Source organism: Muntiacus reevesi, chromosome 10 (assembly GCF_963930625.1).
Source record: "Muntiacus reevesi chromosome 10, mMunRee1.1, whole genome shotgun sequence".
NCBI lineage: Eukaryota > Metazoa > Chordata > Mammalia > Artiodactyla > Cervidae > Muntiacus > Muntiacus reevesi.
Genome location: NC_089258.1, coordinates 78,083,829 through 78,301,053, shown reverse-complemented (window position 1 = coordinate 78,301,053; position 217,225 = coordinate 78,083,829). Strand labels below are relative to the sequence as shown.

Sequence of the window (217,225 nt, the reverse complement as noted above, 5' to 3'; positions counted from 1 at the left end):
CACACAGGTGAATCCAGTGACTGTCCCAGCTTCCAGGCTAGGAAACACTTCCAGGTCATGATGTGGTGAGGGGAAATGAGGCAGGACACAGAGGTCGTCCTGAGACGAGTGGCTCAATTTTACAGAATAGAGTATCTGAACAGAAATACTACAAAGAGAGCTCTGAAGCCTTGCAGAGGATCTGTTGAGGCTAAGTTGAATAGTGATCAGTGTATGCATGAGAGGAAAGTAACTAAGGCTGGACAAAGTGTCACACAAAAGATAACAGTTCAGTCACTCAGTCGTGTCCGACTCTTTGTGACCCATGAATCACAGCACACCAGGCCTCCCTGTCTATCACAAACTCCCGGAGTTTACCCAAACTCATGTCCATCTAGTCAGTGATACCATCCAGCCATATCATCCTCTGTCGTCCCCTTCTCCTCCTGCCCCCAATCCCTCCCAGCCTCAGGGTCTTTTCCAATGAGTCAACTCTTTGCATGAGGTGGGCAAAGTATTGGAGTTTCAGCCTCAGCATCAGTCCTTCCAATGAACACCCAGGACTGATCTCCTTTAGGATGGACTGGTTGGATCTCCTTGCAGTCCAAGGTACTCTCAAAGAGTCTTTTCCAACACCACGGTTCAAAAGTATCAATTTTTCGGCACTCAGCTTTCTTCACAGTTCAACTCTCACATCCATACATGACCACTGGAAAAACCATAGCCTTGACTAGACAGACCTTTGTTGGCAAAGTAATGTCTCTGATTTTTAATATGCTATCTAGTTTGGTCATAACTTTCCTTCCAAGGAGCAAGCATCTTTTAATGACATGGACATTAATATAGGTATAATTGTGTTCTATATTGGTCAAGAAGCGACAGGAGAGATTAAACGTATTAAGTAGAGACATGGGAAAAAATATATAGTATATAAAATAATAAAAACATTAGAGCTTCTAGAAATGAAAAGTATACTGTGTGGCATTAGTGGCAAATTAGACATTATAGAAGAAAAGTGAATTTGAAGACACAGCAGTAGAAACTACCCAAAATGAAACACAGAGAGAGATTAACAGCACCAGTGAACCTCAAGGACTTCAGCTCACTAATTACATGTGTAACTGGGGCTCCCAATGGGGAAGAGCAGGGAGACAGACAAGTATTTGAATAAATAAGGGTTGCAATTTTTATAAGCTGGAGGAAAAGTATATACTTAGGGATCCATGAGGCTCAATGAAAGCCAAACTCAAGAAATGTGAAAAAAAGAAAAAGATATAATGGCCAATCAAAGTCAAATTGCTTAAAACCAATGATGCTCTTAAAATCAGCCAGAGCCACAAGACATACCACGTGCAGAAGAACAAACAGGCTGAGCAGACGACTCACCGGAAGCGGTCACCTCCAGATGGTTCCTGGTGATCCCACCTCCTGTCACTCACTCCCCGAGCTGGACTTCGGGACTAGGTTTTTAGAAGTAGGATGGAGGCAGTGATGATACCTCGTTTTATTGCACTTTGCTCTGTTGCACTTCGTAGATACTGTCTTTTTCACAAGTTGCATGTGTGTGGCAATCCTGTGTTGAGCAAGTCTTTTCGCACCATTTTTCCAACAGTGTTTGCTCAGTCTGTGTCTCTGTGTCACAATTTGGTAATTCTCACAATATTTCAAACTTTTTCACTCTTATTATATTTGTTATGATGATCTGTGATCAGCGATCTTTGGTGATACATATATATATATATATATATATCAGGTTTTGAAACACTGTCGAAACACCATGAAGTATGCCCACATAAGACAGGGATCTTAATTGATAAATGTGTGTGTTCTAGTTCCATCAGTTGGCTGTTTCCACATCTCTTGGGCCTCCCGGTTCCCCAAGACACAACAATTTTGAAATTAGGCCAGCTAGCACCGTACATTGATCTCTAAGTGTTTAAGTAAAAGGAAGTGTTTTAAGTCAAAGGAAGAGTCATACATCTACTTTAAATCAAAAGCTAGAAATGATTACGCTTTGTGAGGAAGGTATGTTGAAAGCCAAGACAGGCTAAAAGCTAGGCCTCTTGTACCAGTTAGCCAAGTTGTGAATGAAGAGGAAAGCTTCTTGGAGGAGATCACAAGTGTTCCTCCAGTGAACACATGAATGAAAAGAGAGTGAAACAGCCTTCCTGTTGACATGGAGAAGGTTTAGTGGTCTGGATAGAAGATCAAAGCAGGCGGAACATCCCCCTAAGCCAAAGCCTAGTCCACGGTAAGGCCCCAATTCTCTTCAATTCTGTGAAGGCTGAGAGAGGTGAGCAGGCTGCAGAGGAAAGTTTGAAGTAGCAGGGCTTAATCCTGAGGTTTAAGGAAAGAAGCTCTTTGTATAGCATAAAAATGAAAAAGTGCTGATACAGAAGGTGTAGCAAGTTACCAGAAGATCTAGCTAAGGTAATTCGTGAAGGTGGCTCTGCTGAACAATAGATACTCCGTGCAGACAAAACAGTCTTCTACTGGAAGCAGATGCCATCTAGGACTTCCGTAGCTAGAGAGGAGAAGTCAGCGCTTGGCTTCAGAGCTTCAGAGGACAGGTGGGGGCTTCCCAGGTGGTCCAGGGGTTAAGAATCCACCTTGCAATGAGGCTAAGGTAGTAAAGAGAAGGAAACTTTTAGCATTAAGGACCTGTATTAGAAAATAAGAAAGGTTTCAAACTAATTACCTCAGTTTTTACCTTGAGAAATTAGAGAAAGAAGAGCAAATTAAGACTAAGTTTAAGGATGGAAATAATAAATATCAGAATAGGTATCAATGAGCTAGAAATCTAAACCAAAAAAATAAAGAAAATTAAGCAAACCAAGAGATAGTTCAAATGTATCTCTATGTGTCAGCATGGAACTGGAAATTAAAATGGAAAGATAATACTATTTACAAAAGCATCAAAAATAAGACATATATACTTAGGATAAATCTGAAAAAAGATATGAAAAAATGTACACTGAAAACTGTAAAACATTTATGAGAGAAATTAAGGAAGACCTAAATAAATGGATGAAAAACTTTTTTTTAAATTAATTTATTGTGGATGAAAAACTTAATATTAAGGTGTCAACTCTCCCAAACTGATCTATAGATTTAACACTATCCCAATCAAAATCCCAGCAGGCTTTCTTCTGTAGAAATTGATGAGCTGATTTTAAAACTCATACGGGAGGATTTTCCTGGTGGTCCAGTGGCTAAGACGCTGTGCTTCCACTGCAGAGGGAGGTTTCTGATCCCTGCTTGGGAACTAAGACCCCACATGCCGTATAGTGGGGCCAGATAATAATAAACAAAATGGAAAAAGAGTATGAGGAAAAACTAACACCAAAAAAAAAAAACACCAAATTCGTATGGTAAGTAATGCAAAGGACCTAAACAGTTAAAGCAACTTTGAAATAGGAAAAAGATGGAGGGTTTACACTGTGTGACTTCAACACTTCTTAAAAAGCTGCAATAATCAAGATGGGGTATTACTGGTGTCAAGACAGATCAATGTAACAGCTGACATCCAGAAATAAGACACATATAGACAACAGATGTTCAACAAAAGTGTAAAATGCATTTCAGTGGAAAAAAGATAATTTCAACAAATGGTGCTGAATCATTCTATATGCCTATCCAAATAAACCAAAAACTCCTACAATTCATACCTCGCACTTGCACCATATAAAAAAATTAAGTCAAAATTGGTAATATATATAAATATAGTATCTAAATCTACTTGTAACCTAGCTATTCCACTCTAGGTGTTTAACCAAGAGAAATGAATCACACATCCAAACAGAGCTTCATTTGGAATAGCTGCAAATTGGAAACATTCAAATAAAATGAACAGGCGAATGAATAAACTAATTATAGCCTATCTGCACAATGGAATACCACTCAGCAATAAAAAGAACTATGGATACACACAATATGGATAAACCTCTAATTATGCTGAGTAAAAGTAGCCAGATAAAAATGAGTGCACACTGCAAGATCCCATTTACATAGAATCGTACACTATGTAGAACAGACCACAGTGTCAGAAAGCAGAGGTGTACCCAGGGATATGGATGGATGGAGGGGAGCTGGAGGGCCGGGAGAGGTCACCAGGGGGTCTGAGAGAAACTTCTGGGGTGATGGAAGTGGTCATTATTTTGATCGTTGATGGGTTCATCATGTTATACATTTCAAAAATTACTAAACTCCACACTTAAAAATACAGTTTAAAAATGAACAATAATTCATTAATAAAGACAGGTTGGAGATATGAGAAAAGGCAACATGCTTATATGTTAACAGGAAGGATTCAGTAGAGTGGAAAAAACTGACAATGCCAGCCTGGGACATGGGGGAGATGTCTGAACACGTGTCCCTTAGGAGGAGCCATTGTGCAGACGGAGGACTTCGGCAAGGAACACGGACAGTTCATAACTACACATAATCATTCATATTTTGGGCGAATTTCTTAAAATATCCCAGAAGCTAACTACCTAAGTAGGGAGTGGAAACATTTTAGAGCTCATGTTACATACAATCTGCCTGCAATGCAGGAGACCGGGATTTAGTCCCTGGGTCGGGAAGATCCCCTGGAGAGGGAAATGGCAACCCACTCCAGTATTCTTGCCTGGAGAATCCCATGGACGGAGGAGCCTGGTGGGCTACAGTCCATGGGGTTGCAAAGAGTCAGGCATGACTGTGCAACTAACACTTCATGACTTTTCACATACAACTAGATACCTGTCCAAAGAAGCCTGAGTGTTTTTTGTGGCTTCAAGCTTTGCAGGTATTGTTCACAGTTTTAGTTATATACCTGGTGGTTCTGCACCCCTGGGGGTGCATTTGGCGTGAGGATTAGAAAACAGAAAAATATTCTGACTTCAGGAGTATGACCTTCGTAGCAACGGTCTTCCTGATCTTTGACTCCAGAACAACGCAGCTAGAGTAACTGCGAAGTGGAGGGTCAGCCCCTTGGACCTGGTAGAGTTCGAGACAATCCTGACAAATAAACGAGAACTGATGCTTGCGGTTTCGGAGGCTGGGTCCTGACAAGCTTTGGAGCTCTCTCTGGGGTTTCTCAGGCCTCCTGCTTGGGGGAAGCAGCTGCATCAAGCAAGCCCCTCTCCCCCGAGACTCCACCGAGTGGTCCCCCTGGCCACGTCAGGAGTTCGCGTGAGGAGTGGTCTGATTCCTCCCGGGTGCCCTGTGCACCCCAGTCTGGGTGCCACACAGGGGAGATCAGTCTGCAGACAAGCCTAGCCGTGGCCGTCACCGGAACTGTGAGTGAGTGAGGGGCTCCGATGCAGAGTGGCTGGGCCTGTCCCAGCCCCGGGGAGGGCACGGCATCGCCAAAGCCACGCGCTCTGTGCCGCAGGGATGACCGGATGGCGCGAACCATCCTCACGGCCGGCCGGGGTCTTCCGGCTGGACCACGCTAGGTGGGAACTTTCCTGTGTTGGCCCCCATTTGATCACACGGCTGTTTGAAGGCAAGAAAAAATATATATGTTTTGCTTCCAGTTTTGCGATTCAACCTACCTTCTCACTCCCTTCCCCTTTGCTTCAATATTCAGTCCTCAGGGCAGACACTCTAAATAAAGGCTAAATTTAATATGGTTGCTCCACGCTGGTGAAGGAAGAACACTTATATTTTGCTTTCTGACACTAAAATGTCATTTTTAAATGCACATTAAAATGGGTGCTATTCTGGCCAGGGTTGGTTGGTTTGTATTTAATCCTGGTACTAACTGCACTTTGGAATTATTGTAAATATGCTGTGCTTACTCGCTCAGTCGTGTCCGACTCTTTGCGCCCCACGGACTGTAGCCTCCCAGGCTCCTCTGTCCATGGGGATTCTCCAGGCAAGAATGCTGGAGTGGGTTGCCATGACCTCCTCTAGGGGATCTTCCCAACCCAGGGATGCAACCCAGGTCTCCTGCATTGCAGGTGGATTCTTTACTCTCTGAGCCACCAGGGAAGCCCAAGAATACTGGAGTGGGTAGCCTATCCCTGCTCCAGGGGATCTTCCCGACCCAGGAATCGAACCAGGGTCTCCTGCATTGCAGATAGATTCTTTACCAGCTGAGCTACCAGGGAAGCCCTGCTACAATCTGCATAACACTGAACATGCCATAGGTCAATCATGTGGAGGGTGGCCGTGGCGGACTCCCTGACCTGAATTTTAAAGGTCTACAGGCAGGAAAAGGGGCATCTGTGGCCCAGATTTTGGTGTTGCTGTTGTTTAGTCAATAAGTTGTGTCCAACTCTGCCACTCCGTGGACTGTAGTCATCGCCAGGCTCCTCTGCCCTGGGGTCTCCCAGCCAAGAATACTAGAGTGGGTTGTCATGCCCTCCTCCAGGGCATCTTCCTGAGCCAAGGATCAAACCCACATCTCCTGCCTGGCAGGTGACTTCTTCACCACAGAGCCACCTGTGAAGCCCCATGGCCTAAACAGGATGCTTCAAGAATAATATATTGTGAAAGAAGGTAAACTACCTATCATGGTTCTTGTTAGACTGTCTGTGAAGAGGGGAGAAGCTAGGTTTACCTTTCATCCCTCAGAACTTTGGACAATCAACTTACACACGCTATGTCCCAGCCTAAATCAAAAGAAAACTCATCCTAGGTACTGGGAGAAAGCTCAAAGAACATTCCTGATTTACAGTAAGTCAGTGGCATAGTATCTAAATTGACAGGACACTATCACAAGTGGATGAATACTATTAAGACAATTATTAAATGTGTTTGTGTCAGACTTTAAGAGAAGAAAAAATAATCTAAATTGAATTTTTATACAAGTCTTTATTTACAACTTGTTTAACAACTGTACACTTTTTGCAGCCTTGAAAACATTTTTGTACTTGAATGGGAAAATATAGTTTGACCAAATCTTAACTTTATTCTTCATATACATATACATATATTATATGCATACATATAAACATATACATATAATTAATACCATAACAAGTTGGCAGTCATAAAATTAAAATGAATAAGTGACATCAAAAGGAAATACAATATAAGATTTCAAAAAATTAAAAATCTGTCTTCTGGTGATTTCTTGGACTTCATGTTTTTGTGATTTTGGTGTAAATTTCTTAATGAGGCTCTCTTAACAAGTCATTTACCTCAGAGAAACAGTGAGAAAACTCCTGAATCTAACAGAGTCAATGACTGGTAAGCAGGTGTGACGTTGCTTGGATGCATTTATGTATGAGGTTGCTAAAACTGCACTGATTCATTTGTGAGGCGAAAAATTTAGTCCTACATGGGTTTCCTTTTGGGATTATCATGACTCAGAATGAAACTGTGAAACTACAAATTCAATAGTCAACCAGAAATAAGAACATACCTAGCAATATCCTTTTTGCAAAGGCTAAACTGCAAGGTGGATAACTACAAAGTCAAATATCAAACTAACAATTCATAGAACAATCAGTAATACTTAAGACATGAGTATAAGGCTATAGAGCTGAGACTGTAACCAATACAACTCCAACTCTAATGTACTAAAGTGTTTTTCAGCTCGTCTGAAAAATTTAAAAAATACTGTAGGAAAAAAAAAAAAAAGCCTCTTTCGATCCCCAAATCTTTGATAGAATTTGTTAACTGAAATAAGGCAAATTATTAAACTATTAGATATGTCTGAATTTTACCATTCATTACACAACCAAAAATTGGGTGTTATAAATGGTGGGGCAAATTTCAAAACACAAAATTGCAAAACAAGATTAAACCTGGAAATGATTCTTCTGAGCACAAAGCATTATGAATTACATATAATCTGTAAACAGCAAAGTTAGTGACAGCAATGGCATATTAGTGCATCTGAATTTTCAATAACTAAGACTATTAAAAAAACAAAAGACTATTAAAAAAAATTAAAAGGCCCCAAATCGTTGATTGGCATTTGTGTACAGTCATTTCCTGTATTTATACTAGAATGTTCTTTCTTATTTCAAGCTTTTTGAAAATTTTCCTTAACTAAGAATATGAGTCTCTGCAGAATATACACTTAAATTCGGCCACCAAAAAATAATAAACTCAAATCATGCCATGTGCTCACCTGTACTTGAGTAAGAATTTCTTTACAGTTGTTTGTAATTTGATACTACTGGATCAAGTCTGCAGCTTAATTAAAAAGACTGAAAAGGCAGAGGAAAAGTATCTGACTTTCTGACAGTACAGTTTTCACTAAATACCAAGCTGACTCCAAAGAGTTGCAATTAGTCTCTTCTATTCGTTAAAAAATTCAAAGATGCATTTGTATAGATCTGTTGAGTCATGCTAAGCGCTTTAGTAATAAGCCAAGGCCATTAATAAATCTTAAAAAAAATGTTTCATTAACTAAGTTGCTGGAATAAAATCTGCTTCATACATGAAACTTAACTTGATTCATAACCTAAGTAGTTAAGAGCAAGAGACTAGGAAGAAAATCAAAGAAACTATTTGGATCTTGATATGACTTTAAGGTGAAAGATGATCAAATGTGATTTTGGGGGCAGAAATGAAAAAACTGTTGGCAAATCTCCTTAGATCTATATAGATGCAAAACAAACAGAATAGAGATTTAAAAGAATAGAGGACTATGATGTCTATCAACTTTTACTTGTAAATAAATAAGCATTCATCAGTTTCTGCTGGATAAGTGTTAGAAACTATCATCAATTTTAAAAGACTACTTAAAAAAGGGAAGAACCTGAAGATACTAAGTTATGATTTATGAAGTTATTTAATTATACCACTTAAAAAGTAAAGTGCTAAGACTCTGTTTAAAAAAATATATTGAAAACTAGTTTCAAAGAATGGGGTTTTGATTTTTCAAGGTCTTTAAAAAGGGCTGGTATTAATTTTTATTAAAAAAAAATACCTTTCTTTAATGATGCCAGAAAAATCTGTAAGTGTATCGTAAGTTAACTGAACATCTTTATTTCATCCTTATTCTCTCTTTGGGCACCAAATGTCAAAAGCGCCTTCTTCAATGATGGACGCGTCCTGGATCTGTGCTGTCTGGTACAGTAACTGCTTTCCACGGGTGGCCTCTGATGAAATGTGGCTGGGGGACTGGGGAACCGGAGTCTTAATTTTACTTGAATTTAAACCAGCACGTGCGGCTGTGAATTAGCTAGTGGATTGGACAATGCAGGTCTAGAATCTGCTCTTAACTAGATTAGCAAGAAGCCAAAGGATGCTCAAGACATGTAGAAGATGATTTATCCATTCAACATTCTGTCCCCATGTGTGAGTGTGACTGTGTGTTTAATTTTTTTTTTTACTCTGGGAGGATAAGAAGTGGCTCTCCTCTCACAGGTTAGAGTCCAGCCTTCTCTATTTGGGCTGCTGTCTTCCAGGTGACCTGCCCACGCCGAGCACATCAGCAGAACAGAGGGTAACACAGAAGCAAGCACTGCAGAAACTATTCATGCTCTGAAAGCACTCCTCTCATCTAAACATAAGACAAAACTCTTACGAGAATGTTCTTAAGGAGCATATCTCCCTGTTCTTTGGCAGTAATCACTGTGTTAATGTTTATGTAACAACAAATATTTCAGTACGTTTTGACCACGATTTGAATACAAATATATTCAAGTACAAATGAAAAGAGTCCTGACTCCACAAAACATCTCTCAACAGAAAAAAGCTGGAAACTTTGCCATATTTGAACTTAAGAAAATGGCCAAGTTCATATGGCATATGTTATAGTAGAACCAAGACCACTTTTGTAGCATCCTGCCATGGTTAGTATCTGCTTTTTCCCATCACCTCAATCCCAGCGTTTTTCAGATTCTTGGACATCACAGCTCCTGGAGTCTGGCTTTCTTTCTCCTGTGTCTGAGTACATGCAATGATGAAGAAACTATGAAAGTGAAGGAGAGTTTGCCAGTCTGTATTTTAGGAGACAGGTAAATGAAAGGTGAGAGCATCTGATGAACCAGAAGACTGTTCACTTTTTATTAATGCAACTCCAGGCAACAAGGAGTTTAAAGTGTGTCTGTGAGAGACCTTGGCTTCCTAAGTATTAACTTCATGAGTCTTGTTAACATGAAATATAAAATATAATTAATGACTCGCAGCCCCAACCCAGCTTCAGATAGAGTTCTAGACTCAGAACTTCAGATCAGACTTTAAACATTTCAGGAAGAGAGCACAACCCATTTATTTGGGCGGTCTTTTACGGCTGTCTTAGTGGTCTTCCAAAAGAAGGAAAAGAACCCCAGTGGAAAAGATGTACATGGAAAATGCCACAGAAAGGTAGAAGGAAAATACTTATCTAATGTTAGTAAGTAAAGTGCTGTGAGTCTTGCAGTAAAGTATAAATAATACATAAGTGAGTAGAAGTGGTAAATAATATTAAGACATTCAACTCTAATAGTGACATATACAAAACAAACACACTATATATATATTCTACATATATAGAATGTATATACAGTAATCACTGTCCACAGGCTGACACATTACACCAAGAATAAACACGAGTCCCTTTTATAAGTTTTATAGTTATTAATGCTAATCTAATTATTTTCCTTTGTCAGTTAAGAGATCTCTAAAGCAATGATGACTGCTCAGAAGTCTCCCACGTGCATTAAAGCCTCAGCATGCTTTGGTGATTTTTCTCACTCAGCTTGCTCTTCTCATGATACTTACTTATCCTTTTAAGCTCTGAGTCGATATAACTTAGGGTGTTTGATAGCCCCATCGTCCTTACATTCCAAGGCCACCTACACGCTTTCCCTGACGATTTCATCATCAGACCCTGAACACCTAGCTCAGAGACTGGCAGTCATGTCGCCAGGTGCAACCAAGGCTCCCCTTGAATATATGCACATAGGAAGTCTACTCTTGCCTTCATTTTAAACAAGATTTTCTGCGGGGCCACTATGTATAATTAAGGCAGACATAAAACTGAGTGTACGGTTTGTAAACCGCACACAGCAGCAGAGCCAGGTTACTGCTAGGGAGTTGGTAGTGGGTTTCAGCCACCGGAGATGTCTCACCTCCTCACACCATCCTATCTTCACAGCCTTAAAGCTCTAGCTTAGAGTGAGTAATGGGTTACCAGTTTCAAGATGAAAACTGATGCTTTCCTCTCCACCCACAAGCATGTTCTGTTAATCTGTGCCCAGTGAGTGCCCACTGAAAGGAGGGACGATTAGAAAATAAATTATTTTTGTCTTTTTTTTTTTTTTAACAGAATGACCATGTAATAAAGTCAGAAGACTTTATGTAAACTATTACTTTAGTATTACTATTAAGACCAAGTGTAGGCTGAATGGTGTCAGCACTTCCATCTGCCTGGATATTTGTTTATAATTAGGTCTTTTCGTCTGCCGATAATCGATCTACTCTCTAGGAATGCATCTGCCTTGGCAGCCTTAGATTACTTTCTCAGAGTTCTATGTTCTCTTACATGTAGCATACAAACTTATCTCATAGGATATTATTGGAAAATGTTAGAAGGCAGAAAAGTACACAAGAGACGCATAACTGCTGAAACAGAATTCTTGGGAAGCATTGTCAGGCCGCAGTTGCCAGACTCATATATTTGCCATAATTAGGTTCAGGTCTCTTGTTTCTCAAGTAATGTCCCTTCTCTATCATGTTAAGTGCAGTGTGAAGAATCCAAGTATATTTCAGGACAACATTCAATATAAATTTTAAAGCTTTTATATTTATAAATACATGGAAATTAGGTTGATAAAAGGCTGTTTTAAAACAAATTATTGGTACATATTTCTCAAGAACATAATCAGTGACTGAAAAGAGATGGAGGTCATCACACCTGCCCTGTCCTTCACTTTATGAAAAACAGGAGCGAAACTTTGACACTTCCACGATTTAGGGGGATGGGGAGGGGTAGCTGTGTCAGTAGCAAATTATTTTATGTTTTTTAGGCTTCTGAGAAATAAACATTATTTATTGCACAACTTAAGAACAATAAAATTACCGTGCTTAAACTGGTCAGTAAAACATTTTCAAATTTTTCAATAAAATGAACATACACCAATTATTATTTAAATATGCTTTATAGAAAGTAAAAAATGATGAGACACACAGAGAATAGCCTCCCTTATATAAAAACGTCATGATACAAAATACTTGAATCATTATAGTTACAAAGAATAAGCTCTGAAACTGCTTTTTTTTTTTTTTGAAACTGCTTTCTAAGTGTAGTGAAACTGGGCTGTACATCTACTAAAATGAGCTGCCATTTTGACAGTTGGAACTAGAGGAAGAGAGATGATCATTATAAAAAGGGGGGGGGGAAAGCATGCAAAAATAGTTTTCAAAGATTCTGAGATCCCCTTTTATTTTGTTCCTAACCCTGCGGGGTACCACACAGACATCACTGCTGAGAAATGTACTCCTCCATCAGTTCCACAGCCATTTCTAGGCAAAGTCACTTTGTAATTTGAGGATGAAAAGTCAAAACATGTGTCCACAGCTTAAGGAAGAGACAACAAAACTCATGTTGCTGTTTTGCTCTCAGCTAAAAAAAAGCAAAATGCCAAGCACTGTCTTGTCCCTCTAGGGTCACAGAAGGTCTTATCTGGGTGGCTCTAAACTAATGAGGTTTATACTATCTGGGTTACCAGTGCTTTGTCAGATAAACCTCACGTGTTCCAACTGGGGAAAGTTCTAACGCTCCCGGAGTCTGAGATCTGGACCACTGGAGATTCAATGCAGGAAGTTAGGATAAGTTCAAAAATTTAGAATTTTGCTTCAAGACAATTCTTATATCGGGATAAAGATTTTCAAACTTTTAACAGGGTGTTGTTACATCTTTAAAAGATGAATGTTGGTCAGAGAGCAAGAGACTCCAAAAAATATCTTCTATCATTAGATGTGAATAAATAAAACTGCAACTGAGAAGGAAGTGTGAGTAAAAGAATTCATAAATAAAAATGTACCTCTCTTTCAACTTAAACCCCAGTTCCCTTCACATCTCCGACTGCTGGTCTGTCTGTAACAGCACAGATTCGCGTGCCTTCCTGAGGCCTGCTGATCGGTGTGGGCCGATGCCTCCGACTGGAGACATTTAGCTTAGGTTTATGCAGTTGAGCTGTCACTAAACAGACAAAGCAGTAAGACCTTGACAGGACAACAGCTGACAAGATCGTCCTTATTATAATGAAGTCATCTCACTAGCCAGTTTTATCAAACAGAAATAATTCAAGACTGATCAGTGTTTAGAAAACAGAGCCTTGGGAATACCCTGGTGGTCCAGTGGTTAAGGCTCTCCTGCTTCCAGTGCAGGGGACACAGGTTCAATCCCTGGTCAGGGAACTAAGGTCCCACATGCCACGTGGTGTGGCCAAAAAAAAAAGAAAAATAAAGAAAATGGAGCCTTTCTTTTGGGACTTCTTTTTTTCTTGGTTATTAGGTAATCAGACAAATACTAAAACAGTATGATGGAGTTTGTATGAGTTCTCTTAAGATATGTACAACTGTATTTTTTATTCTCTTTTAAAGATGTGGTAAACTATAATATTTGCTGGATTTTCTCCCCCCATTACAAACTTGTTAAATACACACTGCAGAATATAAAATGTATGCTTTTGTGGTCTTTCGTTACTAAGTTTGTATTTTCTCACCCTGGTTAGAAGGAAAACAGAAAATAAGGTTTTTGTTTAGAAGAATTCAGACCTGGGGTGACCCCTTGCCTCACCCTTAACACAGTAACTCTGTGCTGACTCCATGGTGCGGCAGGACTGGCTTCGCTGCCCCAGGGAGCGCGGGCTTCACGGAGCCACTGTGCGTGGGCATCTGTCCAGCATGGCCCAGCTCGGCTCCCGCCTACGTGAGGCGCCCACTGTCTCGCAACTTGCAGAGAGATTGTGCATTGGCACAAACCTCCTAGAGATTAATAATCATCGCTGGGGAAAGAGAAATTCATCAAACCCTGCCCAAAAGCTGGGCCAAGGAAGCAGGGCTCTCACTGGGACAGTGCAGCTTTATTCCTGCTTTTCAGAAAACATCACACAGTGTTTAGAAATAACATTTCTGCTATGGAATGAAAGCGATATACTAAAACTTAAGCCTACTGTAAAGGTGAGTGAAGGTTATGAATGTAAACACCAAAATAATGGGATGCTGAAGAAAAATGGGATGGAAAATTTCTTTCCAGGAGCTTGGCACTTTCCCATGCAGAGAAACAAATCTGAGTAGGTGGGTGGGTGGGTAGGAGGCCAGGACGGGGCTAGTAAAGAGAGAACTAAAAGGAAAATTCCTCATCTCTTGGGATAGAATCCACGTAAGAAACAGCTCAGGGGCTCTGGTTTTAGTCTATCTTATTCTGTTGGTGCATTTACCAGTAATTTCAATTTTACCGAGGTTAGTGTTCATGCCTTATTTTAAAACAGTTGGATCTGTTCTTTAATTTGTGAAATAAGGGGATGGGACGTGGTGGGGGTGGGAGAGGCTGAACCATCTTAGATTTTAATCTTTTATTGTCAACACATTCCATGTGCTTGGGTCTGCCCAGCCTCCAGAAGCCCCAGGATGCACCTACTCACGTGGTTCTGTCCTTTCCTACTAACTCCTCCTGCTTTTCTTCTTGGCAGGCGGAGGCATTCACACTGAGCTCAGACTTCTGTACTTAATGTAAAAAATTAGCTCAAGGCATGGAGTCACTCCTGCATACATTCTAATACCCTTCTCCAGGTACAATTTCTGAGGACAAATGAAAACACCATTTTCTTTAAAAAAGGAAATAAGGATTTAAAATCAGATGTCCAAATAAAGTTTCTGAGAATTCTTAGGTACATTTAGCTTGATTTAAAGTTACTCATTTATATTTAATGTACAAAACTAAATGAAACCTGAACTTCCAAACAGCAAGTACATGAAATAGAATCTTCTTAATAGGTAACCTATCTAAAACCAAAACCGAACAAATGATCAACCTAATTTCAGTAAATTTTTGCTTTTAGAAAATGGGCTGTGGTGCAAGAGAAAGGCTGGAGGGGAATATATTTAATATAATTTGGGGCCAAATATTTAAACCAATATGGAAAGTGAGCCAGAGACATTTCATGTTCAAATGAATGATATCTTGCATTTATATAGCACCTTATATAGTCAAAGTGCTTCACGATCTCTTGTTACTTGACAGCCATTCATCAACGTAAATAAATAGTTTATAATCTGTCAACAAATGTAAGCACTTTGGGGCAACCAAACACCAGAGAGAGAATCTACTCAGCAGCAAATTCTTACTCATCCACACAATTAAGAAACAGACCTGTCATAAACGTCACACACAGGAAGTCACTTACTGATCTTCATGACTGGTATTAAGATGTTAAGTATTAGGAATTAGTGAGAAACAGAAGGGTCAATATTAAGGAATAAGACAAATGAGGTGCAAGTCAGCAAGGGAATCACCCCGAAGGTAAGGCTACCTGTGACTCGTAAGTATATAAAAAATAAATCATTGAGACGTGGAGGGTGGTTGAAATTCAGTGTTAGCCCCATTGCTAGAATCTGATCCTCAGTTACTGTGATATTCCAAAACAAGAAAAAAAAAAAAAAAAAAGAATGTACTGCCTGATTTTTTTTCTTCTGTAACTTCTCCTCAAATAGCCTAACCAACACATTCACTTCTGCCAGCAAACAAGATAGCAGGAAATAATGAAATTCTATTTATGTTTTAAAAATAGTTTCCAAATCTTCAGACAAATTTAATTTCCTATAAAACAATGTGAAAACTCGTTTTTTCCCTCTAAATAATTCTCTCAGGGGCCTTCAGTGACAGCTGATTAGCACCTCTGCCGATGTATTTATGTCTTTGCAAAAAGTGCACTTGCCAACCATTTTATATAGTAAATATGTAAGTTATTTGAAGTGCATTTGGAAAACAATTGAAAACACAGATTAATACATCATAAAAAGATTAATTCCCTTTAAACAAAGACATTCTTAGAAAGCATGGTAACACAGAGGCACGATAAAGAATATAAATTGTATATCAATTATTGGCAGAAAATCTAATTCATTACAAAGCCTACACGATTGGGGAAAGGACATTTTCGTACAAAGAAAAGTACTATACTAATATACAACACGTTTAATTGGGCATTTAAAAAGATTTTTTGGCACATTAAAAGGAACTGAAAGGACCACAAAATAAAGGACTGAGAAACTAAAACATCAGAGATACAGAAGAGAGAAAGTCCTCAAATGAGACACAAGTAAATGGTAACATAAAAGAGAGACGAAATACAAGCGGGCTGAACTTCCTGAAACGCCGTTACAAGTAACAGAAGTGTGTGTTGAACGCGGGTGTTTCGATCCCAGCGGCGGGACTCGTCTACCTTGCGGTGGCCGGCTGGACGTGGCCCGGGTAAGACCGCCGCGTGCTGGTGGCCTGCCTCTGCCTCGCCAGGAACGACTGCCCCGACCCTGTGCTGGCAAGCCTGTCCTCAGCCGCCTTTTTGTGCAGAGTCATCCCCTACATCGCAGGGAAAAGAAGTCATTAGGAAACAGGGGAACACACTCTCACAGCGGAGAACCATCATGCAGAATTTGTTACGTGGGGCCAGATGGCACGATTTAATCTGTAATTCTCTTCATTACAGATTGAGGTCTTAGAGACATTTTAGTTCCAACAATTAGGTACAAATCTTCCTGTGGAGAAATGAAGGCTGAATTTTCTGAATTTACAATAATCTGGACGGTAGATAATAAGAGATGGATCACCCACACGAAATCATACACACTTCCCTTTCAGATCAGATGTATAAAGTGATTTTCCAAGGGAGAAAAAGGGTGATTGATTGGTAGCGGCTGATTCACGTAGGGGTACGGAAATCACAGGGTTTAGGTAGAACAGAAGACCACACAGCACTTGTTCTTTGTGAAGGCGGAGAGTCACACCAGGTGTAATACATACCACCGCGCTGCTCTTCTTCCCAGGCAGACTTGTGTTCTCAAGTTAAGGGGAGCTCCTGGCGGCCCCCAGCAGAGGGCCCACTTAGCGCAGGGGTCTTTCCTGAGGACAGAGAGGAGCCCACCTGCGGGCCCACGACCTCCGAACAGCAGGGAGGCAGCCTGCGGCCCTCTCTAAACTGGGAGGAGCCAACAGTGAGCACTCTGAGCAGATGGGGAAAGACGGCCTCGGTGCTCATTGAATGAGCTGGAGAGAAGGCCGGCCAGAGAAACGGGAGGAGCTGAGGGCGGCTGGCTCCTCCCGCCGGTGACTGCAGACAAGACGATGGGAGCAAGTGGACGCTGGCGACAAGGAAGCGGAAGGACTAGGGCTAGGAGGAGAGGCAGACAGACACCCAGAGGAGCTGGGCAACCAGCATGGAAGATACATCTCCCATCACTGGTCAGCTCCATGGAAACAGGGGTCAGGGCTTAGTGTTTTAAGCAGACCCAACATCCTCCATTTTCCCAGTAAGAAAAGCCAGGATGTGTTTTTCACTCAGTTTGAAACTAAACCATTTAAGGATCTGAAGAAAATGGATAAGTATCTTTTGGTAATATTTAACCTACTGATTTGCCTACATATATTAACAATTATATTTAAAATATACCTCCTTTTTTTTTAAACTTTCATTATCAAAGCAACTTATTCAACTTCTTGACACATGTTTAAGATCTCAGGATCCATCACAAGGCCATTCTCTGAGACACTTAATACCTTTCACCAGGTACTAAGCTACTCATCACCTTCACTTCCACTTCAGTTGTCTGAGATACAGAACTTTCTGAATGTTGACACTTCTGCTGTTTGTTGCTTTAATCACTTAGTTACATCCGAGTCTTTGTGACTCCATGGACGGTAGCCCACCAGGCTCCTCTGTCCATGGAATTCTCTAGGCAGGAATACTAGAGTGGGTTGCCATTTCCTTCTCCAGGGGATCTCACCGGCCCAGGGTTGAATCCACATCTCCTGCAATGGCAGGTGGGTTCTTTACCTCTGAACCACCAGTGAAGCCCTATGAAGCTTTTCCAGCTATCTTATCTGAACATAACTTGTGAGATCCTACTGGGAGTTATTCCTTCACTCTCTGCAGAGTTGAAAACTATCAATAGGATTCTTCTTTAAATACCACATCACAGAGTAAATCAGTTTGGTTCCATAAGAAAGATAATATGTGAAGTCATGAAAATCAATCACCTATATGAAATCACTAGTATGGACTGAGGGTCAGAGCTCCAAGGTTGCTACACTCACCCTGAAGGAGGACAAAGAGGAACCAGTACGGGTGACGTCAGGACCAGTTCCCAGAGACCTCCCTTAAATACAGTTTTTTCTTATTTTTTACATTTTATTTTCAGTTACTCTATACTAACAGTAGTGATACCATAAATCCAGTAAGATTTCCTCTTTTCTTTTCTAAAATTGTGAGAAAATCTTAAATATGTAGCTTTAACCAAGGCAAATAAATATACATGTGGACATGCCATAAAATTGTGTGAATTTCTGACCAAAGCTCAAATCACACTATTAGCAGGCCTGGGACACTAACCTTTAAGACACAGTACCAACTGTAGCTGTAAAACGGCATGATTTACAATTATAATTGCAAAATGGCATTGTGTCACGAACACAACTACAGGGTCAAATGGGTACGGGGAAAGGACTCTGTCGCAGGCAACTAAACTCACATCCTGAAAAGGCAAAAGTGGTCGTGTTGGGAAGGAGAACCAAGAGGAAAAAGAAGGGCTTCCCTGGGTGGCTCGGAGGTACAGACTCCGCCTGTCAATGCAGGCGGCATGGGCTCGAGCCCTGGTGCGGGGACCCACGCACTGCGGGGCAGCTCGGCCCGTGTGCCACCACTGCCGAACCCACGGGCCCTAGAGTCTGTGCTCTGCAACAAGAGATGCCGCCGCAGCGAGAAGCCTGCGCCCCACACTACAGAGTAACCCCCAGCCCCCGCACTGCGGCTAAAAAAAGCCCACACAGCAACCAAGAGCCACCGCAGCCCACAAGGAAATAAAGTTATTAAAGAGAAGACGAAAAGGTCTAGGAAAAAAATATTGAAAAAAAGTACAGCACTCTTCAAAATCCACAGCTCTCCGTATCTGGAAAAATCTTACTGAAAGTCAAAATGCTGGTGAGCATTTATTTTGCCCTGCAATACGTACATTTTTGGTGTATTGGGAAATTCAATTTCAAAACCTGCATTTGTTCAGGGTCCCACACTGAACATTTACCAAACCTTGTGAGACAATTAAACTATCTTCATTACAAGAACCACTCCTGCAAAGGCACTGAAATGGTCCCACAGAACAAAGCCTACTCCATCTGTGTTTAGATATGACTGAAGTCATTATGCCCAAGGACAGCACCCACAGTGTTCTAACCCCGTTTACGGTGGGTTCTCGTATCTGCTGTTCGGCCCTAGGATCAGCATTAGGGTTCTGTCAGCGTGTGTTAGGATGGCAGCTACTTCCAGATTCATTCGGTAGAATGACTTCTGCCCTAAAGGCAGTATAACAAATAGTACATATTCATTGAACTTCGCAAAGTGTTTTGACGTGTTATTTTCTTACCATGTTGTACCAGGCACTGACAATATATTTCTCTTCCATCTCTCTTTGACTCTTTGTTTTCTCATATTCTTTCTAAAAAGCAAACACATGTAAGCATGTAAACATGAAAAACATTCAACAGTAATAAAAATCTAATTCATGCCCACCTAAATTCACGGGCACGACTGTATAGTTTGTCAGGGAATGTTTGATGGGAGGATTCCTGCGTGCTGTCTCTCATGAGTCCTCTGTCCCTCTTCACGCAGAGCAGCACGCTGCTCCCAGACTGAGGTCATTGTGTGAGGCAGGCTTGGGTCTCCTTTAGTAAACATTCTCTTTAGGACAAACTGCTTAGCCGCGTTCCCCTTTCTTGAGATACTGATTGTCTGCTGACCTTGTGACTAACATTACCCCTTGTTCCCTTGGTAACGGTTGCTGTACGTTTGGTTTTCTGATTTCTATCATTCCCGAAAGAAGTTTCTTGTACCACAGCCTATATATACTCATAGAAAAATCATTAAAGCACCTTTGCTCCATCAGAGCTTAGGTCCGTGGGTCTTTTTTGTCTCTCTCTCTCTCTCTTTTTCTGGTTGACTCTCTGGAGCGTGGAGACCCGTCATGCTCACTTTTCTGCCCGGGCTTCTAAGACCCCCTCGAGAGGGCGCCTGGTGCCTTCGTGAGCGATGCAAGTCCTGTGTCAAGGACTTGATTGGTCCTCTGCGTAAACCAAGGGACATCAGCCTTTTTCTCTCTTTCACTTTCTTATCGTCGACTCCGTACCACCAGGTTCCGGTCCATTAAAGGACCCCAACACAGTTGGCCCTCTATATCCACAGGTTCCACATCCAGAGAGTCAACCAACTCCAGACCCAAAACAGTAAATGCAGGGCTTTCCAGGCGGCTCAGTGGTAAAGAATCCTCCTGCTAATGCAGGAGACACAGGTTCCATCCCTCGATCAGGAAGATCCCCTGGAGAAGGAAACGGCAACCCACTCCAGTATTCTTGCCTGAGAGACTCCATGGACAGAGGAGCCTGGTGGGCTACAATCCATGAGGTCGGGGTCACAAAGAGTTGGACACAACTTAGCGACTAAACAATGACAAAAACAAACACAAAGCCATGTATTCCAAAACAGAAAAAAACAGACACACAAAAATCCGTAGCATTTACACTGCATTAGGTAATACATTGCAGGCAGATTCGTTACCGCTTGAGCAACCAGTGAAGACCTTGCATAACTAATCTGGAGATGGTTTGGAGCCCATGGATGATGTGCAGAGACTGTATGCAAATAACCACATTCACTACTGTCTACAAGGGACTTATGCATCCACAGATTTTGGTAACGGTGCCCTGTAGATGTGGAGACTGGACATGGCAAAGCTTCTAGAATAAAAAATAAAAAAATCAAATGTCTTATCATATCATATAGTAAACTACCTCCAATGAATGGAATTGCCGGTCCCGTTCCTGGAGCTGATTTTTAAGAGCTTGTATTTCTGGTGCTGCTCCTTGATTTTGTTTAGGATCTAAGGTACGGATAACCTGCAAAAAGTAATAAAAGAAAAAGAAGTTTAAGTCTCAAACCTACAGTGTGTAACAACTACGGTAGCAGTTATTTTTAAAAAAAGGATAAACCTTATGAGAGTCCAAAGCTATCTCACGAGGATACTTTAAAATTTGAATGTATGGAATGATGTTCCATTGTTACAACTTTTAATTATAGAAAAGTTTAAAATTAAGTGAAAGAATCCATTATAAGAAGTAATTCTGGCTTAAAATTCATCAATCACAGTACAGTAGACACGACTGACGGCAGGCTTCCCTTTTCTGTCCTTCTGAACTGACTCAGGGGCCTCTGCCTCTGACCAGATGTGTGAGCTGGCCACGGGTCTCCACGTCCATACCCCTGCCACTGTGACCGTCTCCTCTGCCACAGGCTGGGGTTTAGACTCGGGCGGGGGACCCAAGTCTCGCTGGGACACCTGTGGGCTTCCGGGAAGGGTCTTTTTGGCCCATCAGTTTACTGTCAAAACCAATCAAGCCTGAAAGAAAAATGATCAAGTCTACAGAAAACCTGAAAGAGCAGAACAGTGAGACCGCATTTCCTTTAACACAGACTTCTCGGGCTCCCCCTCCACTCCAATGCCTATTTCTACTTTTCATAACATGGATTTTCACACCAAAATCTGGATTTATCTGATGACTTTCTAAAGGTAATTTATTTAACCTGTTCCAAGAACCTCATTCTCCCTGGGAACTGGCAGCTAGGCCCGGAAGCCAGTTTAGATTCGGGCTGACCACAGCTGAGGCTCTTCGGGAGGCAGAGGTCGGTTCTCCTAGGGTGTGCAGCTAATCTTCTGTTTCGGCCGCACAGTGCGGCAGGTGGGATCTTAGTTCCCTGACCAGGGATCGAACCCATGCCCCCGGGCCTTGGAAGTGTGGAGTCTTAACTACTGGACCACCAGGGAAGTTGCTCACGCAGCTAACTTGAACTATTAGACGAGGTGAGGACTGCCCCTCCTCTCCTACACGGGAAGGTGCTTTCCTCTTGATAACGAGAAAGTAGCTCAAGGGTGGGGCACCATTTCAGTCCTTCTCGTGGTCTGAGAGGTCATGGTTCAGGCGTGTATCATGAGAATCACGAGACGTCAGTGAACCACGATCGGAAAGCAGTGAGATTTGCAGACTCACACTTACACTTTTGGCTTTCTCTAGGTATTTTTTATATCGTTCTTCCATTTGCTTCATTTCCTCTTCTTTCTTCCGTAAAGCTTCTTGTAATTCTTCAATTTTTAAGGCTATTGATGAGACAGTGAAAAAAAAAAAAAAAAGACCATAACAACTTTAAAATACTTCAACTGACAAAACAGTAAATAGTTAACAGCTTTGAGAGAGTGTTTGGTCTATTCTTATATATAATTTTATTTTTAAAAATTCACAATCTTTTTTTTTTTTTTTTAACAGAAAGCTTTTCTTAAAAATAAAAACTACACTATGGAGGTACACAAACTATAAAAAGCATTCATTGAAGGTTAAAGGGATAACAAAATGTGGTCTATGTATACAAATAGTTGAATATTATTCAGCTTCAATCCTGATACACGCTTCAGCATGAAATGAAGTGAAAATGAAAGCCATTATGTGAAGTGAAATAAGCCAGACAAAAAGGGACAAATATTGTATGATTCCACTTATACGCGTTGTATACAAGAGTCAAATGCAAGGGACTGAAAGCAGAAAGGGGGTAACCAGGGGCTGGGAAGACAGGAGGCGTGGAGTGGGTGTTTAATTAATAGAGAGTTTCAGTTTGGGAAGATGAAAAAGTTCAGGAGATAGACAGTGGCTGTCTGACATCGCAAATGTACTTAACATGTCACTTAACTGTATACTTAAAAGTGGTTAAAATGGTGATTTTTTATGTTATGTATATTTCACAACACGAAAAAAGTAAAAATCTGCTCCCGCCTCCATACAAAAGAATCAATGGTCAAGTTACCTACATGTGCAAATATTAACAAAAGTCAAATAGTTTGGCTGACATACTGCAACTGCGCTATGAAAATAACTTCACAAAATATTCATTAGCATTCATAGTTAAGGAAAAACCACAATGGAATTGGAAATCTAAGAACTGTTGTACCGATGATCACACACACACATACTCTTTCTGTGCTCTGTGAACAGGGCACATTCCTTAATCGCTAGAAAATATAATAGGGCCTATTTCCAAAAGAACAAAATTTCACCTAAACTCATTATCATGAGGGTAATGCATGCCCAACCAACTGAAAACTCTGACAATCAGGAAGACTCACAGCTGCTGTTGAACCTTGGCTCAAGGTCTTCGAGGATGGCCCTCTTTTTCTGCAGCTCGTTGTTGGCTTCATGCAGCTTCTCTCTGCACCAAAATATACAACTGCGTCACCTACTACTGCTTTGCATTTTCTTCACTTGAAATGAAAGATGTAAGTTCTTTATTCTTAGGATACACTAGCATATAGCACATAAATGCTATGAAACAAAGATGAAAAGACTTAACCAACATAAACATATTAATATTTTCTAAACGACTAAAAAAGAGAGACAAAAATCTCAGAGTCTGAGACAGAAGTCTTTCTTTCATATAAACCTTCAGCCCAGAGGACCAAAATTCAGCCCGTGGCCCGTTTCTGTGTAGAAAGTTTTTAGGACACAGAGCCTTGGTTTACATACTTGTCTGAGGTTGCTCTCAAACCAGAATTAAGTGGTTGTGACACAGACTATGGTTTGTAAAACCTAAAGCCACTGCTTTCTTCTTCCTTATAGAAAACGTTTCTGACTCCTGACCCAGAGGGTCACGGAGCCCTACCAGGGACCGTAACTACTATTGTCAAGACTTGTTTTTAGCCTTGCAGCTTCTGCTAATCTGTCACGGGAGCCATGGGGAACTAATAGAGGCCTCCTCTTCACTAGTAAGGTGTTTCTGAGGAAGATTTTTACCACGTAAATGACTGAACACAGAACCATGGTCAGACAGCAGTTTTATGAAACAACAGGTATTCTATTTTCTGCAACAAAAGGTGTGGGAAATGACAAAAGGACAGACTTCGGCATGAAGTTCTCACTGCAGGTAACCCCCAGTGGCTGGGAGGTGACAGGTGCTATTCTAGAAGTTTAAGCACCTGCCCAGGGTCAGAGTTGCTACCAACTGTCAGTGGCCCGGAGCACTCACTTCTGCCACATTAAAGAAGAATCTGGACAGCATGCAGCGAGCTGCCAGACCGGAGAATTCTTCCCAATCCCTGCAGGACATGTCACATGAGCTCTGAGGTACCCAGGGTGTCTGGTGCACCACAGCCCACCAATGGAACACTCCACCAGGCTGGCAACCCAGGGCCACCCACACTCAATGTCTGTAAGGAGAGTTTGGCCAGGGTACGACAGATAGAAGGGCCAAAGTTGATATTAGGTGTGTGTGACAGAAATCACAAAACATGCCTAGCATCGTCAACCTCCGATAAAGAGGGACAAACACTTCTGCATGAGAAAACAAATGTCGTATTTTAAAATGGAATCTTCTAGATTAAAAAGTTGTGTTCAGGTATGCTTGCAATGCAAGGAAGTCTTTGAAAAGCTGCTACTGTGACAAGCTTAATGATACTTTAAAACATTTATATAAAAAGGAAGGTTCAGCTGGCCACAGGCTCTGGAGCTGGGAGAGCGCAGTCCGGGGGGCCAAATTCAGCCCGAGGCCGGCTTCAGCGTAGAAAGCTTTGGAGACACAGTCACAGCCCTGGCTTTACACTCACACTACCCACGGCTGCCTTCGAACCACAGCTAAGTGGCTGCGGCACAGACCGTGGTCTGCAGAACCTGAGCAACTGCTCTCTGTTCTTACAGGAAACATTTCTGCCTCCTGATCCGGAGGGTCACACAGTCCTACCTGGGACCATAAGTACTACTGCGAAAACAGAAAACTCTGGAGGCTCACGTGAGAACACAGCTCTAATGCAGCAACTGGTCTGATTCAAGGACCTTGGGTGGAGATGACCCTCTAGACCAGGAGACCCACAACCCTGGGCCACAGGCTGGCACCCGTCCGCGGCCGATCAGGAACCAGGCGGCAGAGCAGGAGGTGAGCAGCCAGCGAGGAAGTCTCACTGTATTTACGGCCGCTCCCCACTGCGCACAGTCACACCTGAGCTCCGCCTCCCAGCAGTTCAGCAGGGGCGTTAATAAATGTCACCGCTTGAATCATCCCGAAACCATCTCCCTCTCCCTGTCCGTGGAAAAACTGTCTCCCATGAAAACCAGTCAGTGTTAACGTGTCTCATGATCGTCTCTACCTTGAGGGCCACCCGGGTCCCTGCCTAGATGCTCTGTAGCCACCAACACAAAATACTTCTGCTTCTCTGGACAACGCAACAAAGAGCCTCAACAGTTTTTATACTCACAGATGCTCTTCAAGCTTCTTTTTTAGAAGAACTGACTGAAAATGGAAAATAGAAAAATAGTTTATTACTTGACATTTTACCGAATACATTGATTACTTTTTTTAAAAAAATGAAGAGTACTTGTTCAGGGTAGCAAGTAACTCTGAGCAAGTCCTCAGTAAGTTCTCTGGTCAAAGTCTGAAAATACCTGATGTACCCAAGTTTGTTTCTCTCTGATAAGGGAAACAACAGCTCAAAAGTGATAGCACTCAGTATAAAAAACCCCAAAATTACATATCTGAATTCTCTACTTAGAGCCAGGGAAATGAATAAAAGAGTCCTTCAGGTACAGACCTAATATTCCTGGACACAATAGGCAGGTAAAGTCTAATAATAGCAACAGACTTGCCCTAAGACACGTTCTGGGCTTCCCTGGTGGCTCAGAAAGTAAAGAATCTGCCTGCAAAGCGGGAGAACCAGGTTTGATTCCTGGGTCGGGAAGATCCCGTGGAGGAGGAAATGGCAACGCATTCCAGCATTCTGGCCTGGGAAAATCCCATGGACAGAGGATCCTGGTAGGCTATAGTCCATGGGGTCACAGAGTCGGACACAATTGAGTGACAAATAATACACAAGATGCTTTTTGTCCACTGTGTTGTTTTCCCTGTGTCATGAGATCAACTTCTATAAACAATGAGTGACTTAATCCGAGATTTCTGATAAGCCCAGGCTGGAAATAACTAATATGATGGAATGGGAAAATGAAAGATAAGTTAGCCACAGCATTTAACATGCTGGGGAATGCAGTTTGACTGGGTATTAAAAAAAGTCTCCTGAGATGCAGGAGGTCAGAACGTACGCAAAGAATAAGCCAAGAATAATGGCATTCCATACAGGACCGCCAGGTTTCAGGATCAAACTCAGCACTAGTGGGGTACATATTATGAATGAATTTTATGAAGCAGTCCATGTTGAGATACATGGTTACATAATTAATTCGGCTGGATTCAAGTAATATGGACTTAGAAAACAGACTGTCCACTCAGTGCAGAGCCGCATGGGGGGACCCACCCCTCACACCAGGCCCTTCCAGTTTCAGCCCCGACTCGATAATGACGGCTGTAATCGCTTGCTCCAGCCCACTCTGACCCAGCCCTGGACTACTGACATGCCTGCTCTGCTGAGCGTGTCAACTGCAGCCAGATGAGGGTCACAGTGCTCTCCACCACTGCGTCCCCCAGGCAGAGAGAAAGACGCCAATCCCGCTGGCTTTTGATTACTGCCATCCCTTCTCCAGTGCCGAGGATGAAACGAACACACTTTCAAAAAACATCTTCGCTTTCACTGTGCATTTATGTTTTGATTAGGCTCTAAGCAAATTTCATTGTCAGTGTTTATTGTGAGATAGTATGCAGCAATAAGATGATGATTTAATGAGCGGTTACTAGGCTGGGCATGGCACTGAAGCTAGTCGTGTGCGCTGACTCGTGGCAACCTCACCACAGCGGGTGCCACCAACCCCTCTTGGGGACGAGGAAGTGAGGCTGGGGGGACGCCCGGGCGTTTCCAGAGGCAGAGCCCGCACTAGAGCCCAGGCCTGCAGACCCAGAGTCTATGCACGGCCTTCATGCTCCTGCCTCCTGGGCCGCATGCCTCTCCAGCTGAAGACTGTTTCTCTCATAAAGCGTGGCAGGAGGCAGCCAGACCGTGGCAGCAAGCTCGCGTCAAAATACTTTATAAAGACAAACCAATTATGACACTGGGGTGGGAGCATGGTGGGGAGAGAAAGGAGCTGAGTTCCTTTTAGTCTGACTTGTTAGGTTTTTGATATCCTTTAAGTATCTGAATTGTAAAGGGCACAAACCTATAGGTAATATTGGTTATCTTCATTTTGCATAGAAGCCCCATAATTTAAAATTTCAACAACATCAACTACGATGGTAGATAATGCATAAATCAAAACACTGCTCAATATATAGAAATGAATAGGAAGCCATACTTACAATAGCCTTGAGCAGAAACCATGCCAAGAGACAGAGAAGACATATTAGTATGAAGCATACACAGCAGCCAACAGAAGAAACGATTTAGTAATTCATGAACAGAAGTAAAAGATATGCATTTTGTTCAAAAAATGTACATTTTCTTTCTTCTACGATCTCATCCTGTCTTGTTCTCTGGAGTTTTCTACACTGTGGCTAGCTCAAATTATCCATATGCCTGGATAGAACCAATGCTTTTCTGCTTCCACGCTAAAAATAAATGACATAAAAATAATAATAAATATGTGCAAACCATGCTACTCTGCCTTAAGGTCACACGACTGTGCTTTTGATAACAGAAATGGGCGGAAACTGTGCTGTCCTTCAGAGAGGACCCATCCCACTTGGCAGGTGGTTCTATGCAATACATGTTTGTAGAGGCAACACTGTAGGTTGAGTGAGAGCCAGAAGACAAAAGCATGAAACAGCTGCTGGGGAAGAACCACACGGCGTGGACCACATTTCCCTCCAGCCTATCGTCAGAGTGAGGAAGCTTCTATCTGAACCTTTACAGAGTAGACAGTTCTGAGAGGAATTTCAGGAATTTACAGCAAAATATCTCATTAGCACCTGAACAGTCAAATAAACCGGGTCATTTATGCTAACAGTACTTTCAGGGTTGGCAGCTCATTTCTGAAATGTCGTCTCTTGAAGTAGTAACATGCAGCGTATTTAATTAGATGTCATTCCCACAGTGATACTTAATCAGGCCATGTAAAATTATTTTCTGTAGGATAAATCTCTGTGTGTTTTAATATTAGAGAAACAAGTATAGCAGTTACTGTTCTAACACCGAGGTTGAGCAGATACTGATGTTTTGTCATATTTACTTCCTATGACCCACACATTCTTCTCCTCTCTGCCGTAACAGATCGACAGGAAGTCTCCTCAGAGTTTCCAAGACCAAAACCAAGTCTACATTTACCTCAGTTTAAGGGACCTAGTGGTTCCACTGAACTAGGAAATGTCACTTCGGTTCACCTCTAAGACCCTCTTGGTGAGGTTTACAGGTATTTTCACACACAAATGCTGGCTCTGCCTGTCATTTAGCGTTCTGGATAAAGGCATGTGTAAAAAGTAAACTAGTCCCATTTTAATAAGGGAATGAGGTAGTCTAAACGTTGGTGAGAATCCCAGGAACTGGGAATCCACGTGAGGAGTTAAGAAGGACTACACATTAGAGGATAAGCTGCAGCCTGTGACCTCAGAGAGCATGTGGCCAGCATAATCCAGACGGCGCGCGCTTAAGAAACCAAGAAATCGTCAGGTCACGGATGAGCTTTCGTATCTCACACCCTCAGGCCTTAAGCAGTACCCTCTTAGGTTACTGAGGCTGGATGAAACTGGATGGGTCTACAGTTCTGATGCTGCGTGCCCAGAATGACTCCAACAATGATAACAACCAAACAGGTTTATACTCAAAAGTCAGAGGATCGCGCTGGCAATGGGAAAAAAATCACCACCTGACGGAAGCAGAGATTGCTCAAGAACATTCAGTTTTTTATCCCCTCTTCAGGTTAGTTTTGAGCACTCTGCAAGTGTAACTCTATTGCACACAGCTCATTAAATGTACAGGATTTGTAAAACGTGACCGCTGCACGCCTTTGTTAGACTGACTGCTACGTGCCGCGTGAGCACCTTGATGGGCGGGGAGCAGAGCAGGAGGAGGTGAAGGAGGAGCTGTTTCTGCCTCCACATTCTTGCTGTATCCTAGGCGAGCGCCCGCCAAGCAGGCAGGGCTGTGACAGAGGGGCAGAGGGAAAAACGGTCCATGAGCTTCTATCTGAGCGTGTGTGTGTGTGTGTGTGTGGCCAAAGGCAGGGGTAGAAACAGGGACTCATAAACTCGGAGAGGGTGGGATCCTAGGAAGGGCATTATTTTCTTAAAGCCAAACTTTATATCAAACATTGCTACCTGAACATGCTAAGATTCTATCAGCACTTTTTTTTTGACCAGAAGGAAAATCAATACTCTGAAAACTGAGTTGAGCATGTGTGGAACACAAAAGCCTAAATCCTTAGCTAAAAACTACAGATGAAATTCTAATTCCTAGCAGGGTCAATCTGAATGAAACAATAAAGTCTGGTCTTTTCATAAGGACTATCAGTAAAAGGAAAATATTGTTTCTTTTCTATAACCAATATAATCAGTGTTATTTTGATAGAGACCATAAAAAAAAAGTTACAGCTTTTGTGAACATTATGAAGCTGTTGGACCATCACTGTATAAAGTAAGCTTACGTCTTCTGCCTTTGAGCCTTGATCTTGTAAAGATTTCTGCAGCTCTTCCACTTGCGACTGTACTTCCAGGAGCCTTTGATTCACCAGCCTAGAAATCAAACATACATTAATGTCCCAAGTTCTGACTGAACTTATACCTTTTGCCTTAGGTTTTCACATAATGAGCAAAACAAAGTCTCATATTACAGTCCTATCAATTCACTTTTGTCATTATTTTTCGTATAGCTTGAAATTTCGATGGTGACATCCAATGCAGTGTTTTTGACAGACACACTGTGTTGAGCTGGTATACTGATGCACATGTATTCGCTTGAAGTTCACTTCAGCATACATTTATTCAAATGAGTGCTCAGTGCAGCGGTGAAAGACCCTCGTGGGATGTCCCTGGGGGTCCGGTGGTGAGGATGCAGCACTTTCACTCCCAGGGACCTGGGTTCAGCCCCTGGTCAGGGAACTATGATCGGGCAAGTCTCCGGGAGCAGCCAAAACACAAAAACAAAAAGCCTGCACTTGGGGAGGCAAAATGTAAATAAATAACATACAAGATAAATACTTCCACACAGCACACAGAAACACAGAGAGGAGGGATAACTGCTCAGAGAAGCGGGGACCACACCTCAGAGCGTGGAGGAGTCAGGCTTCACCTGAACCGAGACCAGAACAACAAACAAAATGCTTGTGTGGTTAACGGCGGAAAGGGGATTCAAGACCGAGAATTCAGCACGCCCACAGCGCACAGAAAGGGAGCAGGTACGATGAGTTCAGGAATGATGTGGCTGAATTCTACGCTGTGACTACGTGATGAGGGGAAGGAAGGCTGGAGATGAAACCAGAGGAGAGGCTGGGCCACCGTGTGTGAAATTCAAGTGTGTTTTCATTTATCCTATGCTCAGTCGCTCAGCTGTGATCGAGTCTTTGTGATCCCCTCGACTGTAGCCCGCCAGGCTCCTCTGTCCATGGGATTTCCCAAGCAAGAATACTGCGGTGGGTTGCCATTTCCTATAATCAGGTCTAAAATTTGGTTGCAAGGAAAGAGCCCAGCCAGCCTTTAAAAATGCTGACTCTGGGGCTCAGTCTCCACAAATTCTCCAGATCATTAGGCTGCAACGGTCGGGGGACTAGTGGGTCTTGGGTGATGTTGAAGGAGCCGACAATATTTCAGAAAGATCACAGTGCTGGGCGAGTCGAAGAGATCATTTTGGAAGGCGGAGAGCAGCAGGAAAGCAGGAAGCCCGGGCAGAGGCCACCGCAGTGATGACCACGTGTCCCTGAAACAGAAGGGGTCCAAGGAGGAGAAGAACAGAAACCACAAACGAACAGAAGGAGCAAAACACAGCTGAGGATTTGACTCTCTGCCACCAAGAACTACTTCCTGAGAAAGGGAACACAGGAGGACAGGCTGAGCCAGAGCACGAAGAAACTTGCTCGGTATTTTTTGAAAATGAAGCGATGGGAAATGCCTGTTACAACGGCTGGACCCTTGCAACTGGCGGCCAGCAGGAGGGCGGAGCGGGCCCTACAGACCCGAGGGCCGTCTGGCGATGACTGGAGCCGTGAGCAAGAACAACAGTGGCCACCAAAAGTGCGGCCCGGCGCACAAGAGACCAGGAAGGTCCCTAGCAGATCACCAAGCAGAGGGCGGAAGGGACGGCTCACCCTGGAGAGGAACCAGGGACTCAGAAGGAACGAGCGAGGGCTGCTCATGAAGCTGAGAAGAACTGAGGAGGGGGAAGTGATCAACAGTGAACACGGTAAAGAGGGGAGGAAGAAAAGTCCAGGATGCTCCCACGGGGCTGGCGGTTCTAGTCATTAACACTCTAGGAAAAGTCAGATGCCCCCCATTAAGGACAAAACAGGACAATGACTATACAGAATCCAAACAGCCAAGAATTTCAGCATGAAACTTTTTACTCAACAAGAAATTCTTATTAGAAACCTCCAGGTGCTATAATTTAGTGAGATTCACAGTAAAGATATAATAAACCTATAATAATAATTGGTAATTTTTCACACGAAGGAATCACTTTTCCACTCGGTGAAAGAATTATCTGAAAATTCATATTCAATATGGGAACAGAGGTACATAAGTACATTACTGACTGTAACTTTCTTTAATCTTCTCAGAAAGCAATACGGAAAATACATCAAACTATAAGACTAGCGATTTTCAACTTTCCATCCTAGCGATTTTTGAAATTTATTTAGTCAACAAACGTTACTACTAGTGGAGGCCATTGTAAATGTCATCACACACAATCTAATATACTGGTTAAAGTATGGCTCAAGCGTGTACACACATGTATGAAGCTAAAAAACGTATGTAAATATATATGAACAGGTTCACCGACAAAAGCAGTGATGGGTTATGATGCCGACCTCACGAGAGAGAGATTCTGATGTGGCTGTGCTGTGGACGCTTTATGTCTTTCCTAATACTGCTGGAGGGTCAGCAGGGGTCACGGATTCTAACAAATGCCACCTTACGGGCAAAACTAACTGGAAAGGACTTTGGAGGCTGGGCTCTCCTCCTAAGGTGAGGTACGGTGTGAGCAAACCGGATTTATGGTCATAGAGCTCTAAGACTCAGTGAGACTGAAACTCTGCTTGCTTGATGCTGGTCCAGGGCTGTCAACCCGCAGGAGGTTACGGTAGAGGCCAGGTGATGTGCGTACTTACTAAACTCAGCCAGACAACACATGATAATTCACCTAAGAGGAGAAGCATCCAGTGAGGGGCAGACGTCAAAGAAAGTGTTTTACAAATGTGGCAGAAGATAAACTGGTTGACTAGAGGCTCTGGAGTCAGGTGGCCTGGGTCTCAGTCCAAATTCCTCCATCTGCAAAACTTTAATAAAGTAAGACCACATGTTCAAAACACTCAGCACAGTGTTTGGAACAAACAGTGGCTTAATAAATGCTAGCTGCTATTATTATCACCACTGTGGCAGGTCATAAAAGCCACGGATGGCTATGATATACAGGTAAGTTATTGGTGTTGCAATCTGATAAACCAAATAACAGGCACTTGGGAGGTAACCAGTCATCTGTACGTACAAGTGCTTAATACGAATGACAGCTAGCCCTTCTGTTTTTAAGGAGAAAAGGGCAAAAGTTGTGGTAAGGCCTGTGAAAGACATGGCAAAGTGCTACAGAAGATGTAGTCGGTGTTGATTCACTGACAAGAGATCAGTGTCGGGAGAAGGTTCTCCTGACTAAGATGCTAAGATACAGAGGCCGAGGATGGAGGGGTAATTCAAGACGCTCTCGCCTGGGCTCTGCATGATTGCCACCTATTTTCCACTGTTCTTATTCCTCTCCCTTCTCTTTTCCCACTTTTTCTAAGTATTTTTTTTAATAAAGTACTCTATGCTCCTAAGAGTTGAAATGCAAATGTCTTCTTATGTTTATATTCAATTACGCTCTAATTCTTCACCCTGTGATATACACTGTTTGCTGACTCTCCCTCAGCAGGTTTAAAAATTAAAGTCACAGGAAGAAAGGTGGAGTATGTAAAACTGTCATAACAATTTTGACTCTCAAGACTGACTCATACCTGGAAAATGCCAAATCTATCAGGCATAATAAGCAAAGAATCTGCAGTATCACATCAACTGTGAAACTATTTTTAAAAATGTCAAATCCCTCAAAAAATGACAGAATATCACAGTTCTAAGAGAAAGAAAAGACACCATATGTTTGGGATCTAAGAAATGTTTCCAAAAAGGAAAAGAATCAGAAGATTGTCACAACAAAATATAAAAGTAATCCTTGCCAGAGTAAGAACTGCTTTTAAAAGTAGTTGGAATGACTGCCTACTGCAATACTCTGAAAACTTACAAGCAGGAAAGTGATATGCTTATTAGATTTGCAGATACTAAATTCTCAAAATAATTGAATTATTCATAAGATGGATGATTTCCAACTAGAGTAGCAAGAATTAACAGATTAAAAAAAGAAAGCTCTATCAATTCAGTTGCGAGGGATCCCACTATGTTCCTTACACCAACTGATTCTTTGAAACATCAGCTTGTCTACACAGGGCAAACTGATTAATCTGAACATGACGATGAAGTAAAAGTGTCTCCAAAGACTGTCAATTAATGGTGATGTGATTTTATCCTCTAGGGTTTTTTTTTAATGATTTTATTTATTTCTGAGTAATCAATTTTGCCTTTGGCTGCGCTGGGTTTTCACTGCTGCGTGCGGGCTTTCTCTAGCTGTGGTGAGTGGGGGCTACTCTCCAGTGTGGTGCGTGGGCTTCTCATCGCTGAGCCTTCTCTTGTTGCTCCAGGGTGTTCGGGCTTCGGGAGCTGTGACCCCTGGGCCCTAGAGCATGGGCTCCGGAGGTGTGGTGCATGGGCTTCGTTGCTCCTTGGCACGTGGGGGCTTCCTGGACCAGGGATCAAACCTGTGTCTCCGGCATTGGCAGGCTATTTAAGCTTCTAGTTTTAGTTAGTGATTAGGAAGGGGAAATGGCAGGACGTTCCTATCATTTTGCCTGAAGAACTGAAGATGGGGCCGCTATCACAGAGACACAGAACTTTTGGGTAAATCTGCCCCTAAGTGGAAAAAAGTACTCGTGATATGAAACAGAGGAAAACACTCTCACTTGCACCCTACAGCTCAGATCTGTGTTTAAAGGATCAGATCAGGGTGAGCGGAGTGGCCGCCGCGCCCTCACCTGTTTTCCGTCTCCAGCTCGTTCTTGCGGAGGTTGGCGTCATCCAGAAGGCTCTGCAGCAAGGCGATCTTCTCGTTGTCAGAACCCTCCTGGTTGATTTTCAACATCTTATTCTCATGCTGAAGACGAATGAGCTTCTCCCTGAGAGTGGAAGAAAAACTGATTAACATGGTTATCAAAATCCAGCTAGGTGCCGTTACAGATTTAATATGTAGAACAGAAATGGGAAGGAAAAAAAAAAGAACCTGCAAGAAATTTAGCTCCTAACTGGCTAAGACGTCATGTCTCAGGTCTCAAGCCCTTTCTTTTTATAATAGAATTGACAGTCTGAAGATAAACAATCTCCAAACATCATGATGTGTAATGAATGAAGTTTCACAATCCCATTTCCTTTCTGATTTAAACATTTACACATTCTGCCAAACTGCTCAAAAGAAAAGCTATATAACCACAAGAAAAAAAAATTGTTTTTTGTAGCTCTTTGTGGCGATGGATACTAACTGAACTTACTATGGCGATCATTTCACAACATATACATGTATCAAATCATTATGTTGTACACCTAAAACTACTACAAAGTTATATGTCAATTATATCTCAATTAAAAAATTGTATCTCTTTATTTTTAGTTTATGAGGTTTCTACTTTTCCACACCCTTAACATTAGTGAAAATTATCACTTTTAATAGACTTTTGCAAACTGTGAAAGACAATCTCACTATGTATCAAGAATGTTGACCTATGTCAATACTGGTCTATTAATGTGTTGAGAAGTTTCACCCCTTGCACTGTTTCACCTTGGTAGCTCTTGTAGACACAGAGTGTATTTTAATTTGTACTGAGTAACACTCTATAAAAGCTATTTGTTGAATTTTCATCATTGTTCTTTTCTCTCAATTTAAAAATCCGATTTCATTACCTATAAGCTTCCTTAAAATTTGATTTTCGGACATAATCCTTTATTTATAGGGACTTCCCAGGTGGCACTACTGATAAAGTGCCTGCCTGCCAATGCAGGAGATACAGGTTTCATCCCTGGGTCGGGAAGATCTGGAGAAAGAAATGGCAACCCACTGCAGTATTCTTGCCTAGAGAACCCCATGGTCAGAGGAGCCTGGTGGGCTACAGTCCATAGGGTTGCAGAGTAGGACACAACTGAAGCGACTTAGCATGCAGCATGCATTTATTTATAAACATTCATAAAAATAAGTATTTATTTGTGAAACAAATTCTATTGGTCCAATAATAAAGTACCATATCAGATGGCAAAAAAGTAAAAGGTATTCAAGATGCTTCCAGAATTGGTGTTGCATCACACACCTTCTGTCCTTAAACAAATGCTAGCAATAATAAATATTGTCTTCATTTATTCAACAAGTGTTTGAATGCCTATGGCAACTTTCACAGTTTATAAAACTTTTACATAACCGTTATTTTAGCAAATATCTCCAAGGATGCTATCAAGAATCAAGACCTGGTGTTGACTTAAAAACGGGGCAAACTAGCCCAAATAAAGTAAAAGCAATATTCAGGATTAATCATTAACCTTTTGCTGGACAGTTGATGCTTTCTAATCAACTATTCGTTCTTATGCATAAAGTCAGACATACAGTAAAATAAACGGAATAATTAAAATACAAATGTAAGGAACTACTGAGGGAAGAACAATAGAGATAGGGCGATGCTTCCTCCTGTCTCTGCTTGTCTTCCCCAGACCATTCTCTGCACTTAGGTAATAAATCTCAGCGACTTAAGTATTTTGCAGGCTGATGGCTAAGCATAACCTTTGTCTTTGGACCAAGTGGTTTCATGGCTAAATGTCTGCTGAGGCTACCCAAGCAGAGATGTGTTCATCTGCTGTGCATGTGTGAGACCCTGTCCTCCCTAAGAGAGAAACCAAGCCTCTGCATGGCCAGCTGAGAAGGTGTCTAACATGCTGAAATGAAGGACACAGAACCTCGAGTTCAGGTTGAAAGCGTTAGTGATAAAGAGTAAGTAACCGGTCCTCTGAATCACAGAGGAGGAAGTTTTCTACCACAATACTGTGAAGTGTGACTGGACTTCACCATCTCCTTACCTGATTTCCGGTGTGACGATCTCTGCTGCAAGACTGTCTGAAGACTCCTGACTTCCCAGAGGCATCAACCCTATAAACACACAAGCATTGATTCAAGGTTAAGAGAGACCACAACTACCTCCTTTAGTCCCTATATGAACCCTACTTTGAGCATTAAGGTATAAAAACTACATGACAATTGCCTTCCATCATCATCATTATCATCATGTTAACATTTTTAAGTGTACAGTTGAGTAACACTAAGTCCCATGCTGGCGCTAAGGCACTATTTTGTGGAACCAACACTACTATTTCCAAATGCTTTCATCACTCAATACATAAAATCTGTAAACGTTAAGCAGTAACTACTCCCCACTGCTTTCACCCTCAGCCCCTTGTAACTTTAATTCCGATGTCTGCCCATTCATACCAGTATCTGTCCTGTGTCTGGCTCACTTGACCCAACATGCTGTTTTCAATATTCATCTACATTGCAGCATTTATCAGAATTTCATCTCTTTATATGGCCCAACAATATTCCATTATACATATATATCATATTTTCTTTATTCATTTATCTGTTGATGGACACATGGGTTGTTCTCACCTTTTGGCTACTGTGAATAACGCTGCTGTGTACACTGGTGTACCAGGATCTAGTTGAGTCCTTGCTTTGATTCTTTTGGGTATATATTTAGGAATAGACTTTCTAGATCATATGGTAACTTTGTTTAACTTTTTATTATAAAGAACCACCAAACTATTCCACAGTGGCTGACCTATCTTACATTCCCACCAGGATTCCAAGAGGGCTCTGCTCTCTCCACATCCTCATTAACACTTGTTATCTCCCTTTTCTCTCTTTTTTGATGACAGCCATCCTAATGGGTATGAAGTGGTACCTCACTGTGGGTTTGATCTGCATTTCTCTAATGACTAATGATCTTGAGCACTGTTTCACAAACAAACACTGGCCATCTGGATATCTTCTTTGGAGAAACATGCCCTTAAGTCCTTTGTTTGCTGCCAAGTTGTAGAAGTCCTTTATGCTCTCTGGACATCAATCACTTATCAGATAAATGATCTGCAAATATTTTCTCCCATCTTGCACATTACCTTTTCACTCTGTTGGTAGTGTTTTGATGAAGTCCAGTTTACCTATTACTTCTTTTGCTACCTGTGCTTTTGGTATCAATTCCAAGGAATCACTGCTGAATCCAACATCATGATGATTCTCCTCTACGTTTTCTTCTTAAAGTTTTACAGTTTTAGTCCTTACATTTAGGGTTCCATTTGACTTCCTTTTGTATATGGTGTAAGGGTCCACCTTCATGCTTCTGGATGCGGACATCCAGCTTTCCCAGCACAATCTGCTTGAAAGACTTTCCTTTCCCCCACTAAGTTGTCTTGATGCTCCTGTTGAAAATCAACTGTCTACGGGAAGGTTTATTTCCAGGCTCTTCATAGTCTACTCCATTGGTCTATACATCTCTCCTTTCACCTATACATACCGTTTGGATTACTCTAACATTTTACTAAGTTTTAAAATCAAGCTAAATTTTTTCTTTTTCAAGATTGCTTTGGCTTTTCAGGATCCCTTGAAAGTATATGTAAACTTTCTATTTCTGCAAAAAATACTATCAGCATTTTTATAAGAATTGTGCTGAATCTGTAGATTGTTTCGGTGATGTCATCTTAACAATATTAAGTCTCAAATGAACATGGATATCATCCCATTTAGGTTTTGATTTTTTTCAGCAGTGTTTTGTACTTTTCAGGGTAGAAGTGTCTTCCTGGTTAGATTTATTCCCAAGTATTTTATTCTTTTTAATCCTACTGTAAAACAAAGCGTTTTCTTAATTTACTTTCCATATTGTTCACTGCTAGTGTACAGAAATGTAACTCACTTCTGTGGTTTGATTTTATATCCTGTAAATTTGCTGAATTCATTTTATTAGTTATCACAATTTTTTTCCCTTTATGTAGGAAAGGGTTTCAACATATAAGAGCATGTCATCCACAAACAGAAATATTTTGGATTCTTCCTACCAAATTTAGATTCTTTTTTCTTTGTCCAATTGCTCTGGCTAGAACTTCCTGTAGCATGTTGAATAAAAGTATAGAAGTGGTGGTAGCAGGCATCATTGTCTTATTCCTGATCTTAGAAGAAAAGCTTATAGTCTTTTATCACTGAGTATGCTGTTAGCTGAGGATTTTTCATATGACCTTTCTCATGCAGCAGAAGTTTCCTTTCTAGTTTTCTTCCTAATTTACATTATTTTTTTAATGAAACGGTGTCGGATTTTGTCAATTGCGTTTCCTTCATCAATTGAGATGATGATGCAGTTTTCCCCTTCATTCTATTAATGTGGTATATTAATATACTATATATTATATAATATCTATTATTATATACACATTATATATTATTAAATATCAAATATATTTCTATGATATATTTTAATATTTTATAATTTATATAGAAATTATTATATATAAAATTTTATAAAATATATATTAAATTTAAAAACATATTTAATATATTCTTTTATATAAAATTATAATTTATAATATATAAATTATGTAATTTATATATGATACAATTTTATATTATATAATCACATTTATATATAGCTATATATGAGGTGAAGTGAAGTCACTCAGTTGTGTCTGACTCTTTCCGACCCATGGACTGTAGCCTACCCAGATCCTCAGTCCATGGGATTTTCCAAGCAAGTATATCGAACCCAAGTCTCCTGCATTGCAGGCGGAGGCTTTACCCTCTAACCCACCAGGGAAGCCATAATACATAATATATAGAATACATCATATATATACAGTAAATTTAAATATATTAAAAACATATAGTATATATAAATCATAAATATATATAAAATATACTATATAGATAATAATATAACTATATAAATAATTAATACAATTATATATTTTAAATTACATATTAAAATATATAATTATATGTATAATTTAAATTATTATGTATATATTTAAATTTTATATATTAAATATATTAATATTATATATAATTATATATATAACATATTATACAAAATAATATATATGTTAATTAGTATAATATAAATAATAATCATATAAATAATAAATATAATCAGTTTTATAATTAAATAACTATATATATTATACAAATAATAAAATTATATATATAAATTATATATATTTTAAATATATATTACATACTTATATATAATATATAAATTTAAATATATTAAATATATAAATATATAATTATATTATATAAAAATTAATACACATTATATTATATTAATGTTTATATTTTAATATATTATGTTAATATATTATATTAAAATATAAACATATTAATATATAACATATAATTATATATAATCAACTATATATAATATATAGCATATTATACTATACTATATAGTATATTTGTGAAGTTTGCTCTGCGTTCAATTGTTCTTTCGATGAATTTGTAGGGGAGAAAGTGGTCTCCCCATCCTATTCCTCCACCATCTTGGCTCCTCCTATACTATACTATATAGTATATTAATATACTACTATGTAATATAACATATATAATATAATTAATATATTAATATAATAACTACACTGATCTCTATGCCTATCCTATGTGAATTTCATGGTGTTCAACTATAGTAGTTTTACAGTAACTCTTTTTTTCTGTTTTTTGACATGGACCGTTTTTAAGTCTTTACTGAATGTATCACAATATTGCTTCTGTTGTTTACGTTTGCATTTTTTGGCCCTGAGGCACGAGGGATCTTAGCTTCCTGACCAGGGATTCAATCTGCACGGCCTGCATTGTAAGATGAAGTCTTAACCACCGGACCACTCGGGAAGTCCCTATAGTAACTCTTGAAACCAGGATGTGTAAGCTCTCCAGCTTTTTATTTTTTAAGATTTTTTTTTTGGTTTTAGTGGACCCTTTGTATTTTCATATAAATTCTGTCAGTAGAATCAGCTTGTCAATTTCTACAAAAAAGTCTGCTGAGAATCTGATTGGGATTGCACTGAATCTTAGACTAATATGAAGCGAACTGCAGTCTTAACTATAGCGCCTTGCCAACAACCGAATCTGTAATCTCTTTACATTTACTTATTTCTTTAATTTATCTTAGTAATGAATCATAGTTTTCAGTGTAGAAGTCTTGCATTTCTTTGCTAAACTTATTTGCAGTTAATTCTTTAAAATACTATTGTAATTTCATTTTCAGATTATTTACTAATAGTACACAGAAATGCATTTATACACTGATCTTGGACATTGAGACCTTGCTGAACTCTTCTGTCAGATCTCCTTCCAATCTGGATGCCTTTTGCTTCTTTTTCTTCCATGACTGCACTGGCTAGAAACTCCATGTTGAATACTGGTGGCTAGACTGAATAGCTTTGCTTCGTTTCTGGTCTTAGGGGAAAAGCATTTAGTTAGTCTTCCATCACTAAGCACGAGGCCAGCAGGAGGATGTTCACAGATGACCTTTACTAGGCTGCAGAAGTTTCCTTCTATTCCTAGGTTTCTAAGAGTGTTTATCATGACTTATTTACAAAATGGAGACAGACTCACTGACACAGAAAACAAACTTATGGTCACCAAACGGGAAAGTGGGTGTCGGGGGGGATAAACCAGGAGTTCAGAATTGGCAGATGCAAGCTACTGTGTATAAAATAAACCACAGGACTTCCCTGGTGGTCCTGTGGTTAAGAATCCACCTGCCAATGCAGGACAGAGGGGTTCGATCCCTGGTCCAGGAAGATTCCACATGCTGTGGAGCAGCGAAGCCCATGAGCCACCACTGCTGCTGCTGCTGCTGCCAAGCACTTCAGTCGTGTCCGACTCTGCGCGACCCCATAGATGGCAGCCCGCCAGGCTCCTCCGGCCATGGGATTTTCCAGGCAAGAGTACTGGAGTGGGGTGCATTGCCTACTGAAGCCCACACGCAGAGAGCTCGTGCTCTGCACCCAGAGAAGCCACGGCAACGAGCAGCTCCAGCACTCTAACGAAGAGCAGTCCCCGCTCAGCGCAGCTAGACAGAAGCCCACACGCAGCAACAAGGACCCAGCACAGCAAAAAAATAAACAGAAAAAATTATAGAAAAAAATTGAGCTAGGGTTTGACAAGCTGGTCCAGAAATAGGTCAAGAGGATAAGGAAAGACCGTGGCGGTGAGAACAGTTGAAATGCAGGTACGCAGGCGGGGTGAGCTGGGAAAGGAGGCGCTCAATAGGTCATTGGAGAGCACAGAGGGGGCCGAAGGAGGATGGAGCGAACGAGCAGGCTGGGCAGAAAGAGTGAGCGGGGAGGAGGAGGCTGCAGTCAGAGGAAAAGAGAGCGTCCAGTCTCAGGGAACAGGAAAGCCAGGGGCTGGAAACGTGAGTGGGAGCGAACAGACGGTGAAGTGTACTGGGTCCTCAGCCAGGCTCACGGGCTCCCCAAGAGGTGGGAGGTAAACTCTCAGCTAGGCGCTGCTCCTCTCCTGTGAGGAGGAAACGGTTTCTACTTTGGATGTAAGTCCCCAAGTGGTGGGTATTGGTGAACTGATACCCACCTCTCATCTCAGCTGTATATATGTATACATATATATATATTAAACATTTGAATAGAATTAAAATTAAAAAGTAGGTAAGTAAATCTGGTCTCATAGCTACCGTCTATTTTGCATAAAATCTGGGTAACAGTTCAACATTTGTATCAATCTCATGGCCTCTTCTCCAGCTTTAAGTTCTTGTTTTTTCTGGTACAATCATCTTAAAATGAATCTTAACATTTTTCCTGATACTACGGAAACAAATAATCTTGCCTGGGCTTCTGAAACATTGTTACCTTGAGTTGTGAGCTGTCCTTCCTGAGCCTGAACACAGCGAAGCTCTTCAATGGTTTCCTTCAGAGAATCCCTTTCCGATCTCAACCTCTGGAGGGACATTAAGAACAAGGGAAGTCAGCTTCAACCTTCATGAATTTACTCATTAGTGGTCTCTGCCTTTACCTGACAGAATGATAAATAGTGGGGAACATGAACATGTTATAGATTTTAATCTTTTATAGAACGATCACAGAAGGAAAAGATTAGATTCTTTCCACTTTAACCATACTGAATATATACTACGTGCAAGGCAGTATGTTATCTAGTTAATCGTAGGAAACAAAACTATCTACTCCATTCTTAACAATGAATCTCTGATTATATAAATAACATTTTTTTCATGACACATAAAAATCTTAAATATTCACGAATTATGACAAAGTAAAAATATTTTTAAAAGCTTCAAAATATGCTGAACACCACCAAAAAGAACCGTGTCCTCTATGTTAAATATACAGAAAACAGAAATACATACAACTACACAAATTTACAGGAAGTCTCAAGATGATGGAAAAGAAGCAACAGTGGCACAAAAGTTAAATATACATAAAATAAATTAGAATAAACAGTCAATCTTTTATTTTAGATCTGTTTTTGAAACACAAATATAAATCTTCTGTAATTTAAACATCAAGCGGTGCAGGGAGCTCAAATCGGATGCTCTGTGACAGCCTAGAAGGGTGGGAGGTGGGAGAGAGGTTCAGGAGGGAGGGGACCCGCATAGACCGACAGCTGATTCATGCCGACAGGTGGCAGAAGCCAATATAACACTGCAAAGCAATTATCTGCCAATGAAAAATAAATAACTTAAAAAAATCAAGAGCATCTCTAAATTTTAAGTTTATAAATAGAAGAAGAAATTAATGGAGTCAAAACAAGAACTGAGTATCATTTTCTTAACTTCAGCACTGCTCAAAACCAAAATGCCCACATGTATACTCACATCCTTTTCTTTTTGAAGACTGTCAACTTTTTCTTTTAGCCGCTTATATTCAAAATCTAATTTATCGGCTTTCTTTGATTCTTCAGATAATCTATTTTGCAGTTCTACCACCTGGTATAGAAAGGTATCATTAATTTTTATCATTTGATACATTAGAAATTATCAAATTTCTTCTATGCATCTATGAAGATTATCTTTCCCACAGATACTCAAAAAAAAAAAAAAAAAGATAAGATACAGAAGCCTGACTCAATGGAGAGAACCTAGGTACAGAAATCTGCCTAGATACTATGGGTTCTAAAACCAGATCATTTGGAAGAACAAATGCTCAAACCTAGAAAAACCTACAGGACTTCCGTTTCCTGTAACACAGGTAACTGGACAGTCTGGAAGTCCTTTTAGCATGAAGCAAAAGAAATGATAACGGGAAAAAAAGTCCAATGGCATTGCTAAGCTTGCAAGAAAGTGTGGGAGGTCATCAGAGGCTAAAAACTGGAGAGCAGGTTTCTGAGGAAGCTACGGGCACTGTGAGATGCCACCTGAAAGTGCCAGGGGCCCAGAACTTTGCCATATTGGGAGACAAGTGGTGGCTGATAAACTGTCTTGGATTCTGAAAGATGGTGAGTCAGTAAACAGGTAGGTTAGGAAAAAAAATTCATCAGCTGGCAAAGTCAATAAGGAAACCTGCCTGCCTTAAAGTGAGTGCAACTTGAAAACCTGTAACCATAGCCTGTGGATACATGGATTTGTGTTAGAATTTTTGCCGCATGCCTTGTGTAGCAAACCCTAAGCCAGGCAATTAATTTAAGTCATCCTGGCTGGTAACACAATGGAAAGTCTGGCATACGAAAAACACAACACTGTCTGGAGGAACACAACCTCAACCAGGCCCCCAGCACTCTCAAACGTAAGGATGAGCGCAAAATCGCAAAGCACAAAAGTCTTAAAGAAATAAACTGCTAAGAACAACAGTCAGAAGGAAAACATTAACAGTACAAACAAAAGCAAAATAGTCAAATAAGCCCTCCGAGGAAGTAAAATTGGAGTTAAATACTTAAAGAAAATAAAGAAAGAAAACTAAATTATAAAAGGAATAAAATACCACCAAATATGATCATGCAGGTGTGACTAGCCACCAAAAGAGAAGTTGTAGAAAGAGAAGTATTACAACGAAAAATAAAATAACGTTAAGCTCCTGCTCCGAAACCAGTTCATGGGGTCGCAGAATTGGAGACGACTTAGCGACTGAACAAGATCAGAAACAGAGAGAACAAGTGTAATATTTCTATATTCTGTAGTGCAATTTCACCATAATAATTATAGGTGTAGAATTCTTTTTTATTTATTCTGTTTGTAATTCACTGTTAATACTAAATCTGATGTCTTTCATTAATTCTGAAAAACACTCAGCCATTCTTTCTTTCAAATAATGTCCTTCTATAATTCTTTCTGTTCTTTTCTCTGGAACTCTGATAAAATCATTTCTTATTTTAATTTACTACCCTTTAATCACATTTGTAGCTTCTTTGGGCTACATTTAACTTTCAGTAATTCTTCCAACTTAGTTGTATGTTGAAAATTTTCATAATGAAATGTTGTGGAAAAACGTATCCACCAAAAAACCCTACCAGCCATACATGGTGCACGGGGTTGTTCTACTAAAACATCTCTATTATACTAAGTGAGTATAATTTTGATGCCAAAATCAGAAGACAAGGAAAGCATGAGATAGAAAATTTTGAGTAAACCGTAGAGGTAAAATACTCCAAGTAAAACAAACCAAGTGAGTCTAACAATGTGAAACAACAAATAAACCTCCTATGCCTAAGTTTATCTCAGGAATGCAAGGATGGTTTAAGCACAGAGATCTATTAATATAATTCATCAGATTAACAGAAAGGAGAAGCAGCACAGGCGTCTCTTAACAGGTGTAGCTGATTAAATTCAACATCCACTTACGAAAAATACCTGTGAAATTAGGAATATAATGAATTTTGTTACTCTTAAGAAAAGGTGGCTACAAAAACCTAAAGCAATCCTTATAATACACTGGCAAAACATTTAAAGCACTGCATAAAAAATCAACAAGAAATGGTTGTCTATTATTACTGCTTCTGTTCAAGACTGTAGTAAAGGTCAGGCATGCTGATTAAGAAGGAAAAAAAGGGTATATGCTGTAAAAAGAAACAAACAAAGAAAGATTTTTATTTGTGTAAAATATGACTTCTGACAATAAAACTAACAGACATCATTAGAAGTAACATGGGAGACTTCCGTGGTGGTCCAGGGGTTAACACTCTGCCTTCTGCAGGGGATTCAGGTTCCATCCCTGGTCAGGGGGGCTAAGACCCCACATGCCTTATGGCCAAAAAGTCAAAGCATAAAATAGAAGCAATATCATAACAAATTTTTTTTCATAACAAATTTAATAAAGACTTTAAAAATGGTCCAAAAAAAAAAAAAGTAGTAATATGGGAATTTGACAAGATTGTAAAATCAGCATATAGGACTTCCCTGGTGGTCTAATGTTTAAGAATCTCCCTGCCAGTGCAGGGCACGTGGGCTCACATCTTGGTCTGGGATGATCCCATATGCTGCCGGGCAACTAAGCCCGTGCGCCTCAACCACTAAGCCCTGCTGCCACAAATACCGAAGCCTGTGCTCCTGGAGCCCACGCCGTGTAGCAAGGGAGGCCACCGCAAGGAAAAACCTGTGCACCTAATAAAGAGGAGCCCCCGACTGCTGCAACCAGAGAAGTCTGAGCCCCGCAGCCGAGACTCAGGGCAGTACATTAGGACGTGACACGAGTACCTGCTGTCGGGACCAATCGATGACCTCTGGGTAAGAACCCAGCTTCCGACGTGGAACACCGAACACGGTGGAAACAAGCCAGTGGACTCTGATAAGCCAGTGTAACTCTGCAGAGAATTCAGCTGCTAACAACGTTAAGAAACCACGCCACTCTTCTTACCTGTCTCTTATACGTCTCGAGTTGACTTCGAGCCGCGTTGGCTTTCCTCAGCTCCTCCTCTAGACTGACTGTGTTCTGCATATACATAGTATTCTTTTCTTCTAAGAGCTTAACTTGCCGCCTCAAATCACCTAGATCTTCTAGCTTCTTCTTGTATGATTCTACTTGGCCTTCTAGTTTAGACACTTTATCAGAAGAATGTCTAGAACGAGACGGGAAACCAGGAATCACAAACACACCCACAGTTGTAAAGCTGCTGTAGACAGGGCTAAACCAGGAAGATCGCCAGGAAGTAACACGTTCTAATGAAAATGACAAGACCAAAGGTTGAGTCCAGCTTAGTTTTCTGGGCAGGTTCAAAAGTATGACCAAAGCGACAGCAAAATTTGCAATGAAGAACATTACATAAAATTTAAGGAATGCAAGCAGGAGCAGGTAGTCAGAGTTCCATGCAGCACAAAAGCAAAATAAATTGTACGGTGTCCAAATAATTTGGCAGTTGGATGTTACCAGTGACCAGAGTAACAGCTGTTTCAGGGGAGCAGTGGGGGCAGGCGGTGGCGAATTCTAGTGGGTTAAGGAGAGAATGTAAATCTGACCCCGTGTAATCTACATCTGTTCTGGAGAGGAGGAGAGAGTAATACTGCTCTCACTTTTTCTAAGAAGAGAGGGACCGAAACATACAAATAGATGCTTGGGGGTGGGCTGGGGCAGGGGGAGATTCAAACGGGAAGAGAGGTGATAACTGACGTGGTACTGGTCCCTGCGGGGCCAAGGAGGGTTGAGACCAGAGCACCAGGATCAGCAGTGGACGGGAGGATGGGCACCAGTCTGCACGCAGGCAGCAGAGGCCAACAGACGGTGGGAACGCAGCAGACAGCACGCGGCAGGTCCACGGGTCACGGCCTCGTCCCTTGGTGCAGGGGACAACGTCATCCACCCAGACTGAAGCTCGGGAGAGGTGGGGGCAGGGGGACAGCCCGGTGAGAAGAGTTAGGAAAACTCAGAGCAGCCACGACCTAAGTGGGGGACAGAGCCGTCCACGGGTGGGCAGCAGAACAGGGGGCTGGTGAGGGGGAGCCCAGAGGAGGGTGAGGATCGTTAAGTCTGCGGGAGGACAAAAATGACATCACTATGTGATTCTCTCTATTCGTTCTCAGCATTTAAAGAGCCAAAGGGTAAGATACAGATGGTTGGAATGATCCGACAGAGGACAGGCTACACAGGCAGAACGGTGGAGAATCGAAGAGGCAGGGAGCGAGGGGCCCGCTGAGAGCGCAGTTGAGTCCAGCAAGGAAATGAGCCTCGAGGGGGAGACAGGATCTGAGCAAGTGGACGACTCATCAGCTGGATGATGCAGACTGACAACCCAGGAGCAGCAGAGAGAAAGCTCACAGCTACACAAGCATGGAGTGCTGGTCTGAGATGAATTCCTACTTAACCAACGTTTATATGCAGCACTTATCTGCCAGATACTGTTCCGAGTGCCTACAAACGTAAACTCACTCAGTTCCACATGTCAGCCTGAGTGGGCATGTGTACTATTTCCACTTTACAGATGAGAAATGGTTCCAAGGAGGTGAACCCCGGGGTCCTGGCTCTTAGACACCTTCCCGTGCTCAGAAACCTGATAGTGGGAACACTGGAGGCAGATCTGGGCTGGCGGATGACGGGTCTGAGATCCCACAGGGACGGGGGGCTTGGTTACCTAAGAACATCTATTTCATCCTTCAGAGACTGAGCATCGTCTGCCAGAGTGGTCAGTTCATCGTTCTGCTGCCGAAGTTCAGAGATCTCCTTCTCCAGCTCTTCGCAGCGTATTCGATAGTCATCTTTGGCTGCTTCAAGCCTGTCATTGAAACAAAACAGACCCAGAAAGAACTACTTACTAATAATTCTTCTTAGAACAGTAAAAGTAAGTTTAGAAAAATCAAAATACGTTCTTTTGGAACTTGTCTCCTGCTTTTGTGACCGTATGTTGTATTTCCAAGTTTTAACTATCCTGGAAACAGATTCTGCTATTCTAAGACTTGAAGACCAACAGGCATTACTCTACTCAGAAAGTTAGACACCAAGTGGTATTTTTCAAAATATATCAGCCATTAAGTTTTATTTTTAATTAGGAAATGAACATACTCCCTTTTGAGATTTAAAAAAATGCAGAAAAACAAAGAAGATAAAAATCATGCATTACTCTAGACAGGTACCTACTGTTAACATTTGTGGACTGTAACTTCCAACCTGACTTCTTTTCATAGATCTTTTCACCTCCAAAATATGGATAATATGGTTCCTAATTTATTTTAACTTGTTGCTGCTTTTTTTGGCTGAACCTCATGGCTTGCGGGATTGAACCCAGCCCCTCTGCATAAAGGCACAGTGTCCTAACCACTGGGCTGCTGGGGAATTCCATGTGTGCATTTGTTTTGCTTAATACATACACCCTTCCTTTGGATTTACAGGCTTCTCTCTCATGTCACAAATATTTATCACTGATTATGTATTTAATGCATAAAGATTCTTAGTCTTTATCCAATTCAACTAATGAATCTCACACTTCATAGTTTTTGCTTCTAATGCACAATTAGAATTTTTTTCTTCTATTTCATTATTTTCTGTTAGTATTTATAGGGATTCATTGTTTAACATTAAAGTTTCCAATTTCTCAAGAGACCATGTGGGTACATAATGCAGTGTAGGAATCTAACTTTTCCTGTCAAAATACCTATCAACCATTCCCAAACTATTTAACAAATAACTTAACCTTTCCCTATTGATTAGAAAATGCCACCTTTATCATACTACACATTTTTATATATACTTGGACTGGATTATGGATCTTCATTTGAGTCACTGGTGTCTGTATTTTGTTGCATGGGTACCAAGCTGTTTCCATTAGGGTAAGCATTAAAGTTTTTTCTTCTTCTTCGTTTATATACTTATGAGCAGAATTTTCCCGGTGATACTAACTAGTTATTGCTAGAAAGGCCTGCGACATAAGCAAAGGTGTCACATAACCCTCTCTCTCTTAAAATGTTTTTTGGTTCTGAGAACTTTTCAGTTGGTTCTCTTCTATTTTCAGGTGGACACACATATTATTTATAAATGATGGTCATTTATTTTTTGTCTTTCCAGTATTTTAATCTCATTTCTTTTTCTTATTTCATTTTCTAGGAAAGTAATAACAGCTAAATCTTGTATAGTCTCTATGTGCCAGGCAATATTCTTAAAATACTTTACATATGTTAATTCATTTAATGCTCACAAAAATTCTGGAGAGTAGACAAAACTATTAGACCATCTTAGAGAAATGGAGGTGTGCCGAAGGTTACACAGCTAATAAGGGGTAAAGCCAGGATTTATAGTGTCAAGAAAAAAGTCAAATTAGTATTAATAGATTAATATTCATCTTCATCTTATATTCTTAACTTTACTGATAATCTCACATACCAAGCTTATTGTTTATTCTTTCTTCTCTAACTTACAGATTGGAGGAGGCATAATACATTTATCTACTCTAGTAGATTGAATAGTTATTGTAACAGATTTAATATTGCTGGGATAAAGCTTATTTTTACTATAGCACTTGATTGAGTCTGCTACTCTTCTTTTCAAAATTATTTAAAGAATACTTATAAATGAGATGTTAGTCATTTGAAAATGACAGTAATAAACCCATTATGTTAATACCAACAATATATAGTTTGTGAAAAACAACTCTTTTCTAAAACTGATGAGAAGAGTGGCTATGTTTTCACATTCTGTGATTCAAATCACTGGTTTACTAGAACACAGCTGGATTCTCCTGTTTCTACATGCGTCTGATGTGAGGGTTTTTTGGCTGAGGTCCATGAAGGAAATCCAGTCTAACAGACATGCAGCTGGAAGAGAGAGGGCCTGAAGACCGCGAAAGAGTCCTCAGGTCACAGTCTAAACTGCGGCCGTAGACCATAGCAATGGACTATTTGTCTTAGGTTTCTGGGAAGACTAAGACTTTCTTAAAGTGTCCTTTTTTCCGGTCAAGGCAAACAAAACAAAACAAAACATTCACATTTCACTGGAGAAAAACAAAGACTGATAGATACATAACCATATTAAGTTAGTGGATAAGTAATGATACTTAATTTCACCCACAGTTTTAACACTGAAAATCTATGGCTAGGTAAGAAATGGGTCATGATACATTTTCTAGAAAGTCGTAACATAGTATTTTTATCATCCTGCCAAGTCCTTCCACAGAACACAAGTTCTGTTCTGTCTTGCAGGACACAAGATTTTCCTTTTCACCACTCAACTGCTAGTGGGCCCTCTTCCTTTTCGGCCCTTTCCTCCCCGAGAAGATGTGTTAGAGGATGACTCCTTTACATCAACTTGCCCTTTAACTGCACCTGTCTCTATAAACCCCGCACCTGGCCTTTGTCTGCTGACTGTAAACTGCCCTGGGAGGCACAATCTCTAAATTCCATGCCTGGTTAAATTTTTTTTTTTCCCCTTGGCATCTGGCCCTTTAAGAAGATACACTTAATTTGAAATCCTATCCCTGCAGTTTGTGATCTAATTTCCTTTTTTTGTTTTAAATTTAATTTCCAAATCTGAGTGAACTTAATCTTTCCAGTGACCATTCCAACTCACTCGCAGGCCCCTTTTCTAGTTCTTCCCTGATGTTTTTCTCAGTCTGACTTTAGTTGTCTCCAAGCACCTGGTGCCGTGGGGATGGGATCTGCTCCTTCCCTTCACCCACAGTCACGGTTCAGCTGGGGCGTTCTGTCTGCAAGTCAGGTTGAGGGTGAGAACTTTCTCAGATGTGTGCTTATTTCATGGTGTGGGGGAAGACTTTTGGGAACTGGCTAATCACAGAGTCACCTTGGTCTGCAGTTACCTGGAAGTCCTAACACTATACTCTTAACTGCAAAAGATATTACCAGATTTTAAAGGATCAGATCTGAGTGAGGGGTCCTTTACCTGAATGTTTCTTCTTGAAGCTGCTCTAACTGAGTCTGGAGCTGCAGATGCCTCCTTCCTGCTGGACTGTTAGGATCTTCTATAGAATCTGATTGATTAAGTCTTTCCATTAATACCTGGTTCTCTGCCAACAGACTACTCTTCTCCTCCTGCAGTGCTGCGACCTGTTAGAATGCAGAAAGACAGGGGTTGTTTTCTCCAATTACACTGGAATCCGCATTAATCACTTGTAAATTACCATTATGAATTGTGTGTGTGTTAGTCACTCAGTCACGTCCGACTCTTTGTGACCCTGCAGACTGTAGCCTACCAGGATCTTCCGTCCATGGAATTCTCCAGGCAACAATAAGGAGTGGGTGGCCATTCCCTTCTCCAGGGGATCTTCCCAACCTAGGGATCAAAGCCGGGTCTCCTACACTGCAGGCAGATTCTTCACCATCTGAGCCACCAAGGAAGCCATTATCAACTAAAGCCTGTTTTTAAGGAAGTACAAGTAATCTCCACTTAAAACATTTATATTATTTAGGAATATTGCATAGGCAGAGCAGTATGTAAAAGTCAGCAATAATTCATTTTTTAAATTTCATACTTGAAAAGATAATTCACCGAAGAAGACATGTAAAAGGCTTCACAGGTGGTTCAGCGGTAAGGAACCCACCTGCCAATGCAGGAGATGTAAGAGATGCAGGTTTGATCCTTGGGTCAGGAAGATCCCCTGGAGCAGGAAATGGCAACCCACTCCAGTATTCTTGCCTGGAGAATCCCATGGACAGAAGACCTGACGTGCTACAGTACATGTGGTCACAAAGAATAGGGCATGACTGAGCAACTAAGCAGATAGACACACATAACAGCAACTAAGTACACAAAAAAGACACTCATGATTAGTCAGTAAGGAAAAGCGAACTGAGACCATAGTGTTATATCCGCACACTCACTCCCACCAGGAAGCCGAACATTAGAGAGACTGGCCGTACCAAATGCCGGCAAAGATGCAAGCAAGTGGGAATTTAACATACCTGGTGAGAATGTGAACTATTCCGAACGCTGTGAATATCTGGTTTGCATTTTTCTAAAAAATTAATCATGGAACTACCACATGATGCAGACAGTTTACTCTAAGCTATTTATTTACCAGAGAGAAACAAAACATATGTTCACACAGAGATGCAGAATGTTTGTAGCAGTTTCATTTGTAATAGCTTCCCTGGTGGCTCAGATGGTAAAGAAACCTGCATGCAATGCAGGAGACTCAGGTTCAATCCCTGGGTCTGGAAGATCCCCTGGAGAAGGGAATGGCAACCCCGTTCAGTTTTCTTGTCTGGAAAATCCCATGGACAGAGGAGCCTGTCGGGCTACAGTCCACGGGGTTGCAAAGAGTCGGACATGATTGAGTAACTAACACAAATACAGAAAAACAAATATTTATCAACAGGTGAATAGCTAAGTAACAGCACATCCATAAACACAACACTGTTTGACAACAAAAGAATTAACTATTGATACCAACAATATGAATGAATCTCAAAAAAATATAAAAAGAAAAGAAACCAGGCAGAAAAAGAGTACAGTGTGTGTGACTCCTTTTATATGCGATTCTAGAAGATAAAGATAACAAGCTAATCCACAGAGAAAGAAAGCAGAGCCGGGGCTGGAAGAAGATGACAAGGGAACCCGTTATCCTGACTGTGGTGATGTCAACAGGCATCAGAATGGTACACTTCAAAAGTGGGCAGTTTACTGTAGGCCAACTACATCTCAAGAACCTGGAAAAGCAGAAGCCGCCTCCACTTCCAATTCTCCGTCTCCGCCTCCATTTCCTCTTGAACCTGTTCCAGCAGGGCTCCTGCCCCACCACACCCAGGACCAGCGGAGCTCTGCTTCCCACGGCTCCCCGGACACCTCCCTCTCCTGGTCCTCTCCACATCCCTGCCTTGGGGCACCCATGGCTTTTCCTTCCTAAATACACGATGTCTTTCAGTATCTGGGCTGTAAACACCACGTATTCACCGAGAGCTCACACGTTTCTATTTCCAGCCTGGGATCCCGAACTGGGCATCCCGTCCACGAGGCGTCTGACTTTAACCTGTGCAGGTGGGACTCTCCCCGCACCCCAGCCAGCCCGCCTGCCATCTCCCCCTCTCAGCAGTGCTAACTCTGTCCTTCCACTTGCTCGGTCAGGATCCGTCACACCTCATCCTCACATCCACGCCCACTCTTCCAGCAAACATTAGCGGCTCTGCCTTCAAACAGATTTCCACCACTTCTCACCACTGCTCAATTCTGATTGAAGCCAACCTAAATTTTCGCCAACCTAAATTGCTCCAAAGGCGTCTGAATCAGTCTCCATGAGTTGGCCCTCACCCCTGGTCTGTTCTCCACCCAGGAGCCATCAAAACCCACGAAAATAAAACTCGGATCACAGGATGACTCTGCTCGCAAGCCTGGAATGGCTTCCCCTTTACTGAGCCTTTCCCAAGTCCTGTCTGGCCTCTGTGGACGGTTCCCCTCTCCAGATCCACTCAGGTGTGCTGATCTGGACGCTCCTCCGGGGAAGACTGGGAGGCCAGCTCCTCCACATTCTTAGGATCTTACAAACTCACTGCCTCCACTGGCAGGCTTTGTTGATGACCCATCAGAACAAATTCCTCCCACCCTTCTCCCCAGAGTCTCCCTCTCTGCAGAACCCTTATCAGCACATGACAGACTGTATTCTTATCCTGTTCATTGTGCCTTCTTCATATGCACGTAAGCACCTGGGGGAAGGAATGTTTTATCCAGTTCTGTGTTTCCCCTCAACTTCACTGTATCCACAGCAGCTATGAAGCAAAGTGCGTGCTCAAAGTTTGTTGAATAAACGAATGAGTTTGAAATACCAGCTCTCTAATCTTGTCAGATTTCCATAAACACACAAGTATTTTCTCAGAATAGAGCAACAGCTCAATTCTATACCATGGGTCTATTTCTGTTCTTTTATTCTTTTTAAAATAAACATTTAAGGCTTTAAATCTTAAAAACTCATTTCTTATTTACTAATTTCTTTTTATTTATGTATTCATTTTAATTGGAGGATAACCACTTTACAATGTTGTGTTGGTTTCTGCTATAAGTGAGTGAGTGAAGTGGCTCAGTTGTTTCTGACTCTCTGCGACCCATGGACTATAGCCTACCAGGCTCCTCCGCCCATGGGATTCTCCAGGCAAGAATACTGGAATGCGTTGCCATTCCCTTCTCCAGGAGATCTTCCCAACCCAGGGATCAAACCCAGGTCTGCCGCATTGCAGGCAGATGCTTTACCACCTGAACCACCAGGGAAGGTTTCTGCTATACAACATTGCAAATCAGTTCATGAAAGTGAAAGTCGCTCAGCCGTGTCTGACTCTTTGTGACCCCATGGACTATATATGGTTCATGGAATTCTCCAGGCCGGAGTACAAGTTGTGCAGAGCTCGGCCTTTCAGAGCCACGGGTCTCGCCGTGGGTCCTCAGCCCCAAGTCTGCAGCACAAAAGCACCACGGACAGCACACTGAGCAATAAGCCGGCCTGCGCCACCACTTCACGCGTGACACAGAGGGCCAATCCCAGCACATGACTGACAGTTATACTACCAAGAGTAATACTTCTATTCTGCTCGTAAAAACAACCAATCTTACTATTGTGAATAATCTATGCATAGCTAAAATTTAAAACCTGTAAAGCAATTAATAGCACTTACACTGCGTGCATGCTGAGTCGCGTCCAACTCTTTGCGACCCCATGGACAGTAGCCCGCCAGGCTCCTCTGTCCATGGGATTTCCCAGGCAAGAATACTGGGGTGGGCTGCCATTTTCTTTTCCAAGGGCACTTACATTATGACCAGATGTTATTTGCTATATAACCCAACAAGTGTGCTCTCATCACAATTCTATCTGCATCCAAAGCAACGACCAACTATCAATGCCTTCAAAGTGAAATGCTTCTAGCAGAAAACATCACGAACTGAGCACCTAATACCCAGCTTCAGTAAGGATCAATATATGGCCAATTATGCACCACCTGGATCTCATCCACTCTCTCCTGCCCTCTGGTTTTGTGGTAAATCCAAGACAAACGTATTTTATTTCTTATTCTCTTTTTTATCTATGAAAGATTTCTTCAACTTCATTTGTAACTACTCTACTGGATTTTTATTTTGACAATTTTATTTTTAATTTACTTAAGTGTTCCTCTCAGTCTGAGGGGCTTCCCTGGTGGCTCAAATGGGAAAGAATCTGCCTGTAATGAGAAGACCTGGGTTTAATCCCTGGGTCAGGAAGATCCCCTGGAGTGGGAAATGGCACACCACTCCAGTATTCTTGCCTGGAGAATCCCATGGAAAGAAGAGCCTGGCGGACTTCAGTCCATGGGGTCACAAAGTGTCAGACATAACTGAGCGACTAATATTTCACGTGTTTCTTGATCTCTTTTTTCTTTTTTAAACAGCATCTTGTCCTTATTTGAGAGCTGCATTGCACAGGGGCACTAAATAATCAAAAAGAAAACTTTCCTATTACCCCACTTTCTCCACTTCCTCTAGGGCCAGTTTCCTATTCACCTTCCTGTTCTCTTTTTTGCCATGCATTTTTCCTCACATGCTCTCTGTCAATTAGAGAACCCGGAAAGGTCAAAATGCAAAGGGTCTAACCCTGCAGTACTAAGTCTATCCTCCCATACTCCTGTTTGCTTAACTCTTCAGAAGAGAGCCCTCCAATAGCAAGCCGGCTTCAGGTCAGGGTGTCTGCAGCGCGTGACGGGCATTGGGGGCGCTCTCCTACAGGAGACCCCATTGCATCTCGCTGCAGCCTTCTACCAGGTTGGGGTGGGGGCACTCCCTGCGGTTCTCTGGGGTTTGGCTACAGGAGCCCATCCCTCTTTGTTGCTATTTTTAAACTCTTTACTTTTATTTTTGGTGGCACTGGGTCTCTTTTGTTCGCTTGGGCATACTAGTAGCAGCAAGTGGGTGCTACTCTCTAGTCGGGGTGCACAGCCTTCTTATTTGGTGGCTTCTCTTATTGCAGCACATGGGCTGCAGGCGCCCAGGCTCAGTAACGAGGGCCCTCAGGCTCTAGAGCGTGGACTCAGTAGTTGCGGGGCACAGGCTTAGCTGCCCCGCAGCATGTGAAACCTTCCGGGGCCAGGGATAGAACACACATCCCCTGGGTTGGGAGGCAGATTCTTACCCATTGGAACACCAGGGAAGTCCACATCCCCCTTTATAGGAGTTCTGGGTCACAGAACTCTTTACTGCTTTTAGGCCATTCAGCACTCTTCCCAACTGTCTCTGGACTTCAGCAGTGGATAATGAGTGTGGTGTGCTACTGCTGGCTATATCGGAGCTGCTTGTTAAATATTCAGGAGACAGGTGAGCTGACTGTTAAACCATTGGTAACTGGTACTGGTCAGTGGGAGTGTGTATACCGTGGAGATTGGCAAACACTACAAGTCAGGACTTTAAGAAATCTCCCCCATCTCCTGAGCGCTGGTCTCCCTCCTCTTTCTCTTCTTGTGGCCTTATCCCATTTTAATTCATTTATCGGGAATTGAATGGAGTTGTGAGGAAGGAAGGAAAACTCTGATCTTTGCTAGGTCTGCACTCTTTTTCCAGGATTTTATTCTTTAATTAGGCTGTGTTACAGCCAAACTGAACTGCAACCGGGACCCACTGTGTGTGGTGGGACTTGGAGAGCGCGTTTCAGACAGGTGGTACGGGAATAGTCCTCTTACCTGCAGATCCAACTCATGGCACCTTTGAGCAATTTCCTCCTTGGCCGACAAAGCTTCATTTAGTTCTTCTGAAGTTTTCTTCAGCTGAGTAGAAACGAAGAGCTACAGTCAACACTGGAATATGACGTGGCAACAGCTAACAATCATACATGTAGAGTACAAAACTCCTTTCTCTTTCTGGGGGACAGCAGAAATCAAGAACCCTTCTGCATGAGTCAAAAGAAGACATTTCTTTTTTTTCCCCTGATGCTTGGTAAATGTTCAATGAACAAATCTGGAAATTTATAAATAAACTTCGCACTGTTTGGAAATGATTTAGACCAAATTTCTATTGTTAAGAAGCCACTTCTAACTATGAATATCTTTTAGTCCTAAGCTTCGTCTTTTCTGAACTTGGAATTTGGTTCTCTTATACATCTTTTCTTATCTGGGCTTGGTAATGTTTTGATTCTGTAATAACTGAGAAATTTTACTTTGGTAAAATCTATACGTGCTAGAACAGGGGTTCGACTGTTAAATAGCTAGTGTATTTCAACATAAACGTTCAATCATATTAAACCTCTGTGTTAATTTAGTGTATCAGTTTCAAAATGAAAGGTTTTTATTATCCTGATTCTCGGCACCAACCAAACAGTCTTGAGCTGGGTCCCATTATTATGATAAACTCTAAGTTAGCAATGTATGAAAACATTAAAGTTAATTGACTTTTTAGAAGAAAAAAAATCTATGAAAATAAAATTATATTGACTTTTCATTTCATGTGATCAAAAATCTCTGCGTAATGGATACAAAAGGAAGAAGTGCATTCAAGGTAACAAGTTTAAACTCAGATGCCACAGAGTAAGGAAAAGACTAATTACAATTTGGGCTAAAATTATAGCATACCCAAAGATTTTCCTGCAAAACATTTAGAAACCATGGGGAAGAAATGAGACAAGACAAAAAGCACAAAGGTTTCTATTCATTATGGAACGGATGTCCCCGAAGAGCAGAATGCAGCAACTGAGAATGTAACGACATTTTATTAAAAAGCAGTAATTAAAACTATAAATCAACTTTTCTGTTAAAAACCATAAGAGTATAATGCAGAGTTCCTTAAAGAAATACAGTAGCTCCTTAGCACATTTAAATATCTCCTGACACTGTTCACATCTTCACAAAGATGAAAGGAAAAAGAAACTTTTTCAATTGAAGAGTAACATGAAATAAAAGGTAAAATATCTTTTGTATTATAAATAAATCGTAGGACTAAAGGCATGCCATGTCCCAGGACTGCATCTGTTTTCTTAAATGTGGCATGCAGAAAGCCATCACTAATGGAAAAAGAAAAACCATGACTAGAAAACACAAAATATAGTGAATTAAAGAAGCTAATTTATTTAATAAATTTTGTTAGTTACAAATTACAAATTTTATTACAAATGTTTACTATCCATTAGTAAAGTGACTCTTAAAAAAAGTGACTGTAATTCTTGAATTTTTGGTAAAAAATAAAGAATTACACCAATATATTTTGTAAGCTGAAACACCCTTTCCATTAACATCTAAAGTTTACCCTTCAACCTCTGCACAGATAATCAATGCAAGACCAGGTACCTGGCGATCAAGGTCAACATAGGCATCATTCCCAGCAGACACAGGAGACTCTTTACTCATCAGCTGAAATCAAGATTTAAATTATTACAACCAGGAGACAAAAATGACATTCGACATAATATACTTGCAACAACAAACATGAATGCCTGACTGCCGGAGAATTGTAAAAATTACAACGAAAAACACAAATGTAAAAGGAACATTTTCTTACAACGTCGAAGCTTTGCTTCGCTGCAGGATTAGCCTTCACCTAAAATCATACGTGCAACTTCAGGGCGGGGCTACTCATGAGAATCAAGTACTACCTATCCTCACCACGAAAAGAAGACAAGCCTTTAAGTTGAAATGTGGCTTAATATTTTAAAACATTGACTTTTCGGTACAAAAAAAAAGCATTGCTAGGTAACGATCTCTGAAGAATAAATGTGGGTCAGATCAGTGTCAGCCCAAATGAGCTGCTGACGCTCAGATGACACGCACACACACAAATCTCTCGGCCTCCCCCACCCCTGTGCTGCTCAGAGAGGAGATCCAGGGGGTGTGTGAGGGTTTGGGGAGAAAGGGCAAAATTCTGACTGGGACAAATGTTGGGGGCAGACCAAAAATGCCCCCATTTCCTCCTGTTTCCTGTCTTATATTCTGTAAAAAGGACAAAAGAGAGGGACGATCACAAAGGTGGGGACATCTCATTGAGAGATCTTGTCACATCAGCCTTTACCCCACTCTTTACAGAGCCGCTCTGCTCAGCTGCACCTTCTTCTCTGGATCAGGGGTTCTCCAAGTGAGGGCCCCACACCAACACCACCAGCATCCTGAGAACCTGCCAGAAATGCACATCCTTGGGTCCCCGGCTCAGAGTTACTGAATCAGACTCTGGGGTTACGGTCCAGGACGCACACTGAAGTTTGAGAACCACTGCTCTCTAATCCTGCCTCACCTCCCACATCTGCTGAGCTAAAGCAAACTTTCCATAATGTTAACAGTCTCCGGATGGCTGGAGGCTTTCTCTTCTGCATTCTCCTATTTTTCCATAATAAAAGGCTTTGTATCTTTAGCCTGGTTTGCAGCTCCTGTGTCCCCACCTGCCCCCACCCCCACCCCGGACTGCAGCTCGTCTCCTCCCCCAGGGCTCAGCTGAGATGCCATGTTCTCTAGTAAGCCCTCCTCACTGTCCCCATACTGAGCGGCTCTTCCCCATGATGGTGATTTTCGCTCTGAACACTCTGGAGGTGTCTGAACTCCTTGTCTAACCAGGTCTTCCTTTAGACTCGCGCTCTGTGTGACCAGAGGCCACGTCTACCTTTTCACAGGTGTATCCACCAGCAGGCTTCTACTGTCCCCGCTGCATTCTAAACACCCAATGGGTATTTGCTAAGTGAACAAGATCAGTATGCACAGAATAGACATATCACCTAAATATCCACCTGCACATACCTTTTTCATACATTGTTCACTTGACATTTTAAAGGTCTTCCCTTTGTTGGAAGATACCTTTATTTGGTGACAAATTTTTACCAGCTACATAATAAACCATGGAGTGGAGGTGCTATAATGTCACATTCTTGCTAATGGAAATACACTATTTTCACATTTTTGTTAATATAAAATAGGCTGATAAAGTTGTGCCCAATCATGGCCTGAATTTCTAAATAATTATTTGGGATAAGATTCACAGAATGAAAATGACTCAGTTACAGATTTCAGTGAAAAAGAAAAACCCAAATAAAGATACCTTTTATTACAGAAAAATATGAGAATGCAGAATAGAAAACACCCAACCATATGGAGACAGTTAACACTTTGGAAAGTTTCTTTTCACACATCTTAATTTCTATTGTTTAACAAAAATGGGCTTATACTGCTTGCGTGTTCTGCATCCTACCCTTTTACACCTAACATGTTATAAACTTGCCCCACATCGCTACTTTTCAAAAAATATGCTTTAATGCTTACATAAAATGCCAACACACGGTTGAATCATACTTCATCTGTCCATCCCCTTAGTGCTGGGCAGTGAGGTTATTCCTAGTGTTTCAGTCCTAGAAAGTAAGGCTGAATAAACAGACCTGCGGTGACAGAGCAGAGCCTTAGGCGCGGGCTCTGCGTTATCCGGGTTCTAACTCTGCGCTGCTTCTGCTGTGAACCTGGGCTAGTTGCTCACGCTGAGGCCTCTGTCTCCTCTCTTCTAAAATGGGGACAGGGACAGTACATACCTCAAAGGATGAGATGTAACCTTTTAAGAAGGTTTTAAATCGTGGTAAAATATCTGCAACATACAAGCTGTCATTTTAACAATTGTTATGCGTGCACTTCAGCAGCATTAATCCCAGCTGCAGTGACTGTTAAGTGAGTTAGTGTTAACAGATGTGACGTGTTTACTGAGGCCCAGCACAGAGCAGGTGTGGATACACGCTTGCTATTACTATTATCGCTGTCTACCTCTGAAGACCTCGGACTTCCTCAGGATAAACTGCTAACAGTGGAAATACAGGATCAACCACAGGAAGGCAGGACAGTTAGCGGCCCCCTTGTTATTTCTTCCTGGTTTTGCTTAGTAACAGAACCCTCACGTTCTGGCTGAGTTCCATGATCACCTAGATTAAAGAACACATTCTCCAGCTGCCCCAAGTGCCAACACGAGAAAAAGCTGGGTAACAAGCGTGAGAATTGCTAGACGTTTTCTAAGCGGAAGTGGAGAACCTTCCTTCAGCCCTGCCTGCTGGGCAGGACGTGATGCAGGGACTGGGGCACGAGCCGCCACGGCAGACCACAGGGCTGGAATCCTGTGTTAGGGATGGCAGACCACGAGCTGCACAGAGTTGGGGCTCCTGATGCCCACAGAGGCAGCTCGAGAGCACGTGAGGGCAATTCAGACTCACATCTCGCTTTGGAGACCATCACTGTGTTATCTGAACACGCACAACCCTGCGTCTAACCCTCCTACCCCGATCAGCGCAAGACTGCCAAACCGACCCTCTGTTAAAAGCTTTGTTTTCTAGTAAGGTCCTGTGTAGTAAGAGAGGCTCTGGCTGACCTTTGTCCCCACGTATTAGAGGGTTGGGGTTTTGAGCCACTTGATGTCAGCCTGACTTCTGCGGAGGAGGGGACGGGGCTGGAAATTTCATTCAACCTTGCGGCCAAAAATCCAATCACTCATACTTATAAAACGAAGCCCCACCAAAACTCGGGTGACCTTCCCTGGTTGGCAGCAGCACTCTGCGTACTGTCACACATTAATGTGCCAGAGGGGACACCCCTTGATTCCACACGGAGGGGACACCAGAGACGGGGTCAAGGACCCTCCCAGACCTCCAGTGCAGGGAGTCATCATCACTGAGTTCTATAAGTCACTCTAGCAAAAGGCCAAATCTGAGGGTGAGTGGGAACCTCTGCATTCACAGTCAGTTGGTTGGACTGAACAGAAGATACTTAATTTGCACTTAGCATTTTTTCCTGTTAGTTACTTACTTACATTCTACAGTTCCCTTAAAGGTTTCTCCCATTACTTTTATGATTAAAAGTTTCTCCCCTCCTACGATCCACCAGTTATTAATCTATATTCCATTTTCAATACTATAGTTGTGTTTGACATCTGACGGAGTTAAGGACATGCCGCCCCAAAATATGCACCTTGGCCTGTTGACTATTTCAAGCTGAAGGAATGTGAGAAAGAATGAGGCCAGCCAAGATTTCCTGACCTTTCTCAAGCTCCTCTCGGGAGAGGTGCCCTCTCGATGTCAGAGGAGAGGCGTATCCGTGCCTCCAAGGTCCCAGGGATGCGAGAGGAAGCTGAATACCAGCCCGTTGCTGCCCTTTTCCCGCCCTGTCACATTTCCCCAAAGGACTCTCCACTCTTCATCAAATCCACGCAGGCTGAAACACTTCAGCCTTCACTTCTTCACAAGATTCCTGTGTTGTGTAAAACTTACTTTAAATACATTTGTATGCTTCGCTGTTGTTAATCTTTTTTTGTTGTTGTTGTTTTTTAGAGGCCCCAGCAGACAACTTGGAAGGGTAGAGGAAAAAAGTATCTTTTCTCTCCTACAGTTGCAAATAAATATTCATCTAGAAAGTGCTTTGAGTCTGGCAGGAGCTGAAGACAGATTTTCTCCCAAACAAGAGACCAATACTTAGGTGTGAGGCAGTCTGTAGGTTAAGACAGATACTACTTAAAATGGCTTTAAGAAGCAGTCAGAGTGGTAGTCAGGATGGCCCAGCGGTCTAAGGCGCTGCGTTCAAGAATCAGTCAGTCTACTATTCCTAACTCATCAGTGTATTAAAAAAAAATTAAGAATAGTTACCAAATATCTACACCCCCAAGAGGAATGTTTACCGTTTAAATAAAAATGAGATAAGCCACAGCATAAGTATCAAGGAAAGATTCTCAGAACCTGAGCAGGCGAATCTCCTTAAAATGTCTATCTCAGATGCTCAGACTCAGGTTTGCTCCTTCAGTTCCTCACGAGCTGTAAGCACAAAGGTCCACGTACCTCCTGGATGGCGGTCATGACAACGTGCTGAACAGACTCCTCCATCACCATGATGGCTTGGATGTACTCTGAAAGCAAGCATAACCTGGGATGTCAGTGTTCAAGTGACAGACAACCGAGGGAGCAAAGGCTAAGACTTCATCAGTTCTGGTACGAGGCTGCCCGCGTTTTGACTCTTCCTCAGAATCTCTCGTACGTGGTTAACTACGTGTGTTGGAGGTAAAGTGAAAGCTGAAAATCAGCACATTTCTTTCCTGAAACTGACTCTCCCCTCCCCTGTAAAGTTGAGGCTACAGCTGAAAGTCCCAGGAACGGAGGATTTCAGGAATGCAAAGCAAAGAAACGGTAAAGCCTAAGGCCAAGAAGGAAAGGACTCTATATTCTGTTCCTAAAATTTAAACATCTTTCACACTGTTCTCTGTGACATGTCATAAAACTCTGATGCCTGTGTTTTATTCTTATGTGACATCACAGTATTGAATTGTGTAATTTCTTCTTGTTGTTCAGTTGCCAAGTCGTGTCTGACTCTCTGCGACCCTATGGACTGACTGCAGCATGCCCGGATTCCCTGTCACTTCACTATTTCCTGGAGTTTGCTCAGAAGCACGTCCATTGAGTCGGTGATGCTATCTAACCATCTCATAATGGTAATTTTTACCTTAATATTTTCTATAATTAAAAAAAAAACTTAGGGAATCTGAGAACTGCTTAGAACAAAGAATTAAGATGTCTTTAAGACAGAGACTGACATCATAGTTTAAAAATACTGTGTAATCCTGGGCTTTAAAGTAACGACCCACATCTTTAATAAGTGAAAGAACCGATTTCATCAATCTCGTCCTCACCACTGCCAAAAGAGAAGAATCCCTTAGTTGTTAGTACTGACACAGTTGGGGGAAAAAAAATGTCTTGCCTTGTAAAAAAAAGCCCTGGAAATAGTTTTATTTTCAGATCCAATAACAGATGAGAGAGTGAGGATGAAGCATAAAAAACCAATAGGCCAGCTGAATTTCAACAAATATGGCAAATATATTTTAATAAGAAATGTTTCAAAAATTGAAGTCATTAGGAAATTTTAGCCTTAATCTGCTCCTCTCCCACTCTACATCCATAAAAATACCAAAAAAACTGGCTCAGCATTCTAATATGAGATAAGGGGAGTCCAACTGTGCAATTCTTAGTGATCTTTTGGCAAGAGATTCCTGGATTTTTAATGCCAAACTATAATCCTTAGCTTGACAGGTAACTTGTTTAAAAAAAAAAAATGTGACCTCACTATTAAATCATGACATTCTAGTTGTTAATGCCTCTAGTTCAACAAAACACGTTTCTAAGGAAGTACTGCCCTAAGAATACTTGTAAACTCCATCAAATGTGTGGTGATGCACACAGACATACACAACACATTACATGCTTAAACCACAGGCCCTGTCAGAAGTGGGAATCGTGTACGTCGTAACTTAGGCACTCTCTCTGGTTAAGAAAGAAATTCCTCTGGTCTGAGCTCAAGCTTTTGTCCGTTTGGTTTGTTGCGAGGCGCAGTCCACGAGCCTTGGAACAAGGCACCAAACACGGCCTTTCCCGGCTACGGGGCCGCTGGCACGGCTGGGAGCAGGACGAAAGGCTGAGACTGGGGCGGGGGAACGGGGCCAGCAGCCCCGGGGACCTGCGGGGTGGGGGGTTAGTCAGGTGTGAGAGGGGAAGCGTTAGTTAAGAAGCGGTGTTGCCACGTCAAGGCCCTTCCCCGCGAACACCGTAAAATGCCGGATGACATAAAATGACGTGAGAACCAGGTTAGTGCACGCTTTTTGAAAAGTAAAAAAAAAAAAGTAAGTTAAATCTTAAAAGTTAAAAATCTAGGCACGTACAATCTAAGCATGTCCTGGGAGCAGACTCAGGAGCAGTGGAGGATGCGGTGGGCTGTATCAGAGAGCTTATCCTGAAAAGCGAGCGTCCAGGTCCAAAACCTACAGTGCAGTTTAGCACAGAGTACCGAGTTCTCATGTGGAAGAGACACAGGGTTTTGCCCTCACTGGCCTCTCATGAGCAAGAGATCTGGGGCGAATAATACTTATATGAGTCTCGGCTTCCCGGTCTACAAAAAGTTGTTGGGTTACCAGGCAGAAGGTAGACATTCAGTTAAGTAGTATTACTAGTGTGTTTTCACTACTCATCTTTGCTTTTTCAAATCCACCACCATGTATTTGCCCTGGTTTGAGAAGTCATGAGGCCAAGATAAACGGACGCTGAGCCAACACTCTGAGCAGTTGCTCTTCACTCTAGGAACTGAAAAACATCCTCTGAACAGAAAGCACGTTTTCTGCTGTGCTTTATGGATTACAGAGCAAAGACACACACGGCTTCACTGACTCCTCGTGCTGATCGGGTTTCGCACCCTCACTTTGGAGACGAGGAGACAGGCCGAGCGCCTGATTCCGGGACAGGCGGCAGATGGCAGAGCCCCCTGGTCAGCCTCACACCTCGTGCCCTACATGCCCAGCGAAGACAACACTCAGCAACCCAGGGACTCACGGCATTTGATGCGAGCTCTCGGCTGTCCTCCTGAGGACAGAGAACGCTCTGGACAGTGGGGTGCTAAAATCCTGTTCAGAGTGTTCACGGCTCATGTAATCTTCAGGGAAAAACTCAATCTAGGTGTTACACAGAACACATGGTCTGTGTGGGAAGCTCAATAAATGCTATGATTGCTTCCCCATAGGACTACAGATATAGGTAAAATTCTCATCTTTTCCTATTCGGACTCTTGTTACCAGCCACTCTTAACGGCTACATACTTCCAAGAGCTGAGGACTCTCCTAACAGAATAAACACGTAAGAAATTCTTATCTGAATTCAATGAACTATGCCAAATAATTTTCATCTGCCCTTTAAAATCAAAGCACCTACTTGGAAATGCCCGTCCCACTCAACTGCAAGTTCCATGAGGGCAGGGACTAGGTCGACTGACTGACTGTCCCAAACCCGAGCGTGATGCGTGAATTCAGTTAAGTGTTTGTGAAATAAATCCTTCCACCTACAATATCTAATTTTAGGTAAATTATATATCTTGCCATCTAAAATATCAAATTTTAAGTTTCCATAGCTGAACTGATCATAGGTATTAATTACTATTAATCAGTAATTAATTTGGCTGGACCTTGTCCAATTAACAGTAAATTTCATCAGATTTGAAAATAATCTACACTCAAAGAATTAGGTAGCCTTGCAGAAAGGGGAAGGAAATCATGGCAATCAAATATGTTTAACCTGTAAAACTCTTTTTAAGCTTGAAAATAGATTACTGGCAAAATCACAGAAAAGGGCATTCTTCATGAGTGGCCTTAAGATGTTCCTGTTTGAACATGTGATCTGTATACATGTATATGAACTACTTTCTTCGGTTATTTTATATGCTCGTGCTAACTTCAAATACGTTACCTTGCTTCTGTTCGCAGTTCACAGCACAGCCTAAAATGAGCTGAAGCATCCTTCCCAGCTCTGCGGCGTCGGAATGCTCCGCGATCAGGTTCACATCGGGAAGGGTGAAGTCATTGATCTGCTGCCCTAGAATCTGGCCAGAGAGAAATACTTGAGAGCTGCAGTGACATTTACATGGCCAAATAAAATATCTGATGAGAGATGAGTGGTCAGCACCGGAAACTCCCTGCTCAGAGCAGAGCTGTCTGGTCGACCTCACTCCCAATTCCTAGTTCTACCTCCCACGCGTAAGTTATAACCCTCCTGAGTCACGGCAACTTAGTCTGTAATCCCGTATGTGGTGTGGACTCTGAGCAAAGAAATAGCACTACTGGGCCCTCCACCTCCCCCAGGAAGACTGGCTGTGCACTCCCTAGAGAAGGAGAGCCCAAGAGGTTCTGAAACCCAGCGGCAGCGCAAAGAGCAGAAATAAAAGGTAGGTTTCACGCCCGCAGCAGCAGGATTCCCCGGGTCACCTTCACTCCACGTGACTCCAAAATGCTAACAAGAGGCCCGTGTCAGGAAAGAGAAGGGAGACTGGCCCCAAATGAAGCATCTGAGGACCACTGGGTAGGCGTCTGTCTGATGATGGTACAGTGAAGAAGACCCTAAAGGCATGAAAGCAAGACCAATGTGGCTGCAATATGGGAGGTGAGCAAAAAGGAGGAAAAGGGGTCACGTGGCATCCGGTGGCTCCTGGTGAGAAGTAAGGATTTGATTTTCAACACAACGGGAAACCAAGGAGGATGACGAGGAGGACGAGATTGACGGAACCAAATTTCTGTTTAAAAAAAAGTAGCCTGGCTTGAGAGTGGAGAACAGACTGCAGAGGGGCAAGAGTGAGGCCAGCGCCGCCAGCCGGGCTACATCAGCGACCCGAGCAAAAGCTGATGACGGCCTGGTGTAGGGCGCTGGCAGCAGAGGCGGAGAGTATGGTATTCTGGGGAGTTAACCAACAGCTCGTGCTGGGGGTATCAGGAGGAGGAGGACTGCAGGATGATTTGCAGGGGCTGGACTTTGAGCAGGAGCGTGGATGGCAGGGTCACGTGCTGAGATGATGAGGACAGATAACCTAAGCACAGATGTGGATTTAAATGCAAGTCAGTTTGTTGAGAAAAACAGTATGGAAACAAGAGGTATTTCTAGGCTGTGGTGTGTTCATTTGCTATCTGTGATCACGAAATTTAAAGAAAAACTAGTTCCACTGTCTGATTCTTTTCCCCATTGATGTCCTGACCATCCTGAAACAGACTCAGGGGATAAACTGAGTTAATCTTAGGATGGGAGTCTGCCAAGGCATAAGACGGAAGCAGGGAAGGGACTTGTAATTTTGCACCTTCATGAGTAAGGAAAGACAGCACAGAGTTAACAGACAGCAGAAAGGAAAGCTTACATAAATGAGTAACCCCTCACAAACCATCCATATGATAGTGAAAAAGATTATTTATCTAAAAATCACTTAATAGCTGGTTTCCTGAACCAACATCATAGAGACTGTACAATGGAAGGTAAAGCTGATTATTAATTCTGAGTTAATTTCTCCTTTACTTGAAACTATTTTCAAGTACCGTAAAATTAAACTATCCTATAGTAATACTTCCAAGGAAAATGAAAAAAAAATGTCCTTACCTCATGATTGTAATCCAGGATTCCTTTCAAAATTTTCTTTAAGTTGCTTATCTGTTTAAAGAGAGAGAGAACAACTGGGTAAAGGCCAACCACAGATGAAAACATACTTGAACCTAAAAAACTGAATCAACCAATCATTCTTGTTAATCATAAACATAAAAAATAAAATTCAACAGGACATTTGAATCACCATCATAAAAAGGGACTCGCAATGGTTTATTTGATCTAAAAGATTTATAAAGCAAATTAATTAAGCTTCCAATTATTAAGTTAAATTTTCAATGTTCTGACCACATTGACAAAATCAGAAGGTAATTGAGTAAGACTTAACAGTAGGATCAAACTATGTAGATTTTCTCCAGGGAGAGAAAAAAAACGTGGCAACTTTACTGAAGACTTGAGTTCAGTGCCATTTTCCCCAGAAAAGCAGAGTTACATCTTACACAGAGGTTAAGTTCTAAAGCTAGAGGATTAAGCAAAAGTTATAGTCAAAATTATCTTTGGAAATCTTGCAAAGCAACCTATGAATCAGGTTGTCACCTATGAAGAAATGTCTCTAAGTTCCTCCATGGTCAGAAAAAGAGTGTGTTCATTCAGCTGAGACCAAGGAAATATTTAGGAGACATTAGGTTAAAAAAAAAAAAAAAAGACTGTATCTTTACATGTTTGTACAATGCTCAGGACTGCAAGATAACAGTGCTGTAAGAAGCAACTTCACAACAAGCCAGGCTGAGGGACTGACACCCACTCAACTCCGGAGGCAGGCTCCTGGCTCTGCCGCCCGGGTGAAGCCACTGGCACGGTCCCCTGGACTGTTCACTGCAGACTTGTATCTTCCCCCTTGTTTTTTGGACCCAACTCAGACAGCTGGATTTGCGTCAGGATGCACACGCGGTAGGATTCCTTCGATCATCCACCTGGCTGTCCCCAGGTGGATGCTCCTAGTGGAAGACATTCTAGGAGAGAGGGCAGGAGCAGTGGTAGTCATCAAAGAAAAGATTCCACAGCAGTGGGGTTCAGGCTCATCGAAGCCATACTGAGTTTTAAGGGAAGACAATAAACTGAAAACATCATCCTTAAAAAAAAAAAAAATCTCATAAACAAGACCAACATGCTCACATCCCTAAGAAAATCTGGAGTCATGGGAAATATATAGTCTACTTTCTCTGGTGCTACCGTGTTCATTTATCTTTTAACATTTTAACTTAGAAAAAGTCTTAAAGATCAATGCATTCATTTAAAACAGTAGTTTATTCGCCACTGGAAAAAACTACAAATCTTATCATTCATTCATCAATGGTATCTTAAAATCAAGGGTATCTTAAAACTGAAGAAATACAGCTGCAGAAATAGAACACAGGATATGATGCAGAGAACAGGAATGCAAATCACAACGGTGACTTTCAGTTCTGAACATTAAGAACACGACAGGATTCCCCCTTCTCTGGGTTACTGCCCTGCCGCCCTCCTGACACTGACAACCGTGCGTGTTTATGTGTCTGTCTGTATACAAGCCGTGTACACAGGAGTGGGGAATACAGCTCCTTCAGCAGCAACCATGAGCTGGTGAGCAGCCTGATTTCTATGTCATAACACTGAAGAGCTACCTCTTTAACTGCCTATTCTTGAAAGGCTATTTCGAAAATAAAACAGTGCCATTAAACAGCATCCATTCACTTGAGTTTAGTGAAAAAGATGAATTAGATTCTGTCAGACTCAATGTCTAGTCAATGAATAAATATTTTCCTCAAACATGTGCTTTATGAGGAAATATAAAAACAAACCAAGCTTGGCCCATCGTTAAGTCCAGGGATTTCACAAGCTGACTCATCTGCATCTGAGTCGCTACTAAGGTGTATCAAGGGCTTCCCTGGTGGCTCAGGGGTAAGGAACCCGCCTGCCAAGGCAGGAGACGCAGGTCTGATCCCTGAGTCGGGAGATCCTCTGGAGCAGGGCACAGCAACCCACTCCAGTATTCTTGCCTAGAGAATCCCATGGACACAGGAGCCTGGTCAGGCTACGGTCCACGGGGCTGCGAAGAGTCAGACACGACTTTCAGCGAGTAGATAACAAACAACAACAAGCTGTACCAAAAATAAATGATTCTAGAGTTCTCCACCCTGCCAGTTACGACCACAGAATTATTTCGTGGAACAAGATTACAGAGATGGAGAGGGAGGCGGCAGTGGCCGAGGGCCTGGGTGGTGTGTGCGCATGTGGGGAGGCTGGCAGGGATGGAGCAGCCCGCAGCCCCGCCGTGGGGCGGGGACACGCACGTGGATGTGGACAGAGCCAGGCGGGGCCGCAGACGCACAGAGAAGAGTGTCCGCAGAGCTGGGGAGCTCCAAATACACTGTGCGGGGCACCCACATCAGACCCTAGGTTTGACAGAAACTGGGGGAACAGCACATGGAACTTCTCTGTACTTTTCTTTTCCCAACCCCTTATGAACTATAATCATTTCAAGACAGAAAGGTAAAAAAATAATTTAAGATGGGCTGAAATCTGTATTTTTAAAAATAAAAACAAAACATTACTGCGTACAGCAAGGTTAGAAACTTAACTAACCACACACGCACACACACTTAGGTGGGCGGGAGGCTTCAGTGTGAACTGCATTTCTCATGTGGGTTTTGGTCAAAGATGCTTGAGAAGACCTGAAAACTAAGGTTACCAGGATGGAAATAAAAATAATTCATTCTCTGAGTGCTGTGGACACAGTTAATAATGAGCAATATTTCCTCATCTTTAATGACAACACTAGCAACTAACATGACTGTCCTAAGTACAGTACACTCGTTAACTCATTTATTTTCATGGGGCAGATCCTGTCACAACCCTCATTTTACAAATGGGGAACTCAGGTGCTGAGGGGCTGAAGCCTTGGCCGGGGTCGTGAGCACCAGGCTGGGCTGTGGACACAGGCAGCCTGAGTCCTCGATCACTGTGCTTCACTAGACAGCATTTTGGTGAGCAGTTTCAGGTTACCCCCATCTTTAGTTCCAGATTATTCACCAAACGCTATTTCAGACACATCAGACCCAAAGTCAGCAAGTGTCACAGACCCCCAAGCAAAAGACGTAAAAAGAAAATACCTTCAGCCTCCAGTTATCTCCTACTTCAGTTTTGATTCTGTTTAACCAATTTTCATCAAAATACGCAGGATCTCTGCAAATAAGAAAAAGCCAGCATATTAAGATCATGTAGCGCTCAACCTAAAACAAAACACACACAAACACAATTGAAATTCATCTTGCATCATCACTTAATTGCCATGTAAAAACGTACTTGACACATATAAGTCACAAAATAACTCAATACATGAGACTGAATGCAATTACAGTAAGTTTCTCTAAAGTCAACCGTTACCAGCTTGTTAAAAACATTTTTTAATCAAAAACAAGCTAAAAGGTGAAAAGTTATAACATAAAGTTAAATATATTTTTAAAATCATACACTAATCTGGAATTAGTAGATACCACACTAATATCTAAAAGCAGTCAAAGTCAATGACAATTGTTTTAAAAAGGCCAAAGAAATATATTAAGAAGAAGGTTAAAATAAGCTATTCAATTAATATTTCAATGCCTTTCATCTCCTACTACTTTGAAGGTCACCAACAACGTTACTAAAATTTCAATGTGTTTAAATAATATAAATAGAGACCTGTTTATGTAAGAGTAGGCATCAGACAAAGTTGGATACTGTTTCTGTTTGCAGAAGCCCTAAATCTAAGATAACATTTAGATGTGGTGTGGACAAACAAACTGAAACAAGGATATAACCTGAATAAACTTATGCTTATTTTTCTTAGGAAAACCTCTAAAACTTCTATAAATACTAGAAAGAAAGAAAAAAAAAGCTTTTAGCCTGGCATGTCACCTTGAAGTTTTTGACACAGATGCTCTAAGACATGAAATTGTATTTGTTCAAGACCACAGGTTGAACACCTCTGACCTGCTCTAGCAAGTGCTGAACTGAAACATCCATTCACAACATAACTGTCTCCATTCACCCAAAAAATGTAACAGCAACCAGAAAAACATGTTAGGGCAAAATCTACAGTCTCAATTTAAACTGTCACTCAAACTGATATGCACAATCAGTACTAAATTTCAAGTTATCTTTAAATGAAATAACATGCTATCTCGAACTTAAAAATTTTATTAAAAAAGAAAGATGTACTTCTTTAGGCATATGAATTTATAAAAAAAGTTACGAACAAGTTATCTCCATAGAAATCTACTATGATTATTTTTGAAGCCTGTACCAAAGTTAACATATTCACTTTATTGTCTCTTTAATTTTTTTAATTGAGATATAATTCACAGACCATACAACTCACCTGTTTGAAGTGGGTTTTAGTATAGTCACATCACCACAATCTAACTTTTGAACTTCTCCATCATCCCCCAGAGAAACCCTTTATTCATTTAGCCATCACCCCTATTTCTCTCTTTGGCCCCTAGGAATTACTAATCTGCTTTTTACCTTCAAGAGTTTGCTGTTTTGTACGTTTCATGAAATTACGCACCGTGTGGTTTTTTCTGTCTGCTTTCTTTCATTCAGAATGTTTTTAAAGTTCATCAACGTTGCAACATGTGTCATCCCTTCTTTCCTTTTTATGGCTCAATAATATTTCACTTATGGGTACACTATACTTTATGTATTCATCAGCTGATCATCATGCTTCATGTGGGTATGTGCCTTGGAACGGAACTGCCGGGTCCCCTAAGAACTCTGTCTAACACGTGAAAGATGACTGAGCTGTTTCCCAAGCAGCTGTACCACTTCACATTCTCAACAGCAGCACACGTCAGCTCCATTTCTTCCGTCTTGCTATTTGTTGCTATCCCTCTTTTTAGTTATGCCTGTCATAATAGTGGATGTGAAGTCCTGTTTCACTGTGGTTGTGATTTGCATCGTCTTAATAACTAATAATGTGGAGCATCTTTTCATGTGTTCATTGGCCATCTGTATATCCTCTTTGGACAAGTCTATTTAGAATCTTTCCAATTTAACAATTGGGGTTTTTTTTTTTTTTTATTAAGTTGTTAGTTTTGCTTTTTTTTCCCAGTATTCAGGATAAAAGCCCCTTATCAGATATTAGATGTGTAAATACTTTCTCACATTCTGTGCATTATCTTTTTACAACGTCTTGATGGCACAATTTGCGGCACAATTGTTTTTAATCTTGATAAAGTTCAATTTCATCTATGTTTGCTCTTTGTATTATATCTAAGAAGCTTTTGCCTGATTCAAGGTCAGGAGGACTTACTCCTCTGTTGTCTTCTATGATTTTCAACAGCTTCAGTTTTATTTATTTATTTATTTTTGAGACTTCAGTTTTAAATGTAGGTGTTTTTCTGGTAGGTTATGATTCATGTGCGCAGTGTAAGTAAAGGGTCTAACTTCATTCTTCTGCATGTAGATATTCACACTCAACTATTTTTGTTTTGAGCTTAATGTAGCTTCTTTAGCCGAAACTAATTTGAGCCAAACTGCAGAAAGAAGGAACTTGTGGAAGACCGCTGAGGTCCGTTGTGGTACAGAAAGGCAGCGGGCTGCCTCGAGAACGAGACCAAGGACGGGGAGGCTGTTAGGAATCTGGACGGTACTCGTCTGACTTCCACCGTTGCTTCTGCCCATCCATACATTTCTCTCTCTGAAGACCAGCCTTTTCTGTTTCTCCAGACATGCTCCAAGTTTTCACCATGCCAGTTCAAGGAGAGTTTTGAAGAGCAGCCCCCAGCCAATCCCAATTCTAAATTCCCAGGAAACTGCAAACGACGAAGCCAGAGTCCATTTCCATCCCCAGTGTGACTGCCATGTGACCACAAGGCTGGAGTGGGATACACACTGGGCAGACAACCCCCCAGAAAGGGGCCTCTCGGCTTAAAACCTCTTGCGACAATGGATAATGCGAAGAAAAAACGACAATATAAGTCAATTCTACTAAAATATTACAGAATTATCATGAAAATACTTCAGAAAATAAAAAACTCCATATTTTTACTACTTAAATCATTGAAAAAGCCATAACCTAAAAATCATTATCACTGCCAGCCAAGTAACAGTCTTTCCAAATAAGAGGGACTCACGAGCAGGCCAAGTTGTGAGTCTGGTGCTGAGGGGGGATGCTCACCCAGAGCCAAAGGCACACTAGACTTCCTGGTTCAGTTGCGGCTCGGGGCCACACAGCTAAGAGACTTCCATCTCAACGGGAAACCCCTTAACTTATCAACAAAGGAGGCCTTGAAATGTTTAAGAAACTATACACTCTGAGAACTCCAAGACTACGGAATATTTGGTTTACAATTTAGAGTACCACGAATTGAAGAACTTGGAAAAATCTGAGCAAAACGTTTGAAGCCAAGCACTAGGATACAGTTGTTTCTTCCTAAGATCACCGCATCAGAACCTCAAAACGGTGCCTGAGCAGAGAAGGAAGGACAACCCAGGCAGCTGTCACCGCCCTGTACTGAGCACGGGTAACGTCCAAGCCACAGAGCGCGGCGCTCCGCGTTCACGGTGACCCTGCCAGGAAGGGATCAGCGTCCCCACGTGACGCTGCGGAACATCAGACTCAGAGGGCGAGCGATCGCCCCACGTTCATGCGGTTAAGCGGCACAGCTGATGGTACTGCCACTCTTCTGATAACAGATGAGAAGACTTCAACATGAAACCGGTTCCCTGCAAACACCACCACGGTCTTGCGGCCAACCCTCTCCTCCTGCTCAGCAGATCAGACTCGGAGAGCAAAGATCCACAACGCTCAGGACCACGCTCTGTGCTCAGTGGGGGCAGGCGTCTGTCCCGGCCACTGCCGTCTGCCGAGCACTTCGGGTCTGACACACGGCAGTCCCCACCGACACCTGTGCGCCAAACAACGTTGGGAAAAGTCATCGCGGTTTTACTGCATGAGCTTCCAATCTGCCACTTGGGTGGAACACAACAACAACAGGAGTCCACAGATCTAAACTACGACACAAATGAACTCTCTATGCAAGAGAACAGAGCCACGGACGCAGAGAGCTGGCTGGGCGGGGCAGGAAGTCGGGGAGGGCCGGAGGGGGAGGTCGGGGCTGGCAGATGTCAACTGTTGAACAGGGAGTGGATAAACAACGGGGTCCTACTGTGCAGCGCGGGGGATTATATTCAATACCCTGGGATAAATCATAATGGAAAAGGATGCTTCGTTAAAAAGAATGTATATGTAAAACTGAATCACGTGGCTGCACGGCAGTAATTAACAACACCATAAATCAGCTATACTTCAATTAAAAAAAAAAGGAACAGGAGTCCCCACCCGGCTTCCATTTAAAGTGACTTTCTGTAGTCATGAACTCTGGCTCAATGTGCCGGCATCTAGCCATAACTCTGTTTCTCTAAGCAGTTGACAATTTCCGGTGTTTTCTCAAAACCCCTAATTAACGTTCTCAGGCTAGGATCAAACAACATAAAGGCAATCTTCTCCAAAATCGTAACAGATTATACTTCTGCACAGATATGTAACCAACAAGGGATAATCTTACTGGGAGTGTTCCTCATGAGTAAGGGACTATCTTTAGCTTCTTACTACGTCCTGACTCCTGCTAAGAAAACAACGCAAACCAACCACAAAACATACAAAGCCATTTCCTCGACTTTTCCAGTAACACGTCTACTTGGCTATAGCTTCTCTGTCACAGGTTAAGCTAAAGGAAAAGCCCATTAATTTTAATCGCTTGTGTAATTCCACAAATATACATGTCTTCCTGTAGTCAACTGCCTCCACAGAAACCAAAACATTAAATTTTATTTCTACTGCTGAAATTATTCAAGTGCCATAATATTCTACCTGAATCCCCCAAATGAAGATTTCTGAAACAAACCCTGCATTTTGACTTAATTTCTTAATAAGGCATTTAAAAAACCGGGACACAGTTCCCTTACAGTGCTCTATCAGCTTCTACTATACAACAAAGTCAATCAACTACATTATACATATATCCTTGATACGGCATTTTTAGTAGCAACCTTTATTACTTTTTTTTTTAATAGATATGTTGATTCTTAGGTCTATTTTCTCATGATCTTTTCATTACACAAAACAATCATTTTGGTCCCCTGCCATTAAATGGATGTTGAAGAGTTAGCTATGATATTTATATTTTGCATCCTTAATGACAACAAAAATAAAGCAAACTATGCTTTATCCCCAGCTGTATCCGGATGAGTAACACAGGCACAGAAGGGACAGGCTCTATCTAAACCAAGGCAGGCAATCCAGTCCCACAGGCCAAAAGAGCGCTTCCACCACTGTCCACAGCTTGACCATCATTTCATCTTTCTTTTCCCTCATTCTTGATCTCTGAAATATAAAACCTGACAGCACTGAGAGGCACCTCTTACAACTTCTGATCTGGCTCTTTCAATCAATATGTGGTTGTGGTAGAACAAGAGATAGGTTTGGTCTTTGTCTCTGGTTCCTGGGGCTGAGCTCCTAAAAGCCTATGAATTTCCTGAGTGATGGGGTGTCCTTTACAATTCATCGTGAGCCGTTTCCAGCCACACCCGAGCTAATGTTAACTCACCGTGAGATCCCTAGACAGCTTTAGGACCAGGGCTGGTCCAGAGGGACGTACAGCCCCACCCCTAACCCCCAGGAAGGGATGGAGATAAAGTTCAAACTCATGGCTAAAGCCTTCACTCATGGCTCTGTAGTGAAACCCCCAAATAAGCTCCATACAGCAGGGTTCAGGAGCCTCGGGGTGGGTGAGCACAGCCCCGTGCTGGGAGGGCAGTGGGCCAGGGGCACAGAGCTCTGTCTTGCCCTAAAGCCCACACACCCCTGGGCATCTCTTTCATTTGGTTCCTGAGTTGGATCCTTTACAATAAAACTGTTATCGTAAGCACAGGGCTTCCCCGAGTTTTGTGTCATTCTCGCAAATGTCAAACACGAGGGGGTTCATAGGAACTCCAGCATTTGCAGTTGGCTGGGCAGGAGTGTGGGGGCCCCAGGACCCTGCGCACATCCACGTGGCGTCTGCAGTGGAGGCAGTCCCGTGGGACTGGGCCTTAACGCCGAGTTAACACGCCGAGTTAATACTTTGGGTGCCCTAAGTGTTAGCAGCAAAAGACTTCTACCTCAACTTGTGGGGCCTGAGTCACCTTGGGATGTTGGCGTCAGGGAAAACTTGATGGAAAATGACATAAGAGCTGGGAACTCTTCTTGGAGATAGAGGATAAAAGAAGATAAAGGTTGCTTTCTTTTCATTTCAAAGTCAACATTTATAATTCCATATTCATTCATTCAGCTAACATTTACAGAACACGTACTCCAGAGACGGACAAGTGGGTCTGGAAGTTGAGGGTGGCAGCAAGTTAAACAGGTGGTCGGGGGGTGGGGAGGCTATATGGGGAGATGAACGACTATCGGGGGGCCTGGTGGCTGGTGAGGAGCAGCATTTGGAGGTCTAACTGATAAACACTGGAGGCAGCGGGCTGGGCTGTGCAAAAGCCCTGGGGCGGGAGATGCGTGAGGATGAGCCTGGAGCGGCAAGAACACAGGAAAGTGAGGTCAGGATGGTGCCACGTGTGCAGGTCACGTGGGCTCTGATGTGTCACTCAGACACATGTGGGCCCTCGGTTTTCACCCCGAGTGACCTGGGGTGCCAGGGCCGGCCTGACGCTGGAAACCTGATCAGGAAACCCTCTGGCTGCTGCACGCACGTCAGCCTGCAGAGACACCGATGCCCGTCTGGAAATTAACACCATCAGGGCGGCTAGACCCATACAGTAGCAGGAAAACGAGTAACTTTCATCATAAACCTTTTTCAGTCCTAAAAATTCCACAATACACCTCTGGTAAGTGAGGCACTTACCTGCACCTCACCCACCACGGTTCTGATGCTACACCTCACATAACAAAGAAACGCTCCCAGAATACCATCTGATATTCAGTCTACACTCAAATCTCCTCCATTACATCCTTGAGGAGTCTTTGTTCAAACAGAACCCAAGAGTCACGCACGGCACTTGCTTTTGTTTTTGGAGCTGTGGTAAGAACACTTAACATGAGCTCTGCCCTCTCAAGAGACACTCAGGGTCAGAGTTCAGTCCTGTTAGCCGCAGGTGCAGCGCAGCACGGCAGACCTCGGGCTCGTGCATCTCGTGGAATGGAACCGTTATACTTGCAGAATAGCAACTCCCCGTCTCCCCAAATCCCAGTCCCTGGCAGCCACCGCCCCATGAGTCCGACCACCTCAGACACCTCCCGGACATCACGGGTGGAGTCTGGCCTCCTGGTACCGCCTGGGCACGATGTCCTCGGGGCGTCCACGCTGCGGCCCACAGTAGGTCTTCCAAGAAGAGCCATCCGACGTGTCCAGTCAGTGTCTGTCTGTCTGGGCTCTTTGATCTAGAACTCTTCACCCCTTTCTTGCTGAACAGACCGAGTCAACTGTCCCGCAACACAGCCCACTTTCTGGATTTGTCTGATCCTTTCCTCGTGACTTAGTTTCACTTCTTCCTCTGTATTCCTCTGAAATCTGGAAGTCAGATCTCAAGGCTAGATTTAGCGATAGTTTAAATGTAGCCGTCAGTATCTCCTACAGATTGGATGTGGGATATGGAGAACCAGAAGGAGAGGTTTTAAGGTCCGAGCAGCTGAAGGCCAGCAACGCCAACCACTGAAATGAGAGGACGTCTGACTGAGTGGGTCTGGGTAGAAGGCAGGGCTTAGCTTTAGACGTGATGACTCTGAGATGTCTTTCAGATCTGACCGGAGATGCTGAGCCTAAACCAAGTCCAGCTGCCAGAGGAGAGATTCACACTGGAGATAAAATCTGAGCATCATCAGGACACGGATGATATTCCAGGCCGTGAGACTAATCATCAAGAGGTGAAGCAAACCAAAGAGAAGAGGGGTGAGGCCTGAGTCTAAGGCTCTGCACCCCTAGGAGCGAGCACAGGAGAGGGAGACCAGTCCAGGAAATGCAGACCACGCAGCGAGACGGGAGAGCAATCCTGGCGGCCACAGCACCCTGGAGTCCAAATGCGATTGAGTGTCACAAGGAAGACGCAGTGAGGAGATGAGCATCTGTCCTTGGACCGCTCTCATTGGTCCCGGCGAGGACTGAGAGATCCCTGGAGCATTCCTGCCGTTCCAGGAGAGGATGGAGACGGCATCAGCGGCATGCAGATAACTGATGTCCCAAACAAGAGCGGCTCCAACGTGATGGTGGGGACACTCTGCTGGAAGAGGAGGTGGAGGGGGGGGTCTGGGACAGACGCTCCGCCGGGAGGAGGACCGGCATGGAGAGGAGTAGGGTCCTACGAAGTCTGTTTAAAGACACAGATGCCTGCTGGGGGTTGTGGCCCCGCAGAGCAGGGGAGGCTGTGGGTGTCGGAAAGAGGGCAACGGGAAGAGCGACGCTCCTGAGCAGGAGAGGTGATGGGAGCCAGCACAGTGCCCCCAGGTGCGGGCGTGACGGCGGGACTGCAGCCCGCAGGCAGCAACGGGCAGCGAGGGGCCGCACGGACGCTGGCGGTGGGGGGGGGGCGGGGGCCGGGATGCCAGGGAGGTTTTCCTGCGTGTGTCTCAACCTTCTCAGAAGTATGATGGCCCCCACCTTGGAAAGTGATCAGAGACAGGGGGGACGCGGTGCTGGGGGTCTGCAGAGAGGACCGCAGGAGGCGGTCCCCCAGAAGAGGGAGACGGCAGGGCTGGGGCGGCAGTGATACCAGGTGACCGAGGGTTCATGCCGGGAAACGTGGAATGACGCATCCCAGCATGTCGGTTCAGCTGCATCACACACCTAAATATAAGCACCGAAACCATAAAACTTCTCGAGGAAAACACAGGAGAAAATCTTAGTGACCCTGTGTCTGTTAAAGGTTTCTTAATACAGTTCCCCCCCCAAAAAAAAAAGTGAACTGAAAAAATAGAAAATTATTAAATAATAATTATTTAATAATAAAAAGTTTAAAAACATTTGCTCTGCAAAGACACTATTATTAATAAAGTTAAAAGGGAACCCTCAGGCTGGGAGAAAATATTTTAAAACCTACGTCTGAGAGAGAACATGTATTTAGAAATAAAGAACAATAAATTCAATAAGACAGACAATTCAATTAAAAAATAGGCAAAAGGGGCTCCCCTGGGGGCTCAGTGGTAAAGAATCCGCCTGCCAACGCAGGAGGCGCGGATTTGATCCCCGGGCCGGGAAGATCCCACACGCCGCAGAGCAGCGAAGCCCGCGCACCACAAGCAGTGAGCGTGCTCTAGTGTCCGGGAGCCCCAACTCCTGAGCCCACGTGCCGCAGCGAATGAGGTGGGCACGCCCCAGAGCCCGGGCCCCCAACAAGGGAGGCCAACGCACCGCAAGGAAGAGCAGCCCCTGCGCCCCGCAACCAGAGCAAAGGCTGAGCAGCAGCAGAGGCCCAGCAGAGCCAATAAATAAAGTATTACAAAAAAAAAAGGCAGACAGGAGAGGGGACAGAGAAAACGGAACCCTCCTTCACTGCTGGCGGGAATGTCAGCTGGAGCGGCCACTATGGCGAGCAGTATGGAGGTTCCTTAAAAAACTAAAAAACAGAGCTATCAAATGATTGTGCAATCCCATTCCTGGGTCTGTATCTGGGAAAAAAAACTCTAAGTGGAAAAGGAACATGCAGCCCGGTGTTCACAGCAGCAGGATTTGTGATAGCCAAGACAAGGAAGCAAGCTAAATGTCCATCGACAGAGGAGTGGATAGAGAAGATGTGGTACATACATACAATGCAATATTACTCAGCCACAAAAAAAGAAGGAAATGTCGCCATTTGCAGCAACATGGATACAACTAGAGATTATCGTACTAAGTGAAGGAAGTCAACGAGAAAGACAAATTCCATACGATATCACTTACATGTGGACTCTAAAACACGGCACAAGTGAACCTATCTGTGAAACAGAAACAGACTCACAGGCACAGAAGACAAACGTGTGGTCACCAAACGGGAGAGCGGGGAGACGACAGATAAGCTAGGAGCTTGGGGTTAGCAGATACAAGTTACCACATACAAAATAAAGTCCTACTGTGCGGCACAGGAACCTGTATACAATAAACTACAATAAACTACAACAGCAAAGAATATATTAAATATAGGCATATAACCGAATCACCCTGCTGTACCCCAAAAGCTAACACAGCTTTGTGAATCAATTATATTCAGTTTTAAAAAATTAAAAAAATACCACCACAAACTGTTCACCAAGGGAAATATATATATGTGTGTACACACACACACACACACACACACACACACAAGAAAAGATGCCCAATGTCACTAGTCATCACACTGAGAGAAATACAAGTAAACCCCACAGTGATGTACCCCTAGACAGCCACTAGAATGGCTATAATGAAAACCACCGGCTTCAGCAAGTGCTGCTGAGGCCATGGGGCAACCGGAAGACTCACACACTGCCTGTGAACATTAAACATACACCAGTCATTTCACCCTCACATGGAATTCTGCCCAAGAGAAACAAAAGCGTATGTCCATACAAAGATGGGAACACCAATGCTCACAGCACTTGTGATCGACTGTGATGCTAACAGGGCCTCACTCTCTGTAACAGCCCAGACTACGGCAGCCCCGGGGTGGAGGGACGGACGACAGTGAGCCTGTAAAATGCAACATGCGTGTGCTCCAGTAACACGGGCAACGATACGGATGGATCTCAGATTATGTTGCACAGAAAGAAGCCACCACCTCTCCCTCTAAAGGCAAAACATACTATGAGCATATTTACTGTCTATAAAATGCAAATTAATCGACAAAGAGCAAATCCGTGATTGCCCTGGAGATGTGTGTGTGGGGGGTGGGGGGGTAAGGGGGCTGGAAGGAGAGGCTGAGACGATCTTTTGAAGTGACTGATATGCTCATTCTCTTGACAGTTTCCTGGGCATCTCCACCAGTTAAAAAAAAAAACCATCAAATTCTACTCTACAAATGTGCAATTCATTGCACATCACTTTCATTTCAACAAAGCTATTTAAAAAATGAGGGGTAAGCCCTCAAAAGAAATGAACGGGCGAGCCAGGAAGAGACAAGGAGGAATCTTAAATGCGCATTATTAAGTGAAAGAAGTCAGTCTACATCCTGCTTGACCGAAAAGGCTGAACAGTGGAGACAGTAATTGGGGGTGGGGGTGACTAGGCAGAGCTCTGGGATTTTCAGGGCAGATGCTACTCTGTGTGGCTGTAATGAAACTCAAGAGGGACGTGGAGGGAACGCTGCCGTAAACTGGGGGCTGGGTGATGACGATGCTTCCACGCAGGCTCAGCAATGGTACCAAACGTCCCACACGGGGGAGGGCCTGTGTGGGGTGCGGCACGGAGCAGGTGGGAGGTCACCAAACTGTTCGCTCAGTTTTTAAAAACTTCTCTTCCTGTAGTTAAAATATACGTATGATTTTATCATCTAGACCATTTTTTAAGCTCAGAGGCATGAAATACATTCACACTCTGGTCCGACCATCACCACCATCCACCTCCAGAATTTTCTCATCATCCCATATTGAAACTTTTTTCCACTCAGTTTTGCTGTGAAACTAAAACTGCTCCAAAAAACAAAGTCTACTGATTAAAAACAAAAAAGAGGAAGAGGGGAACCTACACGGGCAAACAGCAAGAGAGGAGGCAGCAACAAGATGCTGGAAGCAGAAAAGCAGATGAGCAGAAAGTGACTTAAAAGATGAGAGGGGAAAAAACAAGTTGCACTAACAATAAGCATGCTATGAATATATTTGATAAAATTTCTACTAAAACAACAGAAAGATCCAGTTTTTCACTGCTCGGCTCAGACAAAATGAAGAGACCTGCCCTTTTTCTGAGCACCCACACTTTGCAGGCCTTCCTGGTCCCTCTGCTGGTCGACGTTCTGACCAACAGCTGAACGTCGAAGGTCTTCAAGGCTCAGGTACACCTGTGTTCTTCTTCCTCCAAATTCTTCCCTGAGCGATGTAATCCACACTCACGGCTTCCATTGAGAGACACCCAAATGGACATCTACCGCTTGGACGCTTGGACTCTTCTGAATGCGAGTCCTGCAGAATCGCCTGCTAACTTCGATACTTTCACAACTTTCTCTGCCGCCCTTGTTTTATTAGCAACTTTGTTTCCACAGTTAGGTTATAAACTCTCTGAACACAACCACCCTGTGGTCTGTGCTTGGCCCTGGCATCACCAGCGCTGCACAGAGAGTAGCTGCTCAGTAAATATCAAACTGACAGAGGAGGAAGCCTCTGTGAAGCTGTATGATGCAATTATTTAAAACAGACAATACAGAACAACATGGATGAGTCATGCAGACATTATGTTGAAATAATCAGACACAAACGAGTATCAACTGTTAAGATTCCACTGGTAAGAAGGATGGCTTGGAACTCAGAATCACGGGTATCTTGGAGACAAGGGGTATTGATTACGGAAGGGTATGGCAGGAAGCATCTGGGAGCCTGAAGTATTGTACAGTTCTACCCGGGTGGTGGTTACACCGATGTGTGCACACGTACATGCATACGCATACAACACATACATACATAGACAAAAGTTTGTCACCTTTTTTTGAAAAAAGGGATGCATTTTGAGAAAAAAGGGTACGAAAATGAAATCTTGATGAGAAATATATCTACAAGACTACAGTAAATTAGAACAACCACTTGGCAGAACATAATCTATGCTGCGAACTTGGTTTGGTAAAATAATATATACAAACAGGCTTTCTCCTGGTTTCTACAATGGATAGAAATCCTACCCAAAGTAACTTAGACAAAAAAACTCATTTACTGACACCGACTTGGAAAGCTCACATAGCTATGCCCACTTGCCCACAAATAATTCTTACTAAGAACTTGAGTGAAACTCTCGAGGCTGTTTAAAACGCTCTCAGGGCACCACTTAAAGGTGACCATGGAGATCACAAGACCACTCTTCTCAGTGCTGGGCCCAGGGCTGGTCAGGTTTTAGGCGAGCCTCCTCGAGTTCCACCAAAGAACCTGTGTATCAGGAGGGATGTGCCATGTGAGTGCAGAAGAGAGACGGCAAGCTACAGTTCTCAGGCACGAACCCCTAATGTGAAAGGCAGGCAGAGTCCCTGAAACGCAGGCGTCTGAGCTGCTTCTCAGACGAGCCGCTCTCCACAGCTCCCTGCAAGGCGAGCAACAGCAAGAAGCCTTCAGTGGTGACAAAGGTCCTCAACCGCGCTGTGGGAAACCTCGGCAGGTCACAGGCAAATCTCTCACTGTCTCAGGCTTCAACAGGCAACCGTGTCCCCCAGATTGCATCACACCTAATGACATCGTAAATTCACAGGTAATCCTTCACTTGAAAGTTCTTAGGTCAAAAGTTCAAGACAACCTAATAATACCAATTTTATAACTACTATGCTTTCAAAGCGCTTAGAAGGAAAGAACTGGGATTATTTTACATGACATATCCCAAACGAGTATCTCACACCTTCCATTAGTCAGTGAACAGAGCACCCAGGATACAGATGGAACCAACAGAGATGCTGACATTTGACAATTGGATCCACAAAAAAAGGGCATTTTCAGATGGCTTACTCCAAAACCAGGTACTGTCCTAGGTGCTAGGATACAGCAGTGAACAAAAGAAACCTCCCGCCCCCAGGTGGAGCCTATCTGTGGGTGAGTGTGTCTGCAGATGGGTGTCTGTGAAAGCAGCAGGTAACACATGAGTAAAATACATGGCATATGAGATGGCGCTACGTACTTCTAGAAGCACACAGAAGGCTACAGGGACACAGAACATGGGGCACGCCTTTCCTTTATTTTATAAATAAAACATTTATAAAATGTAAAAATATAAATATATCAGCCTTGCTGATGAAACATCTGGGCAGAGTCCTAAAGAGAGAGGAAGCCTCTTAAGAGCATTCTAGAATGGCAAAATTGGGACGCTAACATGAAAATGTCTGCCACACTTCCTGAAAAAAATACATGAAGAATTCCAGAACGGCTGGAGTATGGTAACAACTGCAGCCTTAACTACCCTGCGGCTGAAATAAGCATGGACCACCCAAACCACACATGCTGCTCAGTTCTCAGTCCACAGGCAACTCGTGTTTCAAGCCAACACTTTATTTTTTGGTCCATGTTTTCAATCTAATAAATATCCATGTACGTAACACAGAAAAAGATAAAGCGATTTATCCTTACATCTTTTGAAGAACCTGGGCCATCACAACCCCATTCGTTAAATCTTCTACAGTCTGGCATGGTGCATCCACGTTAAATGTCTGGATCTGGAAAAAAGGGAAAAAAAAAAGAGAGAGAAATGATTTCACAGTTAACCATACAGCAGAATTCTCAGGCTTCATTACCTCATCTTGGAGTTGAATACATTTAAAAAAAGCAGAACAGATCTTTCCTTTTCCCTGGCATTAGCCGCCCTGAAGGTGGAGCTGGGCAGTTTCAGCAGGTTCAAGATCTACCCAGGGCATGGCGGGGGGTGGGGGGAGCGCTACGCCTGGACCGATGGGAAGGTTTTCCACTTTCTTGATGCAAAAGGTGAGCTGACAGTCTTCTCCAAGAGGAATCCTCGTCAGACCAACTGGACTGTCCTCTACAGAAGCAAGCACAGAAACGGACAGTCGGAAGACGTTCAAAAGGAAAGAACGTGCTGTGCACTCAAATTCCAGAGGGCTGACACGGGTGCATCTCTTGCTGGTGTGACGGCCAAGAGGAAATCAGAACCTGAACTTAGGAAGGCTCAATGAGAATAAGCTGGCAGGGCCGTCAAGGAAGCAAAAAAGGCTAAGCAAGCATCTAAAAGAACAGCAATGGCCGCTGCAAAGGCCCCACAGAGGCAGCATCTCAGCAGAAGCCTGGGAAGGTTTCTGCTCCCCGAGCTGGTGGAAAACGCTAGGCTGGCAGATTGGAGTTTTAAATAAAGATCTGACTATTAAAAAAAAAAAAAAACAGAACAGTAGGAAATGTTTTCCCTCATGGGAAATTTCCTGCAGGCTGCATTGCAATTTTTTCCTTTTGGTAAAAGGAACTGTGGAGGACGCTGGGCAGTTTCCTGCATTCAGCATCCTCAGAGATAATCACCTGAGAAGTCAGGGCACCTGCATTCCCTTTGCCAGTGACTGGCTCACGGGCAGGCTCTCAGGCAGACAATCTGGACCAAACGGATGCAGAGAGAGGCTTACCGTGGGCTTCCAGGGAAGGAGAGCCAACCTTCCCTGGTGTGAATAAGCATGCTGGCGGCCTCAATGGCCACGAGCAGGCATCTTGTGACTGTTAGGATGAGGCCAGCACAGTAAATGGCAGAGAAGAGGAACAGGAAGAATGAGGTCCTGCAGGCCAAAACTGAGCCACTGGACTAAACCTCAGAGCCTCCTGTGATGTGAGATCCATCTCTTCTTTACATCTGGCCAAGCTGAGATTTCTTTCACTCAGAACCAAAGTATCGTGGGGGACCTCCAGGGGTTAAGATTCTGCACGTCCACTGCTGGGGGCACGGGTCTGACCCCTGGTCGGGGAACCAGGATTCTGCAAGCTGTATTGGGTGCAGCCAGAAGAAAGAACCAAAACAGCTTGATAATACGGAGAAATCACAGCTACAGCTGGGTTAGATCCTCAGTTCACTGTGACTTTAAACATATCATGAATTACAACTAACATGATGTAGCTGAGAATCAGTAGCCACATTTGTTATTTCTGAGCAAGATAACATGCTGAGCCAACAATGATTCTACTCAGTAGTGCAACCGGGACTTGGAAAGAAATAATCTCTGAGAACAGATAAAGGATGTGCTCTGCAGTTTATAGGTTAGTAAAACGGAAGAGCACGGGCGTCAGAGGATAGAACAGGGAAGAGGGTAAACGGTGGAAGACACGGTTAAAGAAGGAAGTACCATCCTGCAAATCCTCACAAGCCACGGTAGGACTTTATCCTCAGAGCAAGTGGAACAGGGAAAGGATTCTAAGCAGGAGAGGGAGGCTGAGCCATCTGCATAGTACAAGGATTGCAGCAGCTGCAGCATGAAGGAAGGCTTGCATGGAGGAGGCAGGGAGGCCTGTGTTAACAGGTTTGTATGTTAACACAGTTCAGTTCAGTTCAGTTGCTCAGTCATGCCCAACTCTTTGTGACCCCATGGACTGCAGCACGCCAGGCTTCTCTGTCCATCACCAACTCCCGGAGCTTGCTCAAACTCATGTCCATAGAGTCGGTGATGCCATCCAACCATCTCATCCCCTGTCATTCCCTCCTCCTCTCGTCTTCAATCTTTCCCAGCATCAGGGTCTTTTCCAGTGAGTCAGTTCTTCACATCAGGTGGCCAAAGTATTGGAGCTTCAGCTTCAGTGTCAATCCTGCCAATGAATATTCAGAACTGATTTCCTTTACGATGGACTGGCTGGATCTCCTTGCAGTCCAAGGGACTCTCAAGAGTTTTCTCCAACACCACAGTTCAAAAGCATCAATTCTTCGGTGCTCAGCTTTCTTTATGGTCCAACTCTCACATCCAAACATGACCACTGGAAAAACCACAGCCTTTGACTATATGTTAACACAGCTGAGGTCAAACCAGGTGACGACCATGGAAACACTGCAAATAATGTTCAGGGGACCATCTGCCTTCAGTACGTTTTACTGAGTGGGTCATATTCCTAGAAGTAAATTTGCTGGACCAAAGTGTATGAACGGTTTAAAGTTTCTGATAAACATCGCCGAGCTGCCCCTGACAAACGCTGTAGCAATCCACTGTCCAACAGTGGGGCAGCGTCCACGTCTCTGCGCTGTACCATCTATCAAACCTTTAAACCAAGAACTGTGAACAAGTGCAGTCTGTAGCTGCTGCTGCTTTTCTGCAAAGTCTGGTGGGTGGAGATGGCTACACGGCGGGAACTAAGGAAATGACCTGAAAGATCGCGCAGCGAGTGGTTTTCACTCGGATGTCTCTTTGGGAGAGGTGATGAAAGGGCCCACCAGGCCCCCCGACACCAACCTTGTGGGTGGCAGAGGCTCAATATATTGTTAGTAAATGAATAGATGGGCCTGATAAACATCATCTGTAGGAAATGACACTGAATTTTACCCCACACCCCTGCCTGTTGCCTTCTCACTGATAATGTGGTGGTAACAATGTATTGGATAGTTTAAAAAGAACTAAGTATGCACTGTCATCCTACAGTTGCTGAATACATCTCTTTCTTGTAGGCTTAGAATAAAAAACAGTAGCAGGCGAAGGCACACCTCACTCATGTCCTGACCCCCAGCCTGACCCAGAAGACCTCTCACTGAACATGCTCAGAAGGTAAACAGTAACTCCAGGGACTTCCCTTGCGGTCCTCTGGTTAAGGCTCCACGCTTCCAAAGCAGGGGGCACGGGTCTGATCCCTAGTTGGGGAAAAAGGATCCCACCTGCCGTGTGGCCTTCCCCCTCCCCTCAAAAAAAAAAAACAAAAAAAAAACCGAACTCCATCTCCAGGTTTGCACCTAATTTACTGGCCATGTGACCTTGGATATGCCATTTTACCTCCTGTAATACCAGTTTTTCAACCTAGGAATTGGGAAAAATAGCTTCTGGAGGGGTGCTTCAAGAATGAACGAGAAAACAAACGTACATTAGGTACCTGTAAAAGCCTTAAGCAGCAATTCCCAGACCAGGGTGTACACTGAATCAACTGGGAAGCCAGAGAAGGCTGGGAGTCTATTTTTAACAAGTTCATCAAATAATCTTCTGAGCCAGGGCACCAGTTTGGCAGGTGGAGCCCTCTGATCCAAAGCGCTACCAAATGCAAAGGATGAAAAGATCAGAAAACTGCCACTGGGCTATCAGAAGAAAAAAAACTCAATAAAGCAGGTAATTCAATCATGCAAGTAATTTACTTGTAAAACTGTTATCTGTTTATCTCGTGGGACTTAAAACTATTTTCATTTTAATTTTTTAAATGTGGTTTCCAAACAATTCTTTTCTCTGAGTTGGCTCTTGAGGGTTTTTAGCTGCTCATGAGGATGTCCACCTCTGCCTTGAGATAAAAGTAACGTGGGTCCCAGACAGACTCTCTCTGCAGAGTTCCCTTCTGAGGCGATAAAAATATTCTTGGAATTAGACAGCGGTGATGGTTGACAATCTGTGATCACACCACAGAACACTGAATTGTGCACCTCAAAAGAACTTCGTGGTACGGGTATTATAATTTAAAAAAAAAACAAAACTGTCACCTACCAGTTCTCATAAACTCTTAACATCTACAGGGTGTGTTTCAGGATAGTAGTAAAATTTAAAGGTAATTGCATGCAACCACATTAAGGCATGAAATTCTGCCTCAAGGGTCATAACCTCTCTTTTAATTCCAAGAAGCTCTATTAACACCAACGGGAGCTCCACCTCACCGCCCCCACAAAGTCATGAGAAGGGGAAAGCTCGAGCTCACCTGGAGTGACTATCTCCACAGCAGTGATTCTCAACCGGGGAAGATCTTGCTCCCTATGAGAAATTTCTAGTTGTAACAACCGAGTGGGAGTTACTGGCCTCCAGGAGGTACAGACCAGGGATGCTGCTACTGGACCGCCTACAGTAAGCTCAGGGCAGCGCCCACGACGAACGTGATCCAGTCCCGACTGTCCACAACGCTAAGGTTAACAAACCCTGCCTGGAGCAGTGGTTCTCAGCGTGGGCGCTTAGGTTACTAACAGCACCACCTGGAAACCTGTTGGAAACGCAGAGTAGCAGATCCTAGCCCAGCCCTCCCGAATTACAGGCTCTGGAATCCGGACCTGGCAACCGGCACTTTGACGAGCCCTGCAATTATGCTGATCCATACCAATGCATAGGAAACACTTCTCAGCGTCACCCTGAATACAATCTGAACACAGGTGAAGTTCCTCATCCAAAGTTACCCACAGTTAGCACGCAGCCAAGTCAGGACTTGAACCCAGGTGGTCAAATTTCAGAACCTACACTCTGAACAGGTTCAACAGACCCTCTACTTATGGGGAAAAAAAAAGATAAAGTTAAAGCTTTTAAAAACTACGTCTTTTTGTACATCTGACTCCTTCGTTCCTCCAGTGGAGGACACCAATGGTAGGCAGAACAGCGTTAGAAGGGCAGAGCGAGTGAACGGGGGAGGTATCAGCACAGGAACACATCCTTCCTAACTGTGAGCACCGTGCTCCGTTCCACAGGCCACTGCATGAAATTTACAAGGGTGTGTTGATATCACTGTGTGGGGATGGATCCCGTTCCACTTAGCTTCCTGCCATTAATTGGGGGCATCCCTGACTCTTTCTGGTTTTTCAGTCTCCTAACCTTAGTAAAGAGCAATCGTTTCCTGCACAGCTCGAAGGAACAGGTGTACTACGTAGGGCAGACTCTTTCTAACAGGTTAAGAGTGCCTTTTGACTCAGAGGGTGGGGAGACAGGGAGAGTGGAAATTTTCCAGCACATCCTGCTGAACTTGCTTGGTGCATCCACTTTGATTAGGAATGTAAGCTTCAACTATTTTCCCTAGGTAGGATGATACTTTGTCTCTTAACAAACATTGCTCTTTCAACAAAAATGTGGAACGTATGGTTCTGGGGCTAACCTCTCTGATAAAACAGCAAATTTAGCCAGCATTTGGGGCAATCAGATGTCCCACAGAAATGAATTCTGTACAGGTGGCGACAGTTAGCCTTTCAAGTGCCTTGATGCTATTAGTTCAACTACTTCTGGTGGAAGAACTTCTTATAAGTACTATATACCTCTGGGCTCAACCTAAATGCTGTGGAGTGAAAATAAGCTCTTATTTGATGTTCGGGACCTTAATTATATTCTTCAGTGATTGAATGTGGAGGCGTAGCCATACATGCAGCTCAAGGACTGAATGACCTAGACTGAACCTCCAGCTCTCGGGTCATCTCTGCCACTGACAACAACTGCCTGCATCTTGCTAAGCGTGAGTTACCTTTCCACCTGCTGTGCGTGGAGCAGTTACACAACCAGATTGGCTAGAACTTCGTACAAAATAAAGCAAATTATTTCAAATGTGGGGGGCGGTCTTTTCTGAGGGATGTACAGCATACGTTTTCTTTCCTCACTTTTCGTGTTGGAACTGTCTTTGGCATTAATCCGGCCTTCAGACAGGAGGGGAGCTACTGGAGTTAAAGGCACATTTTCAGCTACCTCGGACATTTTCCACATTTGTAATAACAACTAGAAGAACAAACCCCGCATTTAAACTCAACTTTATTTGGAAAGGATTCAACATACAATGTTCTAAAATGTTTCCAAGTCTTAGAATTGATTATCTTTGTTTGGACTCTGCCCTCCAGTTTTGTCATTGATAATCTCTTATCTTCCCCCTAGAAACTTTCCTTGATGAGCCTTTCAGTGAAATTTCAAAAAAGCTGTTTTCTACAAAGCCAGGTCCCTTGACCACTCTCTGGAGCTGATCACCTTGATGATCTCTATTTTCTTAACAACTTACCAGATTTTAAATAGATGCGGCCATGATGTGCTTCTCTCAGTAACCTTCAAACTTCCCTCTGTGGCTCTGCCTTTGTTACTTTTATTAGCACTTTTCACCCAAATCACTGCACTGATCACCACCTTTTGGCAGATGCCCTTCAAACACACCTTTTTTGTGTGACTTGTCTTTACAAACTTTAAACAATGTAGCCCTACTTCAGATTTAATACCCTTCTTCATCTCTGCCCTCTTGGCTTTTTTCTTTCTAGCACTGAGGGAGGTACAGACTCAAAAATGCTCATTTTCAGATCTTCCACCTTCTGTTTACAACCTCTGCCAAATCCAGTCCTTCCACAAAATCAAAGAATGTGGTGATTCTTTCCTTTATCTCTGTCCTCCCAGTCAAACTCTGGCCACATTATGCACCTTATCAGGTTTGTCTCTGCCCTAAAATACAGCCGTGAAACCCATCTCCCCACGTGAAGCTGCACCTCACTCTAGCTGTAAGCTGTGTGTGAACTATATATAGTGCAAACAATTTGCAATGCCAAGGACGGCCTCATGCAAGTCACTGAACAGACCCCTCTATCGTGGTACATACTGTTTCAGAAAACACAACTTGATCTGTGACGAAAGACAAATTATGACAGTCTCAGACGATTTTCACATTTGTTACAACCAGCCTAGGGCAGTGCCCCAGTAACCCTTCCGCTCTAAGGTCCCCACGGAGGAGACTCAAGTCCACAATCCAAGCTCATCACCCAAGGCCCCGCTAAGTATCATCCGTTTGGCATCTGTTTCTCACCTGGAGCATCAATACACATGCTGTAGTCACCTCCATACATACATTTGTGCCTCATTCTAAAAGTGATACTAGAAGTGATATTTAACGTTTTTTAGCAGAGAGTGAAACGAAATCTCCCCAAAAGAAGTAGCGGATTTATCCCGTGGCTCTGCAGATACACACACACACACACACACACCACTCGGGTACTGACACCACACTTAAGATACACACAAGCTTGGGTGTTAATGTCCAGCTGCAGAAGAGGCTGCTACAGGCACTGTTCTTGGCGTGAGAACGGAACACCTTCACAGGCACATCTAAGAATTTTAATCAACATTTAATAACTGAAAATTGAGAAAGCCACAGCGTGGCGCTCCCCCCACCCTCCGCAAAGGTCGACTCCCACCACTGTCGCCCAGACCCCCCGCCTTGCGGGTTTATTTCCATCCCGAGCACCCTCCCCGGGCACCTCTCCCTTCCTCCCAGATGCCCGGAAGGGGCCTGCGTGGAAGCCCCCCTGCCCGCCTCCCCGCGCGGCTCCCGCGCCCCGCCCCGCCCGGGGCTGCGCCTCCTGCCAGCGTTGACAACAAAGGCGGGAGCTTCGGGCCGGGGTCCCGGGAGCCCCCCGCCCGCCGTCCCCGCGGCGGGCCCCGGCCTCCGCCCAGCACCGGGGGCCCCGCGCCCCGGATGTGACGGCAGCGCCGGCCGGGCGCGGGGTGGGGGCTGGGGGACCCCGGGCCGGCGGCCCGGCGGAGGGCGGGGGTCCCCTCCGGAGCGCGTCGGCCACCTACCCAAGTGAGGAGGCTCTCGCACAGCTCCGCCCGCTCCAGGGTCTCCACGTTGAACATCTTCCCGCCGCGGCTCCGGCCGCCCCGCCGCGCCTGGAAGGCCCGCGGCGCGGCCCGGGCTGCGTCCTCCGCGCGGCCGCCGACTCCGCCCGGCGCTGGAGGCCGCCGCGGCTCCCGCAGCGTCACCGGCGCGCCGCCGCCGCCTCGCCCGGCCCGCGCCCCGCCCGCCGGCCCGCGCCCCGCGCACGGCCCAGCCCGCCCGCCGCCCGCCGGCCGCCCCCGCGCACGGAAGCGCGCAGCGCGCGTGCGCCGCGCCCGCGCCCGGGCCCGCGGCGGGAGGCGGAGGCGGGGGCCGCGGCCAGAGGTGCCCGCGGGGGCGGCGGGCGGCCCCGGAAACACTCCGCGCCTCGGTCGCCGGGAGCTGCGAGGCGTCCCCGGCGCTGCAGAGGTACGCGCGGCCGAGCGCCGGCGGGGCCCCGGGCCCGGGCGGGGCGGCGGGAGGCCCCGGGCGCCCGCGCCGGACGGCCGACGTGGCGAGCTCGGGGCGCGCGGACCTCGCGGCGCGGGGAGGCGGGGGGCTGGGGGGTGGCGGAGGGGCGGAGGGTGGTGGTGCCGGTCCCCCCCACGCCCCGGAGCACCGCGGCCTGGCCCTCCCTGCCCAGTGGCCAGGGGACTGGCCTTCACCCTCCCCCCACCCCGTTCCGGAGCATGCACACTCTGCAGCGTTACCGATGAATCATTAGGCGCGACACCGTGTGCAGGAAGGTGCAGACGGCGTGCGTGCCTGAAGACTAGTTAGTAATAAACAGGCAGATAAAAAAAAAAAAAACCAGCATTGCCTCCCGCACCTCCTGTTCCTTTATTGAGCACCTTCCCTCCTCCATCCGCTGACTTCTGTGATATTCACCTTCTTGCTTTTCCTTATAGCTTCCCTACCGACGTCTGCGTGCCTAAACCACGCCGTTTTTACTCTGCCCGCTTTTGAACTTCTGCGAAATTGTGTGTGTCATTTTGTGGCTTTTCTTTCCTGGTAAATTTGTGCAGATCCCTAGGTAGTTTTCACTGCTGTCTAGTACTCCGCTGTATGAATACAACCGTCTGTCCACGCTACTGTTGATGGGCAAATTTTGCTCTTCTAGTTTGTGGCTAAGAACAATGCTCTAACATTCTTATCTCTATAGACAGGTGCCACGTGTAAGTATTTTGAGAGATAGGTGCCTTTGAATCCTACAATTTTTGAGGTATAGGGTATGCATAACTTTGCCACATGATGCCGGACTTTTATTAGGGGTGCAGCAAGATTAGCTTCCCAGCACACACCTTTCTTTGGTTTTCAGTTCCTGGAGTCCACTTTTCCCATTAAGACTACGTTTTGGAGCCCCCTTTACCCATTGAGATTAGGTTTTGTTATTGAGCTTGCAGAACTGCCAAGACAGCATTGAGTTTTGTTGTTGTTTTCATATATATATATTTGGCTGCATCAGGTTTTAGTTGCAGCACAGGAAATCTTGCTGAGACAAGCAGGATCTCTAGTTATGGCATGTATGCTCAATAGTTTGTGTTAGTTGCCCTGTGGCCTGTAGGGTCTTAGTTCCCTGACCAGGGCTTGAACCACTGTCCCCCTGTATTGCAAGGCAAATTCATAACCACTGGACCACCAGGGAAGTTCCAGCGTTGAGTTTTTAGTGATGCTTTTCAGAGTAGCAGTTGTCAGGTTTTTTCATTTTGTGAATGTAGAAAATCTTACCGGGAGTCTTCTCAGTGGTCCTTTAAGTATTTTTCTCTACAGCATTTAATTCTAAAGGCAGAGGAACCTTTAGAAGTGATAAAATGCCCCTCACCTGCCCTTGTTTCCTCTCTCCGTGCATCTGAACCTTTGTGGAACCAGAGTTTCTACATTCAGAGCTAGGTTATATCTGTCGACTCCCTGGCACTTTTAAGTGACCATTTGCCTTGTTAGGCAAGGGAAGTCAGCAAGTTGGTCTGCCCTCCCATGCAGCCTTGCCTGGGTTGTGGATCCTTTCTGAAAGGCCTGTCCTGAGTGAGCATCTTCACTTCACCTGCTCCCTTTCTCGGGGCTTTGACCTCGGCCTCCCAGGTCTCGGGTTTGAGGGCTCACCCACAGTTCACTTGTGTGTGATGTGTTCTTGAGCTTTCCATTCGGTAGCTGCAGTTCCCCTCCATGAAGGAAATCATATTAAAAACTTCTCCCATGTGAGTAGTTGTCTGCAAAAGCCATGTTTCTACGTGAGTTTGGATAAAAAGACGTTGAGTTTTCTCCTTTGAAGTTATGGAACTTCCTACACTTCCTGTGTTTGTCTGTGCTATTTTTTTCCTGAAAGCTTTGGAAAAGACCAAAGGGAAGTGAGTGGGACTTGCCTCAGTTCGCTCCTTTCTCAGGCTAGTTGGAAGCTAGTTCTCATCTACAGCTGTTTAATCAGCTTCACCTAGACACGGTGGTGTCCTTCGTGGCAACGTGCCAAGTTTATTCAGTCCTCCTAAGAAATACATACTTAGAGCTCTGATTAAAGAGGGCTTGGGATGCTACTTAGTTCAGTTGTGGGGAAGGCGTTGGCTAAGTTTTATCATGGGTCTGTGGACTCCTTGAAGATGGTTAATAATAGTAATCAAAGTATCGTAGCTTCCATTTATTGAGAGCCTGCCAACATGCCAAATGTTTTACCTTTATTATCTCATCAACTCCACAAAACAAGGATTTTTTTGGGGGGTGGGGAGTCAAAAAAGTAGCTGTTCAACATAAGTTTGTTAATTTTATGTATTTTACTTACGAGGAAGCTGAGATCCAGATTTTGCACAAGTACACAGTGGTCTGACTGCAAAACTCATTCTTCTTCAGTATATTAAGCTGCTCGATAAGAGTTGGCCAGCTGCGTGGTAATGAAGCCACTGCGGCAGTCAGTTCCTCTTGTATCAATTATCAACACCGTTCCCAAGATCGATGTGTTTTGTTTCTATAAATCTCAAATAGTTAAAGACAGAGTACTGGTCACTTGTTTTCATTTGACAGGATCCTATGAAATAGGTGAGATACCATGTTTTATAAATTCCATACCCCTTTCCTTGGGGTTTCAAGCAAGTAGCGCGTTCAGTGCATTTAGAGCGAGGCCCTGTAATGCGCGTCACTGAGGTCTTCAGAAGGTGCCTACCTCCCGGAAACCAGCAGTTTCTAAGTTGCTTGATAGGAATGGTAGACGTCTTAAATCTTTGAGCACTGAAGCCTAATTTTCCGCCCTGAAGGGAGGAAGCAGACACTGGCCTTTGTGTTTATTATTAAAGTAATACATCCTGGAAAAGAATTCAGACTGTAGAATTTTATCCTGGGAAAGATACGAATCTGGCTCTCCCAGGCCAGCTGCCCACTTGCAAGCGTTTTAACCTTTGCTATTTACCTTTCCTGCCTTTTATTTATTTGTTTTTTTAATTCCAAAAAAAACTCTGCATCAGAGAAATGTGGTGGTAAAAGGAAGTTAAGAAATCCTCAAACCCCAGCCTTTTCCTTTTGCAGAAAATGAGCGGTCCTAAGAAGGAAATGGCAACCCACTCCAGTACTCTTGCCTGGAAAATCCCATGGACAGAGGAGCCTGGGAGGCTGCAGTCCATGGGGTCGCAAAGAGTCGGACACGACTGAGCGACTTCACTCACTTAAGAGATTTAAGTGACAGCAGAATCGGAGCTGAGCTCTGGGCCCTGGTACCTCCCATGGTTCCTGGGCTCGAGCTGAGAACCTCGCCATTGCTTACAGTCAGCAGCACTGTTTGGTCTCGGGCCAGTAGAACCTGGAGGACTGGAGCTCAGGTTGACGTTGGAACTCATTTTCAAGTCATCTCTTCAAGTAGATGATTTTATTTCTTTTTATTATTTATCCCCTGTAATCTTAGATGGGCCTCTATCCAAACTGAAGTGGTGGTATCAATACCTCATTTCTGAGTCATTAGCTCCTACAGGTCTTTTTTTTTGACTTTGATGATAAGAGAGACTGCTGGCAGAAGTTAACTATGGAAACCCCCGACAAGCCAATCAGACACCATTAGTAGTTGTCCGTGCGAGGGCTGGGGTGTCCACGTGGCCAGGAGACACAGCCGAAAGGGCCACAGGTTCCTCTGTGAAACTCCCCAGCTATCTCTGCCCTTCCCACCCTCTCTCAGCCCAGGCACCTTCTTCAGTGACACTAGAATTTGTGGAAATTTTGCTCTAAGATTATGCAAATCACATTACACGATCCTGCAGCACTCGAAAGTATCCTGGATCTCTGAGCTCCCCGAAATGTGAAGAAAGCAGTTATCTTAAGGGCATCATTGGTAGAAGTCATGTATTTTTTCAGTAGAGTGTGTGCATACATATACATTTTTTTATTGAACTGTACTTGATTGGCAGTGTTACGATAGTTTCACATGTAGAGCAGAGTGATTGAGTTATAGGGAAGGGGGGAATGAGTTGGGAGATTGGGCCTGACATGCACCCACTGCCGTGTGTATAACAGCTAGTGGTAAACCTGCTGTATACCACAGCTGATCCCGGGGCTTTGTGATGACCTAGAGGAGGGGGCTGGGGGGTGGCGGGAGGGAGACTCGAGAGGGGAGGAGGGAGGGGATATAGGTATACTTACAGCTGAGTCACATCGTTGTAGAGCAGAAACTTACACAACATTATAAAGCATTTTACTCCAATAAAAAAGGAATATATAGTGTGTGTGTGTGTATATATATATAGTTTATACAGTAGAATTTAGTCACATTATCTCTGATTACACCTGGAAGAACACGGAAACAAATACAACCCTTTTTCTTTTAAAGTACAAAGTAATAAACTCCCTAAACGTCCAGCGTATGAGGGAATCCTCACAACCTGATTCAGTAATTAGAGCCTGGGAATCTTGACGTGGGATAACATTTGCTTATCTCTGAGCAGATGTGAGTCAGCCTCACTGCCCTTTGGACTTCTGACCACGACCCAGCATCTCCTAATTTAAACAGAGGAGACCTGACCGTAATAAAAATCTAAAACTGTCCGCACAGTCCACCCCGAGATTGGTGGAAGCTCTTTTCTTGGGTTTCACTTAGTTGTTTATCTGAGTGTTCTTTTGAACAAAATGCTGAGGTGAAAGCTCCTTCTCTGAGTTCCTGGTGTGTGCTTTCATTAAGGATACTCAAAACCTGTCATTAGAAAGTTCCCGATGCATCAGGCCATTACTATGTATAAAGCCGATGAAAGCTGTCTTTGATCTGTTTTGTTTGCTTAAGTTTCTTCCATGAGAGGTCATTCATTTTCTTACTAGTTTTTCAGGTCCTTTTCTAAAGCGTTAAGACTTTCACACTCAAAGTTTCCTTTTAACAGAAACTCACCTGATTAATGATGCCATTGATTAAAGCTATTTTCAGGGCAGTACATTATACAAATAAGAGGATTTTATTTACAAATAGTTGTATATATGTCGTTGAATATTTATTGCCTTTATTTCCCTTTAGATGTCTTATAAGATTTTAAGTAACTTTAGTGTTTGTCATCTGAAAGAAATAAGAATTACCTGTGATATTTGGACTCTGATGTGGTCTGGCTAACTTCCCTCATACTTAGAGAAATCGGGTATTATTTTCCTCCAGTTGAGTGATAACTTTCTCAAGTGGGAAGGATCCTTTCATATGTTCCCTTTTCTCTTCATAAGGAAATTCAACCTCAGAGTCATTCTGTGTTCCAAGCAGTTCACAGAATTCTGAACCATAAGCTAGGCCTAGTCCCAGGTGAGGCTAGTAGTTTTCCAAGCACCAGAATTGTCATGAATTCAAGTAGTCTCAGGATAGCTGTAAAAGGCCATATGTTCTACAGTCTTTTGACTTTTCAGATTGCTAACACCGTAAGTAAGGTAAGCCGCTCCTCTTTATTAGGTCCTGCTGGGTGCAGGACTCCGCGCCAGGTAAGGCAGGGGTGTTTGCAGAAGCAGACTCTGCTTCCCTGTGCATGCGTGGTGCATTCCATCACCTTCAGCGAGGGACAGGACGGGGTGTGATCTACCTGGGGAGTGCTCGTGGTGTTCAGGAGTAAGGAAAGAGGCCCTGGGCATGAGGAATGTCTTTTAGTCCTTAACGCTTTATTTTTTCTTTTGTTTTTGTCTGTGCTGGGCCTTCGTGGCTGCGTGGGGCTTTCTCGAGTTGCAGCAACTGGAGGCTACTCTCTCGTGGTGCACAGGCTTCTCTCTGCGGCGGCGTCTCGTTGCAGAGCTCGGGCCCGAGGCTCGCGGGCTCAGTAGCTGTGGCTCAAGGACTTAGTTGCCCTGCGGCGTGTGGGATCTTCCCAGGTCAAAGATCGGACCCCTGTCCCCTGCATTGGCAGGCGGATTTTTAACCAGTAGACCAGCAGGGAAGTCCTCTTCTTTAATAATTAAAAAAAAAAAAAACAAAACTCATTTCTGGAGTTATCCTTTAATGGGCACTAAAAAAATAACTATATCAGAGGTCAGCTCCATTTAAGTTGTTTTTATGGAGAGACGTCATTTTCACTGTACTATTTCTAATGTCCGTCTTGTTTCTTTTCCTTTTAGACCTGGAATGGCCAAATATCAAGGTGAAGTTCAGAGTTTGAAACTGGATGATGATTCAGTCATAGAAGGAGTAAGTGACCAGGTGCTTGTGGCGGTTGTGGTCAGTTTCGCTTTGATTGCTACCCTGGTATATGCACTTTTCAGGTGAGACCACAGGACAAAAGAATTGAAATAATGCATATTTCCAAGGGCAACTGACTTTCTGACTATGTCTAGTAATGTTTAATAGTTAACGTGGAAAGGAAGTACTAGACTTCAGTGACTGTCATAATGTACTAAGGTATTTTATTTTCCTGTCGTCAGCTGTCTAGTCAGAAAACGTTTAAATTTGTCACCCATATTTTGAATGAAATGTTAATATTTTCCGTTGGCCTATCACAGTTTTAACATTGTAATTTTCATAATTGAATTCATCAACTTGCAGCTGATACAATAGGCACAAATATATTTTCATGTTTAAATGGAAAAACCTGGGGCCAGAAAATACCTTGGACAGTGTAGAGGGACTTAAGATTAGAATTAAAGTTACTGTTACGGAATCAGGAATAATACTTAAAGATCTCAGATGTCTATATGCCAGTACAAGAGACAAGGTAATAAACTAGAAATGGAAATACTGATGAATAGAGGTTATTTTTGTATGTATCACTGAAAACAGAAATGAGCAAAAAAGTTTAAAATAGAGAAGAGATTAGTTCCACAAGCTACAGATCTTTTTGTTTCTTATAACAATTAAGAAAGGATTATTGAACAGGGTGTGTGCATCCTCTCTCACCTCTGCATGGTTGGTTTCTGAATTAGGGTGACGCTGTTGATTTCAGTAGAACACTTAACACGGTTCTTGCTGGTGCACTTGGGGACATAGTGGGGAAATGGTGACCAGATGATAGCAGACGTGCCTGAGTTTGTAACTGGTTGGCAGGTCATTCCCAGGAGTACTAACTAACGTTTTGATTTAAACCAGTAGAGGACACTGAATTTTGGTAGGGCTCTGACCTTTGAGCTTGTTCTACTCATCTCTGTGAAGAAGAAGACAGAAGCATGTTTATTAGATTGTTCATTGAGGATAGGTGATGTATTGATAACAACAGAATCATGGTTCAGAAATGGGTCATCCTATGTCCTTGTGGCCGGCTGGTTTATGACAGTGGTACCAACACCTTTCAGCAGAGAAAGAGCTCAACAAATGATGTTGGGACAACTGGTTACCCACATGCAAGAGAGTGAAGTTGGACCCATACTCCATTATATACAAAAATTAACTCAAAATGGATCAAAGATTGAAATGTAAGAGCTAAAACTATAAAACTCTAGAAGTAAATCATGGAGATTCTTAGATATGATGCCACAAGCATGATCAGCAGAGGAAAATAGATAAATTGGAATTCATCAAAAGTAACAACTTTTTTTTTTTTTGCTTCAAAGTCCGTCATCAAGACAATGAAAAGTCATTTCACTGACTGGGAGAAAATATTTCAGATCACATGTCTGACCTGAAATATTTCAGACATAGGCCCTTATGTCTGAATATGTAGAGAATTCAAATATGTAGAGAACTCGGTAACAAAAAGACGAATAACCCGGTTAATAAATGGGCAAAGGATCAGAATAGGCATTCCTCCAAAGATGTACGAACGGCCAACAAGTATGTGAACGCATGCCTGACATCGTTAGTCATTCAGGGAAATGCAAATCAAACCACAGTGAGATACAGCTTCACACCCACTTCACTAGGATGGCTGGGTTCAAAAAGTCAAGTAATGATGATCATGGGGGATGTGGGGAAATTGGAACCCTCATACACTGGTAGCGCAGGCACTTTGGAAAGCCATCAGTTCCTCAAATGACTAAACATAGTGTTACCATATGTCTTAGCGATTTCACTCCCAGGTATATGTACAGTGAGAAATGAAAGGATAACTCCATGTAAAAATTTGTACAGGAATGTTTGCAGCAGGATTGTTCCTAATATCCAAAAGGTGGAAACAGATGACTGGATCCATCAACAGGAAGATGGATGAACAATGTGGTAGGTCCATATAAAGGAATGTCATTCAGCCATAAAAAGAAGTGGCACGCTGACGCGTGCATGCTGCCTTATGGAGGAAACCTGAAAGCATCGTGTTCAGTGACATAAACCAGACTCAAAAGACCACGCGTTTGAGTCTGTTTGTACGTCCACAAAAGGAAAATCTGTAGAGACAGAAAGTAGATTCATGGTAGAACATAGATTCGTGGTAGAAAGTAGATTTCAGAGGGACTAGAGTGGAAGTTGGGGTCATAAGGAGTGATAGCTGAATGTTTCTTTTGGAAGTGATGAAAATGTTCTAAAATTGACTGTGGTGATTAATTATATCTCAGTAAAGCTGCTTTTAAAATGAGTCGTGACTAGGTAAATACCAAAAAAAAAAAAAAAATTTGTTCCTTACCCATTAAGAATGGGATATAGATACGAATTTATTATCATTTGAAAGTATCCATGGTAAATTGTTGAGTGAGAATTAAGTGAAAAACACATCACAAAACCATAGGTCAAGTAGCCCATTTTGTTTTTAAGATGGATTTTTATAAATTAATTTTATTGAAAAAATAGTTTTCCTTTATTTTTCTAATTTCTCTATTAGGGATAATTATTGCTTGTAAATAAAAGTTTTTTCCTCACAGGCTGCAGTGATGTGAAACCCAAAATAAAGAGCTTCTATTAATAAGGCAATTGTATATTGTAGATGCCAAAAACTTAACCAGCATTAGAGTGTGTTAATCAGAATAGTCAGATAAAGTTCACATATAGATTATATTCAGCTTGTGTCAAGCATTTTAAACTGGAAAAGATTCAGGGGAGGTTATCAAAACAGGTAAAGCTATGGAAACAAACCATATAAAAATGCCTGAAAGAAAAAAAAAAAAAAAAAAAAAAAAATGCCTGAAAGAACTGGGGATATCTTGCTTAGAGAAAAGACTGTAGTAGGATGCACAAACTTTAAATACGACGAGGGTGTGTTTTGTTGAAGAAGAGAAAGGTTTGTTCTGTGTAGCTTCACGGGCTGAACTAGGGTGTCCAGGAAAGACCTATAGCCATTTGCTTCTTCTGCAGTGAAGGGACCCGTTCGTACTGTTTGTCTCATGTGTCTCCTTTATTCTTATACGGAACTCTTTACTTCTGGTCACCTAATGTATATGGCTTTTCCCCTGCCAAGCAGTTCTTCTTGACACCATCTGGGCGTCCCACAATTTAACTCAGTTCTGACCCTGTCTGCCTGGAGACACTGTCAGATCGTCTCACAGGTTAAGGGCTCAGTCCCACCACACTTCAGATGCCAACAGCCAGTAATAGGTCCCCAGGTTACCCACAGCCTCGGTCTGATTTCTGTCCCCAGGTTTTCCACCAGAAGTCGGAGGCTCTCGTGACCCCCGCCTAAGGTTGGATTAACTTTCCAGAGCAGCTCCAGAACTCGGGGAAGCAGTGGGCTTCCCAGTTTATTAAGGGGTGTGATGAAGGACACAGATACACAGGTGACGAGGAGGACAGGGTGAGGCCTGGGGGCAGGGGGTGGTCCTGAGTGCAGGAGCCTCTGTCCCTGTGGGCTTGGGGTGCGGGGTCATCCCCCTCCTGGGTGGACGTGTTCACCTGCCTGAAGCTCTCCAGGGATGTTTATGGAGGCGTCTTCATGCAGACGTGATCAGTTATTAACTCTGTTTCTGGGCACGCTCCTCTTTCTGGAGAGTGAGGCCAGGCGTCGGGGGGTGGGGGACGCTGAAAATTCCCGCCTTCTGATCCTGTCCTTGTTGTTTCGGTGACCAGCCCTCATCCGGGTGCCCTCCCAGCGTCGCCTCCTTAGAACAAAAGACACTCCTGTCACCCAGGAATTTACAAGGGTTTCAGGAGCTCTGTGTGAGGGACCAGGTCAGAGACCAAATATTATAGAATAAAAGGTGCTCCTAATGCGCTTATCACTTAGGAATTTACAAGTGTTTCTGGAGGTCTGTGCCAGGGACCAGGGGCAGAGACCAGTGTGTGTATTTCCTGTTATCTTATATAGGCCCAGCAGGTGGAGATGAATGACAAGGTTTTAGCTTAACTTAAGATATGACTTTTCAGATAACATAAGGTGCTCCCCCAGTGCCCAGATCCCGAATTGAATCTGTCACACAATTGGACTCGGGTAGGGAGGTCAGTTTAAGTTGCTTTCTGGCTCTTCAGATTCAAATTCAGTTTGCAGCTGTAATCCTGCCCCTTCAACTGGAGTCATCAATAAGTTGGAGGATAGGTAGCATGCATTGTGTAAGAGTCAAACAAAGGAGCCTTTTGTCTGTTTTCTGTAATTTCTCTGATGTTTTTAGTCATTATGATTCATTCTTTCTTCACATTGTGGTGAAATACCCGTAACATAAAAGCTGTCATTTAAGTACTCGTTGGCATTAAGAACATTCACAGTGTTCTGTAATAGACCATCACCACTGTCTATTTCAAGAACTTTCTCACTATTTGAAACAGAAACTCTACCAGTTAAATAATAGCTCCCTATTCCTCCTCTCCCAATCCCTGGTAACCTTTATTCCACCTTCTGTCTCAAGAAATTAGGCTAGTTTACATAACTCATAAACAGGAATTAGTATTTTGTCCTTTTCTGTCTGGCTTATTTCTCTTAGTGTAATGCATTCAAGGTTCATCTATGTTGTATCACCCACCAGAATTTTGTTCCTTTTTTATGGCTGAATAGTATTCCATCGCATGTATATACTATATTTATTCATCTGTTGATGGACATTTGGGTTGTCCCCGCCTTCTGGCTGTTGTGAATGGCGCTCTGTGAACACGGGGCTACAAGTTGAGTGTTTGAGCCCCTGCTTTCAACTGGAATTGCTGACTCATGCCGTAATGCTGTGTTCAACTTTTTGAGGAACATTTAATCCGTTTTTCACAGCAACTGCCCCGTCAGACATTCCCACCAGAAACACAGGACTGCTTCAGTATCCCTGCATCCTGGCCAACAGTTGATACTTTCTGTTTTTTTTTTTTTTGATGGTCATCCTCATGGATGTGAGTCAGTATCTCACTGGGGTTTTGGTTTGCATTTCACTAATGACTAATGATGTTGGACATCATTTCATGCTTATTGGAGATTTGTGTTGAAGAAATGTTTATTTCATCCTTCATGCATATTTGAATTAGGTTTGCTTTTTAGTGTTTGAGTTATGAGTTCTTTCTGTATTCTGTTTCAATCACTTATCAAATATATGGCTTATTAATACTTTCTTTCATCCTGTTGGTTGTCCTTTGAGCCTCTTTTTTAAATTCTTCTTTATCTTAATTTATTGTATTTGTTTGTTTGGCTGTGCTGGGTCTTTGCTGCTGGCCGCGTGGGCTTTCTCTCGTTGTGGGGAGTGGGGGCTCCTCTCTAGTTTGGGTGCCCGGGCTCCTCTTGGAGCGCGGGCTCTGGGGCGTGAGGGCTTCAGTAGTTGCCGCTCCCCGGCTCCAGAGTGTGGGCTGAGTAGTTGTGGGGCATGGACTCAGTTGCTCCGAGGCTGTGGCATCTCCGCAGATCAGGGATTGAAGCTGTGTCTCCTGCGTTGGCAGGAGGATTCTTTACCACCGAGCCACCAGGGACGCCCTGCTTTTATCCTCTTGATAGTGTTCTTTGATGAGCAAAATTTTAAAAATTTTCATGAAGTCCAGTTTATCTTTTCTTTTTCCTTTTGTTGCCTGTGTTTTGGTGTCATGGTTAAGAAATCATTGTTAAATTGAAGGTCACAAAGATTTCCGTCTATGTTTTTTCTAAGATTTTTATAGTTTTAGCTCGTAAGTTTAGGTGCTAGATCCATTTTGAGTTAATTTTTGTATATGATATGAGGGGAGGGTCCAAATTCATTCTTTTGCATGTGGGTATCCAGTTTTTCCAACATCTCTTGTTGAAAAGACTGTCCTTACTCCACTAAAGGGTCTTGACATCCTTGTCAGAAAAAAGACTTTCCTTACTCCACTAAGGAGTCCTGGCATCCTTGTCAAAAACCAATTAACCATACATGTAAGAGTTTATCTCTGGTCTCTCTGGTCTACTCCCTTGGTTTATGTATTTATCCTTGTTACAAGTACCGCAGTGTTTTTACTATAACTTTGTAGCAAGTTTTGAAATCAGGAAGTGTCTTGCAACTTCTTTCCTCTCTTTCAAGATTATTTTGGCTCTTTGGAGTCCCTGGAGATACCATGTAAATTTTAGGATGCGTTTGTCTATTTCTGCTAAGAGTGCTGTTGGGATTTTGATAGAGGTGGCACTGAATCTGAAGCTCAGTCACTTCAGATAGTATTGACATCTTTAACAGACTCACTGTCTTCCCATCTGTGAACATGGGATGTCTTCTTTAATATTTTTCAGCAGTGCTTTGTAGTTTAATTTCTTTTAAAATATTTTCTATTTGTTCTTCCTTCTTAAGCCATTAATAATAGCTGCCATGTGTTGACGGACCAGAAGCCAGCGACAAGGATCTGGTAGGCAGGTTAAGCTATGTTTGCATATCAGTAAACTTTGATTCCAATTTCATTTCTTGACCCAGGCTTTGGGTATCATTGCTTTCCTCACCCTAGAGGTTCCTGGCTCCTTTCCAGGGCTGCCTGTAACTTAACTGATTTGACAGTTTTGGTTTCTCCTTTCAAAGAACCTAGAAGGACCATAAATCATTGATAGATACAACAACAGTAAGTGTTCTTCTGTTTCGTAGTAGAGCCACTCACTTTGGCATCTCACTTTAGACCCTCTTCGTGTCAAATGCAATCATTTTCTCATCACTAAGGTGATCATAGTATTAAAGAGCAAAAATTCAGCCAGTTCATTTGAAGATCTAATTGGCTTTACTAAGCTATTCATGCATCAGGCAGCTTCCTGTCCAGCAAGTAGAGAGGTGCCCGGAGGAGCTGTGTGAAATGGAAGGGTTTCATAGGCAGAAGGAGGGTGGGGCAAGGAAGTTATTCGCAAAAGTAGGGATTATTTCAGGCCAGGCCTACTTCTTCTGGGGGAAGGAAATGCCAAGGGTCTTAGGATTGCAGACCACCTCCTTGGTGCTGACCCAGAAACCCCAGATTGGCTGACTCACATCACCTGGGGAAGGTGGGCCAGGCGTGACGTCTAGGTTTGGCGTCATGGGCTGTAGCACAAGTGACAAATGACAAAGCTGCAATTTGCTCTGTATGTTTCTCTGTATGTTCCAGATTTTCTAATCTAGCTCTCAGTCTATCTGGATTGTCCCATTTTCCGGGTTTTTGGTTCTGTTCCCAGAGTTGCCAGTCACATTTGGTTATCAGAACTCACACCACGATCAGAATCTTGGGCTGTTTTTTTTGTTCTTTGACTGCACCTTGACTTTCTAATATTCTGTCAGATATAAAAATCTTATATCTTCTCTTTTATGGAAAGAAACTAAAAGAAATACCTTCCAGTGACATGGTTTATATATATATATACACACACACACACACACTCTGAAACTCATGACTTTTTTCAATGAAAGGGGATGAATGGTTCTGCAGTGTCAAAGAGGCAAGAATTTCCAGTTAGCTGTGTGTCTGAAAAAGTGAAAATGTTACTTGCTAAGTCATGTCTGACTCTTTGCAACCCCAGGGACTGTAGCCCACCAGGCTTCTCTGTCCATGGGATTCTCCAAGCAAGAATTCTGAAGTGGGTAGCCATTCCCTTCTCCAGGGGGTCTTCCCAACCTAGGGATCCAACCTGGGTTTCTTGGATTGCAGGCAGATTCTTTATCATCTGGGCCACCAGGGAAGCCCATACTAGTGTGTAAATGAGACAGTTCCTAGCCTGTTCCTGGACAGATTGTTTTTCCCACAGAGTGGCTTTCTTTCAGTGATTCATTCATTCAATCATAAGAACATAACATTTAAAAATAAATAATCCACCAAAATATAAGATGTTTAAACAGAATTCAAGCAGTTTCATTACATTGATGTCAAGCTTCTGATTAGATATTTGACTTTAAATTGCTTTTTTTTTCATCTCTGAAATAATGGTTATATTTTTTCAGCTTTCTTTGCTAAAATTTGAATGTTTTACTAAAAATTAAATAGCCAAAGGATGGATATCTGTAATTTTTCTTATCCCATTGAAATGCTGATATGGAATTCTAGTTGCTGGGGAATATTGATTCAGCCAGAGAGTAAAGGTCCTTCTATAGATTAACATCGATGCTGAGTGGACTTGAAATATTGCCGTTAAAAGAGATTTAGGTTTAGAAAAAACTGCTCCAGCCGAATGAAATTAAACCGATTCAGATGCGAATCTGCACTTCCCACCCTGCAGCCTTAAGGAGCTCTGCTGATGCTCAGCCCTCAGGTCTCTTGTCCTTCTGTATCAGCCACTAACATCTTACCTTTGACCCTTTTTTGTTTTAATCGGAGTATAATTGCTTACAGTGTGTTAGTTCCCGCTGTACAGTGTTCTGAATCGGCCGTGTGCACACATACATCCCCTGCCCCTTGGGCCTCCCTCCCGCCCCCCATCCCACCCCCTGGGTCAGCGCAGAGCACAGAGCTGGCCTCCCTGCTCACCAGGCTCCCTCTGCCGTCTGTTTACACGTGGTGGTGTGTGTATGTCCGTGCTGCTCTCTCAGTCCATCCCACCCTCTCCTTCCCCCGCTGCGTCCACAAGTCCGCTCTCTGCGTCTGCGTCTCTATCCCTACCTTGGAAATAGGTTCATTTGTGCCATTGTTTTAGATGCCACAAATAGGTGTTAATGTGCAGTATTTGTTTTTCTCTTTCTGCCTTCACTCTGTATGACGGACTCTAAGTCCATCCACGTCTTGTTAATGTTAAGATATTGGTGGTGTGATAGGTTTGGGCTTTGCTACGTCATATATTTTGGTTTGCGTTTTTCTCTGTCCCTTTGTTGTTATAGGTGAAATGTCGGGAGAAAGACCTGATTAGACATGGAAAAGATGTGTCTTCCATAATAACATGAGACATTTTACAGAAGAGATAAATGTGTTAATTGTTCTCTATATGAGAACAATTACGTTCAGTCCCCAAGGCGCTAGGCCTGTGGGTTTCATCATTTGCTAGTTAAACCTGATCAGTGCTCTCAGAATGGCCTGGAACGTTCAGTCCTGCAGCTGGAGTACAGGTGTTGGCCGTCGTCTCTGCTTCTCACGTTACCAGAAGTCTAGGTCAAAAGTTAGATCCAGAAGGAAAACTGATTCATCAGACAGTATTTTATATTAAAACTTTACTATGTGTTTCTTCAACAGAAATGCACATCAAAATATTCACCCAGAAAACCAAGAGCTAGTGAGGGTGCTTCGGGAACAGCTTCAAACAGAACAGGTACTGTCGTGATCCAGATCTGTGCGTTTGTGTGAGGAGGGCATAGTCTTACTCCCTTTGTGTAAGAAATCGTGATGAAATATCAGTTAATTCCTTCCACCGAAGCATGGGCTTCTCTCCTGCTTGGAGTTGCCTTTCATTATCCTATTGATTGTACATTTTCAGATTAGGCAAATGATTAGCCTTAATCTAATTTAAGATATTTTCATGTGCTAATTTTAACTTGCTTTAAAAGACAACAGTTTCCTATTTAACTGATAAGTAAAAAATCACTGTTTCGTTGACTTTAATGAAATGTGGAGGAAAAACTGCTCTTTCTAAAATGTATTCTCCTAAGACCTTCAGATAAATGACTATAACAGGTGGGTTTTTTCCTTTTTTTTTTTTTTTTCCTTCTCTGGTCAAAATTAACAAAACTAGCTAGGTAGAGAGGAGAACTCTTCTCTGCCTCGTCTTTGTTCTTAGCTGTATGGACTCACCAAGAACCAGAAATATATTTCATAAAGGCTGGGTTAAGTAGGATATTATACACCTTCATGGGGCCTCCCAGGTGGTGTTAGTGGTAAAGAACCTACCTGCCAGTGCAGGAGATGTTAAGAGACACGGGTTCCATCCCTGGGTCGTGAAGATCCCCTGGAGGAGGGCATGGCAACCCACTCCAGTATTCTTGCCTGGAGAATCCCATGGACAGGGGAGCCTGGTGGGCTACAGTCCATAGGGTCACAAAGAGTCAGACATGACTGAAGTGCCTGAAGCACAGCACACCTTCATCTGAGATAGCTAGCATCAAAAAAAAAAAAAAAATTTAAAAATTGATTGCCTACCCACCAGTCCAACTTTAATTCCAAAGAGAGTTTTTATGATATATCCATTTACCTCTTATTTATTAACCATCTACCACATGCCAGATATCGTTCCAGGCATTGGAAATTCATTCATGAACTAAATGGATGAGAATTCTTGCTTCATAGAACGTAAATGCATTGACACAGAAATAGTGTAAACATATTCGTAGTATTGTGTTCCATAGCTCTTGTTATCAATAATTCATGCTGGGATGGCGTTTTCTAATTTACAAAGTGATTTCACATGTAACTATGTCATTGACTCTCTAAGCACATAACATGGTCAGGAATGTAGCAATGAAAGAGATGTTAGAAGAAAGTTAACACTTGGAGAGTTGTTTGGCCTCCCGTGTTCTTCAACGAATGAAGGCTTTAGCTCAGCCTTCAGAGTAATTCAGCATAACTTAACTCTTTCTAATAGAGAGAGTTCCTCCAGAGCTGGTCGAGGTTTTCCTCTTTACACTGTGCTCAGGAAGAAAGGTAGAGCCTGTGTAGGGTCAGGAGAAGAGCAGCGGAGGCTCGTGAGTTTATCAAGCCTGTAAGACTTTCACGGAGTGCCCGTCTACGATGCAAGGATTACGCAGTCCTGACTGCATCCTCAAGTGTGCTTGAGCAAGCAGCTGATTTTGCAACGCCCGCGTGTGTCCTGTCTGACCGTGCACGCGTTTTTCTCCCCAGGATGCGCCTGCTGCCGCCCGACAGCAGTTCTACACTGACATGTACTGTCCGATCTGCTTGCACCAAGCTTCCCTCCCTGTGGAGACCAACTGCGGGCACCTCTTTTGCGGTAAGCGGACGGCGCTTTACCTCTGGGTCAGAGGGACTGTCAGACCGAGACCTGTGAGTGTGTGTGTGCAGGTGAGCGGGAGTCCTCTTGATTCCTTTCCGTCACCGTCTGTATTTTGTGAGTAGGACGGATTGCTTCTGGGAGCCTCCTCTTCTTGCCAGCCACTTTTATTGAGTGTCCATGGGCTTAAAAAAAAAACAACCTAGTCATTCACCTCCCCAATAAACAGCACTGTGGTTCTTTGAACAGTAGGTGTATCAGCACCATGAGGGAGTCCCTGAAGCCCTCCTTTTTCATCTCTTTTCGGGTGTCTTCGTTTGTTACTTTTTCTTTCCAAAGGGTCAGGAAGGGTCTTCCCTCAGGGACCTTGCCCGAGACCTTCCCTCAGTTCTGCTACCCCTTTTTCACTCTGAGTCGACACGGAGGTTCTTCCCTCTCTTCCTGCGTGACCCCCAGAAGCTCGGGAACCCTGGAGCATGTGGAGGAACGAGACGGGACGTTGATGTCACCCTGAGTATCGGGACGGGTGCTGTCTACCCCTGGGTGTTCTTCCCAACCTTCCAGAAAGAGTTCATCGAGAGCAGCGGGGTGTCCTGTCGCTGTTTGCTGGCTGTGGTCACGTGCGATGGGGGAGGTTCAGTTATCCCATGCCTGCTGTGTGCTGGACACATCACACCCGCATCTCCTCCAAGCCCACAGACGGGGAGACCCAGGTGCAGCGGTGCTCACGTCTGGCAGAGGGCATCCCAGCTGCAGGCGGACGGGGCTCGCTTTTAAACCCGGGTCTAACGTCAAAGCCAGGGCTGAATTCTGCATGATCGGTGGTTTACACCGCGACTCTCTACTTAAGGTTTCTGTCATCACTAGACCTGATTTTTATTGGGAGCATTTCCATTTGAACCAAAATGGGGCTCTGATTGCTCCCAGGCTGTACCCAGCTTCCGCGTCCAGACTGATTAAGAATGCAGCGTACATTGATCTGCATGTTGCTTTCTCTCCTTTGCATCTTTTGTCTGAGAGTCAGAATTCTGAGGTACACCGTGTCCCTGTTGATGCTTTGGGAATGAAATAGGATTTGGAGCCTGTCCAGGTGACGCAGGGTTCTCTATACCCCGTGTTCCTTCCGTCAGTGCTCACCAGTCCCATTATTGCCTCATCCGTTAAGTTCAGCCTCTTCCCGCAGGTTTTAGCCTAAGGAGCTAAATGGTGTAAAACACCATTTCAGGGTGTATCCTTGGTTATCTGTTGGAAGTGCTGGTGAGCAGCAAAGTAACGCACGATCAGAGGGGTGGGGGGAATTAAACAGCCATCAGAGAAAACAGCCGCTCCCCGCTCGGAGCTCTGGTCACTGCTCCTTGTCAGCTGGAGCCCCTCGCCGAGTCCGGCCGTGGCCCCAGCCGTCCTCTCTCCCGAGACCCCAGGCCGGCGCTGGGAATCGGGGAGGTCTGGCTGGCTGGACGGAGTCTGTTTGCCAGGCCGGGCCCTGAGCAGATAACCCAGGCAGCCAAAAGATCGCTGTGCTGTGCGCTTGCTCGTTTTACCTCTGGGTCCGAGGTAATAGGTTAGATTCCTCCTGTTAACCCTGCTCTACTTGTCGGACACATTTGTTTACTGTCTGTGGGTCCAAAGGTTAAAAAAAAAAAAGCACCTAGTTATTTCAACTTCACAGTAAACAGGAGTGTGTTTCTTGGAACAGCCATTCAAAGATATAGATATGAGGTGCGTGCGGGGCACTCCAGCTCTGCGCCCTTACAGAGCCAAGGATGCCAGCAGCCCCCGACGTCCCCTTCCTTGCACTTGTAACCCACACTACTGTATCTAGTTCTCCAGTGGTCTTGTGCGGCCTCATTCCCATTTTACAAAATAAATAGATCCAGAGAGATGGTGGCCTGACTTCAGGTCATCGAGTCATCTCTCCCGTCGTCCAGTTGAGGTGGATTGCCCTTTTATTTATTTACTTTTAACTTTTTTTTTTAATGTGGACCATTTTTGAAGGCTTGATTGAGCATGTTACAATATTGCCCCTCTTGTGTACTTCCTGGTTTTTTTTTTTTGGCCAGGAGGCATGTGGCCGGTCCTCCCCACCCAGGGTTTGAACCCATGCCCTCTGCTTTGGAAGGTGAAATCTCACCCTCTGGACCACAGGGATGTCCCGGATCTCCCATTTAAAGAGGTGGAAAAGTTGAGGAAGCGAGAAAAAGCATCAAGCGCATCCCAGCAGATGTGTGTGAACCGAGCGTCTGATTAGTTGGCCCACAGTTTTCCAGTGTAGGCGAGCGGCCGTTACATAACGTGCAAACACGGACGCCTGCATTCCAATTTGTGGAGATAAGATTAAATCAATCAACATGTGTCAAAGCACACTGGACTTTCTGGGTGAAAAGGTAGTAGATAGATCTGAGGCATCATTACAGATGGTAATAATACTCACAGATTTATGATCCTTTGCTTTCAAGTAGTTTGCATATGGCATTAGATTGCTCAAAGTATTTAGTAAATATTATCTAACACAGCACGCTGAGAGCAGAAGAAGATTCCAGATACAGGTGGTTTGGCATTTAAATTCATCTTTAAATTGTTGAACCAGTTGCCCCCCCAGTCACTAACATCCAAGTGGGCCAGCCGTGGCTTCAGCCGTTGGCTTGCTCACCAGGCCCCTCGGGTACCAGTGTTTCGGCCTCTGGCACGTACTCTTTTTTTTTTTTTTTTTTTTTTATTGTAAAACCTGGAGCGTCCTCCCCTCCTGTGTTCTGCGGAACTACATCTTACCAACCCCACAAAGTTGTGTTCACATTCTGGACTCCCCAAAGTTTAGATGACGGTTCAGGGTTTACCTGCCTTCTGATTGATGTGAGTACGTCGCCTTGGCGTCCTCAGGCCGACTGTCAGTGCTCGCTCTGAATTGTGGACGTGTGTTTGATCTGGAAGAATCAGAACAAGGAGCACAGAGGGCTAAGCTGGGTGGCTGAGGCGAGAGGAAGAAAACAGAAGACTTCAGCAGGCGCCAGGGAGCACTTAGTTCAGAGGCACCGTGGAACCAGACAATCCAAGAAACGGGGCCTGCAGAGAAGACGTGAACTGGCTCGGTTAATGTCAGCCTGTGTTAAAAAAGTGTTTCTTCTTGATTTGTTACTTATCTGAACTTCAGTGCATATACACGAAGCTCAAAGACCACCACTTTTGAGAGTCTGTAAATCCTCCTCTTAGGCTGTGTTTAGCAGTTTCACTGCTCGTCAACACCTTTAAGCAGAGAAGTCCAATCCATCCAATATGAAAACTGACTAAATTACTTAACTGGATTATGAACTTTATTTGGGCAGGAAGCAAGTAATCTTTGTATCCTTTGGTTCCTTACTCATGTTACCCAATTACTGTTACTTAAATAACTTGGTTTTCTAAACTTTTAAAATTATGGAACTTGTGTTTTTATAACGTATGCATTAAATTTGGAAGGGAAAATTGACATCGATTTGTTGGTTATCATGTTTACAATCACGTTCAATTATTTTACATAAGAAATGCAGTAATTTCTGTTACACCTCATAGCACTGAAGCAGTTTAATGCATGCTTGCTTTTTTTTTTTTATTGGAAGATAATTTCTTTATGTTATATTGGTTTCTGCTATACAACAACGTGAGTCAGCCACATATGTACGTGTATCTCCTCCCTCCTGAGCCTGCCTGCCTTCCCCTCATCACACCCTGCTCGGTCATCACAGAGCACCAAGCTGGGTTCCCTGTGACGTACGGCAGTTTTCCGCTCGCTGTCTAGTTTACACACGGTAGTGTATATATGTCAGTGCTGCCCTGTCAATTCGGCGCACCCCCTCCTCCCCACGCTGTGTCCACCGGTCTGTTGTCTGCATCTGCATCTCTATTCCTGCCCTGCAAACAGGGTCATCAGTACCATTTTTCTAGATTCCATATATGTGCATTAATATGCAATCTTTGTCTTTATTTTTTTACTTACCTCACTATGTATAACAGGCTCTGGGTTCATCCACCTCACTAGAACTGACTCAAATGTACTCCTTTTTACAACAGAGTAATATTCCGTTGTATATATATATATGTACCACAGCGTCTTTATCTGTTCGTCTGTTGATGGACATCTGAGTTGCTTCCATGTCCGAGCTGTTGTAAATAGTGCTGCGGTGAATGTGGGGTGCATGTGTCATTTTCAGTTATGATTTCCCTGGGGTGTATGCCCAGAGGTGGGATTGCTGGGTCATGTGGTAGTTTTATTCCTAGGTTGTTGTTGTTGTTGTTTTTAAGCAGTCTTCATACTGTTCTCCATAGAAGCTGTATCAATTTACATTCCCACCAACAGTGCAAGAGGGTTCCCTTTCCCCCACATCCTTGCCTGCATTTACTGTTTGTAGTATTTTTGATGATGACCATTCTGACTGGTATGAGGTGATACCTCACTGTAGTTTCGATTTGCATTTTCCTTAATAATGAGTGATGTTGAGCATCTTTTCATGTGTTTGTTGGCCATCTGTATGTATTTCTTTGGAGAAATGTCTGTTTAGATCTTCTGCCCACTTTTTGATTAGGTTGTTCGTTTTTCTGATACTGAGCTGCATGAGCTGCTTGTATGCTTTGTAGAGTAATCATCAGTTGCTTGGTTTGCAATTATTTTCTCCCGTTCTGAAGGTTTTCTTTTCCTCTTGCTGTGCAAAAGCTTTTATGTTTAATTAGGTCCCATTGGTTTATTTTTCTTTTTATTTCCATTACTCTAGGAGGTCGGTCAAAGAGGACTTGTTGCGATTTATATCAGAGTATTCTGCCTGTTTTCCTCTAAGAGTTTTATAGTTTCTGGCTTCATGCTTGCTTTTGATTGTAAAAACGCTTGTATCATAGCTTGTAATTTAAATTAAAATATATTTCAGTGGCTAGGAATTGTCATTAGATTTGAATTTGCCTGAAGAGTTGGTTGGATGAAGTAAAAAACATTCTAAAGTAGGTGATGTTGTTAAAATATTTCAGATATATGAAACTTTCTCGGGATATATGGGCTTAACATCAGTATCAATGTTTTCTTCCCATTAGGTACCTGCATTGTTGCATACTGGAGATACGGTTCGTGGCTTGGGGCGATCAGTTGTCCGATCTGTAGACAAACGGTAATGTTGGTGTCCAGAGAACATCATTTATACAAGTCCATTTTGTAAATTGGGCTTCCCTTGTGGCTCAGCTGGTAAAGAATCCGCCTGCAATGCAGGAGACCCCAGTTCAATTCCTGGGTCGAGAAGATCTGCTGGAGAAAGCATCGGCTACCCACTCCAGTATTCTTGGGCTTCCCTGGCAGCTCAGCTGGTAAAGAATCTCTCTTCAATGTGGGAGACCTGGGCTTGATCCCCGGTTTGGGAAGATCCCCTGAAGAACGGAAAGGCTACCTACCCACTCCAGTATTCTGGCCTAGAGAATTCTATGGACTGTATAGTCCATGGGGGGTTACAAAGAGTTGGACACGATTACGTAGTTTCTGTATCTGACTCTTGAATTATTCTTATATTTTTAGCAGAACTTCGTTTATGCAAAGATTCTATGATGTTTCTCGATTGTTTTTTTAAATGTCTGTAAGATGCCCCAAAGAAGGGAATTCCCTTTGATACCCCTTTAGTTGTTGTGAGAAAAAAAGCTGGTGAATGAGTCCCGCACCCCGCACTGCAAACCCTAAGAAGTCTTTGTTGTAACTCCAGCAAAGGAATAACTGAACTAGCAATCAGGGTTAAGCAAATATCCCGTTTAGCAAATATCCCCCACATAGACTTCTTTTGAAAAAAAACTGTTTTTTGGTTGTATTTTATTTTTAATCTACCCTTCCATGGTGAGGATACAGATAGCTTTAAATGATGAACAGTACTTTAAAAAAAAAATGTCTCTTTTTGCAACAACAGCCACATTGCATTATCAGAACAGATTAGACCATCCTAGTTGATATAGAAACTCCATCAGGAGGGAGGCAGTGAGCTTTTATAAACATATATTTAAGGCTGAAATGTTAGGACACGTGAGATGCGCCAAATGGTCTCAATTCCGTTGACACCGGAAACGCAAATACTGAAAACTCTGAGAAACCGAAGCTCTTTGTTTTTAAATTAATAAATATGGCAAAATGGGGTGTTCCATCGACTGTACATGGTTTTTCAAAGTTTCCTTTATATTTCATTTTTCATTTAAAACATATGCCTGAAAATGAGTCCTAAACGTGTGGGAGGTCTTCCAGGGCAGATGGAAGTCATGAGCAGGACAGAGAGCTTCCAAGTCGAGAAGCCAGACTTGAGCGCCTCCATCTGCTCCCTCTGGCAGCCCCACTGAGACGGGAAAGGCGCCAACCCAGAGAGACCACAGAACAGCCAGAGGAGGAGCAACAGGTTTTCAGAAATCCTTTGTCAACTCTCATGGACATACAGAAAAGCAGACAAGATAAAGAAGTACAGCTCACTGGCTTACCGCCCAGCCACACCTGAGTGACCAAAAAATGTCCGTCTAGTCAAGGCTGTGGTTTTTCCAGTGGTCATGTATGGATGTGAGTTAGACTATAAAGAAAGCGGAGCGCAGAATTGATGCGTTTGAACTGTGGTGTTGAAGACTCTTGAGAGTTCCTTGGACTACAGGGAGATCCAACCAGTCCATCCTACAGGAAATCAGTCCTGAATATTCATTGGAAGGAGTGATGCTGATGCTGAAACTGAAACGCCAGTACTTTGGCCACCAGATGCGAAGAGCTGACTCATTTGAAAAGACCCCGATGCTGGGAAAGATTGAAGGCAGGAGGAGAAGAGGACGACAGAGGATGAGATGGTTGGATGGCTTCACAACTCGATGGACATGAGTTTGGGTGGACTCTGGGAGTTGGTGATGGACAGGGAGGCCTGGCGTGCTGCGGTCCATGGGGTCGCAAAGAGTCAGACATGACTGAACAACTGAACTGAATGGAGTGACCAGCACCTCGATGAGGAGCTGGACGCTGGCCGCAGCCCCAGCAGCCTCTGCAGGACCTCGTCCAAGCCTCTCCCCCCACCCTCGCCACCTTTCTCTCCTAGAGGTGACGACCATGTGACTGTTAGGACTGCTGTCCCCACTACCCTAATAGTCCTAATCTGGACCATCCTAATTGGACTGTGCTATTGGTCCAATTTCCTCGATTTTCTTTATAGTTTCATTGCCTCAGCATGCTCGTCTAGATTACGGTTTCATTTTGCCTGATTTTTGGACGTTGTATAAATAAAACCGTATAGAATGTATTGTGAGACATAAACACACACAGAAACGTACACACATGTGTGCCTCTCGGCCGTGGTTCTGGTTTATCCACTCCCCCCCCACCGTCACTTCTTTCTTTTTTGGTCAGAGAGACAAAGGTTCAAGGCTTTTTCTTTTTTCCTTCCTGCCTCTTCATCTCCAGATTCTGCCTCCGTCACACTTTTTTGTCATGTGATTAGGACAAACATTTTTTTTGGTCCCACCTCTCCGGCTGATTTCACGTGCGGCACAAGGCGGTCGACGCTGAAACTTCCTTGCCGGTGCACCTCTCATCTCTGCCAGCAACACGGAGCCCAGGCCGAAGGTCTGCACCGGAGACTGGTTCCGCCATCTGTTCCCTCTTCTTGCCGCGCCCCCATGGCTTTTCACAAGGCACATGTGTGTTCGCATCCTTTGGACCACACCTGCATTGGCTAGAGGCTAGAAGGTGGAGATGCTGTTCTTTTAAACAGGATAGCTTGTAGGTTCCCCAACTGCAGAGGAAGCGACCCCTTCGTCTACCTGCCTGACCACCTGCTTCACTGGGGATCGCACGCAGGCTGCTGCCCCTGACTGGAACAGGCTCACACGTTTCCCCTGAGCATGCACACTTGACACACCAGCGGTCCAACCACATTCCTAGGGCAAGCCCGCGTGTCAGGCATTTGAGACACTCCAGATAGAGGAAGTCCTGCCCTCTGGCACCATTATAACGCCTACCCCAGTGCTTTATGACCACTGCATTCAAGCCTGCCGCCTCTTCTGTCGAGGGGATTGTGAACCCAGGGGGCAAGGCCACATCTTCACTTTTCTGTGTATCTAGCATTTAGCACAGTGCCTCGCCCAGAGTAAGTGGTAGATGCTCAGTCGTGTCCAACTCTTTGCGACCCCATGGACTGTAGCTCGCCAGGCTCGTCTGTCCCTGGGATTCTCCAGGCAAGAATACTGGAGTGGGTAGCCATTCCCTTCTGCAGGGGATCTTCCCGACCCAGGGATTGAATGCACGTCTCCTGCATCACAGGCGGATTCTTCACTGTCTGAGCCCCAGGGAAGCCGGGCCCAGAGCAGGCGCTCAGTCAGTGTTCCGTGAAGAACTCATTGGATTAACAGGCGGCTGCAGCTGCTGTTCCTGTCACCTGCGGCTCTTGGTGGCTCCCGTGTTTTGCTGCTTGGGAAGCATCTGATCAGTCAAGTCCCGGTTCTGCAGCCGAGCTGAGGAAGGGTCAAACCCATCTGAGCAGTCAAGTCCCATTTCTGCAGCTGAGCTGAGGAAGGGTCAAGCCCACGGCGAGATCTATCCTGACCGCTTCCCATATCTCTGGGGGCTCTTATATTTTACATGTACTTGTTTTCAAGGTTCTATCATGTTCAGATTACCCAAGTGTAGCCCCGGCACGTTTGTGATCCTCCTCACCTCTCCACAGAGGAAACAGGGTTAAACACAGTGCTTTACACGATAGTGTCAAGAATTACCTTTTTGATCGTGGTAGAGATGGGTGCAGTAGCTTCATGTCTGTATTGTGGTTGGTGGCATTCAAAGAGAATTCAGATGCCAGTGAGGATAAGTAATCATGATACTAATTGAAGATGAAATCCCTAATTTTTCTCTCAAAATAATAAGTATATATTTTTATATCACTTTGCTCCTGAGTATTTTCTCATCATTCTCGTATCTTCAAATATGTTAGCCCAAAGAGAACCACTGACTTGCTCCCTGGTGTGGATTGAAAAGTCTTTGAACCATTGCTCATGTTATTTTATAGGAGCGCAACAACATTTTGAATTGGATTTTGTTGTAAGGAAACAATAACTTATTTTCCTCTCCTGTGTGGCCTTTGTTAAAAGAAATGAGCGAAATCCAAATTCAGAAGCTTATCTCATTTTACTGAATACTAACATAAGATGAAAAAAATTAATGCTCTAGAAAGGTGTGCCAACTTTTTTTTTCCCTGTAATATCCAGGTGACTTTACTGCTCCCAGTATTTGGTGAAAATGACCAGTCTCAGGATGTTGTCTCATTGCATCAGGATATCAGTGATTATAACCGGAGATTCTCAGGGCAGCCCAGATCTGTAAGTAATGTTGCAGCGGGTGCAAAGTTAAGAGTGGAGTGATGCTTGTGTTTTGTGAAGTGAGATTTACCGGCAAATACTCTCTAGCTGTGAAAAGTCTGTATATGTTGGGTAAATTCTTTACCTTCTTGTTGTTTACAGCAACTGGTTTACAGCTCTCCCAAGGACTAGTTCTCTTACCTTTTAAAAATGGCGTTATAAAACTTGTTAAGAAAGTGACAGCAGCCAAAAAAAAGCAATAGAAAACATGGGAGGGAAAGGTTAAATTATCAGACTCTTAGGTGATTCTCAAATAGGGGTTGTCTTATGGGAAACTTAAAAGTGAGAACTTCTGGAGGGAGTTTTATAGTTGTGTTTCCTCTGTTTATTTACCCTGTTTGAATTGTTTCATTAAGTAATCCTAAGTTTTGAGGGTTTCGTATGTCAGGTATTTAAAGGCATTCTATTTTGAAAAGAAATAGTGTTAATTCTACAGCTGCTCCTTCTCCCCCAAAAGGCATCCGATAGATTAAAAATTCACACCTTACTGACTCATCCCAGTGTTCTTGAAATGCAACAGAGGATTCTAGAAGTGCATGTGTGACTGAATGTGTACTTCGAAACCCAGAACACACTCAGTACAAACCTTAGGGGAAGCTCTAGGCACCGACGTCCACCCGCTCAGCGAGCACCCCCGCGGGACATTCCTGGTGTTTCGGCCACGAGACGTCACGTGAAGGGCACCGCTCAGAATGCCTGCCCCTCTGCTTGTCTCCTGGCTGACTTCTCATCCTCCGGGCCATCCCTAAACAGACCTTCCTCGGAGAGACTGTCCCTGACCAACCAGGGTGGTCTGTCATCGCCCTCCGACCTTGTCCATTACCGTTCTCTCAGGAGACAGTTTCACGAGGGTGAGGACCATATCTATTTAGTCTCAGTGCCCGGGATGCAGTCAGCCTTACTGTTTGTAGGACTTCAGTCAGTTCAGTTGCTTAGTCATGTCTGTCTCTTTGCCACCCCGTGACCTGCAGCACACCAGGCCTCCCTGTCCATCACCAACTCCCAGAGCTTACTCAGACTCATGTCCATCGAGTCGGTGATGCCATCCAACCATCTCATCCTCTGTCGTCCCCTTCTCCCGTCTTCAATCTTTCCCAGCATCAGGGTCTTTTCCAGTGAGTTGGCTCTTCACCTCAGGTGGCCAAAGGATTGGAGCTTCAGCTTCAGCATCAGTCCTTCCAATGGACTGATTGGAAGTCCAGTGGACTTCCTGATGCAGTCCAGTGGACTTCCGTTTCCTTTAGGATGGACTGGTTGGATCTCCTTGCAGTCCAAGGGACTCTCAAGAGCCTTCTCCAATGCCACAGATCAAAAGCATCAGTTCTTCAGCGCTCAGCTTTCTTTATGGTCCAACTCTGACATCCATGCATGACTACTGGAAAAACCATAGCTTTGACCAGACGGACCTTTGTTGGCAAAGTAATGTCTCTGCTTTTTAATGTGCTGTCTAGCATATAACTTACAGTTATCCTTAAGATAGAAGTGATACTACACCTCTGCATTAAACACCTGTGTAGACTTGTGCTCCCACGTACGTTCCGTTCCTCGTTTGTGATGGCGGGTACATTTAGAGGCATACACACAGTTTGCCTGTTGTGGATGGTGATGGGCGAGTCTTTCAGACGTCTAAGCTGCAAGGAAAGCTTGACCAGGTCACTACTGTCCTCCTTGGGTATTTGGGAGCCTCTTCTGCTGATTCTTATCCAGCAGTTTTCTTATATATCCTCCAGTGGCATCTTAGGACGATTCTTTGAAAATCCGTGTTTCAAATTCAGGAACTACCACTGAGGTTAAAAAAGTTCATTTAAAGATACTCATTGATATTTTTAAGTGTGAAGCATACCATTGCTCAATTATTTTCTGTGTGTCAGATATACTTAATGAGTAAGAAAGCTTGGTGTGTGATGAAATTACAATTTAATAAAGACATTTAGCTCTTAGTTTGGTATTCTACCTCAGAGTTGGAGTCATACTGTGATTAATATACAAATATTTCTTGATGGCCCATTTCATATTTTCTTGTCTAATCACTACAGATTTTGTGTAAATGATATGGTATGAGAACTGAACAAAATAGCTCTGGTAAAGGACAGAGATGTATTCAAAGGATGTATCAGCTGGTTATTAGAATATTTGAAATAATTTACCATAGACCTTGTGAAAGCTGTATAGTTGTTTTGCTTTAAATATTAGTTTCTTCCACAGAGAACAGAAAATTGACATAGGAAGTGATTCTAAAAAGACCATTCTTGTTCTTTTGGGACCAGTTTTCCAAAAGGAGTTACAAGATTTTCTTTATCTAGTGGGGTTTTAAAAACTGTTCTCTCATCTCTTGCTCAGTTCTCCCCATTTTCATCTCCATCTCCCTCTCAATTTAGACGGCACTTGTTAGACAAATAAAATGCAGACTGTTGGATTTATGATTTTATACAGATGGTTAGCAGTAGGTGGACTGTGGGCAGTGGAATGACCACAGGAAATAACGTGCTTCCGCTGGCCAGTTTCTCTTGCATCTCCCAGCCCCTCAGAAATGAGACCTCAAGGACGTGACTGAAGGGTGCCGCCTTACCACACAGGACCTTAGGGTCACAGCCAGCCAGAAGCTGTGCGGGGCAAGTGGCACGTCTGCAGTCAGACCGTCAGCTGGCTTGCTCAAGGTCATACAAATAGGCACGGGGACTTTTCTTTTTGAACAACTGAATTTGCATGTGATTTACATGCCATAAAGTATACCTGTTTCAATTATGTAATTCAGTGGTTTTCAGTTATATTTACATAGTAAATATAATCTAATTATTAGTCTGTATATATTCAGAAAAATAATCATTTCCAGAAAGGGTAAGGCCTGGCATTCCAAAAATCATTGTGGCAATTAGTAATTCACTTAAACTCAAGCTCAACAGAATAAACATCCTAGGAAGGAAATCAGTTTCATTGATACTCTTAGACGGTCAAAGCCATCCAAGTTGATGTGTCTGTATATTTATATAATATATATATACTTATATGTTCTATATGTATTGTCTGGCAATTTATAAAAGTTTTTTATAACAATATGTTTTCTAGTTCTTAATATTCCTTGTGGCGTATACTCAGTTAGATGCTGACTTATCTCAAGTAGGTTAAACAACTTTCCCCAAGGTCACCTGGCTAATAAGGGATTGACTTTGAATTCAAACCCAGATCTATCCAAACTTAAAAGTTCAGACCTGAGCTCAAGCCTCAGCTTAAAACTACACATAGGTTCTTCGTTGGTTTATTTTACTAACTCAAAGTAGAGATAACTTGATTTTGTATTATTAATACTATATCCTGTATTTTAAGTTTGTTGACACTTTAGTTGCTTTTCAGTTATCTGAAATAAGACCTGTTTTATAAAAATCTAGTAATCAGAGAACTATTTTTTAAATACAATGAGTAAGTAGAAAATATGGTGTTCTGTCAGTATGTGAAACGCCTTCATTTATGTTAATAACTGCACGTATTAAGGAAATTGTATTATTTTGAAGTCTGACACGTTTGATACCAAATCATAATATTTGTTCTTCTTCTGCCAGATTATGGAAAGAATTATGGACCTCCCCACTTTACTGAGGCATGCATTCAGAGAGATGTTTTCAGTCGGGGGCCTTTTCTGGATGTTCCGTATCAGGATAATACTTTGTTTGATGGGAGCATTTTTCTATCTTATATCACCTCTAGATTTTGTACCTGAAGCCTTGTTTGGAATTCTTGGCTTTCTCGATGATTTCTTTGTCATCTTTTTGTTGCTTATCTACATCTCTATTATGTATCGAGAAGTAATAACACAGAGACTAAACAGATGAAAAAACATATGGGTTTACTAAAACATCTGAGTGGATGTCTAACATCAGACAAAAGGACCATGGCAGTATGAAGTATCTGAATATTATTAATGAGCTTAAAACAACTTTATGACAAACATTTGATTATCATTTGGCAAATACCTAGCAATATATGACTGGAATTTTTACATGTTGCAGATCCTAATATTAAGGTTAGAATTAGAATGATTTACAACTGTATCTTGATTCTGTGTTGTCTGTAAACTCTGTGGAAAAATATGGAATTACATAAAATGGGATGCTTCCTTTTCCTCTATCTTCTTCGCCCCCAAATTACTCAGATTAATTGAATGTTTAGTGAGATATTGTCAGATGAAAAGTTTATCGGATTCATCCTTCTCAGTGAGTACCCACATGATAATATACTGCTATGAGCCTCACCTAAATACGTTTGTTACAATAAAATATTGTACAATATTGGGGGAAAGTCAGTGTTTCTTTGCATACTAGCTAACTTTTGTGCATTTGAAGCAGTTCTGCTTTTCCACTCCAATATAATTCTTTGTTATCAGCCGAAAGTGAAAGAAGAAACTTGAACTTTGTTAATTTGATTTCATTATCTTGGTTTATAGAACACTTAACAGAAGAATTAACAAACTGTAAGACATTTGTTTCCAGTCAGCACACTTGATATTCTGTTACGGCATTTCCGTAAGAGTTTGGTCCTTTTATAGGAATAGCATTTGTAAGTGTCAGTATCTTCAAAAGGGAATTTTTTTTTTCAGGAACCTGGGTGATACTGCAGACTCATGGCAGCTCAGCCCTCCTCAGGAAAGCGGCGCTCATGACTGTGAGCACCAAAGCCCTTAGGAGGGTACTCTTTCCTGCTTTGTGTTCGTTGCTCGGTCGTTGACCCCGTGGACTGTAGCCCACCAGGCTCCTCTGTCCATGGAATTCTCTAGCCAAGAATGCTGCAGTGGGTAGCCATTCCCTTCTCCAGAGGATCTTCCCAACCTAAAGATCAAACCTGGGTCTCTTGAATTGCAGGTGATTCTTTACCATCTGAGCCACTAGGGATGCTTATCGGAGGGTACTAGGAGCACGATTTAAATCTGACAAGAGAAATTAACAATGGGCTGTAGCAACAGGTGGACAGATTTGGTTAATTTTCTCTTGTCAGCAGACTGTTGTAATACTGTCCTTAGACGGCAGGATATAGCCCAGATTCATCAGGCCTTGTGCAGGAGGAGATGAGTACGGAAGTTATCTTGGTGTTTGGATGACTGCAGTGTTAAGTACCTAAGCTCCCCTCTGCAGTTTGCTGTTTGCGAAGGATCAGACCCACAAGTGTTATGACATCTTGGGCCCCTCGGCTGGCACTGCTGGTGAGTGACCTGGACCGCAGGGCGGTCTCTGATCCCCGGGGCTTGGGCAGTGTCAGCTCTGCCCCTTGCAGTCCCCCGCTGCCCACCGTCCACCCCCACATCAGGGGGCCTCGCTGTGGACAGACGAGGAGAAACGTAGATCAGTCACAGTCCTCCAGGTGAGCCAGACGCTATCAACTGATGAGATGCTGAATGATGGATGATACATCAACAGTGCCTTGTCACTTGGGCCTAAGACCAAGCTGCTGCTTGTCAGAGAGGAAAACAAAATCCTTAAGTACAGCACATTGTATTTAAAGCAGTTTCTTGCACACTTTTCATTTTACCCTCAAGACAGTTATGTGAAGAAGGCAGGCAGGGCATCACCTTCCTCTTCACAGATGAAACTCCTGATGTAGATGAAAGGGTTTTTTTTTTTTTTTTTGGTCTGAAGCCATGCGCAAGTAAGGGACTGAACTGCTATCAGATGCCTAGGATTCCTACATGGGGAGAAACTGGGATCCTTTGGAAGATGTTTGAAATATACATAGGAATAGGAAAGGTCTAGCAAGAAGACACATCACAGCTACATGAATCCTGATTCTACAGTTGACAGTCTGCTTCTCACAGGGTAGCACATTTCACAGGGAAACATTTCAGCTGCACGGACTTGAAAAGCAGTGAGTAGGAGTTTGTTAACACCACCATCTACTAGTCTCAAGACGCATTTCCTAACAACCACACATTTAGTGTGGGGCTGCAGCCATGTCATCTTTGAAAGGATTTAATTTTCTGTGCACGTGTTCTGCTTCAAGTGTGACACTTACAGTGCTTTGATTGTAATATCTGGAATTCTTTCTACAGCTTTTCTGATAGAGGTGTATTGTACCAACTTTTGTAACATACAACACTGTGTGAAGTCTTACTAAACTGAAAAGGGAACATGTGGCATCTCAGAATTCTAGACCTGTTTATGATGTCACCTTTATTGATCACTGATGATAAATGTAAAGGGGTCTGAGTATATAAAGCAGGTAGTCAATCAGTGTTTTAAACATCATAGTAGTACTTGTGTGATTCAGCCTTAGAGCTTACAAATCAAAGCAACAATCTGGAGTTTTATAAACAATAATATTGTAACTTTCACAAAAACAGACGGTCCAACCCCAGGAGCAGATGATAACTTGGGCAGCTTTGTGGGGAGCGAAGCTGGTCGGAGGAAACAGTGGTCTAACTGCCCACCAGAACAGTGGTTCCAGCGACCACCGTTCTCAGCAGCTGAAAGCAAGCAAAACGAGGAAGGGCAGCGTTGGTCCCCGTGCGTGCAGATACCTACCTCACAGAGCTGTCTCAGAGGACTGACAGTTTGGTTCAAACCTTGTGATTTCAGAGTTTGTCAAGCAGTTATTCTTTTGAATAAAGCAACATATTTAACATTTAAAAGTGGCTGTTACTGTCTGGTTTCTTTGATACTGTTTGCCTTAATGTCAGAACTCCTGAAACAGCATTCCCTATAAAATGGTTGCAGTGACTTTTTCGTCAATTTTGCTTTGATATTTAAAAATTTTTTAAACATAGAAATGTTTTTGAGGGATATTATTTAATCTGGGCAATCTATATTAATTCTAGACAGTTAAGGGTGAAATTGGAATGAGAGTTAAGACTTGTACCATGATTCCCACCCCATATGAGTGTGTATCTTATGGAAATTGTTGGTTGATACCTGAAATTAGTGAGGGATACAAAAGGGCACTCAGGTGTTAAGTCCCTAAGACCTAAGAGTCTCCCAAGAGCGGGCGGGTGGGCTTTAGGGGCTGCTGACAGGAGGTGATCCTGTCACAGAGGTAAAGACAGGCGTTGAGCTTTTGTTGTAGCATCAGAACCAGACCACAGTCATGGTGTCAGTATTTGTTCTGAGCATGGAGTTCTTGACTGCAAGCACATCTGAGACGCTGTCACTCACTGTCTGCTTCATCCGCTGCTGCCCGTCTTGTCCCAAACCAGACGGGGCACGAGGGGAGTACACACCTGTCAGACAAGCCTGAACCTGCCTCAACGCTGTCCTTTTCCTTCCAGACGATCACCTATTGAGGGGAATGTAGTATGTGACACAGAAGAGGGCTAAACGCTAAATAAAGATGTTTTAGTTATATCTAACAGTTTAGATTTTATTTAATTTCAAAACACAATTTAAAAGTAACGACTTAAAAATCTCTAGTAATTCAGATCAAAACATTCACTCTGCTAATCAGTCTTACAGAAAACCTGTAGTTTATATCTACATGAAAATCTTTTTTTCACGAATCCTAGAATGTCAGAGCTATAAGGGACCCTAGAAACTGACGAATTTTTGTGTTTTCTCTGTGAAAACAAACTATGAATAGCTCCCCAGCTACACACAGGTATACTTTTGGTTCATTTTCAGGAGATTCAAAGAGCTGACCACTCATGGGTTCCAAATTAAGAATTCTTCAGTCCTACAACCTCACCCTACAGATGAAAACAATGAGGCCCAGAGGGAATGAATGGGGGGGGGTATTTTAATATAAAAACTTTATAGAAAAAGTAGCATACCTGGATAGAAACTAAAATCTAAACTATTAGAGATCAGTAAGCTTAAGGCAGGTTTAGGCCTTAGCCTTCTCCAACACTGAAACAAGTGGCTTTTTTTCTTCAGTGTACCCTTCTAGAAAAACTGAGACAAAACTTACCCTTTTCAGCTTAAGGGGTAAATTTTCTGTTTTCCTTAAAAAAGTGTTCTATTAGTGAATGAATTAGCCTCTTAAGACTTTGAAGAACATCAATTAACAGTATCCTTCAGTTTATCCCTCTTCCTTTAGATGATCATATAAAGCTATACATGTATTAACCTTTGATATTTATCGAAGGGGTCAAACGAGGAGATCACGACCATACAAACAGCTCTTAAAAAAAACAAAGGGCAGTTTTGCCTATCTTGTGTGGCCCTTGTTTGCTTAATAAACTATTTTATTATTAAAGTCAAACACCAAACGTAAATCATCAGGATCAGATGATGCCTTATCATGACGTGAACATATCATTCAACTATCACTTCAGTCAACAGAGGCATCACCACCATCCTGTAATTCCTTTCATGTGCCTGATTTCTTCAACATTACGTTTGTAAGAAGTATCCATGTGGTGGGGCTGCTTTATTTTGCTTGCCATATAGTTTTCCATTTATGACTGTGCCACAACTTACTCAACTATTAATGGACATTTGGGTGGCTTCCATTAACATTTTTAAAAAGCAGACAATCATCTTTGAAAGTATGATGAAGTCTTTGAAAGACTTCCTTGAAATCATTCCTTGACAAGTAAGGAACAGTTATCCTAGCCTTAGGATGTGTTACGAAATGGGCAAAGTAAAAAAGAAAAGCTGATGATGGGTTAGAGGTAGTGAAAATTATTTTTCTATTAAGCAAATAAATTGGTTTGCAGACCACAGCGAAAATTTAGTTTGGGGGGTTGTTTTTACAAAGAAAAATACAACACTCAGTTCAATTCAATAATATATATATATATTTAAATTACATGCAACTCACTTTACCAGTAACTTTACCATTCTGAAGTAAGGAAACATTAGGATAATATTCAACAAATAATAAGAGTGCTTATTTTATTTCCAAATTATGGCTAGCTGGAAGACAGATAGAAGAGGGGGGAAAAACAGAATTTTGGAGGGAAATTCAACTAAATGAAATGACCAGATCACAAACCTCAAAAGCATGAGCTGGACTGGCTGGGATCGTTCATGCTTCTTTAGTAGCCTGCATTTCAGGCCCTGAGAACTGCTTATTCTTTCACTTCTTATACTCCTCACTCCTACAACTCCACTGACCCAGCTTCCAAAACCACTCCCAACCCTCCAAGTCCTCCCTTCTGCTGGCACAGCTCTTTTTTCTTTTTTTTTTTTTAAAGGCCATCAGCATCTGTCAAAGGCACTGCCATCCATCTTAAGTGCTCAAGCCAGAAACTCAAGCTCGTGTGTGTGCGTGCACAGTCGTGTCTGACTCGCCACCCCATGGACTGACCTACCAGGCTCCTCTGCCTATGAATTTTCCAGGCAAGAACACTGGGGTGGGTTGCCATTTTCTACTCCACCTTGATTCTTCTCTTCCTCCTCGTTTCCATGTAGCAGCAGGCCCTGGTGTTTTTACCTCTTACATACTTATCCGCTGCCACCACCTTGACCAAAGGAACCATTCTCTTCCTTGCCTGTTAACTGGTCTGTTCACTTTCTCTGTTACCCCCTTCTGATACACAGTCACAATGACCTTTTAAATATGTTTATCACATCTCTCTGAGGCCTAAATTGACTCTTGGCTTCCCGCCGCACTACCATCCAGACCAACAACTTACTAGCCTTCCCCTCACTTCATGCCCTTCTCCCCTGGCTCACTGGGCTCTACCCACAGCCTCCATTCGGTTCCCAGAAAAGACAGAATTCAAAGACAGAATTCTACTGCCTGATCGTCTTAGCACCCACTCCCTGTGCCGGAAATGCTCTCCCCACCGTCATTCCTTACTAGACTTTTCCCCATTCTTTGGTTAAATGTTCCCTTCTCAGACATTAGGCAGTGACCCTCTCCTCTACCCTTATTAGCCTTACAGCATTCTAATGTATTCAGACTCAGGCATCTTGGCACAATATGATTTTATTTACATTTTTATTGTCTGTCTTCTCACTAGAACAGCTGCTCTATGAAGATGTGCTAGCCTTGCTCACCGATTAAAAATAGAGAGAGCCATGAAATGACAACAGTTCGCCATCCACACCGACGAAAGAAGCAAGCCGAGGAGGAAAAACGTCCCTCAGACGGGTTTTCCCAAGACAGCACCAGGGGACCGCTGGGATTATTACAGAAGCCAAGGCCTTAGTCTCGGGCCTCCCGGGAAGACTGGGCCTGGCGTGTGTGAGGGTGTCCGCTTTTACTGTTGCGCTCTGGCCCCCGAGCTCCTTAGAGCTCCGAATACCTAAAGAGGAAGGTACGGGGATGGAGAGGAGCCCAGCAAGTCCTACAAATCACTCTAACTGTAGCTGCCCTTTTAAAGAGACGAACCCAACTACCCGACCACCTCAACTTTGCGCCTGTCCAACTTGAAGCAGGACAGGCGCAACTTGGTTGGTCTCACCTAATTCTCCAACCTCAGTCGCACGGGATACACAAGCCAGGGAAGCATCGCAGAGGTCGGGACTGGTCCTGCACTCCCGCCTCCCTCCTCCCAGCTAGTTCCTTCTTCCTTCCGGAAGCTCGGGGCCCCGCCCACTTCCGCAACGCCGGGCCTCAGCCAATGGCCTGCGTCCCAGGGAACGTTACCTCTGACCTCAGGGCTAATCAGAAACAGTAGGACGAACTCCTCGCGAGAGGTGAGGTTGAAGCTGTCTCCGCCATCTTGGAGATGGGAGACGGGCGATGGCTGTGGTCTTTCCGCTAATGCAAACAACAAAACGGGCACATTAGTGACTCCCGAGTGAGGCCCTCATCAGTCTGACTGTTGGCCAAAGCTACAGAAGAAGCGAGGGTGTCAAAGCAGAGCGCGGCGACACTGATAACAGCCTCAACTGTCTGCTGGGGCGGCAGAAGTGAAGTAACTGAGGACCGGAAGGATGGTACAGTCCTGTTCCGCCTACGGCTGCAAGAACCGATACGACAAGGATAAACCCGTTTCTTTTCACAAGTAAGGACCCTGCACACCTCGCGGGGCTGGGCCCTAGGTGGGCCGGGGGGCGCGCGGCCGCGCTCGGGGGGCGGAGCCAGGCGCGTTTCCGCGCGAGACCTCTGAGAGGGGCGGGGCCGGGCGCGGGCCTGCGCGAGACCCAGTGCGGAGGCCGCGCTCGGGGGGGCGGAGCCAGGCGCGTCTCCGCGCGAGACCTGTGAGAGGGGCTGGGGCGTGCGCGAGACCCGGTGCGAAGGGCGCGCTCAGGGTCGGAGCCAGGCGCGTTTCCACGCGAAACCTGTGAGAGGGGCGGAGCCAGGCGCGGGCCTGCGCGAGACCCCGTGCGAAGGCCGCGCTCGGGGGCGGAGCCTACAGCGTTTCCGCGCGAGACCTTGAGAGGGGCGGGCCCGGGCAGTGGGCGTATCCCCAGGCAGCCTCCTCAGGGCCGGGTTGCGCGTCCCCGGCGCGCGCCCCCGCGGCGGCCCGCCCTCGCGCTCAGGTTCGCGCGCCTCTCCGGGTGGCGGGTTCGAAGCTCGCGGGCGCTGTGTGGAAATCCCGCTGGTTGTGAGGGTTCCATACCCGGGCCGCGGAGAAGGCAGGTGGTAGTAACTCTTGGAAGGGAAGTTGAAGCAGAAGCAGAGTCCCGCGTTTCCCACCCTGTTGGTCCGGCATCGGTGTGGTGAGGACTGACCTGTCGGTGTGTCAGGGAGCATGTCTTGGACTCAGCTTCTGGGACCCCACTGTTAAGGACGGCTGAGCTCCAGAGAAATCCTCAGGGACTGCCAAGATGCGCAGTGTTGCCCGGGCAGTGACAGTGCGTCTCGAGTGGTGAGGGGAGCCCTCGGGGTCAGGGTGAGCGCACCCCCGCCCTCGGGGCTGCTTCTCCCGGACGCTGCTGCGGCCAGAGCCCTAGAAGATAGAAGCCTCTCTGAGAAGAGCCGCACAACGGAATGATAACGATGATCTGTTGTCCGCACGATGCCATTTTCAGTCGGCCAAATTCAGTATTTACAAATTCTATTACAGTAAAAGTGTCTTGCAAAAATTTCCGACTGTAAATGGATAATAGCTAAAGGAGAACCGGTGGTAGATTATACAGATTATTTGTAGGTGGTGGTTAAGTTGCCAAGTAGTGTCCCACTCTTTGCGACCCCATGGACCGTAGCGCGCCAGGTTCCCTCTCCTTCACTGCCTCCCCAAGTTTGCTCGAACTGATGTCCTTCGAGTCGGTGATGCCAATCAACCATCTTATCCGCTGTCGCCCCCTTCTCCTGTTGCCTGCAATCTTTCCCAGCATCAGGGTCTTTTCCAGTGAGTCAGCTCTTCACATCAGGTGACCAAAGTATTGGAGCTTCAGTTTCAGCACCTTCCAATGAATATTGAGGGTTGATTTCCTTTACGATTGACTGGTTTGATCTCCTAGTCCAAGGGACTCTCAGGAGTCTTCTCCAGCACCACAGTTAAAAAGCATCAATTCTTCAGCTCTCATCCTTCTTAATGGTCCAACTCTCACATCCATACATGACCACTGGAAAAACCATAGGTTTGACTAGATGGACCTTTGTCGGCAAAGGGATGTCTCTGCTTTTTTATGTGCTGTCTAGGTTTGTCATAGCTCTTCTTCCAGGGAGCAAGCATCTTTTATTTATTTATTTGCACCTTTTAATTTCATGACTGCAGTCACCATCCACAGTGATTCTGGAGCCCAAGAAAATAAAATCTGCACGATTTCCTTTTTTTTTTTCCTCTCATCTATTTGCCACGAAGTGATGGGACCAGATATTATGATCTTAGTTTTTGAATGCTGAGTCTTAAATTGGCATTTTCACTCTCCTCTTTCACCTTCCTCAAAAGGCTCTTTAGGTTCTCTTTGCTTTCTGTCATTAGGGTGGTATTATCTGCATATCTGAGGTTGATATTTCTCCTGGCAATCTTGATTGCAGCTTGTGATTCATCCAGCCTGACATTTTGCATGCGTATTCTGTGTATAAGTCAAATAAGCAGGGTGACAATGTAGCTCTTTTTCCTGTTTTAAACCAGTCAATTGTTCCATGTCCAGCTCTAACTGTTGCTTCTTGACCTGTATACAGGTTTCTCTGGCGGCAGGAAAGTCTGGTGGTCTGGTATTCCCATCTCTTTGAAAATTTTCCACAGTTTGTTGTGATCCACACATTTATAGGTAAATAATTACAAAAAGCAAAATCTTAAATTTTGGGGGAGTGAGGGCCTTCCATGTTTAACAGGGAATGTGGGTGCATTTTTATACATTCAATATGAGGAACAAAAATCAGAGTTTGCAGGGTGTAGAGGTCTCCAGAATGTTGATTTTTTTCCTTTTCCAAGAAGCAGATAGAACACTTAATGCTTCCTAATGTTGCCTCTTGATTTATTAGAATTTCAGAAAGCTGTTGGGTGGACCTCCAGGACTTCCAAAGTGAAGGAACAGGTCTGGAGATGGTGACATGATCACAGGCTTTCAGCTCCTCCCTCCCCATTTCTAATGAGGTGGCTGAGGGAATCCAGACATAAGGAAGACCCTTCATTGACACTGGTTAAGGATGATATTCACACATTTCAGAAATACTGAGTTTCTGCTCGCGGTTAAATAATTGATTTGACCGAAAGAAGGGCTAATCTGCATCTCATCCCTTATCTGAAAGAACAGTTTCGGGAAGGATCTTGACCTCAGAAATAAGCTGTATTGTAATCCTTGGTCAGGAGGCCCAGGGTGTTGAGTTCACCAGTGGTTGCTGCTGTGTCTACTTCTAGAGGTACTTCCAGCAGGAACCTTCTAGGAGCCCTTCTTTTCTCAGCCTCTGCATGGTGGCAGTGGGAGCACAGGTTCTGGGCAAAGAGAAGGGACTACCCCGAAGACAGAGTCACGACCACAGCGGGGTCAGGCTCGAGCGTGTATCACTTGGGAGACGCTGCGGGACACAGAGTCGGATCACCCTTCTTTGGCTTTGTTTCAATCCCCACTCACCGGATCTTTTACCTGGAAAAACAGAGTCAAGATAAGTTTCAAATCTTCTGCCTCCCTTTATCTGGGCCTAACGGATGTATTTCAGTAGATGAAGAGGTAAATTAAAATGAATACTTTATTTCCTTATCATTATGATTTGACTATAATTTGATTTATATTTGTCAAGATGATTCTCAAGAGAACAAAAAGCTTCGTCTCAGTACGTAGTTATAAACATGCAGTTTTGTTTTACAGTACAGAGGATCACTGGTAAAAAAACAATAATACAAATTCACCCTATAGCATGTGTATTTTACCCGAAATTTTAGTGTCTTCAATATAAATATAAGTTAAGCCTTAAAAACTGAGATAGCTGGATGGTGGAGCTACATGGTTTACCCTTGTGTATTAGATGTGTCTGTTTGTGAAGGTTATTTACTGCAAAGGAGGGAAAAACATCACATGGGCCCTTGAACCTACCCTCCCATCACCTGCTCTGCCAGCTGTGTGCGTCTGACCACATGGCTGCCTTTTAATACGTATGTTTTTTGCATAATGTAAATCCTAATGAGCCTGGCCTGTTTAGATTGTATACATCATTATATCTGACATTCTTGTAGTTTCTCTGTGATCCATAAGATTCCTATAAGAAATGCTGCTTTAAAAAAAAAAAAATACCATGCTCGGAGAGGTGACTTATTTTTCACACTAGTGATGGTCACTTTAGTTATAGGATTTTAAAACAAGTCCATTTTAAAAAAGTTTATCTAGATGTAGTTGATTTACAACGTTCTGTTGGTTTCTGCTGTATACCAAAGTGATTCAGTTATACAGAGGTATGCATTTTTTTTTCATGTTCTTTTCCATTTGGGTTTATCTCAGGATTTTGACTGTAGTTCGCTGTGCTACACGGTAGGACCTTGTTGTTTATCCCTTCTCTATACGTAACCCCAAACCCTCAGTCCCGCTCTTCCCCACTCCCCTCCCCCTTGGCAACCACAGCTCTGTCCTCTATGTCCAGACGGGTACATCTTTAGCAACTAGGGCAATAAGGGTACAACTGACAAGCTGTCAAAAAAGGATTAGTGGGAGCAGGTGCATTATCACACTCCCGTGGTGTGTGAACACCCATGGTTGTCAGCTAATTCTTTTCTAAGCAAGGAAAGCCTGGGTGTGCCTTTTTGTTTCTGAGTAAGGCTAGAAAACGGAATCATTTCATCTTCTTAGGTTTCCTCTTACTCGACCCAGTCTCTGTAAGAAATGGGAGGCAGCCGTCAGAAGGAAAAACTTTAAGCCCACGAAGTACAGCAGCATCTGCTCGGAGCACTTCACCCCGGACTGCTTTAAGCGGGAGTGCAACAACAAGCTGCTGAAAGAGGATGCCGTCCCCACGATATTTCTGTGCACCGAGCCGCACGACAAGGTGAGGGGCGTGTAGAATACTGGGTGGGTCTCTTTTCATAGACTCAGTGTTTTCAGCGGGAAATTTGGAAAATCCAGAGTAGTGTTAAGAATATAAATGTTACCTGGAACCCATCTCTTGTAAATGACCACTGTTCACAGTAAAATACTTTAAAAAATACAGAGTGTTTAGTAAAGTAAACATTATCACACTAAGACACTCAGCCTAGCTTTTAACTTACTTTAAGATCAGTCTGTATTCCTGCTTGTGTAGGCCACCAGGCTTCTCTGTCCATGGGATTCTGCAGCTGAGTACTGGAAAGGGTTGCCATTTCCTTCTTCAGGGCATCTTCCTGACCCAGGGATTGAACCCATGTCTCTTACGTCTCCTGCATAAGCAAGCAGGTTCTTTACCACTAGCGCCACCTGGGAAGCCCCACGTTCCTGCTTATATGTTGATAAGTTTTTATTTTTCTGTATCAATGATAGTTAAGTTTCAGAGTATTTTTCCCCTCAGTTTTCAGTGCTTAGTGTTTAATTAAATCTGATTAATCATTCTGCCTTTCTTGCATCCCATTTCTACTTCAGGTAAAAAAGGAAAATTAAAACTATTTTTTCATTTTAGACTGTTTCTATGCCAAGGAGGCAGAACTAAGTCTAATAGTCTTATATTGCATAGGTGCAGAATTTAGTCTGTTCTTTTAATCTGTTACTTTTCATAATGAAGATCAAACATGCTCTGCATCTTTGTTCCAGAAAGAAGATCTCCTGGAGCCACAGGAACAACCCCCGCCGCCTCCTTTAACGCCCCCCATTTCCCAGGTTGATGCCGCGATTGGGTTGCTCATGCCTCCTCTTCAGACCCCCGATAACCTCTCCGTGTTCTGTGACCACAACTACACTGTGGAGGACACCATGCATCAGCGGAAGAGGATCCACCAGCTGGAGCAGCAAGTGGAGAAGCTCCGGAAGAAGCTCAAGACTGCCCAGCAGCGGTGCCGCAGACAGGAGAGGCAGCTGGAGAAGTTGAAGGAGGTGGTGCACTTCCAGAAGGAGAAAGACGACGTCTCCGAGAGGGGCTACGTGATTCTCCCCAATGACTACTTCGAGATAGTCGAAGTCCCAGCATGAAAAAGTGAAGTTTGTATTGGTTTTTCATGGGGCAATACCACCTACCCTCTTCACCCTAGAGAGGAATTTCATTTGAAAAGAGATTACACTTGATAACTTGTACAAAAACAATTCAGAATATTTTTTTAAAAGAATAAATTAGATATATACTGTAAAACTGTAAATTTTTTGTTTGTAATTTCAGGGTTTTTACATTTTAGCAAAATATTTTAAAAGTGATAAACTAACCTCAGAGCTTCAGTGTAAGTTGGTTTCAAGATTGGGGATTTTTGTTTTTTAATTCGTGTATTTATAGACATGTTTCGAAGATAAAAAGTAAAGCGAATGAGAACAGTGCAGTAAGGATGATTTAAATTTCAAGTTAAAAAAAATTAATGCAGTTTATTGAGAGAACTTAGTCACGTTTTAAATCAGAAGCATAGGACGTAACATCCCAGAATATATATATATATATATTTACACATTCTTATTTGTAAAGTCAACAGATTCATTTATCTGAATCCCTATCAGAGTTAACTTGGCGAGTTGTGCCATTCCATACCTAATCATAATGGTTAAATGATGTTAAAGAAGGGATTTTTTTAAAGAGTGGGGCCCTTCCTTTCTCCCCGCCCCCATCCAGCATTATAGAATTCGAAGTGTGTCTCCAGTGGGAGGCACACTCTCCAGCAAGCAGACTGCGCATCGTTACCAGGGAGATGAGCAGAGACTACTAGGGCTGACCCAGGGCTTGCCTTTCCTCTCACTGCTCTGAGATCAGGGGCGTCCCGTCCCCACTGTAGGTGTGTGTGCGCCCAGGTCTCTGCCAGCTCTGTCGTGTGGGTAGAGCGTGACTCATTACATAAGGTGGAAATCTTGCTCTTGACGAGTTGATTGGTCAAGGCTTCACACAAAAGACAATTTCTTCACTTTTACCACAAGTGAGAATCACATCCCATTTACCTAAATGAGTGATTTGAATCCAAAAGAATCCTAATAGGTAATGCTTATTTTACTCAAAATTGAGACTCAAATGCTGCAGTTTCTGTTCAGGCTGTGAGTTGTGCTCTTAACTTTGTGAGAAATTTTACATAGATTTGAAATGAAAACAGTTCTGAGTAAACAAGCACTGCCGTAGGAATTACCTACTTAGATTTAGAATAACTGTTCCAACTATAATTATTTTGTATTTCAGAGTGCTGCACAGACCTTTGAAGGCAGCATTAAAGATTGGCAGTCATCAGTCCAGGAGTGTCTTTTGTAACCCGATTCTCAGTGTAGTTCACTGCCATCCTGCCAGTGCTTTGACTCATGGAGATTTGACTTTTTTTTATGAACCAGTATTTCAAAAGTAGAAAATTATTACTACTTGAAATTTTATCATCTGATAACACTTAGAACTAACTCTAAGGAGTCAGAGGACTTTTTCTAGTTATTCATGGGTCTCATCACTGGTTTTAGAAGCTACAAAATCTCTTAAGTAGTGTGTTTTTACATTTCATCTCTCTAGCAATTCCTGGAGGATACGTGGGTAAATATTTTACAAAGTATATATGTGAAAACTAAACTGTCATGGACGTAAAAGAAATCTGTGTGTGTGTGTGTGTGTGTGTGTCCCCATGTCACCAGAACCAGGAATCCAACGTTAGTTGTGTAAATGACCATCATAATCAGTTAGCATCTTAGCATTATGAATTAACCTGAAGCTACTTTTTTTCCTGGGACAGACGTCCCTAATTGGAGAGGACTGAGCAACAGCATGTGTACCAACTATTTGCATTTAGATCACTTAACTATGTTTAACGTACAGAATTTGAAGTACAGGTGCTTATTTCTGAGTTTGAAATGTAATGTTTGTTAAAATATTTTAAAAACTCATTTTGTCTGTTGTAGTGTTTATGACATTGCCAAGAGAAGGAGAACATTCAGGCTAAAACAGGCCCTGTCCAATCACAGTGAAACGCGATTTGAAACAGCTGGGCAGGGTCTTCGTCTGGAATGAGTCGAGAGGAGACCCCTGTGAGTTTCATCCTAGTATGAAGGATGACATTTACTTTAAGCATAAATAGTAACATCCTGAAGGTTCCCTCTGTGAATGATATAATCTGGCAGTAATAGGAGAAATTACTTCTTCCTGATTAGAGCTGCTAGGAAAACTGTAGAATGTTAGAGTTAGAAGGGAACTAGAAGTGACTGACCACTTGCGTCACCTCCAAACCCTGCGGAATTCCCTTGTGAAATATCCCTGACAACTGGTCATCTGTTCTCTGTGTACCGTTGATGTGTAAGCAGTGCCGTTTAGATGCTCTGAAATGAGTTTCTGGAATAGAGTAGCATTTGTTGCCACTTTAAAAAAAATACTTGTTTATAATGCAACTATAAACTTCACTTTGAACTACTGCATAGTTTGAACTATCAAATTCCAAATTAAAGAAGTTTTAAAATTTTGTAAAATAATTTAAATGTTTATTGTGTGCCTGCTACATGTACTAAAAATAATTCTGTCATTGCAGTTAAGAAAGAGTGGTGTCTAAAATTAACTAGCAAAACTTTTTACTTGGAAACCTAAATACATGAGATTTTCTCTTTTAACTATAATTTGTGTAATCCCTTTTTTAGAAGGTATAGCCATAATGGTGAAGGCAGATGTAAGTTCCACTTGACACGGGTTTTGTTGTTGTTGTTGTTTTTAAAGATCAAAGTCCTGTTTTCTGATCTTTAGTTATTTAAAAAATTGTGTACACACACATACCCCAAACCTATGGCTTTTATAAAGTCAGTCATGACCCTTATTATTTAAAAGTCCACTTGATCTATAGAAGGAAAGCTTGCAGTTGTGTTCCACACTCTTAAAAGGCCAACCATGAATAGTGTTTAAAGGAGAAAGAACAGTTTTGCCTGTTTGGTTATTATTCTTCTGGTAATGGGGACCATGTGAATCTGATACCAATGAATGAAGAGCATTGCTCTTGATATGGTAACCAGGGTTTCTGGACATTATTTTTTCTATGATTGTGTATTAAAATATCAATACAGCCCTTGATGTGAAAGAAAAATATCAAAGCAAACTGATTTGCACACAGGCAAAAAAAAAATTTGCAAGTTTGTCCTTAAAATGACAATAATTTGCTTGAAGTAATATTCTCTTTCAATTCCATGTCTTGAAAAAAAATTTTTTTTTTTACCTTGGACATGACTTTGTTCTACTGAGTTTTTTCCTGAAAAAAATTTTTTTAAACTCTCAGAATCTTCAAAATTTTTATTCATTACCAAATTCAGAGCAGTTTGAGTTTTAAGATTATCATAATTTCATTTTTTTAATGTCACATGGGATAGGAGTAAACTTTGATTTTTTAAACTATTTTTGGTGAGAGAAGCTACAGTATTAACGACAAGTAGGAAATGATTTTTGGAATGACTCCGTAAGGAGCTCTGACCTCCCCACCATAACTACCATAAGTGGAGGAAAACAACCATTTAAAGTCTGCATGTTGTCCTAAGAGCATACAACACATGAACCTTTAGGAACATCTGAATCTCATAAGAAAGTCAAGACTGGCATTTACGTCTCCTTCTAACCTGTTCCCGATCGTGCCTACGGTATGTGTCTCCCAGGGAGGGGAGGCTGCCAGTATTTCTTAGGACCCTATAGTGTATCAAAGGCTAAATAAACTCCAGGTAAGTACAGCCAAGAGGTCAGGACTCCCCTCCTCCACTCAGTTCCCATTTACAGGATGGAGGCTCCACCCCAGGTCCCCAGGTGTAGCAGGCCAAGAATCCCTGGACCCTGATTCCCTTCCGAAGAGTTTCCATGTCAGGAGAGGCAAGTCAAACAGCTCTACTCCTAACGCAGGCACATCAGTCCTAGAGAAGCAGGCCATGGGGCCACTTGCCAGCTCCAGAACAGTGATTCAGGTGTTTTTCCCTCAGTGATGTGGCGGGCTGTAAGAACAGCATTCTGAAGCTCTCCCCAAACCAGAGGGAGCCATTTTATTTGGAGGAGTGTGGGGGAAGTTCAAGCCTCAGGGTGCTCTCAAGAAGAATGGAGAACCTAGTGGTTAGCAGTTAGGAGGCTGGTAGCACCAAAAGGGCAGTAAGCTAAGTTGTACCAGTGAGAGCAATCTAACTCACCAAAGCCAGGGAGAGTGCCAGGTAGGAAGAGCCCTTCTGGCATCGTAACAAACTCAAAGACTAGCCTCACGCACTGTCTCTGCCACTCTGCAAAAGAACCCAGATTTAACTGAATCCAACTGCAGAGCAATTCATGCCCCAGGGCATCATCAAAAGCAAAGCAATCCGCCAACAATTGGAGCTGATTTCTGAGTATGCCACCAAGAAAGGCAGATCATTTAACAGATCGGGAAGTTGCTAAAGATGGGTTAAAATCTGTCACCCCGCCTGACTCTGTGTGTGCCCAAGGCTGCACCTCCTAAGGAATGAAACCAGAGAAGTCACTAGAGAGGAACAGAAAGAGTATTTGAAGAAATAATGGCTGAAATTTTCCCAAATTTGAGGAAAAACGGTAATCTACCTGGTGACTCATATGGTAAAGAGTCTGCCTGAAATGCAGGAGACCTGTGTTCAATCCCTGGATCAGGAATAGCCCCTGGAGAAGGAAATGGCAACCCACCCCAGTATTCCTACCTGGAGAATTCCATGGACAGAGGAGCCTGGTGGGCTACAGTTCACAGGGTCACAGAGTCGGACACGACTGAGTGACGCTTTCTTTCACACACACAAGAAGCTCAACCAATACCATTAAGATAACACAGATCGACACCCAGACACATCATAGTAAAAATGATGAAAGCCAAAGATAAAAAAATTAGAAAGCAGCAAGAGAAAAATGACTATATACAAAGGAACACCAGTAAGATTCACAGCTAAGTTCTCATTAGAAAAAATAAAGGCCAGGAGACAGAGGTGGAAGAAAAAAACCTATCACCTTGCTGTACAGTAGAAGCTAACACATTATAAAGTGATTATATTTGAATAAAAATTAATTTAAAAACTTAACCAAGAATGTAATTAGGTAACTACATGATGCAACAAAACTATCTTTCAAAAATGAAGGTGAAGAAAGAGCTTTCTGGGAAGATGGTAGAGTAGGAACCCCCAAGAATTGGTCTCCCAGCCAAAGCAAGTATAATACTGGCAGACTATCTGATATAAGCGATTGAAACTCTGGAATCTGATAAAGGCCTGCAACTTCCAGAGGAAGGCTTGGATGGTAAACGGTGGTTCGTTTTGGTCAATTTCAGCTAGCTCAGTGAGGACCACCCGTGTCACTCCCCCAGCCCATGCAGGTGCTGGAGGAGCTGCAGGAGACCTTGCAGACAGCTTGTGAGAGCCAAGCTGGGCAAGAAGGATCCTTTCCTCCAAATGTCGGAAGTCTGTTCTGACCACTGATCGCTGCTTCTGATCACGAAGGTGCAGAAACAGAAGTGGGCAGCCATCGGTGCACGCGCCTCACTGCTCTGGCGGACGTGACTTCAGAGGATTTAAAGGACTGGTGCTTCTCTCCACTTCATTTTTTCTCCCAGTTTTGGAGCCAGGCATTAAAGACTAGGGCACTCAAAAGCAACCTCACATATAAGGAAATCAGAAAGTCACTATGCATACCCAGAGAAAGATTCAGGTTCAGAAAAGACCTGAGAAGACCTTAGGTTTACACGTCATGCTAATACTTGGCAGATCCTTAGAAGACCACCTACAACAATAAAAAAACAAAAACCGTAAACCCTGAGGAGAGAGTAGAATTGATGCTGTGCAGGGCCCTCTGGGGCTTCCAGACATGGAGGTCTTTTTGTCCCCCATTTCTTGTAGGCAAGACTTCAGCCTCCACAGCCTTCTCTGAGCTCCGAAGAGCAGGTTTGAACAGTTGCTGGTCAAAGGAGGGGACAGCCAGGTAACCTCCTGAGGCAAGATTAAAGGGACCAGAGAAGTGAAAGTTGCTCAGTCGTGTCTGACTCTTTGCGACCGCCTGGTCTGTATGGTCCATGGAATTCTCCAGGCCAGAGTACTGGAGTCGGTAGCTTTTTCCCTTCTCCAGCAGATCTTCCCAACCCAGGAATAGAACTGGGGTCTCCTGCATTGCAGGAGGATTCTAGAGAAGCCCATCAAAATTAGAAGTCCTGAATGAAATAGGGCAAAGGCTAACAGTGTTGCCGAGAGAATGCACTGGTCATAGCAAACACCCTCTTCCAACAACACAAGAGAAGATGCTACACATGGACATCACCAGATGGTCAATACCAAAATCAGATTGATTATATTATTTGTAGCCAAAGATGGAGAAGCTCTATACAGTCAGCAAAAAACAAGACTGGGAGCTGACTGTGTGTCAGATCATGAACTCCTTACTGCAAAATTCAGACTTAAACTGAAGAAAGTTGGGAAAACCACTAGACCATTCAGGTATGACCTAAATCAAATCCCTTACGATTATACAGTGGAAGTGAGAAATAGATTCGAGGTTCATGACATTGTACAGGAGGCAGTGATCAAGACCATCCCCAAGGAAAAGAAAATGCAAAAATGTCTGAGGAGGCCTCATAAATAGTTGAGAAAAAAGAGAAGCGAAAAGCAAAGGAGAAAAGGAAAGATATTCCCATTTGAATGCAGAGTTCCAAAGAATAGCAAGGAGAGATAAGAAAACCTTCCTCAGTGATCAGTGCACAGAAATAGAGGAAAACAATAGAATGGGAAAGACTAGAGATCTCTTCAAGGAAATTAGAGATACCAAGGGAACATTTCATGCAAAGATGGGCTCAATAAAGGAGAGAAATGGTATGGACCTAACAGAAGCAGAAGAGATTAAGAAGAGGTGGCAAGAATACACAGAAGAAATATACAAAAAAGATCTTCATGACTCAGATAACCACAATGGTGTAATCACTCATCTAGAGCCAGATATCCTGGAATGCAAAGTCAAGTGGGCCTTAGGAAGCATCACTATGAACAAAGCCAGTGGAGGTGACGGAATTCCAGTTGAGCGGTCTCAAATTTTAAAAGATGATGCTGTGAAAGTGCTGCACTCAATATGCCAGCAAATATGGAAAACTTAGCAGCAGCCACAGGGCCAGAAAAGTTCAGTTTTCATTCCAATCCCAAAGAAAGGCAATGTCAAAGAATGCTCAAACTACCGCACAACTGTACTCATCTCACACGATAGCAAAGTAATGCTCAAAATTCTCCAAGCCAGGCTTCAACAGTACATGAAGCATGAACTTCCAGATGTTCAAGCTGGATTTAGAAAAGGCAGAGGAACCAGAGATCAAATTGCCAACATCCATTGGATCATCAAAAAAGCAAGAGAGTTCCAGGAAAACATCTACTTCTGCTTTATTTACTATGCCAAAGCGTTTGACTGTGTGGATCACAACAAACTGGAAAATTCTTAAAAAGATGGGAATACCAGACCACCTGACCTGCCTCCTGAGAAACCTGTATGCAGGCCAAAAAGCAATGGTTAGAACTGGACATGGAACAACAGACTAGTTCCAAAAAAGAAGTACATCAAGGCTGTATATTGTCACCCTGCTTATTTAACTTACATGCAGAGTACATCATGGGAAATCCCAGGCTGGATGAAGCACAAGCTGGAATCGAGATTGCCGGGAGAAATATCAATAACTTCAGATATGCAGATGACACCACCCTCATGGCAGAAAGTGAAGAAGAACTAAAGAGCCTCTTGATTAAAGTGAAGGAGGAGAGTGAAAAAGTTGGCTTAAAACTCAACATTCAGAAAACTAAGATCATGGCATCTGATCCCATCACTTCATGGCAAGTAGATGGGGAAACAGTGGAAACAGTGACAGACTTTATTTTGGGGGGCTCCAAAATCACTGCAGATGGTGAGTGCAGCCATGCAATTAAAGGACGCTTGCTCCTTGGAGGAAAGCTATGACCAGTCTAGACATCGTATTATAAAGCAGAGACATTACTTTGCCAACAAAGGTCCATCTAGTCAAAGCTATGGTTGTTTCCAGTAGTCGTGTATGGATGTGAGAGTTGGACTATAAAGAAAGCTGAACACTGAAGAATCGATGCTTTTGAATTGTGTTGGAGAAGACTCTTGAGAGTCCCTTGGACTGCAAGGAGATCCAACCAGTCCATCCTAAAGGAGATCAATCCTGAATATTCTTTGGAAGGACTGATGCTGAAGCTGAAACTCCAGTACTTTGGCCACCTGATTTAAAGAACTGACTCCTTGGAAAAGCCCCTGGTGCTGGGAAAGATTGAAGGCAGAAGGAGAAGGGGACGACAGAGGAAGAGATGGTTGAATGGCATCACCAACTCGATGGACATGAGTTTGAGTAAACTCCGGGAGTTGGTGATGGCCAGGGAGGCCTGGCATGCTGCAGTTCATGGGGTCGCAAAGAGTCAGACACGACTGAGCAACTGAACTGAACTGAACTGACTATATAAACTCCCTGTTCCTCAGGGAATTCTCACAGTTCTTGGGGCTCTAACCTACTGTGATCCCCCTTTGCCTGCAAAGAAATAAGGTCACTTTCTTTCTTCTTCATAACTCTTATCTCCATATTTCTGTTCAGCATTGGTGCACAGAGAGCCAAGATTTTGGCAGCAGAATCTGATTCTCATAGTTACCACATCATTAGATTCAAATGACCAGTTTTCAACAACAACAAAAAAATCATAAAGTCAATGTAATGAAGTAATGCCATTTGCAGCAACATGGATGTTCAGTCGCTCAGTCATGTTCAACTCTTTGCAGCCCATGGGCTGCAGCCCACCAGGCTCCACTGTCCATGGGATTCTCCAGGCAAGAATCCTGGAGTGGGTGGCCATGTCCTTCTCCAGGGGATCTTCCCAACGCAAAGATCAAACTGCTTGTCTTGAGTCTCCTGCACAGGCAGGTGGACTCTTTACCACTAGCACCACCTGGAAAGCCAAAAATAAAAAAGGAAAAAAAAGGCATTCCAAGCAAAGGAAAAAATAAACCCTACATAACTCTCCCTGAGAAGGACAAGAAAGCTAACCTACCAGACAAAGACTTTACAACTGTATTAAAGATGCTCAAGAACTAGAAACAAAGATATGGAGACAGATAAGAAAACTATGTCTGAGCAAAATGGAAATGTCAGTAGGTAGGAAACCTTCAAAGAAACCGAACATAAACTTTGTAGATGAAAAGTACAATAAGAGAAATGAAAATTTCACCAGAGGAGTTCAAAGGCAGATTTAAGCAGGCAGAAGAAAGATTCAGCAATCATGAAGCTAGGATAATTGAAATGACCAAGTCTGAAGAAAACAAAGAAAAAAGACTGAGGAAAAGTGAACAGAGCCTAAGAGACCCGTGAGATGAGAATGATTAGACTAACATACGCACAGCAAGAATCCCAGAAAGAGATGGGAGAAATAAGGCGTGAGACACATAGAAAACAAAAGGCAAAACGCTAGTCAAAAAAATTCAGCTATGTCAATAATAACATGTAATGTGAATGAATGGATTAAACAACCCAGTCAAGAGGCAGAGGTTGTCAGAGTGGAAAAGGAAAATAAGCTCCAGGTATAAGCTGTCCCTGCTGGCTCAGACGGTAGTCTGCCTGCAATGCGTGGGACCCAAGTTTGATCCCTGGGCCAGGAAGATCCCCGGCAAGAGGGCATGGTGGACAATATAAGTCCTTGGAGTAGCAAAGAGTGAGACACAATGGAGCGACTGACACTTCACTTTCATATGCTGTCTACAGGAGACATGCATGCGTGCTAAGATGCTTCTCTTGTGTCTGACTCTGTGTGACCCTGGATATTTTTGTGTACTGTAACAACATGCAAAACACCAGCATCACTTGTGTGTGTGTGTGTGTGTGTGTGTGTGTGTGTGTGTGCACACTATAAAGAAGTGTGTTAGGATGTTGCTGCATACATATAAATCAAGCTAATGAATACTTCCAAAGAGAAGGGAGATGCAGTCAGGGAGGGGGCGACAGGAGATTTCAAGGTTTACTGATGATGTTTTGCTCCAAAAGCTGGCACACTCATGTTTGTGGTGGTTCTCTTTACATTTTCTTAGATTTTTGTTTAAATTGCAACCAACAACCAGTAGGTGGCAGAGGAAGCCTGGTATCTGCAGCCTCTGAAAGATTTATCATGTAAAGATGGGACCTCCTTTAAAGATCCCATGATCAACATGTCGCTCTCCAGATTAAAATGAATTAACTGAAAACTTTATTTCCTTTTTAGTACACATTTGCATCCTGGTATGTGTGTGCTCTGTCACTCAGGTGTGTCCGACTCTGTGCGACCCCGTGGACTGTAGCCTGCCAGGCTCCTCTGTCCATGGGATTATCCCAGCAAGGATACTGGACTGGGCTGCCCTGCCGTCTTCCAGGGGGTTGTCCCGAACCTCTTCCAGGGGCTCGAACCAAGGTCTCCTGCATTGCAGGCAGTTCCTAATAATAACACGTTCTTTCAAAAATTATTTAACTTCTCAAGGAGGCCACTCTGGCTTTACTCTCCTGGTGTCATGACTGCAACGCGTGGGTGAATCAGGCTCGCTCAGTTCATGATAACAAGGGCATGGCAGCAAGCGCATGCGTGTGCGCACACACACACACACACACCATACATACAGACACACACACTGAAAACATACCACACCACACCACACACAACACACGTGCAAGCACACACCACACATACACACTACACACACACCATGCATATAATACCTACACACAACACACATTCACACACTACACACACACACCCATACCACACACATTCACACACTACACACACACACCACATGCTACTTATATACACATACCCACCCTGCAAACACACCATAACCACACACACAACACACATGCAACCGCACACCATGCATACACACTACACACACACCGCACATATAATACAGACACATATTCACACACTATATACACACACACTCATACCACACACATACACACCACACACACACACTACAAACTGCACACACACCACACACACACCACACACATACTCACTACACACAGAGTAAGTCTGCAGCTGTCTTTTTTTTTTTTTTTTAGCTGTCTTATTAACACCAGTTTCTCAGCACCATCCTCTCCCCAGATGCTGAAGTCTGCTTTCATGCTCACTTCCAAGAGCTTTTCTTCTGTCTGTTTCTTGGCTCCCAAACTGCACAGAAGTCAAGCTTTTATCTTACTTGGTCACGAAGAGCAGCCAGGCAGTGCAGCCTGGCTCAGCAACACAGTCCAGCTGTGATTTCTTAAGTGACTCAGCAAATCCCCCAGTGGCAGACACTCTGCTTCCCCTAAGAGCAGAAGTGAAGAAATTGAGGGTTACGTCTGATTCTGGCCAACAGGTATGTTTTGTGGGGCTACAAACTATTTTATATGTTTAATGTGTCCAAATTAAAAATCAAGAGTGATCATATAGAATTGAAATGTGGTGTTTCTTTGGAACAATCAGGAATTCTGACAGCTTCATTCCATATGACCCAAGGGACAGGTTAGCCCCCCGACCCTTTTCCTCTTGGCTCTAAAGGTATTTGTTTGCCTAGAGCAACAGGCTTAAAAACAGTAAATGTTTGTACTCAGCCATAGAAAAGAATAAAATGATGCTGCTTGCAGCAACGTGGATGGACCTAAAGATGATCATACTAAGCAATATAAGCCAAACAAAGACAAATATAACGTGATATCACATAGGTGGAATCTAAAAACAAAATACAACTGAAATTATTTACAGAACAGAAGTAGACTCTCAGACGTAGAAAACAAACATGGGTTGTTGTTGTTCAGTCACTACATCGTGTCTGACTCTTTGCGACCCCACGGACTGCAGCAGGCCAGGCTCCGCTGTTCTCCACTATCTCCTGGAGTTTGCTCAGATCTGTGTCCATCGAGTCGGTGATGCCATCCAACCATCTCATCCTCTGTCGCTCCTTCTTCCTTTGACTTCAATCCTTCCCAGCATCAGGGTCTTTTCCAGTAAGTCGACTCTTGACATCAGGTGCCCAAAGTATTGTAGCTTCAGCTTTGGCATCAGTCCTTCTAATGAATATTCAGGACTGATTTCCTTTAGGATTGACTGGTCCTTGTAACCCATGGGACTCTCAAGAGTCTTCTTCAGCACCACAATTTGAAAGCATCGATTCCTTGGCACTCAGCCTTCTTTGTGGTCCAACTCTCACATCTGTACATGACGGCTGGAAAAACCATAGCTTTGACTGTATGGACCTTTGTCAGCAAAAGAATGTCTCTGCTTTTTAATATGCTGTTTAGGTTTGTCATAGCTTTTCTTTCAAGGAGCAAATGTCCTTTAATTCTGTGGCTGCAGTCACAGTCCCCAGCGATTTTGGAGCCCAAGAAAATAAACTCTGTCACTACTTCCACTTTTCTCCTTTCAATTTGCATGAACTAATGGGACCGCATACCATGAACTTCATTTTTCCAATCTTGAGCTTTAAGCCAGCTTTTTCACTCTCCTTTTCACCCTCATCAAGAGGCTCTTTAGCTCCTTTTCACTTTCTGCCACTAGAATGGTGTGTGCTTGCAAAGTCACTTCAGTCATGTCCAACTCTCTGTGACCCTATGGACTCTAGCCCACCAGGCTCCTCTGTCCATGAGATTCTCCAGGCAAGAATACTGGAGTTGGGTTACCTTGCCCTCCTCCAGGGGATTTTTCTGACCCAGGGATCAAACCTGTGTCTCTTAAGTCTCCTACATTGGCAGGCGGGTTCTTTACCACTAGCGTCACCTGGGAAGCCCAATTAGAAAGATATCATCTGCATATCTGAGTTTGTCGATATGTCTTCTAGCAATCCTGATTCCAGCTTGTTTTCCATCCAGCCTGGCATTTCACATGATGTGCTCTGCATATAAGTTAGATAAGCAGAGTGACAATATGCAGCCTTGTCCTACTTTCCCAGTTTTGAACCAGTCAGATGTTCCATGTATGGTTCTAACTGTTGCTTCTTGATTCCCACAAAGGTTTCTCAGGAGACAGGTAAGGTGATCTGGTATTCCCATCTCTTTAAGAATTTTTCAGTTTGTTGTGATCCACACCATCAAAGGTTTTAGTGGAATCAGTGAAGCAGAAATAGATGTTTTTCTGGGATTCTCTTGCTTTCTTGCATCAAATGTTGACAATTTGATCTCTGGTTCCTTTGCTTCTTCAAAACCCAGCTTGTACCTCTGAAAGTTCTCAGTCCATGTACTGCTGAAGTCTAGCTTGAGGGATTAACTGAAGCCTAACCTGAAGGATTTTGAGCACAACCTTATTAGCTTAGGAAATGAGCACAGCTGTACAGTAGTAAACATTCTTTGGGATTGCCTTTCTTTGGGATTGGAATGAAAACTGACCTTTTCCAGTCCTGTGGCCACCGCTGAATTTTCCAAATTTGCTGGCATATTGAGTGCAGCACTTTCACAGCATCATCTTTTAGGATTTGAAATAGCTCAACTAGAATTCCATCACCGCCACTGTCTTTGTTCGTAGTGATGCTTCCTAAGGCCCACTTGACTTCACATTCCAGGATGTCCAGCGCTAGCTGAGTGACCACACCACTGTGGTTATCCAGATCATGAAGACCTTTCTTGTATAGTTATTCTGTGTATCCCTGCCACCTCTTCTTAATCTCTTCTGCTTCTGTTAGGTCCATACCATTTCTGTCCCTTATTTTGCCCATCCTTGCATGAAATGTTCCCTTGATGTCTCCAATTTTCTTAAAGAGGTCTCTAGTCTTTCCCATTCTGTTGTTTTTCTCTATTTCTTGGCATTGTTCACTTAAGGAGGCTTTCTTATCTCCTTGCTATTCTCTGGAACTGTGCTTTAAGTTGGGTGCATCTTTCCCTTTCTCCTTTGCCTTTTGCTTCACTTCTTTCCTCAGCTATTTGTAAAGCCTCCCCAGACAGCCATTTTGCCTTCTTGCGTTTCTTTTTCTTGGGGATGATTTTGGTCACCACCTCCTGTATGGTGTTGTGAACCTCCGTCCGTAGCTCTTCAAGCACTGTCTACAAGATCTAATCCCTGGAATCTATTCCTCACTGCCACTGTATAATCATAAGGTATTTTATTTATGTCATACCTGAATGCCCTAGTGGTTTTCCCTACTTTCTTCAATTTAAGCCTGAATTTGCAACAAGGAACGATGATCTGAGCCACAATCAGCTCCAGGTCTTGTTTTTGCTGACTGTGTGGAGCTTCTCCATCTTTGGCTGCAAAGAGCATAATCAATCTGATTTTGGTATTGACCATCTGATGATGTCTATGTGTAGAGTCATCTCTTGGGTTGTTGGAAAAGGGTGTTTGCTATGACCACATGTTCTCTCGACAGTACTCTCTTAGCCTTTGCTCTGTTTCATTTTGTCCTTCAAGGCCAAACTTGCCTGTTATTCCAGGTAACTCTTGACTTCCTGCTTTTGAATTCCTATCCCCTGTGATGACTAGAACATCTTTTTTTGGTGCTTTGACCTGCACATAGGTTTCTCTGGAGGTAAGGTGATCTGGTATTCCCATCTAGTACCCATTAATTAGTTCTAGAAGGTCTTGTAGTCTTTATAGAACCATTCAACTTCAGCTTCCTTGGCATCAGTGGTTGGGGCATAGACTTGGATTGATGTTGAATGTTTTGCCTTGGAAATGAACTGAGATCATTCTGTCATTTTTGAGATTGCACCCAAGTACTGCATTTCTTACTTTTGTTGCCTATGAGGGCTATTCTATTTCTTCTAAGGTATTCTTGCCCACAATAGTAGATATAATGGTGGTGGTTTAGTTGCTAAGTCATGTCTGACTCTTGTGACCCCATGAACTGTACCCTGTCACGCTCCTCTGTCCATGGGATTCTCCAGGCAAGAATACTGGAGTGGGTTGCCATTTCCTTCCCCAGGGAATCTTCCCAACCCAGGATCTCCTGCATTGCAGGCAGATAAAATGGTCATATGAATTAGATTCGTCCATTCCCGTCCAGTTTAGTTCATTGATTCCTAAGATGTTGATGTTCACTTTTGCCTGTTTGACCACATCCAGTTTACCTTGATTCATGGACCTGACATTCCAGATTCATATGCAATACTGTTCTTTATAGCATAGGGATTTCACCACCAGGCACATCCACAACCGAGCATCATTTCTGCCTTGGCCTAGCTGCTTCATTCTTTCTGGAGCTCTTGCTAACTGCCCTCCACTCTTCCCTAGAAGTATATTGGATACCTTCTGACCTGAGGGGGTCATCTTCCAGTGTCATATCTTTTTGCCTTTTCATATTGTTCATGGGGTTCTCCTGGCAGGAATACTGCTGTGGTTTGCCATTTCCTTCCTCCAGGGGACCACGTTTTGTCAGAACTCTTCACTGTGACCTGTCTGTTGTGGGTAGCCCTGAATGGCGTGGCTCATACCTTTGTGAGTTACCCACACCCTTTTGCCACAACAAGGCTATGATCCATGAAGGGGAATTTATGTTTACCAAAGGGGAAAGGTGCAGAGGGACAGATTAGGAGTTTGGGATTAGCATATACACACTACTGTATATACAATAGATGACCAGCAAGGACATACTGTATATGCTGCAATAGCCTACTTGGGGAAAGAATCTGAAAAGGATTGGATATACGTGTATGTATAATGAGATCACTTAGCTGTATTCCTGAAACTAACACAACATTGTACATTAACTACAAGGAAAAATTAAATTAAAAACCAGTAAAAAGGTAAATATCTGCTTGCTTTTATACATAGTATTTTCTCCTCACTGCCATACATTTCCCTCAAGGACCCTGTGGAATGCAGCAGAAGATGGGAACCTGAATTCTGTACAGGCTGTCCTCTGTCTTTCTGTCTTTCCATCAGCAAAGATATGAACAGCTGAAGAATATCAGATCAGGATTTTCAACTGTCTTCCAGTTTTGTTGCCTTAAAAGAAACTTATTTATCATATTTTTTTGAAAAACCAAAGAGTGTAATATAGTTTTCTTCTTTTCTCAGATCACCCATCAACTTTAAAAGCTTAGAAGATTTCCTATATTCTTTTCTTCTATGAAACTTTGAGTCAGTTCCCCCAGGAGGAGGCCTTAAACTCATGAGTTTGCTGGTGACGGGCAGCATATTTAGAAATGTCTGATTTTGTTGTACATAAAAACTTGGATGTTGCAGGAAAGTACATTTTAGCATCAAGGTAAGGGACATGTGTGGGAAAAAGTACTTAAGTGTTTGCGCTACTTTTTTGTTGTAATTTAAGTGTAATCTATTGAGCACTTCTTTTAAAAAAGGAGCCTCTTTATTTTCTTGTATTCTTTCTCAAACTACAAGGTTTTTATAGCAGGCAATTCAGTAACTATGCCCTTTCATGTTTTTTTGCTTGTTTATTTTTAAGGCAGTTTGACCATGCCTCCTGTTCTCTGTATAACAAATTGGCCTTCTCTTAAAATTTTGTATTAAGTCCAAAGCTTAATTTATGACAAATGTTAATTTCAGACAAAAAAAAAAAGTCACTTGATTGAAATTGTTAGAGGGTATACTTAATGTCTTATAGAAAAAAACTACAGATGTTAAGCTGCTTCAGTCACGTCTGACTCTTTGCAATGCTCTGGACTATAGCCCGCAACACTCTTCTGTCCATGGGATTTTCCAGGCAAGGATACTGGTGTGGTTGCCGTATCCTCCTCCAGCGGATCTTCTCAACCCAGGGAGTGAACCTGGGTCTGCTGCGTTGTGGGTGGATTCTTTACCACTGAGCCACCAGGGAAGCCCATAGCATAAAACCGGGGGTTTTCAAATGACTATCTCATATATATCTCACATATATACACGTGCACATATATGTATGTATGTATATATATATATATATATATATATATATATGAATTACACAATAAACCAAATAGCCCAACTTTTTGATCTAGTCCATTTTGGCCATTGTTAGATCAATATAACTGTAAGACTGGAGTCTTGGAAGTAATTTGATTCAATATTTAGCCTGAGAGCTATGCTGAGCCTGTCTTGCAGCTCCTTGACATTTAAAATGCCTCTTTACACAGAAGGGAAGGGTCATTGGCTCACCCAGCAGGATTCAGGCCATATAACCACAAGCTCTAAAGCTTTCCTCCCTCTGTGATTCCAGGTCTTGTCTGGGTGGAGCACATTTACGATCATCTTGCCTTTACCATCTCACTGGTTTATGCATGAATGTAATCTCCATACATTGTACTTACACATTAGACCATTCCCTCAGTCAAACAAACACCCACGCTCACAGCTAAAGGCAGAGTTACGAAACATGACCACAGCGTTTAAGAGGTTGTCTTCTGGTTTGGGTCCGGTGTTTTGAAGTTGGTGTTTCCAAGCCCTAATTAAGGTTCTTGAGGGTGGGTGCTGTGATCTCAAACACCCATCTTGGATTAGGTTCTGAATCACTAATCAGTTCCACCTTCCTTGCAGTGATGGGTTTAGGGTTGGGTGGGTGACTTGGTTCTGATGGCCAAGGTGAAGGGGGAAGTCTGCTGGGGCGCAGGGGTCTCTCCTCAAGAGTCACGGGAGACAGGCCTCTAGTGGTGGGTTAAAATATGCCTCTCATCCAACTGAAACTCCATTAAAATGCTAAAGGGGGTTGAAAATTATATAAGCTCATAAGGGCAAAGATGATGGAAGAAAAGGACAACATTTTAGAAACTAGAAGAGAGACAGATGGGTGATAACTGAGTTAATGAAACCCAAGCCAGCAGTGGAGAAAGCCCTTGTCGCTGGGCTTGGCAGGGCCCCGTAAAGGCCAGGAATTGGAGGCACTGGACACTTCTGAAAGGAGGGGTGCACATGAGGCAAAAACAGAAAGATTTCTGAGTGTCAGCTCCTCACCTAGCTTAATGTAACAGGAAGTCTGCTTCAGAAGGGTGGGGCCAACAAGACAAGGTTTACATGGAAGTAAAGTTTCTGTATCACTAGAATCACATTAGTAAAAATCTGAATAGGATAGGACATGTTATATTGTATATTATAAGCTCTAAATCAACCACTAAGAAAATAAATTTAAAATATAGCTTAAAAATCATTAAAGGGAATTAAGTGTGACGTTAGAAAAATTCACTTAATATAAAATATGACAATGAAGGACATGATGGAAACAAAAAAGCAAATGACAGATGTAACACCAATAACAACATGAGGTCTAAGTGGATTAAATAATCCAATCAAAAGGCAGAAAGTGTCAGCCTGGATAAAAAAGAGCATGATCCAACCTGTGCTGTCAGTAAGAGATGCATTTTAGATTCAAAGATACAAATGGGTTGAAAGTAAAAGATAGAAAAGATATACTCTGCAAACAACAACCAAAATACAACAGGAGTAGATATATTATCATCAGACAAAATAGATTTTAAAACAAAATTTTACCAGAGATAAAGAAAGAAATATAAGAAAGAGAAACTGGCCCATCCATCGTGGAGATCTAACAGATAAAAACATATATGAGTAGTAACAGAGCACGAAAATAAATGAAAAAGCTGACAGAAACAAAGGGAGAAAGATATATATAAGTCAACCATAATACTTGGACACTTAAAATCATACAATGTATATTGTAGTCCTCTAATGGAAAAAAAGATTTCTTTCTTCAAATATCAACACTAACTACTTCCTTATAAGAGTTTTGAGGGAGCTAATTTTTCCTGTTGAAATTATCCATCTAAGTGTTATGTAATCAAAATTAGTCAAATTTGAAGACACTTTGAGATATTTGGTGAATTTTCCAGAGAAAATTCTAGCACCTCCGTAATGTTTCCAGCCTTTGAAACTGAAATTTTAAAACTACACACACAAAAAAAAAAACTACACAAAGTGGTAAGTAGTCTTGCAATCTGCATGCAACTTTATTATGGCCTCAACAGACTTATTCAATGTATTTTCTCAAGAAATGTTATGAACTTTACCATGATTTAACATACGTCTCAAGAGAGTATTTGGATTAAATGATAAAATTCAGGATTTAAGGTGGCCGCTCGGAGACATAAAAAAAGGCAGAGCCAGAAAAGGGACACACCTTGGTGGCTGATTTGTTTCAGTGTGTGTGTGTGTGTGTGTATTTTTAGCTTTTCTGGGCATCTGGATGTTTCCAACTGATAGAAAGTGTGCTCTTACGATTTTTAGAACCTGCTTGGATGGCTTCTTCTCTCTGATCACCCTGTGAGGCCATGGTGGGGTGGGGGCTTTGGGAATGCTTAAGCCCCATAATAATACACCGCTAATACTGCTCATTTAATTTCCTTACACTTTTGGAAGGTCTCGTTCTAGATGTGACCCTTGGCAGCTCTGTTGCATGACCGACTCACACAACTCATCATTCATAAGTCTCCGGTATCATTCCCTCTCCAGGTAACATTTAGGGAAGAGTGTAAATCGTTAGGATGACCCCATAAACTGTAGCCCACCAGGCTCCCCTGTCCCTGGGATTCTCCAGGCAAGAATACTGGAGTGGGTAGCCATTCCCTTCTGCAGGGGATCTTCCCAACCCAGGGATCGAACTGCCTTGCTGGCAGATTCTTTACCGTCTGAGCCACCAGGGAAGGGAAGAAGTGGAACTGATATAGTGGTGCTCTGATGCCTTCTAATAGCAGGCTACTTCGTTAGGCTATTTAAGAACAACACTGACACGCTAGGTTACCACCGCGTATCTGCTTTTGTCTCTGCTGGATGCAGCTGAGCGCTGGGCATGGCCTTGCGGCCATCTGGCTGTGCACCTCGTCTTAAGGAAGAAACGGCAGCCAGGACAGGTAAAGCCACTCCACCAGGGACTCCCCGCAAAGGGGGCCAGTGGGGAGTGTCAGTAGATCTCTTGATCCCGCCTAGTAGCCTCTAGCACGCTGCCTTGATATTCTCTTTTGGGCCACAGTCCACTTCCTTTCCCACAGGTTTGATCTTCTTTAAGAGTTCTGAATATTCATTGGAATCCTGAATATTCAAAGTCCTGAATGTTCATTGGAAGGACTGATGCTGAAGTGGAAACTCCAATCCTTTGGCCACCTGATGTGAAGAACCAACTCACTGGAAAAGACCCTGATGCTGGGAAAGACTGAAGGCAGGAGGAGAAGGGGACGACAGAGGATGAGATGGTTGGGTGGCATCACTGACTCCAAGGACATGAATTTGAGTAAACTCTGAGAGTTGGTGATGGACAGGGAAGCCTGGCGTGCTGCAGTCCATGGGGTCCCAAAGAGTCAGACATGACTGATCGACTGAATTGAAGAGTTCATCTGTGAGCTGGCATAGTGAGTGAGCTGGCAGGGGCCTGCTGTCCACCCTGAGAGGGCTTCGGTGTCTGCCGTGGATGCCCCCTCCTCCTGCTCATCCCTTCCAGTCTCTTCACACGGCTGCCTCTGGACACGTGTCTCCTGGCAGCCTCCGTCTGCCCCAGCTTTCCCAGCCACAGATGGGCACTGGGTTCTCTGCCTTTTTGGGGCGACGAAGAGGGGGGAGTTCTGCTGTGGGGGCTCCAGCATAGAAGGCGCCAGGCTTTGAAGATGGAGGCTGTGCTGGGGGCCATGGGCAGAGGGGAAGGCTCTTTGGGCACCCCCTACCCGACCGCTGTGTCCCTGCCCTACCCCTCCAGCCATCTCCCAGGATCTCAGACCCAGATCCGCTCAGGCTTTGGGGAAGACAGTCGAGCTCAGCAAAGCAGCAGGAAAGCCCAGGGCAGCCGAGCTCCCAAAGGGGCACCGACAGTGCCCGGGGTGACAGGCCTGGGGGGCACTGCATGGCTGGGGGCAGGTGTCACTGTGCCATCGGGACCTGGGATTAAGACGATCTCAGTTATGCTCCAGCTGGGGACACCTGAGCATTAAGAGCTCTGCTCCTTATTGGTTTCACCTGCCCCCAAGCCTAAAAAAAATAAAAGACTGAGATAACGTTTAATACCTGCCAGAAAGGGACGATGAGGGAATTATCTTGGAATTGATGATGTTCCATTTTGCTTTTTCATGGATGGAGAATCTTCTGTATGGTCTGTATTGTTACTTGTTGAGATGCTTTAGGTTCCTAATAAGAGGTCATTTTGCATTTAAAATCACTCAGTCGTGTCTGACTGTTTGCAACACCTTGGACTGTACAGTCCATGGAATTCTCCAGGCCAGAACACTGGAGGGGGTAGCTGTGCCCTTCTCCAGGGGCTGTTCCCAACCCAGGGATCAAACCCAGGTCTCCTGCATTGCAGGCGGATTCTTTACCAGTTGAGCCATAATAAGAGGTCAGTTTTGGTAAATGTGCCATGGGTACTTGAAAAAATAAATATGTATTTTCTACAGGTATATTTCAGTATCTGTCACTGCCCAGAACATAGTAGGTCTTGGTCAACCCTGAAGTTAAATGAGCCTTTTTTTTTTAACCTCCAACACAGGGCCTGTATGGCAACTTCAGAATATCTCTAAGGTTTTTGCTATGTGACATACAAATTTGCTGGGATGTGTCTGTCCCAGAAACGTCTGACTCTATAATATCAGAGATGCGCTCTGTGGATCGGCTGTGTGGGAACCTTCGGGCAGCTCTCCAGAGGACTTCCTCGGGGGGGTGGGGCTGACCACCTGCAATGGGATCAGCTTGGGAGCTTTTTAAAGATGCAGCTTCTGGGCCCAACCCCAGGCCTGTGGATCATAATATCTGAGGATGAGGCCAGAGTCCGACCACTGAAGACTGTCTTCCCACCTGGATTCTGAGGCGCTTGGACATTTGAGAATGACGACAGAGGAGCCTGGCAGGCTGCAGGCAATAGGGCTGCAAAGAATTGGACCCAATGAAGCGACTTAGCATGCACTTAGCATGCACGTACACCAGGATCCGTCATCTAAGTGACTTTTCAGGTTTTCTTCTTTGAAAGAACAAGAAACCTGTATCACTATGGGAAAAAGCACTCTTGCTTCCTGGGTCTTCCCACTGCTCCCCCAGGTCTGTTGAACACATGGAAATGTTGCTATAGGAAAGAAGAAAATGAATGTGCGTTGCCCCTGTGGTACGTCAGTAGCTGCTATTACATACAATTTCTGATTAGATCCTCATCACAACCCTGTGAGATGCTGTAGTGGGGTACACGGCAGCCCCTAAAACAATGTGTCCATGTCCTGACCCCCGTACCTGTGAATGCAACCGTCTGACTGTCTTTGGTAGTTTGTTTTTTTTTTCTTGTTAGCTATAAATCATTAATCTGAAAACTTCTTGGACATTTATTTATTTTTATTAAAGAATAGTTGATTTGCAATGTTGTGTCAATTTCTGCTGTACAGCAAAGTGATTCAGTTATATATATATATATTCTTTTCCATTACAGTTTATCACAGGGTATTGAATATAGTTCCCTTTGCTATACAGTGGGACCTTGTTGTTTATCCATACTCTGCATAAAATTTTGCATCTGTTAATCCCAACCACCCACTCCATTCCTTTCCCAACCCACTTCCCACTGGTAACCACAAGACTTCTCTCTGTCCATTTTCTCTTTCCATTTCATATATAGGTTCATTTGTATCATATTTTAGATACCACATATAAGTAATATTACATGGTACTTGTCTTTCTCTGAATTGCTTCATTTATTATGATAATCTCTAGTTATATCCATGTTGTTGCAAATGGCATTACTTCATCCTTTTTATGGCTGAATAGTATTCCCTTGTATACATGGACCACATCTTCTTCATCCATTCATCTGAAATGTGACTTTTTTTGAGAAAGTCTTTACAAGATGTGATTAAAGTGAAGGATTTGGAGATGAGTTTAGCCTGGATTGCCCAGGAGGATCTAAATTATATGACCACTTTCTTTACAAGAGATCAAAAGGAGATGGCACAGTCAGACAGGAAAAGACCATGTAATGATAGAGGCAGAGGAGGAAGTGATGCTGCTACAAGCCAAGGAATACCTGGAGCCTCCAGAAACTGGAAGAGGAGAGGGTGGATCCTCCCCTCCAGAAACTGGAAGAGGAGAGGATGGATCCTCCCCTTCAGCGGAAGTGTGGTCCTTCCTGTCCATATCTTGACTTTGGATTGCTGGCCTCGGGAGTTATGAAAGAAAAACTCTGTTATATGAAGCCACCTAGTTCATGGTAATTTATTATGGCAGCCCCTGGGAAACTACTACTAATTTCTCTTTCTAATCACAGAGCTGGGTCAGCTGTAGTGGAATACATTCTATTACCATAACTGCTGGCCCCCAGGACAGTGGTTACTTTGAACTGATTCTTCCTTTGAGGGCATTTATGATTTAACCACATTTCTTTCTTCTGTGTTAGACCCAGAGATCATTGCTGCCCAATTAGTGCAGTGAAAAGTCTGGGAAAGTTAGAAAAGTCCCAGGGTCCTGGGCAGGAGTCACTCTGGCTGGAAGAACGTGGTACTTAGTGATGTTCACAGCACAGCCAGCAACAGCACCCCCAAACGTGGACGTGGCTGTAACCCCACACTCCTGGGGTAGGGAGCTCACCTGAGCCCTAAGCAGGGCAATCCCCTGGGCTTTCACTCGTGTCTGATCCTGTGTCCATCATTTCAACTCCCTGCACAAATTAGCCTTGACCTTCCCAGCTCACATGAGGGATGCACTGGGAATAATAACAAAGTTAGTGCTAACCGTGGCCCATTTCAGTAACAACCCTCTAAAAATACATCAGATTTATAAAGTATTCATGAATCTAAAAGCACTTGAGTGTAGTTTTTAGGTGAAAACATTACTTCTAGATTTAGGCAGACCTAGATTGGAATCCTAACTCAGCCATGCGGCTGCTACGATGGACTCTCTGAGTGCCAACGTCCTCACTTAACAAAACTGGGTCTCACCTCTGCGGAATGCCGTGCGGATTAAAACAAAACAGAGATGATACAGGGCTTAGCCTCGTGATTGGACAAGAAGTGCTGAGAGAGAGCCGTCATCATTATTCAATATCTGAACGTTGCAACGAGCTTCCTACTTTTACTGCTTGACCCCAGCCCAGCTTCTAAGGCTTTCTCTATTTCTTAAAATTAACATGGACAAAATGTGTGTGTTGTACGGTTCATTTGAGCCTCTCTTATGAGCTATTTATTTAAAGTTTCTCTGTGGTCTAAAATGACCATTTAATTTGAATACTACCCTTCTTGCTATTTTTTTTTTCTTGTCTGGGAAATGTCAAGTGGGGTGGATTTGAAATGCTATTGACTAGGGATATTAAACACATGAGTGTTTAATGACAGTTTAAAAAAAAAGCAAAGCCAAGCATATGGGATCATTAAATTATTGAAGATGTTTTGCTGCAGTGGATTTATAAATAATACATGTTTAAAGGTTTATTTCCTTTACATTTATTTAGGGACAACTGAAGAGTCTTCTCATTTGAGTTTAAAGAGAACTGACAGTGGGAAAAAGGTCAATGAAATGTTCATTCATGCAATTTCTATGCCCCAAATCCCTGAAACTTCAAATAAGAACATAACCAATTTTATGGAACGGTATCAAATAGTCTCCTTTATTTGTAGAGCAGAATGAAGCAATAGCTTTAATTTAGCAGCTAGGGAGGGAAAAGCTTAAAATATATTAATAAAAAAAGCTTCATATTAACCAGTATCACTTTTCTCCACCTGAAGAAAACCTCCAAATTGAAACTTGCTTCTATGGATAAAATCCAAAAAGGAAGCCAACAATTAGTCTCTGAAGCCTATCAATTTCCTGACACATTAGCTTTTTAAGGTGCTAACCTTTTTTTTCACTGCATCATGTGGAAAATCCCAGTGACCACAGATTAAACCCACGCCCCCTGCCATGGAAGGTTAATGTCTCAACTGCTGGGCCACCAGGGAAGTCCTGATTTCCTGACACAGTAGCTGTTTAGAATATGTTATTCTGAAAAAAAGAGGATGTGTAGATGTTGCATGGCTTGTGGTGTCGTGTATATTGTTCAGATAAACTGCCATTTTTTTTTTGAGCCCTTAAAACTGTTTTGCCCCAACTTAGACCTGCAATGATATTAACAATGGTGCTCAGTATGGTGGCACATATGCTATAAGGAGAATATTAGTAAATATTTTATTTATAAATAAATTTATTTATAAATAAAATTAATAAATATTAATAATGTCACTAAGGGCTTCCCTGGTAGCTCAGTCAGTAAAGAATCTGCCTGCAGTGCAGGAGACCAGGGTTCAATCCCTGGGTCGGGAAGATCCCCTGGAGGAGGAAATGGCAACCCACTCCAGTATTCTTGCCTGGAGAATCCCATGGACAGAGGAGCCTGGCCAGCTAAATAACATGTCACTAAATAACAACAACAACCCAAAAAAAGAAAAAGGGAGGATGTGGAGTGACTGGGGACAGATCCTGGGAAGACGATGGAACCACCTGCAGCTGCCTCTACCCAGGGCTGCCCTCCACAGGTCTGGGACCCCTGGGAATTATATGACACATGGTGTTTGATGCAAATGGGTGGGGGGCACAGAATCCATAGTCTTTATCAGACATTCATGGTCTTGAAGAAAGTTAAGATCCACTGCTTCTTCCTTTTTCCCTTTGGAACTGGCCGAGAGGAAGGAGGAGGTTATGGGGGTGCAGGTTAAGTGGGGGAAGGAGAAACGCCCCAGCTCTTCCCATGTTAATTAACCTCTCCCCTCCAGGCTGCCTTTCCACCTGCATAAACCATAATCAGTAACGTGAAACTTTCAACTGGTTCAACAAGGCGAAGCAAAAGCTAATCACAGAATGTGAAGTTGAAATGGTACAGCAATATCAGGAAAATACACATTGTCTTTAAACTTTTATTACTTGAATTAAAAAAATTTTTTTGAAAGTATGCTTGTTTTCCCTGGAACGCTTGTTCTTAACCTCTTTCTCTGCAATTTTAAAAAATGACTTGAAGTTCATAATTCAGGGACAAAGTTCAAGCATTTTTCTGATAATGAGGGGATAGTTTAAACATTTTCTTTGAATGGGAGAATGCATTTACTTTACAAGCTTTTAAAATATACTCTTTCTGAAAATATTTAAAATACATCTTAAAATATTTTAAACATTTTAAGAAATATTTTTAAAAATATACTTAAAATATGTTCAGGCTTTAGATTCACTTAATCATCTTACTTATTTGTACCGGTAAGAGATTGAGTAAAAATTCCATGAAAAATTGGGTAGAGAGAGATTAAAGGATTTATGTTACCAAATTTAATCACATCTTTCTGATGATGGCAGATCTCAAGGGATGCTAAGTACTGGGGCCAGAATCCAAATCTGTCTGACTCTAAAGTCCATGTTCTTTCCTCTGCCTCCTTCACCTCTGGTGAGGACCCTCTGTGACCCCCTCCCACCCACAAAGTCCCCCTATCCCCCACTCTGCACCTTAGCACCAGGGACAGACGTCTGCACGCTCCTGGGAGAAAGACCGATGATGGATGAATTCCATCAGAATCCTTCCACTAGAGGGGCTCTTTAAGCTGACAGGGGATGGCTACATAGAAGGATGGTTGGACAAAACAGAAGATGTGAGATAGCAGTTTTCCTGCTGAATGCAGTATGTGTCTGTTAGAAAGTATGAAGAACAAACCCATCAAAGCCTGAGCAATAGAAACGCTAGAAAATGTTGTTGGTACCTTGAAAATAGCCAACCTGGTTTGGGTTTTACCCTAAAAACTAGCGAGGCACAGCCCCATTTCAGGGTATGCGATGGCTTTTCATCCATCACAGTAAAGTGTTGTCCAGATACTTTTTCTGCAAACTCCTCATGACATTTTGGCAAAGGGCAAAAGCCCCTGTGCTTCAAGGAGACTGACTAACATCTTAAGGTGACATATCCCGGCAACCAGCCCAGCACCTGGTCTCAGTCTGGTGCTAAATAAGTGATCGTTCTTGAAGGAGATACAAGGCCAGTGTAATCGTGAGGGAAACTGTTAGTCTAAAGCCTGCACAGTTGCCAAGTGTAGTTTCCGTGATGATGTCATGGAATGCTTGGATGGGAGGACCCTGGGGCATCATCTTGGGGTCTCACTCCTTTTCTTTTCCCTCAGCTTTAGTGAGGTGTAATTGACCAATAGAAAGTGTGTATACTTACAGTGTACAAAGTGACAATTTGACATATATTATATTGTGAAATGAGCATCATGATTAGGCTAACGCATCACTCACACCATCACGATGCATTTGTGTTGAGGGGTGGTAAGAACACTTGAGGTCTATTTTCTTCGCAAATTTCAAAGATATGGTCACTGTAGTCACCGTGCTATACATTAGATCACCAGCACTTATCCATCTATGACTGAAAGGTTCTGCCCTTCGACCAACAGCATGTCATCGTCATCACCCCATCCCACTTCCTACCAACATGCCATCCTACGCTCTGCTTCTATGAGTCTGGAATTTTTTAGATCCCACAGGCACATGAAATCATACAGTATTTGTCTGCCTCTGGCTTATTGCACTGAGCTTAATGTGTCCAGGTTCATCCTTGTTGTCACAAACAGCAGAATTTCCTTCTTTTGCATGGCTGAATACTATTCTGTTATACACACACATAAATGCATATCACAACTTCTTCATTCATTCATCCATCGCAGGACACCAGGCTGTTTCCATATCTTGTGAATATTAATGCTGCAACGATTTTGGAAGTTCAGATATTGCTCAGAGAAATTGCTTTCATTTCCTTTGGATGTATTCCCAGAGGTGAGATCACTAGATCGTATGGTAGTCTTAGTTTTAATTTTTTGAGGAATCTTTCTACTGTTTTCCAGGGCGGCTGCACCAATTTACATTCCAAACACTCTATGGGGATTCCCTTTTCTCCAGTAACACTGGCTATCTCTTGTCTTCTTACAACACCATCTTGGTAGGTAGGTGGAGACACCTCTTTGTGGTTAGATTCACATTTCCTGATGATTAAGTGAGGTTGAGCCCCTTTCCATATACCCATCGCATCTGTGTCTTCTTTGGAAAATTGTCTATTCAGGTCCTCTGACCATTTCTCAACTGGGATTTATTCATTTGCTCTTGAGTTTTGTGAGTTCCTTACATATTTTGGATACGAACCCCTTATTTGATCTGCCAATAAATTCCCCCATTCTGTAGGTTGTCTTCTCATTTTGCTGCTAACTCACCCTTAACCAACACCAACATCTGGCCAGAAAGCATAATTCATCAGAATGTTACTGACACAACTTACAGAGGAAAGAAACGGATGATAAGAAAATGAACTGGTGACAAGGATGTCTAAATATAAAACAGTCCAGTTTGCATCCTGTGTTCAGTATTCATTCTTCTCGTTCTCAGGAGGCTGATCTCTAGTCCCTGTAGGACGATCTCTGAGCACAGAAGGACCAGGCACTAGAAGTCAGGCGAAACCAAATTAATTCTGTTCTCCCAGAGCCACACCTAACAGGGACTCCTATTTTAGAATGCTTTCTGGTAACAAGGTTAAGCCCCGATGAGCTAGAGAACTCAGTGAATCAGAACACACGCATTGGGACCTGGCAGGCACTTTACCTAGAGCTGCAGCTCAGGAAAGGTGTGTTCGCTGCCCTCAGGACCGTGGCTGGGAAAAGATGCTCGGCAAAGATGCACTAACCACGACAGAGTTGGCCATCCCTCCTCGGGGCTGTCTGCCCAGCCGCCCCTCCCGCTTCTTCTCTTCTTCGCTCCTGCGCGGGAAGCGATCTGGAGTGTCAGAAGATGAGATGCCTCATCTGATATCAGATTGAGTCCTTTGGGTTTGCCCTTCCGGTTGGCTTCAGCCTCTGATATTGGGAGCGACCGTGTTATACTTGTGAAGGTTTTCATTTCACTGAAGACGCTGGGACTGCAGTGGACTCTGGTGATTTAAAGTCCGGTGTGAGTGGCTGGTTGATAGCTCTTTGTTTTCCATAATCCTTTGACTGGGACAAGAAATCAGAGGGTTTTAATCATGCTGCCCCGCGGGGGTCAGGGAGTCCTTCGCTTTGCGCTGTGTGTCTGGTGGTGTATTTTTGCACTATGCTTTAAAGGTAGGTTTTATTTCTGCTTTTTTTTTTTTCGGTCTTCCCTTTTTAGCTGCGTGTATATACACTTCTATTTGTGTGCCGCTGAGCAGAGATGGGATACTCTACAGATAAATATGGAGAGTGTTTGTACAGGAGTGACTCCTCATATAGCTGTTAATTAACCTATTCATTTTTAATTGGTTGACTTAACATGTAAAATGAGATTGGGGGGGGATGGGATGGGGAGGACAAGGAAACATTGTAAACCATGGTTTATTTTATTTTCCCAATGAAAATATGCAACAGTAATAATGGTACATTTTCCTGTCTATCTTTGCTATGGATATATTCAATTTCTTTATCTGTGTTTATATGTTTTTTCAGAACTGTGGTTTATTAGCTGATACTATGAAGCCTTCCATTTTGTAGGTAATTGTCTTTGTTTGGGGAAGTATGTTATATTCCTGTCCTGAGGTATGTCTCAAGAGGAAGGTCATCCATTTTCAAAGTTAGGTCTTAGAAATACACAGCTGCCTCTCTGTTCGTGTCTGCAAAGCCACACCTCCACGTGCGGTGGGCTTGCAGGGATTTGCTTGTCAAGACATGGAGGGTTCATCTGAAATGTCTCAAAAGAAAAGCAAAATCTTAAAGGAGGAAAATAGGGAATGGGAGGATTTTTGTATTACCTGTTTTATGGAGAAATATCTCTACCATTATTAATAAAGTTGGCAGACAAGGATGGTTTATGTCTAAAATTGTTCTTTCCTATCTCAACAGACTTACAGAACAAGCTTATGGTTGCCTGGAGGAAGGGATAGTTAGGGAGTTTGAGATGGACATGTACACACAGCTATGTTTAAAATCAATAACCAACAAGGACCTACTGTATAGCACAAGGAGCTCTGCTCAAGGTTCTGTGGCAGCCTGGATGGGAGAGGTGTTTAGGGGAGAATGGATACAGGGATATGGATGGCTGAGTCCCTTCACTATCACAACATTTTTATTCGGCTATACCCCAAGACAAAATAAAATGTTCAAGAAAAAAAACTGTTCTTTCCTGCTGAAATCTCAATGTTTCCATATTTCCAAATGCATTTGGCAAAGAACAGTTTTTATTTAGCAGTGTGACAGCTACAATTTCATTTGTTTTTGCCTAGTAAGTTGTGCAACCCCTTAAATTTTTTTTTCTTTTCAGGGCATAAATCCCTTTGGGAAATATATATCCTAATATTTCAGGTATCAAATTTGACTTTTATGAGGAAAAATATGGAAAGGGCATTAATGAGATGAATTATGTCAAGTGAAGGCAAGTAACCCACATTTAATGCATTCTTGGGAAAATACAAGGAAATGTGATTACGTTATTGTCTGAAATTTGATGACCGAAAGAGCTATTGCTTAAGAACTTTGGGGGTTCTTTAAAAAATGTTTTCAGCAGAATTTTCCTTAGAAACTTTGCACTCGCACACATCTCCAAGATAATTGAAGTTGAAAGTTGATTTTATAAAGGAAGAGGGCTTAAGACCTTTATAAACTTGGTAACTCTTTGAGTTTGTTTGATGAAGTTTCCCCAGCTACACACCCTTCTGGTTGTAGAAACAAAGACCAGTCAGATCAGTCCTTTGACAAGAAAGAGCAGGACTTTTTCTTTTTTTAATTTAATTCATGAATTAATTTTTGACGGCGCTGGGTCCTCACTGCTGTGCACGGGCTTGCTCTAACTGTGTGGGCTTCTCTGGGCGTGGAGCTCAGGCTCCAGGGCACCCAGGCTTCAGTCGTTGTGGTGCATAGGCTTAGATACCTCGCGGCATGCGGGGTCTTCCGGGACCAGGGATCAAACCCACGTCCCCTGCATTGGCAGGAAGAGTCTTACCTGGACCACCAGGGAAGCTCAGGACTTTAGTGGCTAGATCAGAGAGACGGTGAGTTCTGTTCAGTGACGGAGCTGACCACCCACTTAAAGCGCTCTTCCCAGCATCACTTTCTTGACCCTCTCACCAGCCCTGAGATGCAGGCTCTTCTCTTGTCATCTCCATGACAGAGGCGAGGATCCCAGCCCAGAGGGCCAGGAGACGTGGTCCTGGGGGACGCTGATGCCCGTGCCGCCTCCTGGGGAGGGAAGGCCCTGGAACCTCCCCTCAGGCATGCTCTCTGCTTCTCTAACGCCTCCCTCTGTTTGGCCCGAAGGCTGTGCAGGCTGCGCGTCGGAGGAGAGGCTCTTTCACAAGCTGTTCGCTCATTATAACCAGTTCATCAGGCCCGTGGAGAACGTTTCCGACCCCATCACCGTGTATTTTGAAGTGGCCATCACGCAGCTGGCCGACGTGGTAAGCGCGATGGGGTCACCACGTACCACGTGGTCTCAAGGGGCTCCAGCTCTGAGGGGTCTGAGCAATTCCCACTCACTGCACGGGGGTAAATAAAGGGATTTAAAGGAATTCTCTGGTAGTCCAGTGGGCAGTACTCCATGCTGGACTCCAAGGGCCCAGGTTTGATCTCAGGTCAGGAAACTAAGATCCCACAAGCTATGTGGCTCAGCCAAAAAAAAGGCAAAAATTTAAAACAAACAAACAAACAAGAATCTACGAAGTACCAGCCCTTCAAAACTGGCCCATTGCAAGGGATCCACTCCCCTGAGGATGCTGTCATTATTTCCGTTCAGTTCAGTTCAGTCGCTCAGTCACGTCCGACTCTTTGCGACCCCATGGACTGCAGCACGCCAGGCCTCCCTGGCCATCACCAACTCCTGGAGTTTACTCAAACTCATGTCCATTGAGTCAGTGATGCCATCCAACTATCTCATCCTCTGACATCCCCTTCTCCTCCCACCTTCAATCTTTCCCAGCATCAGGGTCTTTTCAAATGAGTCAGTTCTTTGCAATAGGTGGCCAGAGTATTGGAGTTTCAGCTTCAGCATCAGTCCTTCCAATGAACATTCGGGACTGATTTCTTTTAGGATGGACTGGTTGGATCTCCTTGCAGTCTAAGGGACTCTCAAGAGTCTTCCCCAACACCACAGTTCAAAAGCATCAATTCTTCAGCACTCAGCTTTCTTTATGGTCCAACTCTCACATCCATACATGACTGCTGGAAAAACCATAGCTTTGACTAGACAGACCTTTGTTAGCAAAGTAATATATTTATTTCTGTTAAGGTAGTATATTTCTGGAAATGCTCTCAGAACCAGTTTGTGAAGCCAAGAGGCGAAGGGGGGCAGTTGAAGGGGGAATGCAAAAGGAGTTGACTTCGTCGTGCACCTATTATGTACCAGTGTCTACACTTTGCAGCTGTCCTTTGCATCTTATAGCTGGGGAGAGAGCAGCTCAGGTCAGCCACGTTCCCAACGACACGTGATTACAGATGGCAGCCCTGCAGTTCATTCAAGTCTGTTTAACCCCAAAGCTCATGCCTGTTTTACTCTACAGATGAATTGCTCTAAGTCTCCTGTTTTACAGAATAAAGAAAAAGTTCACTTTCTGTTATACAGGGCGCCATTGAGTCCTGAGAAGCAGATGGGTGTTTGGAGGTCTTCATTTAAATTAATTGGTACCCTGTTCAAGGGCAGGGAGGACGAGAGTTCTTTGTTTTGAACAATCTTGGCACCTAGGTGCTGGCAGAGGAGATGTGGGGCCTGGTGCCCCAGTACTGGGCAGGTTCTGGACTCTAAGGCATGGCAGGGGCAGGCTGGCCCGAGGCTCTGGACATGGACCAAATTCTAGGAATAGGCGGGCTCCCGGACTGAGGGGCGTGCGGAGCATCTATGAGACGGTGGTGTACAGACAGATGGTACATGGACGGGGGTGGGGGGCCGCCCCAGACAGGGAGGAGCCCTCTTTCCACTCAGCTTTGCTTGGGAAAGCGGTGGTGGCTCCAGGCGGGCCTGGGGGGAAGCCCTCGGATAAGGATATGAAGTCTCGGGCCCACCCACCATGCTTCTCCACCGCATGCTTCCCAGGGGAGCGGGCTGACCCTGGCCCCTCCTCTGGCTTCTGGCCCAGGCTGGAAGTGTGAATATGCTGGTAAACACTGATTTTTAAAAAGTGAGCCAGATGCTTTCTCCCACCTAGATGGGACCACTCATTCTTTTTATTTTTTTAAATTAGCATTGAGTCCATTGGTTCCTTTTTAAAAAATAATTTTATGCACTTATTCATTTTTGGCTGTGCTAATAAAATGTGTTTATTTAGACTTTCATAGCTGCTTGAGCTTTTCTCTAGTTGCGGCTAGCAGGGGCTACTCTCTTTATGGTGCGAGGGCTTCTCACGGGGGTCGTTTTTTCTGTTGCAGAGCAGGGCTCTAGGGTGAGTCGGCTTCAGCAGCTGTGGCTCATGGGCTCTGGAGCACACACTAGGTAGTTGCAGCTCATGGGCTTAGTCACTCCACAGCTTGTGGGATCTTCCGTGATCAGGGATCGAACCCGTGTCTCCTGCACTGGCGAGTGGATTCTTTACCCCTGAGCCACCAGGGAAGCCCCCACTCATTCCTTTAATAAATGTTACAGTGTTGTATTAATTTCTGTTGTACAGCGAAGTGATTCAGCTAGATATATATAATATATATACATTAAAAAAAATTCCTTTCCACTATGGTTTATCATAGGATATTGTGCTATACAGTAGAGCCTGTTGTTTATTCATTCTATATTTAATAAATTACCTCTGCTAACCCCAACTTCCCACTTTCTCATTTCTTTTTTTTTAAATTTTATTTATTTTATTTATTTTTTATTAGTTGGAGGCAAATTACTTCACAACATTTCAGTGGGTTTTGTCATACATTGACATGAATCAGCCATAGAGTTACACGTATTCCCCATCCCGATCCCCCCTCCCCACTCCCTCTCCACCCGACTCCTCTGAGTCCTCCCAGTGCACCAGGCCCGAGCACTTGACTCATGCATCCCACCTGGGCTGGTGGTCTGTTTCACCATAGATAATATACATGCTGTTCTCTCGAAACATCCCACCCTCACCTTCTCCCACAGAGTTCAAACGTCTGTTCTGTACTTCTGTGTCTCTTTTTCTGTTTTGCATATAGGGTTATTGTTACCATCTTTCTAAATTCCATATATATATGTGTTAGTATGCTGTAAAGTTCTTTATCTTTCTGGCTTACTTCACTCTGTATAATGGGCTCCAGTTTCATCCATCTCATTAGAACTGATTCAAATGAATTCTTTTTAACTGCTGAGTAATATTCCATGGTGTATATGTACCGCAGCTTCCTTATCCATTCATCTGCTGATGGGCATCTAGGTTGCTTCTCATTTCTAATGTAAGCATTTAGCTGCAAATTTTATTCTCAGAACTGTTTTTTATCTGTGTCCCTCATATTTTGATGTATTATGGTTTTGTTCCCACTCAGTTCTTTGTATTTTAAAAGCTTCCCTTTGAGACCTTCTCTTTGACTCATGGATTATGTAGAAATTTAATTTCCATGGATTTAGAGACTTTCCTGTCGTCTTTTTGTCATTGATTTCTAGTTTGATTCTATTATGGTAAGAAGCACACTGTGATTCCAACTTTTTAAAAATTTTGAGGTTTATTTGATGGCTCGTGATAAGGGTATGATCTATCTTGGTTAATATTCCATTCATGCTTGGAAAAGGGTGTGTTCTGCTGCTTTTGAGTGGCATGTCTGTATGCATCGATTAGATCCTGTTGTTCAGAATTTCCCTAATTTTTGCTGATTTCTGTCAAGTAATTCTGTTGGTTGCTGGGAATCTCTAACTAACTAGGGATTTATCTGTTTCTTCTCCCAACTCTATCAGCTTCTATTTCATATAATTCTGTTTTTGGTGCATACAGTTAGGATCATTAGGTCTTCCTGTAGGATTAAATCTTCTGTCATTACTTAATATCCCTCTTTATCTTTAGAAATTTTTTTTCCTCTGAGTCTACGTTGTCCGACGTTACTACCACAGTCCTAATCAGTGTTTTGGAGGCGACCTGTTCTCATGCGGAGCCCCACAAGTCCCTGGGGCCGTATTCTTGGTTGCCACTGAGTCATGGTGAGGCCTGGGGGTAACTGAGATGCAATGAAGCCCAGGCGTGCAATTACCGACTCCCTTCTAGAAGATTCTAGGCCATCTGCTGCTGCTTGAGCCTCATGCTTGGCCTTAGAGCACCAGAGGGCTCTGCTGGTGTTTGCTGCTGCATAGAATGACCTTGGCGGCAAAGTTTACTGACTGAAGGACCTTCAGAGAAGTGTGTCTACTGCCCCCCTCATGGAGCCAGGACAGAGCCGCTGCCCTGTTTTTGGTGACCTGGCATATCTGAAATGACAAACCAGAGGCTTTCAAAATGTAGCCCACCTGGCCTTTCTGATCTCAGCCTCTGAATCTGTTGCTACTGCTCCAGAATCGAGTCCACTTGAAATTGTAATTCCAATCCTTTAATTCAATCAACGTGTCAACTTATTTATTTTCCCAAGAGAGAGACACAGAGTGATGGTTCCAAGAATGTGGGGTGGCATTGTGGGGGTCTTGGGCCTCCTTCACCTGCACTGTCTGATAGCAATTCCCATGGCCGTTGGTGTGGTCTGACACTGGATGGAGAATGAGACTTTCCAGACCGGGTCCTGATCCGTAAATTTGACTGACACCTCTGGGGATGTCTACCCTCCATGCAACAGGCCCACACCACCTGGAGCCTCACCAGGCCATGTAAGTACAGATGGGGAGAGGGGATGCCAGATGATATTGCCAGCTGATTTTAATTCTCTGAACACAGCATTCTAGTTCACAGTGTGTTCTGGTTCTCTGAACAGTATCTTAGCGGACAGAGAGGAAGCAGTCTTTGGAAGATGTTTATAACTTACCTCTGAGACCTTTCTGGACTGCAGAGCTAGTCCGCTCCTGACTGACAGCCAATGGATTTATTGACAAGGCCCCTGCTGCAATCTGCAGGTCACAAGGTGACCCTCCTATGAGCAGAAGGCATTGTCCTTAGACTTGGTAATTGTCAAGTCATGGACAAGTATAGTCCATCTCTTTGCCTGCTCTGATCAATAGAAAACCGTTAAGGAAACTCGTTTGAAAACCCTGGGGCTTACCGTGACTTGACACAAACCTCTTTGAAGGAGGAAGCTGATGTGGTCCCCAGGTAGCGTTTTCTGGGGGGCATGGAGAAAGGCAGAGCAGCTCAGAGAACCACAGTGGGCTGGTGTCCAGCCTTGGCTACCGCTCCCTCAGCTGGGAGCGCTTCTGTCTGGAAGGTGCTCGTGTGTCTGGGGGAGAAGAGTTGGTACATGCTGGGAACCCACTGCTGGCACTAGTGGCCATCAACAGCCTCCTAGTGTTGCACTGGGAGGTCACTGAAGGTTCTGGGTGTGTCTTCAGTATCTACTCCACTGGGAGGTGGTAGCTACTTCGGAACACATTATATTTGGGATGTCAGCCTGGAATGCGTTTATCCCAGAGAGATCCGTGACCCTCTGCAGGTCATTTAGGTACTTACTTAAACCATCTCCTCAGAGAAGCCTTCCTGCTTCACCCTGTCTTAAAGAAATGTGTTTGCACATGTGCGCACACACACATACACATACCACTCAATCCCTCTTTATTTTTTCCTGTAGGACTTATCACTATCTTACATTATGTGTGTGTGTGTTAGTTGCTCAGTTGTGTCTGACTGTTTGTGACCCCATGGACTATAACCCATCAGGCTCCTCTGTCCATGGGGATTCTCCAGACAAGAATACTGAGTGGGTTGCCATTCCCTTCTCCAGGGGATCTTTCCAACTCAGGGATCGATGGGTCTCTTGCATTGCAGGCAGATTCTTTACCATCTGAGCCACCAGGGAAGTACCTTACATTGTATCATACATCTATTTTTTATTTTCTGTCTTCCCAGCTAATAGCTTAGATACACACATGTGTGTGTTAGTTGCTCAATCATGTCCAACTCTTTGCATGGACTATAGCCCACTAGGCTCCCCTGTCCTTGGAATTTCCCAGGCAAGAATATTGGAATGGGTTGCCATTCCCTTCTCCGTTAGACACATCAGTCAGTCAGTTCAGTCGTTCAGTCGTGTCCGACTCTTTGAGACCCCATGAATCGCAGTACGCCAGGCCTCCCTGTCCATCACCAACCCCCAGAGTTTACCCAAACTCATGTCCATTGAGTCAGTGATGCCATCCAGCCATCTCATCCTCTGTCGTCCCCTTCTCCTCCTGCCCCCAATCCCTCCCAGCATCAGGGTCTTTTCCAATGAGTCAACTCTTCCCATGAAGTGGCCAAAGTATTGGAGTTTCAGCTTCAGCATCAGTCTTTCCAATGAACACCCAGGACTGATCTCCTTTAGGATGGACTGATTGGATCCCCTTGCAGTCCAAGGGACTCTCAAGAGTCTTCTCTAACACCACAGTTCAAAAGCATCAATTCTTTGGCGTTCAGCTTTCTTCACAGTCCAACTCTCACATCCATATATGACCACTGGAAAAACCATAACCTTGACTAGACGGACCTTTGTTGGCAAAGTAATGTCTCTGCTTTTTAATATGCTGTCTAGGTTGGTTATGACTTTCCTTCCAAAAAGTAAGTGTCTTTTAATTTCATGGCTGTGATCACTATCTGCAGTGATTTTGGAGCCCAAAAAAATAAAGTCTGACACTGTTTCCACTGTTTGCCCATCTATTTGCCATGAAGTGATGGGACCAGATGCCATGATCTTAGTTTTCTGAATGTTGAGCTTTAAGCCAATAAGTAAGAGTATTTTCCAATTCTGGTGATTTCTGTAACCCCAGCATTTATAGAGCACATAGTAGGTACTCAATAAATATTTGTTAATGAATGAGTGAAGCAATCGGCAGTGGCTTGGATGGAAGTGAGAGGTGTGTTGCGGGGAGTGGCAGGATCCAGCTGGAAGGCTCCATGGTGAGCTGAGCTGACACCTCGAGGGGTGACTGGGCTCAGGACTGAGAGCCTAGAGGGTGCTGGGGAGCAGCTTGGGAAGAAGATGGCAAAAACAACGATGCCCCCCACCATCAGCCTGGTGTCCCTCCCTCCTCCCACTCTCCATTTTCTCCCTTCTTTCCTTTCATGAGATCAGAAGGCCTTGTGGGCTGCAGAGGTCAGAAAGCCTTTACAGAAAAAGTGAAGCTTCAATCAGATTTGAAAGACAGTAGCAAAGCCACATTTCCTTTAGAAGTCGACAGGGTGGGCACCAGTGTGGAAATATTGTATTTTTGGTCGATTTTTATAAGTTGCCTTTTCAGTCTTCTTTGTTTTCTTCCATTAGCTAGAACTCAGCTCAGCTCTTTGTAGTTGTAATTTTCGCTCTAAGATTCACTTCTATTAGCTGGTACATTTGAGGCTAAAAAAACATTGCTTCCTCTTCCCAGGATGAAGTGAACCAGATCATGGAAACCAACCTGTGGCTACGTCACGTATGTGTCTATGTCCCTTACTCTTCTCTGGGAACTGTCACTGACATGTCAGTTTAATAATGTCCAGTGAATAAAATCCACTAGCACTCTCTCTTTTCATCTCCAGTTTATGACAGAGTGTAAAATATTATCTATCTTCAAAGCCCAAAGCTCAATCTGGAAACAGCTGCCTGGCTGCAAGCTCCAGGTGCAGAACCTAGTGACAGAGTTCTCACTGACTCTGTCCTTTGAAGGCTTCTGCTCTGGGGTCTCCTATTTTTGCTTATATCTTGAACTCCAGAGCCAGATGCTTACCCACTCTTTGATTCTGCTGTGGCTTAGATTCCCACTATTTGGTTTAATCAGTCTTGCCATCTTATTCTTCCTTTTGCTCTTAATCTTTTATGCAGATTTTGTAATAAACCTATCATCCTACTATCTTTTTATTATTAGAGATGGATTGCTACTAGACATTGAACATAGTCTATGGAATGTGGAAACTGAGTCTATAAACTTGACCAGCTAATTAATAATCAATAGATACATATCTAATTTCTAGTGGATAACCTATTTTTGCCCCAATCAGCTCAGCCATCTTGTTCCCCTTGAGTTTAATCTCCCAGCTTTTGGTAGAAACCAAAGTTAAGTGAAAGTTGGTCAGTCATGTCCGACTCTTTGTGACCGCTTGGACTATACATCCATGGGAGTCTCCAGGCCAGAATACTGGAGTGGGTAGCCTTTCCCTTCTCCAGCGGATCTTTCCAACCCAGGAATCAAACCAGGGTCTCCTGCATTGTGCATTTCCACATTCCATGGACTATATTCAATCTCTAGTAGCAATTCATTTCTGTTATTAAAAGATAGTATGATGATAGGTTTATTACAAAATCTGCGTAAAAGATTAAGAGCAAAAGGAAGAATAAGATGGTATGATGAATTAAACCATGTACTCTTCAAATAAAAACCTTTTCAAAAAACTGTTGAACCAATATAAAATTAACATTAGAAGAAAGTGAAGAATTTTTAAAACTGACTCCTATTTCCTTCAGATCTGGAATGATTATAAACTGCGTTGGGATCCCACGGAATACAACGGCATTGAGACTCTCCGTGTTCCTGCCGAGATGATCTGGAAGCCCGACATCGTTCTCTACAACAAGTATGCGTACCCCACAGCCAGTCTTTTTTTAGAGCTGCCTTTGGTGCAGGTGGACCCGAAGCACAGGGGAGTCACTAACGGTGTCTTATTCACTTTGCAGTGCGGTCGGCGACTTCCAAGTCGAAGGCAAGACAAAAGCTCTTCTTAAATATGATGGCATGATAACCTGGACTCCACCCGCGATTTTTAAGAGTTCCTGTCCAATGGACATCACTTTTTTCCCTTTTGACCATCAAAATTGTTCCCTGAAATTTGGTTCCTGGACTTACGACAAAGCTGAAATTGACCTTCTAATCATTGGCTCTAAAGTGGACATGAATGAATTTTGGGAGAACAGTGAGTGGGAAATTGTCGACGCTTCTGGCTACAAGCATGACATAAAGTACAACTGTTGTGAAGAGATATACACAGACATCACCTATTCTTTCTACATTAGGAGACTCCCGATGTTTTACACCATTAATCTGATCATCCCCTGTCTCTTTATTTCTTTTCTCACCGTCTTGGTCTTCTACCTTCCTTCTGACTGTGGAGAAAAAGTGACACTTTGCATCTCAGTGCTGCTTTCTCTGACTGTGTTTTTGCTGGTGATCACAGAAACCATCCCGTCCACATCCCTCGTGATCCCCCTGGTGGGCGAATACCTGCTCTTCACCATGGTCTTCGTCACCCTCTCCATCGTGGTGACGGTGTTTGTACTGAACATCCACTATCGCACCCCGACCACTCACAACATGCCCTCGTGGGTGAAGGCGGTCTTCCTCCGGCTGTTACCCCAGATCCTGATGATGAAGAGGCCTCTGGACAAGAAGAAGGAGACAGGATCTGATAGAAACCCCAAAGGACTCTCCAGTAGGCCTGCCAAAGCCAAGTTTGATCATCACAAAGAGCCCAGACTTCTTAAGGAGTGCTGCCACTGTCGTAGATCCGGTGAACCTGCCACCAGCAAGAGAAGATTAAGTCATCAGCCTTTACAGTGGATGGCTGAAAACTCGGAGCTCTCGCCTGAAGTCGAAGACGTAATCAATAGTGTTCATTTCATAGCAGAAAACATGAAGAACCAAAATGAAACAAAGGAGGTAAATGCATGAGTCCTCTAGCCTGTCCACTCACGGAAGTCCTAGGGGGCCTGCATAGAACCCTAGTCAGAACTCCAGTGTGAGTTCTATTTGCAAGACAGTCGGAGAGTGGGTGCCCTGAGATCCAGCTCCGTGATGCTGCAGTTTTGGGTGAACTGCCCTGGTGAAGGGATGGAGTAAGGGGTAGCCTCAGAGCAAATCTTTGCCTCCAGAAATGTCAACTCAAGTGAAATCTGGTTAAAATAAACACTCAGGGCAGTCTTGGTTAGTTAGACGGAGAGCCCCTGCTTAAGGAAGGCTGGGAGAGGGAAGAGGCAGCCAAGGGACAGGACGGAATGCTTCAGCTCCATCACACTCACTAGACCTGACAGGGATCCAGGTGCCGATTGAATGAGCTTCCAGGATATTTTTAGCATCAACTCAGTCGACTCCTGCTGCCCAGGGTCTAACTATAGCAGGACAGGCCTCCCCATCCTCCAAAGAGAGAGCTCAAGAAATGTATGCCAACTTCCCATTCCTCCAGGATGATTAGCTAGGCGCCTCTGAAAACTCATGCCAAGGGTTTGGGTCTGACCTGATGGCAGCTGCCAGCATCCTTATCTCCTAACGAAAGGACATCGCAGACCTGAAGTCTGCCCATTGGTGCCGGGGAGGACACCGGGTGGAGGGGGGTTTGTATCAGGAGCAGGTGAGTCTGGGACTCCCTTCTGTGAGGACACCTTCGTCAGACCTAGGGGACGGTTGCTCTGACTTCAGCAACACCCAGTAGGGCTCTTGGAGGTTGGGGACAGGAAGGGCAGGAGAGATGTAAGGAGCTGTCCACACTAGTGTGATGCCAGGGTCTGGGGGCTGCTGGCTCCTGGTGGGGGACCATCATCCTGCACGGCTTATCCCCCACCCTCTGCCGCCTCAAACCCAGTTCCTGGACTCGCCACAGGGTCAGGAGGTTCCATGGTGCTCATGACAAGAGTGGGTGCAAAATGTCCCCGCTCTATCAGTTAACAATGGATGCTGCAGCCATCAAGCCATCAGTCACTGTCGTCACCCCCAATTGTGTACCCTGAGGGGCCTCAGGAAGGAGAAAGCAGGATATTGGCCCTAGACAGTTAAGGTGCACATCCAGGGAATGATTTCCGTAAGCCTAGACTCTTGCCTCTTCCCACCTATAGAAAAGCAGTAAATTCATTAACCTGAGGTGCCTGGTTTTCCTTAATTAATAGTAATCTTTTCGAAAAAACTTAAAAAACAATTGAAGGATAGTTGATTTACAACATTGAGCTAGTTTCTACTGTAGAACAAAGTGATTCGGTTTTACATACATATATATACATTCTTTTTAAATGTTCTTTTCCATTAGGGTTTATCCCAGGAGACTGGATAGGGAGGAGCCAGGATATATAGGAGGTTTTGCAACAAAAACTAGGCAGTTGAAACATCAAAGGATGACTGTGGCAGTAAAATGCAACAGAACGCTCTGCAACATCATCTTCTGATGTTCTGACTACTTGGTCTTTGTTGCAAAATCTGCTTATTATCCTGGCTCCTCCCTTACCTCTTCAGGGCAGTCCCTCAGAGCGATCTCAGAGGCTGCCCCCACCCCAGGCTTGAAGTCCTCAGAAAATCCACCGAATAGAACATAACTCGCAAGGGGAGGGGAGGGAGGCTCAAGAGGGAGAACCTTACATTTATATAATTACGACTGATTCGAGTTTTGCTGTATGACAGAAACCAACACTATTGTAAAGCAACTTTCCCCCCCGATTAAAAATAAATTTAAAAAATAATTCTCAACTTGCAGGTTGTGCTTTTTTCTCAGTGAATGCAAGAATGGAGCAATCTGAGCAGCTCTTTCAGGGCTGCTACTTGCAGTCAGGCTGGAGAAGGGAATGACAACCCACTCCAGTTTTCTTGCCTGGAAAATCCCACAGACAGAGGAGGCTGGCGGGCTACAGTCCACGGGGTTGCAAAGAGTCGAACGTGCCTGAGCGACTTACACACACACACACACACACACACTTGCGGTCAGGAGAAGCCCTGTGTGCCCTGCGGGAGCCTGCCAACTGCAGCCCTCTGCCCCAGGACTGATCATGCACACGCACTCTCTGTCTTTAGACAGACGGTTGCTGTCTGTGTACACTATGGAGGAGACACGGGTTAGCCAGAATCGTAGGGGTACTTGCTTTAAAAGTGGTCAACGAAACTTCTGTGCAAAGGAGGCAGCTTATTTATGAAACAGAGCTTGTCTCCCATGGTCTTCAGTTCTTACAGGGGCTTGACATTCTGTCTTTCAGGTAGAGGACGACTGGAAATACGTGGCCCTGGTGGTGGATAGGGTGTTCCTGTGGGTGTTCGTCATCGTCTGCGTGTTTGGGACCGCAGGGCTCTTTCTCCAGCCGCTCCTGGGGATCACTGGGCGTTCGTAAGGATGGATTTTCCCTCCGTCTGCAGAAACGAACAGACGCTGTGTTTATTCCCCCATCACCAGGAAACGGATAGAAAACTCCCCACCAGGTCCACATCTAGAGAGAAAAAGAGGGCCTTACTGCCAATGACAAGCCTGGATGGCCCTCCTTTGGGGGTGCAGAGGGGTGCTTTAAGACCCCAGGGTCTGGGACCTGACACTGGAGCTCAGAGCTGGCAGCCCCCGCAGGCTTCTCTTGTCTGTACATGTTTGGCTTCTGGGGACGTGAGCGACCCACAGTCCAGTGAGACACGGAATCAAAGTCGAGTCACGCTAAGAGGTGTTCTGCTTCCCCGGTTTATATACTTCTCGGTATAACAACACCTGCCAGACATGCGACTTTGGACCTTGGACTTGCCGACAGCTGCAGCACCCGTGACCTTGTGTATGCTTGCTTTCCCATGCTTGTCTCTGTGGCGTGGAGCCCACACTGCGGCAGTATTTAACGCAGTAATTGGTAAAAAGGAACAGCAGGTAGTTGGTCTACCCTCTGAAAAAAATCTTATTGAAGTATAGTTGATTTTTAATGTCGTGTGAGTTTCTGCTACACAACAAAGTGACTCAGTTGTATATACACGCACACACACACGTATATGTTCTTTTGCAGATTCTTCTCCATTATGGTTTATCGTAGGATGTGAATATAGTTCCCTGTGAGGTACAGTAGGACCTTGTTTACCCACCCCATATATACTCCATTGGCTAATCCCAAACTCCCAGTCCTTCCCTCCCCCACACCGTTGCCCTGTATGTAATTAGATTCATCTGGCAAGAGACTTCAGCGGTGACCAGCACTGTGGGAGGCATGCCGCGAACTCGGAAATAGGCTCTGTCCACACACTTAGAGCTTTTTAGGAAAAGCCGTGAACACGGAGATCTCCAGGGCCAGGTGTCACGTGGGGAATGTCACCGCAGCGCAGACAGCAGGGTGAGCTCTGGCCGGCAGACCTGGAGCAGCCTTTGCTGTGGGTCAAGATGGAATCTCTCCTCCTTAGCCGTTTCCACTTGTTTCTGCATAGCTGAGCCTGAAAATAAAAGTGTTTCTTCTTGAAGGAATGGTGATCTTGTATCTTTCGGAGTATTTCCTTTTACTGAGAGGGAGAACCTTGGATATTCTATTTTATTCTACTCTCATTTATCATCTTATTTTTTGTATACACTTATCATAACAATTTTAAAGATGCATTTTAAAGTAGAAAAAAACAAACTACCCTGACACAGGAACTAATTTCATTTTGCCTTTTCCATTGGAGTCCCTGTCTAAAAGGCACACGTAATTGGACATCTTACCTTTCGGTTTTATATTTTGCTATTTTCTCAACGTCATGTCAGCAGCCTTTCTCCTTGATGGTGTGCAGTCTTGAAGTATAATTTTTGTGATTGTATAACCTCTGTTGTGTTGATACACTACAGCTTCTATTTCTGATATCCACTAGAGTTCTTGACCTTCTCTTCATCAATGGAAATTGACAAGAGGCCAGACAAGAAATTCAGGCAAGGCTTTATTGAGGTTTCTGTGGCCTAGGAGGGAGCGAAAACAAGTATCATGTGCCCTTGCTCACTCCTGGAAGCACGCCAGGCAGCCACGGGGGTCCACGGGTCCAACCAGAGGGCTGGCTTAAGTGGTCTGCCCACCTCTTTGGTGGTGCTGAGTGCGGGGGCGTGCACAGAACAAAGGGTCCCGGTCTGGGCCTGACTCATTACCACGTGCTAATTCTTCCGTGTCTACCTCATCCCGGGGCTTAAGGCCCGCTCTGGGACCCCAGGCACAGGTTATTCTGTTTTAAAGTCTTTAACTCTCATCCTGTCGTGTGATTAGATTGCCTCTGTTTTATCTGTCTTCACAGAGAGTTACTTGTTTCTTGATACCTTTTTTTAAACTATTAAGCCAAATCACTTTCATGTCATTGTTTAAGAAGTTTTAATTGTGGTGAATACACATAACAAAGGGCACCTTCTAAACCATTTTTAAGGGTACAGTTCAGTGGAATTAACTAACATTAATTAACATTAATTAATTAATTAACATTCCCACTGATGTGCAACATTTTCCCACCATCCATCCCCAAAATTCTTCGTCTTGCAAAACTAAACTCTGCACCCATGAAGCAATAAATTTTGAATTTTCTTTTTTTGAGGAGCCACCATGCTCTTTTCCATACCAGCTGCCCGTCTATATTCTCACCACTACTGCACAGGGGCTCTATTTTCTCTACGCCTTTATCAACATGTGTTATTATTATCTTTTTTATAATAGCCATCCTAATGGGTATAAGGTAGTGTATTGTGGTTTTGATTTGCTTCTTCCTGATGATTTGTGACGGTAAGCATCTTTTCATATACTCACTGGCCATTTGTCTATCTTGTCTGGAGAAATGTGTATTCATGTCCTTTGTCCCTTTTAAGATTGGATTATTTGTATTTTTGTTGTTGTTGGGCTGTAGGGCTTTTTAATGTATACTATATATTAATCCCTTGTCAGATATAAAAATAAGACTTTTAAGAACTGCAAAACAGGAAGGTGGGGGTGCTCTGTGATCCTTGGGGGGTACCGGGGAGATCTTGTCACAAGCAAACAAACTAGCAACATACATTTAAAAATGTGAAATAAACACTTGAACAAAAGAGGGATCACAGCATGGAGGTGTCTTTGTGTATCTGACCGAAAGAATCAATGCCTTAGATGGCATGGAGCTTATAGATTATTTAGTGTGACTCTTTTTATCTCAAGAGGCAGAGTGGCTTGCCTGTGATCACGTAGCTAACAAATTTCTCTCTCCAACTCACACCTCCTAACTCTTAAAGCTTCTCTCTGCCCCTGGATAATTTAGTCCCTCTGATGAGACGGGAATCCAAAAAGACAGAAAATCAACTGACGTGGCCCGTCTCCTCCCTTCCCATCCCCTCATCCTCCCAAATGCCAGGGAAAAGCTCTTCTCACTGTCCGTGAGTGAGAGTCACTCAGTTGTGTCCGACTCTTTGCAAGCCTGTGGACTGTAGCCCATCAGGTTCCTCTGTCCATGGGATTCTCCAGGCAAGAATACCAGAGTCGGCTGCCATTTCCTTCTCCAGGGGATCTTCCCAAGCCAGGGATCGAACACAACTCTCCCGTGCTGCAGGTAGACTCTTTACCCACGGAGCTACCAGGGAAGCCCTGTCAGTAATCAGAAAGAAGAAAACTTCTAATGCAAACCAGGTAACAAGAGGAGGCAGCAAATACTCTTAATTTAGGGAGGTCAGGACTGTTGGGGTCAAAGTTGTCTGTAGCAGGGGCCAGGGATACAAATAGCTTGTGGGCAGTATGTTCGTCTTCAGGATGAGATCAGGCAGTGCTGAGCGGAATAGCAGACATTGTTGGGATTCCAAGTCCCCGGTCCGAGTGAAGCATACTGAGGTTTTTCCCCCTAACCGCTCCCTGTGTTCACGCTTCCCCCGGCTGAGGAGCGGAGACAGCGGGCAGAGGAGAAAAGCCTGGATGATAGAGAGGCCCACCTTGCAGGGTCTGCCCGCTGCCACCAGAGGTTGATTTCCCCCGGCTGGGCCCCGTGTCCTGCTCATCAGGCTAAACGTGGTCTGGGAAGCTTGATCGTCTGGTTTTTCAAGATAAACCCCAAATCCAGCTTTTTATATAAAATCTCCTAATGTTAAAATGTCGCTACTAAAGTAAGCAAACATTAGGTCTTGGTGTCAGCCAAACAAAATCTGCCTGCGGGGCTGTGAGTGGGCAGCGGTTGGCCAAACGCACCGGGGCTTGATCCCCGCTGTCGGGGGCGGTCAGGCAGGAAGGACAGGGTCCGGGGCAGGGAAGGGCCCGGGGCGGGGGTGAGGAGGTGGAGGATTTGGGGACCTCGGCGCACCACCCGGGGGCCTGGAGAGCATCTGCATAGGCTGTCCCATTGCCCCGACGTCCGGAGGCCTGCGGTGTGCCTCTCGGGTGCGGCGGGGGGACAGGGGGATGAGGAAGGGGCATCTCCCCTGCCCGGCCCGCTTTTGACTTGGACGCTATTATCTGAACCCTTTGGTGCAACTAGCGATTCTCAGCCACAACTGCTATTGTACCCCTCACACACACACATACACACACACACCCACTCACCACACATACCCTAGTCCCTAGTAATCACATCGCACATCCCACGCACACCACTCATCACACCCACCATACTTACCACATACCATACATACCACTACCACACCCATCACACACACCCCACACCGTGTGCATCACACCCACCACACCCCACACACATGACCCCCACACACGACCCACACACATGACCCACCACACCCCACATGCATGACCCACCCACTCTACCACTCCCACCATACTAACCTCATACCACACACATCACTGCCACTTTACCGTACCTACCACACCCGCCACACTCCACATACACCACACGCTTCACACTCTCCAAAACCACCACACCTTTTCTCACAGGGCTGTTCAGAGGTGGCCTGAGTCAGTTTTCACAATGCGTCTTCTTCCTGCTGACCTCCCTGAGGAGACCTCATTCTTCTGGCCTGGCGGGGACCACCCCTGAGCCTTCAGGGACACGTCCAATCCTACCACAGCCCAGGGGACTGTCCAGAGGTGTGACAACGCACACCAGTGGGCATATTGCTGCTTTTGGTTTACCTAACGCTAAGATGGTCCATGAAACAAAAAACATACTGTTGCTTTTATTTTCAGTACTATTTTATTGACATACTGAATAGAAAGTGTTATTTCAAAGAAGGAATGTATATCAGGTTAAATATAAATGGTAGTCACCATAGCTATTAGTTAAACAAGTTCATTTTAATACATAATAGGAAGTGCTTCCAAGAAAAAATGATTACACTAAAAAAAAAAAAAACCAACCACCTCAGCATAAAGATAGTACTCATTGAAAATTATAGTGTTCTAATGTAGCTGGTTAGAGACCATTTTTAAAAGGACCAAGGTCACAGGTAAGAGTCTTTGTAACTTTGCTGTGTGTTATGGCCACAGACTATACTTCTAAAATTACCAGTAGATTAAGGTGGACAGATCACCTTAATCCAGGGATTAGTTTTAACATGAATGATAAGACAGCTGGATAGCATATCCCCTTATATGGTAAATAGGAACTACACACCATCATCTGTGATGTATTCTGCCAATGATATTGAGCTAGATTATAGTTGTGGCTTCCAATACAGAGGAAATACAGGACACAGAGGGAAAAGCTAACTGATACCAGAAGCAAGTAACCAGACAAATCCTAAAAATGAGACATTCTTGGGGGAAACTGATCTGCTCCTTTCAAGAAGTCAGTGACAAGAAAGAAATTAAAAGATTTAAAAGGCATAGCTCTACGGGTTGAATCCTACTTTAGACAAGCTAGTTCTTAATTTAGGCTATTCTTGAGATACGTAAACTACAATATGAAATTAATGATGCTTCTAAGTATGATCACAGCATTTTAGAATTTTTTTTAATGTAAGAAAAGATTTCTTTAAGATGTATATTGAAAATTACATGTGCACACACAGAGTTGGAAATATTGGGAGAGGCTGAGCAAGAATACAAATTTGTCCTCATTTTAGACAAATAGCCCAATCCAAACTTTGTGGTTTGAGTTAATTAATCAGCAAATATTAACTAAGCCATGACCACATACTCAACTCTATTAGATGCCATTGGGGATGGAACAGACTATATGTTACGGTTTAGCTGAGGAAATAAAATTCACAGAATAAAGCAATAGAGAACAATTATGTTCTAAGCTGTATATCAGAGGCTGAAAACACCACAGACTCTCAGAGTCAGGAGCTCGGGGAGGGAGGGCTGTGTGTTCTGTGATGATGTCATGAGGAGGGGGTGTGAGCAGAGAGCTGAAGGTTGAGAACAACTGAGGACAGCTCTCACCTGTGTGTGCCCGCAAGTGTGTCCTGCATGCTCACGCACATGAACGTGTGAGACAGAAAGTTCCACAGGTCTCCAAACGTCCACTTGTTGGAATTAGCTGCAACGTCTCATTCATTTTGTCCTGCTGCGCATTTGAAAGTAAAATTTCCTTGCTTTACAGTCACCTTCTGCAGCGACTTCCTTAGGATTATCACGCTATATAAATGTTTATCCTTCCCCACATTTGAGACCATCATCACCTCCCAGTTTAGCTGTGATGAGCCTTAAGCTTCAGGCACACATAGCAGCGCTTGACCTTTGCTGTGTTTGTGTATGGTCGGAAAGAGGCTTCTGTGGAAAGGGTTCTGTGTGACATTTTTCATAATTTAAAACTGAATTCAAATCTAAATGCATCTTTCCAGGATCAGTACTGTTATTTACCCAGCACACTAAATGAACTAAATACCAAGTTAAATAATGAATTCAGTCAACAGTGTTCTCAATAAAATGAAGAACAGTGACTTGCCCTTTGAGTCCACCATCCCATTAGGGCCTAAGCCTGGGAATTCTTGATTTTCATCATAATGTATTCCTGCAAATCCTGTCCTAAAGCAGTGATAGAGCCGATTACATTTTCCCAAAGGAATAAAATTGCAACGAGAATTTGTGTGGCTTAAAAATTGTTAAAGGTCCAGTATTTAATCTCTAAAGTATACAATTTGGGAGCAGGAGAGGTCTTCAAAGGTCATGAGTCATAACCTCTTGCTATTGGCCAGGAAAATAAAACCCAGAGAGGGCAAGCGTCTCACCCAAGGCTGGTCAAGAACCCAAGATTTCTAGTGCCCTAGTTTCTACTTTGTCATGTATCTATTGAAAACAAATGACTTGATCATATTAAACATTATTTAAACACCCAAAATACATACATGTGATTTGTTTTAAAGTTTAGAATTGCTTTTGAGAGTGATTCGAGTGGAACAAGTCTTAAAACGCAGTCCAGGCTGTTTGAAAAAATGCTGTCATTTCTGTTCACTATGGTTCTGTGCTCAGGCACTTGGCAGGGGAAGAAACTGTACAACACAGGAGGGTAATTAAAGGAACCATTTTCGGGAGGTGGGATCAAGGGCACAGGGAAGGAGAGATGTGCGTGAAGGAGAAGGGCTAGTTGGTGTGAACAGGATGGTGAGTGCCTCGAGGCAGGAACAGCAGTTTGGAGACTTCAGCAAAGATCCAGAAGACTGACGCAGCAGGTCTGCAGAGCCCCCGAGAGAGTGCACACGGTCCTCCTGCCACATCTGAACACTGATGGGTCATTAACGTCAAGACATGCCTTACTTTTTCTTGCTGGGAAATTCGCAATTCTATTCCCAACGGAATCATCTTTCTAGTCTACATTCACATCCACCACCCACCAGGCAGCAAAGTCAAGGTCATTCAGTCCTTCAAATAGACCCCACTCTTCTCATGGTGTGACACCACTTTGGGTGATTTTTCAGTGTCCAGTTGCCATGGACAATTGGACCCATCTATAGGGATTCAGATTTAGAAAAGAGTTCTAGGATAAATGGCTGGCCGATGTGTTTCTTTCCTTTTCTTCTTTTTTGTCCTCCAAATCCCACTGATATTTTGGAAGATGTGTAAAATGAACACGAATGCATAGGAGTACTGAAAAGATGGCTGAGACGCTTTCCTAGACTGGATTGGTGGGGATGGCTGAAAGGCAAAGGACAGATGAGATCGGATTTACCATCAAACCTAACAGAACAATGGACGTTGTGGTTCTGTGCAGGAGAAATGTGACTGCCAAAGAAATTGCACCTTTTCCAGCAAAACCCCACAATACTCCTAAGATTCTGTGCGAGGGAGATGAGTGAAGGCTGGAGGAGCTGCTGCTATGGTTGTCCACTCTCACATGGCTTCTGTGGCCTGTCCTCACTGGTGTGGTCATATTGACACATGAAAAACTAGAGTGTGCGCCAGATCAGAGGATTAGGGTAGTGCCCGCGGTCACGTCCGGCCACCATGAAGGAAGGGGTGTCCCAAATGTAGAGGATGAGCTGTTCTCACACCTTAGAGAAATGCTTGCTTAATCGTAAGAAGGTAAAGAAAAGTGGCTGGGGCCAGACTTACTGTAACGAAAAACTGCTTTTCCTGTCAGGTGAATAAACAATTAAAAAACCCCAAATATTTCAGTTAAATGACCACAAAAAAAGCATCAAAAATCAGCAAGCACAACCCCTGAAGAAAAATTCTTAATGTAAACGATAGAGGGAGACTTTAAAGCAACTATAACTAGTATCCTTAAGATAGTCCAGAGGGTGTGACATCCAAAAGAATTAAAGAGTACTTAGAAAACAAATACATGATTTATCTACAAACATACCAATCCGCTACCAGGGTAGGTGAGCTAAACAGAAGAAGACACCATGACAGTGAAGCAAATGAGTCAGCTACAACATCAAGCTGACAATGTAAAGAGTTTAAATAAAAAGTAGGAGGGAAAAATTAATAAGACATCTAGGAATACCAAGATCCTCCTATTAGAAACTTCAGAAAGAAAAGGGAAGGAGAATGGGAGATAGGGAATAATAAAAGAAGGGAGATAAGAATATTTGTATGAGTTGAAAAAAGACATTATTCATCGAGTGCCAAGACAAGGAGACAGAGAGAGAGCAAGTCCACATACAGCAAACAGGAGATTATTTCTAAAGTCCAAAGATCAAGAGAAAAGCCTAAGAGTCTCAGGAAAGAAAAAATGGGAGTCTACGGCAATAAGAATGAGAATCATCTGTCACCATGGTTCTCATTTATAACATGGGATTTTGTAGAATAATGTCTTCGAAGTTCTGAGGGAAAATGACTGTAAACTCGGAATTTCACACTCAGTCCACCTAATCTGTGAGGGTAGAATAAATGACAATATCAGAAATGCAGGGATTCAGAGAGGCTAACACACTCAAAACTTCCTGCAAATAATGGCTTGGAGATGGAGTCCTCTGAAATGAAATGCATCAGGAAAAACAGGATTAGAAAAGTGAGAAAATTTAAGATTAAAAAAAAACCAACAACAGTGAACCAAGAAATGAATAATACAATTAATTGTTTACAATGGGGTTGGGCTTCCCTCATAGCTCAGTTGGTAAAGAATCTGCCTGCAATGCAGGAGACCTGGGTTTGATCCCTGGGTGGGGAAGATCCCCTGGAGAAGGAAATGGCAACCCACTCCAGTATTCTTGGCTGGAGAATCCCATGGACGGAGGAGTCTGGCAGGCTGCAGTCAATGGGGTTACAAGAGTTGGACATGACTTAGCGATTAAACCACCACCAGTGGGATTGTGGATAAAATGTGTTGTCAAGACATTATTCAGAAGAAAAAGACACATAATATAAAAAATGAATAATGAGCTAAATTCTGGCTGATTTAGAAGAAACACAAAAGGTGATAAGGAAAGGGGGGAGGTGAAGGTGATTTAGTATATGGTTTTGTTTAGAGTGTAGTGGACAGGTGTTAAAATTCTCAACACTGGTTAAAAAAAAAGGTTCAAATGTGTTTATTAATAGATTACTAGAAAAGGGTGCATCCCTTTCAATCATTAGAGAAGAAGAGGGAAAGGAAATTCAGTCAAGGCTGAAAAGGAGCAAAAAAAAAGAACAAGAAAACATCATACAGAAAACACAAACAAAATGGCATAAATAAGGTTCAACATATTGCTGGTAAGAATTTACGTGAAAAGGTTAAATAATTAAACTGGATTTTCTAAGTGCCAGCTGCAAAGAGTTTATAAGAAACAGGCCCCGCACAAAATAATCCAGAGAAGGATTTGGATTTAGAACTGGGAAAGGAGAACAGCTGTTTCAGGCTAAAATCCAGGATTTGGCATCCGTGAGAGAAAAGTCTGTGAGCCTCTGCCATGGGTCTCAGAGACAGGGTGGGGTGGGTGCTCTCGGAGGGCAGGACCGGGCAAATGAAATGGGGTGGGATTTGGTGGTGGTATTTTTTTTGGATTTGACACCAGAGCAAAGGCAGTAAAAGCACAATGAAGGAGTGGGACTGCACAGCAAAGGGAACCATCAGCATGAAAAGGAAGCCTGTAGAAGGAGAGAAAACCTTTGCAAAATACACATTCAGTGAGAGGTTTCTATTCAAAACATGCAAGAAACATCTCAGTAGCAAAAACCCAAATAACCCAGTTTAAAAATGGGTCAAGAAAAAAAAAATAAAAATTAAAAAAAATAAAATAAAAATGGGTCAAGGATCTGAATAGATATGTTCCCGAAGATGACACTGTTATGGCCAGCAGGTAGATGAAAGGAAATGCAGCATCAGGGAAACGCAAATCAAAACCACAGCGAGGGACTTCCTGGTGGTCCAGTGGATAAGAATCCACCTTGCAATGCAGGGGAGGCCAGTTTGATCCCTGGTCAGGGAACAAAGTTTCCACATGACGCAAGCAACGACTGAGCCTGCCCACCACAACTACAGGGTTCGTGAGCTGCAATGAAAGACCTCACATGAGGCAATGAAGACCCTGCATGCCACAACTAAAACCCGATGCAGCCAAATAAATAACATAAAAAAAAAAAAAAACAACACCTTGAGCGATGACCTCGTGCTTATTAGGATGGTTGTCACAAGGAAGATAGGAGATAAAAAATGTTGACGGGAATGTGGAGACAGGAGACTCCTTGGGCACTGTTGGTGGGGATGTAAATTGGTGCAGCCTCTACAGAAAAGAGTATGGAGTTTCCTCGAGAAATGAAAAATAGAACCACCATACGCTCCAGCAACTCCACTCCTGGAAATAAAATAATTCTCTCAAAGTGATATCTGTACCCTCATGTTCACTGCAGCATATTGGCAACACCCAAGACATGGAACAACTTAAGGGTCTGTCTGTCCACAGATTAATGGATAAAGCCAATGTGATATATATGCAATGGAATGCAATACAGCCATAAAAAGAAGGAAATCCTGTCATTTGCAGCAATATAGATGAACCCAGAGGATATGCTGCTTTGAAATAAGGCAGACAGGGAAAGATAATACTGATGATCTCACTCACATGTGAAATCTAGGAAAAAACAAATCTTAAACAATCTTAAACAGAGAGAAGTGGTTGCCAGGGGCTAGGCAGCAGAGAAATAGGGAGAGGTTGGTAAAAGGGTTATAAGATGAATAAGGTCAGAGGATTTAATGTAGAACAAGGGAACCACTGTTGATAACACTGCTTTGTATAAGTGAAATTTATAAGTGAGTAGAACTGAAGTGTTCTCAGAGGAAGAAGTGGAGAGGGGAGAGGGAGGGAAAAAACTGGTCAGCAACCTGGAGGATGCTGCTGAAATGGATTAGACTAGATGAGGGGACATAAAAAGCCATTATCAGAGCAAGTTCAGAATTTCAGTTTTCTAGGAAAAGAGAATGGGTATAATGACTGCCCTCCTGGCAGCCAATGACACCGTTTCTACTGCAAGTTATTTTGCTATGGCCTTACAGCAGGTCCCAATCCAAAGCAGCCTCTGGCGTGGCCACCTGAAAACCTTCGAGAGTCTATGAAGGAGCCACGAGGAACCTGGCTTAGAGCCAGACCACATGGAACGAATGCCAGGTTTGGGGGGACTCGAGTCAGCAGTCTTGCTGGAATCTTAGTAATGACAGGTGTGCTGTGCCCTGGTGCCAGTGTGATGCCCCAAACGGCTCACCCGCAGGGCAGGCGCATGGCTATAGAATAACGATGCCAGCGCCAGTTGGCAGCCAGGAAAACCCCTGAGGACAGCAGCCAGTGCTGGAATCTTCCCTTTCCTGGAGTTCTTGGTGAAACACAGCAACCGTCCTTGTCTGTTGCAGGCTCACGATCTCAGACCCAGACTCACAATTTCTCCCTGAAGGTCTGCGGAAGCCAAAGCCGGGGTCTGAGGAGGGTCTGCTTAATTGACACCCAACTCACTGTCATGGCAACCAAGGTTCAGTCTTGCTGGGACGACACAAGACACTGTCCACCCCCGGGGCCTCCTGACGAGCACGTGCGTGTGCATGCTGTATACACATGGGGGCTGGATGTCAGCTCTAAGGTGTGATTCTGTCTTTAGGGGCGTGTGTTAGATCGCTCTGGAGACCTGCTCCTAATGGTAACTGTGTAGCCACATCTTCAAAGCAGGGGTGAAAATCAGGACCGAGCCGGTGACGGAGGCGATCAGAAAGAGCCACAGGAAGATCCGGTCGAGAACTTGAGCCGCGAACTTCCAGTCTTGCACCACCTGCCGAAGAGAAAGAGACACCTTCCATTCAGGATGCTGCGCGGCTGTTCTGAGTTCAGGCACTTCAGAGGGGTCCTGTTCAGATCACAGCCCTGCAGTTTTCCGAATGCACCTGGTACCTCCCCTGAGAAATCGGCTTCCTGGGACCTCACGGGTGATGCCCAAGAAAACGGCGTGGAGCTCAAGTTCAGGGGAACATCAAGGATGTAAAACAGAAACAACAGAATCACTGATGCAGTTGTAAACGTTACTGACTAAAGCGGAAAAGGCCTGATTTTTACCCGAATAAAAAGCCAGCATCTCCTACTGTGATGCTTCCTGACATGACATGGGAAATATACCACGGATTTATAAATTAAGGATCTGCGTGGTCACTTATTTCAGTGACCTCTTTTCCCCCACTCCACAGCTGGGTAGGGCTCCGGGGGACACTCCTGGCGGAGGTGACAGGAAGTGGTGAGGGACAGAGGAGACCTAGCCCCTCTGCAGGAAGCGGGTTTGGGAGACTGGTCTGCAGCCTGGGAGGGCCAGGCCAGACCAGGACAAGCTGCGGGCCGGGGGAGTCTCAGAGACCAGGCCTGCGATCTTTCAAGGGAAAATGAATGCCCCACTCCTACTGCCTGGGGATTGGTAAAAACAGTGCTGAGCAGGGTGCCCGCTGTTCTAGATGGAACATGAATGCGGATGTAGAACTTGAAAATGTTGTGCATGCAGAGGTTTAGCAATACAACCTTAGGGAAAACCACGAAGAAGATGAAAATGTAAAGTGTCAAATATCATATATTAATGTGTATATATGGAATCTAGAAAGATGATACTGATGAATCTGTTTGCAGGGCAGCAGTGGAGACGCAGACAGAGAGAACAGACTGTGGACACAGTGGGGAAGGAGAGGGTGGGATGAGTTGAGAAAGTAGCATTGGAACGTATACACTACCATATGTATAATTAGACAGCCAGTGAAAATTCACCGTATGATGCAGGAGCTCAAATCTGGAGCTCTGTGACAACGTAGAGGGGTGGGATGGGGTGGGAGGTGGGAGGGAGGTCCAAAAGGGAGGGGACATATGTATACTTGTGGCTGATTCATCTTGATAGACGGCAGAAACCAGCATGATATTGTAAAGCAATTGTCCTCCAATTAAAAATAAACACATTTAATTTTTAAAATGTCAACCTTGAGTGGGGGATTATTAGTGATATGAATCATCTTAAATGCTCCATATTTTCCCAATTTCTTATGCCAATGATGTGTTATTTTTATAATTTTTTAAAAGCTGGTCTTTATTAAAAAAATTTTTAAAATATTTTAGTTTTGATGTGACCCACTATTAAAGTCTTTTTGAATTTGTTACAACATTACTTCAGTATTTATTTATTTATTTGTTTTGGCCACAAGGCATGTGGGATCTTAGTTGTCTGCCCAGGGATCAAACCCATATCCCCTGCTTTGGAAATCTCAACCACTGGATCACCAGGGAAGTCTATAAAAAACTGTTTAAATTTTTGTGTTAGAATTTCTAAAATATGTAAATAAAGAAATAAAAAAATCTTAAGAATAGCTGAAATGCTTGTTCCAGAGCAGCAATTTTTCCCCCAGTGCTTTTAAAATTTTTTTCAGTGGATTTAAAAAACGACAAATTGTAAGAGAGAGGAGGTTCTAGGCAGTGCCCATATAAAATACAGAAGATGTTTGTTGAAAAACCTATTCTTTCTTAAGTTTGTTTATGGCATTAGGCTGTTGGCACTCATTTTCACTGATTTTTAGAGTAAAGTAATGGAACTGTATAAACTGCTTAACTCTTTTTAAGCAGCAGACTCCCGTTTGTGCTGAGTATTTATATGTCAAATAATATTTGTCTTCCTCAGGGGAAGGACCATTTAGAGGAGGAGGGATGGAGAGAAGAGAGATGAGGATTAATGTTTATTGTCTGCACATCACGAGACCATGTGTTATGGGCACATGGCACATATTTTGTACTTGATGTCAGTAATGCCTCCCTTCAAGGGAGAGTTCAGAAAACAAGTTCAGGGCTAAGTAGCTTTTCTCAAGTCACGTGGAACACGGGTAGCATCTGCAAGCAGGACTGTTTTGAGTCAGAAAGCCACATCCTTAAAACTAAATCTGTGAACTAAATACTTGTTGTTACATCATGTCTTTGTATTAATATAAAGCTTCTTTCTGTTTTCTGATTTCCAAATATTCTGAATAGAGCAAGAGACCAGAGACCTGGACAAACAACTTCAATATAGAATTGAATTATTTAAATGGAATCACATCTAATGAGAAGGAGTCTTGCTTAATCTGGAGGTGCTTCTCTTTTGCTCATTCTGTTTTTGTGAAGGTCTCCCTGAAATTCATACTGAAGTCCCTATTCTGTGTCAGGGCTTATGTGAAGCCCTTATATGCATGTCAAGCAGGTAGCTGATAAGGTCACATGTGAAACAGGGACCCCCATCTGTCGCAGACAGACATTAAAAATCTCAATCGGCTCTCCCAACTGTTCCCTCACCTGGCTGATGAAATGCTCCTTCTTCACGTGGCTGGAAATGTATCTGATGGAATCCGCTGCCTTTTCCAGAAAGGCAACCAGCACTTTTTCTCCATCACTCATCTGCTTTTGTTTTTTTCTTTCGAAGACTTGACCTCTCACGGCGGGTTTCCTCTCCTCTTTACCTGGGAAAGCGTAGCGATCCACGTGGTCCTTCATGCAGAGCAACTTAGGAAGGGTTTGCAGAAAGAGCCGCTTGACCCAGGGGGCCATGGGGTGGTAGGTGGCGGAGGATCTGTGGTGGACGTTGATGACAAACACGGTGACGATGATGGACAGGGTGACGAAGACCATGATGAACAGGAGGTACTCCCCGATGAGCGGGATGACCTTGGAGGAAGACGGGATGATCTCCTCAATCACCAGGAGGAAGACCGTCAGGGAAACCAGGACCGAGGTGGATAAGGAGAGCTTCTCGCCCTCGTCGGAAGGCAAGTAGAAGACCAGCACGGTCAGGAAGGACAGCCCCAGGCAGGGGATGATGAGGAAGAGCGTGTAGAACAGGGGCAGGCGGCGCAGCACGAAGGAGTAGCTGATGAACGGGTACCAGTAGGCGCCGTCCCTCCGGCCCCCGGCCGTGCCCTTGGCGTCCAGGATCTCCCACTCTCCGTTGTCGAAGAAGTCCTTCTGGTCCACGTTCTCGTCTGTGAGGACGAGGTCCACCATGGTCCCGTCGTAGGTCCAGGATCCGAACTTCATGGAGCAGTTCTGCCGGTCGAACGGGAAGAAGGTGACGTCCATGGTGCAGGAGCTCTTGTAGCTGGCGGGAGGCGTCCACACCACGGTGCCGTCCGATCTGACCACAGCCTTGGTCATGAGCGAGCCTTCGAACCGGCCGTCCGCACTGTGGGGAGACGGTTCGCTGGACTGTTAGTCTAACACAGATTAGCAGCACCCCCCCTTTTTTTCCCCATCCCTGTCCTATGTGTATTTTATTCCTTTCCTATCCCAGCATCAAACAAGATTTCCAAAAGGAACAAACAGTTCTCTCATCGAGGTTTACCTTTATCTTAATTATTTTGGCACAATTGGGTTTTCCTATTTCCATTCCTCATCGGACTAGCGGATTTTTCTTGTGATACTTACTTTTCAAAGAGAACTATGTCAGGAAGCCAGAGAGATTCTGACGGAACTTTAATCGAATGAATCCCACCGAATTCATCCGGATTCCAGCGTAACTTGTGGTCTGTCCATTCCTGTGTGGAAATGAATATAAATTAATAAAATTATTTCAGAATAATAATAATAATAATATTCTGAAAAATCAGTTCGAGTTTGGAATCTTAGAGTTTATGTTAATTTACGAATCTCATGTTTTATTTTAAAAGAGAAATTCATCTGCTTTAGGCCTATGGCCCTGACTCAGGGCAGCTGAAGATATACCCAAGCCAGCCTGGTGTTTGAAGGTCTAGACTCTCACACCTGTCCAGCCAGGGAATTCCAAAATTGCCATGACTACCTCACAAATGACAGAGGTTCAGCAACAAACTTCACTGATTTGTGACCTATTTGTTTTCAGCCTATTTTCTCTGAAGAAACAAAAGGAAAGCAAAGACAGCTCTAACTCAGTTTATTCTTGGAGAGTTGGTCCATCCAGTGATATTGTTATCTCATGAAAATGGATATAAATGATCTTGAATATCAATCAAGAGTCTTGGACAAAGATCCTCACAATATGTTGATATGAAGTATCCAGTATCTGCTGACTACTGAGGACATTGTAAGTTTTATCCAATGGAAAAATATTTTCCAAGAATTTCCTTTTACATTCTAATCTGTTCTTATTCTGTGAAGCACCAAATTCAGTTTTAAATTATATTGCTAAATGTTGTTAGCTTGCATATTTTTCCTCGTAATAGAATGAAATCATTTAGCATGGTTTACAGGGGCTGAAGGATCCAGATTAACAAAACCATTAATTGATTGGGTTATGAAGGTCAAAAGGATGATGTATGGATGACCCAAATGCAGTAGAAGTGGACTTAAAAAGATTTGGAATCCAGAATCTTATGAAATCTGACCTGAAAGTGAATTATCCCACCATCTGTCATGCGGACAGTTGAGGAATAATGCAGGATAATATTAAATGACATTTCAGAAAGACAGAAGGGTGTGCCCAGTATGAGGCTCCCTGGAGCCCAGTGATGCCAACTTTGTCATTAAAAAATCAGGAGTCAGCAGATGGATGATTCACTAGATGGTACAGTATTGAAATATGCATGATGCCTGGAAAAGGATGGAATGATACACTCCAGATGAGACACCGTCTCTCTTAGACAATATTTGTGAGGCTTGACCCTTGAACACCAAATTTAAAAAGATAGGGACTTTAGAAAGCTACACTCTAAAGGATTAAGAAAAACTGCATGACTACTTATGGAAAACCATGCATATGAAGACTGACAGTTTAAGAGCTCAAACTAATAAAGCATTTGCCATGCTTACTTGGTACTCACAAGCTTCTCTCTTCCTTCCTCCTCCTCCTGCCCACTTTGAAAAGCAAATACGATTTCCTTCCTATGAATAAATTTGTCTCCTGCTGAGGAGACTTGGCAACCCACTCCAGTATTTTTGCCTGGAGAATTCCATAGACAGAGGAGCCTGGAGGGCTGCAGTCCATGGGGTCTCAAAGGGTCGGACACAACAGTGGCTAACGCAAGGAGACTTCTACCATCAGCAGCAAGTCTGAATCTCAGAAACGTTGAAGGGAACCCAGAGCAGCATTTGTGGTTTGTTTTCACTTTTACATTTAAAGCATTTACATATAATAAAATTCACTCTTCTGTGTCCAGTTCTAGAATCAAATAGCTGGATAATCATGATCACCATCAAGATACCAGAACAGCTTCACTGCCCCCAATTTTCTCAGGCTGCGCTTTGTAATCAACCCTCCCACCTCCCCCATCCCTGGCAACCACCGCTCTGCTTTCTGATCCTATAATGTTGCCTTTCCACAATGCCAGAGAATGGAATCACAGTCGATGGCCTTTCCATCCTGACTTCTTTTACCTATTGAAATACCTTTTTGGATTCTAGGTAGGTTGTTCATTTTTTATTAGTGAGACGTATTCCACTGTGGGGATATACCACAATTTTTTTTTATCCATTCACCAGGTAAAATATCTGGATTCATTCCAATTCTTAGTGATTATAAATAAAGTGACTATAAAAATTTTGTAGGTTTGGGGGTGAAAAGCATTTTCTTTTCTCTTGGGTAAATACCTAGGAGTGGATGGCAGGGTCATAGGGTGAGTGTATGTTTAACTTTATATGACACCGAGTGGCTGGATCATTTTCTGTTCCCACTAGCAATGCATGAGCATTCCAGCTGTCTGGCATCATCTCCAGTCCTGGGTACAATCACACTGAAATGTTTATAATAGCTGTAAAGTGAGTATCTCATTATGGCTTTTGCTATACATTTTCCTAATGACTAAATGACATTGAGCTTTTCCTCATGTGCTTATCTGTCATCCATACATTTTCTTTGGTGAAGTGGTTGTTAAGTCCTCTGCATATTCTTTAATCGGGTTGTTTGTTTTCTAATGACTGAGGTTTTAGTTCTTTATATATATGAAAAGTATATTTTTACATATAAAATAGACTTCAAGCAGGGAACAGCAGTGGAAATAGTGACAGATTTTATTTTCTTGGGCTCCAAAATCACTGTGGATGGTGATTGCAGCCACAAAATTAAAAGACACTTGCTCCTTGGAAAGAAAGCTATGACAAACCTAGATAGCATATTAAAAAGCAGAGACATCACTTTGCTGACGAAGATCCATACAGTCAAAGCTATGGTTTTTCCAGTAGTCATGTATGGATGTGAGAGACGGACCATAAAGAAGATTGAGCGCCAAAAAATTGATGCTTTCGAATTGTGGTGCTGGAGAAGATTCCTGAGAGTCCCTTGGACAGCAAAGAGATCAAACCAGTCAAACCTTAAGGAAATCAATGCTGAATATTCATTGGAAGGGCTGAAGATGAAGCTGAGGTTCCAGTGCTTTGGGCACCTGATGTCAAGAGCCAACTCACTGGAAAAGACCCTGAGGCTGGGAAAGATTGAAAGCAAAAGGAGAAGGGGGTGACAGAGGATGAGATGGTTGGATGGCATCACCGACTCAATGGACATGAGTTTGAGTAAACTCCTGGAGTTGGTGAAGGACAGGGAAGCCTGGCGTGCTGCAGTCCATGGGGTCACAAGGAGTCGGACACGACTGAGCGACCAAACAGCGACAGCAAAGGGAGCAAGCTGCAGGCGATGAGCCTTGGGGACAGACACGTGTTTGGGCAGACTGACTGGATCTGGTCTCTTACACTCTGGCTCCGTCTTTAATATCAGTGTAAGTGAGCACAGAGTCAGTGAGTCCAAACCCACAGTGTCTCCGCTTGGAACCTCAAGATCTCCAAATCAGTCTCCTGCTTCTGGAATTCAGTCTCTCTTCGATAGGAACTGGTCACCTTCATTGAAGCCAAGGAAGAAGGTGGGGAGCTCAGATTCCGGGGGAAAAGTCTCCACAAACACAGCAGCCGTGCAGCCTGTGCTCAGGGAAATGGGCCAAGCCCCAGGGGAGAGACGGTTCTGTTGGAAAGATCTGTCTTGCCCATCGCACCTCCAGCAGAAGGATGGACAGCTGTGGCCCGAGGGAGTCCAGAGGCCGAGCTTCAGGAAGCTTGATATTTGGGGGAAATTAATCCATCCCACAAATATGCGAGGCTTATACCAGCTCTGAGCAGGGACACCTTGTCCTCCTAGCCCAGGGCTGCCTCAGACCAGAACCCGTGATAGAACTTTCAGTCCTCTTTCTGCACCCCAGACAGACTCACACTCCTTTCTGTGGGAACTCCTGGTGGGGAGTGTGTGTGTCAATCGTTCAGTTGTGTTGACTCTTTGCGACCCCATGGCCTGGGGCCCCGCCAGGCTCCTCTGTCCATGGGATTTTCCAGGCAAGACTGCTGGAGTGGGTTGCCATTCCCTTCTCCAGGGATCCCACCCCAGGGATCAAACTCAGGTCTCCTGCACTGCAGGGAGACTCTTTACCTACTGAGCCACCAGGGGAGATTCTAGAACCCATGAACTAACAGGCAGACCATCACCCTGTGCTCACTGCCACGAAGGGGGCGGTTTGGGTGAAAAGATGGGGGACAGTGAGTGGACAGGGAAGGAGGTTCTGATTGGATGACACCGTAGCTGGGACAGAGGGCAGGAAGGGGCAGTGGGCACCATGGAGGAGGGAGCAGGCCTACTGAGGATGCTGTTCCAGGACGAAGAGCAGATGTGAGTGGATGGATGAATGAGGGGCACGTCTGAGTCCTCGAGGAGGATATAAAATCAGCTCCAGTGGATTCAGGCTGTGTTCTTGACCAGTAAAGAACGGGGGGCAGGTGGGACTCGTGGTCAGTGGGACTCTCTTAGGGGTACCCAAGAGAGAGAGAGAGAGAGAATGCATTGAACATCGAATTAGAGTTCCACCCCTGGACCATCCTTCACTGGCTGTGCTCCTTTGCAGGACTGGAAGACATTCCTTACAACCTCAGTGTCCTTCTGAGGTCAGACCTGGGGAATTAGAGATGCTGTCCCTGCCAACGTGCCCATCAAAGGGGCTCACTGAATTTCCAACAGGACGTGGTCCACCACGATGCCGGCTGAGCCCCACACCACAGCATCATTGCTCGTGCAAAAGTCAGCTGAATCAGGATGAGGATTCAGAGCCCACATCCTCTGTCCTGCTCTCTAAGGGGCTGTGAGGCTTTCTGGTCACTTCCCTTCTCTCTCTGAAGCCCTGGGGTTGGAGATTAACCTCCTGTCTCTGCCTTTCTACAGCAGGAGATTAGACACAGTATCCAGCGTTCACACAGCATGTCTCTGCCAAGACTCTCAAAGCTCTGTACAAACAGCTCCACTTTGCAGCAGTCCCGGGCTTGAGAGCTTGTTATTATTGTAGGAATAGGGGAGCACAGGGGAGGTCAGGGCCAAATACCAAAGTTAATCTCGGACTGAGGGAAAAAAACAGAAAAATACTCCCAGTCTAGCTTTCTTAATTCCAAAAAGTGCAACTTCAAATCCATATCATATATATTCGCTTAAAATTTTCTTTTCTTACATATATTACCTGAAATATCATTCATAAATGTCAAGCTGCAGAACAATCCAGAACCAAATTTCATTTAAACCTAAATCATAAGACTTAAAAAAAACTGTCATGGCTTTTAAAAATAATAAATGAAGTCTTCTAATGATTCTTAATAATTAGAAAAAATATTATTATAAAATTAATAATTATTAATCCCAAGACCAAAAGATAGTAAGAAACAAATATTCCTTGCTGGTGCAAACTCTGGTTGATCAGCAACCTCTGGGACACCCCTGGGATTTTCAGTTACCTCAAAGTCAGGTGTGAAATTCTTAAAACTAAATTAATGTCAGAAATTCCCTGGAGAGCCAGTGGTTAGGACTTAGCACTTTCACTGCCATGGACCCTGTTTAATCCCTATTTGGGGAATGAAGATCCCTTATGCCATGTGATATGGAAAAAAAAAAATCTAATTAATGAAATTATTGTTGATTCATTTTAATCTTAAAGACGGCAACATGGCATATTATATGTCTCATATTCCCATTGGGGCTTCCCTCGTAGCTCAGTTGGTAAAGAATCTGCCTGCAATGCAGGAGACCCAGAGTTGATCCCTGGGTTGGGAAGATCCCCTGGAGAAGGGCATGGCAACTCACTCCAGTATTCTTGCCTGGAGAATCCCCATGGACAGAGGAGCCTGGCGGGCTACAGTCCATGTGGTCGCAAGTGTCGGACATGACTTAGCAACTAAACTACCACCATATTCCCATTATATTGGAGTTGTCAAGGCCAAGAAATGGAATTTGTCATTAAAAGATGAGAAAGTCTATGAAGAGGGCACCAGAAAATGACATTTATTGAGTTCCCACTACCTGCCAGACCTCAGAGGATTCACATGCACACACATGATGCCGTTTAACCACCCAGAGACACTGCCACTGGCTGTTGCCTTATTCACAGATGAAGAGACCGAGGGTCAGAGAGGAAGTGACCTGCCAAGTTTATACAGCAAGACTCGGGATCGCTGACTCACTCGATCCTTTCTCCGGGTCCACATAAATCAGAAGACCATATGGCAGGGCCTCCTCTGCTAAGGCCAGAGTGAGGCCATGGAAAAGGAAGGAGATAAGATGGTGACAGAGGTTTAAGGTAAATCCCTAGACGTATAGGTGTTCATGCAGGTTGTGGAAGATACCTAGGCTTTGGGGAGATGGCCCAGACCTTACAGCAAGGCCAGCCTTTCCTTAGGTTTGTTTTTAAAAAGAAAAAGCCAGTTTCTTGGTTTTCTCCTCCAAAACCAGCTGCAGGGATCCATGCAATGAGGCTTCCATGTTTCTGAACTTACTGTGATCTAAAACAGGGATTCAGGGACTTCCCTGGGGGTGCAGTAGCTAAGACTTTGTGCTGTCAATGCAGGGGGCCCAGGTTCAATCTCTGGACAGGGAACTAGATCCCACATGCCACAGCCAAGACCCGGCATAAGCCAAAGAAATAGGAGAAGGGGACGACAGAGGATGAGATGGTTGGATGGCATCATCGACTCAACGGACATGAGTTTGGGTGGGCTCCAGGAGTTGGTATTGTTCAGGGAGGCCTGGCGTGCTGCAGCTCATGGGGTCGCAAAGAGTCAGACACGGCTGAGTGACTGAACTGAACTGAACTAATGAAATACACAGGAATCAGCTGTTGGAGAAACCACGTTGGTGCAAGGTGCTGTCCTTGTAAGATTCAGGGAGCGTTGTGTCCCCGGGTTGCTGGGGGTCTGGGACAGCAGCCCACATTCAGCAACAGTAACACCTGGCCGCTCAGAACCTTCTGGCTCATGGTCTTTGCCCCCAGAGTTGAGGCCCAGTGCCCTATATGGCCCTGGCACATAGTAGGTATTCAGGAAGCGCTAGCTGAGTGAGTACACTTGACATCTGTTGTCAGAGTGATTATTCACAGGGTAACATCCAGGCAAAGGGCCAACCGTCCGGTCAGTGAGGAGGGGTTGGTTTTGTCTTCCATCCCCTTCAGGTGCTTGCGATGCGGTTTTCCTACCCTTGACAAAGGCGAAGTGGAATCTGAGTGGCTGGGGCAGTGAAGACCTTTTCACAGAGTTGTAGTGAGTCGGTGTTAAGAATCTATTTCTGACTTGTAGGGTTTAGATTACTCTCTGGAAGTATGAAGACAAAGTTTGCAAGATAAAAATCAATAGCACAAAAATAGCTCTCCATAGAGGACTTTCTCAGGATGTCACTAAATTTGTGCCTGTAAAGGTCTGCGGTTGGGAGGATAGAAGAGAAATGTCTAAATATACAAGATGAAGATGAAGGAAATAGAAGATAGAGCAGAGGAAGCGGGTTAAAAAACAAAACCAAACACCAGTCATCTCACTTGGGTATGCTGCAGGAAACCTGCTTCAGAATAGAAACCAAGCAGGCAGAATTTTATTCTCTCCGTGGAAATGAACGAAGGAGCATTTTTCAGTGTCTAAGAGGGCAACGAGAAAAGAGAGGTTTGGTCATTTTTGTCTTTATTTTTACTGAAGTAGACAGAGGTGATTGGAAAGAGCTTCTTAGAGCTTTGCTCTGGTGTGAGAGCTTTGGGAAGTCATGTTTTTGGGAAACCTATTCAGGTGGGTCACAATTTCTCCACCTTTATGGATCATGGAACCTCTACTGATCCTGCGAACCACACCAAAATGTCTCCTCCGCTTGGAAGACTTTCATGATTTGTCCCCCATTTCATTATCATTATTGTAATAACTCAGTATCTTATGTATATACTTTACTTATGGTGTCTATCATATTATTACAGAGGTTATTTTTACACAACTAACACCAGGTCCTCTCCTTGAAGGCAGGGTTGTGTTTTATGCTCTGTACATCCTGAATCTAGCAAATTGCCTGGTCCTTAGTAGGTGCTCAATAAACCCTGTGGAATCAATGGAGTGACTCCCAGCCTCATTCTCTCTTAAATGCCTTTTTAGAACAGCTTCATGAGAGGTCCCAGAGGTTAAGGAAGGTTAACAGATGCTCAATAAATCTTAACATTGTCATCGGCTGCTCTGAAACTGAGATCTGTGTAAAACACTAGTGCTAGTTTTTTTAAATGTCAGTTTTATCTTCTTTTTGAGTCTATTTCCTTTAGTCCTTTCCTTTACTCTTTTACACTTAGAAAAACAAAAAAGAAAGTATAAACATTGTGGTGGAGCTCCAATGCCTCCTCTTCCATGCAGCCCTCCCTGCTTGCCACCAGGCCAGAGATTCTCCTATCTTTTTTGCTCCCACACTGTTTGTACCATAACATAGCCCTTGTAGGCTAATACCTATTGTGACATTCCCACTCCAAACCCAATTTGTGTGAGTGGGTTCATAGCTTCATCGTGTTCTCAGTGGTTTCTCCTACTTTGGATATTCCTCTAATTTAGAAATAGGGCTGGATGTTTTGTGCGAGGCTAGATGTGCAGACAGACTCCAGCTGGGGAAAGCTGGTTCTAGCCAGATGAAGCAGACTCTTCTGTCTCTGGTAACAGGCGTAATGATACCCACTTTGCTAATTTAGAGAGGTTCAGAAATGTAAATGGATAAGAGCTATGACAACCCATTGCAAATTAATGCAATGAAACCATGTTACTCCTGTTACTTCTATGACATGGGAACCCGAGTTCCCAGCAGGCTTTTCTAAATGTCAGCTAGCCACTCGCCCCTTCCCCCTGTAGGTTTCTCTCGCTCTCTTTGGGGATTTTTAGGTGTCGGTTCTGTCTTGACCTGGAGGTGCACACCAGACCGTGATTCCAGGGGCCTCGCTTTGCTGGAGGTCATTTCCAAAGAACAGCTGAAGCCCAAGGAAGACGGTTTCTTCCCTTCATGTCCAATCTTGTTCTCTTCGCCTGAAATGACTTGTTTCCAAAATCTCAGGCAAGTGAGAAGCCCCTATACCTCAAAGGCCAAGCGTCCCCGACCTCTGTGTTATGCGTAAGACTGTAACCTCAAGCGGCAGCTGGAGGAGGTGTGTGTGGAGGAGTGAGAGTGTTTTATTTTTGCCAACGTCCTAAGCTTATTTACACTTCAACAGAAAAAAATTTTTCTTCTTTTTGTGAAAATGCAAATACTGGACTTCTTACTGACTTTGATGAACTCAAAATACCTTCAAATTCCACAGCCTCTAAAGTGCAAAAGTGGGACAAGTCCCAAGGAATATATATTGAAAAATACATTTATTCATTTTATTTTTAAAAATTATTATTATTACATAAAAAAAAAATATATATGGCCATGCCAGGCAGCGTGTGATTAGTTACCTGGCCAAGGATTGAATGCATGACCCCTGCCTGCCTCAGAAGCTTGGAGTCTTAACCACTGGGCGGCCAGGGAAGTCCCTATTTATTTAAATTGTATTTTTATACTTACATCCCCAGCTTATTATTTTCTCCTGAACATTTTTATTTACAAGTAAAATAATATGCAGATCCATTTCATAATATGCTAACATATCTACCAAGTAAAGAATCAGAGAACTAGAAACTAGCAAAATTTATACTTATTACCCAAATCTGACCAAAAGCTTTGAGTGGATGAAATCTGATGACCCCAGATGAGGTCCAGAAAATCTCCTTAGAGTGTTTTATCCTTTTATTTGTCTTTTATTGTTCCTTATAAACCATTAGCAGAGAGACCTGAATGAGTGTGCACTAAACTGGAACAGATAGCTAACTCATTTCAACATAAACAAGTGAAGAATGCTATGTACATATGTTAAAATTAAATGAGATAGCTAACATATCTAGATTTTAAATCTCTGGGAGAGTAGGTAACATCTGGACTTTTGGCAAAAAAATTTTTTAAAAGTAACTGCTAACAAAACCAAAAAGTAAGCAGTTAAGTCAACCTTTTCATTTCCTGTCAAAGAAGTACCAGTATTTTCTCCTTTACGTGACATAGTTATCACTTGAAGGGTAACTGTTTCCTGGCAACTCCGAAAGAGCAGGAGACAGGCTGGGGTCAGGCCGAGCGCTGAGCATCATTCCCTTGCTTTTGTGGATTCAGCGTCTTGACCTGGGCTTTACCTCCTTCTGAAGTTGATAGTGGGGGGGGGGGGGCCTCTGCCATCCCGTTTTCTCTTTCTAGAGAACAGCATTAGGGGAGGGGCAACATCCTAGGGAGGACCAGGGGGAGGAAGGGGAATTACTGTCCCTGATTTTCTTATCCGGTTGTCTTAGCTTCAGTGGGGTAAGCTGCACTCTGGAACTCGCCCCCCTTTTCTCCAAGTAGCCCAGGGACCGGTGCCTGGGACTCAGAGTCAGGGTCACCTGCCCACCCACCCGCTCAGAGATCCCCCTCCAGGAGCAAGAAGATAGCGCCTACGAGCTTCCAGACTGACCTCTGACTTGCATGGAAGACAATGTTAAAAAGAAGAAACCCTTCCCCCAGCACTCCCAAACGTCTCCCTGAAGAACTCAATGCACTCTTTAAAATAATTATTTTCCCACGGGAACCTTTCCCTGGAAAAGAGCGGTGACAGTTAGACAGGAGGTGCAGTCTTTGGACTGACAGTTACCTGCTTGAGCCACACATTTGTTGTCATCAGCTGATTCTTTTCATCCTAAGGAAAGGAAAATTAAATTCAAATCAAGTGAAACTGTGTATTGGATTTTTTTCTTTTTTTTTTTTTTGGTCACAGAGACTTCTTGAAATCTTACCTTTGAGCAGTCCAAAATTGGAAGGATTCTCAACTTAAGAACAGTTAAATGGCATTGAGTGAGTGTTAGTCACTCAGTTATGTCCGACTCTTTGCAACCCCTGGACTGTAGCCTGCCAGGCTCCTCTGTCCATGGGATAGCCCAGCCAAGGATACTGGAGTGGGTTCCCATTCCCTTCTCCAGGGAATCTTACCACCCAGGGATTGAACCCGGGTCTCCTGCATTACAAGGCAGATTCTTTACCGTCTAAGCCACCAGGGAAGCCCGATGGCATTGGGACCCTACAATATTAGGCTTATTTTGTTTAAAATGAAATAATAATGAGAGCAAGTAGCAATTCCTTGTAGTGATATTTGTATAAATTGCATAACCAAAGGCACAGTAAGGGTGTGAAGCAGAATGAAATACTAGCTAAATGGGAGGTGGGCCTTGTATGATTTTATAGAAGGAATCTTGGGCTTTGAGTCAGTTGAGGGGGAGTGATGATGAGTGGATACGGCTAATGGGGGAAGATTGTTTTTGGACTCTGGGGACCGCAGTAGCATGATTTTGCAGAATTTGGGTTATCAGAGTTCGCGGATTTCCCCAGGAAGCTCATGGCAGAAGTGTGAATCCAATAGGAATATTAAGGTACGGGGGTGTGTCAGAGAAAGGTCTGGGGTCCCCAGGGGGTCCAGGAGGGAATGGGGTCACCCAGGGACTGTCTCCAGGGCTGTCACCGCGGCTCTCTCTGCTCCGACCCCTGCACGCCCTGGCTTGGCCCAGAGGACACCGAGGCAGCCCCGAGCTCAGCCCCGTCTGCTCTTCACCTTGGCAGCTCCAGTAAACCCATCAGAGAGATGCCCTCCTAACCGCGGCCCACCTCCTTTCAGCAAGAAGTCCCCCCTTCCCCTACAAGAGTGTTGCCATGAAAATAACATTCTCTCCTCGGGTCATTTCACTGGCTTCTCAGGGCAGGTTTTCTCTCACGCTGAGTTATTTTTAAGACTGAAATGGCAGACAGGAGGAAAGAAAACAAAATCAAATCTTAGCCTCGACAACGGGTGAAGGAATGCATGTTCTTTTCAACTGAGGGCCGGGGATTACTCACCACATCCACCAGCTGAGAGATTTTCAATCCAAAGTAGACTTTTATGGTGTCGTTGGAGTGTAAGACGGGGCGAACCCATTTCTGGTAACCTTGGAATAAGTGTCTGAGCAGCGCATCTTCTTCTTCGGCTATGGACCTGAATCCCGCAGCGGCTGGACAAACAGGAGGGGACCCAAATTAACCGGGGAGGCGGGACAGCTGACCCCAGATCCCCCAGCTGGACCGTCCTGTGTTTCTAGACAGCCTGATTCAGTAAGGCAGGACTAAGGCTACTGGTCTTCTCGATCTACATTCTCCTATTCCACCTCAGCTTCCTCCCCAACCACACATAAATACTCTCCTTCTGTTTCCTTAATGTGATCCCTGTCTGAGACCGTGGATGTTCACCAACCATCCTGTGGTCATCCTTCTGTGATGGACGTTAAGTTGAATCAATATGCTGTACTTCCTAAATTTACACAAGGCTATGTGTTGATTACATCTCAATAAAACTGGAAGAAAAAAATAAATAAAAGTAGGCTCTATACTCTTCCCTGGGGGAGGGCACGGCAACCCACTCCAGTATTCTTGCCTGGAGAATCCCCATGGACAGAGGAGCCTGGTGGGCTGCACTCCATGGGGTCGCAAAGAGTCAGGCAGGACTGAAGCGACTTAGCATGCATGCAGACTCTGTACTTCATCCAGAGCTTTACTTTCTCACAGGACTTTCCCATCATGAGGTCATCACCTTGACCCCCAAAGGACCACCCACAGCGCCCCCCTTGTCCTCCACCGCTGTCTCTGCCTGCATGCACTGCCCACCGCTGCGCCTGGCCTGGACCCTCCACGTCCCTTTCACAATCTGTCTATATTTGTCTTTGTCTGTCCTGCCCTCGGGGTCCACGAGGGCAGGCACACTCCACGTTGTTTGATGATGTTCACCCAGCACGTGGCGCAGTGCTCGGTCACACCAGGAGCTCACCGTGTATCTACTTAGTGAATGAGCCAAGGGAGGGCGTGGCCAGGGCCGTTTCCCATGCCTCCAGCCTGTGGCCACAGAACACCCGCCACGTGGCCTGTCTGCTCTGTCCCTTCCTCCTGCGCAAGACTTCCCTTACAACAGCCAGCTTCTGACAACTCTTCTCTGCCCCTACATGTTTGGAAGCCCTAATTTCAAGCTTTAACTCTCAAACTGAAGAAGTGGTTTAGGAATGTGGTCTCGAGGTCAGTTTTGTTTCTTTTCAGGGCTGTGCTATCCGATTCCAAACCAAGAAGATCTTCATTGTTTTATACATATTTTTTAATTAAAAAAAAATTAAAAATTAGTTAATTATGACTGCACCAGCATGTGCAGATCTTAGTCCCCTGACCTGGAATCAAACCTGTGCCCCCTGCATTGGAAGCTCAGAGTCTTAACCACTGAACCACCAGGGAAGTCCCTCCTTGTTGTTTTAACTATGCCCCCCTTCCTCTGTCCAGAATGCTCTTCAGTCCTACAGTGACTCATTCCACACCCTCTGCTTTCCCACTGAAAACCTTCTCTTCCCACTGACGGATGCACATATGATGGGTGAGGTCACATGCAAGACACAGCCCCACATTTGACCAATGAAAACCGTGAAATTCTTTGTGGGAAGAAAAGCAAAGTCGTACTCATTCCCCACAGATGCGTGGGACCTCCACTTCACTGAGGAGTGATGATTCTCAGCGTAGTTGGTAACCCCCTCCCGGCGTTAGCAGGGTGTGGACAATGGGACTGATGCTCTGGATGGCACGCCCTTTCTCTTCTGTGCCAGAAAGCTGATGGAGATGCATCTGAGTGGTAGAGGGGGGACCTTACATTTGCGCTTACTAACTCAAATGGTTGGGCTTTCCTGATGGCTCAGTGGTAAAAAAAAAAATCCACCTGCAATGCAGGAGACATGGGTTTGATCCCTGGGTCAGGAAAGATCCCCTGGAGAAGGAAATGGCAATCTGCTGCAGTACTCTGGCCTGGGAAATCCCAAGGACATAGGAGCCTGTTGGGCTGAAGCCCATGGGTTTGCAAAGAGTCAGACTCAGCTGAGCACACCCACAGACACTCAAAGGGCTAACCAGTCTTAAACTTGGATACTTCAACTATTCTTAGCCAGCACGACTGCACTGAGGAACGGGTCAGTGGGCAGCGGCCAGGACAGTCCTCCATACAGGCCCTAAAACCTTCCTGGAAATGTGGGCAGGGGAAGGAATAAAGAATCGAAATTTCCTGAAGCCTTCTGAGAGAGGAGGCTGCCCTTCACGAATTCCCTACCGGACATCCGGGCTTAGCTTTCTTCCAAATAGCGGGCAGCTCCGATGGCTCCCAGCTCCTCTGCGGGCACCGCCCTGACCTCAGACCCCATCGCCTCCCCCGTGGATCTAGGTGCTGCCTGCTAATTGCCGCGCTCACCCCTTCACGGTCCATTTTCCGCTCAGCAGCTTGGTCATCACCTAAAAGCCGGGCAGGATTGTGTCAGCTTCCTGCTCAAACCCTCCCCGTGGTTTCCCAGCAAACCTGGGGAAAAGCAGCCAGTTCTTAGCGTGGCCTCCCAGGCCCTACAGGGCGCCGACCCGCGCCCACCTGGGCCTCGCCCCTCATCCCCAGGGCCTCGGACACAGCACACACACCGCACACACTACACACACATGGCACATACACACTGCACACGCACTGCACAGCACACACACCACACACACACACACACCACACACACACACACACTGCACACCATACACACCCCACACACACACACACCGCACACACACGCCACACACCATACACACCCCACACACACTCACACACTGCACACACTACACTCACACCACACACCACACACACCACACACACTACACTCACACACCAGACACACACCAGACACACACTATACTCACATCACACACCATACACAGCACACACACATACCACACACACACCAGGCACCACGCCCACCACACACACTACACACAGCACACGCACACCACACACACCACACACAACACACATGGAACACCCACCACACACACAACACGCACCACTCACGCATACCGTCTGGGCTTCTTCGCTGGAATGGTCTTACACCATCACGATTTTGGACGTGTGAGAAGTCTCCTAAGAAGAGCAGAGACTGGGTCTCGGAACTTCCTTCCTGGCAGGATGACCTCACTGTCGGCTTGCAGGCAGTGGGAGTTGCGTGCTGGGAAGGGTCTCCTAAGCCCGTGACCTGACCTTCCCCAGCCCCTGCGGCCCCCAAGCCCACCCCGTCTGAGAGGACGGATGCACCCTGCTCTTCCCAGCTCCCAGAGGGAAGCGAGCAGATGTGCTCTCAGGACGGTGTGGGTTCTGACCCTGCGACCCACGTCAGAAGGTGAGCTGCCCTCTGAGTTGAGGAGGAAAGGGTGTAGCTCTGTCCTGGCTCTTACGGGCTGGATGTTTGTCCCATCAATTCCATATGTTGGAGCCTGAAATCCCAGTGTGATTGCATTTGGAAACATGCGTGCTCGCTAAGTCACTTCAGCCACACTTCACTCTTTGCGACCCCATGGACTATAGTCCACCAGGCTCCTCTGTCCATGGGATTCTCCAGGCAAGAATCCTGGAGGGGGTTGCCATTCCCTTCTCCAGGGCATCTTCCCAACCCAGGGATCAAACCCACATCTCCTGCAGCTACTGTGTTGACAGGTAGATTCTTTACCGCTGAGCCACCAGGGAAGGCAGCATTTGGAGATAGGACCTAAAAAGAGGTAATTAAGGTTAAATTTGGTTATAGGGGTGGGGCCCTAATCCGACAGGGTTGGGGTCCTCATAAGAAGAAGAGGAGACCCCTGGACGCCCCTCCGGGTAACACAGAGGGAAGGTCATGTGAGGACACACCCAGAGGCAGCTGTTTACAAGCCAGGAGGGAGCTCTCACCAGACACCAAGCTTGCTGGCACCTTGCTCATGGATTTCTAGTTTCCAGGACTGTGAGAAAAGAAATTTGTTTCAAGCAACCCAGTCTGTGGTATTTTGTTATGGTGGCCTGAGCTGACTAGTACAAAAGGGCCTTGACCAAAACAGACCTTACCAATAAAGAGAAGATAAAGGCCAAAGGTTGGATGCTTTCTGCCTAGTATCTTCCCCAAATAGAAACTGAAGTCACTGATGTTATTGAAGCAGATGTAGAGGACAGGCCTCGAAAGGTTTCTGGTTTGTTCTTGTAAAATGGGATGTTATGAGGAAGGGCAAGGACTTCCAAGTTGATTCTTCGAGGCTAGGGCCTCAATAAACATGAGATGATTCTAGGGAATGAGCAAACGAATGAATAAATGCACAGAAGGTTATAATTTTCTTGAGGGGTGGGGGCACGGGACCAGCTCGTGGCTCCAGAAGTTGTAGAACCACAGATGTTCTCAGGATTTCCAGGACAAGTGGTCTCAAGAAATAAATGGATTCCTTCTAATATTCAATACAAATGGACTTATCTGTGAAACAGAGACAGACTCACAGACATGGAGAAGAGCTTGGTGGTTGCCAAGGGAGGGAAGGGCTGGGAGGGTGGGGTTCGCAGATGCCAACTGTGATGTATGAGATGGATAGGGACTTCCCTGGTGGGCCAGTGGTTAAGAATCTGCCTTCCAACGCAGGGGACGTGGGTTTGATCCCTGGTCAGGGAACTTAAGATTCCACATGCTTCAGGGCAACTAAAGCTTCGCACAGCAACTGCTGAGCCCTCCTGCTCTGGAGTCCATGCACCACAACCGAGAGAAGCCTGCGTGCCACAGCTAGGGGACCTCACACGGCCCAGTGAAAAATCCCGCATGCAGCAGAGAAGGTCCCCTGGGCCCCGACTAAGACCTGATGCAGCCAAGTTAATTAATCAGTTAATTTTACAAAAGGATGGATAAACAACAGGGTCCCACTGCATAGCACAGGGACCTATATTCAATATCCTATGATAAACCATAATGGAGAAGAATATGAAAAAGAATATATGCATGTATAATTGAATCACTTTGTTATATAGCAGACATTAGCACAACACTGTAAATCAACTGTACTTCCATAAAACTTCAAAAACAAATTAAAAAAAGAAAGAAAGAGATGCCTGAGCAGTTGTGTGTAAACCCAATTTTTGCAAACAGACTTATTTTTCAAACTCATTAGATAAGATCACTCTTCTAAGACACATCTCAATGATCCACTGACAAGTCAGAAAACTGCTCTTGGAAGATGAGTGAGCCTCCTCCCCGCTCTGCTGTGGGGGTTTCATTCCCCAAAGTCAGCTTCCTGGGGAGAGTGATGGGAGAGCATTTCAGCATCAATTAAAGAGGAGAGAAAGATAAATGATAAAGACATGAAGACCATAGAGCTGGAAAGGACTTTCAAGACACGTAAGCCCCTCGCTTCACAGATGAAGAACCAGGAGAGCTGGGAGGGGTCACCCAGAGAATGAGGGGCGCTGTGGTCTCCTGACTCCCAAGTTGCCATCTTTTCCATCAGCTCATGAAGTTCTTCAAGGACTGGGGAGGCAAAGACTGTTCCCGCCAGCATGTCTCCCTGCCACATAAAATCTGCTCCAGCAGTTCACGTCTATGAATGCACATTCAATGTTACTGCTGTTTTTGTTGCTGTGGGGCTAGCAACAGTATTTTCCAAACTGTTGTTTCAAGTGGTGTATCTTTGGGGAGCATGGTGTTCTTTGGGGAGCGCTGGCTGTGATGAGCTTAGGGCTCGCTCCATGCCAGAGGGTGGAATCGAGACAGATTTAGATCGGGTGCCCACAACCAGCTTGAGACAAATTTTTCTTTGGAACCTACGACTTGAGGCTCTGTTCTCTTTATTCCTCAGGACTATTTCCTCTCCTTTCTTTGGAGGCTCAGACTCTGCGCCCTGCTCAATCCCACATCAATAATCACTTTTATAAAAATTTTGGCAAACTCTCTCACACTGAAATATGAATAATTGATAAAACTTAGTAGATGATAAAAAGACAACAAAGTAGTGAATATAACTTAAAAGAAGCAGACTCGCAGGTAAAGAGAGCAAGCCAGTGGTTACCAGCGCGGACAGGGGAGGATGATATGAGGCAGGGGATAAAGATGAACAAGCTATTAGGTATGAAGTAAGCTACGAGGACATATGTACAGAACAGGGAATAGAGCCAATCCTTTAGAGCAACTACAATCGAAGTGTGGCTTTCCCGGCGGCTCAGTGGTAAAGAATCCGCCTGCATGTGCAGGAGATGTGGATTTTTATCCCTAGATCGGGAAGATCCCCTGGAGAAGGAAATGGCAACCCACTCCAGTATTCTTGCCTGGGAAATCCCAGGGATATGACTACAGTCCACGGGGTCGCAGAGAGTCAGACACGACTTTGCAACTGAACACCACCACAAAGGGAGTATCACCTTTAAAAACCATGAATCAGGGCTTCCCTGGGGCTTGGTGGTGAAGGCTCCACCTGCCGAGGTAGGAGAGATGGGTTCGAGCCCCGATCCAGGAAGATCCCACATGCCTCTAAGCCCGTGCGCTACAACTGCTGAGCCTGTGCTCTGGACCCTCAAGAGGAGCCGCCGCAGTGAGGGGCCCGACCCCCACATCGAGGAGGGGGCCCTGCTCGCTGCGACTAGAGAAGAGCCCAGCAATGAAGGTCCAGCACGGCCAAAAATAAACAGAATGATTACAAAATTGAGAGTCACCACATTGTACACCTGTAACATGTAGTATAAATGAACCCCACTTCAAACTTCATAGGTGAAACTTCCCATGATTATTTATGATTTTACTGAAAATGCCACGCCTTCTTATTCTCAGCTAGGAAAGAAAACAGATAATTGAAGAATTTCAAATCTCAGCAAGTATTGTTGTTTACTTTGTTTAACACCTTTTGGAATATTTTGGTTTTGCCTTTCATTCATTATCACTATCTCATCCAAAAAAAAAAAATCTTACCACAAATAGTCTCTTCTGCCAACATGTATAGCTAGCCCTCAGGATGGACTCAAATAATAAATATTTAATGACTTTTGGCTCGCATGAGAGCTTCTCAGAACAACTGTTTTACTCCTCCATGCATCCCACATATTGGAACAATTCCTAGGATGTGGTAGACCTTCAATAAATATTTTTTTTAATGAATAACACACATCATCTTTTGTTAAGAAGGATGGGAAGAGGAATAAGATACTGTCCCTATTTCTGGAGTAGTAGACAAAAGCGTGGCCATAGACAGCAATCCTTCCACCAAGACCAGATAAACAGAAATGAGGGCTTGTCCCTTGTCATTTGAAAAAGGTAGCTTTGTGTAAGAAAAGGAAACTCATCGTTTTCTTTATGATGAGTAGAGAAGTTAAAGAACTTAAGGAAAGGCGGCACAGACCTAAAAATACAAACAGACTCTCCAGTGGATCTAGAAACGCTCACAAGCTCCAGAGTTACCGCAGGCGACTAGGTGAACTTGTTACAGATCCGTGACAGGTGCACACAGCTAGGCACACATTTCTAGACTCCAGCAGCACACACACAAAAGCCGGGGGCCAGGCTCTCGTCCGATTCCAGTCTTATGCAACTGTCACTGCATGCAGAGAAGCAGGCATGGGTGAACCCGCTGAGGGTGACCCGGAGGGGTTATGCTAACCAGCCCTGCTGACCCGGGAGATGGTTTCTCCACCGAAAGAATGTTAGGAATCAATTCCTGCATAGGAAATAGGATGCTCTAGTAATTAAGGCAGAAAGACACCAGACGTGAATTGCATAGAAGCTGATTATGTGTATGATTAATTGCACACTAAAACACACAGAAGTTTATTATTATTTTTATGATTGGCAAGGTGCACTGCAAGTTTAGGACAAGTAGAGGCAAACTATACTGGCAAACTATACACAAAAATGAGGTCTTACTGTGCAGCACAGGGAACTATATCCAGTCTCTTGGGATTAAAAATAATGGGGGAAAAACACTTTTAAAAATGTATATATTTGTATAACTGGGTCCCTTTGCTATACAGCAGAGACTGACCAACACGGTGAATCAACCACACTTCCATAAAAAAAGACTTTGAAGAAATCAGATTTAGTGATATTTCAAACTGGATTCAACGCTCTCTGCACTTAGAGATGACTCTGTGTGTTTTTGAGCCCCAGGTTTGAGCACAGGCCACGTTTTTGAAGATATAATAATGTTCGGGTGTGTGTGTGAGTCACAGAATTTTAAATCCAAGTGTTATTTAAGGACTTGGTCTAGTCGATCTCAGTGCCTCTGATTCTCCATCTGAAAATGACAATACTTACACGTGGCCAAAACACTAGTGACAAATAAATACAAACTGCTACAGGAACTACACTGCTTTCTCACCATCTGTCTCCTGGCTCTGTATGGAATCTGGTGTCAGGGGAAGAGCTTGCTGTTCCTAAGTGCAGGAAAAGTGAAATGATTTCCACGCCCAGAAAGCTGGCAGGTGATGTTGACCACGTTCCCCTAAACTTCCCAGTTATTTTCTCCCACTTTCCTTTCACGCCCTCTGTCTCCTTTATTTGTCCTCATTCTCTATTAAAAATGCCTTTATTTTCCGGTGGATGATAGTCACAGAAGACTCACACCACTTCATGGACATTTGCTTAACTGTGATATAAAAAAACATACTAAATACACCTACATGCACAAATTTATAAAAGTATTTGTATATCTGCACGATATTTTGGACAATGAAGCGTCTATGCACAGCTATAGTGATTGTTAATAATACGACACTAAAATGTTGATATAATCAATCCCTATGCCAAATACTTTAACAATTCTCTGAGTACCATTCAGTGCACTTGATAACATTTCCCCTGCTTTCGTATCTTCCTACCAAGCTCACAATGACTCCAAAGGAATAAGAGAGTCAATGGCAAAAGTACAAACATTACAGAATTCATATGATTTCTTTAGCAATATACAGACTTCATGGAATTACTCATCGGAGCTACATTTTTAAAGGTTATCTCAAAGATTAACCTAAAAATACCTACACATCACATTATTTAATCCTGATGTTATCAGCACCAGCAATGATCAAGTTTTCATTTGCTTCGACCTGAGCTTACCTGAGTGGGTGACCCCAAGGGCGCTGAGCACCAGGATAAAGTCTGCTAGCATTACGATGCCGGCTTGAGAGAGATAATGCCTTCCTCCTCTTTAACAGCAGGATCTTTCCATCAGAAAGGGGGGTTTTGAAGAGAAAACGCAGAGCTTCAAAGTCCAGAGTGGAACCCAGAGGATGCGGACACCTTGAGAGGGTAAACCGGGCTCAAAGCGGCTCGGATCAGCCTGAGGTCTCTGAAAGCACACCTCACTGATTCCCAGCCAGCTGTCAGATCGTGTAAGTCTGAGAACTATCTCTGGGTCCTAACTCCTGACTTATTAATTCACTCTCCTGCTAAGAGACGCAGGGCAATGGAGAGGGGTGAAGGGTGAAGCCGGACAACTCCAAGGGCTGTGTGCTGTTTTGCTCACGGTTGGAGATCTGTGTAAAAGAGAAAAAACATGATCAAAAACACGCAACACGAAAGCCAGGGCAAGTTTCTCCTCCAGCGTTCCCCATCATCTTTCTTTTGGACTTGCAGCTTAAGAACAGTGAATATGAGTCAAAAGCTACAGATCTCAGGTATAAAAACAAGCCCTGGGGACGTTTGTACATGGAGACGGTAGTTAATAACGCTGCTGTGCCCAGTCACTCAGTCATGTCTGACTCTTTGTGACCCTACGGACTGCAGCCCGCCAGGCTCTTCCGTCCATGGGATTCTCCAAGCAAGAGTACTGGAGTGGGTTGCCACGCCCTTCCCCCAGGGGATCTTCCTGACCCAGGGATCGAACCTGCATCTCCTGCAGCTCTTGCATCATAAGTGAATTCTTTGCCTCTGAGCCACCGGGGAAGGCCATAGTTAATAATTCTGTACTGCATATTTGAAAGTTGCTAAGAGAGTAGATCTTAAGAGTTCTCATCACGAGAAAAAAACTTTTTTGTAACCATGTGTACTTATGGGTGCTAACTAGACATTGTGGTGGTCATTTCACGATGTATACAAATATCCAATCTTTATGTGGTGACCCTGAAACTAACACATGTCTATTGCCCCTCAGTTTTTAAAAATTTAATTCTATTTATTTATTTATATTTGGCCGCACTGGATCCTCACTGCTGCTCCCCGGCTTTCTCTAGTTGCAGCGAGCTGGGTCTAAGCTGCAGCTGTGTTGCACGGACTTCTCATTACGGGGGCTTCTCTCGTTGCAAAGCTGAGGCTCTAGGGTGCGCAGGCTCAGTTGTTGCGGCTCATGGACTTAGTTGCCTCGAAGCACGTGGGATCTTCCCAGACCAGGGATCAAACCTGTGTCCCTTGTGTTGCAAGGCAGATTCTTAACTACTGG

General features: G+C 43.8%; 5 protein-coding genes and 1 pseudogene across 11 annotated transcripts; 4 read left to right on the top strand and 2 right to left on the bottom strand.

The window, feature by feature from the left end:
• Positions 1–7,904: 7,904 nt before the first annotated feature.
• Positions 7,905–93,301, bottom strand: HOOK3 (hook microtubule tethering protein 3). 3 transcript variants are annotated; one of them, XR_010664573.1, is made up of 24 exons: positions 93,133–93,227; positions 88,736–88,890; positions 85,313–85,398; positions 71,196–71,268; positions 68,101–68,151; positions 66,433–66,565; positions 62,995–63,062; positions 58,505–58,567; positions 56,909–56,992; positions 51,165–51,328; positions 47,911–48,051; positions 46,203–46,404; positions 43,232–43,342; positions 42,249–42,336; positions 36,423–36,492; positions 34,346–34,486; positions 29,666–29,753; positions 25,405–25,439; positions 23,287–23,369; positions 22,169–22,269; positions 20,909–21,013; positions 19,489–19,560; positions 16,877–16,975; positions 16,297–16,435 (listed from the first exon to the last, which is right to left on the bottom strand). XR_010664573.1 is itself a non-coding variant. In XM_065946488.1 (23 exons), exons 2-23 carry the CDS (start codon positions 88,829–88,831, stop codon positions 16,295–16,297), a joined length of 2,196 nt encoding a protein of 731 aa, XP_065802560.1. In that variant the 5' UTR covers positions 88,832–88,890; positions 93,133–93,227; the 3' UTR covers positions 7,905–16,294. The 3 variants fall into 3 exon arrangements, 2 of the variants coding, with proteins under 2 accessions (XP_065802560.1, XP_065802561.1); XM_065946488.1 differs by lacking the exon at positions 16,877–16,975 and having other exon boundaries at positions 7,905–16,435; XM_065946489.1 differs by lacking the exons at positions 16,877–16,975; positions 88,736–88,890 and having other exon boundaries at positions 7,905–16,435; positions 93,133–93,301.
• LOC136176864 (large ribosomal subunit protein eL24-like) lies at positions 85,459–86,021 on the top strand (annotated as a pseudogene).
• A 128-nt stretch (positions 93,302–93,429) lies between the features above and the next one.
• Positions 93,430–126,619, top strand: RNF170 (ring finger protein 170). Of its 4 annotated transcripts, none has more exons than XM_065946493.1 (7): positions 93,430–93,577; positions 99,686–99,708; positions 108,936–109,011; positions 110,535–110,643; positions 115,696–115,769; positions 119,857–119,967; positions 123,564–125,718. In XM_065946493.1, the coding sequence occupies exons 4-7, from the start codon at positions 110,574–110,576 to the stop codon at positions 123,831–123,833; spliced, it is 525 nt and encodes a 174-aa protein (XP_065802565.1). In that variant the 5' UTR covers positions 93,430–93,577; positions 99,686–99,708; positions 108,936–109,011; positions 110,535–110,573; the 3' UTR covers positions 123,834–125,718. The 4 variants fall into 4 exon arrangements, with proteins under 4 accessions (XP_065802565.1, XP_065802563.1, XP_065802562.1 ...); XM_065946491.1 differs by lacking the exon at positions 123,564–125,718 and adding an exon at positions 126,332–126,619 and having other exon boundaries at positions 93,445–93,577; positions 99,686–99,829; XM_065946490.1 differs by having other exon boundaries at positions 93,445–93,577; positions 99,686–99,829.
• Positions 126,620–130,169: 3,550 nt separating this feature from the next.
• On the top strand, positions 130,170–138,895 carry THAP1 (THAP domain containing 1). 2 transcript variants are annotated; one of them, XM_065947112.1, is made up of 5 exons: positions 131,304–131,710; positions 132,949–133,037; positions 133,866–133,937; positions 135,048–135,243; positions 135,978–138,895. In XM_065947112.1, exons 3-5 carry the CDS (start codon positions 133,930–133,932, stop codon positions 136,350–136,352), a joined length of 579 nt encoding a protein of 192 aa, XP_065803184.1. In that variant the 5' UTR covers positions 131,304–131,710; positions 132,949–133,037; positions 133,866–133,929; the 3' UTR covers positions 136,353–138,895. The 2 variants fall into 2 exon arrangements, with proteins under 2 accessions (XP_065803183.1, XP_065803184.1); XM_065947111.1 differs by lacking the exons at positions 131,304–131,710; positions 132,949–133,037; positions 133,866–133,937 and adding an exon at positions 130,170–130,879.
• A 28,556-nt stretch (positions 138,896–167,451) lies between these two features.
• Positions 167,452–179,278, top strand: CHRNA6 (cholinergic receptor nicotinic alpha 6 subunit). The gene is made up of 5 exons (XM_065947093.1): positions 167,452–167,577; positions 174,594–174,638; positions 175,667–175,776; positions 175,877–176,855; positions 179,147–179,278. The coding sequence occupies exons 2-5, from the start codon at positions 174,612–174,614 to the stop codon at positions 179,276–179,278; spliced, it is 1,248 nt and encodes a 415-aa protein (XP_065803165.1). The 5' UTR covers positions 167,452–167,577; positions 174,594–174,611.
• A 12,030-nt stretch (positions 179,279–191,308) lies between these two features.
• CHRNB3 (cholinergic receptor nicotinic beta 3 subunit) lies at positions 191,309–215,956 on the bottom strand. Its single transcript, XM_065947075.1, has 6 exons — positions 215,905–215,956; positions 206,843–206,994; positions 205,611–205,655; positions 195,082–195,191; positions 193,957–194,839; positions 191,309–191,443 (listed from the first exon to the last, which is right to left on the bottom strand). Exons 1-6 carry the CDS (start codon positions 215,954–215,956, stop codon positions 191,309–191,311), a joined length of 1,377 nt encoding a protein of 458 aa, XP_065803147.1.
• Positions 215,957–217,225: the final 1,269 nt, after the last annotated feature.

What these genes read in the sequence shown, in the direction of transcription:
- HOOK3 (XM_065946488.1), bottom strand. Translation starts at nt 88,831, where the DNA reads ATGAACTTGTTAAAAATAGACTCCCAGCCTTCTCTGGCTTCCCAGTTG. An exon ending in GCTGCTTAAGGCTTTTACAG is followed by an intron (nt 85,399 to 88,735) that starts GTACCTAATGTA and finishes CCTTTTTTCCAG; the next exon opens with ATCCAGACATTTAACGTGGA. An exon ending in GAGCTGGAGACGGAAAACAG is followed by an intron (nt 29,754 to 34,345) that starts GTGAGGGCGCGG and finishes TTTGATTTCTAG; the next exon opens with GCTGGTGAATCAAAGGCTCC.
- RNF170 (XM_065946490.1), top strand. Translation starts at nt 99,693, where the DNA reads ATGGCCAAATATCAAGGTGAAGTTCAGAGTTTGAAACTGGATGATGAT. An exon ending in CTGCGGGCACCTCTTTTGCG is followed by an intron (nt 110,644 to 115,695) that starts GTAAGCGGACGG and finishes TCTTCCCATTAG; the next exon opens with GTACCTGCATTGTTGCATAC. An exon ending in TCTCAGGGCAGCCCAGATCT is followed by an intron (nt 119,968 to 123,563) that starts GTAAGTAATGTT and finishes TTCTTCTGCCAG; the next exon opens with ATTATGGAAAGAATTATGGA.
- THAP1 (XM_065947111.1), top strand. Translation starts at nt 130,809, where the DNA reads ATGGTACAGTCCTGTTCCGCCTACGGCTGCAAGAACCGATACGACAAG. An exon ending in AAACCCGTTTCTTTTCACAA is followed by an intron (nt 130,880 to 135,047) that starts GTAAGGACCCTG and finishes TCATCTTCTTAG; the next exon opens with GTTTCCTCTTACTCGACCCA. An exon ending in GCACCGAGCCGCACGACAAG is followed by an intron (nt 135,244 to 135,977) that starts GTGAGGGGCGTG and finishes TCTTTGTTCCAG; the next exon opens with AAAGAAGATCTCCTGGAGCC.
- CHRNA6 (XM_065947093.1), top strand. Translation starts at nt 174,612, where the DNA reads ATGGAAACCAACCTGTGGCTACGTCAC. An exon ending in CCAACCTGTGGCTACGTCAC is followed by an intron (nt 174,639 to 175,666) that starts GTATGTGTCTAT and finishes TATTTCCTTCAG; the next exon opens with ATCTGGAATGATTATAAACT. An exon ending in GACATCGTTCTCTACAACAA is followed by an intron (nt 175,777 to 175,876) that starts GTATGCGTACCC and finishes TTCACTTTGCAG; the next exon opens with TGCGGTCGGCGACTTCCAAG.
- CHRNB3 (XM_065947075.1), bottom strand. Translation starts at nt 215,956, where the DNA reads ATGCTAGCAGACTTTATCCTGGTGCTCAGCGCCCTTGGGGTCACCCAC. An exon ending in CCTTGGGGTCACCCACTCAG is followed by an intron (nt 206,995 to 215,904) that starts GTAAGCTCAGGT and finishes CTGTTTGTCCAG; the next exon opens with CCGCTGCGGGATTCAGGTCC. An exon ending in AGGAGCATTTCATCAGCCAG is followed by an intron (nt 191,444 to 193,956) that starts GTGAGGGAACAG and finishes TCTCTTCGGCAG; the next exon opens with GTGGTGCAAGACTGGAAGTT.